The sequence below is a fragment of the Bos indicus genome, chromosome 9 (genome assembly GCF_029378745.1).
Source record: "Bos indicus isolate NIAB-ARS_2022 breed Sahiwal x Tharparkar chromosome 9, NIAB-ARS_B.indTharparkar_mat_pri_1.0, whole genome shotgun sequence".
Taxonomy (NCBI): domain Eukaryota; kingdom Metazoa; phylum Chordata; class Mammalia; order Artiodactyla; family Bovidae; genus Bos; species Bos indicus.
In genome coordinates, this window is record NC_091768.1 from 25,589,332 (window position 1) to 25,877,689 (window position 288,358).

The 288,358-nt window shown below is 40.7% G+C and overlaps 4 protein-coding genes, 2 long non-coding RNA genes and 1 other non-coding gene across 24 annotated transcripts in view; 3 read left to right on the forward strand and 4 right to left on the reverse strand.

The window, feature by feature from the left end:
• Positions 1-21,040, reverse strand: part of TRMT11 (tRNA methyltransferase 11 homolog) — a 63,493-nt gene extending 42,453 nt beyond the window's left edge. For 4 of the 13 annotated variants that reach the window (XR_002181388.2, XR_011568399.1, XR_011568397.1 and 1 more), the window contains exons 1-7: positions 20,894-21,040; positions 12,463-12,528; positions 10,590-10,663; positions 5,745-5,826; positions 5,549-5,641; positions 5,122-5,256; positions 4,229-4,385 (exon numbers count right to left, since the gene is read on the reverse strand). Coding sequence is in view for 8 of the 13 variants with exons in the window: in XM_019967111.2 (XP_019822670.1) it covers positions 4,229-4,385; positions 5,122-5,256; positions 5,549-5,641; positions 5,745-5,826; positions 10,590-10,663; positions 12,463-12,528; positions 20,894-20,965 (679 nt within the window). In the remaining 5 variants the exon portion in view is untranslated. Of the gene's footprint in view, positions 1-4,228; positions 4,386-5,121; positions 5,257-5,548; positions 5,642-5,744; positions 5,827-10,589; positions 10,664-12,462; positions 12,529-20,217; positions 20,601-20,627; positions 20,865-20,893 lie in introns of those variants that run through there. The other 9 variants (XR_011568396.1, XM_019967111.2, XM_070795825.1 and 6 more) reach the window with 6 other exon arrangements.
• LOC139184887 (uncharacterized) lies at positions 21,040-25,468 on the forward strand. The gene is made up of 4 exons (XR_011568400.1): positions 21,040-22,019; positions 23,153-23,282; positions 23,579-23,669; positions 24,569-25,468. It is a non-coding gene; the product is annotated as an uncharacterized lncRNA (long non-coding RNA).
• A 4,130-nt stretch (positions 25,469-29,598) lies between these two features.
• Positions 29,599-45,106, reverse strand: HINT3 (histidine triad nucleotide binding protein 3). Its single transcript, XM_019967112.2, has 5 exons — positions 44,624-45,106; positions 39,551-39,668; positions 36,079-36,148; positions 34,935-35,061; positions 29,599-30,717 (listed from the first exon to the last, which is right to left on the reverse strand). The coding sequence occupies exons 1-5, from the start codon at positions 44,822-44,824 to the stop codon at positions 30,685-30,687; spliced, it is 549 nt and encodes a 182-aa protein (XP_019822671.2). The 5' UTR covers positions 44,825-45,106; the 3' UTR covers positions 29,599-30,684.
• An 18,374-nt stretch (positions 45,107-63,480) lies between these two features.
• NCOA7 (nuclear receptor coactivator 7) lies at positions 63,481-225,095 on the reverse strand. Of its 6 annotated transcripts, none has more exons than XM_019967114.2 (16): positions 224,938-225,095; positions 198,331-198,441; positions 147,018-147,238; positions 122,705-122,784; positions 117,711-117,818; positions 113,303-113,416; positions 112,634-112,759; positions 110,419-110,603; positions 105,363-106,396; positions 103,893-104,061; positions 81,156-81,303; positions 73,606-73,731; positions 71,950-72,102; positions 66,467-66,562; positions 65,974-66,047; positions 63,481-65,621 (listed from the first exon to the last, which is right to left on the reverse strand). In XM_019967114.2, exons 2-16 carry the CDS (start codon positions 198,378-198,380, stop codon positions 65,486-65,488), a joined length of 2,820 nt encoding a protein of 939 aa, XP_019822673.2. In that variant the 5' UTR covers positions 198,381-198,441; positions 224,938-225,095; the 3' UTR covers positions 63,481-65,485. The 6 variants fall into 6 exon arrangements, with proteins under 6 accessions (XP_019822673.2, XP_019822672.2, XP_070651933.1 ...); XM_019967113.2 differs by lacking the exon at positions 224,938-225,095 and adding an exon at positions 224,220-224,794; XM_070795832.1 differs by lacking the exons at positions 198,331-198,441; positions 224,938-225,095 and adding an exon at positions 224,220-224,794.
• LOC139184888 (uncharacterized) lies at positions 75,456-101,109 on the forward strand. Its single transcript, XR_011568401.1, has 2 exons — positions 75,456-75,630; positions 100,611-101,109. It is a non-coding gene; the product is annotated as an uncharacterized lncRNA (long non-coding RNA).
• A 10,034-nt stretch (positions 225,096-235,129) lies between the features above and the next one.
• TRNAE-CUC (transfer RNA glutamic acid (anticodon CUC)) lies at positions 235,130-235,201 on the forward strand. Its single transcript has one exon. It is a non-coding gene; the product is annotated as a tRNA-Glu (tRNA).
• Positions 235,202-255,121: 19,920 nt separating this feature from the next.
• Positions 255,122-266,343, reverse strand: HEY2 (hes related family bHLH transcription factor with YRPW motif 2). The gene is made up of 5 exons (XM_019967118.2): positions 266,093-266,343; positions 264,077-264,155; positions 263,859-263,942; positions 261,245-261,326; positions 255,122-257,236 (listed from the first exon to the last, which is right to left on the reverse strand). The coding sequence occupies exons 1-5, from the start codon at positions 266,173-266,175 to the stop codon at positions 256,551-256,553; spliced, it is 1,014 nt and encodes a 337-aa protein (XP_019822677.2). The 5' UTR covers positions 266,176-266,343; the 3' UTR covers positions 255,122-256,550.
• Positions 266,344-288,358: the final 22,015 nt, after the last annotated feature.

The window sequence follows — 288,358 nt, forward strand, 5'->3', positions numbered from 1 at the left end:
ACTTCTTGTCTTGAAGTTTTATTGGTCTCCCGCGTAAACCAAGCTACTCAGCCTCTTTTCTCCACTGAATTTTCCTACTGAGCTATCCTCATTCTATTACTCTTTATATCCTTAATTAACATTTAATTAAGCAATTGTTTCCTGATCTTCGCCTACGCCGTCTCTCCTTCGAATACCCTGGATCAGCCGGGGCAGGACCCCAGCAATAGAGGGTTAGCATTTGGAAAAAGACAAATTAGATTTATTCCTCACAGCACACAAAAAATAAACTCCAAATGCATCAGAGATCTAAAAGGAAAAAATCAAAACTACTGAAGAAACCATAGCTGAATTCCTCTATAACTTGGACGTAGGGAAAGCTATTGCCTGGTTAAAAAAAAAAAAAAAAAGTTACACACAAAATCAAAAGAAAAATGGCAAACTGAGAGAAAATATTTTATATATTTATATACATTAAAACAGGAAAAAAAGAGGGGGACTAAAATACAAAGTATTTTTAAAAATAAGGGGGGAAACCAAAATATCTACAGAAAAATAGGGAAATGACTTTAAGAAAATTCCAAAAAAGTTACACTGCTAGGCCTTAAAATAGAAAGTTATTAGACTTCACTCATAAGAAAAATACAAATTAAGATTACACTGAGATAACATTTTCACCCAATGGACTGGCAAATTTCAACAGCCTGATAATACACTCTGCTGGTGAGGCTGTGGGGGAACAGGGACTCCTATATATTGCTGGCAAGAAAGCAAAATGGCATAATGGAGAGTAACTTCGCCACATTTAACAAAATTACGTAAACTCTTCAACCTAATTTCCTAATTCTAGGAATTTACCCTAGAGCTGTGTTTCCAACACTATAAAAGTATATATATAAAGATTATTCATTGCAAGCACTATTTATAACTGTGAATATGGGAAACTACCTATACCCAAGCTTAGGAGACTATCTGAATACATTACAGTACATAAGAATCTGCTTGCAATGCAGGAGACTGGGTTTGACCCCTAGGTTGGGAAGATCCCCTGGAGAAGGGAACGGCTACCCAGTATTCTGGCCTGGAGAATTCTATGGACTATATAGTCCATGGGGTCACAAAGAGTCAGGTACAACTGACTCTTTCATTTCATTTCAAACCCATGGAGTATGCTGTAAAATAGATGAAAACAATCTCTATGAACTAAAGAAAGTGATTTCTAGGAAATATTGTTAAGTGAAAAAAGGTTAGAGTGGAATCTGTAGTATATGTGAGAACTCACAAGTTCTAAACTATGCATATACGTTTAGTTATGTGTACATACAGTACATATGCATGAATATGTATATTTGCATATACATTTATATACAGATTATATATACATACACACACACACACACACACACACACATGCATTTCCAAGTTGTCTGCTGAAAGGGTGTAGAAGCAAAAATACCTAGCACCTAGATCTTGGTTTCTAATATTAATACCATTCCCCACTAAAAGAAATAAGAATTTCTAAGAGACATGACTGATTCCAGGGTCTGAATGAGCCAGAAAGAAGAGGGAGGTGTTAAAAAAAAAAAAGACTACAGGAACATATCACAAGACAGATCCAGTATGAAAGGGCCTGCACAAGACAAATCTGGGACAATTTGAGCAATAAAATAATTAAGAAAAAAATGAATTAAGACCACTTGGGGAAAGGAGGGGAAATCCACTAATTCTTATAAACAATAGATAAATGAATACAAAGGAAAAGAAACAGCTTTTGCTTATAATAAGAAAGGTGTCCACTGGAGGGAGTGCTGAAGACAGAAAATCATCCCTTTGTAGCCAAAGTCAAGACAGGTGTAGGCAAGAACCGACAATCAGTGCTAAACCTGACAACCACAGGGTGGGGGTGATTCAGATGTAGGATCTTGGTGTGTCACCATACACACTGCCTATTAAATGCATGGAAAAAAAATAGTAATCACACAGTGGGGGGAAAAAAAAATCAAACACCATCTTAATCAGTTGATCAAAATTAACATTACCAATGGGGAGAGATGGGTACTATGTGGATGCCCTAAGAAGGACACAAAATCATTGATGCAGTGGTCCAGCCAGGAAAGTAAGACCCCTTAATCTAACCATAAGGAAACATCAAATTAGCCAAAATAAGGAATATTCTGGATAAAAAATAAAGAGAGGAGGGATAATATTCCAAGTTTCCTAAAAGAAAAAGACAGACTTTGGATATATTCCATATCAAGGGATCAAAGAAATGCTGACAACAAAATACAACACCTGATGCTAGAATGAAAAAGAAAAAAGATGGTATAAAAAACATTCGTGAGTCAACCAACAACAATGGAATACCAACTCTAAAGTACTATCTGAATAGTATGTTTACTAACAGTGAAAACTATACTGTGGTGATGTAAGAGAATATACTTATCATCAAGAAATACATATTAAAGTGTTTGAGAGGTAAAGGGATATAATGGATGCAACTTACTTTCAAATGGTACAGAAAGAAAAATACTGTGTATATAAAACATAATGAGAAAGTGATAAAGCAAATAATGCCAAATTTTAACAACAGTCCACTCTGGGTCAGGGATATGTAGGATTTCTTTCTCTTATTTTTATAATTGTAACATTTCCATAAGTTTTATTTCCTGTCAAGTTCAAAAAGTTGGGGAGGCACTTAGGATGATTAGGATAGGAAAAAAAGGAATGGGTAATATGTCAGGGGTAGGATATACAGAGACAATGGAGGAATGGAGCAGAGAGACGCACCAAGATTGATTTAACAACTCAGGAAATTATTCCACCATTTAGAAATCTCTTGACCTTGATTCTATTTGCTCCTAATGTGCTGTATTCCTCACGTTAGTTTATGGTACAGTAGCTGGCTGTGGCACCCTACTCCAGCACTCTTGCCTGGAAAATCCCATGGATGGAGGAGCCTGGTGGGCTGCAGTCCATGGGGTCTCTAAGAGTCGGACACGACTGAGCGACTTCCCTTTCACTTTTCACTCTCATGCATTGGAGAAGGAAATGGCAGCCCACTCCAGTGTTCTTGCCTGGAGAATCCCAGGGACGGGGGAGCCTGGTGGGCTGCCGTCTATGGGATCCCACAGAGTTGGACACGACTGAAGCGACTTAGCAACAGCAGCTGGCTGGCAAATCCTAATGCTGAGAGAGGCAGTGCTATGACAGTAACAGGCACTGAGCCCTGGAGTTAGTCTGCTTGAGTGTGAAACCCATGAGACGTCTACCATGCATAAGTTTGCGCAAGTCCCTTAATCTCTGTGCCATAATCTCAGGAAGATTTTGTAAAGTATCTCAGTCTCAGTAGCTGTAGAGAGTTAAATCAGACAGTAACCTTGGAATGCACAGCTAGTACGTGACATGTTTTCTATTCAACAAATGGGAGCTCCTGCATCATCACTGCTTACGGAGTTTCAGAGGAGTTTCTGACAGGGAAAGACCACTACAGTGAGAAATTCCAACTGCACATAATTTATTCTTACAGTCTGAACATAGTGAATTTAGGCGAACCTAATTGTGAATACTCCATATGCATAGGCAAGATGGAAGAAAAATGGTTGAAGGAAAATGTCTTCACTCAGGTGAAATAACCTTGGGCTTTCACACAAAGTTAACTACGAGGACATCCAATCAAGGGCGTACAAAACCCAGGTAACGGCCTCAGCAGTCATGCTCTAGGCCACTGATCCTTAGTCACTTTTCTTATTTTCAAACTTCACACATGAACCTCCACAACCCAAAGATAAGGCACATTAATCATTTTTTATGTAAGTATGTAACTGCCAATTTTAAAAGATGAATACTTTTAAAATTGTGTCACTCAAGTCTTTCTTCCTCAAGTGTTTTCCCGTTTTTTTAATTCAAGTACAGTAAGAAATTTCCTATATAAAGAAACTGTAAAGCTTTACAACATTTCTATAATGAATGGTATGATCCCCTGAGTCATTACTTATGGGGAAAAAACCCACAAAATTCTTAAAAACATAATAAAAATAAAAACAGAGCCCACAAAATTTCTTTCAGCGTTATCTCTGGAAGTAGCAAAAATGTCAAATACTAACTATTATACAAATATGTGGTTGTCTCTTATTTAGTGATAAATAAAAAATTATTCTACTTAATCTTTTAGCAAAAATAATACTATGACCTTGATTAATATAAACAAGTAACATTTCTACATTAGTTTAAAACAATTAAATAAAAATACCTGTTCCAACAAATGGATCAAATACAATATCATTTTTTTTCACTTTTCCATGGTTGGCCATGATGAATGATAAACCAGCATCCATGCTTGTATTTCCAATAAAGTGTCTCTTTTTGACACTGTATGACTCAATAAGCTCTCTCTGCCCATCTGCAATCTAGATCAGAGATATTTTTCAATAAGTATAAATCTACAAAACGGATTTAAAATAATTATTCACATTAAATCCACAGTATCTTGATGACAATAACTTCTTTCCACTTAATCACTGCTTCATATAAAAATGTGACTGAGGCAGTTACCGACATACACTTGTTATTTCTTAGTGTGTTCCCATTTACTTCTGCTTTTCAAAGCACATATGAATTGAATTTGAATGCAACTATTCCAGGAGCTGGTAGGGAGCTCTAACCACCTCTTTTATTCTCCTAAATAGCAATATCTTGTAGCATAAGCCACAGATTCCACTTGCCCTCTCAGTGCCTCAGGGAAGTGGGCAGAACTGCTTTGCAGTAATTTCCTTTAAGAATGGAAACCTCAATCACAGAGCTTCACAAATGAGGTTCCTGCTGTCACAGCACTCTGCCTTTTCTCTACTTTTATTTAAAAAGCAGTTCACGCTTTCCAGCAAGTTTTGGGTTAAGGTTTCCAGGTAGGCAACCTCCTACCTAGGCCCCACACCTTATAACACCTTATAATAATCCTCTTGCATTTCATCAGAATCTCGGGGGGGGAAAAAAAAACACACAACCACATATTTTCCACTGATTTTACTTCACACAGTAGTTCTGACTCTTCGGCTCCTTTCAAGTTTTACATATAGAGTCCAATTCAAAGGACTAACATTTAGGTTTTAAAGAAAACTAAAATAGGTAAAAAGAACACTTGCTTACCCATCTACCAAAATAAATATTATGTGGATTTTCAGGGATGTGGTTTGGGTCCAAACCATAATCCTCCAAAATAGAGAATACATGTTGTGGCTTCTTTAAATTTACTTTCCCTTCAAATGGCAGAAATTCAAGTGCCTAAAAAATAAAAGTAACTCTCAATAATATAAATATCTAAAAGGAAAAATAGTGCTTATATAATAATTCCTATATTGTAAGTCTGGTTATCAGCTATTAAATAAGACAAAACATGAAAAGTGCTTAGCAATGTGGTACAAAAGCACTCAGTAGACACTGGGGATTCTTATCCATCAACGGTGGCTATTTTACGTTAATCTCATAGGTCCTTTTAGCTTTGCTTTTGCCTGCATGCTCAGTTGTGTCCAACTCTTTGCGACCATAGGTTTTGGTTTTTGCTAAATTCACTTACATCTATCCGTTTGACTTTTTCTTCTTGTGTCAGTGTTTTATTAAATGTGTGAATCTTTATTTTATATGTAGAATCTGAATGCAGAAATGGAACCTAAAATAAGAGCAGATAAATCCTTTAAGTTTTGTACATAGTACACATGTAGATAGTACAGTATCTACAGATCTACTTATATAAAGCCACATTTGCTACGTACCATCTTCTCTACAGGGTAGTTTTTAAGAGAACTGTACAGCTCCTCTGGACACTTCCCATGACCCCACAGTTCAAATATAGACCTAGGAAATAAATGATTGGCACTAACCTCAGTAAAAAAAGTTAGTTCATACAGTAATATGTAACAGTTATTTCATTGGTTCTTTATGCTCGCTCCACCAAAACAATTACTGCCTATGTTTCTAAGCTATTAAATGAGAAATACGTATCCTGAAAACAAATATAGCTTAAGTCTAAATTACAAACACAAGTTGAACTTTACACAGAAGAAGAATTTGTAAGTCAAGATCTTTTTCGAAGTCTTCACCATTATCATTTCATTTTTTTTTAAAACTAGAACACAAATGATGCCATAAAAATCACTTCTTTTAATGAAACAGTTATAAAGTGCAGAAAATTCAATCTTTCCCAATGTCTTCTACATAAAAGGAAAAATGGATAAAAATGTTACCATTAATATCTAGCCATATTTGATAACACTTAGTAATTGTTACTTTTAAATAAAAAATTCTTATTATGAAAAAAATCTCAAGTTTATATCTATTTTAGGGAATAAAAAAAATTAAGCAAAATTTTATTGCAATCAACAAAACCACTTTTAGAATCAGTTGTAATGAAACTTGATCTATATATTACAGTTTTGTGCATCTAAAATCAACTACTTTATGATTAGAAAAGATGCTGCTCTCAGGACTGCAAATATTATCCTTTGAAAATGAATTCCTCCTTTCCCTTGTACTGAATTTATAGAAACAGGGCCTCTACAATTATACTACTCTTACTCAGCTAAGTAAGAGCTAACACTTAATATAACGCAAAGTACCAGGGACTGTTTTAAGGCCATTTAATATTAATTCAGGTATTCCTAATAGGAATCCTGAGGTAGCTATCAGTATCATCATCCATTTAACCAGTGAGGAAACTGAGGTACAAAAAGATTAAATGACTCTCTCAATTCATATAGCAATTTGTAAGGTAGGATTCAAACCCCAATCCATCTGACTCCAGAATCCATACATCACTTCTCTATGCAAAAAGACAAGAACTCCAGGCCATTCAGGAAAGGCACAGACAATGCCACAATTCATAATTATCCCTAATGAACTATTATACAGTAATAATAAAGGAACTAATGCTTGGAGTGACAACCCAGATTCAGTAAAAATAATACTCCATATCCTCTTTCAGAAAGAATTTATATAACATATAATTTATATACATATAATAAATTTATATGTAAATAGAAAAATAAAAATATTCCATATATAACATCATAAGCTTCCATTATAACTGGCACACTGGAGTAACACCTTTTATGATTTAGATTTTCATAGTAAACTGTTTCCATATATATGACTGCACTATTATGATTCCTATTTTAGACATTAGAAAACTTAAATGGATTGCTACATTTCCCATGGCTGCTATATAAATAAGCATGGCGTCAACTTATTAATATTCGTATGATCAAAAATATTTCACTGATTATAGCAATAATAATGAAACCTTTCTCACAAATAATGCTTTAAGAAACTATCCTTTGAAGGAAGGAGGGTTAGAACTGGGAAGTGTACAGAGGGAGCACCAATCATTTCTGTAATGGTTTATTTTTTTAAAAAATTGTGGCAAATTACCCCAAAATGTTGAGATTTAACAAGATAGGTACCTAGGCATTTGTTATATTTTTCACTCTGTAATATGCTAAAAAAAAAAAAAAACAGTGCATGTTAAAAATAAGTCAAATAAAATCAACTTTCAATCCCTATTCTACCACAAAAAAATCTGAATCTAAGTGAGTTTTGAATACACACTTCTAATGTCTGTTATTCAAGAATAATTAATGCTACAATTAGGATTGTCAATTTTATCCTCTGAAAATGACTTCCCCTTTACCTATTAATTATAGGGAGAAGGCCTCCACAGTGATACTACTTTTACTTAGTTATCACTTAAGGTATAACCTCAACCATGAAAAATATACAAAGACTAAAAAGGGAAGTCAAGTGGGCCTTACGAAGTATCACTATGATGAACAAAGCTAGTGGGGATGATAGAATTCCAGCTGAGCTATTTCAAATCCTAAAAGATGATGCTGTGAAAGTGCTGCACTCAATATGCCAGCAAATTTGGAAAACTCAACACTGACCAAAGGACTGAAAAAGGTCAGTTTTCATTCTAATCCCAAAGAAAGGCAATGCCAAAGAATGTTCAAAGTACTGCACAATTGCACTCATCTCACACGCTAGCAAAGTAATGCTCAAAATTCTCCAAGCTAGGCTTCAACACTATGTGAACTGAGAACTTCCAGATGTTTAAGCTGGATTTAGAAAAGTCAGAGGAACCAAAGATCAAACTGTCAACATCTGTTGGAGCAACAAAAAAGCAAGAGAATACCAGAAAAACATCTACTTCTGCTTCACTGACTATGCTAAAGCCTTTGACCGTGTGGATAACAACTGTGGAAAATTCTTCAAGAGACAGGAATACGGGACCACCTTACCTGCCTCCTGAGAAATCTGTTTGCAGGTGAAGAAGGAACAGTTAGAACCAGACATGCAACAATACTGGTTCAAAATTGGGAAAGGAGTATGTCAAGGCTGTATACTGTCACCCTGCTTATTTAACTTATATGCAGAGTACATCATGAGAAATGCCAGGTTGGATGAAGCTGAAGCTGGAATCAAGATTGCTGGGAGAAATATCAATAACCTCAGATATGCTGATGATACCACCCTTATGGCAGAAAAGTGAAGAGGAACTAAAAAGCCTCTTAATGAAGTGAAAGAGGAAAGTGAAAAAGCTGGCTTAAAACTCAAAAAACTAAGATCATGGTATCCAGTCCCATCACTTCATGGCAAATAGATGGTGGAACAATGGAAACAGTGAGAGACTTTCTTTTCTTGGGCTTCATTATCACTGTAGATGGTGACTGCAGCCATGAAATTAAACAACGCTTACTCCATGGAAGAAAAGCTATGACCAGCCTAGACAGCATACTGAAAAGCAAAGACATTACTTTGCCAACAAAGGTCCATATAGTTAAAGCTATGGTTTTTCCAGTAATCAAGTATGGATGTGAGAGTTGGACCATAAAGAAAGCTAAGCACCAAAGAACTGATGCTTTTGAACTGTGGTGGAGAAGACTTGAGAGTCCCTTGGACTGCAAGGAAATTCAACCAGTCCATCCTATATCAGTCCTGAATATTTATTGGAAGGACTGATGCTGAAGCTGAAGCTCCGATATTTCGGCCACCTGATGCGAAGAACCGACTCTCTAAAAAAGACCCTGATGCTGGGAAAGACTGAAGGCAGGAGGAGAAGGAGATGACAGAGGATGAGATGGTTGGACGGCATCACTGACTCAATGCACATGAGTCTGAGCAACCTCCGAGAGTTGGTGATGGACAGGGAAGCCCAGCGTGCTATAGTCCATGGGGTCACAGTCAGACACGACTGAGCAACTGAACTGAACTGAAAAAGCGGCCAGGGATATTATTTCATAAAGTTACACAAGTATTACACAACTATTTACTGTACCATTACTCAAATGCATTCATCAAAGATATGAGCTATGAAGGAAGCATATAAATCTGGTTCTCAGTAAGCTATTTTAAGCCTATAAGATTTATCTTTGGAATTCAAACATCTCTCAGAGCCATAAATTTTAATATGCTAACATACAGTGATAATTACTCAAATGACATGTTTTTTAGTTCTGTTTCCATTTTCTGGTCATTTTTATTGACTAAGTAAAACTCATTAACAAGCTTCAATTTATGAGATTAGACTGAGCAATGCAGCTAGTTTTCAATTGTTGTTAAGTCACCAAGTCATGTCCTACTCTTTGGGACCCCATGGACTGCAGCATGCCAGGCTTTCCTGTCCATCTCCTGGAGTTTGCTCAAACTCGTGTCCATTGACTTGGTGATGCCATCCAACCACCTCATCCTCTGTTGCCCCCTTCTCCTCCTGCCCTCAATTATATGGGGGTTGTAATCTACTCAATAATAAAGCATTGCTAACCATATTAACAAAACTAGATATATGTAAATTCTTATTTGCACTGCATTATTAAGTATAATTTCCAAGCAAAAAGAAGGAATTTCTCATAAATCTGTCAAAATCTTCAGGGAGTTGAAGAGGAGTGTTAAAAAAAAAAAAGCAAGGATAGCATAAGTTTTTCAATTTTAAAATGCTAATTGAAAATGCAGTTTAATTTCCAAACCCAAAGACAGATTTTTCCAACAACGAAACAAGAAGGAAGGAAGAATAGATACTAATGATGAAAGCCAGAAAACACTCAGGCAGGATAAACAAGAATGACATCATTATATTAATTCACATCAAGATATTATAATCAGAACTACACTAACAAATAAAACAGTAAAACATATTTTATGGTAGGCTTCATTTTTTGTCATCTTACACTTCACCGATCTGTTCATCTAATTAAAAACCATATATAAGAAAAAGATTTTTAGGCTTTCAATACTTTGGTTATAATTAAATGTGGCATTTTTCCTATGTAATAACATAGCATTTACATCTTAAACCATATGCTTGCTTAATATAGAAGTTTAAAAAAATTATTCTAAAGCACGTGTTTCTGCATTTCATCATCTGAGATTCTCTCATCCACGGTTTCAGTAGGTAACTCTCCTCTGTTCTCTTACCACCATCCAGTGGCAAATACACATAACTACAAGCTAAACTGGGCTCACAACAATCAACCCCTTCTACTTTCTGCCAATATAGCGAAAGAACAGAGTAGTTACGAGAAGTCCAGCTTACACTCATGCAGGAGAACATAATAAGTTTTTCTTACTTGGCACACACTGTCCGTTTCATTAAGTTTCTGGCAATATCCTCAGAGGGAATGCTAAGAATCCAAAAAGGAGACTGAAAGAAATAATAATATACAACTTACTTCTAAGTGGTTTTATGACCTTATTTAAGAAGTCAGTAAGAAGAAATTCCTATTTGCTACTTTTATGTGACAATATCTAATCTGACACTAACCAAAATAAAAACTGCTCCAATAGTGGAAAAAAAATTAATTAATAGGTAACCTGTTAGGATAATACAGTACAAAATCAGAATTCTTTTTAAAATGATCATATAAATGAAAACATTTTTTACCGGAAATTTAAGGTTATTTAAACTTAAGGTTAATTTCATGTTTGCTCATATGTATTATGACCAAGAATTAATGCACATTTTACCCTTAAGTATAATCTCAGAATATTTTTTATTGTTGCTAAAATTTTCTTATAATACAGCTATTTTGTTTTGAATTACTAAGTAATATATGTCTGAATCATCTTTTTTTTTTTTCTAGCTAGCTTTGGCCACCTAAGAGGGTGGGGTCTCTGCAATAACTATGATGAAAAATTATATAGAGTATATTATTCAATTATCATTTATTATTTTATCCAAGGAAAAAAGTTCCAAGTGCATCAGGGGGTTTTAATACCCAAGATTATAGGCATCTTTGTGCTCCCCCCAGATAACCACTTGCCAGAATGCAGCAATATGTAGCAGGACCCCAACCTCAGTTCATCCCCCTCACCCAATTATATCCACACGCTCTCTCCTTTCCTCCTCCATCAATAATTGAAGTTCACTTCCCTGGTGGCTCGGACGGTAAAGCGTCTGCCTACAATGCAGGAGACCCGGGTTCGATCCCTGGGTGGGGAAGATCCTCTGGAGAAGGAAATGGCAACCCACTCCAGTACTCTTGCCTGGAAAATCCCATGGGACGACCCTGGTAGGCTACAGTCCATGGGGTCGCAAAGAGTCGGACACGACTGAGCGACTTCACTTCACTTCAGGTGTAAAAGTCCAATACCAGAGAACTTTCAATTTAAGTTCTCTCACTTTTTATGAGAAGACCTCCCTGCCAGACCCAGTCTTGATTCCAATTTTTATACTATCCTACAAAAAAATTCAAAATAACCCAAACAGGGAAAAGACAGTAACCTTAGTATTATTTTTATTAGGAAAAATTTTAAAGCAAGCTGAATTAAGTGAAATCATTAGATAAATTATGGTTGACTTAACTGATGGAAAAATACACAGTCCTGTTAGTAATCAATGCTAAGCAGAGTGACTATATTATATGTGACTATATTATATATGTGATTATATTATATGTGACTATATTAATGCTATCAAATGAAAAAGAGATCCAGAAGTTCATTGCTAGTATTACAACGAAGGGGGAAAACATATATCAAAAGACTAGAAGGCAGTCTCACCAAATTATAAGTCACGTCAAAGAAGAACTGTAAATGATTTTTTTTGTTTTTTAAACTTCCCCATTACACTGATAAACTGTCAAACCCAAATATATGGCTCATAAACTCACAATTTCACATATGCATAATTAATTTAAAATTATAAAATGAGTACCAAAAATAAGTCTGAAAGCAGCTAAATTCTAATTATACCTCATCAACAGAGGACAGACCTCTTTTCAATAAAGGGACAGATAAAAATTATGGTAGACTACCAAAGTAAAATTTAAAAACTAATAAAGTGAAAATTGGAGATAAATCTAACTTTCCAAAACAAAAATTTCCCCAAAATATCCTTTTTATTCAACTGCCCTTAAAAACAGACACAAGTAACTATATAAATTTAAGATTTCTAAGGATACTATATATATAGGTCTAATAAAAAATGTAAATTCAACTTACCTTTCCATAAGTTTCCTGACTACTGATGAATTGACCTCCAAAAAGTGAAAGCAAAGACTTTATCTCCTATATTGAAAATATTAGAGAATACATTTGAACACATGGAACTTAGAAGTATAATAAAACACATTTATTAACACAATTAAAAAAAAGAGAGAGGGGTTGATTATCTACCTAAAGAGCTAAAATGTCAATACCAGACAAATTATAACTCTGGGTTCTGAAAATATTTTACAGTCACAACCATGGGAAGCAATTTCTGAGAAATTTCAGGAAAAAAAAAAAAGTTGTCAAAAGATTCTGAGAAAATGCCCTGATTTCTGAAAAGGAAAAAGCAGATTGCAAAAAATGGTATCTGACAATGGATCAATAAAAATAAAACCATTAGATGATTTGAGGATGTTCAGAAAGGAAATAACATGTTTGTAATGAGGGTTAGGACTCTTCTTCCCTTTAAATATTAATTTCATAAACATTTTTCTCCTTGGCATTAGGATTACAAGTTTTTCAGTAGGAAACAATATACTATATGTTGAACACTTAGGTGTTTTCTAAATTTTATCAGTTTAAAAGGCTAAATACTCATTTTCATAAATATCTGGCTTTTTCCAAATTTTAGATTGTTTCTTTAAGATAGAGATGCAATAAACAACGATATTATACCCAGAGATGTGGAAAGTTGTATGGCTTCTTAAAGTACATATGGTCATAATACTTTCTTAAAGAATTGTTCTAAGTTATAAGGTGAGAGTATCAATTTGCCTTCACTACTGTTCAACTGGATGCTGTACTGCTTTTAATTCATTAAATATATGAAAAATAGCACTTTTGTTAAAGTTTTAATTTTTTGACTACTTGGATAGAAAATTATTTTTAATGTATGTTTACAAGCTGTATTTGGAACTATTCTTTCTCTAGAAAATAAAATCATTAGTTATGTATTAATTTATGATTAATGAAGACCAATAATAGAATTTTACCAAATGTCAGAAGAGAATACTTTACAGACTAAGTTCACTGTCTTGTCCAGTTAATTAGATGAATAAATATATGTTGAATTAAAAAAAAAAGAAAAGTGATTATTAGGGAGCATAACTATAGATTAATTGAATAAGTACAAGTTATGGTACTTTTTATCCTTTCTGGATAAAATTACAGAACTAGAAAGAGAATACAACAGGTACTTTAAAAACATCAAGTATGCAAAGTTGAAATCTGTTCAGATAGTTCATATGGCCTATGAAGCAAATACTTTGTACTGGTAAACACAAGATGAGAATACAAACTTTCTAATTCGTGCTGCTAACAAATTTTACCTTCCTCAAATAACATAAAGCAGGCAGACTCCCACTCTGCTGGGGAGGTCTTACACAGGATGAAACCCAATGAGAGGGTGCCTACAATCCCCTTTCCTCTCAGGCACGGGAAGGAAGAATTAACACTGAGTCCACGAGCCCTGGTCACCCTGGGAGAAAGTACACCCAGACTGTGAAAGCCCTCCACCTCCAGACCAAGAAGAATGGGAGGTTTGCACAGCTAGCGCCTTATCTGTTTTTCCTTTTGTCTGTGCAACGAATCTTTTTTTTTAATCCCAGGTACTAGAAGGTGCTGCATTCACCGGAATCATATGGACAGACCAAGAACTAGCACAGACTATCAGGAAATCACTCAAGGTAGTCCAACAGTTATTTTGCAACATAGGTGACACAAATTTAAACAGGAGGCATCATTCGACCTTGGAGGCAGGCCACAATTTGGTTTCCAGTTCTTCCAAATGGCAGCTATGTGATTTTATACAAGAATCTTAACTCCCTCAACTCCCAGTTCCCTCATCAATGAAACAGGAATCAGCTACCTCAAAAGGTTAAGGAGATCTGTAATGAAAAGAGCAAAGAACCTAGGCTATAACTGAATGAATCAAGATAGTGATCACCACAACACTGTCCTTGAAGTTCAGTGGGTCAAGAAAGCAAGCAAGACTGACAATTATACTACTTAAAAGAAAAATGAAGTTATAGACTGTTTCTTGGCAAGAATGATAATTGTTCACTCCTTATTGAAGCATATTATGAATATGAATTCACACATTCATAACATACTTTCAAAACATGAAAGTTTGCTGCTCTTGGAATACAGTTAGAAATGAACAACAGGTTAAAGCACAAAGGTTCTAAGCATAAAAAAAAAGTGAGGATCATTCAAAATTTTACGGCATAGGATTAGCACCATTACCCAAAATCTAAGAAATGATTTAAAAGTCAGAGTAAACGTGATAATCCATGTTTCGAACTGAAAAGCAAAACACGTATTAAAACTACCACATCAATCTACTTGGAAAAAGCAAAACAAAATTTTTATTCATCACATGGCAAATTTACTTTTCAGTTAATCTTTTTACATCAGGAACAAAGAATTTAGACACTGGATACAAAAATATGGCATGATCTGGGGCATACCTGATGCATTAATTCACACGAGCTTTGCAGTTCTTTTAGCCACTCACTTTTTCATCCATTTAGTTTGCTTCAGAACCAGCAGTAAAATCCAGGTGCCTAAACTTTACTTTTAGTACAATAAGGCAGCTGCCAACTAAAACTAGCCCTGATTAACTGCACAGAGGTAAAACCAGAACCATATTTGCACTCTTAATCTTTCACTTTAAATCACATAGGCTGCTACTCATTACAGCTTTCCTGTCTAGCAGTTCTAATAATGTGTGTGTGTGCACGCACGCATGCACACTCAGTCAAACCCAACTCTTTGCCACCCCATGGACTGTAGCCCGCCAGGCTCCTCTGTCCATAGAATTCTTCAGACAAGAATACTTGAGTGGGTAGCCACTGCCTTCTCCAGGGGATCTTTGCCATCCAGGGATCAAACTCACATCTCTTGTGCCTCCTGCATTGGCGGGCAGGTTCTTTACCACGATGCCATCTGGGAAGCCCTCTAACATAGGAGATGGGTCCAAAAGCGTGCTTGATTGCCTTCCCCAAAGAGATCCTATTTCACTCAATTCAATATTTATTAAATGACTAATATATGCAAGGCGTTGAGCTGTGTAAAGATTCACTGAGCTGTGTAAAGACCCTGAGGGAGCTAGGGTCTAGTAGAACTAACATTTAATAGTAACTGAAATGTGAGGTGTACAACAGTAAATGCCCTTAAAGAAGCAAAAAAAAAAAAAGACAAAACACAATAATAATATACTAGAGTACAAAGGAAGAAAAGATTGCTTCAGTTTTAGAAGAAAACTTTCAATGGAAACTCACTTTAAGCCCTGAAACACAGGGAGAATCTATACAGAAAGAGAACTTTGAGTGATGGCAATTCAATTCAAATCTAATTCAGGTAACTCAGATTAAGCCTCCCGTTGAGAAGAATTAAAAAAAAAAAAAATGACCTCTACTTGAAGGCATGAGAGATTACAAGAATTACCAAATCAAGATCCAGGACAGGACAGATATCTCAAGGTATAGTCACTCTTTCCCTGGGAAATAAATCAAATCCAAGAGTAGCGGTGAAGGTGGACAGCTTAATGGAGCCAGAAGAACAAAAAAGAGCACAGGGCCAACAATGGGAAGGAAAGAAAGTTTGATAAAACCACTCAGTTCAGACTGGAATCCCCCAAACCTATGCATATTATCAAGTGCGTGCAAATCAGAGCAGAGACAGAACTCGAGGCCTGAAGCGATCCTGGAGTGTTAATGGAGTTTTAATGCTCCTATCTTCAAAAGCATTTGCATCATCCCAGTATTCATTTCTTTTTTTACATAAATTTTCAAATATATCTGGCATGTATTTTAAAAACACCCAGCACACATATGAAAAAGCAGCAAGAGAAACAATACATGAAGAAACTGACCCACAGGACCCCTTTTATCAATTACATATTTTAACACAGCAGTGCTTTCTATATTGAAGAAGATAAAAGACAAAATTAAGAATTTGGGCAGAGGATTAAAAAAAAAGAAACTGCATATCTGAAAAAGAATCAAGTAAAAAAAAAATCATGAAATCTAAAATAAACAAGTATGTGGGCAAATCTAAATGAACACTGACTATATAAAATCAATAGACTGAAGAGTGGTACAGGAAAGACCCAAACAAGATGGTGGGAATGACAGGGAAGGGTATCTGGCTGCGCTGTTTGTGGCCGAGGTCGTGGGAGGACGCAGAGAAGAAAATCATGCAATGGCAGGCTTTAAACACCAGACTAGAGTTTCAGCCTTAGGACAATGGAGACAGAAAAAAGATTGAGTTCTGGGGAGATGGAACTGGCACAAAGGAAAGATACTAAGAAGAACTTAAGAAAGAAGAAACAGGTAAACAATCAGCAACTACTAGGGATGCTGTTTTTAAGACTGCAGCCTAACCACGCCATTCTCCCTGCATTACCTGACTACAGGCACTCACCTCCTTGGCTGCTCTCTAGTTTCCACCCTGGTGGATTAGAATCCTAGAGGATTCTAAGTGGTATCCCTTCTCTGGGACTCCAGAGTTACTTTTTAAAACACAAATGACTGCTAGTCACTTCATGATTTAAAAAGGAAAAAAGTTTGTTACTTCTTGGCTTAAAAAGGAAATTAAAAAAAAAAAGCCAGTGGTTCTCCATGATCTAAAATAAAATCCAAATTACTTCCAACAGTTTCAAAACACTTCAGAATCTGGATCCTTGCCACCTCTCTAGCCTCACTGTCCATTACTTCATCCTCCTTCCCCATACAACCCACACCCAAACCACCATAAACAACCACCCCTCCAGGCCTCTACACTTGCTTTCTTTTCTCAGTGAAGTGGGCTCTTGAGTCCTCTTCATCCCCAGAGTATCTTCCTCATCAATTAAGATCTAACTAAAATATTACTTCCTCCATGAGACTCTATGCCCTTGCACCTCATCTCGCCGGTGCACCTGCTCAGCCACACATTAGTCCTGAATGAATGCAGCAGTCTTCCTTGGAAACTCGTAAGGCCAGTGGACTGAACACAACTGAAGAGAATCACAGAATCCTGGCACAATTACAAGTATGTGCTCTTCACCCCAGCTGAGTTTTCCACATCACTCTAACACGCGAGTCCCTCTCTACCTAATAGTTTAGCTCATCAGTTCCCTCTTTGCTCTCAAGATTGTTTCAAAGTTTTCTCAATTTCTCCATTCAACTGCTTGGTCCTCTATCTTTCAAGAAAGTACCTTGACTCATTCATTACCTAGAAAATAGCCCTTCAGGCAACTACCCTCACCTGCTCTAAGTCTCCTCTGCCCAAGCTCCCTCCTGTGGAAAGGCCAACACCTCCAGCTGTGTCCTTATACCCACTTTCCCCTTCCCTCCAGCCGTCAAACAGCAATTTCTCCAACAGGGAAAGGGATTCTCCCTCAACTCTAGGTCTCCCTCAAACTGTTAACCAATCTCTTACTTTCCATTCTTGTGTTAAGAGCAGTCTATCTCTGCTTTCTCATTTTCTAGTGATCACTAAACCAAGTAATCTATTTCTTCCTAAAACTATACAACCACTCTAGAAAAACCCTAAAGCTTTATCCTCTTGATTTCTTTGGTCTCACATTAAAAAACAGAGACATCAATTCGCCGACAAATGTCCATACAGTCAAAGCTATGGTTTTTCCAGTAGTCATTTATGGATGTAAGAGTTGGACCACAAAGGCTAAGTGCTGAAGAATTGATGCTTTTGAACTTTGGTGCTGGAGAAGACTCTTGAGAGTGCCCTGGACTGCAAGAAGAGCAATCCAGTCAATCCTAAAGGAAATCAACCCTAAATATTCACTAGAAGGACTGATGCTGAAGCTCCAATGCTTTGGCCACCTGATATGAAGAGTCGACTCACTGGAAAAGACCCTGATACTGCAAAAGTTGAAGGCAAGAAGAGGAGGAGGTGACAGAGGATGAGATGGTTGGAGGGCATCACTGGCTTAATGGATATGAGTCTGAGCAAATTCCAGGAAAGAGTGAAGGACAGAGAAGCCTAGCGTGCTGCAGTTAATGGGGTCGCAAAGAGTCGGACACAACTTGGAGACTGAACAACAACAAGAACAACTCTCTTCCTATTCTGATGCTTGCCTATTTTCCTCATGACCTTCTTTTCCCACTTCCCCTTAACATCAATGCTTCCAATGCTGTATTTGGCCTACTGCTTTTTTTGATGCTATGCTTTCTCTGAATAATTTCGTTCTCTCTCCTAGAGTTCATATGCAAAAGACTTCTAAATGTTAGTTACCAGCCCATGCAGCTATATTAAGATCCATGCATACTCATATTCACTGCCTCGTCATGTCTGTTTGGTGTTACACAAGCATATCAAATTCAGCATAACCAAAATTGAAATCTTACTTCTGCCCGTGCTATTTTAAACAGAAACACCTTGATATCCATCCCAGGACTCATCCTTGATTGATCCCTCTTCCCCCCACCTTCAACCAATCATCTAACCGTCAACCCTCATCATCAAACCCTGATGATTTTATCACCTAAATGTTGTCCCAATGTATACAGTCATCTTATTCCTTGCCCTAATTAAGGCTTTCTTAATTTATTAACAAGACTATTCCAACAGACTCAACTCCTAGCTCCTGATTACCCTCAAATCCATCCTCCGTACTGCTTCCAAAGTGATTTTTTAAAAATCTGATTTTGTCACTTCCTTACTTAAAATTCTTCAATAAAATCTCCAAGTTCCAGAGTATTTAAGGCTTTGCATTTTATGAACCCTACCCTTCTCTCCAATATATTGGCCACCTGATGTGAAGAACTGACTCATTGGAAAAGACCCTGATGCTGGTAAAGACTGAAGGCAGGAGAAGGGGATGACAGAGGATGAGATGGTTGGATGGCATCACTGATGCGATGGATGTGAGTTTGAGCAAGCTCCAGGAGTTTGTGATGGAGAGGGAAGCCTGGTATGCTGAAATCCATGGGATCGCAAAGAGTTGGGACACTACTGAGGGAACTGAACTGACCCTTCTCTCCCAGGCAGAGGTAAAGAATTCGCCTGCCAATGCAGGAGACATGGGTTCAACCCCTGGGTTGGGAAGATCCCATGGAGAAGGAAATGGCTACGCACTCCAGTATTCTAGCCTGGGAAATCCCAGGACAGAGGAGCCTGGTGGGCTAGAGTCCATGGGGTCGCTAAAGACTTGGACACAACTTAAGACACTACAACAACAATCCTTCTCTCCCACTCTCTTGTCATTCTTTGCTACATATTTGGTAATTCAGTAATAATGAATAGCTTGTAATTCTAATTTACTTGTGTCTCTCCCTGGCCTGGCTAACTTCTACTCATCTTTTAAGTTACAGCTCAAGTGTTATACCCTCCTGAAAGCCATCTCAATGGCCAACATCCCCCACCCCTCAGATTTCCCTTCCATATGCTGGTATTTCACTGCGTGTCTATCACTGCACTTACCAAAGTTATTTCATAATGCTCTGTTTACGCATCTGGTCACCCTTTATCCTAAACGGTAAACTCCGTGAAGACAGAAACTCTTGTCGTCATTATATCCCCAGCGTCCAGCACATTCTATTACATGTATTCTGAAAATCTTTCTTGAATGAATAAAAAATTTCCCCAACTTTTCATCATTCAACCCTAGCACCCAAATTCACCACCACTACTCCAACCCCCATGAAATTTGAGCCGCATATTCGATACTTAGAATACTACCCTAAGCATTTCTGTCCGCTGTCTCTATTTTCCCATAGACGAAAAGCTCCAGCAGGAAGAGGACCGGTCGTATTCACCTACCTGCTGCTGCTGCTGCTGCTAAGTCGCTTCAGTCGTGTCCGACTCTGTGCGACCCCTTGGACGGCAGCCCACCAGGCTCCCCCGTCCCTGGGATTCTCCAGGCAAAAACACTGGAGTGGGTTGCCATTTCCTTCTCCAATGCATGAAAGTGAAAAGTCAAAGTGAAGTCACTCAGTCGTATCCGACTCTTCGCGACCTCATGGACTGCAGCCTACCAGGTTCCTCCGTCCATGGGATTTTCCAGGCAAGAGTACTGGAGTGGGGTGCCATTTCCTTCTCCAATGCATGCATACATGCTAAGTCGCTTCAGTCGTGTCCGACTCTGTGCGACCCTATGGACAGCAGCCCACCAGGCTCCTCTGTCCACGGGATTCTCTAGGCAAGAATACTGGGGTACGTTGCCATTTCACCTAACTCCGGTTAACTGGCACAAGGACAGAAGAATGAATATGCTTAGCGAGGATGTGAAGCTGTTTCGGACTTCTCTCTCACATCCTCCGCGGAGCTCAGACCTGTCCCAGGGGCCGAAGGATTGGAGGGGACGAGTCATCTCCCCGACAAGCACAGACCCCCAATCCCCGCGGGCTCAGACTGCGCGGGTCGCCTCCACCCGCACATCAATCCCCACCGCGCCGTCGTCTCCAGCCAGAAGCAGTGGACGGCACTGCGGGCTCACCGGAAGGCGGAACTCCAGGTGCTCCTGTGCCATAAGCAGAAGATACCTGTTCAAGATACCCGGCGGCGCCATCGCAGCAACCCACAACACGCCTGCGCGGTCCAGAGTGTCTCATCGCTTTCTTCCCCCACACACCACTTCCGCTGGGGGCGGAGTCTGAGCCGGAAGCGGGAGTAAGGCGAGCGGGGCACTGTCCCGTGTTTCCCAGCTGTTGGAATTTGAACCCTGCGGCTCCAGGGGAGGCTTCCTCTGGTACTAGATGCGCGCTGGTTGAGGCCACCTTGTACTAGGAGCTTGTGTGGGATGCTGCGTTGTGTTCCAGAGCAGGTTGCGATGAGACAGTGTAGTTCCCAGTGATCCTCCACCTGAAATGTACTTTTAACTTTCCCTGCTGCTACTGCTAAGTCACTTCAGTCGTGTCCGACTCTGTGTGACCCCATAGACGGCAGCCCACCAGGCTCCCCCGTCCCTGGGATTCTCCAGGCAAGAACACTGGAGTGTGTTGCCATTTCCTTCTCCAATGCATGAAAGTAAAAAGTGAAAGTGAAGTCGCTCAGTCGTGTCCGACTCTGTGCGACCCCATAGACTGCAGCCTACCAGGCTTCTCCGTCCATGGGATTCTCCAGGCAAGAACACTGGAGTGGGTTTTCATTTCCTTCTCCAGTGCATGAAAGTGGAAAGTGAAAGTGAAGTCGCTCAGTCATGTCCGACTCTTAGCGACCCCATGGACTGCAGCCCACTCAGGCTCCTCCATCCACGGGATTTTCTAGGCAAAAGTACTGGAGTGGAGTGCCATTGCCTTCTCCTACAACTCTTCAAATCCGAGTTCTAACTGAACTGAAATTTCACTTACTTCAGTGCAGACTTCTCCAACCACTTTAGGCTCGGGGACTGACTTAGCTGGCCCACTCAAGATTTAGTATGCTTTTTATATTTTTGGTAACTTTCAAAGATACTTGCCTTGTAAGCCAATTAGAGTCAGCTCTTGAGGACGGAGGTCATCTCAACAATCCATTCTGTACCTCACAGAAAACAAAGTGAAAGTGAAGTAGCTCACTCCTGTCTGAGTCTTTGGGACCCCATGGACTGTAGCCTACCAGGCTTCTTCGTCCATGGGATTTTCCAGGTAAGAATACTGGAGTAGGTTACCATTTCCTTCTCCAGGAGATCTTCCCGACCCAGGGATTAGAACCTGGGTCTCTCGCATTGTAGGCAGACGCTTTACTGTCTGAGCCACCAGGAAAGCCCTCCTCAAAGTAAGTACGGCTGATCCTTGAACAAGATGGATTTGTACTGCTTGGGGTCCAGTTATATGTGGTGGTGGTTGTTTTTCCACTGAGTACTAAAGTACTACAAGATTAGAGGTTGAAGGGCCAACTATAAATTTTTACACAGATTTTCAATTTTGCAGGGGCTGAATACCCCTAATCCTTCCCCAAGACCCCACCCACACGGTTTTGTTCAAGGATCAACTGTACCTGAGTTGTGGTGTTAGGCTCACGTGACAAGTCCACAGCCAACTGTATATTAAAACAATGATGTAAGTTGCTTCTAACTATTCACACTGGCACAGATTTGATAGCACATAGTTCATAAGTTCTAATAATTTACATATTCTATGTATATGTTGTTGCTTTTGAGGGTACTGAGTCTTTTGTGCATTTGAGACCTGTTTTACATTGTACATAATATTGTGCAAAGTACAGAAGGGTTGGTATTCTGCATATCCCCACCATCAAGTGCCAAGATCATAGCTGATGCTTAGTGGAATTGATTAAGAGCATAGGCTGTTGTCAGTCTTAGGTTCAAACTTCAGTTCCACTGTTTACCATCTATATGCTCTTAAGCAAATTTCTTTGCCTCTTTTACGCTGTTTTATCAGAAATGGAATAATACTGCCTCGCTTAAGGGATTGTTCTGATTGAGATAATTTACATAAAGAGTTTAATAAATTGTATGGGGTAAAGGGGCTTCCCAGGTGGTGCTAGTGGTAAAGAACCCACCTGCCAATACAGGAGACATAAGAGAAGTGGGTTGGGGAAGTTGGGGAAAGGGCATAGCAACCCACTCCAGTATTCTTGCCTGAAGAATCCCACGGACAGAGAAGCCTGACGGGCTACTGTCCATAGGGTTGCAAAGAGTTGGACATGACTGAAGCAACTTAGTACGTGTAGGGCAAAAATAAAAAAGGATATTTTTCTTCTCATTAAAAAAACTGTATGAGAATTCCTCTTAACAAGCCATCTACTTTTTTTTTAGGTAAAATGTCTTGATAAGCCCACTTGAAGTAAGTGAGCTTCTGAACGTCTCTTGGCCAAGGCTTCAGAGAGGAATAAAACTACTAGAGGTGAAAAGGGAGATGTTGACTCCTTTAAGAAAAGAGGCCAAGGTAGGCACAGACCCGATGAAATGTTAGGGCAAGGATGTGCAGTGCTTGATAAACCCCTATCCCCCGAGTTTCTCAGAATGATTAAATACTATACATGAGATTTTGATGGAACAGCTTTTTAAGTTTTAAAGAAATGCTGATTTTCATGACTGGGTTGATTTGGTGCTGTGATGAAATACCAAGTGAGAATACTGGCCCTAGGAGAACCCAGATGAATTCAAGTTTCACAGATTTTTCACGTTGAGATCCTTTAAGCTAAGGTTCATAACTAAATCACCACTAATTCTTCACTCCAGAAATGAGCAGGAGAGCATCTGCATCATGAATCTCGAAGCGTTGGCTACATGGTCCGGGGAGATAGAAATTAACCCTGCATAGGCCATTAAGGTTAGTGTGAAACTACTCTGAGATCAATTAAACTGCCTTTGGAGGAATCACAGCTAGAACTGTTCAACATTTTGGGGCTTTCTAGAGTAGTTAAGGAGCAGCAGGAAGGTATGGATTTGGGAATTTGGTGTTCAAACTAGCATCTAGAGACTTACAATTTAAAAAAAAAATCATTTTGTTGAAGTATAGTTCATTTACAGTATTGTGTTAGTTTCTTGTGTACAGCAAAGTGATTCAGTTATACATATATAATTCTTTTTCATATCCTTTTCCATGGTTTATTATCAGATATTGAATGTAGTTCCCTGTGTTATTCAGTAGGACCTTGCTGTTTATTCATTCTATATATCATAGTTTGCATCTCCAACTAAAAAAAAAAAAGTACTGGAAGGAGTTAAGAGGTTCAAATTCTGTCTTCTGGGAGCTGATCCAAAGCTCCATTTTTGTTTCATCTATCCAGACAGATCTCTTAGAGACCCGGCTCCTCTTGTGAGATTGGAGCTTCTGGGATAGGCTGCTCATATTAAAAACCCAGAGGTATTCCCGGGAAGTCAGGAGAGGAGAATTTTGAGTTCAGGTTATAATAGGTCACTACAGTGTTGAGACTAGTAGGACATAGTGAAGCTAGGAAAGGAGAGTTAACAGGCCCAGCAGCAGAAGTGGGACCATACATCTAACTGAACATCTAACACTTGAAAAGTGTTTAGGTGTCACAAAGAACCACAGGGATTGTGAATCAATTAGAGGGAGAAAAGTATGTATTAAGGCTAGATTTTTGCAACAAATTAAAAGCAAGGGGATTCTGAGCAGTTCAAAAAGTACGTATTTGTTGTAACAAGTCATATAAGAAGTGAAAACTTCACTATATGAAGCATTCCTGAGGGAGTTCTGTTTCACAGGATTTCAAAAGGATACTCGGCATTGTCAGTCTAAATGAAGATAATTCAGGAAGAAAAGAGAAAAAAAAAACTGGCTGCTTTCAGGAAACAAAATGGAACAAAGTGGGACTCTGAGTTCAAACTCAGCTCCTGGAGGCTAAATTTCCAACAAGCAAGATCTCGAGATGAGGATAAAAGTAGATTCCATCTTCTGGTCGAAAGACTCCCCAGAACAAACCTGAAGTCCCAGTTGCAAACTAGACCAACTAATTTGCTTCCTGTGAAGCACAATCTGTGCATAGAAAAAAGTGTGAAGGGAAACAGGCTGGAGATTCAGCCTTCTCTCTTGGTCGTCCTGCCACTTTCAAATAATCAAGGGCCATATACTTCCAGGCAGATGTGATTGAGTTAGGCTGGAAGCCAACTCTCCCCAACTGAGCAACTGCATGAAATCAAAACAATTTTTCCAAAAGGAGCCTGACCTAGGGGCTGCTGCCAAAATTAGGGATGCCTTTCGTCTTAGGGCCTGTCCTTAATTTCTTTTGTTTGCAATGAGATCAATTGCAAGATATGAAAAAATGGTTTCAGTCTTTTACTCCACTTCAAATACAAGGCCATGCAAGACCTGGGTATCATCTGCACTGCTCCAGGCTTCAGCTTTGTAGCTCAGGTGGCTCTGCACATCTTTGTACATTTATGTACATTTATTATGCCATTTATTGCCATATAATGCCATTTATTACTTCTCTTGGGCAGAACTTGTGTACTAGGCGTAAGTTCACAGTGCATGTGCTTTATCTGAGCCAGATCTTTCGCCTTTCTTTTTTTTCCTCCTCGTTTTCCTTCTCTTGCTTCCTTCTTTCCTTCCTAAAATATAAGAAGCAAAATATGATATCTAAATAAAGGCTTTTGACAAGTGTACATGCTGAATTGCTTCAGTTGTGTCTGACCCTTTGCAACCCTGTGGACTGTAGCCCACCAGGCTCCTTTGTCCGTGGGATTCTCCAGGCAAGAATACTGGAGTGGGTTGCCATGCCCTGCTCCAGAGGATCTTCCCAACTCAGGGATCAAACTCTTGTCTCTTATATCTCCTGCAGTAGAAGGCAGGTTCTTTACCACTAGGGCCACCATTTGTTTGCAGATATTAAGTAGGTGTGCAGCTTTCCTAGGGAAAAAAACACACACACAGATTCTTATTTAGGTACAATTCCCAATAATCACCATCTCTTGATCCTAGCTGCTTCCCACGAGTAGGAAAATAATCATATATAGTTAGCTTCAGGTCCCAGAGAAAGATTTTCTTGAACATCTACTGTAATAGGGCCCAGAGAAGTTTATTCAATCCCATAGGACACAGGTTCTCCAGTTTAACTGCACACTGGAATTACCTGAAGACTTTTTAAAACTACAAAGCCTGGAATCTATCTCCAGAGACTCTATAATTTGCCTGGTATGTGGCCTGAACACAGTTATTTTTTAAAAACTCCTCAGTTTTTATTTACTGTGCAGCCACCAGCATATCACCTGGGAACCACTCAGAAATGCAAAATCCTGTCCCACCCTACATCAGACACTCCAGTGTAGGGCCCAGTAGTCTGTTTTCAGTGAGCCCACGAGGTGATTTGAATGCACAATGAGGTTTGAGAATCACTGCCGAGGAGACAGGGGCATGGATGATGGATGGGCTTTGAGTCCCAGGTACCAGAGATAATAGCATGTTTTGCCTTCTTCGCACCCACCTTTGGGAGGAGAATTTATGTGATAAATTTGCAAAACACTGCAAATATTTTCTCAGAAAATATAACAAGAAAATATTCCTCTCTTACTAGCCAGAATGAGAATCAAAGATAAATCTCCTTAGCTGAGAAAATACCTAATATAGCCTCCTGTGCTAGGTCACTTCAGTTGTGTCCAGCTCTTTGTGACCCTACAGACTGTAGCCCGCCAGGCTCCCCCGTCCATGGTGATTTTCCAGTATAACCTCCTAAGGTAGGTGAGTTCTTGTGGCCCAGGCATGGTGATTAGAACTGAGGCTTCAGAGCAAGTTTTTAAATTCCAGAGTGAAAGTGAGATAAATGTGTCCCCAAGGCAAGGAGAGAAGAAGTAGAGGAAAAGTGAGTCAACAAGATGGCAGGAGCTAGATAACCCTTTCCTCTTGCCCTGCAAAGGTACGGTTGTTAGCTGCAGGAAATGCTTCATGTGGGTGGATTCTTTGGAATCTCTGAGGTTTCAAACCTGAGTTATTTTGGTCACAGACACTGCTGTAATGCCAGGAAGGTCCTAACATCTAGGTTGTACTCTTGATTTTTGGATTGAAAGCTGCCTGAAATCGTTAAATCATGGTGCTTGACCAGATTTTGGTTTGTTATGGTAATGTTTTAAGAGACGCAGAAATTAAAATACAATATTTCCTGAGTGGTATTATGCATCAGTCACCGGGTTAAGGCAGTGGGAATACAAGGATAAAAAAATCATCCAACTAAGAGTTTTAAATCCAATGGCAAGAAATACACCATATTTCCTGGCTAGACTGTGTAAGGTCTATGCTAGGAAAATAAAATGTCATGGACCACAGCTGATGGTACATTTAATAATGCTGTGGTTGGGGATGGGAAGTATCAGACATGACTTCCCTAAGGAGGCAACGTTTTAACCTGGCCTTTAAAAGTCAACAGATTTTCAGAGGTGTGCTCAGTTTAGTTGAAATAGTAAAAAACATCTGGCATGTGGACTATGAGAACAGGAGATAAAGCTGAAAAGGTTGCTGAATAATCTTGATGGTAAATGGACGTTTTCATAAGAAAGAAAATTGCATAATTGGGTCAGTAATTTAGAATGGACTCTGATGGAGGCTGTGTTAGAACGGAACCAATAATGGAAGCAGAAAGCCCAGTCGACAGATTCTAGTAACATTCAAGGCAGGAGAGGATGAGTGTCTGGAAAGGCAGGGACTTTGGGCACTTACAGGAATGAACTGATTTTTGTTTTAGCTTCCTTCAATACGCAGTCTTATGATACCATAATGATACAGGTCATTAGGGAGCATCCGCGTGTGCTCGGTCGTGTCAGTTGTGTCTGACTCTGCAACCCTAATGGACTGTAGCCCACCAGACTCTTCTGTCCATGAGATTCTCCAGGCGAGAATACTGGTCTGGGTCGCTGTGCCGTCCAGGGGATCTTCCTGACCCAGGGATTAAACGGATCTCTTGTATTGCAGGTGGATTCTTTACCCGCTGGGCACCTGGGAAACCCCTACATGTCATTCATTATCTATTTGTCCAAACCCACAGAATGTACCACACCAAGGGTAAACTTGAAGATAAACTATCAACTCTGGGGTGATTTTGATGTGTCAATGTAAGTTAATCAGTTGTATTAATAACAAATGCACCACTCTGGTGGGGAACCTTGATAATGGGAGAGGCCTTGCATGTGTAGGGACAGGAAGTTTAAGAAATCTACGTACCTTTCTCCTAATTCCGCCATGAAGCTAAAACTACTCTAAAAAAGCACAATCTTTTAAAAACAAAAAATTTTTTAAAGTCCAGAGAGACAAAATTTCACACAATATTTTTCCATATTTATTTAGCAGAAATTTAGCTAAGTAAACAATTTGAAACAGTTCATTATTAATAATTTTAAAATTCTGCAGTTACCAAAAATAGTATCACAACATGCATTAATAACGCTCTTGATACTACTTTAAACATTTTTAAGACAGGTTATGAATTAGCATTTTTACTGAGCTAATGTTATAACTGTAGCAGCTAGCGTTACCAGATATTAATAATTAAATAAACTAATAATTAAACTGTATACTTAAATAAACCTAATAATTAAATTACTGCAAAAGCTGAGTGAATTTCAGTTGTCATAATTCGATTATTAACCTTGACAGGAGAAGTGCCACTAAAAATTTAAGGCTCCAAGGGTTTTCCAGCAAAGGAAAAAAGCTTACTATGAGAGGGTATAACCCCATACAGATTAAATCAAATAGCTAATCAACATTTTTTGTGAAGCCCATAGGGCATCTGAGAATTCTGAGAATTCCTTAAAAAGCTTACATGTTACTATTATATACTGTCCATTATGTCACCACAAGGTCACAAAGCACGACACGTTGCACATGTTGAAAACTCCTTTCCTGAAGAAGCTGGTCACGGCTGAACTGATTTATAGGAATGTGTGACTGCGAATCTGTGTAGGTGCTCAGCAAGCTACTTAATACAGTAGTGCTGACAAACTTGTAAATATGATTTTGAGAGCCCATAACCCCTCTCTCCGGAGAAGGCAATGGCACCCCACTCCAGTACTCTTGCCTGGAAAATCCCATGGATGGAGGAGCCTGGTAGGCTGCAGTCCATGGGGTCGCTAAGAGTCGGACACGACTGAGCGACTTCACTTTTACTTTTCACGTTCATGCATTGGAGAAGGAAATGAAAACCCACTCCAGTGTTCTTGCCTGGAGAATCCCAGGTACGGGGGAGCCTGGTGGGCTGCCGTCTATGGGGTCGCACAGAGTCAGACACGACCGAAGCGACTTAGCAGTAGCAGTAGCAACCCCTCTCTCCACCTCCAGTGAATACAATGGAATCCGGATATTCAACTGTAAAGTAAATAATAATGGAGGCAAAACCCAAGGAAAGTGCACGTTCGTCTCTCGGCCTTAACGTCCACGATCCACCTGCCTAACACTGAGTCATGAGCACTTAGTTCTGCCACCTGTCTCCAGTGTTTCCCTCTCTATAGACACGGCTATGGACACTTTGATACTTAACACACCAACTTGTACTCACTGGTTTTGTCTGATCATTGTATTGGCAATTAAAGGCAGATGGTCCTTTCTCACTTCTATATTTCCTGATCCTGGCAGTGCCTGGTACAACTTAAATGCTCAGCAAATGTTTGTTGAGTGAATAAATGAACTAGACAATATTGACTCTAGAGGTTGTAACTAAACATTGTAATTGTAATAAGTATTTCATTACTTAAAACTATGTTTAATATAATGCCCCCCAAAAAGGAAGAAAAAAAAAACTAGTCTTCTCAGATTATTTCCACGATCAATACTTTAATCCTTATGTTCATTTATATTCATGTGCATGGTACAATTATACACTGGCACAACGTAAGATCAGCTTTCAGTGCTTATTTTTCATTCACATTCGCTACTATTAGTGTAGATTAGCACCAAATTCCTAAACAAATATGTCTCATGAAATGATTTATCAATAATATTAATGTATTATTAAAGTACATTTTCTCATCCACGCCTATCCATCTCTACTTTCAAGTCAGAGCTTGTTCATGATAAAACACAGGTCTAATCACTTTTTAATTCTAATTTTCATTTGGTATAGTAAACAAATTATCAAGCAGCAGCTTCCTCCAGTTTTTAATATATTAATAAAACCACTTCATGTGTCTTCCCCATTTATATTCTTACAGGTAAAATTCCATTACAATGAATTCTCTTGGATAACCAAATTGATTTGTTGTAGCAAATTCACTGTTAGAGAAAAGTTAATTTTATATACATACTATATAGCTTTCAGTATCAATTTATTACAAAGATGCTAGGTTTCAGGAAGTGAAAACCAGCATCTGAAGTCTGAGTAAAAAGTGACACATATACAATTCTTTCCATCAAGATCAGAGATCACTGTGTAGTATGGTACTCTTTATTTTGAAATTTTACGTGTAAAATTACAGAACAATCAATAAGTAATTTCTTTCTCTCCTTCCTATAGCAAACGTTCCAACAAAGTACTTTTATACCAGTTTATTCTTCATAAATAAATCACTATTATAACTGACTACTTACAGAGAAATAAAAATATTTTAATTTCTTAAAAAAATACAGAGCCCTTCTTGATTAACAGAATTTGTTTTAATGGGATTTTATCTAGAGTATCTTATACCTTAGACAGGAGCCATTAAAACAAAGTCAATGACAAAGAATTTATATGATTATATCACACATTTCAGGAAACAAACATGAAGAAACAATTTAAGGCTACCCAGTAATAGCTTCTCATAAAACCCAGTGAACCTTACAATTGTAATTAGACTTCAAAGAGATGAAAATATTAGTCTATGTTGAGCCAAGATTAGGAAATCTTCCACTGTTGACATTTTCATGTTCTTAGTTTTTCAATCAAATAATCAGCCTGTAATTAAAAAAATAACATATCTTTATTCTAATTACTATAGCCTATACGAAATAATTTTACTGGCACTCCTATTATAATAAGCCACAACAGAAGAGCTGGATACTACATATTCTTTTCCTAAAAATCTTACGAAAAACTCTCAATTGTTTTTAAACTATACTCATCTCACACGCTAGAAAAGTAATGCTCAAAATTCTCCAAGCCAGGCTTCAGCAATACGTGAACTGTGAACTTCCAGATGTTCAAGCTGGTTTTAGGAAAGGCAGAGGAACCAGAGATCAAATTGCCAACATCCGCTGCATCATGGAAAAAGCAAGAGAGTTCCAGAAAAACATCTATTTCTGCTTTATTGACTATGCCAAAGCCTTTGACTGTGTGGATCACAATAAACTGTGGAAAATTCTGAAAGAGATGGGAATACCAGACCACCTGATCTGCCTCTTGAGAAATTTGTCTGCAGGTCAGGAAGCAACAGTTAGAACTGGACATGGAACAACAGACTGGTTCCAGATAGGAAAAGGAGTACGTCAAGGCTGTATATTGTCACCCTGCTTATTTAACTTCTATGCAGAGTACATCATGAGAAACTCTGGGCTGGAAGAAGCACAAGCTGGAATCAAGACTGCCGGGAGAAATATCAATAACCTCAGATATGCAGATGACACCACCCTTATGGCAGAAAGTGAAGAGGAACTAAAAAGCCTCTTGATGAAAGTGAAAGAGGAGAGCGAAAAAGTTGGCTTAAAGTTCAACATTCAGAAAACTAAGATCATGGCATCTGGTCCCATCACTTCATGGGAAATAGATGGGGAAACAGTGGAAACAGTGTCAGACTTTATTTTTTGAGGGTCTAAAATCACTACAGATGGTGACTGCAGCCATGAAATTAAAAGATGCTTACTCCTTGGAAGGAAAGTTATGACCAACCTAGATAGCATATTCAAAAGCAGAGACATTACTTTGCCAACAAAGGTCCGTCTAGTCAAGGGTATGGTTTTTCCAGTGGTCATGTATGGATGTGAGAGTTGGACTGTGAAGAAAGCTGAGTGCAGAAGAATTGATGTTTTTGAACTGTGGTGTTGGAGAAGACTCTTGAGAGTCCCTTGGACTGCAAGGAGATCCAACCAGTCCATTCTAAAGGTGATCAGTCCTGGGTATTCTCTGGAAGGAATGATGCTGAAGCTGAGACTCCAGTACTTTGTCCACCTCATGTGAAGAGTTGACTCATTGGAAAAGATTCTGATGCTGGGAGGGATTGGGGGCAGGAGGAGAAGGGGATGACAGAGGATGAGATGGCTGGATGGCATCACCGACTTGATGGACGTGAGTTTGAGTGAACTCCAGGAGTTGGTGATGGACAGGGAGGCCTGGAGTGCTGCAATTCACGGGGTTGCAAAGAGTCGGACATGACCGAGGAACTGAACTGAACTGAACTGAACTGAAAGGTGTTTATTTAATATTTTGTATATAAATAGGCAGATTTTTATCCACATTGCCTATTTGTCAGAAAGTTTCAAAAAGAAAAAGAAATATATAACACTAAAGTTTTATAAAGTAAACTAGGGGGGCTTCCCTAGTGGCTCAGCAGTAAAAGAACCCGCCTGCACATGCAGGAGACAAGGGTTCAATCCCTGGCCAGGGAGGATCCCACAGGCTGTGGGGCAACTGAGCCTGTGTACCACAACCACTGAGCCTGCTCTCCAGAACCCAGGAGCTGCAATTCCCGGGCCCATGTGCTGCAACTGCTGAAGCCCGTGCACCCTAGAGGCTGTGCTCCACAAAGAGAGGCCACCACAATGAGCAGAGAGTGGCTCCCACTCGCCACAACTGGAGAAAAGCCCATGCAGCAACCAAGACCCAGCACAGCCAAAGCTCAGTAAGAATTATTTTTTAAAAATCAAGAAGTAAACTATATATGGAGGAACTTGAAATGCATTTTACCAAGTGAAAGAAGTGAAAAGGCTACATACAATATGATTCTAACTATATGATGTTCTGGAAAAGGCAAAACTGGAGACTTGGGGGAAAAAAAAAAAATCAGTGGTTACCAGAGGTTAAGAGGCAGGGAGAAACGAATATCAGAGCACAGAGGATTTTTAGGGCACTTTTAACTACTCTGCATGGTACTACAGTGTTGGATATATGTCATGATACATTTGTCCAAAGCCACAGTATATATACTACACAAAGAATGAACCCTAATAAAAACTATGGACTTTGAGTGATAAGGATATATCAATGTAGTTTCACGGATTATAACAAACGTATCACTGTGGTGTAGGATGTTGATAGTGGGAGGGATTGTGAGTACGTGGGGACACAGGATATATGGGAACTCTCTGAACTTTCCATTCAATTTTGCTGTGAACCTAAAATTCTTTAAAAAAAAAAAATCTATTTAAAAAAGAATAAAAACTAAGGTCTTCTAGTTGTATTATTTCAGATACTTTACTCAATCATCTTATATATCTGGAATACTATATAAGATTTCAGAATAAATGTTAATATCTTTATTTTGATTTTTTCAAAGTCTCATAATACATACTTAATATCTATATTTAAGAAGAGTTCAGATTCCCAGGATGAACCATTAACAGATATCATAACTTTGTTCATTCATTTTTTTCCCAACTAAAAAATCTTTTAAGGAATACAGTTTAGAAGTTATAAAAATGTATTTAAATTATTTTTTATTATAAAACATAGTATAGAAAATGAGAAATACAGATAAAAAAAATACCTCTTTTTCATCATACCAATCTTTTAAAGAGACCACACCAGCTTCCTACAAAATGTCCCATTTTTTAATGTGAAGTACACATACATCTTGGCTTCCCAGGTGGCACTAGTGGTAAGGAATTCATCTGCCAATGCAGGAATGTAACAGACAGGGGTTCGTTCCTAGGTTAGGAAGATCCACTGGAGAAGGGCATGGCTATCCACTCCAGTATTCCTGCCTGGAAAATTCCATGGACAGAGGAGCCTGGCAGGTTACAGTCCATGGGGTCACACAGAGTCATACATGACTGAAGCAACTTAGCATGCACACACGTACATCTTAAATATATTTTTAATTAAATAAAATAATCTGGACAAGTTGAAGAAAGAGATAATAAGTCTGAAATATGAAGTTTCTAAAAATGAAATGTTTTTTCATTTCTTCTGTAATATGACTATAATAACAATAAATATTAACTAATGGTAATTACTTAATTTATAATTTGATGGTTTTTCAGATATAGCTGCTACAGGTCACCTTATCATCACGGACATATAAGAAACTGGTAAATTACTAGTCAAGTGGCCCTGGAAAGACAGAGTCATTTAATAACTTGACTAAATTTAAACTGAATAAATTTAATAATTTAAAAGCTTGACTGTCAGGTTACAAGCTTATAATCAGTAGAATTCTATTCTACTGTTGCTCTAGCAAAGCAGAATTCTTCAATTTTTTAGACTCACAGCTTCAACTTCAGGTTTAGTGGCTGATGCTACTTGCCTCTCTGTTTTTACGAAGAGGCTAATGATGATACAGGCTGCATTTACTGAGCCCTTACTATCTGCAAGGTACAGTTTTAAGCACTTTGTACACATGTGTGTGTTTGTGTGTGTCTGTGCTTAGTCGCTCAGTTGTGTCCAACTCTTTGCAACCCCATGGACTATAGCCCACCTAGCTCCTCTTTCAACTGAATTTTCCAGGCAAGAATACTGGAGCGGGTTGCCACTTCCTTCTCCATGGGATCTTCCTGACCCAGGGATCGAACCTTCGGCTCCTGCACCTCCTGCATTGGCAGGCAGACTCCTTACCACTGCACCATGTTAATTAAATCATCAATCCTCTTCTGAACCCTAGAGGCAGGCACTATTACCCATAAGTCAGTAGTAGACAAAAAACTTGGGCCTTAAAAAGTTTAAGTAACTTGCACATGGTCACTTGAATAACTAATGGAGCCAGAATTCAGAACTATTAATGCCACGAACTTCTATATCATATCCTCTGCTTACAATTCAGAGACTTCACCACGGTGTCTCTTCCTACAGATCTGATGACCTGGAAAGTCCCCCAAATTACAAAGATTATTTTGGATATGTGCAAATAGTATGTTAAAACAGATGACCAAATCTAGTAAGTATCTACTGTTGCCAAGAAAAGAAAAACTACAACCAAAAGGGCAAATATTTATGTATGCTGCTAGTGTAACAATAATACTCACTGTGATAAACCAATAGGAATTCACTCTATAAACCAATCTTGACATGAAGCTCAGCTGATCAGCTGGTGCCAGAACATGAAGGTGCAAGTGGGCAATGGAACAGAATGGTGACACATGGAAACCCATTCTGAAACAGAAAAGTACGAGATAACTGACAGATTAGTTCTACAATAGTTTACAACTATATTTTCAGGTTAAAACACATAAATATTAAAGATACCCAAAACAGGTTACCTAAGGTAGACAGATTACCACTCAAACAACTCTTCCACTGTTTTTCTACATGAACTTCAGAGTATTCACACCGTTCTTTCTCATGTTGAAGTTCACAGTAAGATAAAGTCTTCATCAAGAAAAGCTTTCACAGAATATTATGGCACTGTATAACTCTTACTAATTCTGAGCTGGCATTATGTCTTACTTCAGTTCTTATCCCTGGTGGCTCAGACGGTAAAGCGTTTGTCTACAATGTGGGAGACCCTGGTTCAATCCCTGGGTTGGGAAGATCCCCTGGAGAAGGAAATGGCAATCGACTCCAGGACTATTGCCTGGAAAATTCCACGGACAGAGGAGCCTGGTAGGCTATAGTCCGTGGGGTCGCAAACAGTCGGACACGACTGAGCAACTTCACTTTCACTTTCAGTTCTTATCATATTATCTTTAATTTTCCTAAAAAATGCTGAGTCACTGGACAGGGAGTAGAAGTAGGGAGTCCTTACTTCTAAGACATGACCAGTAGATGGCATGCTTTCTCCTAAATAAAGTGGTCATTTCCTTACCATCACTAAAAAAACTGTCATCACTTTAAGTTTCTTGAATACTAAAAGTTAGATTTTTTTCCCTAAAGAAATTCAGTTTATACACAATTTTATAGGAATGCACATACTGAACAAAGAAGACTAAGTAACTAGTTTTACCTGCCCACTGCTTGTATATTCCTTTCTGTCTAAACTCTAAGTGGTGCTTATTAGAAGACGTTGAGATGTGAAAAGTTTTATTAAATTTACTAATGAACAATATATTCACTTTCAGGAAAACTGCATTTAAACCATGAACTCTGCATCTCTACTTTCATTTTCCCGAGGAAATAACATTTGAGAAAAACCAACTGTATGTATTGGTTTCTATCTGGAAGTAGACATACCTTGTATTTTCAAAGTCAGTGAAATTATTCCTTTCTAGAATGGCTTTTCCAACAGTTACCATGTTCTCAACTGTAAAACAGGAAAGAAACTACATTATGCTCTAGGAGACATTAAGTTCATTACCAAGTTATTAACCCAAACTTTTAGATCCTAGTAAAAAGTCATATCAAATAGATACACATTTAAAGACTTCTTCAACAGCTCTAAGTTACTGAGACGTTTGCTGATCAACACCTGAAACGAAGGTTCAACCTATCACAAACTATCACACGTGAGCTGACTCTAAACAGCTCTTGAGGGATATTATCAAGTGATACTAGTTAGGACATCTGATCCTGCTGTGGTCTAATTCTAATCATAAGGAAACCAAGTATCTACACAAAACTTGTCTCAGTTAAGAAGACAAGAAAACTTTGAACTTGCCTTTGAACTTAAATTAGGAATATGACACCCCCTGTACACTAGCCTTGCTGTGACTAAATGTTTGTTTTGGCTTCCAAACTCTCATCTGCCTTAGCATCTTAGTCTCAGTGTTTCACGGTCTTCAGATGGGATATGCTTCCCCATTAAAACATTTTTGGCAACCTGGTATCTTCAAGCACAGTGCCAAACTTCAGATCCCTTCTGTTTCTGAATGGTGTAATCAAGCATTAAAAAGAGAAGAAGTGAGAGAATCTGCAGAGGATAGTTTTATAAGAGGTTTAAAATCATTGCCATCAGTTTGCTTCTCTTAAGTCAGGCTTGAGTGGGAAGGCTTCCATGACAAGGTCAGTACCACTCAGTCAAAAAAAAAAAAAAGCTCAAGCCAGACTATATCTTGCTTTCTTTCAAAAGTCTCCCAAGATTCGAGGGGGTGGGGTAAGGTGAAATTAGGAGGCTGGGATTATCATACATACACCGCTATATGTAAAACAGATAACCAACAGGTACCTACTGTATACCACAGGGAACTATACTCAGTATTTTGTTATAACCTGTAAGGAAAAAGAATTTGAAAAAGAATATATATACATACATGTATAACTGAATCACTATGCTGTATACCTGAAACTAACAGGATATTGAAAATCAACTATACTTCAATGAAAAAATTTTAAACTAAGAGAGAGATGGTAGAAGCATGCTACTGTCCATGTAACAAGATGGAGAAGGACTTTCAGCCATAAATCTAGTCCAGAGATCTTAACTGGATGACAAATTAAACTGAAAATATTCAGATGAATGTTGCCTGGTTTCTGGTTCAATATGGAGACCTGTGTGATTATTCAACTTGCTTTTGCTTTCAACATAAAACCATTCTCGAAAGTATAAAATGAGAAAAAAAAATACCCCCAAGATGCCAAACATTTGAATAAATAAAAAAGACTGTTTTTTCTTTTAATTTCTTTAAAGGACATATGACTATTTAATCATTTTAACAGTAACATGGCATTATAAAGTATATAGATGAAATATAAATGACAACAATAACAAAGTGTTGCAAAGTTTCTCATATTTTGAATTGATACAATGCTAATTCTAAGTAGGCTGTTATAATTGTAGGATGTGTATTTTAATTTTGCTATAGCAACTAGTTTAAAAAAATACAAAGAAAATTGGCTAAAATGACAGGAGATAAATTAAAGTGGAATATTAAAAGTATGTTTGAAAAAAAAAAAGTATGTTTGATCAACCACAGAAAGGCAGGAAAGAAGAAACAGGACAACAAAAAGCAAGTGGGACAAATAGAAAACAAATGGCAAGACGGCCGACCTAAACCCAACTATGTCAATAGTTATACTAAATGTTTCTGAACTACATGCTCAGGTTAAAAGACGGAGATTTCCACATTATATTGTTTTTTTAAAATGCCAGATGCAATTACATTGCTATCTTCACGTCTTTAAATATACATATTCAATTTATTATAAGTAAAGGATAGAAGGGGCTTCCCTGGCAGCTCAGTGGTAAAGAATCTGCCTGCCAATGCAGGGGACACAGCTTCCATCCCTGGGTCGGAAAGCTCCCGTGGAAAAGAAAATGGCAACCCACTCCAGTATTCTTGCCTAGGAAATCCCACGGACAGAGAAGCCTGACAAGCTACAGTCCACGGGGTCTCAAAAGAGTTGGATACAACTTAATGACGACAACAACAACACAAGGATAGAAAAAGATACCCAAGGCAAACAGCAAGTAATAAGAAAGTTGGGGTATCTAAATTAATATCATACAAAATAGACACAAGAAGTATTTCCAGAGATTAAGGAACGTTTTATAATGATAAAAATAGATCATTGCGAAGACATGACAATTATGTTATGCATTCACTTAAAATCAACTCCAAACTACATTAAGCAAAACCAATTGTCTCATTCCTATTTCATTGATTGGTATCTACTCTATTATTTCCTTCTTTATTCTTATTTTTATCTGATTTTGCTTGCCTCTTTCTAGTGTCCTAAACTGAAAACAGATCATTGGTTTTATACCTCCCTGTCTAACATAAGCACTTAAAGCTATAAATTTTACTCTATATACTTTAGCTACATTCTGTAATCCTTTGATATATATTTTTATTACCAATCAATTCAAAATATTGTCTTTTTTGAACTATTTAGAAGTTACTTAAAAGTGGGTTAATTTAAAAATATTCAGTACTATTCTAGATTTTATTATTTCTTCAATGTAATTCCATTGTCATCAGACAACATATAAGATTTTGATCATTTGAAAATGTACTGAGACTTACTTTATTGTCCAGAGTATATCTTGGTGAACATGTGCTCATAACAAAATATGTATTCTATAGTTAGGTGAAGTTCTATTAATGTTAATTATAGTCACAGGGCTTGACACTGTTACTAAGCTCTTCTATATGGTTATTATTTTCCTAACTTTAAAGACTATAAAAAAATTAATTGCATTGACTTTTAAAGGTTTATTATGAAGATATTCAAATATACATAAAATCAGTAAAAACAGTATTATATAATGAAATCCAAAACATCTACTATGCTGCTTCAAAATTAGTAACATTTGATTTGCAACAGTTATAAAAGCTTTCATGAAGAAATATTAGAAAAAGAAAAGCAAGCATAAACACATTTCTTCCTCTTAAAAAAAAAAAAAGTAAATACTTAAAGGGCTTCCCTGATGGCTCAGTGGTAGAGTGTCTGCCTGCCAGTGCAGGAGAAATAAGTTCGATCCATAATCTAGGAAGATCCCACGTGCCACAAAGGAGCTAGGCCTGTGTGCCACAAGTATAGAGCCTGGCCACGAGTTAATAAATGTTGAGGTTTGATGATAAGGACATAAAGGTTATACTAAATATTTTCTTTACTTTTGTATATATTGGAAATTTTTCATAGTGACAGTTTAAAAAGCCACATGCTCCTTTATCACAATACCTGTCTCAACTATTTCAATTGTCACTGCCATCACTGATGCCAGTTCAAGATGATATGACCGTGAAGAATACCACCATCCACTTACTGAGTTCTATTTGATCTTTCTTTAGATATTTGCAGTTTTCAAAATGCTTCTTTGGTACCACAAGATAATGATGAGGTGCTGCTGGCTTGATATCTTTGAAGCAAACTAGGTCTTCATTCTAAAGGAAAAAAAAAATGTGTCATTTGTTACTAAATTTTTAAAAAGAATTTCCTAATGCGGTTGAGGCATGTGTCAGACATCATAAATCTCAGTCTGATACGGAAATGGTACTTACGTTACAACTAATCTCCATTGGGCAATTTTGTGATTATGCATTATGTCCATAAACACAAGCTTTAGCTTCCTTCATGAGACACTCATTTATCCCAGAGAAGAAAAAGACTTTTTTAAAGTCAATTTCAAGGAAAAAATTATGAATGAAGCTATTAAATTCATTACTATAATCCCAAATTTTTAAAAATTTTCATTATATATTTCTCCATCTCTACCCTAAGGTTTTTCTCCTCCTAATATGTACTTTTCGGAGAAGGCAATGGCACCCCACTCCAGTACTCTTGCCTGGAAAATCCCATGGAGGGGGGAGCCTACTTTTAAAGGTGTGACAACAGAATCATAGCAAGTTTGATAATTCTTTTTTAAATTTAGTTTTTTTCCAAAGTCACATTTTCTTCAATTATAGCATCATCTAGCATCTACATGGGATTACATTTTAAAACTTTTTCCAAAAATTTTTTTTATTTGCCACTTTACAGCATTAAAAAAGACTCAAAATATTGAAAACAAACTCCAGTATATTGTGCTAAGATATGTATGGCATCAGTTTTCTGTTTTATAAACTCTACACAGTAATGTAAGGAAAAAACAAAAGGAAACAAAACAGTGAATCTTTCAATCTATTAACATTTGAGTTTCAAGCTTTTCCAAGAGAAAAATCTATATTCCCTAAATAAGCTTATTCAATTTCTCCTACTTAAAAATTAAGTAAAAACTAAAATCAGTATCAATAAGCATGCTGCTGCTGCTGTTAAGTCACTTCAGTCGTGTCCGACTCTGTGCGACCCCATAGACGGCAGCCCACCAGGCTCCCCGGTCCCTGGGATTCTCCAGGCAAGAACACTGGAGTGGGTTGCCATTTCCTTCTCCAACGCATGAAAGTGAAAAGTGAAAGGGAAGTCCCTGAGTTGTGTCCGACTCTTAGCGCCCCATGGCCTGAGCTCACCAGGCTCCTCCGTCCATGGGATTTTCCAGGCAAGAGTACTGGAGTGGGGTGCCATTGCCTTAAGCATAGTTTCCCTCAAAAACACTGACAGAATGCACTGTTGCTCATTAGTTCTCCATTCCAAGAACTAAAATTCAACTGGGACAAGGACCTCATATGCATACCAATAATCTTGATTTCAACAAGAATAATGACGAAAGGCAATTGTACATGTATCATGAACTTCCTTATCAGTATCCATCAGTTCAGTTCAGTTGCTCAGTCGTGTCAGACTCTTTGCGACCCCATGGACTGCAGCACACCAGGCCTCCCTGTCCATTACCAACTCCTGAAGTTTACACAAACTCATGTCCATTGAGTCGGTGATGCCATCCAACCATCTCATCCTCTGTAGTCCCCTTCTCCTCCCGCCTTCAATCTTTTCCAGCATCAGGGTCTTTTCAAATGAGTCAGTTCCTCACATCAGGTGGCCAAAGTACTGGAGTTTCAGCTTCAGCCTCAGACCTTCCAATGAATATTCAGGACTGATCTCCTTTAGGATGGACTGGTTGGATCTCCTTGCAGTCCAAGGGACTCTCAAGAGTTTTCTCCAATACCACCGTTTAAAAGCATAAATTCTTTGGTGCTCAGCTTTCTACACAAACTCTCACATCCATACATGACTACTGGAAAACCATAGCCTTGACTAGACGGACCTTTGTTGGCAAAGTAATGTCTCTGCTTTTTAATATGCTATCTAGGTTGGTCATAGCTTTTCTTCCAAGGAGCAATCATCTTTTAATTTCATGGCTGCAATCACCATCTGCAGTGATTATGGAGCCCAAAAAATAAAGTCTGACACTGTTGCCACTGTTTCCCCATCTATTTGCCATGAAATGATCAGTATCCATACTGCTCATCTAAACTTTAGGTGACTGACAAGCTGATCTCCAATGACACCACATGATACTTTAATATCACAAATACACTGTATATCTGTCATATTCTATATGACATAGCTGTACTTTATAAATGATATACTTTGCTCCTTCTCCTTCTTCAGAGCTTTATTCAAATGCCACCTTCTTTTCTTAATTTTTTAAAATTTATTTGGCTACATCAGATCTTAGCTGTAGCACACAGGATCTCTGTTGTGTTATACAGACTCTTTCGTTGAGGCGTGCAGGCATGGGCTCCAGCTCAGTAGTTGTGGTGCACGGGCCCAGTTGTTCCAGGGCACATGAGATCTTAGTTCCCTGACCAGGGATCAAACCCGTGTCCCCTGTATTAGCAGGCGGATTCTTAACCACTGGACTACCAGGGAAGTCCTCAAATGCCCTCACCTTCTTAGTGAAGCATTTCCTTATTAAAATTTTAAAACTGCATCCCTTTTCTCTTTTGTTGTTCCCCATCTAAGAAACTATGCATTTTATTTATTATGTTGCTTATTGTCTATTTCCTGTGAGTAGAATGTAAGCACCACGAGGATGGGGATTTTTGCTCATTTTATTTGTTGCTGTATCCCAATGCCTCCAGCAGTGTCTGGCACACAGAAGGCACTCATGTAAATACTGAATAATGGACGGGTGACTGAATTTCCTCTTTCCCAGGGATAAAGCTCTGCCTCTTGGGGCCAGTTTAAACCTTTCTCCATTGGCACCTGCCCATCGGGATTTAAGCACACCAAAGACTTCCCTGTTTTATAAAACTTTCTCTTAACTCCACCTCCTCCTGTAGTTACCACTATCTCTCCCTACTCCCCAAGACTGCCAAACTTCCTTCAGAAGTTGTCTGTCTTTGCTGTCTTCAATGTTTTAGGTTGAATCTTGAGGTTTTCATCAGCGATCTGCCCTCTGCCCCATCACTGCACTGCAGTTGTTCTCCTGAAGGTCAGCGGTCATCACCCTGGGGACAAAACCAGTTCTAATCTAAGTTGGCCTCTCTGCATGCATACTGGAGAGTCATCCAACCCAGATATGAGGATGAGGGAAGGTAGATACTGCTGCCAATTCCTATCTCCTCAACATATTCCTTTCTCTTCGCTTTCCTAGTTTTCCCTTTGTTTCTCTGTCCCCTTTACAGGTCTTCATCCTCTACCTGTCTCTTACGATGTTAAGGTTCTTCAGAGTTCTGTGCAGGGATCCCTTCACTACCCTACAAATATGTCCTGCTGCTGCTGCTGCTGCTGCTAAGTCGCTTCAGTCGTGTCCGACTCTGTGCGACCCCATAGACGGCAGCCCACCAGGCTCCCCAGTCCCTGGGATTCTCCAGGCAAGAACACTGGAGTGGGCTGCCATTTCCCCCTCCAATGCATTAAAGTGAAAAGTGAAAGTGAAGTTGCTCAGTCCTGTCGGACTCCCAGGGACCCCATGGACTGCAGCCTACCAGGCTCCTCCGTCCGTGGGGTGATAATTTCCCTCTTTTCAATTTCCACCTGTAAGCTGGCAGTTCCTATCATCTGGGCTAGAAATGCAGACCTCTGCATTGTCAGACCCCTAATTATTCCTAAATTGATCTGCTTTTCTTCATCCCCATTATTACATTTTATATTAGGCTGGATTACCTCAACAGCTTCATAACCAATCTCTATGCCTCCAGCCTGGTCCTCTCCCAAACATTCTCCCCCAGGGTACCAGATGATCTTTCAAAGATCAAACGTTTTCATGGACCTCAACCATTTTCTTCCAACCCAGCATCAACAGTAGCAATAAACTGTGGAGCTTCCTTCCTTTCACTCTTTAAATAAAGCCCAAACTGCTTAATATGAAGTACAACAGCCTTAATAACTTGGCCCTCGCCTACCTCTCCACCCTCATCTTTTACCACTCACCCCTTCAAACTCTATCTGTGCTCCAGTTAGATTGAATTTCTATTCGCCTGTGGCAGAGATCAAACCGCGGAAGGTTCTCTTTACCGAAGACATTCTTCTCTCCTCCTCCTCACCTGACCATACTTATTTTTTCATGTCTCACTTCCTCTGGAAGCTCTTCCCTAACCCTTCAAGTCTGGTCAGGTGCCCCTCCCACGGGCCTTGCAAAATACTGCAGGTAGTAAAACCGTCTCACCGTAGCACGGAGCACTATCAGCTGCCTCTTCTGTCGGTACTGACTCCACCCTTTAGATTATAAAATGTAGACAGGGACTACTAGCCTTTATTTACCTTGCTCACCACTGAATCTCCAACAGTGCTTAGAAGGAATTCAATTTACTTTTAACCAATGAATGATTACTACAAAACAAAACAAAGCCCAGAATCTTTGGAGCTGATTCTTTCAAAAGACTGTTTCTTTAAAGGCCAGTCAAGCTGGTAGACGAAAGTGCCTACCCGATATCTGTTTTAAAATATCTGAGCAAAGTCTAAATGCTCTGAAAATTTCCACATATCCTAACTGATAATAACACTTCTAAGGAACTGGACTCTTTAGTGGAAATCAGAATGCATTAACTAATTGTGTGACCACGGACCACTTCTGCCAGCCTATTTTCAGTCAATCTAACAAATCGGCTTTTCAGTCACCATTATCTATTTTCTACTAGTTTGTTTTCAGTATCAGTATTTGCAGAACGTAAAGGCAGTGTCTAGAAAAGTAGGGGGAGGTGGGGTAGAAGGAGGTTCCTTTAATAAAATCAGAGGTCACTATTGTCCACCGACCACCTCGGCAGCTGCGGAGAGAGGTTTTATATCTACATTGTCTCCCATTAGAACAGTAAACGAGGCTGGCGACACTCCCGGCGCCTAGAGAAACAAGCCTGTCTGTATCACTAGGACACCCAGCCTCCCCCAGTTCCATTTACCCAGGACCGTCCCCACCCGATCCACGCCGGCGAGGCCCCCCTGAGCTGAGGCGCCCTAAGCGGAGCTCCCCAAGGGCGTTCCGGATCCCACCCGCGCCGGGTCGCGCGTCGCAGCCCACCTCACAGTGCAGGAGTTCGGTGCCGGGATCCTGGTGCGCCGCGATCCGGCAGAACACGCACTTGCTACTGTAGTTCGCGAGCTCCGGGGACTCTGCGGCGACCGCGGGGGTCTCCCCTGGGGACCCCGCGGGTTGGGCAGCCGCCACTGGCTCAGAGCGGGCACACGACTTCTCTAAACCGCATTCCTCCTCCTCCATCATCGCACCCGCTCTTCTGCGCCGCTGAGAGACCTCTCCGGGACAACAGGGCCTCTTGCAGTTAGCCTCCTGCACCTCCTAGATTTTACCTCGAGGCGTCGCCCCTCGTCTGGCGCTGGGCCGGGCCGGGAGCTGGGCACAGCGCGGATCCAGGGCGACCGGAGCCGCAAGGTGACTCGCCGCGGAGCCGCAAAATCCAGAGGCTGGCCTTCACGCTGACTGCCACGCGGGGGCGCGCAAGGACGCTACACGGAAGAGCCGCCGCCATCGGCGGCAGTCGCCCATCCCCGTGCGTCTCGGTGGTAACGACTCAGGACTTCCGCCACAACGCCGGCTCGCGCCCCACGCCGCGATGACATCACGTTCGCGCTCTACCCGGGAGCCGAATGGCACTTATTGACCGTTCTTAACGTCATCTCCCGGAAGCCAGCAACATAAAGTGCCTCGAGTGTATAATGATGTCTTAAAAAAAAAAAAGTTTTAAAAAATTCGTAGGTTTTACGAGAATGAACATTTCTAGAGCTTTGATGCTTTGGATATCCATTTTCTACAATGATAATCTTAGGTGATAAGGCTCAAAATATCAAACAGAACTTCACACCTGTTTTTACCTTTTGTTGTTATTATTGACAGCACCAGCTAGATCAAAATAGTGGGCTTTATCTCATTCTTTATACACAGATAAATGCGGAATCCTGTAGTTTATAGTCTGACATATTCCAGAACTTCATAGAAATTGACGAGGAATTGACCTAGAAACTTTAAGAAATTGACAAGAAATTCAGGCTTTCTTGGGAGTTGTGCTTCGGGAAAGAGCGAAAAATGAGTAACACATTCCCTTGCTGGTTCCCTGGGTTGGGAGGGGCGCATGAGTTGGTCCCTTAAATGGGATGAGGGCGGGGGCAGATCTGGTGGTCTTTTGGCGGGGGTGGCTTAGGAGGTCTGCCCACCCACCCCCCACCCCCTTGGTGCTGTGTGCAGGGATCATGAGTAATGCCCTCTTTCTGCTCAGGACATCACAGAAGTAGCAGTTGGGTTTTTGGTCTTTTTGTACCTTGTTTATAATTTGTTCAGGCTTTACTTCAGTTCAATTCAGTCCCTCAGTCCTGTCCAACTCTTTGTGACCCCATGGACTGCAGCATGCCAGGCTTCCCGGTCCATCACCAACTCCCTGGAGCTTGCTCAAAACTTGCACGCAGTTATTTTTAGTCCTTTAGTTTCTTTATATTCTGTTGCTCAAGGAGACGTTTGTCCACATGCAAACACTGTAGCAAAGGGTCCCAAGTCCTCAGTCTCTCTCATTCCCGCCCTGTGAGCTTTCACACCCCTTGTTTTTAAGGGTTAAGGGGCTGAAGTTTTCCTCTTCTGAAGCATCTTCCTGCTGGACAGGGGTCTCAGACCCTAGCTTACACTGCTGCTGCTGCTAAGTCGCTTCAGTAGTGTCTGACTCTGTGCGACCCCATAGACGGCAGCCCACCAGGCTTCCCGTCCCTGGGATTCTCCAGGCAAGACCACTGGAGTGGGTTGCCATTTCCTTCTCCAATGCATGAAAGTGAAAAGTGAAAGTGAAGTCGCTCAGTCGTGTCCGACTCTAGCCACCCCATGGACTGCAGCCTACCAGGCTCCTCCATCCATGGGATTTTCTAAGCAAAAGTACTGGAGTGGGGTGCCATTGTGTAGAAGTCCCTTGCTGACTGTTTCAAGGACATGTAGGGACCTGGGCCACCCTCTGCTGGAATGGATTGAAACCCTTGAGCCATAATGAGCCTTACTTGAAACTGCTGGAGCCTAGAAGATACAAAGTTAACCAAAAGATTAACCAGACAAGGGCCAAAAAGAGCAATAATGGCCACTAAGGAGCCTAGAAATGGAAGGAACCAAGTTAACTTTGGGAGTAGGGCTCCTGTAACTGTTGACCAGACAGTGAGATTGTGTTGCTCTTGCCAAAATTGTGAAGCCTTTCTGCATGGGTGAGTATTTCTTTAATATTAACATCCACCTGTCCTGTTGCATTGATCTGGGCACAGCAGGAAGTATTAGTTACCAAACACACTCTGCCTTGTTCTGCCAGAAAGTAACAAAGAGCCAGGCAATTATGAAGAACTATATTAGCCAAAGAGACAAGAAAGGTCTTAGGTCCCATTAAGGCTTGTTCTTTCAGTTCCATCACATAACCACAGTCGGGTGAAATTTCTCAGTGTTACTTCATGAGAAGTTAAACCTCCATGTAGAGCTGCCTGTCCTATGGCTAGCCCTGCCCTGTGCTAAGATCATTCCTTTTGCTCTCCAGATTCGGGAGTGAGCCAGCCTGGTCCTATTATAGATAATATCCCTCTTATCCCTATAGACCATACAGGACACTCTCACACAAAGTGGACATCATCAGTGCATTTACAGGCCATAGTATGAAGGCCTTGGAAAAAGGGCATGGCCTGGCATAACTCCATAACATGATGTTTTGGGTGTCTTCAGAGGAAAACAAGCGGAGAAGGCAATGGCACCCCACTCCAGTACTCCTGCCTGGAAAATCCCATGGATGGAGGAGCCTGGTAGGCTGCAATCCATTGGGTCGCTGAGGGTCAGACACGACTGAGCGACTTCACTTTCACTTTTCACTTTCATGCATTGGAGGGGGAAATGGCAACCCACTCCAGTATTCTTGCCTGGATAATACCAGGGACGGGGGAGCCTGGTGGGCTGCCGTCTATGGGGTCACACAGAGTCAGACACGACTGAAGTGACTTAGCAGTAGCAGAGGAAAACAAACCCTTAAAGGGGGCAGACCTGAATGTCTTACGGTTGTTCAGAGCTGATAGTCCTTAAGGACATAGCTGTCACTAGTACCTATGCAACTAGGAGACCACAAATCTTTATGTTGGTAATTTAGATTATATCATGTTATAAAGGTCTTCATGAAATGCTTGAGTGTGATCTGGTTGGTTTCGTCAGAGTTAACAACTGTAGTCCAGCTCATTATTTGCTCAGTGTCCCACAGGTGGGTTGAATTGGATTGACGAGGTGGATGAGATGTTTCTTTCAACCATTCACACTCCCCTTCCATGTTGTTTAGGAAGACGGAACCATAGTTTGAAACAGGACACAGGTGGGGGAGGTTGTAAGTACAGTTTCTCCCTACATAAGAGGCAGAATATCTGCTGTAATTCTGTCTCCGATTGCGGGGGTGGGGCGGGGGTAGGGACAGGCATACAAAACAAGTACCATTTGTGCAGTTTAACAGAGCGTGCCCCATGCCTTGGGTAGTTGTATAGGGAATTCAGGTTAAGGCATTGTAATAGCCCCCTGGAAAGTGCAAGCGTGACTAGCAGAGAGGGAAGGGGTGGCAATTGTCCCCAATTTAGTTGGTTAATCAATATTGGAACCGGAAGGATCAGGGGAAATGCAAGAGGAGGGCCAGTATCCAGCTGGGCTGGTGAGTGTTGATGGTATATCCCGCATTATTTTAAATGTTCTCTTTTGGGCATGATTTTGAAAATGTTGATAAGTGAGTGTTCTCACTATTTTTCCCTGGTTACAAGGACTAGTAGGGCACACAGAGTCAATAACAGAGCATTTTTGGGGTGGAGAATTTTCCCTTAAACCAGCATGGACAAGGGAGTTAATTCTCTGGCGAGGGTGGCCGAGCAAACCAGTAGGATGCAAGCAACAGCACAATAGCAAATAGGAGTCCAACTCACACACCGTTTTACTTACCTGCGGATCATGCCTGTGCTCGCAATAGGCTTCTCAGGGTTTCCACTGGCTCACAGATGTGTTGCTCTTCTCTAAGGACTTGTGGGGTTTTTGGAGGTAATAGCTTTAGTCTAGACAAATGTACCCAAATAGATATCCCTTGCAGTTTGACAGCAGTCAGGATGGCTAAAATTACTTCACAATAGCCTTTCCATTTTGGTAAATAGTTGGTCTTCGGGGGAACCGCTCTTTCCAGGTTTTAAGAAGAGCCTGGTTCCCAGGGTTTATTTGTGAAGGAACTGCCCCTTGCAGTGTGTTTTTAGTCGGGGCTGGCAGTGCCTTGTGGGCATAGTCATAGATTGCCTTATGAACTTGTCCTAGATTAGTAATATACCACAGTGTCCAGCTCACTTCCACATCTAGTACAATGTCAATAGTAAGGAAAGGCCTCCCACTGGTCATTTCTGAGCTAAGCCTCAGACCACTCCTGGGGGCTACATGGACCCTGAGGACTGCAAGAGGAAGCAAGTGTCATGAGTCTCTTGGCAGAGCTTTGCTAAGGTTTTCTTTAAAGTATGGTTCATTTTCTCCATCTTCCCTGAAGACTGGAGGTCTTCAAGTATGGAGGCCAAGAAGTATGTAGCTTGTAATCAATCCCTAGGGCCCTTGTGAGCCCCTGTGTGATTTTGGCTATAAAAGGGGGCCTGCTATTGCCCTGGAGGGGAAGTTCAAACCAAGGAATTATTTCTTTTATAAAGGACTTAGATTTCAGTAGCCTTTTCAGGTAGAGTGGGGAAGGCTTCAACCCATCCTGTGAAAATATCAACAAATACACAAGAAGATACAGCCTCACCACGGGGGCATTTGGGTAAAATCTAACTGCCAGCCAGTCTTCCCTATGTGTGTCCCTTGAGGTTGAACTGGCCTGAGTAGCAAAGGGTGGATTGGATGGGTTTGTGGGTTATTACAGGCACACAAATCGTAGGCAAGGGTTACTTGTCTTACTGTTCTTTGGAGCCCCTTTCCTGGGAGAGCCTTTTGCATGAAGCCCCATAGTGCATCCCTGCCCCAGTGGCTGGCATCAGGCAAGCTCTTAGCGAGTTTCCGTTGTTGAACCTTAGGGATTAGAGCCTTGCGAGCCTTCAGGCCAGCCTGTGCTTCCTTTCTTATAGCCCTATTTCTCAGCATTTCCTTCTTCCTATGGGGAATACTGGAAAATCTAGGAAGTTCAGGAGGGCCAATCACTAGGGCCATAACTTGATCAGGTTCTTGTGGTCAAGCTGCCTGTTTTGCAGTTTGATCAGCTTTGCTGTTCCTGTGGCTCACAAAAGATCCATCCTTCAGTGGATTACTGCTACCTGGCTTGGGAACTGCACTGTTGCTAGAAAGCCAGAATTAAATCTTTATGATTTTAAAGAGAATTTCTAGCAGTTAACATTCCTCTTTGCTAAGTATTGGGGCAACCATACAGTTAACAGAATAAGTCTCAATTTTTTAATAGAGCCTGGTCACAGGTCATGGAGCATTTGATCTTTATTTAAGCATAGATTACAGCAATAAGCTTCAGGAAAAAAAAAAAACTTAGAATGTCTTTTTAATAACTCAAACTACAGGAAGGGGCTATCTGGGAGGTGAGTTTTAGGCAGTAAATAGAGATTACTTACGTAAGTATAATTGATCATATAGGTTCTTTTAAATTGGCTATGCTGGACTTTTCATAAGGAGGTCTCAGACTAAACTTTTAAAAGACCTCCCAGGACCCAGGAAAGCCGTGCCAAGGGTTTATCACAGATTTTGCCTAGCAGATTTGAAGAAATTTCTCCCTTTCTGTGGCTTTTCCCCCAAATGACCTTGAAATTATTGCATTTGTTTGGAGGTGGGCTTCCTTATTTACTGGATAAAGTTCCTGGGAAACTCTGAGTTTCCAGTTTCTGGAGGAATCAGGTAGAGAGAAAATATAAATGCTTCAATTCCACTTAGCATTGTAATTTACCAAACTGCTGTAAATCATAATTAGCTTTAAGGGAAGGGTTTTCTTATATATGGTGAACATATATAAGAACATATAATATCTCAGACAGAACAAAAGAATTATAACCATACCCATCAGTTTACTCGGTCCTATGTAATTAACAGTTTTCTAGAGCTATCAAGTTTACCTAGTTCAGTAGAATGATATGAAAGTTATCAGAAACCTGTATTTGTCAGAAAATCCTTTCTATGAATCTTCCTGAAATGAAACATTTTTTTTATATTTACATTATTGAAGTACAGTTGGTTTACAATGTGTTAATTTCTGTTGTACTGCACAGTGATTCAGTTACATATGTATATATACACACACATATATACACACATACACACATTCTTTTTCATATTCTTTCCCATTATACTTTTTCACAGAATATTGTATATAGTTTCCTGCCCTCTACAGTAGGGCCTTGTTTATCCATTCAATATGTAATTGTTTGCATCTGCTAATCCTGAACTCCCAATCCTGAATGCCCTGGCTTGGCAACCACAGGTGTGTTCTCTGTATCTGTAAGTCTGTTTCTGTTTTGTGATATATGGTATTTGTCTTTCTCTCTCTGAACTACTTCACTTAGTGTGATGATCTCTAGTTGTATCCACATTGCTGCAAATGGCATTATTTCATTCTTTTCACGGCTGAGTAGTATTCCACTGTCTATATGTACCATGTCTTCTTTATTCATTCATTTATAGATGAACGTTTAGGTTATTTCCATGCCTTGGCTGTTGTGAACAGTGCTGGTGTGAACATAGGTGGAGTGGCAGCTGTCCTGATTATATCCCTAGTGATACCTACAATTGCTTCGCTCACTTACCTGATATTTTCAAAAAGTTGCTTTCCGTTTCCAAACCCTGGACTTGATATAGTTCCCTGCCATAGAAGTGGGAGGAGCAGAACAAAGTATTTGAAAATTTTCTAGCGTATGTGTCCTGGTGTGGGAGCAGGCAAAAATACAGGCACTGTGTGTGCACAGGCAGAGCTGATACCAGCTGGTATTCTGGATAGCTGCCCTGGAAACAGCTATTTGAGTTGTGTGACAGTAAACGAACTTTAAATTTTTTTGCAAAACGGAGTGCTCTTTTCTAAGTTCGAAAGGGCACCATATGGGGCAATAGCAGCCCTGCTTCAGAGCAGGCTCTGGAATTAGACAGCTGTGCAACTTGCCATCTGTGAAGACATGGGCTGAGTTTTTCTCTCTCTCTCTGAGATATATATATCTGAAATACTTTGCTGTATATCTGGAACTAATACATTGTAAAATTAACTAGAATTTAATAAAAAAATAACTGATATAAAAATAATATACAATATGGAGTTAGTCACATTACTGTTGTCAGTAGCAAACATTTATTAAAAGCCAACTTTGAACATCACTGGAGAAGGAAATGGCAACCCACTCCAGTAGTCTTGCCTGGAAAATCCCTTGGACGGAGGAATGTGGTAGACTACAGTCCGTGGGGCCGCAAAGAATCCGACACGACTGAGCGACTTCACTTTCACTTTGAACATCATATCACAAGAAAACAAGCCTTTATTTGTCCATGTTTCCCCATCACTTACTGATCCCTTTCTCTGCTCTCCTTTGCAACCAAACTCCCCCTCAAGAGTTGACCATGCTCCTCCCAATCCCTCCGCGCCCCTCCTCTCACACTGCCTCCCATCAGGCTTTCACGGCCATCATTCCATCCAAACTATTCTGCCAAGAGGACCAATGACCTCCATGTCACCAAATCTAATGGTTCAGTGGTCATCTTTTCAGCAAAAGTTGATTATTATCTTCCTCTTAATGAACTTCTTCTCTTGTTTCCAGGACACGGCACTCTCTCAGCTTTTCTCCTGGGTTGGTTGTTTCTTCTCAAGTCTCCTTGGCTGCTTCCTCTTCTTCCAGACCTCTCTCACCACTAATGGGCTTTGGTCCTAGGCTTTTTTCTCTCTCTACCTCCCTCCTTCTCTCTCATTCCCTCCCTCTCACACATAAAAAGCTGTACATATTTAACATGTAAGTCTTCCCTTAACTGTACTCACTCCCTTGGTGATCTCCTGCAGCCTAATGTCATCACATTAGTCAGTGACAGAGCTGAGACCCAAGTCCAAGCAGTCTAATGGGAACATGTGCTCTTAAACCATAGTCCTTTGACACAGACATGTGTTCAGTAGGTTACAAGATGATTCACCTAGTATGAGTCCATGTTTATCAAATATACTTATGAATTTATAAGAAAGCTGCCTGAAAGAATATATACCAAATATATTTGCACTGTGACCTCTGGATGGATAAATTATGACTTGATGGTTTAGCTATATATTTTATATCTTCGACAATGAAAATATAGTATTTTTGTCATAGGGAAAACATTCTGACAGACTTAAAATTCAGGATTCCAGATAAACTTCATTTCATCATTCTCTGTTTCATAAATAATCTCATTCCATACACTTTTTAAGTTGTTCAACCATGATATCAAAAATCGCAAGGCACTTTAAGGGCAGTTTTTTTGGTGTTTCCGGCAGAGACAGACAATGGAGCAACTATAGCCATATGTCTGATACAATGCAGTGCTGAGTCCATTTTACAGTGAGGATACAGAAAGTGTGTTGGTGAGTTTGTCTTAATCTCATAAAATATCATCTCAACAGTAGACACCCCTTTTCCACATCCTAAATAGAAATTTCCTGAATATTAATACAAACACCTTCTATGGCTTATATTGAGTAAATAGGAATAACTTTTTACTGCTTCACCAGTCTCAAGAATTTTAGATTATTCTGGAGATAAAATATAAGCATGGGTATATTTCCCTCTCCCTAAGAAAACCAGTGTAAAAGTAAGTGTATGTGTCGGTGCAAAGTCATGTCCGACTCTGCGACCCCATGGACTGTAGCCTGTCCGGCTCCTCTGTCCATGGGATTTTGTAGGCAAGAATACTGGAGTGAGTTGCCATTTCCTTCTCCATGGGATCTTCCTGACCCAGGGATTGAACCTGTATCTCCTGCATTGGCAGGCAGATTCTTTACCACTGAGCTGCCTGGTATGCCCATAAAAGGAAATACTTAAGGCTAAAGTGGCCACTGCTTGGTGCTAAGTACTGCATGATGCTGGCCTCCAACTGTTGGAGTGCATGAAATGTCTAACAGGCAAAAAAGGGGAGGAAGAAGTGCTTGTGTGTGGGAAAGGAGAGAACTTTCCAGTTTCTGATTATTAAACTGCCTTATTTAGAGCTCTCTTTGAGCAAACACTGGCACATGGCCCAGGATCCTAACTTGTGACTGTTTGAGCTCTGCTGAAGGACTTTAAGGGAAGTCCTGACCTGCTGTTCTGAAGTGGAAACTTGGTAAATTGTTTATAATGGATAGGATAACAAAAGAAAAAAAAATCCCATCTCCTTATAGCAACTTTCCCATTCCTTCTATTTCCCTGATATTTTGTTTACTTGTCTACAGAATATAACACAGACACTTCTGCTTTTTGCCATAATCCTTTCCTGAAAGCCATGTCTTCAAAGCACTGAAAGTAACTTCTACTTTTATCAGAAACCACATTACAGTTAGACTTTGCATTTCTAATAGAGAATGCAGAATAAGCAAAGTTTGATGTGACTAACACCATAATAGTACTCCCTTACCTTTGTCTGGCACTTTGCAGCTTTCTAAGACACTTTCACACCTGCAACACAGGAGACTTGGGTTCAATCCCTGGGTTGGGAAGATCCCCTGGAGAAGGGAATGGCTACCCACTTCAGTATTCTTGCCTGGAGAATTCCATGGACAGAGGAGCGTGGTGGTCTACAGTCCACTGGGGTCTCAAAGAGTTGGACGCTGCTGAGCAACTAACACTTCCACTTTTTCACTTGTTTCACATATGTAAATTAATTTGATTCTCTTGACAAATCAGAGAAGATGATATTATTACTTCTATTGTGCAAATGGAGAAAATGGGACAGAGGAAGATGAATCAGCCTACTCAGGATCACTTAGGTGGTAGATAATAGAGGGGCCCATCTTGCAGACCTTTTAGTAGAACCAGAACCAGAGGTACTTCGTTTCTTCCTCAAATCAACAGAAAACAGCTACCACGTAAATCAGCACACTCCCATCATCTTGAAGTTAACGTCAATGTTCTTGTCAAATCACACCTGCATTTTTTCATAATCTCAAGGCCAATTAATCTCATCTTTGCCATTCATTCTTTTGCTCATTAAATTTTTTTTTGTCTTTACTCATACCCAAACTGTCTTATGCTTCCTTTCCCGCTTTTTTCCACCTCTGGCCTCTTTGAATCTTTTTCCACTCTAAAAGCCACAGTTTCTTTGTAAGCACCCTAATCTATATCCACAACTTCCTCACAGAACCATACCTTCACCTTCTTGCCTTGACTGAAACCTGCCATTCCCCTAAGGACATCACTCCCCTTGAGCTCTGACAAACAAAAACGCCCTGCTTTTTCTGCCCCACTTCCAGCATGCTGAAGCAATCTGGAAGCAATGTTGGCATTCTCCAGCTTCTAAATGCCAGTCCAGGTGATCCCATGCCTACCTGTATGCACCTCCCCACCCTCTGCGCCCTTTTGGGTATCATGTTGTAGCACGAAGCACAACCACATCACACACCAGCTTCTCGGTCACTCCCTCAGATAAACAGAGAGCTTCAGCACCTGGCTCACAAATGCTGCCAAACTCCCCTGTTATCTCAGACAACCCCAGCACCCATGATTCATAGCTTCTCAGTCACATAAAGGGACTGCGTTTGCTTCCATTCCTCTTTAACACAACTCATTCCTGTGGCAAAAGCCCAACCTGACATCTTCCAGATGCTCTGAAAAACCTAAACGTTAGTGACTCTTCACAACTCTGAAAGCACCCGTCCTAGCAACTTTCACTCTCTCCTGACTTCTTAGTGACTTCTGTTCTTGATCTTTCTTCAGTGCTTTCTGTTGGATTCCCACCTTCACTTCTCTCCCTTCCCAGCATAAACTCCCAAAGCCCATCATTTCCCAGAATTGCTTCTGGGCACCCACCATGCCCTCCCTCTATTTTTGCTGTACTGCCAACTAACTTGCTATTGCCTGTGGTTATCTCAGTGGTTAAAGGCAAGAGCTGGGGAGTCAGACTTCCTCAATTTCTACCATTTAGTAGTGATTCCATCTTAGATGAATCATTAATTTTTCAGGGCTTTCAGTTTCTCAGTTGGGAAATATAATAGAGTACTTAGGACCATCACAAGTTATTATGAAGATTAATTGAGATAATGTACGTGAAGTGCTTAGAACAGTATTATGCCTCACACATAAGTGCTCAAAAATCTTTACTGTTATTACAAATAAACTGCTTGATGCTGCTTCTTAAAAGAATCACATAATCAAATTAATAAGTGCCAATATATGCCCAAATCTGCAAAGCAAAACACAAATCAACAAACATCCCCCTTTTTCACCCCTCTCCCTAGATACTGCCCACTGAAAGGAGATACTTGAGAAAATACCCTTGTAGGGCCTGAGAACCTCTGAGATATGTGTTTGTGCTCAGTCGCTCAGTCATGTCTGACTCTTTGCGTCCCCATGAATTGTAGCTCACCAGGCTCCTCTGTTCATAGGATTTCGCAGGCAAGAATATTGGAATGGGTTGCCATTTCCTCCTCCAGGGCATATTCCTGACCCAGGGATCAAACCACCTCTCCTTCCCTGACAGGCGGATCCTTTACCACCTGGGAAGCCCAAGGACCTCTGATATCATCATGTTAACTATTTGTCCTCCTCATCTAAGGTAGATGGGATTAACAGACTGGCTAATTTCTTTTATTCTTAGGGCAATAACAGCAAGGATTTCAGGTGACTACTTCCCAGAAGACAGACTAGAAGAAACAGGCATTGACATGAATAGACATCTCACAAAGGAGAAAACATAAATGGCTAAGGAATATGTTAAAAGATGCATATCTTCATTAATAGTCAGGAAAATGCAAGTTGGAACTACAATGAAATAACATTGCACATTCCTGAAACTGGAAAACTAAGAAATTTAACAATGTCAGGTGTTGGACAGAATATGCTAATAGGCATATAAATGGTACAGTCACTTTGTGAAACATTAAGAGATTACCTTGTAAAGCCAAATACTTACTCCATAGACTAGCCATTCCACCCCCATGAACCTCTTTCTTGTGGGCCTCAGGACAATTTTCAGAACCAGACAAAACTGCCAGCAACTCTAACCACTGATAGAATGGATTAAGTAGTGATACAGTGGTACATTCACACCAAAGAATATTAAACACACACAGAAATGAAATATAAAAGCAATAACAACATGGCGGGATCTTAGAAACAATGATGAAAGGAAAAGAAAAAACCACATCTCTAACAAGTAAATAGTATAATGACATTTTACATTTATCAATCCACTTAATTCTTCCAACATTGCTGTCATTTGACAAGTGAGGAACTGAAGGCACAGAGAGTTTAAAAAACTTGCTGACAAGGGGAAGGTTCCAGGATCCAGCTAACATTTACTTCATGCTTACCATACCATGTACTTTCCTGCTGCTGCTGCTGCTAAGTCACTTCAGTCGTGTCCAACTCTGTGCAACCCCATAGACGGCAGCCCACCAGGCTCCTCTGTCCCTGGGATTCTCCAGGCAAGAACACTGGAGTGGGTTGCCATTTCCTTCTCCAATGCATGAAAGTGAAAAGTGAAAGTGAAGTCGCTCAGTCATGTCCGACTTTCCTAGGTTATTATTTTATGAGAAATGCTCCACATAAAATGTTCTTGATTTTTTTTTTTTTTTTTTCCTGACTAATCTTTCTTCCAAAATCAACACCTTGAGTCAGGAGTGAAGGACCCAGTTTATCATATGCCTTTGCGCCCTTCCCCTAACCCTATCACCAAAGTGCAAACTCACTGGATAGTTGGATCTTTACTTAAATGGTCTTCTGAACTATTTTCTAGATTTCTCACTTGGAAGCAGACTGTGACTCACTGTCAACACCCTAAAGCCCTGAAGCCTTGAACTTCCCTTTAGTCTACACTTTTCAGAATGCCAGTAACTAAGAGGTCTGAAAATGGAGGAATTTTATTCCCAGAAAGCATTCACACACCACCCTGCCCTCCACCCCAGACTTTACGTGACACTCCTAAGATCCAAAGGACAGAACTTGAGCAGCTAGAGGAAGGTCATTTCTTCTTGCATCACAATCTTAAGAATGATGCTTGTAAACCTGTGACTAAGCACTATATAGCAGGAAGGGGAGGAGAGCCAGGAATCCAAAACCTGTATTTTAATCTCAAGTTCTATTACTTAGCTGTACAACATTGGGCAAATTCAAATTCTCTGGTGTTCATTTACTTTAGTTACACACTTTGTTCAGTCAACCTTGACAGGCATTTATCGAATGCTTCCTAGGTGCCATGCACCCTGCCAAGCATGGTACCCGGAGAAGCACTGGGACTATAGGGATGCATAAGACCTTGTTAGCTACGGACAACCTCCCAGCCACTAAGGATCTGTCTTTCCAGAGTGAAAAACTGTGTTATCTTGGTGCCTGAGATAGTTAAGCAGAGTGTGGGTAACCTTGTGGTGGAGATGTAGAGACTGGACGAAATGTCAGCATACTCTTGTGGTTAAGAGCTTAGCTCTGGGGTCAGTTATAACTAAATGTATCCTGGCTTTAACTCTGATGAACTCTGTGATTTCTGGCAAGTTATGTAACCTCCTGAAGAATCAGTTTACTCATCTCTGAAACAGATAATACTATATATACTATAGAGCGCCGAAGAATTGATGCTTTTGAACTGTGGTGTTGGAGAAGACTCTTGAGAGTCCCTTGGACTGCAAGGAGATCCAACCAGTCCATCCTGAAGGAGATAAGCCCTGGGATTTCTTTGGAAGGAATGATGCTAAAGTTGAAACTCCAGTACTTTGGCCACCTCATGCAAAGAGTTGACTCATTGGAAAAGACTCTGATGCTGGGAGGGATTGGGGGCAGGAGGAGAGGGGGATGACAGAGGATGAGATGGCTGGATGGCATCACTGACTCAATGGACGTGAGTCTGAGTGAAGTCCGGGAGTTGGTGATGGACAGGGAGGCCTGGCGTGCTGCGATTCATGGGGTCGCAAAGAGTCGGACACGACTGAGCGACTGATCTGATCTGATACTATATTTATATATACTATGTTATATATATATATACTATGATTATACTATATTCAATTTGAGAATCAAATATGATAAATGCATATAAAAGGAGGTTGAGATTCATGATAAATAAATGTTACCTGTCCTCTTCATTCTCCTCTTCATATTATTACTGTTAATACATCATTTGTTTCTCCATAAGGCACTGTGACAGAGTTTGGAGATTTAGACAGAAGTTGTCCATCGTCTTGCTTGGCTCTAGCTGGAGGATGGTACTTTAGATGGATATTCAGATCTTGTACCCCAAGACGGTTCCTGAAAATGTTGACATGTTTTAACAGGATGATTACAGGCCAGCACAAAGTGAAATTGATCTTGGAGGAGGTTATTTATAAATATTCTGAAATATGGAAGGAGGTATAATTAATCATAGAATAAGCAAGAGGATGCATTTTAAACTAAGGATGGGTCAGTACATTCTTTGGGGAGATGTTTAAATGAGTGAAAATCATGCTAAATAAATTTGACTTAATCTAAAAAACTGTGGTCCAGAATTATATCAGAAATGAATGATGAATATGATTATAAAGAAATTGTAATTAACTTCTTATGTATTAAAAATGCATGCATTTCAAAAGTATAAACTGAGCAAAAATATTTGCTATGTTTTGTCATTTATGTATATGACAAAGGGCTAGTGTTGTGAATATACTAAAGAAATCTTACAAATACATAAGATGGTGAATAACTCAGTAGAAAAATGGATAAAAGACTTAGCTTATTTAGGAAAAAAGACACAAATCTGGGCAATATGTGTGACCCCATGGACTGTAGCCCACCAGGTGCCTCTGTCCATGGGGTTTTCCAGGCAAGAATACTGCAGTGGGTTGCCATTTTCTTCTCCAGGGGATCTTCCAGACTCAGGGATTGAAACCATGTCTCCTGCATTGGCAGGTGAATCCTTTACCACTGACGCACCTGAGAAGCAAAAATGATCTTACAGATACACAAATTCATATCGCACAAAGTTCTATATGTATGGATGTTCACTAAGAATTATTTGTAAGAGCCAAAAAAAAGTTCATTAGTGAATAGCTGTTTAAACAATGACAGACCCATGCAATGAATAATGAGGTAAGTCTACATATATTGATTAAAAAATGCTGTTCACAGTATATTGTTAAATTAAAAAGACAAAGAACAGTGTGCATAGTATGGTTCTGTTTAAAAAAAAGAAGATGCAAAAAAAGATATATGCATAGACATGCTCCAGAAGGAAACACAAGGCATTTCTGTGGTGGTTACTTCTGGGGATATAGGAAGGAAATGTTTGCTTTTCACTGAATTCTCTCTATACTGTTTGAAAACTTTACCAAGAATATGTTTTACTTTTATAATTAAAGAAAGAAACAAAACCTCAGCTTAAAAATTCTAAATAGCAAACGGGAACCATTGCAATGTCTGAAAGTAGTTTTCATCACTAAATATGTTGTTGCCTTAGAATGAACTTTCCTGTGCAACTCTCATGCCATTAGCTGATTCCTCCATTCGAGGGAAGCATTTCTTCATTTACTTATCTAACCCTTAGCTGTGCTTGCTTTATGCCAGACCCTATTTTAAGTGCTCTCATCATGATACAATCATGAGGGGGTTGTTATTATCCCCATAGTGGGGATCAGGAAGATGAGGCACACAGAGGTTAAATTACTTAACCAGGGTCACGGTGCTAGTAAGCTCTAGAACTAAGATTCAAACCCAGACTGTCTGGCTCTAGAGAAGCCATGCCTTAATCCATGCTTTTGTTGCCTTTGGAAGTCTTTAGAAGCTTTGAGTTCTTGCCAGGTAATCTGGTCGTATGATCTGCTGAAAGGAACTTATGCCATGCATAGCCCCCAGCTCTCCTTGGGACACCCCAGGTGCAACCTACCCACATTTCTGACCCTTTGTAGGATCTAAGAGGGAAACAAACACTGTAAACAAGACTAAGCCCTGCTGGGCATGGAGTAATAACAGGACCTTTTAGCAGCTCTCAAGGTCAACACAATACCTCAACACAGCGTATCTTTGTAGAAATATTCTTACTGTTAATTGGCATCTTCAAAGATGAAAGGGTTGATCTCAGTCAGCTGTTAGGTAAAATGTGGCTGATCCATAGCCGGTAGAGACTGCTGAACCAAGAAGGACTGCTGTGGAGATTAAAGGCTGAATTGATTGGCTGAATTCCAATGTTTTCAATATATGTCAAGGTAAAGAGGATTTTTTTAGCTGGAGAGACATGAAAAGGCCTGCCTTATCATCCAAGTTTGTTGAATGTGAATGTTGCTTGTAGGTGTTTCTTGTTTATCATTTTCTTCCGTATAATCTCAGAGTTGTATTAAGCTCTATCAAGGCTACTTTTTGTAACCCTAAAAGTGGATTGGTTGATGAAATGATGGGTTCTTGTTGATGGGTAAATAGTACACTAAGATGATCTAGTCATCCCTTTTCTTATGCTTTTTGATTGTCCTTCATTCTAACAGGTTGATTTTGAAAGCTTTCTCCACAGGCAGCAGGTTCTCTGGGTGTGCGTGCAGCCATTGGGCATCCCAGTCGGCCAGTTCAATAAGGAAGATCAGTCATTGAGCAGAACTGTTTGAGGCATTTTGGGTGATTCATTGTTCCTTGAGGATTCTGAAGCTGGATGCACAACTTTGTGTAAGAAATAAATGTTTTTCCCTTCCTGTGGTTCATTGTGCATTGTGGATGGGTGCCTGGTGAGGGATATGTCATCCTATGGGACTGCCATGGGCACAAGAATATCCAGGATAGGAGCAAAACACATACAGATGGCCAAGGAGGAAATTTATTTAAGACAAGGTCTGGGCACTGGGAGAGGTTTTTTAAAATTATTTTTTCCTCAAAGATGAGCATCATTTATCCTATAGAGATCTAGGTTTTCAGTGTGAAAAGACTCTCAGGTAAGTGAACCTTCTGATTATTTTATTAGCAGACCACCTAAACAATGAAACACACTATTCCTTTAGGTGGTACCTAGTTTTGTGAAGGCAATGGCACCCCACTCCAGGACTCTTGCCTGGAAAATCCCATGGATGGAGGAGCCTGGTAGGCTGCAGTCCATGGGGTCGTGAAGAGTCGGACACGACTGAGCGACTTCACTTTCACTTTTCACTTTCATGCATTGGAGAAGGAAATGGCAACCCACTCCAGTGTTCTTGCCTGGAGAATCCCAGGGACGGGGGAACTTGGTGGGCTGCTGTCTATGGGGTCGCACAGAGTCGGACACGACTGAAGCGACTTAGCAGCAGCAGCAGCAGTTTTGTGAAGATCCATAATGGCCGGGACAGATCAAAGTACTTAGAACTAAAGGTTCCCTTCTGGTGATGGAGTAACAGGTTGAGTTCATTGCTGATAACATATGATCTGGTTTTGCCAAATCTTGATCCCGAGCTGTGCTGTTCAACATGGCAGCCACTAACCATATGTGGCTAGATTTAAATATTTTAAGATTAATTAAATGAAATTAATAAAAAATTTAAAAAATTCAGCTCCTCAGTCATCCAAGTCACATTTCAAGTGTTTAACAGTAGTGTGGTAGCTAGTGGCTACCATAAAGGACAATGGAAATTCAGGGAACAGTTCGATTGGAGTAGAATGTTCTGTTGAACAGCACTGATCTAGAAAATAAATAGGTCTCAAAAAATAGTCTATCAAAAAACATCATTTGGATGCTTGATTGGCCACACCAGGGAGATTCTATCTAGTTTTTATTCTGAACCACTAGATATCTGAAGGATTGATAGAAGGGTGGAGGCAGTATGATTTTAGATTTGGGTGTGAACTGTAAAGCCCAATTTTTTTCAGTAAAGATAACGTTCTGTTGACAGATCACTGTGGACACGGGTCATAGGCAAGTAGGTAGGAGGATGTTAAAAGGTTAGGGCTTACCCTGAATGAGGAGTGTGTGACCGGACTGGGCAGGAGGCAGTGCACAAAGGTACTTTTGATACTTGCACAAAGGCCGAGTATGGCTATTTAGTTTCTGGAACTTCCTTTGGTTTCTGACCGCCTTACCTTTCTTCATCTGATTATAATGCTAAAAATAGGTTAGGCATCTTAAGAAGGTGAACCTCAGCTTTCTTTTCTGGTTTAAGAGATTCTTAATGCCTTCCTCAAAAGGAAAGTATTTCTTTTATTAGTCCTGTTTCATATGCCTCTCAAACTTTAAAAGGATTTAAGGAAAGGGAAATCAAATGAAGGCTGATAATACCTCTCACAAGAGTTCAGGATTTCCCTGGTGGTTTGTCACATGAGGGTGTATCTAAGTCACTTTCAACAGTGGTGAGACATTTGGCTGCCCTCTCCCATCTACGTCTTTTGATGTAGCCTCATGAACTGAGGAACTGGGAAGGAAAGAACACTGTCTGAAGTCTTCATCTTCAGGGGCTAGGAGACAGGATGTTAAAGAAAATTGATCAGAGGGTCAGGTGTCTCTCATGGAAGTTAGGAAGTAGGTCAAGAGAGAGATATTAAAAAGAAAGTCACTATTCAAAGAACAACTAGTATTAAGAACAGAGAAACTAGCAACAGAGCCAGGAGTTGTCTCTAGTAAGTGTAACAGGAGCAGCTTTCATGAACTGAATAGGAGTGTAGGTACGGGGAACAAAGAGGGAATTTCCAAGGTAGCAATAAAAACATGAGCACTCAACCTTACTTATTTAGTCTTGGTTATTTCACCATCCTCTCACGCAAGTGAGCGCTTTAGCATGCAATAAATACTTGCTGAATGAATCCTCAGGAAAGAAAATCACATTGAATGCATGAATTCCTTTATTGAAAATATTGGGCTAGCACTGCATTACATACACTCAGTATCCATAAATGAAGGGCCACGCATGTCTGATTGGACAATACTGTTTTAAATAGAGAACACAGCATCTGAATATGCTCTCACAAGTATAATATCATGGACTAAACTAGGTAAGAGTGAACTATATGCAAAATGACCATTTTGTTAATAGCATATGGTTGCAAATGGCATAAATGGTAAACGTGATCATACTGAGACATTCCTGGAATCTCACACAGGCACATTATATAACAAGCAGATTAATAAGGTTCAACTGCTGATAAGTTGTTAATGACGAGTTTGCAATAGAACTTGGGTGAAAGTACACCCAGGCTACAGATTTAAGATTTTATAGCATTCAAAGAAACTTGTATGGGATGTGAGTGGAGTAAAATAATTGTTGATCTGACAGGAGGCCACATAGCAATTTGTTTGTTCTCTTTTATAAATAGTCTAAAGTAAGAGAATAAGCTAGAGGAAGTATTCCGCCAGCTTAAAGCCAACATTCTAAGCACTGTTTACATGTTTAAAATGCAGGTCTATCAACTACTACTTTCTATTAATTTTTCCTTTCAAAGATCACTGGAAATGTAATTGATGACAGACAACTTTCTCAGCTTTGGCTATTACTTGACATTTTTTTCCATTAGCAGTCTTTGGCTTTTGTAAAAGTTTGACAATCAATAATATTTGTTAAAATTTTAACAAGGTTTTATTATTAACTTTCATAAAAGAGTGTTTAATGATATGAAAGTGAGTTGATATTTAAAAACTGCTTTTTACTTTTTATTCCAATTGTGGTATAAATGCATTTCTTTGCATTTAATTTTTTTCAAATAAAAGAGTGTAGAAACCAAGACAATTGGGATAATGGACACTTTTCATTTGATATAAAATATACAGAAATTAAAACATTCAGTCTCATTTAAAACAGAGGCCTGTTAATGTAAAAACTTGGGGAAAATTATGCAAAAAATCCAATAAAAATACAATTTCTGTTACTAACACAAGAGATTTTATAAGAAGCAAAACATTTCTTTTCAACAGCAGGGTTCTAAATCCAGGATCATAAAAGTATACATTACTGTAAATATCAATTTATGACTGTGAGAAATGGCTTATTCTTCTTTACACAATTATGTTCAGGGTAAATAACTAAAAATGTACCTTTTCAATGACAAAATGGAAAGATGGCCTACAACAGTCAAATCAATAAACATTGATTATGAGTTTTTAAAAATTCAGAATTGTGTTTGTGTATATATATATGTGTGTGTATATATATGGACATTAAGCAGCACATACATATACAGATCACCCTAAACAATCAGGGCAAAAAAAATTTAATATAAAACTATATAAATCAAATGGATTTGTTGCCAAAACAGCACAAAATGTATGCATTTCTTTACTTCAAGATTTGACACATTAAAAGAAAAAAATTGCCAACACATTTCAAATAATATACTAGAAATAATAAATAAAACAGTTTTTAAAAATCATATATTCCCTTTAAGTGCTGTGCACTTTCAATTTTTCTAAATGAGACTAAACTTTTCAATGGCAAACAATAGTATGCTGTACATTTTGGTAATGAAAATTATGTTGATAAATATACAAGGAATGTATATACTTCTACAGTATTTTCTTTTTCACAGTTACCAAAAATAAAAATTGCATTCAACTCACATCTATAAATATTCTGACTCCTCACTCTATGGGTTTGAAGAAAGTGAGAGTATAAAGTCTTTCAACGATCCGAACTTCAAATTCTTTCTTCATCGTCTGCCTTCCACATGTACCTTTCAGAATCTCTCTGCAATGTAATTGCGCTCTGAGATGATGGCAGAAAGAAAGCACTATGATGGGATGAGGCAGTCTGAGCTGGGGCTTCGTCTTCCAGCTAGCTTTAGCAGGGCTGACCGAACCCAGTCTTTTTAAATGTTCTATTTTAAGGCAGTCTAAATTTCACTCGAATGTCCATACCTCGAGGTCTTGAACTATGAAGTCTTCCTTTTTGGAAAGAATATCATTATTAAAAGTGCTGCAGGAGTTGCTTCGTCCATGGTATAAGTCGGCATCTAACCATAAGCCAAATCGTCCCCTAAAAAGGTTAAAAAAGCAAAATGGTGAAAACATCTCAATTTTATGTAGACGCTTTCCATCCTCCCTTGTCCCAACTTCTTTCTTTTATGCTATAGTCAAAACCCTAAACTGCTTATAAAACATTTCCTGTATTTCATTTATATGACCTGTCTTTCAGGTGGTCCCTCATTTGGACACATAAATAAGTCATTTTATCTTCGATTCTTAGTGTCATGTGTTAGACCACACTGTCCTAAATAATCGACTAACTACACATGGACTAACTACAATCAGCTGACACCAAAGTTTCAGTTACCTGGATTAAAACAGACCCACTCTGGTTAAATAGTAAATAACAACAAAAACCTTACCCTCCACCACCAAGTTCCAAAGAACTTATGTCTCCATTGATAAAGTATGAGTTTTCTCCACTCCACTTAAAGACCTTAGGTAGAAACACAAGACAAAGAGAGATCAGACATTTCAATCTGGAGAATTAGCAAAGAGGGAGGGGACCACCCACAGGCTGAGGAAGCTCCTGACTTCTAGCTAGACCTTTCCCACACCAGGATGAGCTCTCCGAAGGGGTTACAAGGCAGGAAAGATCTCTCGCACACATGTTGGTTCTGACCTGCAATTCCACCCTGGATCTCAGAAGTTCATGCAAAAGTTCCCAAGGCCCAGGAAGGGAACCAAGCGGGTTTCTGTGCTGTGGTCATGAAGTGCTGAGCAGGCTAGAGTGAGGCCAAGTGAGGTTATGGGATGGGACCATCTACCGCTCCAACCACAGCCCCCGACATCTAGCCCCAGCCACCCCCCTGACACCACGACACTAGGCCGTCAGTATTCCTTCCATCTAGGTACCTTGAAATGGGGGCTAAATGTGTAGAGAAAAGTTTCGCCTGTGCCATAATAGTGATCACTGAACTTGAAAGGATGAGTCGCATATGCTCCAAAGATCTGTCAAAAGAAAACAGAAATGTTAGCAGCTTTTGAACACAAACCTCTCAAAGAAAGCCCTTCTGAAATATTTTAGCATAATCCTATTCTGAGGTCTCATTATATCTCTTTCAGCAAGATTATTATGAAGAGCATTACTAAGTCAGAGTTTCTAAGTAAAAAAGACCACCAATCAACAAATAAAATGTCCCTGGTTCTTATTAGTACCCAAGGGGCTCAGAGAACTTATCGGTCAAAGGTCAGCAATTGCTTCAATTTAAAAAGACTTCCAAAGTCCACTGTAGAGAAAAAAGTCTTCTAGTGAATACAGGTCACAGACTGGAACATTAAACAACTACAACATACATCTTGCTCACAGAAATGAGTGGTTGAGAGAGTGAGAGCCTGTCTCTGACGTGTTTTATAAGTAGAATCATGGTCAGATATTTCCCCAGAGAAAATAAATTTTCCTCTCCCTTAATTCATAAAAATGAGTTTTCAATATGCTTAACAGAACTGCATCCTTGACGTGACTGATCCAATACTCAGTTCAAAATGATTTTAAAGAAAAAAGTAACAATTCCATAATACTATGGGCTTTCAAGGTGGTTTAGATGTATCCGAATCAATGATTTTGTCTATTTTTTCTTGTTGGGGTTGGAAGGAGCAGTGTTTTCAGAATGACCATCCCACTGCTTCAGCCTCTTATCCTCCTCAGGTCCCAACCAGTACTTGGAGGGGTGAAGACTGGTAAAAACGAGCATACATATTCTGGAACAGTCCCTAGGTGATTCTGATATATCTTCTCCAAATTCCACTTGAGAAACAAAGCTTCAAATGGAGTCTATCTGGAAAATGTCTTATAATTTTTCAAAATAATTTAAATCTGATTATTATCATCATGGAATCTCTGCTTCAGTTCCTAGCTCCTTGAAATACTAAAAATTAGGCAGAGTAGAAGTCTCAAAACTTTCTAACCCCTGTTCCTCATACCAAAATCTCTCCATAGAGCTGCTAAGAACAAAGAAAAATCAGTAACAAATTTTCTTAGCAATCATAGAAATTTGTTTAAGCACTGGAGATAGGATGATACTAAGAAATGACTGTTAATTTTTTGGATATACAGCATTATGGTTATGTAAGAAAACATTCATTTTATTTTTTATATTAGTTTATTTAGAAATAAGTTATATAATATGTACATAATTGTATTGTTGGGTCTACAGCATCTAAAAATTTAATATATTTGATAATAATAGAACAAAGGAATCCAGGGAGGGGGAGGAAGATAGCCAGAAGTGGTAAAAGGAAGGTTAATATGACAAAACCTATAAACGCATAATTGCTCTCCTTCTCTCAGCTTTCTTAGTAGATAAAAATTACACAACTATATAAATAACACTTTATTGTTGACTTTGTAATATATATATCAATGTTATACCCAAAATTACTATAGAAAGTGGAAAGATGTAATAGAACAATATAGGAGTAACATTTCTATACCTCACTGGAATAAGTTAGTATAAATCAGACTCTGTTACCTGATGATTGCTCTATTATTTTCCACAGTGCCTTGTGGTATAAATTACTCCATGGTAATTCTCACTCAATTATATTTAGGCCCCTTTGCCACAGTAGTTTCCTTGGCCAGTCTATGTAATTTATCCTGACTCCAGGAAGGCTCTCCTCAGCTGTCTCTCGCCCTGGTTCTCTCTAGAAGGTCTATAGCTTAGTCTGCTTCCTTCATGGAGCTGCTGCTGCTGCTGCTAAGTCACTTCAGTCGTGTCTGACTCTGAGCGACCCCATAGATGGCAGCCCACCAGGCTCCCCCATCCCCGGGATTCTCCAGGCAAGAATACTGGAGTTGGCTGCCATTTCCTTCTCGAATGCATGAAAGTGAAAAGTCAAAGTGAAGTTGCTCAGTCATGTCCGACTCTGCACGACCTCACAGACTGCAGCCTACCAGGCTCCTCTGTCCGTGGGATTTTCCAGGCAAGAGCACTGGAGTGGGGTGCCATTGCCTTCTCCTAGCCTCCTCTTAATTGTTTACCACCAAATTTTTATTGTTTTCTAGACTTCCCTTTAGCTTAAACTCCCCCCACGTTTTTCTAAATAGTCAGGTCTTTTGGGGAAAGCTTCTGAACTGTATGTTTTGTTTTTTTTCTTTTTCAACTCTACAATATTGTATTGGTTTTGCCATATATCAACATGAATCCACCACAGGTATACTTGTGTTCCCCATCCTGAACTCTCCTCTCTCCTCCCTCCCCGTACCATCCCTCTGGGTCGTCCCAGTGCGTCAGCCCCAAGCATCCAGTATCCTGCATCGAACCTGGACTGGCCACTCGTTTCATATATGATATTATACATGTTTCAATGCCATTCTCCCAAATCATCCCACCCTCTCCCTCTCCCACAGAGTCCAAAAGACTGTTCTATACATCAGTGTCTCTTTTGCTGTCTCGTATACAGGGTTATATGAACTGTATGTTTTATGGTCTGCCCATTCACCTGGAGCTGGGAGCTAGGGACTCGGCTTTGGAGCTGGGAGGTGGATAGTGGTTCGCTTTTCTTAAAGGCACAATCCTGTTTTATGAGCAGAGTGCTGGGCAGGGGCAGTAGTGACTGGTCTTGGCTCCCTTCTCTTACGTGTAACTTCTGCTCTGTGCTGAAGAAAGGGCAGTAGAGATCCCTGTATTCTCAGCCTGCGGCGCTGAAGGTAGACCAACCGTCCTCCGAGAAGGGGCCGGTAAGGGGAAGAGCGCCCCCTACCTCCAGGCCGCCCTTGCCTGCAATTCAGCCTCTGAAGCTGAATGGTGGGTTCAGTTCAGTTCAGTTGCTCAGTCGTGTCCAACTCTTTGCGACCCCATGAATCGCAGCACGCCAGGCCTCCCTGTCCATCACCAACTCCCGGACTTCACTCAGACTCACGTCCATCGAGTCAGTGATGCCATCCAGCCATCTCATCCTCTGTCGTCCCCTTCTCCTCCTGCCCCCAATCCCTCCCAGCATCAGAGTCTTTTCCAATGAGTCAACTCTTCGCATGAGGTGGCCAAAGTACTGGAGTTTCAGCTTTAGCATCATTCCTTCCAAAGAAATCCCAGGGCTGATCTCCTTCAGAACGGACTAGTTGGATCTCCTTGCAGTCCAAGGGACTCTCAAGAGTCTTCTCCAACACCACAGTTCAAAAGCATCAATGCTTCGGCGCTCAGCCTTCTTCACAGTCCAACTCTCACATCCATACATGACCAGAGGAAAAAGCATAGCCTTGACTAGACGAACCTTCGTTGGCAAAGTAATGTCTCTGCTTTTGAATATGCTATCTAGGTTGGTCATAACTTTCCTTCCAAGGAGTAAGCATCTTTTAATTTCATGGCTGGTGGGTAGGGGATAAGAAATTCTGAGGACCTGCCTGGGAGCTTGGGTTGATGGATCCTCATCTTCTTGTCCAAGCGTGCCCAGAACGAAGCCTGTGTCTGAACAGTGACTGGGGTCGGGGGGAAGGGGGGTCGGCAACAAGTGCCACAGAATCTCACTGTTATTGCCGAGATTTACCAGATACTCTTTAACTGAATTTTCACTTGCCGTATGCCCTTAGGACAATATCCAGAGACTAAGTGATTATTGTTTTTATAATTCCCATCAGTAATGGCTGTTTCACTGGGGATTGGTTCTGTAGAATTCCTCATGCCTGCCAGTCTGCATATATAATGCTTTTATATTAGAATTGTATATGGTTCATTTCCAGATAAATGTACAGATGTTGTGCTATCATGTTCCCAAACACAGTGGAGCTGCACCCTTGCCTTGGGGGTAGATGGAATGGGGAAAGCAGAGTTAGTGTCCAGCTGCCTTCAAATAACACAAATGCCTTCAGTAAGATAACACCTCAGAGACAAATAGTGTAATCTTCAGGAATAGGCAGGCCTCCTTTACATACCTTCTGATAGGAAGCTGAGTAAAACCATGCATCACCAAAACCTGCTCTGTGAGGCCAACAGATTTCCTAACAAGTTTGCTATCTATTAGTAACTTAACAGGAGAACTAATCTATACGTACAGTGCAGGTTTGTGTATGGTCTAACACTATCTAGCCCCATCTCATCTAAAACATAGCACCTAACTTTGAAAACATTTCACTAAATCTCCAAGTAAATTCCATTTTAAATCTTTGTTGTTGTTATTTAAATTTTTTTTACCTTGCCTCTCTCTACTATTCAGCTTGGACTATGATTAAATAAAGTGTTCTCAATCTGTAAATAACAGTAGTAACAGTGATAATAGCTAAACCATTCCCCACAACTCTTAATCTATAATTATACTGTAACCCACTCACAGGAAAGATCACAGTCAAGACAGACAGTGCCTTTAGCACCACCATCACTCATTTTTCCCAAGACAGATTATGGCAGCAAAAATCTATTTCCCCTAAACTGATCCTAATTATATGGCTTCTCAGCAAGCTCCTTAATGTTTAATAGTGCCCCACACCTAACAGACACTCATGCATTTTCTGAACGGATGCATAAATAAATGGTTGTCAAGTAAACTCAGCTTCCAAATGCCAGAAATAGAGAATAATGATATCTACATCTTAAAAGAGCAAAGAAATTTCTTCTTGCTATAATACAGACCAAATTGAAATGGTCTTGAAAGATGAAAAAGCAGACTTGAAAGATTTCTTCCTTTCGTAATGCAGAAGTCGGCCTAGATGGTATAGAAAAGAAACCTGGACAGATTCCACCCAAACTCCCAGCTGACTGAGCCAAGAATTATTAGTGTAGGGTAGATGGGAGTAATATCTATTAACAGATTTCATCAGGGCCTCCAAGACCAAGAGGGATGAAACAGAGATGAAAGTGAGAGAGATGAAAGTGTAATAAGCAATGGCCCAGGGCATTTTCTCCTGTTTCGTAACAACTGGGCCCGTAAGGCACAACACATCATGTGCCTAAGCGGCTCTCCATCTCAGGAGCTACGCATACAAGGTTGGTGGGCACGGCCTCAGCCACCTGAAAAGAGTTCTGGGATGGCACTGAAACTTCTTTCCACAGCTATCTCCAAATCTGGACTTGAATTCTTCCACCGTCTCCAGTTTTAGCTTGCAGGATATCCCTGTAGCTTCCTACTCTATGATGAGAACAGGGAAAAATGATGTGACTGTACTTGGAGACATGCTCCATTTTCTTTTTTAGAGATGCACTCTGAAGTAAGTAGGGGTAAAACAACATAATAATTGGGGATTTACTTCAATTCTTCAGGAAAGAAAAGAACCAAGTGTCTGTGGCAAAATCCTGCTAACTGCGCGGTCTGGCTGATCGAGTTCATTGTATCCGTCTCTCTCCTGTCGCATAGGTTTGAGAAACTTCATTGAAAAAATGTTTCTCTATAAGAGGAACAAGCCTCACCTGATTATCCATATCTTTGATGACCAATAGTACAGGACTGTCTAGTGCTGCTGACTTCCGGTAGAGAGTTTTCAAGCTGGTCCCATGCTCTAGCGTGCTGTACGCGAGTCTCCATGGATAGCCCTGCACCCTTGCTGGAAGGCGTCGGGCCAGCTGTGAATCCAAGGATGGAGATGTAAATATTACAGGCTGCCTGAAAATCATCACGCATGAACTTGTAGCACCAAACAGATGCCTGTGGCTCAAACTCAAAAATCACATGACTTTCCACATTGTTCCCATTTACTCGAGCAAATATTGCCACTATAAACTGAGAAGGCAAAACCATCATTGCCTGACACTGTTTACCTTGGCAGGGATGCTCCCCAGAGCATGTATTCCCTCTCAGGGATGATACTGAAGGGTTACTGTGCCACTGTACATTTGAAGATAGAGCACCAAGCTTGATTAAGAGGTATGAATTAGACTCGTGCTGTCTTCTGTACACTTCAACCTTTCTTTCACTGAGTACTTTACCAGCTGATCTTTCTAAACTTGCCAAGGCTCAGAGCTGTTACTGACAACTGAAGAGTCTCACCAAACTGAGCACAAGAAAGCATGGGTATTTTATGCCAGTAATCAGACAGTTTGTCCTCCTTGCACTTGTATTTTTCACTAACTTTAATATTTACCTTGATTTTGGCTGTCATGGGGCTTCCCAAGCGGTGCTAGTGGTAAAGAACACACTTGGCAATGCAGAAGACATAAGAGATGCAGGTTTGATCCCTGGGTTGGGAAGATCCCCTAGAGGAGGGCATGGCAACCCACTCCAGTATTCTCGCCTAGAGAATACCATGAACAGAGAAGCCTGGAGGGTCACAGTCCATAGGGTTGCACACGACTGAAGTGACTTAGCACAGTAGCTGTCATAAATATCAATAATGCATATCTTTTAAAAAATACAAACAATGGAGGCTATGTAAATTGTTGAAGTCCTCAGAATGCTTGGCATAGTTCTAGAATCAGCATGAACTCTGTCTCTGTAACTGCTTGGTCAAGTCACTCAGCTTTACGGGCCATCACAGACGCTTTTATAAATTGAGGGACTTGAACTTGGTGATTCTTTAAGGTCTCTGAATTTCAGTTTCTAAGAAGATTGATGGGGGAAGTACAAGAGGTCCCTTCCTAAAGTTCAACCTCAAACATATAGAATTTCATGAAAATGGAATTAAGAGATGCTCAGGAAATAGAAACTAAACCAAACAAACAAAACTAAGAGAAAGGGAAGTTTTTCCTAGTAGTAATAGATGGTTTTCATAAAGCAAGTTGTCTACTTGCTATGTGACGTTTACTGAGCCTGATCAATTAAAACCATTGGAACTCTGAGATAAATGATCCTTTTAAAATATGTTAGGACTATAATAGGACACTTTAAACATTATTCTGAAGACAAGAAATGGTTTTTTGCTCAGGTCTCGGGAAATGGATGTAAGGTGTCTGGCCAAGTCCTCCTTCTCCCAAGAGGGTGGCAGGGACACTGTCTTTCTGAAACAGGGGGCCTTGGTCAGGCTGCTGGGGTTTTCCTTTAAAACTGTACTCACTCTCCACCCCAAGTGAGAAGAGCAAATGGTTTCAAGGTCTGGAAGGCCCCTACCATCATCCCCAGGGAGAACCCACCTGCTCGATGTGCATGTTCTCCAGAAGTGCGCTGTGGGGCTGCAGGGTCGGCAGGGCGGCCTCGTCCTCATCTTCGTAGTAGCTGCACGTGCTCTTCCTGCGTTTTGCCTCCTCGACCGTGATGATCTGAAACAGAGAAGCCAGGTAAACCAAGAAAAATGATATTCTGGCTTTTCCTTCACCTGCTATTAACAAAAAGGACCTCAGGTACACGATTGCCTGTAACCGGTAGGTTTAGCAGCAGGACATACATTGAGCCAAGACTCCTGGGGGGAACGGCTAATTATAATCTTGATTTCAGAGAAAATGCAGAATTTAACGCAGTGTGGCTGCAACACTTAATATGAACAAATTAAGTCACAAGTTTTCCAGTTTCGTTACTCTCGGCCATCAGGTAAGAATTATGTATACTTTCACAAGTGATTCATACCCTTGAAATGCCCTGAATGATTCTCCAGTAGCCTGCATCTAAATTTGAATTATTAAGGGGGTAATTAGAGATCATACTACGAGTAAGTCTTCTATAAATAGGGAAATTGGGAAGATTAAGGATAGCTTTTTAATCAAGACTCCTAACATTTCCTCTCAAGGCCAGGCACATAGCAACCAACAAGCAATCATAGCAACAGTGAATGATAAACATCTATGGAAAATAACAAAACAAAGAGGCATCAAGCTTTAGTCTAGATTATGTTACAATTCTTTATGGACAGTTCAGAAGCCATCAAAGCAGTATTTCCTTCAAAGCTGAGAACAGAAGCACGATGTTGGCACACACCGTTTATTTCATCGTAAATACACTTGTTAAGTACCAGGTTCGAATCTTTTTGCTTCTCTGAAAATCTGGATAAGTCACCAAATTATTTTGAAATTGAAGGGTATAGAGAGAAGGTAACTAATATACTAAAATACCTGAGTACAATGGAATGATTTTTGCATTATAGAGAAAAAGCACTTACGTTACCTTAGTGAAAAGTTGCCAGATAGTGACTACTCAGTTTCCAGAATGCTGTCACCTGAGCCTGATTTATTGGCCCTTAAATTTTTATCATTTTCTAAGGGGCATTTACTTAAAGAACACACTGTCAAAGAATCACAAATTCAGCATTTTAAATGTGTAGGTAAAGTTTAAAAATAAAATTTAAAAATAAATAAATAAATAAATGTGTTAGGTAAAGCACATGTTTGGGGGGACCTCTGCATTTAGCACAAGTACAAAATGGGGCTGCAGAATGAAAAAATAAAGTGTGGAATTTTGACTCCAAAGGGAAAGGGCAAACCACACTGGTGTCTCTCTCCAAAGTGAATAAAAGATCTGCTCTGGCTGAGAGAGCAGCCTGATCCTTTCTAATTAGAAAGCGTTTCAAAACATATGAGTGGCAGAGCGCAGAGGGTCCTCGGCCACCTGATAAGCTATCAGGACGCCAACATACCTTCACAAAAGGCTCTTGGTCCGGTCTGGCACAATAGAAAATCTGAATGTCTGGAGGCAGTCTTCGGACTCGCATCGTGAAGGGGTGGGAACCGCCTGTTTGCTCTCTGAGGAGGAACAGGTTTTTTGCCTGTCTGCCTCCACAGCACTGTTACAGCCACGGGGAGCTACGACTCCTTATGCAGTATCTAGTTTCCTGCATGACTGAGTTTCTGTTTCCCTTAGCAGAGCGTTCAATATTTCTACAGGAACACACCCAAATTAGGATTTCGAGCAAACACACACTTCCTGTTAGGCATAGCTGTGAGGCTGTAAAATGACACTTTCACCTTTGAAACGGTGGTGGTTTCCTAAGAGCACAACAAAACCTCATTGTTGTGCGTTTTTTTTTCCCCCCTTCTTCATCTTGTACTTTTCTTCCCAACTGTCCTCTGGCTGCCTGAGCTAGCTTTTTCTAGCCCTGCCTTCTCAGTTTTTTTTTTTTTTTTTTCCTGCACCTCTCTGAAGGGAAATCTCCATTTTAAAACTTTGAGTGCGCTCGCTGACATCAGTTTGAATCTCAAAGGAAAGATGAAAAGGAGGCTTTACTGGAGGTAGGTTCATTACACTGAGAACAATGGCGTTTCACTTCAAGACCCTGTCATGTTTGTTGGGTATGAGAGACGTCAAAAAAGGAAGAACATCTGATTTATATGAAGCTGAGAAAAATGTTACTTTAGATTCAGTTTTTCAAAAGAGTTGGCAAAGTAATATTTACCTTTTAACCTTTCAAAATATTAATCTTAATGACAAATAAGCATGATGAGTCTTCCTCTACTGCCCAGATGAGATTTCTAGGGCTTGGAGAGAAATGCAGATCACTATTGGATCAATTTTCAAGGATCTTTCTGTGAGTTTTCCAGGTCAAAAATGGCTTTTTGGTACCCCTGGGGGATTGAGTGCCACTGCACAGATCATCCCAGGGGGCATGAGGCTGTGGAGGATATTTGGTGACCAGTCTCAGGCTGGCCAGAACGTATTCTCAGTGCAAGAGTCTGGACATAATCTAGGGCAGAAGCACTTGGACTCTGCGCCAGTGAGCTGTCATGCCCTTCAGTGCCTGGTGCTTCGTGACAGCTAACATTTGCTGAGTGCTTTCTATATGACCCCAAGTGCCAGCTGCTTTGCAAGGCGTGACACAAGCAATTACAATATATCATTTGTCCGCTTTTCAAATTAGCAGAAGTTTTGAGAAAGGAATAACAGTTAATAAGGCTTTCTGTTAGCAGAAGCACAGTGAGAAGGGTATTCCTCACATGTCTGGCAAACTGTCATTGTATACAAAATTAGGAGACTTAAAAAAGTAATGCCCTTATGCTAAGTAATTTCACTTTCAGGAAATTAGGAAAAGAGTCAGAGTTACACATCATCTCATCCTTGTGAAAAACTTGAATGAACACGATTTCTACAAGTGGTGGAATTGTGAAATTTTGATTGAGGTTTAAAATATGTAACCATTAAAACGAGGCTTCAAAATCCTTAAATATGATACAATTCTCACAAGATGTCAGGTAAGAAAAGCCAGATACCAAACTATACATAAAAATGATCTCATTTTGCAAAAATAAAAAGACTCACTCTCCCTACCCTTAACCCCTAGAAAACACTCTATGATAGAAAGAGTTTAAAAAATGTACAAAAGTGTTGTGTGGTTAGATATTATTTTAAATATGTTCTGCATTGTACTTTTTTATAGCTTTCAAATTTAATATAATAAGCAGGTATTTTATAAAATTAGGAAATAATGCTTATTTAAAGAGCTTGTTATGGAGGGTGGACTAGTGGTTGGGGTGGCTGGAGGTGCCCTTGAAAGGGTGCAGGCAGCTGACTAGGGCGGTGGGCCCCACCCCCCATAAGATCAGAATCAACAAATTCTAACTAGAGATGACTGAGGATGAAAGAGAAGAATCTGGGATGATAATTAGGTTTCTGACTTGGGGCACCACTAATTAAGATGGGAAGGCATGAGGACAAGCACATTTGGGGGAAGATGACGGGACTTTATGGACATGCTGAGGATCAGACACCTGTTAGGGGAGTGAAGGTTCCTCTTCCCCACCCACAGAGGAGAAACAATGGGATGCCAGGGGCCCGGCTTTAAGGTAATGCTAGTAAGCCAAGTCTGCTCCTGCACGGGAAGGAGCCTAGACAGCATTCTTCTCCTCATCTTAGTTTTGGGCTTTCTTGTCCACGTGGCAAGAAACCGGGATAACAGTCCAGTCACCTCTGTCTCCAGGTATCTCTTCTTTCCATGTGCCCCAAGTGTTAACAAGAGCACTAGGGTCTTGGAAGAGCCCACCCCGTTTCTTCCTCCTCCTCCGTCCCTTCTTCTTTTCTTCCTTTTCCACCACAGGTCTAGAGGCACACCTTCTAGAGGGATGTGCTCTCTCTTTTATCCTGCTCAGTGGCTCAGTCTGAGAGGCTCACTCAAGCCCACTCGACTCTAACCCGGGAAGCAGACTTTTCTCTCTCCACATGCCTCCTTAGTGCCTTTTCCTCTGTGTGCTGGTGGGCATGGCCACTTCTCCCACTGGAGTTGTCAGGAGCTGAGATTCAAGGTTGGGATTAGTGGAAAGAGAATAGGCCTAAACGAGGGCTGCTTCAGTTCAAGCTATCCAGACCTAGTCAGGAAAGGATTGAATTCCCAAAGCAATTGAAACCCTCTCTCTAGGCCTCCACACTGGGGCAAGAGACCATAGCCTCTACAAGAAAATACACCTTTCCTAGCTCTGCTTCCTCTGTGCACATATCTCATGGGGGCCTCTTGGGCACAGATGGTTAGGTGAGGAGGACAGGAATTGATATTCCCTGATACATTAGCCAGAATGCCAGTGTCACACCATCTCTGCCTCATGGAGACCCAGGGGTGCCTGTGGGGCATCTATGTGCTTAAGAGCGGCAGCTTGCAAAGAAGGAAGCACGTGAAGCAGACATGTGGGAATCCGCAGCATAAATCTCAAAAGCTGATGAGCTAATCCAAGGAAGATGTAATAGATGAGAAGAAAAAAGAGTCAGAGATAAACCTTTGGGGAACACCATGAGAAAAGGAACAAGCAAAGTATATTTGGGGGACTTCCCTGGTGGCCTAGTGGTTAAGAATCTGCCTTCCAATGCAGGAGACATGGGTTTGATCCCTGGTTGGAGAGCTAGGATCCCACTTACCCCAGGGCAACTAAGCCCATGAGCCACAACTACTGAGCTCTAAACTACTGAGCTCGTGTGCCACAGCTAAGACCTGATGCAGCTAAATATAAATAAATATTTTTTAAAAAGTGTACTCAGAAAGACTGGCAAGAGAGAAATAAAACAGAAATGATAAGAAAAGCCAAGGAAAGGAGAGTCTAATAGGCTTGTGCTGTGCTGTGCTAAAGTTGCTTCAGTCGTGTCTGACTCTTTGTGACCACATGAATTGTAGCCTGCCAGGCTCTATCCCTGGGATTCTCCAGGCAAGAATACTGGGGTGGGTTGCCATGCCCTCCTCCAGGGCATCTTCCCCACCAAGGAATCGAACTTGAGTCTCTTACATCTCCTGCACTGGCAGGCGGGTTCTTTACCACTAGGTGCCACCTGGGAAGCCCTATTTTTAATCAATGGTTGCAAACAAGAATGAACAATGTGAAGGCAAACATGCACACAAGCCAAGTGTGGGGCCACAGACCACAGAGCTAGGAACAGTGGGCTGAGGGAGCACAGGAGGAGCAGTCGACTGAAAGCCTCACAGCACTGACAGATGAGCTGGGCCTTTGAAGGAAGACAGGAGCCTGCCGCAGCAAGCTGTGTGTGTGTGCACGTGGGGGCTGGGAGTGAGTAAATGAGAAAGGGCCGAGTGAGCCACACACATGGAAGGACCAGGCACGTCAGAGGAGTTAGACCCAAGGGGCCGGCCTGGTCACCCTTCATCATCCCCGTCTCACAGAGCTCCAGTCTTGGAAGATCTGACAGCTGCTTGATGAGAGTGTTGCTGGAGAAACCTCACCGCCCGCCACCCACCACCGCAGCCTGATGCCAGACCCCACCGGGGCCTTCAGTAGCAGGCAACCATCCTCCTGCAGCTCGTCAGCTGGCATTATTCCTAGTTTCTATAGCTCCTACTCAGACCTTCTCCGTATTCCTCCAAGTCCTCCCTTCTTCACTTCTAGGAGATGCCCCCTTCTGCAGTTACTAAGAAATCATCAAATGAGCAATACCACAACTTATATAATACCTCCACTGAATCTGCATTCTATTCACACACATCCTATTCTTTTCTGCTGCCTGAACACCTAAGGCCAATCCTACCCCCACCCCTACATTCCCTGCCAGTTCTCAGGGATCTAGTCCCTGGCTTATGCCCTCTCTTATTTTATCTCCTGAACCCTCTACTCCACTGTTCCTGCTGACCTCTTCCGAAAGGTTAAAGTCTCTCTCACGAGAAGGAAAACCTCCCACCCTCACATTCTCTCCGAGCTTGCCATCTCATTTTTATTCTCCAAAACCAAATTTGAGCCCACATCCACTAGCTCCATTCACTCACCCCGGATACATTCACTGAATGTTAGAAGCTACATTTTGAAGCTGCCACTTTAATGAATCTGCTTTTTTGCTGAAGTCACCGACTACCTCCTTGGTTTTAGATCCAAAACACAAACCTTAGTTCTTTCCTGTTGACTGATCCCTGGGATCAGAACACAGAGCATTTTTTACTAAACTTAATCTTCTTGCTATGCTCCTTATCACAATGAAGGGCTGATACCTCGATCCTTCCAGTTTCCATTCTAAAAACTTAAAAATCTAAAGAGATCAATCTCGACATCTTTCTTACTTTCCACATGTAATTAATTGCTCACAAAATCCTCTTTCTCCTCCTATCTTTCAAAAGCACTCAGTTTCCTCTGTCGTCACTGTCATTCTTTCAGCAACTGCTCGCTCTCAACAGTGACTACTGCAAGAGCTTCCAAGCGTGTCTTCAAGTGTTGTCCAATTCCAATCAACTGAACATCTGCCGGCAAGAGCAGGCTCTCCAAAATGCGTGTCTGTATTTACTTCTCCAGGCTCAAAACAGCTCAGTGCCTTTCTACTGCCCTTAGGAAAATAACCAAACTCTTAACAAGCAGTTCATAGGTCCTCTGTGATCTGCCATTTCATTATCTCCAGCTTCATTTCTTGCCACTTCCTCAGCTTTGCACTCTGTGAACGAGCCACACTGAACTCTCTATTAGTTCATCAAAAGCCCCACACTCTCTATTTCTCCCCTGGGTCATTCCTCTGCACAGCAGACTTTTCTCTCTGGCCAGAACATGTTCTGTGTCCCACTTCCACCCCAACTGCCTGTCCCCCCACTTCTGATCTCAGCTCAGATTACTTCTCCTGGGTCGCTTCCTTTGATCCCCTAGCTCCATTCAGGTGCCTGGGTACATGCTTCCATAGCCTGTGGCACCTCGCCTATAATGGCAATTACCTCACTATATTGTAATGATTTTTTACCAACTGAGCTATCAGGGCTTCCCTCATAGCTCAGTTGGTAAAGAATCCGCCTGCAATGCAGGAGACCCTGGTTTGATTCCTGGGTCGAGAAGATCCGCTGGAGGAGGGATAGGCTACCCACTTCAGTATTCTGGCCCAGAGAATTCCATGGACTATACAGTCCACGGGGTTGCAAAGAGTCGGACACGACTAAGCAACTTTCACTTCACTTCACTATTGTAATGATTATCCATACTCCTTGATGGTAAATTCTACTTAGCCCATCCATTGTGCTCCTAACATGAGAAGGGCTTGCTAAGTGCTCAAAAAATAAATTATGAATGGTTTTTCAGGCCAAATTAAGAAGATTGACTTTCATCATGTACGTAATGGGGACCCTGCATCAGTTTCAAAAAAAGGAAGTGAAATGACTGGCTGGTAGGGGTGGTGATAGTGTCTTTCTGATACACAAAACTAGTTTCAAACAGAGGAAGAAGGTTTTTCCTCATAGGATTTCAAAGGTGCGCAGGAAATCTTAACTTCTTGCCAGCCAAAAAGTGCTTGGATTTTGGACACAAGAACATTTTGTTCGTGCCTTGTACTTTAAGGACGACAGTCTAACCCTCTTGAGTCTCACCTCCCAGCTCTTGGTGGTTGGCTCACTGAAGAAGTTGTCAATCATATTCAGTTCTTCTTTCTCCACCACCACAAAGCCTTGCTCTTTGGCATCTTTCCCATAGACGTCAGGAGACCATTGGACAAAGAACGTATACAAGTGATCCACCCTGAAAAACACGTTTGCCATAGGGGTTAACACCAAATCTACTTTCCTGGCAGGCACTAGTAGGAACTTGGGCACGTACAACTATCTTTTTCCTGCTTAGCAAGTCCGTGTTGCTACTTGGGAAATCTCCCATGTTGAAGACAATCTCTACTTGTGCATTCCAAATTTGGAAAATAAGTCAATAAATGCAAGCAAAAGTCCACAGACATTGAGAAAAATGTCTTTCAATCTGAGGAAAAGATCAAGAAATGACACTTAAAGGTACAAAACACAATGAAATATTTACACCAAAATTTTGTTTTCTTCATTGGATCCTCATTTATTGGATTTCTCTGTTCACAGGGGAAAAATTGACCTGAAACTTTAGATGGGACCAAGCAATATTCCAATGGCTCTTTATGTAGACTGAAACATTATTATATCATAATTTTAATAAAATATCTTTGATAACTAGAAAATATCAGGGATAATACTAGCTATCATTTTAACATTAGAAACAGATTTAAATTAACCAATACTAGGACTGCAGTCTTGCCTTCAATATCTCTGTTCTCTTATACATATTTAACATCTGAATCATCTCTCCAGACTTAATCAGCAGACAGGTGGCTAGTTCCCAAGAAAAGACCGGGAGCTCTCAGTCTTAGCACCTAAAATATCCCCCACCCCTCACCCATGTGAAAGAGTCAAAAGCTCTCTGACCTGCAACCATCACAGTGGAGGTGTAAAAAATAGATAGGATCAAATGATTCTTAAAGTCTTTAATAATTACAAAATGATAATTTCAATTTGAGTCTCCTGTTTGGCACAGTGCTAACTCATTGCTAAGTTTAGAAAAGTTCTAACTGTAAAAATATTGTAACACTCTTGCTGTAGACTGAATATTTGTGTTCCCCTAAAATTCATATGTTGATATCTAATCCCCAAAGTGATGGTATTTGGATGTAGGACCTTTCAGAGGTGCTTAGGTTATGAGGCAGAGAAGGCAATGGCAACCCACTCCAGTACTCTTGCCTGGAAAATCCCATGGATGGAGGAGCCTGGTAGGCTGCAGTCCATGGGGTCGCTAACAGTCAGACAGGACTGAGCGACTTCACTTTCACTTTTCACATTCATGCATTGGAGAAGGAAATGGCAACCCACTCCAGTGTTCTTGCCTGGAGAATCCCAGGGACAGGGGAGCCTGGTGGGCTGCCGTCTATGGGGTTTCACAGAGTCGGACACGACTGAAGTGACTTAGCAGCAGCAGCAGCAGTAGGTTATGAGGCAGAGCCCTCATGACTGGGATTAAAAGACCCCACAGTGCTGGCCAGCCCCCTGTGCCATGTGAGAACGCAGTGCAAAGACAGCCATCTATGGAACCAGAGCAAGCCCTCACCAGACACTGAATCTGCCAGCACTTTGATCGTGGACTTCCGAGACTCTGGAACTGCCACAAATAGACCTCTTCTTTAAAAGCCACCCAGTCTATCATATTCTGTTATAGCAACACACTGAAGGGTTCTCCGATGGCTCAGTGGTAAGAATGCCCCGGCCACTGCAAGAGACCCAGGTTTGATCCCTGGGTCAGGAAGATCCCCTAGAGAAGAAAATTGCAACTGGCTCCAATATTCTTGCCTGGAGAATCTCATGGATAGAGGAGCTTAGTGAGCTACAGTCACACACAAAAGAGTCAGACACAACTGAGCAACTCAACAACAACAACTGAGAAATATTAATAGGATTAAAACACACAACAAAAATGTCACCATAATTCTAACATTCCCGTGGATCCAACTGCCTTTAGGTTTCTATAGTCCTAACCTGTTCTTGATCATTTGTACAAGGTTTTCTTTCCATTGTTATCAGGGCTAAGACATAATTGTTATATGTAACATTAAATAGTGCATATTTGCCATTGCTGCTAATCTTTGTACTGACTTGTAATGGCTGCATTTCTCAGAAGTAATAAACCATAATTACCCAAATCCTTATGTCCTTGGGATGTTTAGCTTGTTTCCAATTCTTTTTCCTGGATTGTACAAATAACACTGCAACGAATATCCTCATGATCCATGCCTTTTGTCATCTTTTGAATTATCTCCTCAAGATTAGTTCCCAGAAGAGGGATTATTAGGCCAAAGGGCATGGTTTTATAGCTTGTGATCCATCTTAACAAACTGCTCTTGAAAGCCTGACTACTCTGACAGGAGCATTGCAGTTTGCATCTAAGGTAACAATCTTGCTTATCCTTTTTTTTCTAAATGTATTTAATATATATTTTAAGTTTTACCCCACTGATTCTGTATTTCTTTGAGTGGTAGTGGGTTGAACATTTTTCAAATGTTTGCTTCCTGGCTGCCTTCTATGAATTGGCTCTGTGATTGTGGAGTCATTGTTTTTCTTTTCAATATATGGGAGCCTTTATATAATGTAAACATTAACCACTACCAAATGTTTTTCTAAGCTGTTTTTTCCCTTTTATAATAATTATGTCTTTTCTTTCATAATATAAAATTCTAATTTTCATATATTTTAAAGGTATAGTTCCTTTGAGAATTCTACTCCTTCAAAACAAGGGAATTTGGCACCCAAGACAAGGTGTATATCAGTGTGCTACAATATGCTAACCATTTCTATTTTTTTCTAAAAAAAAAAAAAAGAAAGAAATATAGATATATGTTATAACTGTACATGGCTGTCATAGTTAATTTTATATGTCAACTTGGCTAGGCCATGGCCAGTCTTTGGTCAAACACGAGTCTAGATGTTGCTGTGAAGATATTTCTTTTTAAAAATGTGATTAACAAGTAAGCAGCCTTTCAATAAAGCAGATTAATTTCCATAATGTAGGTAGGCCTCATCCAATCAGTCAAAGGCCTTAAGAGAAAAAGACTAAAGTCCCCAGAGAGAGAAGGAATTGTCTCTAGATGCCCTTCAGGTTTGTGACTACAATATCAACCCCTCCCTGTTCCTCTAGCCTGCCAGCCTACCTTGCACATTTTGAACTTGGCAGCCCCCATAGCCATGTAAGCCAATTCTTTAAAGGAAATCTTTCTCTGTATATGTGTGTATTCGACATTTATATACATAAAATATACATTTATATACATAAATATACAGACATTTATATACACCTACACACACGCACACATCCTCTCAGTTCTGTTTCTCTTGAGATCCTTGACTAAGACAGTGGACAACTCTGAAAAGCCATGTAAGAAACTGAGGTTAATGGTTATCTCTGGGGAATGGAATGAGGTAGAAGAAAGATACATTATATATATCTTTCCTTAACTTTTTGGACTTGATAGTACATTTTTATAATTTTAAAATTAAAATTACATTTTAAAAAAAGCAAATAACGAGAGCTTTCCATCTTACTCATATCCCTGTCCATCACCTTCTGGGTCCACCTTTCCCTGCTTTAGGTGACCACTTTATTATCTCCTTGTGTGTTGCTGTGGTGGTGTTTGTATGTTGTTCATCGTTGTTCAGTCGCTAAGTCGTGTCTGATTCTTTGCGACCCCATGGACTGCAGCACACCAGACCTTCCTGACCTTCACTATCTCCTAGAATTTGCTCAAATTCATGTCCATCGAGCTGGTGATGCCATCTAACCATCTTATCCTCTGTCACCCTCTTCTTTTTCTGCCTTCAATCTTTCCCAGCATCAGGATCTTTTCCAGTGAGTCAGTTCTTCACATCAGGTGGCCACAGAATTGGAGCTTCAGCATCAATCCTTCCAACGACTATTCAGGGTTAATTTCCTTTAGGACTGACTGGTTTGATATTTATAACTATTTTTATACCTAGAAATAAACATGAATATAAATTCTTTTCCTCTTTTGTTTCTATGAAAAACAGTACTATTCTCTAGCTTTTTTTTGCTTAACAGTAGAGCCTGGATATCCTTGCACAGCAGTAGAGAGATGGCTTCCTCATTCTTCCCTTTATAATTACACAGTACTTGACTGTGTGGATTTACCCTAGTTTATGTAACCATCCTCTCTAACCTGGTCACCTGGCTTGTTTTCAAGACAGTGCTGTCATAAACTATGCTATGAGTAACTTGGAACGTCATTTTTGCATGTGTTACAGATAGAGCCATAGGATGTATTCTCAGAAGTGAGACTGTGTTATCGAAGGAACAATTCACTTATGGCATCGTTTTTTGCCCTCCCACCAACAATATGTTTGCTCTTTTGAATCTCCAAACTATTTTTATCACATAATATGACACTTCCTATTAAAAGTTAACTTAGAAACAGTACAATAAATCATGACCCTGGAAAGGTTGATAAGTATACAATTCTAACTCTTCCTGAGTTTTCTAACACTTAAAATTTAGTCCATCTTAAGTGTACTTTAGAAAAAAAGTTGAGAAGCAAATGTGTTTCACTCTAACTTTTGTAAAAGGACACATTTATTACATGCTTACCCACCTCAGATAAAATGGCTTCCTAAATAAACGTGGGTTAGCTTATTTGTGAGAAAGAAGAAAGCAGTTCCTGATACATGGGAGCTGGTCTGCTCCTATCCGCCAGGTCCCAGTGGTAGAGGAGCTGGCCTAGCACTCCCAGCTCGGCTTTGGTAATCTCCCGTTGAACATAAACAATTCCACAGGACATTAACATCAGGCAAAGACACTCTATGACCACGATGAATCATGACAGAGATGCGACTGCTGAGGTCTTATATCTGAACACAAACAGTGTCCAACCACAAAAATGACCAAACATCCCTCTAATCTGGCTAATATAAATGATTGTGCTACTTCACCAATTATGGCATTAGCCTCTCTAGCTTTCCCTCCCTCAATATGGAATTTCCGCTTCGAATCCAGTGTAACGTCCGACTTAAAGTTCTCCTTCGAATCACCTAACATACATCCTGTGACCCCTTTCTAGCACCATTTAACTAGAAAGGGCCCTCAAATGGCCCTAAGTCCCATGCATTCTACTTCAATACAGTAAGTCAAGCCAGCTCATTCAACTTCAGGGGTGTTCCTGGTGGTCCCTGGCTGCAGGGCATGGCTTCCTTAAACAATACTCCCTGTGCACCCACTATGCGCCAGTGACCCAGCCCTGGAGGAGCTATCTTCTGGAATATTAGGGTTGGAGATATAAGGTATCATTTAATCCAGCTGAATGGATTAAATGGAATGGGAATGAGGGCATTGAAGTCTACTATCAGCATCACAGCCAGGACCAGATCTCCTGAGGTGACAATCAGGGTTCTTTGAATCACATTGTAAAGTTTTCCCCATATGTACCCTACATTGATCTCTGCATTGGTTCCCAGTTAACGTCCTGGTTATGACACAAGACACATTTTCTTCATCACTTTTTGAACTAACTATCCATGAAGGACTGCTCATTTATTTATCCTCTAACAGGTTACTCTCAAAGGAGAAGGCATTGTACAAGTATAAACACTGAAGAAGCCTCCTAAGAAATGCTAGAGGCTCATGCTGGCATATGTCCCTGTGTAAGACTGCAAGGGAATGAGGGATGAGGCAGAGATTCGAACTGAAGATTTTATTTTTATTATAAGAAAATGTAATATAATTTTATTTATCTTACAAGAAAATATAAATTGTGACAACTGCAGGTCAGTGAAGATTTTAAGGTGAGTTCCTATCTCAGCAATTGCCAGTCACTTCCCTTTTTGGTGACCAAGACAATAAATTGCTTGGGAAACCATTTGAGCAATTTTTTTTATTATACAGATTCAAGGTGAGTAGGACATATTATTTTAGAGGAGGGTAGAGTTGAACAGTCCCTGTTTGATGACCACAGCTTATTCCTATAACCCACTGGGCAGGTGGGTGGGACGGAAGATCCATATGAGGGCCAAATGATTTCCTAAGAAGGAGGAATCTCATGCCTAATACCTTCTTTTTCAAAGTTCAACATTATCAGAGCATCTCTGTCGAATTAAGCTGGTCCTAATAGAGGTAAGCTCTCAGAAAAGGATAATATCCCCTCTCCTACCCCTTCCTGCTGGAAGAGAAACTCTTCAAGGGGGTGGGGGGAACAGTCTGATCTAGACTGATGACCTGGGATCCATATGCACGCCATGGTTATTTCAGGAGCAGATTAATTTGGGCATGTTGTGTTGCTTATGGAAAAACTTAGGTCAACCCACTTGCCACAGTGGGCATACGATGGAAAGAAATGGTTACACATGTCATACCATATATGTGTGTGTGAGTTCTGTTTGTTGTTGTTCACTCAGTCACCACTGAGTGAAACCCCATGAACTGCAGCACACCAGGCTTACCTCTCCTTTACTATAAGATCTCTAGGAGCTATAACAAGTGAAGGCTGGGGAGGGAAAGGTGAGTTCTGGCACAAAGTATTCTTGCCACCATGCACTTTTCTCTTTAGAAGAACTATGTCAACCTGGGGCAAGAATCTGCGGTGACCAAGGAAGAGAGGTTTATTCCATTCTCTTCTCTAGGGATGGCTGGATTTCCTGAGAAGTGCATCAAGCCTCTGGGATCGTTGGTTGACAGAGTGGCCTATTTTGTAGCCAAGTCAAGAGCAGCCAGGGCCATCCCTTTAAACTGGACAACCCCTGGGCTTGCTGAACTTACCACAAAAGGAAGTATCTAGAACAGAGAGGACAGGCTTTCTCAAAATACCACAGAAAAGAAGGTCAGTGTCAGAAAAATTTTACTGTTAAACACAGAAGCGACCTTATGTTTTAAGCAATGCTGATGAAATGTATCAGCTACCTAAAAGGAAAAGATTGGATTCCCCGCCTTGAGGACCTCACATTACACAACAGCTCTGAGTCAAGTGTTATTAGGCCCAGTTTAAAGATAAGAAAACTGAGGCTCCGAAGACTGAATGATGTGCCTGAATACCCCATCACTGGAAATGTTCCAGCCAGTCTAAGCTGACTGCCTTCTCTTTCATGAATGCTGAGCCCCAAGGGGGATGGTGCACTTTTGCAACTGTCCAGTCAAGGGTCTCATAGAATGGGTCGGTACTTCCTTGGTTTGGGGTTTTATGAAGGAAGCTTAAGTAGGTGTGAGATGCCCTGAGTGGCCCTTAGGTCACATGGGGGCATACCCCCCATACCTCCTCCTCCACACTTCCACGCACTGCACACAGCACTCAGCTTCAGGCCTGGGGAACATCAGGGCAGCCTACTCTGCTCAGCCACACCGCTGGGAATGGCTGCGACGGGTGTGCAACAGCCCTGGACAGCCTCTCGCCTCTCTCAGGTGGCAGGCTCTCTGCCTGCAGCCAAGAGTCTCCCCAGCCTCGAGAAGCCTCAGGGGATACAGGAAACCTCCAAAGTAGGTTGTGCAACAGGCAACCTGCTGGGAAGTGCTGGAGTCTCTTCTCTCAGATGCCCAGGACCCTAGCATACCCCAGCGTCCCTCAACCATAGCCTTCCACACGTAAAACCTCCTCATTGTCTCATGAGGAGAGTTTTTCACACTATGCCTCTGAGGGGAAAGCAGGGGTGAACAGTTAAAAAGGCCCATTCTACAAGAGAAAATTAAATCGCATTTGGAGCCAGTTTGATTGCTTCATTCTTTGCTCCTTGGAGGCCAAAGAGAAGAGGATGTGACTTCATCTTTTTTTCTCCTTCTAGATTAGAGTGGCCCTGAGTTTATTTAAGTTTCTATAACCTAATTCCTGGAACAGTTCTTTTTGGCCAGCTTAACTGGATTTTCTTGGTGGTTAGTTCCCAGAACCGAATCCTGCCCTCTGGAAACAGGCCTGAAGTTCTGAAACCCCCCTCCTTGTCCCTCTGCCCTCCCCTCGCCCACGTGTTCCTCACGACCACGACCCCGTCAGTTCTGCTCTCACCTTGACCCTCACCCCTCACCTTTCCCCAGCATCAGCCCCTCAGGAATTCACACACTTCCAGGCCAGTCTTTGCACCTCACCCCCACCAGGGCCTCCTAAGGGCACACAGCTTTCATCCTCCTGTTACGCCTACCCTTCCAAACGCCTATTCACAGAAACAATCATCTTACTAACTTCTCTAGTGAGATGATGGATGTTGCTGAATTTGCTTATTGGAGCTTAATGGGTCCACTACAAGTCAAGAGCACCCAACATGTGCCAGAGGAAACCCGCCCTTGGGGGGCTCTCTACTCCCCTCCAGCGCCCCTCCGCTGTGGCTCCTCCATTCAGCAGCTATTCCAGATTCAGCCCTCAGTCCAGATTCAGTCTCTCTTCTACCCACCCTGCCTCTCAGAACAGAGGACTCTCTGTTGTACCATTCTAATAACGTGCTCCCCTCTGGCCCCTCTTAGTAAGCTTTCTCTTCAGAAGAAGTAACTGCTCTCCCATTTTAACCCTCCTCTCAGAAATTCAGACAGTCCCACCGCTGAGCGGTCTCCCTCCATTATTCCCATCTCACTTCTCCACTGTTTTATCTCCTTCATCTTAATCCACAAATTTACTTGCACTTGCCCATTCTTAAAAATACATATATAAGCCTCTGGGACCTCCCTGGTGGTCCAGTGGTTAAGGCTCCGAGCTCCCAATGCAAAGGGTATGAGTTCGATCCCTAGTCAGGGAACTCAGATCCCACATGCATTGCTTTGTGGTCAAAAAACCCCAAACAAACAAACAAACAAAAAAATAAGCCTCAAGATTTTGTTTCTCTCTAAGGCTTCCTTCCCATACTTCATCTTCCCTTCAGGTTATATTGTTAACATTTGGGTTAAACATTTTCTTCGAAACTCCTTTTTATTTCTGATTCTATTAACCTTCTAGTATGTGCCCTTTGTCCCAGGTGGCGCTAGTGGTAAAGAACCTGCCTGCCAATGAAGGAGACATAAGAGACAAGGGTTCGATTCCTGGGTCAGAAAGATCCCCTGGAGGGGGGCATGGCAACCCACTCCAGTATTCTTGCCTGGAGAATCCCATGGACAGAGGAGCCTGGTGGGCTACAGTCCATAGGGTGGCAAGGAGTCAGATACGACTAAAACGACTTAGCACAGCGCAGAAGAAACCTGCCTCAGAAACGGTGTGGATGGAGGCAGGGTTTTTACATCCTGTTCCCTCCCTCACTACTTTAGTGAAGCTGACTTCCTCAAACTTGACCTACTGTGAAGAAACTCAACAGTATCTCATGCATCATTTGTCTTGACCACTGACAGCCCGCTGATGGCTTTTATTTTATTTCTGAAGCGCAGTGACTCACCCTGTGGTCTCAGTGAGTCACCAAGCTTCAGCCTCAGTTACCTCAGAACACTATCTACGGCCTCTGGCCAAGCCAACACAATTCCTGCATTACCAGTAATTACCGCCCTGCTGGCTACCATGCGGTCATGAAGCAATAAGGGTGGTAACACCTGTGAGCAGGGAACTCACAGGACAGGTACTGGGTCCTGGAAAAACCTGGTATGTAAGGAAGAAGCAGTAAGAGAAGTCCTGGAACGAAGCCAGGAGGAAGAGGCAGAGAAGTAGAAGCGAGGTGATAAAATACAAATCTGAGCACTTGACCCAGCTGTGCACAATCCTTCCGCTCTCTCCCTGGAGGTTTTAGGATAATTTCAAATTCCTTAGGGCTGCCAGAGAGCTTTGTTTTATGTCAGTCTCCCTAATGGGCTCTTTGCTGCAGCCACATGCTCTTGTATCTCTCTGCTCCAACATCCCACTCTGGCCTCCACGCTCAATCTGTTGAGCCTCTTTCTTTTTTGTTATTATTATTTTAAGAAGAGTGACCACAAAGGTAAGCCTGGTGGAGAATCGTTTCACACTGGGGTCAGGGAAGGCCTCCGAGGGGTCCAGGTCCAGCTGAGTTTTGAAGGACCAGTCAGTTACAGGAGGAAGGGAAGAAGTATTCCACTGGAAGGGACGTGCGCAAAAAGACCTGGCATTGTAAGGGCAGGGTGATGCTGGAAGGAGGTCACACTGGACATGGCAGAGGGAAGGAGAGACAATGCAATCACGTCCCTGTGGCTTCTTGACGCAGATTCTGTAATCGGGACAGGCTACTGAGACACAGTGCCTGCCCAGGGTGATTCAGCCCCTGCCCTCGAGCAATCAGGTTGAGAAAAGCCAACAAAAAAGCCTAACACAGTTCCAACAATACAATGGCAGAAGCCAGTGGGCATCAGGGCTGGGATGTCCACGTAGGATAAAAACTCATCAGGGAGGGGAAGAATTCCTGACAGGTGGGAAAAAAGATAGAGTTTTATCCTTTGTTAATGGACTGACAGGAGAGGGGAGGAGAAAAAGGCAGAGGAGCTGGGTCACCGGGTCACAGCAAATCCTGGGCACAAGATAATATGCTCTGACCTTATTCCGGGGCTACCATTCTCCACAGTGTATCAGGGGCAGCTCCAGTGACTTCAGAGGATGCCCAGAGGAACCTATTTCCATAGTTATGTATTTATTTCAAGTGTATTGGGAGTCAACACAATTAGCATATTATTAGCTCCTAAATTTCACAGATATTACTGCTCAGGAAAAGCCTAAGTTTAAAAAAAAAAAAAAAAAAAAGAGTTGATCTAAATCCTTTGAAGACAACTCTTAAGGAAATAGTAGTACAGATGGTTTGCAGATATGGGGGTATTTGGAAAGGAAGTGAATGACCGAAGTTTGAGAAGCATCACTAGGCAATACTCAGGGCTCCAGCAGGGAAGTGGCCCAGCCAGATCTGCAGTTTAGACAGAGTGCTGTGGAGCCAAGGAGGGAAGGTCAGGAAGAGATACGACTGACTAGAAACAAAGACTTTGTGGAGAAGGCGGCAATAGCAATCCAACCAAGAGGCGATCAAAGCCAGAGTCCAGGCGAAGTGGTGGATGTAGTGGGAAGCTTGCCATTTACACTCCTCCAGGCACAAGAATAGTTCCCACCCATCCAGCCACTGGTGATACCAAAACCCGGCACTTGAGATGTGTTCAGGTTTCCTGTCTAACTCCAAATTTGGGCTTAATCATATTTCGTCATCTGCAGTGATTTTGGGTGCAGATGGTGACTGAAGCCATGAAATGAAAAGACGCTTACTCCTTGGGAGAAAAGTTATGACCAACCTAGACAGCATATTAAAAAACAGAGACATTACTTTGCCATCAAAGGTCCATCTAGTCGAGGCTATGGTTTTTCCAGTAGTCATGTATGGATGTGAGCATTGGACTCTAAAGAAAGCTGAGTGCCACAGAATTGATGCTTTTGAACTGTGGTGCTGGAGAAGACTCTAGAGTCCATTGGACAGCTAGGAAATCCAGTCAGTCCATCCTAAAGGAAATCAGTCCTGAATATTCATTGGAAGGACTGATGCTGAGGCTGAAACTCTAATACTTTAGCCACCTGATGTGAAGAAGACCCTGATGCTGGCAAGGATTGAAGGCAGGAGAAGGGGACGACAGAGGATGAGATGGTTGAATGGCATCACCAACTCAATGTACATGAGTTTGAGTAAACTTCGGGAGTTGGTAATGGACAGGGAGGCCTGGCGTGCTGTGGTCCATGGGGTCACAAAGAGTTGGACATGACTGAGCGACTCAGCTGAACTGAGATTTCGTCATAAGCTTCAAGGCTCCTTTAGAGATTCACCCCAAAGATAACACCATATTCAAGTTACAAATCTGCATTTAGCAGATAGAGTTGTCATCTCTGACAAAGAAATTCAAAGAAGGGGAATGATAAAGGTTCTTAGAAGGCAGCAGGCTTACCTTAGAGGCAACAAAGTACAGCCAACTATAGGAAAGGAAGTCGCAGAGCAGCAACAACTGACTTTCATTTAGAGGACAGACAAGCGCAGTTATTTCTCACGATAACTTCAGTGGGTAGCCACTGTAATTAGCGCTCCTCATTAGTGCTGGAAGAAACAGATGCTTACACAGGTTAACTAACTTGCGCACAGCAGTATGTTAGGGGCGGACCTGGCATTAACCTCAGGTCAGTTCATGGTCTCAACCCACATGTTGCACTGTTTCCTTTATGTCCGTCTTGCTGTTCTGGTTTTGCTATTTCATAAAAGCCCACCACTGACCAAGCTGTAGGGTTGAGGGATACAAAACGTGAGGACAAATCAGAGATGATGCTTGGAGCAAAACATTATTCCAACTATTCATAGTTTAGGTGTAAAGGTTTTAGGTATGATTATCATTTATGCCATCAAACAAGACTACTAGTTATGGTGGGATTTTATTTACTGTTGCTTTTTTTTTTTTTTTAACATAATTGTGAGGTAAAGGACAAAAGCACCATTTCTAAGTTAAAGACCTGACCTCCCAAGTTAGTTCTACTTGTTATCAGCTGGAGGCTTTGGGAAAGTTCCTTAATCTCTCTGTACTTTCATTTTATTATTATTAATCTATTTATTTATTTGGCTGCACTGGGTCTTAGTGGCAGCACACAGGATCTAGTTCCATGAGTAGGGATCGAACCTGGGCCCCCTGCATTGGGAGTGAGGAGTTTTAGCCACTGGACCACCAGGGAAATCCCTCTCTGAGCTCTTAAAATGAAGGTAAGGAAACCTAGCTCCTCATTCCGGTGTATGGAGTGTTAAATGCATAGGTTCATTCTACTCTTAAACAGATCTTTTAGAAAGTCCCCTATACGTGATTCTCTAAAATCGTGCTACCACATAGACCAACAAACCTGACCAAAATGACCCAGTAGCAGTTAGGCACTCTCATCTTATCAAAGGTCACTTGACTGGTACGAAAAGAAACTGGGGCAACACACAGCAAGATAAACCCGCAAACCACGCACTTAATTTAAAAACTAAGCTGCTGCTGCTGCTGCTGCTAAGTCGCTTCAGTCGTGTCCGACTCTGTGCGACCCCATAGACAGCAGCCCACCAGGCTCCCCCGTCCCTGGGATTCTCCAGGCAAGAACACTGGAGTGGGTTGCCATTTCCTTCTCCAATGCATGAAAGTGAAAAGTGAAAGGGAAGTCGCTCAGTCGTGTTTAACTCTTCTCGACCCCATGGACTGCAGCCTACCACGCTCCTCTGTCCATGGGATTTTCCAGGCAAGAGTACTGGAGTGGGGTGCCATTGCCTTCTCCAAAAACTAAGCAGGAATCATTAAACAATTTAATGGTTATTACATTAAAGATATACTTTAGAGTACATTAGGGTGCAGAGAATAGGAAATAATACTACAAGAAAGGGAAGAAGGAAGAATGTTACTCAGAGAGTATGGAGTACATAGGTAGTCCCACTGTTCACCTGTATTAATGGTAAATTAAAGGTAGTCTATACACTTCAGCCTAAAACCTTCCCAGACTTTTCCACTCTGAATATAGCCACAGAAACCCAATAAGGCAAAGCACTCTTCCTGTTTGTTTTTAATATCTTGCTCTCTTCTTACACAAGCATTTTATTTAAATCATTAAAGAAATGTTTAACTTTTCCTGATTTAAATACAATCACAATTTTTTTTTTTTTTGCTATTTATTAATAGAATAGCTGTGTGAGCTCTACAGTAGACTGGTCATTAAAAAATAGAATGCTTTCATTTGTTTTTAAGGCAAAGCACTCTTTTTTTTTTTTTTTTTTTTTGCTGATTAACAAATATTTATTAAACCAGTTGCTAAGGCAAAGCACTCTTGACCACAGAAGTTATTACTAGAAAACTATCACTTAATTTTAAAACTCATCCTCAATGGCCTGACCTAAGGTCCTGATAGCTTAGAGTGAACAGTGTCAGATTCTTGATCTCCAAAGAAGATTTCGCTTCGGGACCAGGAACCAGGCTTGATCACTCAAGAGCTTTTGTGTAGCAGTTTAATAAAAGTATGAAAAAGACAGAGAAAGCTTCTGACATAGACATCAGAAGGGGGACGGAGAGTGCCCCTCTGCTAGTCTTTAGCCAGATGTTTTATGTCTGTTAGAAAGCTATTAATCAGATAAGAGAGACACCTCAAGGCTGAGGAGTTTCACTAGGCCCCTCTCCCATAATATGCATTTTTGAGATCTGATGGCATGAAGTGTGTCATCCCCCAGTCATAAAACAATTGATATGAATACTGATCTGCTGAGCTATTATCAGCCCAAAATTCGAGAAAAGGAAAAAAAGTTAGTCTTAGGTGGAACCATTTTGAAGAAAGGCAAATTCCAAAGCAAATATATAGTTTCATTAACATAGCTTAAGAAAAACATTTCCATAAGAAAAACGCATTGGTTAGCTCAAAGTTTGAGAAAAGTTAAGTTCAGGGGAACCAGGTGTTGTCATGGCAACACAGAATTTTAAGAGACACTTGCAGCTATTTCCTCCATTTGGAGACCCCTGGCCTTTCTGCCTGTTACACTCTCAGCCCTTATATGAAAGTGGTCATTTTACTTGCTGGTAAGGTCCCTTCTGGATTCAACATTCTATAACTTCAAATGAAATCAATGGTTAGTAATGCCCTGATGTAATGTCCATTCTTAAAGGGTCTTTGTGTATCTACAGAAGAAAACTTTATTTACAAAGCACCAACTAAACAAGCTTCTTTGTTCTAGTTCACCAAAAATAATAGGAATGTCCTTTTGAGACTCATTCATCAAAACAAAATAGTTACAATACAGATCACTCACAAACAAGTAAAAACTGAAGGTTTATATTAATATCAATGCTGGAGGCCTTTAGTCGGCAGCCTGTCACTTGGACTCAGCAGTAGGGAAGTGCTTTTTGCACTGCTCACTACTTTATACGGCTAATGCTGCAAAATTGGGGGGATTTGCCACATATCATCCATAATTCAATTTCTTCTGAAAGAGATGAGAAAATTTAGCAACACCAGGCTCACATTCCCACATAGCAGCATTGGGTTGGAGGGACCAAGTCACTCAGCAGCTGATTCACAGAGCAGATAATTAACATGGGCCCCTGAGCGTCCCTCCCGCATCCCTCCATCTGGCCCCTGCAAATATGTAGGTGCAGTAATTACTGTTTCTGCATACTTACTCCCAAACACTACGTGCGGCACCCACTGGCCGGGACTAATTATCCTGCAGTGGAAACAGGCAACAAACTACTCTCCAAAGTGCTGGCTCTCACTCTTCCACCAGAAAACACAGCCACCGGAGTAGAGCACTCACTTTAAAAGGGGCGTTCTTTCTCTACATGCTTAGGCTCGACTGTAGAGTCACTGATTAACTTAAGGCACATGCCAAAGCTGGTTAGTGAAGTTCCTGAAGGATGGTTGCCTACCAAGGTGCTTCTGGAAAATGATGATGAATTGCTAGAACTTTAAGTGGGTGAAACAAAAAGTAAAATGACCAGGAACAGAATGAGAGGAAGCAAGACCACTTCAAAACATTTGGAAGTATTAAAAAAATAAAGTGAGAATATTTACATAAGCAACCTAATTATCATATAGCTTACTTTTTTTCAGTAGGTTCCCCAAAGTTAGAACTTGTGTTAATACAAAGAGAGAAAGATAATTCCTTCAGGAATTATTTTGGAGCTCTTTTTGAATTTTTTATTAGTGATATGCTTATCTTAAAACATTATTATAAGACTACAATATGATATAAAAATCACCAGGTTTGTATTCTGAAATATACCTGGTTTGGCTAAGTAGAGCCTAGATTGTTCTAAAAAGTATAGTAAAGACTATTGAGAACTATGGTCTTTTGGGCACTGACCATTATTAAAGATTTCAGTTTAGCTCTGATACCCTTAAAAGCAAGCAAAAGATGACTTTTGATCAGAAAATGTAGCATTAACTATGGTTCAAGATTTCAAGGTGTAAAACTAGGTCAGTCTGTGATTCCTTTAATTCACTCTGTTTTCTCCAAGGAAAATGTTAAGAGCATTTTTATTAGTCTTCATGAGGGTCCTTAGGACTTGGATTATCTTCCCACTGTAAAGTGAGTTTAATAGAAGAATCAATTTTTAAAATTTTATCTCTCATTAACAAAAGTAATGCATGCTTACTAAATGCAGATAGGATATTTAATGGCAGAGAAGGAAAAGCAGTTTACAAAATAGTGTGTATATATATATTGTGTATTTGTGTACATATAGACTTACTACATTAATGCACGCGTAGAAAAAAGGTTGAAAGGCTACAAAAAGTAAGATAAACTGTAGTTAGCTTTGTGTAACAAAATTATGAGCTTTTTTTTTCCTTTTGCTTTTTTATATTCTTCTAAATACTATATAAAGTATGCACATGTGCTTGGTCGCTTCAGTCATGTCCAACTCTGTGATCCCATGAACCATAGCCCACTAGGCTCCTCTGTCCACAGAATTTTCTCAGCAATAATACTGGAGTGGGCTGTCATGCCCTCCTTCAGGCAATCTTCCCGACTCAGGGATCGAACATGAGTCTCCTGCGTCTCCTGTCATGGAGGCAGGGAAAACAAAGAAGGTTGCACTTAATTGTACACAGTGTTAGTGTAGATAAAATAAGTATAGTGGACTGATGCTGAAACTCCAATACCTTGGCCACCTGATGTGAAGAACTGACTCATCTGAAAAGTCTCTGATGCTGGGAAAGATTGAAGGCAGGAGGAGAAGGGGATGACAGAGGATGAGATGGTTGAATGGCATCACTGACTCAATGGACATGAGTTTGAGTGAGCTCTGGGAGTTGGTGATGGACAGGGAAGCCTGGCGTGCTGCGGTCCACACGGTCACAAAGAGTCGGACATGACTGAGTGACTGAACTGACTGAAAAATACCCATGGGCTCTCCCTTTCTCCCTTTCCCTCTCTTATTAGCCTACTTATTACACAAATCACAATTACCAGTTACTTCATCCTGGATTAATGAATTAAACATTTATACACGATTTGGCCAATTCTACATAATTCCTGCTGTTTCCATCTTACTGATTTTAAAAGCTAAATAATATGAAATCAATTATTATGAAATATTTCAGAGGTTGCTGCTGCTGCTAAGTCACTTCAGTCGTGTCCGACTCTGTGTGACCCCAGAGACAGCAGCCCACTAGGCTCCCCCGTCCCTGGGATTCTCCAGGCAAGAACACTGGAGTGGGTTGCCATTTCCTTCTCCAATGCATGAAAGTGAAAAGTGAAAGCGAAGTTGCTCAGTCGTGTCCGACTCTGTGTGACCCCATAGACTGCAGCCTACCAGGCTCCTCCGTCCATGGGATTTTCCAGGCAAGAATAATTGAAAAAAAGATAACATTTTTAACTTGAATAGGAATTATTGGTTCTTTCTAAGAAAGGAAATAATCTCAGTAGAGGAAAAAAGACAAATGTATTTTTTATATAGAAAGGTATCCAAATGTTTGGAATACAATCTATATTAAGCCTCTAGATAGTCATTAAGTTTCAACACATTCTAAAAGATTTGCATCTTTACCACCACCTCCCTGGCATTTTGTGTTTTGATGTCATATTTTACATCTTTACATCTTCTCTTGTTTTTCCCTTAACTGTTAGCTATAGTTACAGTTAAGATTTTTCAATTTTTTTTCTCTTTTAATCTTCATACTGGCTTATGTAAGTGGTTGATCCACAGCCTTTACTATATACTTGCCTTTTCTAGTGGGCTTTTTCCTTTCCTATAAATTCTTTTTTTTTTTTTTTAATTCTAGTAACTTTTTTTTTTAATTTAATTTTATTTTTTAACTTTACAATATTTTATTGGTTTTGCCATATATTGAAATGAATCCGCCACAGGTATACATGTGTTCTTGGAGTTTGGAGCCTACTCTTTTCCACTTAGAGAAGACCCTTTTTCATTGCTTTTAAAGAGTTGGTATAGTGTTTATGAACTCTTTTAGTTTTTGCTTCTCTGAGAAGTTCTTTATCTCTCCTATTCTGAATGACAGTCTTGTTAGGTAGAACACTCTTGGTTGCATAGGTTTTTTTCTTCTAGCACTTCAAATTTAACTGTCACTCTCTTCTGGCTTGCAAAGTTTCTGCAGAGAATTCATTTGATAGCCTTATGGGGATTCCCTCGTACATGACTTTTCCTCTTGTTGCCTTTAGAATTCTCTAAGTTTTGCCATTTTAATTATGGTGTGTTGGGGTGGATCTCCTTGGGTTTATTTGAGACTCCTTTGAGACTCTTCTGCTTCCTGTACCTGGATATATGTTTCTCTCCTTCGGGTCTGGAAAGTTTTCAGTCATAATTTTATCAAATACATTTTTAACCCTTTCCTCTGGCTTCTCCTTCTGGGACCCATATAAAGAGGATGTTAGTATGCCTGATGTTGTCCCAAAGGTCCCTTAAATTGTTCATTTTTTTTCTTTTTGCTGTTCTGATTGGGTGATTTTCATTATTCTAATCTTCCAGATTGCTCATGTGTTCTGTATCACCGTATGTGCCGTTCATTCCTTCTAGAGTGTTTTCTATTTCAGTTACTGTCTTCAGTTCTGACTGGCTTTTGTTTTCAAGTTCCTTATTAAAATTCTCATTCTGTTCATCTATTCTCTTCCCTAGTTCAGTTAGCATTCTTATTATTAATGTTTTGAACTCTTTATCTGGTAAATTATTTATCTTTGTTTCATTAAGTTGTTTTTTCAGGAAGTTTTCTTGTTCTTTTGTTTGAAACAATTGTCTCTGAGCTTCCCTGGCGGCTCAGACGGTAAAGCGTCTGCCTACAATGTGGGAGACCTGCGTTCAATCCCTGGGTCAGGAAGATCTCCTGGAGAAGGCAATGGCAACTAACTCCAGTACTCTTGCCTGGAAAATCCCACGGACGAGAAAACCTGGTAGGCTACGGTCCATGGGGTCACAAAGAGTCGGACACGACTGAGCGACTTCACTTTCACTTTCTATGAAATTAGGGTTAAACGGTTACCTATCCAGGTCTTGAAGGGCTACCCTTGTGTAGGAGCGTTCTGATACAGTCTGCCTGTGGCTCTGGTGGGAGAGCAGGATATGAAGTTAGCACAGGTCATGTTTTTCCCCAGGTGTCCAGGCAGCTCTCACTTTGGTGGGAGGTGGAGCTGGTGATGGAGGAGACACAGCCAGAACCAGGTGTGAGCTGGGGTTTCCCCGGTGCCTAGTGGCTGAAGCTGTCTCGTTGGGTGCAGTGTCAGGCCACAAGGTGCTGGAGCAGGTATGAGCTGGCTCAGTTCCTCTAAGGGTATGCTCTCCCTATTTCCAGCACTGGCACCTTTGCCCCAGATGAGAGCAGCCCTGGAATGGGCTGGGCAGTCCTAGTATGCCAGTCAGTGCTCCAGACTACTTTCCATCTGCTGGATCCATGAGAATCAGGAATGGCTACTCTCTCCCCACTCAGGAAACAGTGACAGACTTTATTTTCTTGGGTTCCAAAATCACTATGGATGGTGACTACAGCCATGAAATTAAAAGACGCTTGCTCTTTGGAAGAAAAGCTAGGACAAATCTAGACAGTGTATTAAAAAGCAGAGACATTACCTTGCCGACATAAGTCTGTCTAATCAAAACTATGGTTTTTCCAGTAGTCATGTATGGATGTAAGATCTGTACCATAAAGAAGGCTGAGCACTAAAGAATTGATGCTTCTGAACTGTGGTGTTGAAGAAGACTCTTGAGAGTCCCTTGGACTGCAAGGAGATCTAACCAGTCCATCCTATAGGAAATCAACCCTAAATATTCATTGGAAGGACTGATGCTGAAGCTGAAGCTCCAATGCTTTGGCCATCTGATGTGAAGAGCCTACTCATGGGAAAAGACCTTGATGCTGGGAAAGACAGAAGGCAGGAAGAGCAGGTGACGACAGAGGATGAGATGGTTGGATGGCATTACCAACTCAATGGACATGAGTTTGAGCAAGTTCTGGGAGCTGGTGATGGCCAGGGAAGCCTGGTGTGCTGCAGTCCATGAGGTCGCAAAGAGTTGGACATGACTGAGCAACTGAACAGCAACACAACAACATGGGGGTGCGTCTTTCTTTTTGACTTTTGTTTTCTTCAAATAAATACCCAGAGGTGAAATTGCTAGACTGTGTGGTAGTTCCTTTTTAAATGTTTTGCAGAACCTCCACACTGTTTACCACAGTGGTTGTACCAATTTGCACTCCCACCAATAGTGCATGAGGTTTCCCTTTTTCTACATCCTCGCCAACTCTTGTTGTCTTTTTGAGGACAACCATTCTGACAGGTGTGAGGTACGAAGATTTTGATTTGCATTTCCCTGATGATTAGTGATTTGAGCATCTTTTCACATGCCTGTTGGCCACCTGTATGTCTTTGGAAAGATGTCTACTCAGATCCTCCACCTGCTTTTTAATTGAATTTTTTTGATACTAAGTTGTATGAGTTCTTTACATATTTGAGTTCTTTACGTATTTTGGACATTAACTCCTTCTCAGGCATATAATCTGCAAATATCTTCTCCCTTTCAGTAGGCTGCTGTTTCATTTTTCTATGGCTTCCTTCACTGTGTGAACACCTTTTAAGCTTGATGCAGTCCTCTTTGTTTATTTTTGCTCCTGTTGCTCTCACCTAAGAAGACGTATCCAAAAAAATATTGCTGAGCCTGATGTCAAAGAGCATACTGCCTATGTTTTCTTGAAGGAGTTTCAAGTCTTGCATTTACACCTTTAACCTATTTTACTTTTCTATGTGGTGTAAGAAAGTGATTCAGTTTTCCCATCACCATTTACTGAAGAGACCGTCTTTGCCCTATATTCTTGCCTGCTTTGTTGTAGATTAACTGACCATAAAAGTGTGGGTTTATTTTGGGGCTCTCCATTCTATTCCATTTCCCAATCTTAAACTAAAATGTGGCTTCCCTTAGGGTAGGTAGAGACGGAAATACGTAAAGAACTGAAAAAAAATTCCCAACATCTACACAAAAAACATCATTAACATAGTGAGATATAATATTTCCCAGAAAAATATTTGGTCAATTAATGATTAGTTAAAGAAAGACAAGTATGTCAGGTTATTTGCTAGCCAAAGACAACAACAAAAAAAATACAGACACACTAAAAAATACAATGTAATGGAATTCAACAAGTGACCCACTTTAAAAAAGCTCACAATAACTACTTGTGTGCGAAGTCAAAGAGAAGTGCTGTTTCAGCATTACAGACTTATTCTGGCTTAAAGAATGACAGTAAAATAACTAGATGTGTGAGACTGCAAATAAATCACTCTGTAAGATTCGTTGGTACACATACATCTCAAAGATAATAAAACTGAAAAAACCTAAATTCATTATATTATAAACAATACATTTTTCCAGAGAGAAAATGATATAGGTAGGTTTCCCAATAGACCATGAATCCACATAACTTAAATATAGCTGAAAGAGTCAGTACTTTGTTATCTCCACCAATAAAATCAGGAATTGGCCTAAACCTCTAAGATATTATATATCTATGACATATGATTCTAGAACTCCGATTTTCACAGGGCTTCAGAAATTATTTGCAAATATTTCAAGAAGAAGAAATGTAAAAGACACATATTTTCTTTGTATCCCTCAGTATCTGTAAACTTTGAAGGAGTCAGTGTTGGGGTTGTAAGCACAGGGAGAGGAGTGAGTACACCTTGTAAACATAAAACAAATTATGTTTAACATCTATGTTAACATGAGTTTGTATTCCAAACAGAAAAAATATTAGCAAATTCCTTGATTAAAATTCTCCTAATTAGCTTCACATTAAACTATGATTTATTAAGATCAGGCAACTCTTCAGGAGAATTACCACTCTGGGCACTAATCAGCCAGAAGTTGTACTTATGTTTGGATTTTAATTTTGCTTTATTAAGAAATCATGCTTGGGAATTCCCTGGAGGTCCAGTGGTTAAGACTTGGCTCCTTCACAGCCGTGGACTGGGTTCAATCCCTGGTTGGGAACTAAGTTTCCACAAGCTGAGTGGCATGGCCAAAAAAATAAAGTAAAATGAAATTACTTCTTCAATATTGAGACATCTGGGAACAAGTTCATTTAAATAAATAAACATTCATGCTTAAGGAAGCTCACTGAGTATTTATTCTTGGCAGGTATGTTAACCAAAAAGCATGCCTTGATAACTAGTTAGGAAAAGGAAAAACGTGTGTGTTTAACAATTTTGAAGACTAGTTTCAAGGCCTCTGAGAAGAAATTTTTATTCTATCACATACAAAATAAATTTTCTTTTCTAAAAACTAACATTTCCTAAATATTTCTATTATAAAGATGTATTGCTCAGTGACGCACTGCTGAAGAATGCCATGCCACTGTCCCTGCTGTCCTAGACTGTCACATCACCAATAAAACTTCTTTGGCAATTAAAAAATACAAATATCTTCAGAGGTCTATGTAGCCCCCCAAGCGCACCCAGATGATTTCAGTCACATTTCATAAGGGGAAAGCAATCTTTAATCCCCCCCCCAAGAATAACAGACACTTTAAAATTAAAATCATGCCTTTGGGTAGCACTTGGGGTTTAGCTCTGCTCCATCAGATTCCTTTATTCCCAACAGAATAGCACTTCCACTTACTGGCACCTGAAAATACCTCAATCTTCCTTCATTTAAAATTCAGCTGGGTAGAAAGTTTTGAAAGTGGTTCTGCACATAGGACCGAAGATGACTTCAAATTTGCTATATTGAAAGCACCCTTTAGCTGAAAGCTACTGAAATAACATCCTTTTAGAAATTCTAAGATGTACCATGAAGAGAAATCTCTTATTCAAGAATAAAATCAAGAATTTCAAGACTAAATTAAAAATTGAGATGCAATTAGAGTCTACCTGACCAACAGATTTCCTGTTCTAGCCCACACGCACCTCTCCCGAGGAACCGCAAACCAGTACTCCGGTTGCTTTCTTCGTTTGCCATACTGCTGAACCATGGCTGTTGTGTGAGTGGCAAAGGATTTCCTCATCGGTTTTCCCACTTTAATGCATAGAAACATGGGTGGAGTTTTGCTTTTCTCTTCTTTTGAAGGAAGTATATCTGAATCACACATGAAAAAAAAAACTCCATTATTAATAATATTGGTGATACTGAAATATTTCAACTTACAAAGAATTTCCAGTCCCCTCTTAGTGGTGGAAAGTCAAAACATATGGCATAAATATCATATAACATGATCATGTTAGGTTAGGACTAACTAAATCTTTCAGACCTTCTTAAGCACAAAAGGTGAAAGTTCCGGATGTTTCATGTTGGTCTACATCACATGAGATGCTACAAACTAGGAATAAGGATAAAAACCAACACCACAGCAAAGAGTAGAGATTTGTGACAACCCGAAAGAATACATATCAATGAATGGTACTGAGGACCACATCATACCACAATGCCATTCAGTTTAAAACTGAAATACCTTCAAAAACCAAAGTGAAAATGGAAAAGTCCCTTGAAAGATTAAAAAAAAAAAAAAAGCACACTACTTTCATTATAGAATTCTGTGTCATAGTTCAATGTTCAAAATAGATACCATATATTGCTGATTCTTCCCAATTACTATTGACCCTTGAATAACACAGGGTTTAGAGATGCTGACACTTTTGCAGTTAAAAACACACGTATAACTTTAGAGCTGTCTCTCCATATCCCTCCTCCATAGATTCAACCAACTATTGATGGTGCAATATTGTATTTCAAATTTATTGGGAAAAAAATCTGTACACAAGTGGACCTGTGCAGTTCAAACCCTTCTGTGTACCAATAAAGATATGCTCCATTGAGGAAACATTGTTCTCAAATAACTGTACTACTTTTGCTATTGCGTGTGCAAATTTTAGAAAGGCAACTATACAGGCATACCTTGGAGACATCGTGGGTTTGGTCCCAGACTATCAAGATAAAGCAAATATCACAATCAAGTGAGTAACACAATTTTTTTTTGGTTTCCCAGTGCCTATAAAAGTTGTTTATATTATATTGTAGTCTATTAAGTGTGCAATAGCATTATATCTAAAAAAAAGAGTACAATGTAATTAGAGAATCCTTTATTGCTAAAAAAACTGTTAACCACCATCTGAACCTTCAGGGGTAATATCTAAGATCACTGATCACAGATCACCACAAATATAATAATGAAAAAGTCTGAAATATTGCAAGAATGACCAAAATGTGAAACAGAGACATAAAGTAGACAAATACTGTTGGAAACAGGGCGCCAATGGTCTTGTTTGATGCGGGGTTGCCACAGGTCTTCAATTTGTAAAAAAAAAATGCAGTTTCTGTGAGGCACAATAAAACAAGATATGCCTATAGAACAGAATAGAAAGAAATTAAAAATGGCTTACCTTCAATGGGTACCTGAATTTTCTTTAATAGCCATAACTGAATTTCAGATTTATTATCCATTTGTGCACCTTGGCAGCTGTTGTCCAGAGTAGATTCCAAAGAGGAGTGTGGATACTCTTTATTCATACTTTCTTCTGTAGAGGAGCTCAGTTGCAACGGAAGGGGTGCTCTCGCTTTCACCCAGGTTTTATCTGGCTCTTCCTTGCCCTCAGTCGGGGGATCACCTGTCTGGGGAAGAGAACTACTAAGGGTAATGTCTATGCCCACTGGCTCAGTACTTTTGCCATCGCTTAGCTCTGCCTTCTGCACGTTATCAGGTAACTGTGACCCTTCTTTGTTCTTATTAAGGTAATATTCAATGAGTTTGACTTTATCTAGATCTTCATGTATGTTCAGCGTGTTTTCCACCTGGCTTTCTGGGGACCCAGACTGCTTGTCCACCTCTGGCATTATATCTTGTTTCTCACAGGTTTTTAAGTCTAGGGCTCCCTTCAGTTCAGCATCACACTCTGTTCCCGAAAAGTTCAGGGCTGACTGAATTTCCGTAGTAGAACTGCTTACTCGTGATTTAGTCTTCCTTAGTTCCTCTGGGTCAAGAGAAAGGCACTCCTTTGAGGTGTCTCTTTTGTCCATTCCACCTTTAGTTTGAGAAGAAAGCTCTTCCAAGTCAACGAAGTCATCATCTTCCCCTAAAAGAGAATTTTCTTTGGCTATAGATTCAAACGCAGTGTCAGAAGGCTCCTTGCTGACGTTAGCTACTGGGGTAGATTGCTGGGTTGCCTCTGCAGAGGATTCCAGTTTCTTTACCCTGTCGGACACAGAGCTGTCTGAGGGCTTTGTTTCTATGTATTCCGTCGACTTCTCTGAAGGTCCTGTCGATGTGGAATCCGAAGTGATGGTTCTCTCTCCGATCTGCTGCCGTTTTTCTTTGTTGAGAGATTTGAACTTACTGAATGGGTTGATATCCTTTTCTGAAGCCAGGTCTTCCCATTCTCCAGGCCTGTACAGAGGACAAAGATCCTGAGGTAGGTCACTGCAGGGGGAAAAATGGTGGGTGCACATGGAATGTTAAAAACAAAACCCAAAGCAAAAGGATGAAAGGCAAAAAAAAAACTAAAACAAAATCCAACCAAAAAACCAAAACATAAATATACCACAACTTAAATTTATGTTTAAAGGACTTTAAAGCAAGGAAATAAAATCAAGAGATTGACTTCAAAATGAAAAATAAAATCAACCATAAAAAGTGGCAAAATAAAGAACCATGAGAGTTGCTTGCATATCCTATTAGAAGCAAATGAATGGTATTTGAGGTCATTTATGAACATGGAGATGTCACCCACCAGATTTTTAATGATGAAATCAAGTTTCTGATTTTCATGAAAGACAAAGGAGAGTGAATGTTTTAGTACTATGTCTAAAATTCCTTAGACATTCAAGGCTTTTCCTTTTTTCATAAAATAGTACATAAACCAACTACATTACTTCTGAATGGCTCATTGACCAAGTGGCTACTCATTTAACTGCTTCATAAAGTAACTGACATGGAACCATAATTTTGGTTTCCTGGTTTAAGATCCAACACTTTCAAAAAGAGACATCCTTCTACTCCTAAAGGAGATACAAGAGGATTATTTCCCCTATTACTGCAGGTATATAGCACCAGCTCCATTTTACAGTTTAAAATTTTATGAAAATAAGTCAAATGAGCTCTTACAACAATTGGTTTACATTTCTTATCTCTTTCATTTTATTACACTATCATTTTACTTTATGGCAATAAGCAGCTGTTTTATCAGCTGAAACATAGTTTCCTGGGACAGGGTCAAGTATTTTTCCTTAGTGACAGATGCTTTATTACCCAGATTTAGATTATACAAAAAATATTGATTAAACATGTTCTCCAAAGTTCTCCATAGTTTACTTACCTTACTGTTGATATGGATTAGAGCACAAATATAAAACCCTTTTAAAAAATAACATGTTTGGATTTCAGAAATAAATTTTCTAAAAAGGCTAGATCATATTCAGGTAATACTTTATTATCCTGGCTTTGAAATAATTATGACAATACTCAGTAAAGTCCTAGGAAGTTCAAGTTACAAGCCTGTCTCCCCAAAGTTACTGAATAAATCACTTGCATGGAGCATCCAGGTTTTTTTCCAATATAAAATAAAAGCCTATGTAACTGTTAGGCTCTGACAAATGCTTTAAGAGGCCTCTAATTCATAATTCATTTCAATTCAATAATCATTTTCTGAGCCCCTACACACCATATATGCTAAAAGACAATTGTGACAGTATCTCTGTTTGGAAGAAGCCTGCAGACACAAAAACGTTCTGCTCACCATGAGCATCTCAAGAGATGTTACAGATGCTTCAATCCTAGACTCAAGTATAATGTAGCATAATTTCCATTTTCAGACCCCAAATATAATTTGGCATATTAAAGACCAAAGTCAGTTCTGTAACAAAGAAGCCCAGCTTTTCACATACTTAATAAGCAAATTGATAAGCAAAATCATCTTCCAATGAACACTTAAGTCTCTTCCTCATCTCTTACTTCCCTGGCTAGCTTGACCTCCACAAAGAAAGCATACAACTGCACTCTAATCAGCCTTCTCTATTACCTTCTCATCTACCCCTCCCTTCTTGTTCTACCTAATCCAAGCCAGGATTAATTTAGCCATCTGTTTTGTTTGTTTTGCCTTTTTTTTTTTTTTTTTTTTTGTATTGCAGCTGCCAAGCTCTTCTGAGGCAACGTAAACAGTGATGTCAACTGGCTCTGCTGTTGATTAATGTTTTCTAGACTCAACCAGGGGCCTAATGATGACCAATAATCCCTTCAGTTGTTCCCTTCCTAGTCTCCATGGCAGCTGGAGCTACAAAATGTCTTGCACAAAGTATATAAGGCCTGAAGGTGAAGATCGAGAGGTTTTAAACACACACACTTTTATTATCTTCCAATAAAAAAATTTTGTAATAATAAAAATAAATAATAACTATTTTCACGTGGCAACCAGATAATCTGCACTTCTTGTTTTAACATACAACTTTAAATAATGAAATTTAAACTTTTCAACAGTTGATGGAATTCTGAGGTCAGTACCAAATTCATTTGGCACTGATTCTACTACCTCATTCTATTTTGCTCATTGATGCACATATTCTTCATTAGACTAAAAACGTCTTTAGATCCCTGCATCCACAGGAACAATCACTATACAACTCCAAAATAATTTCAGCACACTAGGAGCCAATTCTCAACTCCTCCCTCTCTCCCCAGCTTCAGCATTAGCCTTGGACCATGAAACACAATCTCACATTGAGAGAAATCTTTCTGTAAGGGTATATCTTCCCTATTACTAAAGGAACACTTAACATCCTTCCCTGAAGATGTGCAATAGAATTGCTCCATTAGAAGCCATCCCTGGGCAGGAAATGCCCCTAACTGCCTGGCCATCCACTTCCAAACTTAACTGTTTCTTTACCTGTGTTTGTCTTCTTTCCTCTCATCACCATGTTCATTCTTTCTTTTCAAAACTAACTCTTTCACTCCCTTTCCTCTTCCTCATTGAAAGATTCCAAGATGGCTGGACACTCCCTCACACGGTTCTCATGGAATGCTGTGTTCACGTCTATGTCTACAGTGCTGCTCAGGTACCACTCTTGTCTGCCTGTTGTACCCAGCAGATGGCGAGACAGTGGCTGTGACCCACTCGTCAACATATCCCAGCCACACAAGAGGCATACACTAAGATGTATTAGAACCCTCAATCTGCACGAATAGAAGATTCCCACAGAATAATGAAGAGTTTCAGACATGCACGGAAGGTTCAAATAAACAACCTATACATAGGCACCAGGCTGTTTTCTAAGAGTTTTGGTATATCAACCCTTTTAGTTCTTGTAACAGCTCTGCAGGCTAAAAAATACTATTAATTCCATTTTACAGATGAGAAAACTGAGGCTCAAGATTGAGTTACTCAGGAAGGTCGTGGAGCCACAGAGTGGCAGAAAACCCAGGCACTGTCATGCACAACTGCCTGGCCTGCTGTACTGCCTCCTAAAACCTCCCACTTAGACACTTCTGCCAGGACTCAGAGAGACCCCAGTGGCCATGCTTCCATGGTTCCTTCAGTGACTAGGCCACTGCAGGGTCTGGCAAATCAGATGCTAAGGACTGCAGAAGCCCAGGGGAGCCTGCTGGCATAGACCCCTAGAGACTCTGTTTCTGGGTTAGTTCCCTAGTTTCCTTTCATTCTTTTTATGAGTCCAAGGGGCTGGTTTCCCTTTCCACTGTTGAACCCACTGCTCTGTCTCTTGCTTCCTATCACTGAGACCTTCTAAAGATGTTTATACTGCTAACACATACACAGTATACAGAATTAGGCACACTGACAAAATGATAAGGAATCAGATTAGCTCTACAAGTGAATAAATTCTGAGTTTTCTTAAGCTGTTTCTTCATGGGGAGCTTCTTTTTTTTCAATCAAAAAACTCAGTTTTAGAAGACAAAAGTAATCAGAACTAAAGCAATATCCACCTACACTTCAGAGACAAAATAAACTACTATTATTCTCTTTCACAACACTTACGGCAGTCTGCCTACAGGGCACTGCCTCTCCACCGTCCACTCAAATCTCTCTCCACAAAGGATTAAGGAAAGACACAAGCAGAAGAAGAATATAACTCTGCTTACCAATTAAACCAAATAGAAAATCCTGATTAACTCTTGATAGACAAATTCTTTCAGAGAAACTTCACCTATTCTTCCATAAATTAAGAACATGCATTCAGGAAAATAAGCCAAAGAAACAGCATTCTTACATGCTGGTTTTTTAAATTTTCTCATTTGTGAATGTTCTACTCTTCCTTATTATTGACTTTATCATTTCCATTTTCTCTTTTTTCTATTTTTTAAAAATTTAATACACAAATATTCTACCTTCAAACTCACCTCTACACAGTCTCTCCCACCAATGCCCTCACTTTTTAACTGCATTTAATTCTCCCAATACTCCTTTGGCTGGTAAACAAAGAAAGGTGTCTTACGATGGCAAGGCATCTTTGATCTTCATGTGGGAGATATCATTGTAGAGGGCGATGGAAACAACCTCTTCCATGGGGCAGATGAGGCCGTATTCCTCACACCCATTTTCAATGACCAGGGGATCGGACTTGTGAGGGTCGAACATGATGTTGTTAGGAGTGACAATCATGACGCCTCCGACCACACCCTGAGGAAAAAGACAGAACAGAGTCGCTACGGGCGAGATGCAATCAGCATAGCAGCTTTAGTGAACTCATGTTGCCATCCCATTGACTTCGTGAACCCCGGTATCTTACAGGACAATTGCAACCTTTCTACTGGAAAAACAGGCTGAAGAAATTGCATTGTTGGGTACGGAGTGCTGAGTCAGAGAAACAGACACACCTCGCTGTGGCCATCAGCTGAGGCTGGTTCGAGCATGGCTGCTCAATAGTACGGGGATCTTGGGTTTCACATGTATGTCTCAGATGCCCCAGTTCCCTGTTGGTAAAATGAGAAGGGCTGTCCCAGGTGGTTTCCTGATTGAGAACTGTGGACTTTACAATTCACTCAGCATGTATTCACGTCTGCAGCAAGTGCATGGTACTGTTCTCTGGGGGTAGCTATCTCAGTCTCAGTGTCAAAGAACACCCCTAACATTTTGATCTAAGATGCTCAGAAAGCCCACATTCAGCAAATAGGAATATGAAATTTTTATAAACAGAAGTGAATATATTCAAACTATGGAAACTGAAAGCAAAGAACAGTTGGGAATTCCCTGGCGTTCCAGTGGTTAGGACCTAGTACTTTAGCTGCTGAGGGCCTGGGTTCAATTCGTGCTTGGGGAACTAAGATCCCACAAGCCATGTGGTGTGGCCTAAAAGAAAAAAAAAGAAAGCAAAAAAACAGTAGCATGGTGGGAACTTGTCTGAAACTTTGTCGGTTTACATGGTAGACCATGTTGACCATGGGGATATTGTCTACCAGGCACAATAGGATACAAACGACTCCCTTTAGGTAAATTATTTATTTTGATACTCTTAATGAGTTTAGTGATCACCACAGCAAAAAGTTTTGCCTTTCAGACATTACTTATTCTTGGTTGCAAAAGTTTTTTCTACCACTGGAACCTAGCATTCCTATGAGCAAGGAATTCGCTTTATATCAACATTACCCCTTCTTCAGAGGCTCACTAAAAGTAGGTTTGTTTTTTATACAAAACACCAACAAGCAAAAAACTAAAAAAATTATATAACAGACATTTTCATACTAGCATCTCTAGTGGCAAACAAGTTGATAACTTAGCATTTTCCAAGTCAAGTGCTAAGCTCCTTAAATGAATCATCTTTTTTTGTTTTAAATTATTTTTTAAAATGTTTTATTTTGCACTGGGGTATAACCAATCAACAAACAATGTTGTGAGAGTTTCAGGTGAAGAGCAAAGGGACTCAGCCACACACATGCATGTATTCATTCTCCCCCAAACCTCCCATCCAGGCTGCCACATAACACTGAGCTCTAGAGTTTCATGTGCTACACGGTACGTCCCTGTTGGTTATCATGGATTATCTTTTAGTTGGAGAAGGCAATGGCACCCTACTCCAGTACTCTTGCCTGGAAAATCCCATGGACGGAGGAGCCTGGTGGGCTGCAGTCCTTGGGGTGGCTAAGAGTCGGACACAACTGAGTGACTTCACTTTCACTTTTCACTTTCATGCATTGGAGAAGGAAATGGCAACCCACTCCAGTGCTCTTGCCTGGAGAATCCCAGGGACGGGGGAGCCTGGTGGGCTGCCGTCTATGGGGTCGCACAGAGTCAGACACGACTTTATTCTTACTTCATACGAGGAAAATGGAAACTTAGGAAGTGTAAGTATTTTGCCCATGGTCTCAGAGCTAGTGGCAAAGAGCTGTAATTTAAGTTCAGCGACTCTGACTCTAGCATTTGCTGTTAAAACACATTCTATACTGTCTCCCTAAAACTTTACGGGCTAAGAACTAAATATAAGTGATAAACCCAAGATTGCAAAGAATCACACGTCCACTCAATGGTTACTATTCCCTTAATAAGTAAAATGCCAGGCATCCAAGTGGAAAAAACAAATACACAGTTGTGAAATCTTGCAGCTGAAACTTCAGGTAAGATATTTTTAAGTAGTCTACCTTTGGTAATTTGGAACTGGTTTAGTTTTCCACAGATTCTAAGGGGAAAAAAAACCAAACTGCATAACCATATACCTTTCCATCAGTGAAGTACCGGCAATTCATTTTCAAAAATTTTACCACTCCTGGCTCATCCTCTTCCGAAGTGGATGATAAGACTCTCTCGATGGGTTTTAAGGCCTTTCTTGCTAAGTCAGCATCCTTTAGAAAGCAAAAATTTCCACAAATAGAAACACTTAAAAAATATTATTTATTTATATGAATTCAGTTATTTAAGTTTCCTATAAGCAACCTGTTTTTATTAAACTTGAGTATTTATAAAAGGTAAATGTCTTCCATCCTTCAAAAATAATCACCCAAGTCAAACTAAGATTTTTAAAGCATATATATATGAACCTATAAAAATGCCCCATCACGTCTTTAGAAAATATCTTAAATGAAAGAATTCATATTGAACTCATTCAAATTCTGTAGAAAAAGGAGTAAAAGTGATACAAATAAACTACCGGCCTCACTGAGAGTTTAACTTCTACATAAACAAGACATGCATTTCTGCCTTTGAGACCTTAAATGTGAACTGGTTTCTTTTCTCAACTAATGACAAATTATTTTAACCCCACCTCTTCAGTGAGGGAGGGGAGTTTCAGATGAACTCCTGAGAAAAATAACGTGAGTTATTTTCTATAATTATTCAAAAACCGGTGCTGATAAATATGCACTTCAGTGCAAGAGTGAAATACATACAGGCAGTTTATCATATTCTGCATCTGATGATGAAGGAGAGACAGTAGCACCAGGGCTGGATGATGATAACCTTAAGGTACTCGAGGGAAAGTTGGCATCTGGCACAAAGAGAACCTGAGAATGGGAAAGAAAGGCTAGGTGAGTCCCAAGAACCAGGGCAGCGCTCAGAGCAGTTTCTCTCCACACAGTATCACGCTGGGTGTGGGACGAAGACCTCATTGGCTTGCACTGAACTTCTGACTTACTCGGGGTCTCCCAGACTAATCTATGCAATAATATTCAGAGAGAGGAAAGTGTGCAGTGCAAAAGGTGTTGAACATACTGCAGGCGCTCACAGAAGAGAGAAAGGTGGGGGAATATTCTGCATAGGCTACGTGAAGCAGGCGGGTCCAAGTGAAGCCGTGGACCGGGGGATTTGGACAGGGAGGGAAGAGCCTTCCAGGGCAGGGTACGATAGTACAAGGGAATAGAGGCGAGAGTAGCATGGCATACTTCTAAATGTAGCACCCGTGTCAGGAAGAAACCGGACATATCCAGGCTTCCTAACTCCAAGCAGGCCCTGAGTACGAATGCATTAAGTCCTTATATGAAAAACCTATACACAGCAGCATCAATAATCTCAGTACCTTCTCTTCCATCACTGTTTGGGATATCTAAAAATCCCCTAACTTGGTGCTGCTGGTGGTAAAGAATCCACCTGCCAATGCAGGAGACACAAAAGATGCAGGTTCGATCCTTGAGTCAGGAAGATCCCCTGGAAGAGGAAATGGCATCCCACTCCAGTATTCTTGCCTGGAGAATTCCATGGACAGAGGAGCCTGGCGGGCCACAGTCGATGGAGCCACAAAGAATCAGACACAACTGAGCCACTGAGCCCATACTGCACTAAACTGCTTTCTTCTGCAAGATATTCTGGTCCCCGAAATGCTATTATGATTCTGTTATTCAACACTCTTTTAACAACACATGCTACATTCTTGCATTATATCAAATACTATTTTAAAATGACCTCTAATGCTACAAAACCTGTGAAAGTGAAAGTGTTAGTCATTCAGTCATGTCCAACTCTTTTCGACCCCATGGTGTGTCCATGGGATTCTCCAAGTGAGAATACTAGAGTGGGTTGCCATTCCCTTCTCCAGGGGATCTTCCTAACCCAGGGACGGAACCAGGGTCTCCTGCATTGCAGGCAGATTCTTTACCATCTGAGCTACCATAATTCACAGCTAATCATGTAACAACTGTTCAATATTGTTACTGAACACTCTGCCCCATATTCTAGTCATATCTCTATTTTATTTACTTATTTATTTCTGAGAGTTATGTTTTATTCAGTGGGAATTTTTAGGACTTAAGCCCAGGAGACAGCATCTCAAGTAACCCTGAGAGAACTGCTCTGAGGAAGCAAGGGGAGGAGCCAGGTTATACAGGAGTTTTACAAAAAAGGGCAGGTAGTTTGAACATCAATAGATTACTGCTAAAGAAAACCAGATATCCCAAGTTAAGGAATTTAGCACTTTTCTTGTATGGGAAGATGCAAGAGTCTGGGCTCACTCAAATCATTCTTTTGCATATCTCTATTTTAACATTGTTGTTCAGTAGCCCAGTCATGTCCAACTCTTTGCAACCCCGTGGACTGCAGCATGCCAGAACTCCCTGTGCTTCACCATGTCCTGAAGCTTGCCCAAGTTCATGTCCACTGCATCAGTGATGCCATCCAGCCATCTCACCTCTGACGCCCTCTTCTCCTTCTGCCCTCAATCTTTTCCAGCATCAGGGACTTTTCCAATGAGTTGGCTGTTCACATCAGACTGGAGCTTCAGCATCAGTCCTTCCAACAAGTATTCAGGGTTGATTTCCCTTAAGGTTGACTGGTTTGATCTCTTTGTGGCCCAAGGGACTCTCAGGAGTCTTCAACAGCACCACAATTTCAAGGCATCAATTTGGCTTCTGCCTTCTTTATGGTCCAGCTCTCGCAATCATATGTGACCACAGGGAAGACCATAGCTTTGACTATATGAATCTTTGTCGGCAGAGTAATATCTCTGCTTTCCAGCACACTGTCTAGGTTTGTCATAGACAAATTTTAACTTTAGTTATTTTAAATCTCTCTTCAGTCCAGAAAAAAAGTGAGCCAAGAACAAAACACACCTTAAGATAAGGTGGAAAAAACATCGTCAAAGAGAAATAAGATGAGGACTGATAATACTGAAAATATGAGCTCCGAAATTACCGTTCATTAAGAAGTGGGCCATTAGATTTGGTATAAGTTTCCAAATAACCAATGGAAAGATATAGACATCATGAATCAACAGAATTCACTGTCCATAAAATAAAAACAAACCAGTTTCTTACTAGTACAAGTAGTCTCCCATGAACCCTCATTAAAAAAAAAAAAAAAAAAAAAGTGTCTCACAGTGAACTCTTTGTCCTAATGACACATTGACAGTAAATGCAATAACCAGTTTTGAAGGACTGTTCTTTGTAACAATGTCAAAATGGGTCGGTGGCAAATGTCAAAAGGTTAGAGTTTTGTGAAAGTAATTTACAGAAGGCTAAGATTACATGGTCTTAGTATACAGCTCTTATTTATTGTATGTTTCTGGGCTAGGACAGAAACAGATTTCTTCCAAACAGATGTCAATTCTCCATTAATATTTTCTTTTTGCACCTGAGCTCTTGACAAGTGTTAGGCAACATAGGTTGAGATTCTATTGCCTGACATTCTAAATGTCAAATCAAAGAGATCATTCCTATGCTTAAATAGCCCATTGTACTGTAGATAGAAGTGACAGCGTCAACTTGGACAAGCCCAGTCACTATACGTCCTCCTTCAACGTGGAAGTGAGTCTGGATCATTCTTCTTAATTCCTCATCTTTGCCAGAAAAATCATGGCACAGCCAGATCTTGGGACAACCAACAGCACATAAATGTTTAGCTATATGAGGGCTACACAGCATAGTAAAGGCAAGAAGGACCATCTGAGTAAATGTAGCCCTACCCCTCATTTCAGAGATGAAATCAAAGTCAAAAAGGAAGTGACTTGCCCAAGTTTAATAGCTATTAAAGGGTCAAAGGAAATGAACCTTTGGGGCACCTATTTTTGTATTATTATCCTTAAGGAGGCATATTAAAATGGTTAGATGAGATGATTAGATAGCATCACCAACTCAATGGACATGAATTTGAGCAAACTCCAGGAGATAGCAGAGGACAGAGGAGCCTGGCGTGCTACAGTCCATGGGGTCACAGAGTTGGACATGATTGAGCAACTGAATGACAACAACAGGGCATATTAAGACAGTTCCTATATCTCCTATTAGTAGTGGACCTTAATCCAGTACCAATAAACTATTTTGTTCATGGACTTAGTAAAAGAATAAAGAATCACCCTAAATTATCTTAGTAAGTTCCAGTGGCTACAGCTTGAATTAGTAAAGATATGCGTAGGTTCTCTGCTACGGGTCAGTTAACAGATTATTCAGCAATATCCCAGACTATAAGAAACCCAATAAAAATGACTAAAATCTATTAATTTTGCAGAGATAAAAATGTATTAATTTTTGAAAAATTTTAATTCATATTTGCCCTCAATTACCTGGTACTGGCAGTATACTAATTTCTCTCATTTATGACAGGGACATAAATACAAAAAGCATGATAGTACAAACTGGCCAATTTATAGCCTGGTGACTTCGTTTGCTGCCCTTGAAATAAATGCAAAGAATACTACCATTGCCTGAGTGAAGTTATTCTTAGACGTAGCAGCATCCACCGTGAAATAACTCAATGCCACTAAAATTTATTTATTTGTAAATTTTTTGATGGCTACCATTCTGACCAGTGTGAAGTAATACATCATTGTAGTTTTATTTGCATTTCTTTAACAATTAGGAATGATGAGAGTCTTTTCATGTGTCTGTGGCCTTTTCTTAATCCTGCTGAATGTCTCCACCTTTGGCCAGATTGATTACTTTTGTCATGGTATCACATGAAGGACAAAATGACAAAAATTTTGCCTAATTTAAAATAAAACGATGGCTATTATATACCCCATGAGTGGACTAAACTGACACTTGCAATTCTAAATTAAACATTTGAAGAATATCTGTATAAAATTCTACAGGGAAAAAAGTTACATTAATTTAACTTTTCTTGATGGAAACATCTATTAACACAAAGGACAGTTAAATCAACTGTGTTAATCATTTGCAAAGCATTTATCTCTGAACAGTTCATAAGCATCAGGATGCTTTCAGAAGTCTCGGATCTAAGAGACTGAACCAAGACACAATAACAATGATGACAGTCCTGAGACACTAAGAGCAAGTCATTAAAAATGGCGGCAAAAATAAATTTCTAAAAGTAAAACGTTTCTAAAGGAAAATTCAATAAGAAAATCATTACCTGGCCTGGAACAATAGTATGCGTGAAAAGCTTATTCAGTTCCACTAATTTATTGGGAGTGATGTTAAATTTCAGTGCTATGGAGTTTAGGGTGTCCTGGCTTCCAGCCTAGAATAATCAAACAAACAAGATTCAATACACAAAGCAAAAGACAGACAAAACCTTTCTCTTGATAGTCACATTAATCTATTTTTGATATGAGTCCATAAAAAAGTAACACATACATCCAAATATATTATGAAAAAAGCAAATACATTCTCAACTCTTAACAAAAAAGTCTAAGTATTATTCATTTCTGGGTTCCCTTATTTGCAAATTTCACTGTCCACTAATAGATTTCTAAACTTACTCTGGCACAACTTAGGTGTGTGGAGTAGAGGGTCTATGAAGTATAATATAAAGCTAAGAAGAAAAGAAATATTACACATACTACTACTCATAGGGGAAATGGAGCCAGTTTCTCTCTTTGCATTTTTCTGTCGATTTGCCTGTCTCTTTACTGTACTTTAGGCTCCTGGATTGTGGCCTGTTAAAATACCATTTTCCCCACAGTGCCTGACACTTAGAAGGCATTTAAATATTTGATGAGTGAATACAGTGAAAGGCATGGAAATCTAAAAGGACTCAGATCAGCTACCAAAAATTGTTCACTGACATTAACATGACAATTTCCCACAGTCAGCCAAATTAGTGCTATTCTTTAAATCTATAAAATTTGGGATATGTCTCAGCTGTTCATATCTCTGTCCTTCTCTAATAGAGGGGGAATAGGAATAAAAAGGGCTGTAAGCAGATGTGAAACTGGACTTCCCTGGTGGCTCTACGGTAAAGAACCCACCTGCCAATGGAGGAGACACAGGTTTGATCCCTGATCTGGGAAGACCCCACATTCTGTGGAGCAACTAAGCCCTCGTGCCACAATGGAGCCTATGACCTAGAGTCTGGGAGTCGCAACTACGGAACCCATGCCCTGCAATTACTGAAAGCCAGACGCCCCCGAGCCTGTGTTCCACAAGAGAAGCCACTGCGGTGAGAAGCCACTGCGGTGAGAAGCCCCGACACCGCCATCTAGAGAGTAGCCCTCCGCCTGCCGCAACTAGAGAAGGCCCCAGTGTCAACGAAGACCCAGCACAGCTATAAATAAATAAAATTATTTAAAAAGAAAAGGTGTGAAAGCTCAGCGGAAAAGCTCCACCCAAAAAGAAGTCTGCCGCCTCTGGTCAGGTCGGTATCCGAGGACAGCCTCCTTGTCCAGGGTCACCGGATGGAACTTGTTAGCAGGACGTCCCTCTGGCAACTGTCACTGAGATGCTCCCAACTACAGCCCTGGTCAACACTGGGGGCTACCTCTGTTAGCACAACGGGCTCCGCCAGGTGGGCCTTGAATGACAGGCGGAGATTTGAGGTGGCTGAAGGAGTTTGTAAGCAAGTGAAATGAGACAGATGTAGAGTTCCACTTACCACTCACTGCCCTCCTATCAAAAGCCCACCGACTAGATGCACTTGTCCCAGTTCTATAACTGTCCCAGAACTATAACCAAGTTCATAGTTACAGATTACACTAAAACTACCTCAAACATTTCTAGAACAAGATAGAAATACATAATTTTTTTTAACTTTACATAATTGTATTAGTTTTGCCAAATATCAAAATGAATCCACCACAGGTATACATGTGTTCCCCATCCTGAACCCTCCTCCCTCCTCCCTCCCCATACCATCCCTCTGGGTCATCCCAGTGCACTAGCCCCAAGCATCCAGTATCATGTATCAAACCTGGACTGGCATCTCGTTTCATACATGATATCATACATAATTTTTTTAAAGTTACTGAAAACTTAACAGATGCTCCTACCTTACCCTGAGCAAAATCATCAGTACTAAAGGTTAACAAAAAAGTTTTAAAATATTTTTTCAAGTAGTACATATTTACATAATATATTCAAATCCCTGGTTTTTCAAGGTTTAGAGTCAGTAGAAGACACAGATTGATAATATAGACGGACTGAGTCAAACTGTTGGACCTGAATTCCAAATCTGCCACTTGCCAGCTGTGTGACCTTGAGTCACTTGCTTAACTTCTCTGTTCCTCGGTTTCTTCATTCAAATGGAGATACATATGACAAGTGATCAATAAACTGGCTTCACATTTTTACACAAAAACTTGAGGATACTATGCATAGGGGCTTCCAGGAAGGAGGAAAATTTTAGCAATCTGCAGGTATTGCACAAGGATAAAACATATATACAGAGCCAACTAACAGAACCTGGGAGGGATACTTATATCATTAAATGTTTGAAACTAAACAGAACACTTGACATCCACAGCACTGGAACAATGCAAGCAATTGTGTAAGTGGCTCTGGTCATGGTTCTCTAAACACAAAGTTTTTAATAATGAGACGTATACAAAATAACTGGCCAACTAATCTCCATAACATAAATCAATCAGGTGGACAGATCTGCATTACTAATTCGATTGCCTGTTTATATGGCAATTAATTTGGGGTTGATATTTTATGCTCACTGCATCATTCAGTACACCCTGTGTGAAGCACCTCCTAGCAAAGGCTACTCCTCATCTCCTTGGAGGTGCTTGTGAGTCACACTGTAGGATACACACAAGGCTTTAGAATTAATGATGTTATTAGTGATAAACAATCCAACACTTTCCCAAGATCTTGCAGGAGGTAAAGGCATGGTGCTAGGTGTTATGGGGATCAACAACATATTGTAGCCAGTGGTAATGGGACATATATAGTCACCCCCAAATCCTTCCTGGAAAGGCCCAGGCCTATAAACCATAGAAAGATGCCTAGAAAGCTGTTCACAGAGCACTGAGCATGAAATGCCAGTGCCAGGGCCTTCAGTGTGAGAGGGTAACAGGCAGGAAGGCTAGGGGTCTCCAGATGGAGGAAATAGGCTGCAAGTGTCAGACATTTTTTCTCTCTCTCTTAAGCAGCAGGAGGAAACAAACTAGTGATATATATTTTTTTCCCTTCTCTATACAAATTTAAAAAGCGGTTACTCTTAAAATACTGTGTTGCCATAATGACACCTGGTTCCACCTGAACTTAACTTTTCTCAAACCTTGAGTTAACCAATGCATTTTCCTAATGGAAATGTTTGTCTTAAGCTCTGTTAATGTACTATGTATTTACCCCAGACTGTCTTCAAGTCAGTTCGCCTAAAGGCTCAGAACTGACTTGACAAACCAGTATGTTATACTCATACATTGTTCTCTTAATCTATGTTATTGGAATTCTGTATTTGTATGGGACTCTGCCTCTCTTCAAGATTCATGTCAATCACTTTATGGCCCGGGATGACTCACCTGGTGCCAAGATTATCTCAAAATGCATCTTGTGGGTGAGGGGCCTGGTGCCACTCTCTGAGTTTTGAGACATTTCCTTCCTTCAATTAGCAGACTGCTAGTAGCTATGGGCTGCCGTCTATGGGGTCGCACAGAGTCAGACACGACTGAAGTGACTTAGCAGCAGCAACAGCAGCAGTAGCTATATAACATCCAGCTAAAGACTAGCAGGGGGGTATTCTTTCTGCCTCCTTCTGATCTCTATGTCAGAAGCTTTCTCTATCTCCTTTATACTTTAGTAAAACTTAAAGTTTTATTAAACCTTGTCTCTGGCCCCGGATTGAATTCTTCTTCTCCGGAGGCCAAGAATCCCGGCATCTTTCCATGGTTCAGCAACAACCTGTCAAATGTGATGCTACAGAAGCTTGGAGAAGATTCATCATTCTAGAAGAAATGCCAGGGAGGGACAGGCCTTGCTCCTTGCCTTATATAGAGAGCCAGGCATTGCACACAAATAATGAGTAGAAAATAAATACACACGAGGAAAACACAGGGGCAGGGGCAACAGCGGTTAATTTCTTTCTAGAAATCAGAGATCACTCCTCAGCAATGCCAGTTCAAAGTAATAAAAACAGATCTATAACAGTGCCCACTTCGTGCCAGGCCTGGGATAAGCATGCACAGCTGCTGGCCTCCAGAAACTCATGGTGTGATGGGAGAGATGAGTACATAATGGGGAGGTGCAGTCATGGACACATGCACTGTGTCATTCGTCTGCTGATTCAACCATATGGAGGTCTAATACCCTGCAAGAATTAGAATGGCAACCAAAATGGAATCTGGTCTGTCTCCATGGGTATATGAATTAAGGCACAAGACAGACATTGAAACATAACAATTACACTAGTGGATCAACACTGTTAAACTGATAAAGATTATGCAAAAGAACACAATCCTATGAGACGGTCAAATGAAGGGATCTGCCCTCGAGTTGCAGGATGGTCACAGAAAGGAAGAATGAATATGGAGAGTGATAGGAAGATGATGTTCAGGCTGAGGTTCTGGTTTGTAGAAATGTATGGATGATGGAGTCACTGCTTCTTGAAAACAGGCCAAGCCTGAAGGTCTAAGTGACTCTGTTGAGTAGACAACTGAACGTATGGTTTGGGAAGTCAGAAAGCATGTCTAAGAAGGAGACCTAAAATTACTCATCATTGGTCTATCAAAGGAGAAGGCAATGGCACCCCACTCCAGTACTCTTGCCTGGAAAATCCCAGGAGCCTGGAAGGCTGCAGACCATGCTAAGGGTCGGACACGACTGAGCGACTTCACTTTCACTTTTCACTTTCATGCATTGGAGCAGGAAATGGCAACCCACTCCAGTGTTCTTGCCTGGAGAATCCCAGGGAAGGGGGAGCCTGGTGAGTTGCTGTCTATGGGGTTGCACAGAGTCCGACACGACTGAAGTGACTTAGCAGCAGCAGAAGGCATATCAAAGGTAATTCAAGTAATAGGTTTATTCAGGGAAAAATTACACAAAGGAGAAATGACTGAGGTCTTAAGAAGCTTTGCTATTTAATGGCTACAGAAGAGGAAGGCAGCTAAGGGGCGGGATGTGTCAGGGAGAAACATTATGTAAATCTAGCGGTATTAACAAACGGTACTACCTGTTTATACTTACAGTGTATTCCATAGTACCATGGGGCTTCTGAACCACCATCTTCTTCTCTTTTTTATCATGTGTTTTGTTTGGATTGTCATCTGAGGAATAAAATGATATAAGTGAATGATTTGATTTTCAGGAATTGAGGATAGGGTTATTTACAGTATATTAAAACCCATTCTCAAAATGACTTTGAAAAAATAAAAAGACACTAAAAGAAAAATGGGCTGAAGGCACAAATAGACCAAACTCATAAAAACAGATTGGTCATCAATGTATACTTGAATAAATGATTAATGCTAACTGCAGTTAAATAGTACAAACAACAATGAGGTTGCGCCTTACAGTTAACCAAGTATTTGTTTACGCAACACTGTATAATGAGGACGTTAACTAGTATGGTGATACAAGTGGTATACAACGTAAATCAGCACAGCCCTTTTAGAAAGTGATTTGTCAATATGTAACAACAGCCATAAAAATGTCCACAACTCAGTAATTTTTCCCTTACTTATCCTAAGGAAAAATTCAAAACAAGGAAAATGCTAGGCACAGCATATGGTTACTGCAGTATCATTTATCATAGTGAAAACTTGGAAAGACCTCTGTGTTCAACAACACATTAATCTGGACCACAGATCAAGCTGCTTTTAGAGGCCAAAACCAGTCAACCTAGTAGTTTGGCAGCTACAAATGATTCAACCTAGTTGCTATGACAAAATATCTCTTAATATAAACAATCTGGACACTGAAAACCAGAGAGACATATATCAGTGGATATACATTTAAGTGACAAAAAGCACAAGATTGAACTATGAAAAGATGTTCTAACTTGTATGAGATCAGAAAAATGCAAATTAAGATGAGCTATCATTTAAAGCTATTAGCATGGCAAAAATCAGAAAGCTGGATAATTCTAGGGTTGGGAAAGATGCAAGCTGCTACAAGGAATGTAAACTGGTACAGCCATTCCAGCAAATTATATACAGCCTGCTGCTGTTGTTTAGTCATTAAGTCGTGTCTGACTCTTTGTTACCCCACAGACTGGAGCCCGCCGGGTTCCTCTGTCCATGGGATTTTCCAAGCGAGAATACTGGAGTGGGTTGCCATTTCCTTCTCCAGGGGATCTTCCTGACCCAGGGATCAAACCCACATCTCCTGCATTGGCAGGTGGATTCATTACCACTGAGCCACCAGTACGACTCAGCAAACTGACCCACAGATACATATCTTCTCCCAGGAGATATCAGAAAGTGAGTGACCTGCTGGAGGGTGCATAGAACAGAGTTATCTGTGGCAGTGGGGAGCAGGAGGGTAAGCAAAACATATCTAAGTACTGCCTAGTATCCCAGGGCATAACACACCAGAAGCATACACCAAAACATGTTTAGAGAGAAACAGAATGGTATGTACAGAGTGGTACCATTATGTATACTAAAAACAGCTGCACACAAAACTGTACACATTTTTTAAAAATATACTTTTATTTATTTGTGTGGCTGTACCTGGTCTTAGTTGTGACACGTGGGATCTAGTTCCCTGACCTGGGTCCCCAGCATTGGGAGCGTGGAGTCTTAGCCACTGGACCACCAGGGAAGTCCCTGCGGTTGAACAGTTTTATCAACCTGTTCCTTGCCTATAGAATTTGGGGAGTTGATCAGTCTTATTTCATCTTCTTTCAGTTCTCTGTTTATAGAATTTGAGGAGTCGATCAGTCTTATTTCATTTTATCTTCTTTCCGTTCCCCTTAGTCCAAGGTGGCAATGTTCCTGCTGGTATAACATTCAAGAACTTGGAGGGTCTCCTGTCTATTAGACAAAAGGCTCATTTACAGATCTTTCCAAGAAATTCCATCTCTATTTCTGACTTCTTCTGGGATGGCTGAGGGAATCCATGAATTACAGTTCTGATCTTCAAAGAGCCTTCTGACAGCTAGCCACATTTTTTAAGGCTGCTGCTGCTGCTAAGTTGCTTCAGTCGTGTCCGACTCTGTGCAACCCCATGGACTGCAGCCTACCAGGCTTCTCCATCCATGGGATTCTCCAGGCAAGAACACTGGAGTGGGCTGCCATTTCCTTCTCCAATGCATGAAAGTGAAGTCGATCAGTCGTGTCCGTCTCTTAGCGACCCCACGGACTGCAGCCCACCAGGCTCCTCCATCCATGGGATTTTCCAGGCAAGAGTACTGGAGTGGGGTGCCATTGCCTTCTCCCTTTTTAAGGCTACCCCCAAACAAAAGCCCACACAGATTGAACACAGTAGAATGAAGTGGAGGGGGAGAGAAACAGGAGGGGGAGATGAGGACCTCTCCATCTGAAAACCTACAGCCCCCCATACCCACGTGCAGACCACCAGTATCATTTCAACTACCTAACAAACACGGATAAGCTGGATGAGGATGGAAGGGAACACAGGAATGTGAAATAGTCAATGTACATGGGATTTCTCTGCCTTTTAAGAAATTCCTTTATATTATTTAAAACTAAAAACCAAGAGAAAAAAAATAGATTGCTATTAGAGTCCTTTTCTAGTCCTTTGTAGAACCAGAGACACTCTGAAAATCTATTATAAGCTTATTCACTCAGTTGTGTCTGACTCTTTGTGACCCCATGGACTGTAGCCTGCTAGGCTCCTCTGTCCATGGAATTCTCCAGGCAAGAATATGGCAGTGGCTTGCCATGCCCTCCTCCAGGGGATCTTCCCAACCCAGGGATCAAACGCAGGTCTCCCGCACTACAGGCATATTCTTTACTGTCTGAGCCACCAGGGAAGCCCCAAAATCTTCTAGATTATAAAAAAAAAAAAAAAAAAAGGTTTCTCTTCCTTTAGGTGATCAATCGCATCTAAATTATTTCAGTAAGATGAGACTCCACTGGCTTCAGATCTCCAGATTCTGTAGGAGGAGAATCTGGAGGTTCCATACAGTCTAGTAAAAAATTAAGGAGAGTATTTTAAAACTCTCATCATCTGCATGGTGTCCATTCCTTTTAATATCTTAGTTCCACTCTCTGCCCCACATTCCTGCCCTTTTCTTTGCCACCATAAACAGCTGTCCCTTTAGGTCCTCCTGCTTTCGCACAGTCTCTTCATATCCTTCTGTAGGTGCTTCCTATTTCTAGAGCCTAATCTGCTGCTTCTTTCCATCTGTGGCAGCTTCAGCTCATGCCCTTCCACAGGCTGTACACAGTCATCTCTGGTCCCAGTGCGGGTCCTGTTGTATGCCAGCAAATCATGAGTTTTCATATTATTCAGCTGCCAAAGAAAACCAGGTGCTGGCTGAACTTTTCAAGATAAACTTGACTATGTACAACCGATTTAGTACAAAAATTACTTTTCTTCCACACAGGTGGATAGGCCAGAAAAACAGCAAACATGGTAATAATATACTTAGAAGGAAAAAAAAAAAATAACAACATTTCCTCCAGAGTCTAAGATTTTGAAATATTTGAGGTGTGTGCCTTAGTGTGATACCCATTACACATGGGTATTTACCAATTTACCAATACAAATCAATGGGCCTGATGAGTTTGAATATGGGCAATGTTTTCACTGATAGAACATCACACCAGGAACATCATCGGAACCAAAGCCACAAACCAAACATTAGGTTTTACAGTTGACTGAATACAGAAAGCTGAGAAGTAATTGACACGTTCTAAGGACCCAATCTGTCTTCATATGATTATAGCCCAAGGTAAGGATTCATCAGTTCAGTTCAGTCCCTCATTAGTGTCCAATTCTTTGCAATCTCAGGGACTGCAGTACCCCAGGCCTCCCTGTCCATCACCAACCCCAGGAGTTTACTCAAACTCGTGTCCGTTGAGTCGGTGATGCCATCCAACCATCTCATCCTCTGTCGTCCTTTTCTCCCACCTTCAATCTTTCCCAGCATGAGAGTCTTTTCAAATGAGTCAGTTCTTCGCATCAGGTGGCCAAAGTATTGGAGTTTCAGCTTCAGCATCAGTCCTTCCAATGAATATTCAGGACTGATTTCCTTTAGGATGGACTGGTTGTATCTCTTTGCAGTTCAAGGGACTCTCAAGAGTCTTCTCCAGAACCACAGTACAAAAGCACTAATTCTTGGGCGCTCAGCTTTCTTTATAGTCCAACTCTCACATCCATACATGACCACTGGAAAAACCATAGTCTTGACTACACGGACCTTTGTTGGCAAAATAATGGCTCTGCTTTTTAATATGCTATCTAGGTTGGTCACAACTTTTCTTCTAAGGAGCAAACTTCTTTTAATTTCATGGCTGCAGTCACCATCTGCAGTGATTTTGGAACTAAAAAAAAAATAAAGTCAGCCACTGTTTCCACTGTTTCCCTATTTGCCATGAAGTGATGGGACCAGATGCCAAGATCTTAGTTTTCTGAATGTTGAGCTTTAAGCCAACTTTTTCACTCTCCTCTTTCACTTTCATCAAGAGGCTCTTCAGTTCTTCTTCGCTTTCTTCCATAAGCATGGTGCCATCTGCATATCTGAGGTTACTGATATTTCTCCCAGCAATCTTGATTCCAGCTTGTGCTTCCTCCAGCCCAGCGTTTCTCATGATGTACTCTGCGTATAAGTTAAATAAGCAGGGTGACGATATACAGCCATGATGTACTCCTTTCCCAATTTGGAACCAGTGTGTTGTTCCATGTCCAATCCTAACTTTTGCTTCCTGACCTCCATACAGATTTCTCAAGAGGCAGGTCAGGTGGTCTGATACTCCCATCTCTTTAAGAATTTCCCACAGTTTGTTGTGATCCACACAGTCACACTGCTTCTTAAACATTTTTTTGCAGTAAGTTTTCAAGATGGCTAGCTGTTCCTCTCAGTAAGTGAAGTCTTGGATACATTACCTCCACAGGTTCTGCAGCACATGGTCCACGAAGCACTGGGGAGAATGGGGCAGAGCCCTGGACTGCCTGCGCAGAGAACTTCTCTGCCGGGTTTCAGGAGGGGCTCTGCTGCTAGCATTTCAGATGAGGACTCAGGGCCATCCGCAAGGATGCAGTTATTTCCCAATGATACCTGACATCTCTGTTTCGAGCTTCAGGCCTCCTTAGACCTTTCTGTTGTTCAGTCGCTAACTCATGTCTGACTTTTAGCAACCCCGTGGCCTGCAGCACGCCAGGCTACCCTATCCTTCACCCTCTCCCAGAGGTTGCTCAGATCCATGTCCATTGAGTCGGTGATGCCATCCAAGCATCACATCCTCTGCCGCTCCCTTCTCCTTCTGCCTCAGATCTGTTACACCTGCCCAAATTCAAATCCTCCCCCTGCTTACAAAAGCAAATCATTTAGAAGTATCTACTGCCAGAGGAGAACATTGGCCAAGTGGTCCTCAGAAGCCATTCAGAGGAAAGCAACTGTATTTCCTGTTTGCCCCACCTCTGAAAAGTTTCCAGAGACAGTTTTTCCCAGTCCAATAAGTGTACTGAACAAAACCCTGGAAGAATGAAATACAGGTCCTTTTGCCTAAACTGTCTTGTTTCCTCATAAGTCCTAGAAGGGTTGAAATGGGCAATGGAGGAATCAGCGTTGACCTGATGCCCTGGCCACAGGTCCTGCCTCCTCATCCCTTCTCTGCCCACAGGAAGGCCAGGGGTGTCTGGAACACATGGCTACTGGCTCCGGCATCTGAGGACATCCTAGATAATGTTTGTTGAAAGACTCCTTTCTCTCTCCGTGCTTTGGGGCTAACAGAAGTTGATGTTCAGGAGAAAGTCCAGAGCCTGGAAAGGCAGGAAGGCTGGATGTAAAGGAAACTTATCATGGCCAAGGGGATACATTTTAAGAGAATATCTGAGGCTTGAGAACAGAACCTACAGAAGCCTGAGATTTGGTGGGGGTTGGGGGCGGGGGAGGTAAAAAGAAATGTGGCTGATGGAGGGGGTGGGAAAGGTTGAGAAGAAAGGAAAATGAGTGTTATGTCACAAAAGCACAGAAACCAAGTTAAAGGAGGTTTGTACCGACACTGCCAAATGTTACCCTGAGAATCGAGATGGAAACCTGGAAACGAGTAACTGGGAGGTCACAGAGGTCCTGCGGTGAATAGGGAAGGGATCTCAGGACAGATGTGCTGACCCTTTCAGTAAAGTAGGGAAAAGGTCAGCTGCTGAAAGTTTGAAGACAGGACTGGGGCGTAAGGGGCTGTGAAATTTGGAAGAGTTATTGAGGCAAAGATGAGGTTTCAAAGATATAAATACTGAAAGAAGCAACAGGAAGAAGCAGTAAGGGTTTCCCTGAGGGCTGGGTCTCAACACCAAGGTGACAGACTATGGAAGGAATAAACAAACCCCCTCCGTCATGGCCACCCGTGTTAGGAGAATGACACGATGTATTTGCCACTACTGTAAGACATTACCACAAATCAAGTGGGTCCGAATTTTAAACAGACACCAACTTACAATCTTATAGCTCTATACATTTCAAGTCTGACATGGGGTCTCGCTGGGCAAAATTCAGGGTGTCGGCGGGCAGCTCTTTTCTAGAGGCTTAAGGGGAAGACTGGCTTCCTTGCTTGTTCATCTCGGAACAAGCCTGCCTTCCTGGCTTCAAGGTCCCTCCCTCAGTCGGCAGAGCCAGCAACATCAAGCCGAGTGCTCTCACACTGCCATTTCTCCAGTTTCTCCTGCCAGCCTCCTCTCACTCTTCAGCACTCTGGTGTCCACACTGGGCACACCTAGATAACCCAGGATGCTCTCCTCCTTCAGGTCAGCTGATTAGCAACCTGAATTCCATCCACAACTTGAATTCACCTCTGTGTGTAACCTAACAGGTTTCAGGAATTAAGACACGGACACCTTCTGTGAAGGGGTAAGGGACATTATTCTGCCTACCAGAGATGGAGAACAGACTTACGGGAAAAGACAAAAGAAGTTCAAATCCCAAAAGGGAATTTTTGGTGATTCAAGTAGTAACCCAGGTACGTGAGTGTGCTGGGGTTGGGGGAGGGAGAAAGGGTAGAGGGACTTAAGGAATGCAGCTCTGGTTATGTGTTTTGGTTTTGAAAAAAATCCAGCAAAAATGAGATACTATCCATGACCTTGAAACATGGGCATGTGGTTCCAGGCACAGACCACTGGAGACTAAGTGAAGTCAGGACAGTGAACATTATCCATTACTGTCCTTGAAAACCGAAACAAGAGACACTGGTGAATTCCCTGGCTCTTGGTTCCATAAGCTCTACATAGATAGATGAAGGACAGAAAAGACAGTATGTAGCTTTGTTTTTCCTCTTATTAACTATCTGCTTCTGCTGCTGCTAAGTCGCTTCAATTGTGTCTGAACAAGCACAAATAGAATGTTGAAAATTACCAGGTTTTCAAATTTTATCAGGATCAAATTTGCTCTGGCCTTCCATTTACTGTGTGTCCCTTCTTCCCGTACTCCTCTTGATCAGTTCTCTTCCTTCCTTGCATCCTTATCACAAGACCATCTGAATGGGGGACGTGAGGCTGATGGCACAGGAATCACACACACTTGTCCAAAGAGGAAGGATGGTTTCCATGACATCCAAAAGAGGGGGATCAGTGCGGCAGTAATTGTCGATGCCTGTCTCATGGTAGTTTAGCTGCTCAGTTGTGTCTGACTCTTGCAAACCCATGGACTGAAGCCTGCCAGGCTCCTCTGTCCATGAGATTCTCCAGGCCAACAATACTGGAGTGGGTTGCCATTTCCTTCTCCAGTGTCTCTCTAGAGCTTTCTAAGAAAAGGGCATCCTGATACGTAAACAGGAAAAGCTGTTTCCAATGACAGACACAGCCCCAGACTAGAAAGAGATGGCACACTTTGATACTAATCAGTCAGGTCATGTACCATTTCCCTTATGTTCAGTTCAGTCGCTCAGTCGTGTCCGACTCTTTGTGACCCCATGAATTGCAGCACATTTTTTCTGATTGCAATTTGGTTTTGGAGTCAAAACGAGCTGGCTTCACCAATCAACCCTCATAGCTGTGCAGTGTTGAACAAGTCACTTAAAATCTTTGTACCTCCATTTCCTTATCTGTAAAATGGACGTCTCACAATGTTGCTCAAAAGATTAAATGAGATAATGGGCACAGTTTATCTCAGAGCCTGGCATAGTGTTTAACAAATGCTACCTTGGACAGCAAGGAGACTAAACCAGTCAATCTTAAAGGAAATCAACCCTGAATACTCACTGGAAGAACTGACACTGAAGCTGAAGCTCCCATACTTTGGCCACCTGATGCAAAGAGCTGACTCATTGGAAAAGACCCTGATGCTGGGAAAAACTGAAGACAGAAGGAGAAGAGGGCAACAGAGGATGAGATGGTTGGATAGCATCACTGACTCAATGGGCATGAACTTAGGCAAACTCTGGCAGATAGTGCAGGACAGGGAAGCCTGGTGTGCTGCAGTCCATGGGGTCTTGAAGAGTCAGACACGACTTGGTGACTGAACAACAACAGTAACATTAATAATGTTAAAGTTTGAATACAGAAATATGAGAATGATATAGCATTAATGCGATAGATGATTATAAATTGTTTAAAGGAGAAAAGCCTTATCTGATCACTTCGGTACATGACCAAAAAAACCATCTGATGAAATTAAATAGCCATTATTATATTTTTTAAAAAATATAACATTTTAAAAAATCCAACTGTTAGAAAATTAAGAATAGGAGCAAACTCCCTTAACATGATGAAGAATGTTTATTCTGTGACATTCATTAGAAATAGGCTTCTGAAAAAGCAATGAAACCCTAAAGGTTATACACACCAAAAGCAATTTCCCCATAAGAATGAAAAGGGAATGACTTCATGACATCATTCAGGACTGCAGTGGCTTGTTAATTACCTAAATGCAGCCTAAACTAACACACGGGTGAGGCCCCCACCCCAGCCTTACAGAGGACTCCAGGGCCTGTAGTGGGAGAGACACCCACTGGCACTGTACAAACTCCATCCACTCTTCTTTTTCCTGTTGTTCTGTGAAGATAAGTGCCTGAGAGCACTTCCAGCATAGCTTTTATGCTTCTGGGCAGAGTATCTTCCAGCCCACTAAATTACAACAAAGAGGCTAACATAATGTGATGCAAGGCTAAACCACAAGCATCGACGGGCATAGAATAAACTTTGTAGTGGAGATGAAAACAGAAACACTTCAAATATAAGAAGACAGCCTGGAAATCCGAGAAGAGGGAATCCCTGCCCTTTACTGGAGGTCCCCTTTCAGAACATTGAAAGGTAACACCTGTGCAGAATGAACACCAGGCACCCGCTGGTTTCCCAATGGTCTCTAGAAATTAAGCACCAGAAGCCCTATTCTAAACCCTCCTGAGTCATACCTGAGTAAACTGAGAAGCATTCTTGTAGCAGAAATCGAAAGCAAATATAAAAAGTTAAACACTAACCAAAATACATACAGGAACTCCTACTATCGGTTTATACTCAAATTTTTTTTTCCTGGAATCCCCATTCAAAGCAACACATAAAAAAGTTTTAAACACTGAAAAGAAAGAAGTGAAAATTTGATTATTAGCAGATAAGTTATCTACCTATAGAGCCAACATCATAAAAACATCCACTGGTGGCTCAGTGGTAAAGAATCCACCTGCCAATGCAGAGGACATGGGCCTGATTCCTGATTCAGGAAGATCCCACATGCTGCAGAGCAACTAGGCCCGTGCGCCACAACTACTGCGCTCTAGAGCCTGGGAACCGCAACCACTGCTCTCTGCTGCTGCTGCTCAGTCCCTTCAGTCGTGTCCGACTCTGTGTGACCCCATAGACGGCAGCCCACCAGGCTCCCCTGTCCCTGGGATTCTCCAGGCAAGAACACTGGAGTGGGGTGCCATTGCCTTCTCCAATGCATGAAAGTGAAAAGTGAGAGTGAAGTCGCTCAGTCGTGTCCAACTCCTAGCGACCCCATGGACTGCAGCCCACCAGGCTCCTCCATCCATGGGATTTTCCAGGCAAGAGTACTGGAGTGGGGTGCCATTGCCTTCTCCTAGAGCCTGGGAACCACAATCACTGTGCTCTAGAGTCTGGGAACCACAACTACTGAGCCCTCGCTCTGCAATGAGAAGTTACTGCAATGAGAAGCCCACTCACCGCAACTGAGAGTGGCTCCCACTCACTGTAACTAGAGAAAAGCCCACATGCAACTAAGACCTGGCACGGCCTAAATAAATTTTTAAAAATTCAGAAATTGTAAAATTGTTCAGTAAGGTGACCAGATGTAACAGTCTTTTACACTTGTAATAGAAACTATTTGGAAAAGTCCCAGATATACTGGTATCAAACTAGAAAATATCTAGGAATAAATATAGCCAGACAATGACAAGAGACATAGAAAGAAAGTTTTAAAGGTTCTCTGAAGTATATACACAGAAGCTTGAATAAAGGGCAGTACATATAATGTTCCTAATAGAAAATATCATTCTTATAAATATCTTTCTCTTCAAATTAACTTTTAAATTATATGCAATTTAGGTAAAAATTTAAAACAAAATTTCTTAGAAGGGAAATATTGACAACTAGGCATAAATATATAAGACTAGAAGCATAATACAGAAGATTATCCAAAATTATTTTTGAAAGAGAAATGAGGGTAGGGACATGGAACAACAGACTGGTTCCAAATAGGAAAAGGAGTACGTCAAGGCTGTATATTGTCACCCTATTTATTTACTTTATATGCAGAGTACATCATGAGAAATGCTGGACTGGAAGAAACACAAGCTGGAATCAAGACTGCCAGGAGAAATATCAATAACCTCAGATATGCAGATGACACCACCCTTATGGCAGAAAGTGAAGAGGAACTGAAAAGCCTCTTGACGAGAGTGAAAGAGGAGAGTGAAAAAGTTGGCTTAAAGCTCAACATTCAGAAAACAAAGATCATGGCATCCAGTCCCATTACTTCATGGGAAATAGATGGGGAAACAGTGGAAACAGTGTCAGACTTTATTTTTCTGGGCTCCAAAATCACTGCAGATGGTGACTGCAGCCATGAAATTAAAATACGCTTACTCCTCGGAAGGAAAATTATGACCAACCTAGATAGCATATTCAAAAGCAGAGACATTACTTTGCCAACAAAGGTTCGTCTAGTCAAGGCTATGGTTTTTCCTGTGGTCATGTATGGATGTGAGAGTTGGACTGTGAAGAAGGCTGAGCGCCGAAGAATTGATGCTTTTGAACTGTGGTGTTGGAGAAGACTCTTGAGACTCCCTTGGACTGCAAGGAGATCCAACCAGTCCATTCTGAAGGAGATCAGCCCTGGGATTTCTTTGGAAGGAATGATGCTAAAGCTGAAACTCCAGTACTTTGGCCACCTCATGAGAAGAGTTGACTCATTGGAAAAGACTCTGATGCTGGGAGGGATTGGGGGCAGGAGGAGAAGGGGACGACAGAGGATGAGATGGCTGGATGGCATCACCGACTCGATGGACGTGAGTCTGAGTGAACTCCGGGAGTTGGTGATGGACAGGGAGGCCTGGTGTGCTGTGATTCATGGGGTTGCAAAGAGTCAGACACAACTGAGCGACTGATCTGATCTGATCTGATACTATATCATCCTAAAGGAAATCAGCCCTGAATATTCATTGGAAAGACTGATGCTGAAGCTGAAGCTCCAATACTTTGGCCACCTGATGAGAAGACCTGACTCACTTGAAAAGACCCTGATGCTAGGAATTGAAGGCAGGAGGAGAAGGGAGGAACAGAGGATGAGATGGTTGGATGGCTTCATCGACTCAGTGGACATGAGTTTGAGGAAACTCCAGGAGATAGTGAAGGACAGGAAAGCCTGGTGTGCTGCAGTACATGGGGTCAAGAAGAGTCTGCCACAACTGAGAGACTAAACAAGAACAATACTGTATCATGTTAAAACACATGATTATAAAGCCACAGCAATTAAAACATTGTAGTGAAACAACCAAATGTCAGAGCTGTATTGAAAGTGTGTATGTTAAGTCACTTAGTTGTGTCCAACTCTTTGAGATCCCATGGACCTCAGCTTGCCAGGCTCCTCGGTCCATGGGATTTCCCAGGCAAGAATACTGGAATGGGGTGCCATTTCCTTCTCCATAGGATCTTCCCAACCCATGGATTGAACCTGGGTCTCCTTCACTGCAGGCACATTCTTTACCATCTGAGCTACCAGGGAAGCCTGGTATTGAAAGAATTTCATGTAAAATAAAGGTACCTTTTGTTAGGCAGGTAGAATAAGGAAAAGGAGTCCAAAATGGCGATGGCTAAAAGACAAGGAAGGTCCGAGGACCAGAGTGAAGACTTCAGGCAGAACAAACAGAACAAACAGCACTCCTGGCTAAGCCCAATTTGCATAGGGCAGGCCCAGGTGGAGGAAAAAAACATATAAAAGGAGGAGCCAAAGCGCTTTCTCACGGACTCTCTCTTCCGCATGCATGTGCTCTCTCTCTCTCTCACTCTCTCTCTCCCTCCCTCCCCACGCACTCCTCCACTCTCTTCTCTTCAAGTCTTGGCTTCTCCTGCTATTTTCTAAATAAAATAGAGCTGTAACACTGATTTGCCTAAGAGCTGTAGCACAATTTGTCCAAGACCCGAGAGCTGTGACGCGCCGAGGGCTTTAATGTCCGTTGCTCCAAATCTTTGTTGTGACAAGACAAAGAACCGAGGAACATACACTTGCGTGACACTTTAAAACCAGTAAGAAAAGGCTTCGTTTTCACATAAATGTCTACCTTCGTGTTATAGTGGAAGCTCTGGCATCAGGCACACAGAATGAATCCTTGTCTGTCCCTGACTCACTGCGTGACCTTGGACAAGTGACTTACGGCGGTTTCTCAGGGTGTAAAATGGGAATGCCAAATGGACTCTCCCAGAGAGTTACTGTAAGGATTAGATAAGGCAATTCAATCCAGTAAAGCACTCCACAAAGTGCAAAGAAAGGACTCAGGAAACCTTACGGACTATTATCAAATGATAATGGTGAGCACTAGCTAACGTTTGGAGATAAAACCATATCGCTCTGAGGTCAAAGCAGATGATGGATCAAAGATTTAACAGTAAAATGTCAAGTCATAAATATTCTTGAAGAAAACATAGGACTTGTCTTTGCTTAAAGATATCATATTTTCTCTATTGATGATACACACTTTCCATATCACTAGCCTGCCTCAGTCAAGAGTGCAATTAAAACATTCAGTATTGTTGTTTAGCATTCTAAGGGTAATTTCTGGAATAACTGATCATAAACCATTAATAAAGTTTTAGATAGCCATGCCATAAAGAGCCTGGAGAGTCTGGGAACTTGAGGAGGAACTCTGTACTCAGTATGAACACCATGTTTCATCCTCTGTTGACACAAAGGGAAATGTCTTCAGTAGGTGTTATTTACCTTCCTTCAAGCACATCACAAGCACTACAGTCCTCGATTAAAATGAGTCACGCTGAAGTAAAACCTAGGCTGGAAGAAGGGCAGAGGAGGAGCTGTCTCTCACAGAACCCTCTACTTCAGAGCCCAGTACCACCCTCCGCTCTGATCACGCCCTCACCCGTATGCAGAATGAATGAAGATTCACCACTACACCACCGACACGATGCTGTGGAATAAGCGAACTAGTCTCACTCTGACTCCGAGGAACCAGTTATTTCTCTCCGCATTTGATTTAGTTGTAAAGTCACTGAGTGTTCTGAATGTAACTACATATGTGACTGGGTCAGGTAATTAAGTGAGAACTTTCAACCTTATCATCACATTCATTACAGCTCAAGGAGAAAGGAAATTCCATGCATAGTCACCTTTTTATTCCTCACTAAGATAGAACAATGTTCTTAGGGCAGGGGAGAAGACATGAAAATGTTATTTAACTCTTGCCTTATTTTTCTCTCACAGTAGATTGGGGGGAAAGCAAGAAAGATGAGGGAGGCTTCATTGGGGCTTCAGTATCACAGAGCTGGGCTTGAACCCGGCTTCACGCAGAGCTGCAGTGGGACCTTCTGAAAGTTTTTCAGCTTCTAGATTTCCTCATTTACAATACAGGCTACTACTGCCTGCAGTAGATCATGATGATTAGAAAATTAAATAATGAAATTAAAGCATCTAGCCCACAGGAGACACTCACCCAAAACATTCTTTCTACTCTCCCTCATGTCTGATGCTGCTTCTCCTCACCTTCCCACCCTCTGAAAAAAAATTTTCTCAAAATGTCTTTTTCCCTTTTGTATAAATAGATCAAGGCCTTAACTGAGTACATTTCAGCCTTAGGAGAAATTTTAGGAAATGTGAAAAACAATTCTATATAAATCAAAACTATCTGTGGTCATTTGAAAATACAGTGGAACAAAAGAACCCATTTTACCCTGGTTCAGAGAGAAACATCTGATTTATGGTAAATGTACTTTCTTTCAGCAGCTCTCCTTCTTTTAAACAAAAATGGAATCATAGTCTATACCCTATTGCCAACCTCCCTTTCCACTGTAACAGTATTCTGTGAAAATTTCCCACATCATCAACCGGTTTTCATCATTAAAAAATGACACATAGTATTCCATGTTAAGTTATTAATGTTATCTTAATTTTCCCACTATTTTAAACAATGCAGTGATAGTCTCTATGGTCAAATCTATCGACATGCACAATCATTTCCTTAGGGTAAGCTTCTGCAAAAAGAATTGTCGGGTCAAAGAGTGTGCCAAAGTAAAACTCCTGATAAAAGTGACCAGACTGCCTTCCAAAAAAGACCCAATCACATTCCTCCTGTCAGTATTTTTCCTTTGCAAACTCCCCAGGTCAGTTCTAATTTGGTTTTTCAAAACCACTCCAACTGAAAAATCACTAACCCTGTTGAGTCTGAACTGCTGTCCTTCTCTCAGCCCAAACCACATTTGAGTGTTCCACCGACAGTGAGATTTCTCGTAACACAAAGCGGGTATCACACAATTGACTGAGCAGGAAACAAGATTTGCATGATGCAGAGCACCATGATCATAAAAGGACTAGACTCTCAACTTGAACTCAGAGTACAGCAGGTTCTGTCAGACACAGCTGCTCTGCTCAGTGACCAGAACGGGTTACAATACACTGTGTTAGTGGGAGGGCTGGAGTTGTGAGAGGAAAAGGAAGGAGTTTCCCTTGAGCAAAACTCAGCCAGATTAGCAGGAACTGGTAGGGCGGGGGAAAACAAGGAGACGCTGATCAGGGTACAAACTTCCAGGGATATGATAAGACAAATAGGTTCTGAGGATCTAGTGAACAGCGTGGTGATCACAGTTAATAATACTGTACCTTATACTTAAAAGTTTCTAAGAGAGTGGATCTTAGATGTTCCCACCACACAAAACAGATGGTAATTATGTGACCAAATGAAGGCATTAGCTAATTCCAGGGTGGTAATCATTTTGCAATATATCCATATATCAACATACTGTATACATTAACCTACACAATTTTATGTCAATGATATCTCAATAAAGCTAGAAAAAAGAAGGGTGATGCTTTTTTATAGTCATATTTAAAGCCACATTTACAATGATTATTATGTATTTTTAAATTTTATGTTTAATTAGTTACAATACTGGCCACCAACAATTCTTTTATACAATGACTTTTTCATTCTTGAGGACTACATTTCGACATGTGTCTCAGAAAAGAACATCACTCCCGCTCAGTAACTTTATTTTAAGAAAGGAATGACACAAAAGGTCTGTTTCCTGAGACCTTAGTATGTCTGAGGATGTTAACAACATCTTTGAATCTGGAAAACAACTTTCACTTCACAATTCTGAAGAAGTTTAATTCCTCTGCTGTTCGCTGCTGTGGAGAAGTCTGTGCCTCTCCTCTTTGCTCCTTTGAAGGGAACATTTTGTTAAGGTTTTTATTTTTTCACCTATTTATTTATACCATTAATCCATAACCTGCAAACATTGGCAACAGTTTAAGTTCAGTTTTCCCAGTATTTCTGCTTAAATATAACGAGCTCTTCTGCAAAGAAATAGAGGAAAACAATAGAATAGGAAACACTAGAGATCTCTTCAAGAAAATTAGAGATACCAAGGGAACATTTCATGCAAAGACGGGCACAATAAAGGACAGAAATGGTATGGACCTAACAGAAGCAGAAGATATTTTGAAGAGGTGGCAAGAATACACAGAAGAACTATACAAAAAAATCTTCACGACCCAGATAATCACGATCGTGTGATCACTCACCTAGAGCCAGACATCTTGGAATGTGAAGTCAAGTGGGCCTTAGAAAGCATCACTACAAACAAAGCTAGCGGAGGTGATGGAATTCCAGTTGAGCTCTTTCAAATCCTAAAAGAGGATGCTGTGAAAGTGCTGCACTCAATATGTCAACATATTTGGAAAACTCAGCAGTGGCCACAGGACTGGAAAAGGTATTTTTATTCCAATCCCAAAGAAAGGCAATGCCAAAGAATGCTCAAACTACCTCACAATTGCACTCAACTCACACGCTAGTACAGTAATGCTCAAAACTCTCCAAGCCAGGCTTCAGCAATACGTGAACCTTGAACTTCCAGATGTTCAAGCTGATTTTAGAAACGGCAGAGGAACCAGAGATCAAATTGCCAACATCCACTGGATCATGGAAAAATCAAGAGAGTTCCAGAAAAACATCTACTTTTGCTTTATTGAGTATGCCAAAGCCTTTGACTGTGTGGATCACAATAAACTGTGGAAAATTCTGAAAGAGATGGGAATACCAGCCCACCTGAGCTGCCTCTTGAGAAATCTGTATGCAGGTCAGGAAACAACAGTTAGAACTAGACATGGAACAACAGACTGGTTCCAAATAGGAAAAGGAGTACGTCAAGGCTGTATATTGTCACCCTGCTTATTTAACTTCTATGCAGAGTACATCATGAGGAACGCTGGGCTGGGAGAAGCACAAGCTGGAATTAAGACTGCCGGGAGAAATATCAATAACCTCAGATATGCAGGTCACTTTGACCCTTATGGCAGAAAGTGAAGAATTAAAGAGCCTCTTGATGAAAGTGAAAGAGGAGAGTGAAACAGTTGGCTTAAAGCTCAACATTCAGAAAACGAAGATCATGGCATCTGGTCCCATCATTTCACAGCAAATAGATGGGGAAACAGTGGCTGACTTTATTTTTGGGGGCTCTAAAATCACTGCAGATGGTGACTGCAGCCATGAAATTAAAAGATGCTTACTCCTTGGAAGGAAAGTTATGACCAACCTAGATAGCACATTAAAAAGCAGAGACATTACTTTGCTAACAAAGGTCCGTTTAGTCGAGGCTATGGTTTTTCCAGTGGTCACGTATGGATGTGAGAGTTGGATTGTGAAAGTTGGACTGTGAAGAAAGCTGAGCGCTGAAGAATTGATGCTTTTGAATTGTGGTGTTGAAGAAGACTCTTGACTCAAGAGTCCCTTGGACTGCAAGGAGATCCAACTAGTCAATCCTAAAGGAGATCAGTCCTGAGTGTTCATTGGAAGGACTGATGTTGAAGCTGAAACTCCAATACTTTGGCCACCTGATGCAAAGAGCTGACTCATTAGAAAAGACCCTGATGTTGGGAAAGATTGAGGGCAGGAGGAGAAGGGGATGACAGAGGATGAGATGGCTGGATGGCATCACTGACTCGATAGACATGAGTTTGGGTAAACTCCGGGAGTTGGTGATGGACAGGGAGGCCTGGCGTGCTTTGGTTCATGGGGTCACAAAGAGTTGGACATGACTGAGCGACTGAACTGAACTAAACTGTAAGTTTCGCTCATGAAAGCACTTTTCCGGGGCACTCATCAGATTGGACCTATTCACCACCTAGGCTTTCATGAGAAGACTTCACTTTAAACATTAGTTCGATTTCCTTAATGGCCCCAAGAAGCACAGGCCCAATTATTTCCACCTTAATCATTTCAATTTATGTTATACCCTAGTCCCTCGAGTATCCTGCTTGATTTTTAAAAATTATGAATTAGGGTCTTGATATCTTCCTTTCACATCAAAGTCCATTTTAACCCTTTAATTTGAACTCTGAAGTACTAGAATGAACATTATTTTTGAACAGAAGAATAATGCTATTGTAGGTCTGTGGTTTGACCTAATTTTATGTGTAGGAATTAACTTATCAAAATAGCACAGCTTTGGCTTTCTGAACTTGCAAAGTGAAACAATAATGACAGATGGGAAATCTTCACATGTGTGGTTAAAAAATACCCCAAGGCAAAATAATCTGTATGAGGAAAAGTCTTAGGGTTGCCATCGTGAGAAATAATTCAGTAGTTGGTTACTTGTATTGCGTGGCAAACCCCAAAAATGTTTAACAAAGGAAAAGTGGAGAAGTTCATTTCTTTCACTCTTGTTAAGTTTCTTTTGAACTCAGGAAGGAAAGTTACAATTTGAAATGCTTTAGACTTTACAGATTTATTGTTGAAAAGCTAAATTCATTCTTTATACTGCAGAGGTTTTCTCTAAATAAATCTTTATTGCTATAACCACAAAACTAACCATACTCATACCTAAGTGTTTTCTGTTTGTCAAAATCACCTCCTAATTCTCTTAAAATATCTACTTTACCATTCAGGATTCTTACTAATCTTTTACATAAACATACTACAAAAACACAGTGATTTATTTTATTCCAATTTAGTCTTGCCTCCCATATTTATAAAACTTTTCTCTTTTAGGTCTTACATCTCTATATCTATGTTTCCGTTTGAAGAACTTCCCACTGAGACAGTATCCACATTTATAAAATTCCCATTCCTATCTTCACTTCCATAGAAGCAAAGATGTATACTCTTCTAATGTAAAGGAATAATGTATTCCTTTAATATAAGAGAATTTTGAGATATATTTAATTCATGCCACTCAATATATTTTGATACTGTGATATGGACCAAACATCTTTTGAAACATATGTAAACATTACTACTACTTGTGTCAAATTTAACTATAAGAGCAAATTTTGAAAAATATATTAACATATTATTAAAATATAAAACTGTAAAAAATATACTGTGATCAAACAATTCCTTAAGGGTTTATATAAGTACACAGAATAACTGAGTAAGGAGCTCTATCAGCAAATACCGGGGCAGGCACAGAAGAACTGAGCTCACTTATGTCAGAAGCTTTTGTTGGGATGCTTCCCATGTGCCCGGTGCTACAGCAGGTGCTAGATCTCCATTTATCTGATGCCATCTCTGCCTCAAGGAAATTACTCCCATTTCCCCTCCTCAAAAACAAAGCATTTTTGGAGGTGGTTATCATTTTGTTACAGGCAATTCTCGTGATTCAGTCTTTCCATAACATCTTCTATCAGCATCTTAGCTCTTGTGTTCTTCTAAGTGGTAGGAGTGAGGAATTGCTATCCAAGGCTTACATGAGGCACAGATAAATCTAAAGAGCTAAAAATATTATTTTGTCAAAATATGCTTCCTTAAATCAAGTAGGTAATATTATAGATGTGGAAACAGATGCCAACAGGAAGTAATTATTTTATATTGATAATAGAACTTTACATTTGTCTAATCTTTTTCTAAAGCCCTTGGGTTTGCTCTGTTACATTATTCAGTTCGCTATAATTTTCTGATTGGTATTAAAAATAACTTTAAACTGTGTGATGCAGAAAAAAATGAAGAAAACAAAACTCTTTTGTAATTTCTGTACCCAGAGAAAACAAAAATCAGCCTACCGTTACAGATCCTCCTAGTCTGTTTTTCTATAAACTCATTATCATTTGTCATCCATTAACTTTTTGTTTCGACTTTCTGTTTTCCCTGGATTGTGTCTTTTATATGTGCGGGGAGCTGCCCATGAGAATGGGGTCCTTTGTCCGAAGGACACAAGCTCTGGGAGCTGCCTCAGTCCTTGAGGGTTTGCTTGCAAACATAGCTCTCTGTCCCGCCACCCCAGAGATTAGGCACTTATTTACTGCAGACACCTGGAGTTCTGGACAAACTTCTCACACACAGGGAAATGTTATCTGGTGTAAGAAATAATAACAGGGTGCCATTCCCATGCTCTCAAGATTTCTTGTGACTGTTTGTAAGATGTATAGGTCAACCAAGAAAAAATGTCAATTGTCTTGTCTTTCTCACACTTTTCTGTATAAATATAAGATGCTGAATAAAGTTGGTGTCAGACCGCTTCCCTTTGTGGAGACGTGTCTGAACCTCTCGACCCCATCTTTGTTGTAGAATTCTTTTGCCGTAGTTTCCTTTCTCAGCCCCACCATGCACGTTCTTGGGACCTGATCAACTTTGCCGGCTGGCACCGGCATATATGTATTCACCTTACACCTTGAAGTAGCAATTTCCAGGCCTTTCACCTGAAATTCAGACCCCTCTAAACAAATCTACTTGGTACCTCTAAAATAGCTCCAAACACATATTCACTATTTTCCTTCTTGAGTTTTCAAGTTTGCCAATTCTTGACTCTGTCCCTTTTCTCCTTCACACACTGTACCAAATAATGCTGTTTCTAGGAGCAAATTCTCTCCCTAGGGTTCTGTTTCTCCTCTGCCCCGGTCTCCAACCTGCCTTCAGGCTCACTTCCACCCACTGTCCTTAGATTTATCCTCTTAGAACAGAGAGTTACAGAGTTCCCTCAACGGCTTCCACAGATACAGGATAAAATCCAAATCCTTAATGTGGCTAGGGCTTTCGTGGTGGTTCAGAAGTAAAGAATCTGCCTGCCACTGCAGGAGATGCAGATTCGATCTCCGGGTTGGGAAGATCCCCTGGAGAAGGAAATGGCAACCCCCTCCAGTATTCTTTACCTGGGAAATCTCATGGACAGAGGAGGTTGGCGGGTCACAGTCCGTGGGGTCGCAAAGAGGTGGACACAACTTAGCGCCTAAACAACAACAACAACAAATCTGGCTTACAAGATCCTCCCATTTTAGCATCGCTCCTCCCCAGACTGGTGCCATCAAAAGAACTTAAACCGGAATTACTTTTGACTTGAGTCTAAGCTCCACCTAGTGGTACAAGACAACTTTTCTGGGTGGAAATACAGGGAATATGCCAAGTCCACCCCGTGAGATCAAGCAAACCTGCCAACACAGGCAGAGTAAGATGTGGAAAAGACAACGAACCCTGGGACTCAATGGCCGACCTAGTGGTGTTCTGTAAGCACTGGGTTCTCCTAAGGAAATGCCTGAAACCTCCAAACCAGTTATTAGTGCCATTCTCGAAAGAAGATGAAAAGTTATAATGGCATCTCTTTAGTTATTGTCACCAAATAAAATCACAGGATAATTCTGAGTAAACTATTTTTTTGTTGCCTATATCCTTCCAGAATTTTCATGAAAGTCCAAACAATCACAGTATTCATTCATATGTGTATAATTCATCCACTCAATGCACATTTAAAGAGCACTTGGGAAGCAGATACTAACAAAGCTAATACAGGGTCTAATCCACACCAATCTACAAACAGGAAAGAAGGTAAGTAAACCCATGATGATAATACAGAAGGGAAATTTAACCTGTCCAGGGAAAGAGTGGGGTTCCTGGAAGAAATGATGGCTGTGGCGGCTGGTGAAGTCTAATAAGAATTAAGTATGCAGACCTATAGCTGATTCATGTTTATGTTTGACAGAAAACAACAAAATTCTGTAAAGTAATTATCCTTCAATTAAAATATAAATAAATTTTTTTTAAATTAAGTAAAGAATAGAGCGAATAGTACTAAAGAGTCTCCTAATGAAGGTCAAAGTGAAAAAGTTGGCCTAAAACTCAACATTCAAAAAACTAAGATCATGGCATCTGGTCCCATCACTTCATGGCAAATAAATAAGGAAACAGTGACAGACTTTATTTTCTTGGGCTCCAAAATCACTGCAGACAGTGACTGCAGCCCCAAAATTTAAAGATGCTTGCTTCTTGGAAGAAAAGCTATGACAAATCTAGACAGTATTAAAAAGCAGAGACATCACTTTGCTGACAAAGGTCTATCTAGTCAAAGCTATGGTTTTTCAAGTGGTCGTGTATGGATGTGAGAGTGGGACTTATATAAAAACGGCTGAGTACCAAAGAATTGATGCTTTCGATCTGTGGTGTTGGAGAAGACTCTTGAGAGGCCCTTTGACTGCAAGGAGATCAAACCAGTCAATCCCAAAGGAAATCAACCCTGAATATTCAATAGAAGGACTGATGCTGAAGCTGAAGCTGCAATACTTTGGCCACCTGATGCGAAGAGCCAACTCACTTGAAAAGACCCTGAAGCTGGGAAAGATTGAGAGCAGGAGGAGAAGGGGGCAACAGAGGATGCGATGGTTGGATGGCATCACTGACTCAATGGACATGAGTTTGAGTAAACTCCATGAGTTGGTGATGGACAGGGAAGCCTGGTATGCTGCAGTTAATGGGGTAACAAAGAGTTGGACACAACAACTGAACAACAACAGAGTGAACGGTATTGTTTCAAAGTGCTACACACACCACAGAGTGCAGCACGTTAAAAAGCTGGCCTAATGCATCAGCTGAAGTTAGTAGAGCATCATGAAAAGAGAAATCTCAATGGAAAGGACTCTGTCAGCTTCCTTCAGGGAAACTCTACAGAGCAAAATGTCTCAATTTTAAAATACTTTGTAAGCACCAGCATTTAACGTAGGATGAGAAGAGAGTGTTTTAAACTGTGTGACTGTAAAAACCACACATTTTCAAATGTCCAATGTGTGCACTGTAAAAGATGTGAGCAGCCATTTTGCTTACCCCTGTTTCTCTTTTTGAGATAATACTCAACACTGAAAATTTTAAGAGGGAGCTTATTAATCACACAGAAGTCTTTTTCAAAGCGTTTACAGTTACAGCTTTTTATAAAATACTGGATGGCTTCAGGTTAAAAGCAGGCAGGTATCTGTAGCAGGAAGCCTGTGCCTTTGTAGGAGCAATGTCAGCAAAACCTCACTTATAACCATCCCAATGGCAGCCCACCTGTATCTTTGATGAGAACTAGTAGAACGTTATATAAAACCCACAGACCAGATCTGTCCCCCGGTAACTGGCATTAACTGGGACCAAGTCTGGGGCCCTGTGGACCAAGTGCCTGCTACCAGCCCAGGTTTCATATACTGAACTGCAGTTCATTCTTAGAGACTTCCTTAGTGTTCTGAGCCCTGCAATCTTCAGTACACCGTAATCTGTGTCACATCAAGTTTCATTTCCTGGTTCCCTTTCTTTAGGGGGTTTCCCTGATGGCTTAGATGGCAAAGAATCTGCCTGCAATGCAAGAGACCTCTGAACATACTTCAGATCCTGCCTGTGACAGGATCAGGAGGCATGAGAAGGGTGGTAAAGTGAAACAGGAGTATGACCTCCATCACGCTAGACAAGTCACTGGTGCTAACACGAATGCAGATGCAACGATCATCTTCAGATGCTGTATGACACTGGATTCATCTTAAGAGGCCTCTTAACTACATCTTCCAAGTCATCATCGTCGTGGTCTTTTGTTTTTTTTAATCTAAGGATGCCAGGCCATGTCTCCTCCATTTCCTACTGCCTAGCTGATACCAAACTGTGCAGGCATTTCTACCAAGACTTCTATGGATATGTCTATAAACACTAAGAAAAATACTTCTCATACAGGGTACGTGACCATTATTTAATAAATAGTTATGAGCAGACACTATGTGCTAGGCACTGTGTTAGATGCTGGAAGATAAGATTAAATAAGACACATCAATCTTATTTAACTGTACTTCTCTTTATATAAGATTTTATCAATAAAACAAGGCCTGGCAGCACATAGAAGCTGCTCAATAAACTGTTACTATTGTATTGGGCTTCCCACCTGGCTCAATGCAGGAGCCTCAGAAGATGTAGGTGAGATCCCTGAGTCGGGAAGATCCCTTAGTGAAGGAAATGGCAATTCACACCAGTATATTTGCCTGGGAAATCCCATGGACAGAGGAGCTTGGTGGGCTGCAGTCCATGGGTTACAAAGAGTCAGACATGACTGAGCGCGCATGTGCAAGAGTAACAAATATTAAAGTCCTCAAGTTCCACCTCTCGCTCTCATTATTATTATATAGCATATTATAATATTATATGGGCTTCCCTGGTAGCTCAGATGGCAAAGAACCTGCCTGCAATGCAGGAGACCCAGGTTTGATCCCTGGGTTGGGAAGATACCCTGGGGAAGGGAACAGCAACCCACTCCAGTATTCTTGTCTGGAGAATGCCATGGACAGAGGAGCCTGGCGGGCTACAATCCATGGGGTCGCAAAGAGTTAGACACGACTGAACAACTAACACTACACTGTTATATATAATCGAGTATATCATACTATCATATGATATACTATAACCAGTAACAAATTATCATCTCTTAAAAAATTACTATAGTTTTAAAATGAAAATACTGCAGAGTTGCCACCAATACTCACCAATACTATAATATCTCTTTAGTTCTGTACGCCTGATCTCCTTTAACTGATTACTTTTTCTCTTCTTTTTCTCATCAGTAATGTACTCCTCTTCCACAGCAATGTTGCACTTGTCTTGCTCTAAAATGACTTTACTGGCATCTTCTTTTCCAGAATGAGTCCTTGCAGCCATAGCTGAGGCTGTCTCTGCATTTTGTTTGGCTTGCTTTTTCTTTTTCAATCTAAGGGTGAGAAGGAAAAAATAGGAAAAACATTAGAAAAATAATTTGCTAAGAGAAATTATATTAATTTCATGCTATTGGGCTTTGAGAAACTAATTAACTGATACTGAAAACACTTTATATTATTGGGTTTTTTCCATTTTTGTTTATTTTCATATATTATTGTTAATTATACTTTCCTGTTATTTTTTCTTTTTTAATCACTTCAAAACTCTTTTATGGAGATCTGTGGCCTTTCCTCTGTTTTACGTCCTCAATATTTATATCTCAAAAACATCACTTGGAAATGCTTTAGACCTGAGGAAATACAAGATTCTTCTACAGGCTATAAGACATTGGGTATGTTTTTTATCAAAATGTACAGCTACTTTACTATCATGCCATTTTTGTGTGTTGCTTTTTTAACTGTTTCTGGTCTCAAGGGTACCTTTAGCCTGATGAGCAAGCATATTTATAAAAAACAAATCCTTTATAATTGATTCACACACTGAATATAAAGGTTTGTCAAGGTGAGCTGGTTCAGATTTGAGTAATTCTTTTCCTTTATACCTAGTATAGTAGTAAGATAGTAGTAAGAAAGAGCTGAACTTCTTGGGATAGACAATGCCATAATGACAATATCAATTTAGTATAATTAAAAGCTGACTGATAACATTAACTTATTTGACATTTTCAACTTTTCACTCCTCAAAGACGTGTAAAAGGTTTACCATAATTCACTGAAATCCAGTAACTCAAAATATTTTCCAGTTGACCTATCATTCTGATTTACTAACATGTCATTCTGTACTCACTGCTGCTGCTGCTGCTAAGTCACTTTAGTCGTGTCTGACTCTGTGCGACCCCAGAGACGGCAGCCCACCAGGCTCCCCTGTCCCTGGGACTCTCCAGGCAAGAACACTGGAGTGGGTTGCCATTTCCTCCTCCATGCATGAGAGTGAAAAGTGAAAGTGAAGTCGCTCAGTCAGGTCCGACTCTTCGAGACCCCATGGACTGCAGCCCACCAGGCTTCTCCGTCCATGGGATTTTCCAGGCAAGAGTACTGGAATGGGGTCACTAGTCCTTCTTAAGAGTGTTTTTACCTCCCAGAATGTAAAGAGTAAGGGCCTTGGCTTCTGCTGTGTGAGACAGGCTGGTCATATATAAACATTTTAAAAATTAGGACCCTTTTCCCCTCTTCTGTCGAGGCGCAGTCAGCTTTTTCACACACGTCTACTTCCTTTACTCCCTTGAGCATCTACACAAGCTGATGCTGGTCAATGGATGAGGAAATGTTTTGGGAAGAAAAGGCAATAACTAGGATCAGAAAGGGACAAAGTTTGATTTTATGCTGCTTTGCTCTGTAATGTTGGCCAAATCAATTTAACAGTTAAAGTCACTGAGGCTTGGCTATCTAATGCAATATTTTATCAGGATCAGTTGAAATAATATGTGTCAACAACAGAACACACACAAACAGTAGAATATACCCAAACACAATCATATGATGACATGAGAACTAAGTATGGCATGGTATACAACACACTTAGCTTTTGAGATAACAGTCTCATGTTCTAACAAATATTTCAACTAGGCTGTCATTCACTGAACACTGAGCAGGCAAGTTCTTAGATTTTCACTGGCTAATAAATAAGTATATGGCATAAGAGAAAGCACAGCTATAAAAAAAAAAATCATAGATGGATATACTCCCCATCTCTGAGTTTAGCTATCTCTTTAGGTTTACTTGTTAAAAAACAAACAAAACAAGAATACAATCTAAACAAAATTGGAAACTCATAAAAAAGGAATTATACCCAATAAACATATTTTTATTTTGTACCCTCACATCTTAAACTGCTTTTTTTTCAGGTAAAACAGTATGTAGCTCTTTGCAAAGGTAAGTCAGATAATACTCCTAATAAAACAATTTCTTGATCAAGATTTCTGTATGAGGTTGAAATTAATACGCAGTGGTGGCTTCCCTGATGGGTCAGTGGTAACAGAATCCACCTGCCAATGCAGGAGATGAAGGTTCCGTCCCTGGGTGGGGAAGATCCCCTGGAGAAGGAAAGGGCAATTCACTCCAGTATTCTTGCCTGGAGACTCCCATGGACAGAGGAGCCTGGTGGGTTACAGTTCAAAGGGGTCACAAAGAGCTGGACATGACTGAGCACGCATGCACAACCTAGGTATCACACAGAGATCGGTTCTTTACTTAGGGAGGTCTATGCAGGCAGCTGATCTCTGTATCCAGAAGGACATGCTAATCTTCTTCTGATATATTGGTTTAACAAAAACATGCCTGAGATGAATGTTACTGCCCAATTCCTAAAATGATTCCTTCCGGGGACGAGAGAAAAGAGATTTCCAAAATTAGTTCTTTGCAGCCTGAGATAGTTGCTGCTGCTTAATCTTCTGAATTTTGCCACTGTAAGTTGATCTAAATGTCCTCATTTCACTGTTCCCATTATAATTAAACTCACTCAGATCTAGGGCACATGTTTTGATGAACAGCAGCACTGTTTGGGGACATCTCATTAGAGACTGTTTTTCACAGGTGGAAATAACAAAATGGGATACATTGTTTCATTCACTTTCCCCCTTTTCCACACAGACCTTTACTGTCAAGCCATAGAGACAAACATATTGATAGTTCAAAAAAAAAAAAAGCTACATAATAGCAATACCAAACTTGCATAACAGAAGACAGAGTACAATTTAACACTTTGGTGATTTTACAATCAGTTACATCTTTTGTTCTGACTAGAGAACTAGGCGAACTTGTTTATCTGGAGGTTATAAATACGACTGGAGCATTCTGACCTTGTAACTGGAAATCATACTATGAGTTCTGGAAGCCCACTGTAAAATCCTTCTTCAAAGCATGGAAATACATTTTTAACATTTACCTAAGGGGGAATAAAAAGAAAGGCAAAATCGTTGTCTGAGAAGGCCTTACAAATAGCTATGACAAGAAGAGAAGCAAAAGGCAAAGGAGAAAAGGAAAGATATTCCCATTTGAATGCAGAATTCCAAAGAGCAGCAAGGAGAGATAAGAAAGCCTTCCTCAGCGATCAGTGAAAAGAAATAGAGGAAAACAACAGAATGGGAAAGACTAGAGAGATCTCTTCAAGAAAATTAGAGATACCAAGGGAACATTTCACGCAAAGATGGGCACAATAAAGGACAGAAATGGTATGGACCTAACAGAAGCAGAAGATATTAAGAAAAATAAACAAGAATGGTGGCAAGAATAAACAGAAGAACTATACAAAAAAGATCTTCACAATCCAGATAATCACGATGGTGTGATCACTCATCTAGAGCCAGACATCCCGGAATGTGAAGTCAAGTGGGCCTTAGAAAGCATCACTACAAACAAAGCTAGTGGAGGTGATGGAATTCCAGTTGAGCTCTTTCAAATCCTAAAAGATGATGCTGTGAAAGTGCTGCACTCAATATGCCAGCAAATTTGGAAAACTCAGCAGTGGCCACAGGACTGGAAACAGTCAGTTTTCACTCCAGTCCCAAAGAAAGGCAATGCCAAAGAATGCTCACAATTGCACTCATCTCACACGCTAGTAAAGCAGTGCTCAAAATTCTCAAAGCCAGGCTTCAACAATATGTGAACTGTGAACTTCCAGATGTTCAAGCTGGTTTTAGAAAAGGAAGAGGAACCAGAGATCAAATTGCTCACATTCTCTGGATCATCGAAAAAGCAATAGTGTTCCAGAAAAACATCTACTTCTGCTTTATTGACTATGCCAAAGCCTTTGACTGTGTGGATCATCACAAACTGTGGAAAATTCTTCAAGAGACAGGAATACCAGACCACCTGACCTGCCTCTTGAGAAATCTGTATGCAGGTGAGGAAGCAACAGTTAGAACTGGACATGGAACAGACTGGTTCCAAATCAGGAAAGGAGTACATCAAGGCTGTATATAGTTACCCTGCTTATTTAACTTATACGCAGAGTACATCATGAGAAATGCCTGGGCTGGACGAAGCACAAGCTGGAATCAAGATTGCTGGGAGAAATATCAATAACCTCAGATATGCAGATGACACCACACTTATGGCAGAAAGCGAAAAAGAACTAAAGAGCTTCTTGATGAAAGTGAAAGAGAAGAGTGAAAAAGTTGGCTTAACACTCAACGTTCAGAAAACTAAGATCATGGCATCTGGTCCCATCACTTCATGGCAAATACATGGGGAAACAGTGGAAACAGTGTCAGACTTTATTTTGGGGGGCTCCAAAATCACTGCAGATGGTGACTGCAGCCATGAAATTAAAAGACGCTTACTCCTTGGAAGGAAAGTTATGACCAACCTAGACAGCATATTAAAAAGCAGAGACATTACTTTGTCAACAAAGGTCCGTCTAGTCAAGGCTATGTTTTTTCCAGTAGTCATGTATGGATGTGAGAGTTGGACTATAAAGAAAGCTGAGCACTGAAGAATTGAAGCTTTTGAACTGTGGTGTTGGAGAAGACTCTTGAGAGTCCCTTGGACTGCAAGGAGATCCAACCAATCCATTCTGAAGGAGATCAGCCCTCGGTGTTCATTGGAAGGACTGATGTTGAAGCTGAAACTCCAATACTTTGGCCACCTAATGCAAAGAACTGACTCATTGGAAAGGACCCTGATGCTTGGAAAGACTGAAGGCTGGAGAAGGGGACGACAGAGGATGAGATGGTTGGATGGCATCACCGACTCAACGGACATGAGTTTGTGACATGGAGGGTTTGTGACTCTCCTCCGGGAGTTGGCGACAGACAGGGAGGCCTGGTGAGCTGCAGTCTATGGGGTCACAAAGAGTCAGACACTACTGAGGCACTGAACTGAACTGAACTGAAGGGGGAATAATTGCCAATCTGATAAATGTGGTATAGTTAATGCTCTTCAAACATTTCTTTTCATGACTTTTTATCTTTGAGGCCTTTCCTTTTGTTCTTCAAATCAACATCACTGCAAGACATTCCCACAGAAGGGTTCTGTTCTCACTAAATTAAGGTAAACTGGAAACAAAAAGTTCTACAAGAAAATAAACTCCCTTTATTTCACCAAGGCTTTTTCAATGACCCTAAATGTAAACATTTACATGGTGGACTAAAAAAATTATCTGGCAAATTATCTTAAACAGATAGCTGATTGAAAATAATGAAACATGGTTAACATCTAATGGCTGTGAATGTGGGGGAAAAAAACCCTAAAAACCAAAAAACCTCTTGTAATGCTCTATTTGTCTTAAAATAAATAAATAAATAAATAGATAAGTAAATAAATAAAAGGCCACAATGACATAAAATGAGTGTTTATTCCTACATCTCCTGTCACTGCTGCAACCCAGCCCGGTCAATTCTGTTTCCTGAATCTCTCCTTCTCCAGTTCACCTCCTCCTCTTGGTCTCAGCTCCCACAGAATGATTTTAGGCTTGTATTATCTCTCTGACTGTTTTTTTACAATATAATTTATTCTCTGTTTTACTATGAACATAATGCATTTCATACTAGTAAATTTTTAAAATGCAGCAAAGTAAAAACAAAGAACTCTAAGATGAAATGCTAACACTGAGAAGCAATCATTGCTTGGGGGAGAAAAGGAAACTAGGGGCAATTACACTAAGTCAGACTTTCCCCAAGGGCAGAGGAGTGAGGCACTGTGGCTTACCGTCAGGGTTCTGAGCTTCTTATAGGTACCTTCCTATAAAGGAGTATTAAAGGACTGTATAGAAAATAGATAAACAAGGGCCTACTGTATAGCACAGGGAAGTATATTCAATATCTTATAATAATCTAAAGTGGAAAAGAATCTGAAAAATTATTTATTTGTATATATAACTAAATCCATTCCCTTCTCATTAGAAGGAAATGGCAAACCGCTTCAGTATTCTTACCTTGAGAACCCCAAGAACAGTATGAAAAGGCAAAATGAAAGGATACTGAAAGAGGAACTCCCCAGGTTGGTAGGGGCCCAATATGCTACTGGAGATCAGTGGAGAAATAACTCCAGAAAGAATAAAGGGAAGGAGCCAAAGCAAAAACAATACGCAGTTGTGGAGGTGACTGGTGATAGAAGCAAGGTCCGATGCTGTAAAGAGCAATAGTGCATAGGAACCTGGAATGTTAGGTCCATGAATCAAGGCAAATTGGAAGTGGTCAAACAGGAGATGGCAAGAGTGAACGTCGACATTCTAGGAATCAGTGAACTACAATGGACTGGAATGGTGAATTTAACTCAGATGACCATTATATCTACTACTGTGGGCAGGAATCCCTTAGAAGAAATGGAGTAGCCATCATGGTCAACAAAAGAGTCCAAAATGCAGTACTTGCATGCAATCTCAAAAATGACAGAATGATCTCTGTTTGTTTCCAAAGCAAACCATTCAATATCACGGTAATTCAAGTCTATGCCCCAACCAGTAAGGCTGAAGAAGCTGAAGCTGAACGGTTCTATGAAGACCTACAAGACCTTTTAGAACTAACACCCAAAAAAGATGTCCTTTTCATTATAGGGGACTGGAATGCAAAAGTAGGAAGTCAAGAAACACCTGGAGTAACAGGCAAATTTGGCTTTGTAGTATGGAGTGAAGCAGGGCAAAGGCTAATAGAGTTTTGCCAAGAGAACACACTGGTCATAGCAAACACCCTCTTCCAACAACACAAGAGAAGACTCTACACATGGACATCACCAGATTGTCAACACCGAAATCAGACTGATTATATTCTTTGCAGCCAAAGATGGAGAAGCTCTATACAGTCAACAAAAACAAGACCAGGAGCTGACTGTGGCTCAGATCATGAACGCCTTATTGCCAAATTCAGACTGAAATTGAAGAAAATAGGGAAAACCACTAGACCATTCAGGTATGACCTAAATCAAATCCCTTATGATTATACAGTGGAAGTGAGAAATAGATTTAAGGGACTAGATCTGATAGATAGAGTGCCTGAAAACTATGGACAGAGGTTTGTGACACTGTACAGGAGACAGGGATCAAGACCATCCCCAAGAAATGCAAAAAAGCAAAATGGCTCTCTGAGGAGGCCTTACAAATAGCTGTGAAAAGAAGAGAAACAAAAAGCAAAGGAGAAAAGGAAAGATATTCCCATTTGAATGCAGAATTCCAAACAATAGCAAGGAGAGATAAGAAAGCCTTCCTCACAGATCAATGCAAAGAAATAGAGGGAAACAACAGAATGGGAAAGACTAGAGATCTCTTCAAGAAAATTAGAGATACCAAGGGAACATTTCACGCAAAGATGGGCTCAATAAAGGACAGAAATGGTATGGACATAACAGAAGCGGAAGATATTAAGAAGAGGTGGCAAGAATACACAGAAGAACTGTACAAAAAAGATCTTCACAGTCCAGATAATCACGATGGTGTGATCACTCATCTAGAGTCAGACATTCTGGAATGTGAAGTCAAGTGGGCCTTAGAAAGCATGACTATGAACAAAGCTAGTGGAGGTGATGGAATTCCAGTTGAGCTCTTTCAAATCTTAAAAGATGATGCTGTGAAAGTGCTGCACTCAATATGCCAGCAAATTTGGAAAACTCAGCAGTGGCCACAGGACTGGAAATGGTCAGTTTTCACTCCAATCCCAAAGAAAGGCAATGCCAAAGAATGCTCAAACTACCCCACAATTGCACTCATCTCACACGCTAGTAAAGTAGTGCTCAAAACTCTCCAAGCCAGGCTTCAGCAATACGTGAACCAGGAACTTCCAGATGTTCAAGCTGGGTTTAGAAAAGGCAGAGGAACCAGAGATCAAATTGCCAACATCCACTGGATCATTGAAAAAGCAAGAGAATTCCAAAAAAACATCTACTTCTGCTTTCTTGACTATGCCAAAGCCTTTGACTGTGTGGATCACAGTAAACTGTGGAAAATTCTGAAAGAGATGGGAATACCAGACCACCTGACCTGCCTCTTGAGAAATCTGTATGCAGGTGAGGAAGCAACAGTTAGAACTGGACATGGAACAACAGACTGGTTCCAAATAGGAAAAGGAGTACGTCAAGGCTGTATATTGTCACCCTGCTTATTTAACTTCTATGCAGAGTACATCATGAGAAACGCTGGGCTGGACGAAGCACAAGCTGGAATCAAGATTGTTGGGAGAAATATCAATAACCTCAGATATGCAGATGACACCACCCTTATAGCAGAAAGTGAAGAGGAACTAAAAAGCCTCTTGATGAAAGTGAAAGAGGAGAGTGAAAAAGTTGGCTTAACACTCAACATTCAGAAAACGAAGATCATGGCATCTGGTCCCATCACTTCATGGCAAATAGATGGGGAAACAGTGGAAACAGTGTCAGACTTTATTTGGGGGGGCTCCAAAATCACTGCAGATGGTGACTGCAGCCATGAGATTAAAAGACGCTTACTTCTTGGAAGGAAAGTTATGACCCACCTAGACAGCATATTAAAAAGCAGAGACATTACTTTGCCAACAAAGGTCCGTCTAGTCAAGGCTATGGCTTTTCCGGTGGTCATGTATGGATGTGAGAGTTGGACTGTGAAGAAAGCTGAGCGCAGAAGAATTGATGCCTTTGAACTGTGGTGTTGGAGAAGACTCCTGCAAGTCCCTTGGACTGCAAGGAGATCCAACCAGTCCATCCTAAAGGAGATCAGCCCTCGGTGTTCATTGGAAGGACTGATGCTAAGGCTGAAACTCCAATACTTTGGCCACCTCACGTAAAGAGTTGACTCATTGGAAAAGACCTTGATGCTGGGAGGGATTGAGGGCAGGAGGAGAAGGGGACAGCAGAGGATGAGATGGCTGGATGGCATCACTGACTCGATGGACGTGAGTTTGAGAGAACTCCAGGTGTTGGTGATGGACAGGGAGGCCTGGCGTGCTGAGATTCATGGGGTCTCAAAGAGTCAGACACGACTGAGACTGAACTAACTACTATAACTGAATCACTTTGTTGTACACATGAAACTAATACAACATTGTAAATTAACTACAATCTTTTTGAAAAAGGAATATTGAAGGGCTTTTTTGGAGTCTTTTGGCTCTTTTTACATTAAAATTGTGTGCATTTGTAAGACATATGCACACCTCATTTTTTCCCTGCTCATATCCTAACCCAGAGCTAAAGAAATAAAGTGATACTGTGAAAGAAAGCATTTTTAGTAGCTCAGTAAAAACCGTTCCCTCCGACATTTTTTCCTTTACTAAAGGAAATACGTTCAGAGCACTGGCAGCCATCAACGTCAAGGACCTAGAGCAAGTTCCTTTCTTTGTCTCTGCAAGAGGTCTCCTGTGTTGTTTGCTGACTTCCAGGGGAATGCAACAAAAATGCTCCCTTTGGAGAGGAGCACCAAATGGAGAGAGGAGGCTTTCATTTGCAATAGAGTGAAAGCTTCATGAGGGCAGGGGTTTGTCCAGGTTTTATTAAATGCCATATTCCAAGGGTCTATGCATTAAACATTAGCTCGTCAATAAATACCTCTTGAATCAATAAGTGGATAAATGAGGTCATGTTTTGATTTGTCTGAGAGTTGCTCTCCTACAAATATGCCATTTCACAGCTTTGATTAGCAATGTGTTCTCAAAAATAAACTCTCATGTCTTGATCTATTGGTAAATTACTAACTTGCTCAATTCTTCAGTTTCTTCCTCTGTAATACAGCCCAACTTAGAGGAATATGAGAAATAAATGTGAAAAATCATCAAAGAGCCTTTTATCACCAAATTACTATTTCCAAAAGTTGAGGGCTATTGTACATACAGCATTGATATTTAAACTCTTTTTTATTAAATCTAATACAAAAATGTTTATTTGATATTATGTTATCCTAAGTTGCTTCAATCATGTCCAATTGTTTGTGACCCCGTGGACTGTAGCCCACTAGGCTCCTCTGTCCATGGAATTCTCCAGGCAAGAATACTGGAATTGGTTGCCACTCCCTTCTACAGGGGATAGTATCAACCCAGGAATCGAACCCAAATTGCCTGCATTGCAAGCAGATTCTTTACTGTGAGCTACCAGGAAAGCCCCCTCTCTTTATCTAGATACTGAAAAAGAAAATATATTAGCCATATATAATTTAAAATATATTAAATAGACTTCTTTCATTAATTTTAAATTAGTGGTTCTCTATGACTCTTACTTAATTCCACAATTTGAGGTCCATGTGTTTCTATAAAAAGCGTCATAGACAAAATATAGTAAAAATTTAAATAAAAAAATTTAAATTCAGTTCTTGAGTTATAAGAGCCATATTTTAAAACCTGAACATGGGAATTCCCTGGCGATCCAGTGGTTAGGACTCTGCCCTTTCACTGAAGGTTTAATCCCTGGTCAAGGAACTAAGATCATGCAAGCCATAGGTACGGAAAAAAAAAAAAAAAAAACCCTATTCGCAAGAGACAAAGAGTGAAGATAGAAATGTTTTCATATTTAAAGCTTATTGAGTACATGCATACAATACAAGATCTACAGTTCAGTTCAGTTCCTCAGTCGTGTCCAACTCTGTGACCCAATGGACTGCAGCACGCCAGGCCTCCCTGTCCATCACCAACTCCCAGAGTCCACCCAAACCCATGTCCATTGAGTTGGTGAGGCCATCCAACCATCTCATCCTCTGTCGTCTAAGGGTACAACAAAAAAATTGGTGACTTTCTAGCAAAAGAAAGGTAAAAGTTGTGGGGAAAGAAAGTAAAAAAAAAAAATAAACTTCTCTTTTTTATATTTTACGTACAATAGCTAATCAATAAAATTTTTAATATTTAGTCTTTGAAGTCTCCTTCCTACAATAATTTAACTCATATATATTATAAGATTTTAAAACCTGAATTTACTTTTTAAAAAAGATTATCATGAAAAGTTTGAAAGAACTTTTTTCCTAACAGCAAGCACTACTGAGGTGACTAATGAATCAGGCACTGTGCTACAAACTTTCCAAATATCACCCTATCCTCATAAAAATATCATAAATCCTCATAAATATCCTCATAAATATCATCCTATCCTCCAGCGAGGAAGGCAGTCTTAGCTCCATGTTACAGATAAGAAAAGGACAGCTGAGAAAAATTAGGGCCACTTTGCAAGGTCACAAGGCTTCGTTAAGTTGTGGAACAGGAATTCACAAGGCCATAGAGCCTCCAAGATCTCTCCTGAGAGTATTCTATGGCAAATGTATATATACTGCGACTTTCAAATCCACTGGACTTTGGAAATTCTTGGAACTACTTGGGGAAGAATGGTCTGGCAATCTAGTAGGCTACAATGGAGAAACGTGCTCATGGGAAGGAAAGAGTTAGGTTCTGGGCTTGGCTATCTCATAATCAGTCATGACCCTCTTTGGAAATAAGATAAACGCTCTAGGACTTCTAAGGTAAACAAAAGCAAGAGGTTGACAAGATTTTCAAGGTCTGTCTGGCTCTAACAGTTGGCTGAGATTTAGGAAATGTGCTAACACTATTTTTGAGGTTAAAAAAAAAATCTTCTCTTAAATCCAAACTAAACCTTCCTAAGAGTCTGCACTTCCTTGTGCTCCCTCATATCCGATGACATCTTCCTTCCACAACAGCGCCTTCAGCCCTGGAAAAATCCAGAGGTCAAGAAAGAACACCTTTTGTATACAAAGGATGTTTAAAAACAATAACAAAAATAAAACTAAAAAATTTTTAAAGGCAAAGAGGCTCTGTTCTACAGTTTGGAGCTAATAGCTCCATGAAGAAAAGTAGAAAATGAGAAAATTGACCAGCCACAGAAGCAGTATAATTTTTTTCTTTTACTTTTTTTACTTTTTTACTTTTTCTTTCATTTTTTAACTTTTCTTAAGTAAACCCTTTGGTGTCTCATTTCATCTAGTTACAGGTGAAGAGGGGATAAGATTTGGTCTGTGGAACTCCAGAGAACATATTAATGAGCTATAGGAAGTCACAGAGAAATAAACATTCGGTCAGGGTAAAGGTCTAACAGAGCAATCTAATAATGGAACCGGCTGCGTCACAAAGAAGGGAACTCCCTGCCACTGGAAGTATTCAAGCAGGACAGGTCCCAGGTGTGACCTCCCAAACCACAAGGAATAACCCTGTGTATTTTTTTAATTGGGATATAATTGACATATAAGTTTCAGGTGTACAACATAATGACTCAGTAGATATATATATATAGTGAAATGACAACTATAATGTCTAGTTAACATCTATCAGCATGCATAGCTACAAATTTTTTAGTGTGATAACAACTTTTAAGATCTACTCTCTTAGTAACTTGCAGATATACAATAGAGTACTATTAACTATAGTTACCAGGCTATACATTATATCCACAGAACTCACTTTATAACTGGAAGTGTGTACCTTTTTGACAACCTTCACCCATTTCGCCCATCCTGCAATACAGCCTTCTTTAATACAAGTATTTCTCCTCAAAATTCCTTCCACAGGGAAGTAAGAGTATTAACATAAAAGATATAGATGTGTTATTATTGCCTTTAAAAAGTCATAGAACAGTATGATCAGTTCAGTTCAGTCACAGTCATGTCTAACTCTACGTACACCAGGCCTCCCTGTCCATCATGAACTCCCAGAGTTTACACAGACTCATGTCCATTGAGTTGGTGATGCCATCCAACCATCTCATCCTCTGTGGTCCCCTTCTCCTACCACCTTCAATCTTTCCCAGCAACAGGGTCTTTTCCACTGAGTCAGTTCTTAGCGTCAGGTGGCCAAAGTATTGGAGTTTCAGCTTCAACATCAGTCCTTCCAGTGAACACCCAGGACTGATCTCCTTTAGGATGGACTGGTTGGATCTCCTTGCAGTCCAAGGGACTCTCAAGAGTCTTCTCCAACACCACAGTTCAAAAGCATCAATTCGTCGGCGCTCAGCTTTCTTCACAGTCCAACTCTCACATCCATACATGACCACTGGAAAAACCATAGCCTTGACTAGATGGACCTTTGTTGGCAAAGTGATAGTATGACCTTATTTTTGTGAAATAAAACAAAAAAAATAGAAGAAAACCCTCCAAGACCAACAACTATTCCATTTAGTTATATATATATATATATGAGATTTAGATATATAGATATGGGAAAATGGTGGGTCAACGAGGAAGGAAAAAGAGGGACAGCTCTGACTCTTGTTGTTCAGTCACTCAGTTGTGTCCGACTCTTTGCGACCTCATGGACGGCAGCACGCCAGGCTTCCCTGTCCTTCACTACCTCCCTGAGTCTGCTCAAATTCATGTCCCTTCACACTTACATAATTTGGTGCTGATTTTTTTTTTTTATATACAGGAAGGATATATTACTTTGTAATTATGAGCCAACTTTTTAATTTAAAAAAATGAAACATCTGCAACTAGGACAAAATTTCACTACATCTTATTCAGAGGTTCATTCCTTCTGAGTCCAGCTATCACAGTGAATTACTGCACTGCAGCCCCAATCCCCTTCTTTATCAAGGCAGAGCTGCTCTGTGGCCCTCAGGGAACCTTCTCTTAGATCTTGTTCTTGGCTGTTCCACTGAACCTTTGTTCTTGTACTGTTCTGACCCTCAGAGTCTTGGCTGTTTTTTCCCTGGCTGCCTAAACGTGACTCTTGCCATCTCCAGACTCAAGGAATGGGCTGTTGCCATGGAATAAGCTCTGTCTGTGGGCTAGAAACATGTGTTTGAATACTCATTATCCTTTATTAGGTATGCATCCTCAGTTGTTATTGCTGTTTAGTCCCTCAGTCGTGTCCAACTCTTTGCAACCCTGTGAACTGCAGTCTGCCAGGCTCCTCTAAATCTCAACTTCAGGTTCCTTGTCCATGCAAGGGAAATAATGGCCTCAGATAGGGTTTTTTTTTTTTTGATGGTTAAACTAAGTAGTTCAAGGAAAGCTTACTTGTATTATTAAACACAACCTGTGTCTGGTTCCCAGTAAGAGCTCAATGACCAGATGTTACTATTCGGTTGGCCAAAAAGTTCATCTGGGTTTTTCCCAGATGTAAAACCCAAATTGACCAAATTTGGAAAAACCCAAATGAACTTTTTGGCCAACCCAGTACTTGGTTATGCCACTGCTGTTGTCTCTACTTGAGGATTTCTAAGAGTCAAAGAAAATGAGGTAACATATAAAGTAATATAATACAACCAAGAAGGTACCTAGGTCTAGACATTATTCTTCTCACTATACATAAATATTAATTTTAGTTAATACTGTGCTATGAATTTAGACAACAGCACAAAGCTAGAAAGCTATTTATTATTTCTAGGAGAACATCATTTCTGGTATTCCATTTCACTTTGTGATTTCACAAATGGAAGGTCAGCTTCCTGTTTACACTGCAAATTGCCAACTGGGATAAATGCCAAATAAAATCAAACTTAAAGTGTGTGTGTGGGGGGCGGGGTGGTGAGAATCATTGAAAAACAAAACAAACACCAATGAAAAATCCTGTCTTGGAATTATGATCAAATAAAACCAAAAAGTTCCAGTAATCCCTGGGGGGGCGGGGGGGGGGGGAGGAAATCTATGGGCACCTGATTGAAGTGCCACCTTTGAAATGTGCATTCATTTATTCATTTAGTTTAATTTTGATCTTGAAATATCCCTCTCCCCCAAGAGAATTCATCAAGCTCAAATGGAAATACTCTAGCTCCAAAGAACCTACAGTTAGAAAAAGAAATCCTTTGGCTTTGGGTTTAATAACCAGCAATATGCCCACACAGATGAATACCACAACAGAATTTCCCTTGGCCTCAAGAAACAAGTGCATCCAATAAAGACTGCTAAACACATCACAAAATTCTCCCTTTTGTAGGATTTCTTTGTTCTATAACAGTGTGGAATCAGCAGATCTGAGGGGACTCTGGTAATCAAAGTGCAGGTGCCAGGAGTGGATGTAAAAAACTGTCACACTTTCAGAGAAGCCTTGGGGTGGGTTCCTAATGGATGTTTCAGAGAACCTTCCATGCTTCCTCCCAGTACCAGGATGATAATGGTACTGCCACAAAATGGATGCCTAGTGTGTAGAATGTGTGCCTTGTATTTATAAAACAAGACAGGCTTTTGTTGCATCTATAGATTGCCCGTGTGGGAGTCTGGTTCCCTTTTCGAAAAATCAGGATGCTGAGTCACAGCCTGAAAAAGTTCCAGGGGAATCAATAGCACCGACAATAGTAATATACACCTCAGCTGTAAACTGAAGAAAGGGAAGCAGAAACAGGAACTTGCTCTGGGAGATAAGTGAACTGCATTCTGCTAAGAGTAATCAGCCAAGTCCTATAAATATAACATTTAAGTGTTAGGAATTTTTACTGCTTGTCAATTAAGAATAAGCTGATAAATATAGCAATGCAGAAGTTAACCAAAATCTGCAAATACAAATGCTAAGAAATGACTAATTACTTAGTAGCTTGTAAACTCCCTTTTGGTTTACAGTGGTATTATGTATGTATTGATAGTTTATTTAACTTAATACCGTCAACTAATTAGCTGTATTAGCTTCCTATGGCTGCTGTCACAAATGACTACAAACTTGGTAGCTTAAAACAACACAAACACATTCTCTTACAGTTCCGGAGGTCAGAAGTCCAAAATCAGTCACACACGCCCTGCAGACTCTCTTCCCTTGCCTTTTCCAGCAGCAAGAGCTGCTTTCTTCCATCTTCAAAGCCAACAGTGCGGTATATGGTTTCACTGTCACACCACATTCTTCTCTGCAGTCAAATCTCCCTCTGTAGTCAACTCTCCTCCTCCTTACGGGAACACTGAGACTGCATTCAGAAGCCCACCCAGATAATCCAGGATCATCTTCCCATCTCCAGAGTCTTAATCTTATCTTCGAGGTCTTTAAGCCTGAGAAGGTTAACATTCCCAGGTCCAGGGATTAGAACCTAGGTATCTCTGAACAGGCTTTCCCAATGGCTCAGTGGGTAAAGAATCTGCCTGCAGTGCAGGAAACACAGGAGACATGGGTTTGATCCCTGAGTTGGGAAGATCCCCTGGAGAAGGAAACCCACTCTGGTATTATGGCCTGGAAAATCCTATGGACAGAGGAGGCTGAAAGGCTACAGCCCTTGGAATTGCAAAGAACTGGACATGACTGAGCAGCTAACACACATCTTTGAACAACAAGAAGATCAAACCAGCCTGAGCACCAGGGAAGCCCCAAAGGAAATCAACCCTGAATATTAATTGGAAGGACTGATGCTGAAGCACCAATACTTTGGCCACCTGATGCAAAGAGCCAACTCATTGGAAAATACCCTGATGCTGGGAAAGATTGAAGGCAGGAGGAGAAGAGGGCAACAGATGAAGCAACGGTAGGATGGCATCACCGGCTTGATGGATATGACTCTGAGCAAACTCCAGGAGACAGTGAAGGACATGGAGGCCTGGTGTGCTGCAGTCCATGGGGTTGCAAAGAGTTGGACATGACTCAGCAACTGAACAACAACAGTCTTTGGGGGGGGAGGGGTCATTATTTAGTCTACCACACTGGATAAATTAGCTTTTGTGTCATAAATAATTGTAAAACGAGCAGCATATCACTGCAGCGTCTTAGTTTCCCGTATCTAAATCGTTGCTGCGTCCACACACTGTATTGTCTATGTTAAAGTTCACTCCTGGCGCTGACTGACAGCATGTATTTCTCAAGAAAACACCTCAAAATTTTACTCAGAACTATCCTGAAATTTAAAGGAGCAATGAAAATACTACAGACATAAGCTCTCATTTTATGTTCAGTGACTCCAAAATAGCTTCTTGGAAGTGTAGGTATCGTAAGGAAAAATTTTAACAGGAGGGATTTCTAAAGAGTTCATCTCACTTTAATATCTGATTTCTTTAACTGTCACTGAAATCAGTCACTGTTTATGACCAAAGCCACAAAATCCTCCAAATATTTTTTTCTTTTACGAGAGCCCTGTAGCATACTCAGAAATCTTTTTTAAGTCAGTTAAATATTTTTTTTAAATATCTTTTACTCAAAATGAATCATATGCTCAGATTTTCCAGAGACATTTGCAAAAAAAAAGCACTGGGATATATATTTCAATGATGTATATATTTCCGCATAACAACAAAATATTTCAGAGATACAGTTCTTCTAAAGAAATAGAAAATTTTGATTTATTAAAGCCATTTAAGCAAAACAAGCAACTAAAGCATAGCTACTTTGAAAATTTTCAAGCAGAAATATAAAGATGCCAGGGATCTTATTCTCAGATCTAAGTCTCTAGAGAAAAATGGGGGAAAAATAAGGCTGAAAAAAATACAATCCTGAAAAAAATCAAGTTCAGTACATACAGTAATGTTCTCCTAAAGGCCTAGTGAGTGAAACACAACATTTATGATCAGCAGAAATGGTCCGCTGACAGAAAACAATTATGAGTGGCATGAAATTATAATATGCTCTAACTCAACTTCTCTCTTCCTTCCAACTTTTAAAATATATTCTAATAACCTTTAACTGCTTTTAAGCAACTTTAGACACACACATATCCTGTTCTGATAATGTTACTTCAATGTCATAAATTAGACATGGCATCACAACTCCTCCTACCATTATGGAATTGGATTCTTTCAGAAAGAATAACCTTATATCAGGCATACGTTTTAAAAAATTAGTTTCACAGATACCCACAATTTAGTTGTTTTACCATCCAGTATGTAGATGTATTTTTTCCAATGAATATATACAGTCTGTGTCCTTGGGAAGTGACATTGCTCAAAATTAGGATTTCGGGAGTGGGAGACTAGTAATATCTACTTTGAAATATTTCCCTTCTAAAATTAGTGTAGAACTCTGGGGTAATTCATTTGTGTGTCAGTGTGAACCAAACACAGATTTTTCAAGAAAAATCCTGGCCTTGCTTTTATTTATCTGAGGGCCCATCTCTACGGTGATGATCTTCCAACCATATGGCAGTCTCCATCTGGGTATTCAAAAAAAAAAAAAAAGAAAGAAAAACCTCACCGGTGGTCATCTCTCGAGTATAATAAGTCCCCTACACATGAATGAGTTATGTTCCGAGAGTGCACTCGTCAGTCCAACGATGTTAGTTAGCCGAGGTACTGAACCAACACAATCAGCTATATAGTACTATACTATAATAGGCTTATAATACTTTTCACACAAATAACACCAAAAAACAAACACAGAAAGCTAAGAAAACTTTTTTAATCTTACAGTACAGTACCTTGAAAAGTACAGTAGCATAATACAACAGCTGGCATACAGGGGCTGGCACCCAGTGAACAGGAGAGAAGAGTTACTGACGGGAGGAGCGAGAGGCAGTGGGAGATGGCAGAGCTGAAGGATCATCAACAGTAAGACATGGAGGGCAAGCTGCAATTTCACTTATGCTTGACTTGATTCACATCTTTGAGAGTTTGCAACTTGAAGGTTCACGTGCAGGGGTCTTACTGTATACTAGTCTGCTCTTAACCAACCAAAAAGAACACCTGTGGTTTAATAAAAACATAATATTTGATCTTTTTCCTATCTGGCTCAGAATTCCCAGAACATTTAGCAGTCTCCTGAGTGATGCGAGTACCTCTGTATGCTAATGAGGTGGCTCCTGGTGTGTGTGGAGCAGGCCAGATACCTTCAAGATAGGGTCTGGTCACCAGAAACACCACAACGTGACTACAAGCTTGGAACTTTCAGCCCCACCCCCAGACCTTGAGAAAAGACAGAAAGAGGAGAGGGGCAGGAGATGAAAGTTCAATGAGGGGCAGGAGATGAAAGTTCAATCACCAATGGCCAATAATTCAATTAATCATGCCTGTGTGTGTATGTTCGTCCCTCAGTCGTGTTTGACTCTTTGTGACCCCGTGGACCGTAGCCCATCAGGCTCCTCTGTCTGTGGATTTCTCCAAGCAAGAATACACGAGTGAGTTGCCATTTCCTTCTCCTGGGGATCTCCCCAACTCAGGGATTGAACCCGGTCTGCCACATTGCAGGCAGATTTTTACCATCTCAGCCACCAGGGCAGCCTACCCAGTGAAATCTCCATAAAAAGCCCTTAGATGAGGGAGTTCAGAGAGCTTCTGGGTTGGTGAACACATCAATGTTCTGGGAGAGAACAGAACCCAGAGAGCACATAGATGCTCTATTTACCCCCACCTGTGTACTCTGCCTGACACTTCTCTTCCATTGGGCTGTTTCTAAGTTGCATCCTTTATAATAAACTGGCAAATATAAGTAAAGTATTCCCCTGAGTCCTGTGAGTCATCCTGGTGAATTCAGACCTGAGCAGAGGATCATGGGAACCAAACGCATAGCCAAGTTGGTTTTATATATGGGTTGACTAGGGATGTGGAACTTAACAAGTAGCATCTGGAGTGAGGGCAGTCATGAGAAACTGAGCCCTTAAACTTGTGGAGTCTGACACTGACTCAGAGAGGTGTTAGGACCAGAACTGAACTGAATGGCTGGACACCCAGCTGGTATTGGAGAATCTGAGAATATCAGATTCTAGACTTTGCCAGAGAACCAACTTTGAGCACAGCAGAGACGATGGTGCTGAGACTGATAAAGATCTGCATGAAAAACAGGAAGGCTACACTTTCCTATGATGAGAGTTGGATGACTGAAGGCATGCTGGCAAGTTCTGCTTAGCCCAGGTGGTGGTTTACTTGTTAAGTCATGTCTGCCTCTGAGACTCCATGGATTGTAGTTCTTCAGGCTCCTCTGTACATGGAATTTTCCAGGCAAGAATCCTGGAGTGGATTGCCATTTCCTTCTCTGTAGGATCTTCCCCACTCAGGGATCAAACCTGGGTCTCCTGCATTGTAGGCAGATTCTTTACCAACTGAGCCACCAGGAAAGCCCAAATGACTTAATGACTGAGCATTTAAAATGGGGATATTTCACATTAAAATCCAGAATTCAGGGGACTTCCCTGGCAGTCCGGCAGTTAACACTCTGTGCCTCCAATGCAGAAGAGGTGGGTTCGATTTCTGGTTGGGGAACTAAGATCCCAGAAGCTGAGGTCAAAAAGTAAACTGGGTTTCAGGCTCACCTTGACGCATTAGATGACACAGTGGCACTGGACCAGAGCCCCAAATGACAAAACAGGATGGCATAGGGAATGAGCAGCTATCCTCCGTGAGAGCGGCCGTGCTGTGTGGTCACCAGTCCCGTCCATCTGTACAGTGACCCCAGGCCCAAGGCTGGCAGCTACCACTTGGCACCCACTCATTTATACCACCACTTTGGTCCCTAAAGTCACTGTTTGCATGTTTTGCTACAGAGAGCATAAGGTTTTATTCTTAGGTCAATTCAGATCATCAGGAAGCTGCAGTCTCAGACTACATTGTGTTGGCCTACTACAGAGTCTTTGAGTCATGTTTTGGCATCAAATCCTCCATTTTCACTCATAGTCACTGGAATAAACTGCTATTATGGACGTTAAAGGCACTACCCCTACTTTTTTTTTTTAGTGTTCCTTTTATCTAGGTTGTAAATTGTATATAATTTTAGAACTAAGGGCTTTGTCATCTGGGGAACTGGTATGTGCTCCACTGATGATTAGGGAGAACTATGGAAGGGAGGATGAGATGGTTGGATGGCCTCACAGAGTCAATGGACATGAACTTGGCAAACTCTGGGAGATAGTGAGGGACAAGGAGGCCAGGCATGCTACAGTCCATGAGGTCACAGAGTCAGACACGACTTAGTGATTGAACAACAACATGGAAAGGAGTCCCTTTATATCACCAACTATCAAGTACTCCTCCATCAGAATCCTTGGGGGAGTGGTTTAGGATCTGCAGCCAGATACCAAAATTCATGGATGTGCAAATCCTACATTTGGCCCTCCATATTGTCTAGTTCTGCATCCGTGGATTCAACCAACCTGGGATCCTGTATTAACTTTTAGATCCACAATTGAGTGAATCCAGGGGTGCAGAATCTGCAGATTCAGAGAGCTGATGGTACATTTAGTTTTTAAAAATCTGCATATAAGGGGACAGAGCAATTAAAATGGATGTTTGCTCAAAGGTCAACTGTAGTTCCCAGTCAACTACACAACTAATATCGTGCTGCTTAGTATTCTATTTTTCTTCTCAACTTATATGTTCCCTGCCCTGGACTTTTAGTTTTTAATTAGTATTTTGCAATTTTTTTTATAAGGGTGACAAAGAGAAAATATACTAATATGTGGATAACTGCAACCTCACTCCTGTGGTACCTCCTAAAGGGAACTCTGGGTTTGAGTCTCAGTTCCCCCCGCCCCCTTTCTTTGGTTCTGGGTTTATTGACACAAATGTGAGAAATAAATTAGAGGAAGGAGAGATGGAGATGAACATACAGCTCATCTGTACAGACGAGCATACAGAGAGAAGAAACAGAAGAAAAGACACCTAAGAAACAAGGGGAATGATAGGACTGCCTGGATTTGCAGAGGCCCGTGGTGACTGCAGCCATGAATTCAGAAGACGATTGTTTCTTGGCAGGAAAGCTACGACAAACCTAGACAGTGTCTTCAAAAGCAGAGACATCACTCTGCCAACTAAGGTTCATACAGTCAAGGCTATGGTCTTCCCACTGATCACATATAGTTTTGAGAGTTGGATTGTGAAGAAGGCTGAGCGTCAAAGAATTGATGCCTTTGAATTGTGGTGCTGGAAAAGACTCCTGAGAGTCCCTTGGGCAGCAAGGAGATCAAACCAGTCCATCTTAAAGGAAATCAACCCTGAATACTCTTTGGAAGGACTGATGCTGAAGCTGAAGCTCCAATCCTTTGGCCACCTGATGCAAAGAACTGACTCATTGGAAAAGGCCCTGATGCCAGCAAAGATTGAGGGCAGAAGGAGAAGAGGGTATCAGAGGATGAGATGGCTGGAGGGCATCATTGATGCAATGGACATGAACTTGGGCAAACTCTGGGAGACAGTGAGAGACAAGGAGGCCTGGCATGCTGCAGTCTGTGGGGTGGCAAAGAGTCGGGCATCCCTGGATGACTAACCATTGTGTTTCAAGAAGTCAGAGAAACTTTGGGAGGATAACTGACAGCTATGTGCAGAGAGATGGGAAAGAGGATTTTTTAAAAGTTCTATTCTATATAATGCATTTACTTCCCTCTTGGATGTTTTCCGAGAGGTGAAGTAAATACTTTAATTATTTTTAATTATTTTCACTGTCATACTTATTTCTTTGAATGTGACTTAATGCTGGGACTGGACCAAAACAAGTCTGCCCATATAGATGGGGTTCATAAATGTAGTTTTTATAAGGTATCTGAAATTTTTGTGGAACAAGGTGGGGTGTGAATGAATGAATGAATAGATAAGAATTAAGGGCTGCAATAATAAAGCAGGTTGATTATAAGTTACCTACGTCAAATCCCACAAATTGTTAAAATCCTTGAGTCCCATCATGTCACGTACACTAGAAGGGACTAATACCACAAGTGAAGTTGCTTGATATTCATACGACAGAAATTAAACTCCGCTCAACATCAAGGTACTAATTTAAAAGACTGTAAGGTGCTCAGTTGGGGACAGCGACACTGAGACCTAACAACTCCCTCATCACCTGAACAGTTTGCCCATTCCCCCAGAGAAAGACAAGTGGACTTTATCAACATTGACTCTGCTTCATACCTAATACGTCACTTGGTACAGGGAGGAGAAACAAAATTCATTATATGCCATTAACTGAGTAATCAAACCATCCTCTCTCCAAGGGCAGTCTTTACCAAGAAACTTTCACTTTGATTTTATTACATTTTCTTTTTGATTTTTTAATAGTAGTTGATAAAAGGCAAGTAATTTCACATATATATTTGCCTTTGTTTATATAGTTTGAAATATTCTGATCTGAGAAATTCTAAATTTTCATACATATTATAGAACTCTTTTACATGTTTATAACATTGGAATAATAATCAATCAAATTTCCTGTGGATTTGTATGTTCCTGTGTAAAGCCATAGGAAAACTCAACTGGACTTTATTTTGGCTGAGATTGAAAGAAGGCTTCTGAACAAAATCAAAATATCATGATAACAATATTTCATAAGATGATGGAAGATAAATATGTTTTTTAACTCTCACTGAGACTCTCAGCAGGGGGTATACTAGCTACAGTTCAAATGAAAGTCAAAGTTTCACTGCTATTTACATGGATTAGAGCAAAGACGCCCCAACCAGCAAAAAGCAAGGCCCAATATTTAACCCATGTACTACAGATTACAATTTTACAAGAACATGGGCAAAAACTTTCAGTATTTATCAATTATTATATCCTTGGTAAAACTATTATACACATAAAAAATAAGGTGTTTTCATCAATATATATTATTCTTCTATATTCAGATATTGTTTTAGGGGACTTGTGATACTAAAGAAAACACTAAACTGAGTTTCAGAATTCTACAGAAAGCTGTCACAATATTAAAAATTCTAAAATAGTAAAAGAGTAATAATTTAAAATGATAAAATAACTATCTAAGCCAATAAAAAAATTATCTTTTCTATTTTGTTTTCCAAGAAGCACAAATCATAATACTTCAGGTAGGAAAGCTCATTGAATTATCCAATGATGGGATTAATTATTATATTTACAGACTCCTTCAATACACTCAAATGCCTAGAAATTCACCAAGATTCAACATGTATTATTCTTCGTTTTAAAACTTCAACTCCAGCACCTAGTTCAGTATCTGACACACTATAGATAATTATAGTAGACTTTTGTTGACCTCCCCTATAATCTTTTCCTCCTTGTTTTGCCATCAAGGACCAATTTTCAATAAACATACCCTCCCCCTACTTTTAATACTATATCTGGGGAAGGTTCCACCCCAGCTCCAAGGACAAAAAATACGGTTCAATACAATTGAACAATTTAAATTTGGACTCTACCAGTCAACTTACATGGAGGTTTCTTCAACAGATAGTACTATGTCCTACATGATGCGAGAGGGGGTGAATCCATGGATGCAGAACCATGAATACAGAGGAAATGCAAATGTAGAGAGCCAACTCTAAGTTATATAGAGTTTTTGACTACACGGAAGGTTGGCGCCCATAACTCCTATGTTGGTAAAAGGTCAACTGAATCCCACCCAGGCCAATCAGACTACTGAGACGCCATCTACACAGCAGCCAAGAAAGAGCACATGACCTAAGCTGCTCCAATCAGAGTGAATCCCAGGACTCACTGGTAACACACTCACCCTGCCTACTGTTACACAGAGGAGATCCTGTACTCTCAGGGTTTATCAAGTAAAACCTGGGAAGGAAGTCAAAAGAATGGAAGAGCTTATCTACACAGAAACTGAGTCAGGATAACATTATTTGGGTCTCAAATCAAGGTATTCTTTAAGTCAAATCTAAAATGTATCCCAGGACTTTTTAACTTATAAAAATGAAAGTGGATGTGTTAGTTGCTCAGTCGTGTCCGATTCTTTGAGAACCCATGGGCTATAGCCCACAAGTCTCCTCTGTCCATGGGATTCTCCAGGCAAGAGTAATGGAGTGAGTTGCCATTCCCTTCTCCAGGGGATCTTCCAGACCCAGGGATTGAACCTGGGTCTCCTGCATTGCAGGCAGATTCTTTATCATCTGAGCCACCAAGGAAGCCTTACTTTTTTTCCCCTAAGCTGGTTGTATGTTTATTTGACATCACCACCCCCAAAAGAGAGTTCAGACTATTATGTGAATACACATGAATGACCCCAAAATGTGGACTGGCTGAGTTGATGTTGGACAGCCCCTGGGAAGTTGGCCATCTGTGTCATGTGACAATAAAACGGATGCCTGCAATATCCTAAAACTAGATCATGTGTCTATAAGGACTGCATTAGGAAGGGACTTGAGAGAATTTTCAGGATTCTGGTCTAAACTGTCCACTTATTTAGCCTTACAAAAAGAAACAAGTTTAGGTTGTAACTGATCTGCTAAAATTAGAGCTAGATAAAAATACAGTTCCATTAAGAGAAAATCTTTGTTTGTGATTTCAGTCACTTAGAGTATATGTGTGCTAAGTCACTTCAGTCGTGTCTGACTCTTTGCGACCCTATGGACCATAGCCTGTCAGGGTTCTCTGTCCATGGGATTCTCCAGGCAAGAATACTGGAGTGGGTGGTCACGCCCTTCTCCAAGGGATCTTTCTACTCAGGGATCGAACTCGTGTGTCTTAGTCTCCTGCACTGGCAGGCGGCTTCTTTACCACTAGTGCCACCTGGAAAGCCACTAAGAGTAGGGTGACCTGGACTCTTGCAAAGGTGGGAAAGCCAAGTATCTGCCCCAATCTAAAGCTGCTACAAGGAAAGCAGGGGACTCGGCTGTTCCCAGATGAGTATTTGTGAGAAGTCCTTCCCAAATACCTCCAACTTATTCCCTCTGCTAGACACACATGATGATGGCCCCATTGTACAGATGCTGCAGAAATACAGTCCAGGGCTCCTAAGAAGGAAATCAACAGTGCCTCTCCAACTCAGGTCACTGATTTTCACTGCCCTGAAGTGGAGACTCAGTTGTTGCTCTTGTTGTTCAGTCGCTCAGTCGTGTCCGACTCTTTGTGACCCCGTGGACTGCAACACATCAGGCCTCCTTGTCCTCCACTATCTCCTGGAGTTAGCTCAGATTCATGTCCATTGAGTCAGCAATGCCATCTAACCTCTGCCGTCCTCAAGGGTAAGGAAATGGGCTGAGGACCAGCTCACAGCTGTGAAGTGAAAGTCATTCAGTCATGTCCAAATCTTTGTGACCCCATGGACTATACGGTCCATGGAATTCTCCAGGCCAGAATACTGGATTGGGTAGCCTTTCCCTTTTCCAGGGCATCTTCCCAACCCAGGGATCGAACCCAGGTCTCCCACACTGCAGGCGGATTCTTTACCAGCTGAGCCACAAGGGATGCTCCTGAGAAACCCAAAATTCCCAAGCCAAATTCTATCTTCATCCAAAGACCATGGCTCCACCAAGTCTATGGTTCTGGTTTTCAGTCTTGGTACTTGGCCAATGAAAACATAATGAAAGCCTGCTAAATGTTTTAATGGAATTGTATTGCCAGGAAAAAAAGAAAAAATCTTTGATTTGTCAAACAAAATGGACTTGTAATTGCTCAACTCCCAAAGGAAGTGCTTGGTCCCCGAATCTCTGCCATCAGAAGACAGCTGCTAGAGAAATCCGATTCCCAGAAGACTCTTCCCCCTCCGCCCGTTGGACAAGTGGCTCTGGACAGAACTGGGGCTGCCCTCAGGCTGTGCAGGGAACTGACCCGCTCCCAGAGCAGCAGAACCTGCTCTTCCTGTCCAGCAAGACGGGCCAAGGAGAGCAGACCACTGGCTACCATATGCTCCTTCCCAGCCGCCTTTCCCAAACTCGAGTTGTTTGGTTTTTATCTGATTTTTTTCCAGAAGGGAGTTTTCACTGCAGTCCAGTCAGGGCAACTCTTGAGTTGAACCACTAGATGAGCTCTTTCCCACCCAGGAGGACGTGAGGCTGGAGCTGAGGCAGTCTGCTCATCACCACATAATGAGGGTCTACAGCCGCCCCGGCAGCTCCCTGTGGGGTCTGAGAGTGAAGAGGAAACTGTTGAGAGAGGTGGCAGCTGAATCCAGAAGTCCTCCATTCTTTGTGTCCTGTTTACTCTTGGAGATTTTTTTTCCCACTTGCATGAAAAAGAACACTAACTGAACAAGAAGGTCTTGCAAGTAAATCAAAGGCATTTACAAAGTTCTTCATGAGACTGAGCATCAGAACCTGCCTCTGAAGTTCCCCTGCCTTGGTTTGACTTCTTTTTGTACCACAGAGAACTCAGATTCCCGATCCTTGTGGCAGGCCTTTCAAAATATGAGACAGAGAAGACACCCAGTCTCACACCAAGTTTTTTTTTCTTCTTCCAGCTAAATACCTCCAGTCCCTTCCATTTCTCTTCACACAAGATATTCATGGGTTTCTATTATGCTCATTGCTCTCAAACAAACACAGCTGAGTACCTGCAGAATCTCCTCTGGGGCCTAGGCAGGCAGGCATGGAATCTGTTTTCATCTCCTCGAGGAGACGCTAGGCCATTTAGGGCTGTCACAGCACACTGTCCGCTGTGGAAGAGCCTCTTAGCACATACTGATGACTGGATGGATGGAAAAGGAGGCAGGGGAAAAAGAAAGGAAGGAGAGAAAGAAAAAAAGACGGGAAGGAAGAGGGAGAAACGTAACAGACCAAGACATTTCCAAGTAACCACTTTTAAAAAGCATGCGTTTCATAGAAGAATGGTAATATCCTATGAAAAATACTGCTTATGGGAGTGCAAACTCAGACAAACTTTCTGGAGGGCAATTTGGAGTCATTATCAAAATTTTAACTGTATATAGGCTTTGATCACTGCTAGGAGTTGCTTCTACAGAAATAGTTGCACAAAAACACAGAGATATGTATACAATGCAATTCCATGCAACATTGTAATAGCCAAGAAAAAAGGAGGCATCATAGAAAGATGTCTATACATAGAATTAATTTTAAAAAAGTATTAAGTACAAAAAAATGGAGGCATCATGGAAAGATGTCTATACATAGTATTAAGAGAAAACATGATTATATATGCATGGATATTCCTGAAAAGATAGGTATAATTCTGTTCTCCAAGTTACCTTTGGGGAATAAATTGCAGAGGAGAAGGAGAAAAAAGAAGGTCAGAGGAATTCAAAAATCATGTGTGCTACACTCTTTTATCCTATTTGAATTTCTTATTGGTATCACTGTTGTTTTGAATCATGAAAAAAGGGTGAGCCTCTGCAATTGGTAAAAACAGAGGTCTTTCTTACTTACTCCTTTGTTCCACCAAGAATAATGCTTCAGTGTTCAGTGACCTTGACCAGTTAGGACACCAAGTTTCTTAGTGGCACGGGATTACACACTCCTCCGAGGGACAGTGCAGTCACAGAGCAGCTGGCTTCAGGAAATGCTCCGCACAGGGCCCAGCACTGATGATGCAACCAGCAGGGGCCAAGGTTTGTGAGGCCTCAGTAGGCAATTTCTAATTCTGGTCTCGTTTGACCCTTCAGCTGTAACCAACACTACTAACCAGATGTTTTCCAGCCTTCTTGACACCTCCCCTCCTGGTCTGGAGGGGCCTCTTCATCTCTATCCCCCTGTGTGTGTATTCAGGAAGAAGGTCGCAGGCAACAGAGAGCAGGTGCCCAGATGAACACTGATAAATGAGATCAGAGAGGTCAGAGGCTGAGACATGCAGGCTTGGTACCAGAGTAAGGAGTTTAGAGTTTTAGTTTATGTCAAGGGCTATGAAAAGCCACCAGAAGATTTAACACAGAGAATGAGATGACCTGATGTGTGTTTTAAAAGGGTTTTTCTGGCTCCTATGTAAAGAATGGGTTGTCCAGGGCAAGAGTGGAAGTTAGGAGGCTAGTCAAAGGCTACAGCAGCAATCCAGAAGACAGGTAGTGGGAATTAGGAGATGAAGTGGACAGATTCAGATCATGTTCTAGAGGTGAAGTCCACCAGTTTTGCTGAAAGACAGTGAAAGTGTTGGTTGATCAGTCATGTCTGACTCTTTGTGACCCCATGGACTGTAGCCCACCAGGCTCCTCTGTCTATGGGGATTCTTCAGGCAAGAACACTAGAGTGGGTAGCCATTCCCTTCTCCAGGGGATCTTCCCGACCCAGGGATAGAACCCAGGCCTCCTGCATTGCAGACAGATTCTTTACCATCTGAGCACAGAAAGAAGGTTAAAATGGACTCCCAGATTTTTGGCTTAAACTAATGGGTGGTCTTGCTTAGTCTGTGATGGAGAAGATCAAGAAGAGATCAGCTTAGGGACTTGCCTCCTCACACTCTTCTCAGAAGATCCACTGCCCATGGCTTCCATTTTTATCCCCCAAATGCTAACTCTCAGCTTTAAACCTCCAGCTCAGAATTCTGCTCCGAGCTTCTTCTCTGTGGATCCTATCACCTACTCCATAACTCTATGCACTCTTCTCATAGTATAGCAAACTCAAGACGAGCAAAACTGAACCTGACAGCTTGTCTCCCCAGATCCTGGTTTCCTGGAGGTGTTTCCTATCTTACTGGAGGTACCACTATTCACTAAGTTGTTGACATGGAAAACTGGATACCCTGGATCCTGCTCCATTTCAATCTCCACATTCCACTATTGCTTTTTCCTACTCATTGTACCTTCCGTCTTTATACAAGCTCTCCCTCCATCAAGAATGAATCCCATCACTCTTTCGCTACCCCATCTCTATCATCCCTCAAGAGACCAAACGTCACTTCCTCAAGAAAGCCTTCCCTAATGCTCAGATTTGGTTAGGTCTCCCTACCACAGACTCCATGTTGCCATCTACTTTTACTTTGCAGAACTTAGCAATAGTGTAACTCAGTAATGATTACTGCAATTAGTTTTTAATAGCTGACTCCTCCAAAAGATTGTGAGATGTGTGCTTTCTTTGCACAGTATCCAGGATACACAACAGAATCAAAACATACATTTGTGGAATGAATGAATGGAAATTCCCTAACTAGTCACTAACTGACTCTGGTTAAATAACAACCTCTCAAGACTCAGGAGCTCATCTCTACCAAGAAATTAGCTTAAGTAGTTTCTGAGGTGTTTTTTGGCCCTAACTGCCTATAAAAAATACAAAAGCAAGGTAAATAGCAAATTTAAATCATATTGAGGGCCTTCCCTGGTGGTCCAGTGGTTAAGAATCTACCTGCCAATGCAGGGGACATGGGTTCGATTCCTGGTCCAAAAAGATTTCACATGTTGCAAAGCAACTAAGCCCGTGTGCCACACTACTGAAGCCCGCGTGCCTACAGCCCGTGCTCCACAACAAGAGAAGCCACCTCAACGAGAAGCCTGCAAACCACAAGTAGCCCCTGCTCACCGCAACAAGAGCAAAGCCCACGCACAGCAATGAAGACCTGCTGCTGCCAAGTCGCTTAAGTCCTGTCCGACTCTGTGCGACCCCATGGACGGCAGCCCACCAGGCTCCCCCGTCCCTGGGATTCTCCAGGCAAGAACAGTGGAGTGGGTTGCCACTTCCTTCTCCAATGCATGAAAGTGAAAAGTGAAGGTGAAGTCACTTAGTCGTGTCCGACTCTTTTCGACCCCACGGACTGCAGCCTACCAGGCTCCTCTGTCCATGGGATTTTCCAGGCAAGAGTACTGGAGTGGGGTGCCATTACCTTCTCCATGAATACCTAGTACAGCCTAAATAAATAAATGAATAAAAATTTTTAAAAATCACATGGAGATTGATTACTCAGAAAACCAAAAAATCTTCATTGTATATTTTTTGAAATTTCTTAGAATTTTCTTACAGCTGCAGAGGACTGTCCTATGTTCACACATATTTCATAAGTATTATTTGTATTTTTAAGTCAGTTTAGTTGCATCTAGTGGTTTCAGACACGGAGCTATGTGTTTTCTGAGTGCTTGCTTTCCACAGTTAAAGCCAAATAGTTTTTGCTTATTAAAAACCAAAAATAAACCACCCACGTTCCTTTTATACTCTCTTGCTGCTACTGCTAAGTCACTTCAGTCGTGTCCGACTCTGTGCGACCCCATAGACGGCAGCCCACCAGGCTGCCCTGTCCTGGGATTCTCCAGGCAAGAACACTGGAGTGGGTTGCCATTTCCTTCTCCAATGCATGAAAGTGAAAAGTGAAAGTGAAGTAGCTGAGTCTATTCTTATTTTCAAAGATTCTCTATGGTTTCTCGATAATCTGCTTACCAAATATATTTGTATGCATTATGATTTTTAAAAAACAATGAAAACGTCACAGCTTAACTTGCCAGTTTTTTTTTAAAGGGCCATTTTTATTTCTCAGAGGAAGCAACTTTGTGGAATCACCAAAAAGGAAGGAAGAAAGAGAGGGAAAGAGGCCTTACTGAAGCTAGCAATAACTTTATAATTTCTCTACAAGAAGGACTGAGGAGCAGAATTCAATTTTGGAGGAGTTAAGGAAGACTTGGGGAGTTGTCTTGGGCTTCTCTGATGGCTCAGATGGTAAAGAATCTGCCTGCAATGCAGGAGACCCAGTTTTAATCCCTCGGTCAGGAAGATACTCTGGAGAAGGGAATGGCAACCCACTCCAGTATTCTTACTTGGAGAACCTCATGGACAGAGGAGCCTGGCAGGCTACAGCCCATGGGGTCGGAAAGAGTCGGACACAACAAAGCGACTAACACTTACACTTTTCACTTTGGTGAAAAGTTGCACAAAAGTGGAGCTACCTTAAAGTTGCACCTGCTAAGCAGGCAGACTCCTTCTATCAGGACTGCAGGTTTATTCGGGTGGCACGGGGGCGTGGTGATGGCAGCGGCATGGGGGAGGGTACTGAAGCCCCCCGAGCAGCTCCTGCCTCCATCCTCACACAAAAGACCTGCCCCCCTTATTCCTTTCAAAAGTTTTAGCTGTCTGCCTACACAACAAAATTTTTTATGTGTCTGCGTGTGATCACACTTGTCTTTCCTGGTTTCTGCATTTTGCTTAATTTAGCACTTTCTCCACAATGAGGTCAAACTATGAGACTCACTTAAATTTACGACCTCACATTATTAACAAGTCAATGAATTTCTAGGACCAACCAATTCACTCTATAGTAACAAAGATGGGAGCAAAATTTTATCTTGAAAAAATTAATTTGCTTCATTAATTTCTAGAAGTTGGAAAATCATTTATATGAGATGTGAGAAAGAAAGTTATCAGTGGCTCCAGACAGAAGCAAAACTAGTAAGAGAATTTTGGTGGGCAGAACATGCAGCGGGGCGGGGAGTTGGGGAGCAGGCTCAGAGACTGTGCCACGTGGGAGACACAGGGTGATGACATCAGGCTGGTGCGTGAGCCGGACCAGCCTGACTATGGGAAAACAAGAGAAGCTGCTGAGATCCTAGCTGTCCTTCGGGAGTCCTGCCAAAGAACTTCCCACTCGTAGCAGCACTTTCCCAGCAGATAAACTTAGTGCATTGTTTCACTATAACTGGTTGTGAATTTTGAGCAGTCCATCGGCCACAGCTGGTTTTAAAAACTCAACTTCTAATCAGAAAGAGAGTAACAAACGCCATACGATAGTACCACTTACGTGTGGAATCTAAAATACGACACAAATGAACCCATCTAAGAAACAGAAACAGATTCACAGACACAGAGAGCAGGCTTGTGGTTGCCCAGAGGGTACGTGGTAGGAGGAAGTACTGGGAGTCTGGAATCAGCAGATGCAAACCAGTATACACAGAAGGGATAAGCAACAAGGTCCTACTGTATAGCCCAGGGAGCTATATTCAATATCGTGTAATAAACCATAATGGGAAAAAACTTATGAAAAAGAATATATACATGTATAGCTGAGTCACTTGGCTGTACAGCAGAAACTAGCACCACACTGTAAACCAACTACGTGCCAATAAAATTTTAAATATTACAAAAATTAAAAACTCAACTTGTGAGCAGCTTTGGCACACTAGACCCTCATGGACCATAAATGAAGCCTCTTAACTGACCAATGACAAAGGGGACTTGTTAAAACCAATGGCTTGTGGGCTTATTCTTCTTCAGAAGGCAAACTTCAATCCTTCATTAGCATTACCAATGTATTAGTGAATGATTTCTTATCTAGCAAGTAATAAATTAATTCAGTGCTTGCTTTACTGATTGCTATAATAGTTAAAAAACAAAGAGTAAAGCACTTGGAAGCAACCAAAAATTGACCAGGCTGGGTTAGTTAGGACAAAGTGGCAGAGATCCTGCTAAAACTTATTAAAACCATCAGTCAGGAGGAACTTGCCCAGACACACGGTCAAGGGACTCATCTACAATGGGAAAAATCCTGAAACAATTTTCGAGTGACTTGGAAGTTCTGGGGAGGAATCTTGTGAATTTGGATCTTCAGCAATGTTTTCTCCTTTCCTTTTAGCTGAAGATTGTGACTGTAACTCAAAAGGAAGATATTGAAGTATACAGTTAGATACTGACGCAACTCATCTAAGGAAATCTCTCCCAGTGTTCCAGGCACATGCAATCCCAGGCACAGTCACGTGACCATGCATCCGCACAGGGTTTCCACCTTCACTCTCTCCTTCTGGTATCGGAGGACAGCCCCACGTCACCTCTCTGATGATGATACCCTGGCTCTTTTGAGCAGTCACTTCTTCTGCCTCACGCTCAGAGCACTTGACAGGCACATTGCTTCCAGTATTATTCCATTGTTACTACTTTACAAGTATCCTGTTATTACACTAGATTGTGCATTCCTACAAATGTCTGCTGAGGGAAAGGACAGATGAGTGTGACTTCAAGGCCAGAGTCTAAAAGGGAAATGGCTCAAGAGGCATATGCTCTTTCAAAACAAATTCTGCCAACTCTACCACGGATGAGCCTGTTGAAGAAGCAAAGCAAAAAGCATCTCCAGAAACAAATGCTTCCTGATGAACCCATGTTTTCAATGGACATAAATAAAGGATGCAGAAAGGCACATAATGACACTCAAACAAAAGCCAAAAGCAAATGACAGAAACCCGTAAGGACAACGATGGACAGCCGAAGATCAGAGTTAACAGAAGTTTGTAAACAATGCAAAGGAAAAAGTAACAGGAAAATTTCAGGGATGTTGAGAGAATGAAGAGACAAGAAGTAATAAGCCCACTGCCTATGGCACCCTGAATGAAGTTGTAAGAGAGAGAAAGTAGATCTAGTTCAATCCTAAAGTGCAGCTCTATCAGACAAAGTATAAAACTAAAAAGCATAGCGCACCCATGGCTAAGGAAAAAACAAAACCCAGGACGAAGTCTCTAGCCCTATAAGCAGTAACTCCTTGAGTGGTACAACTATTACTAGTAATCACGGAAGAATCATGGAGAAAGATTAGAAGGAAAAAAAAAAAGATCCTGGTTTAAAAAAAGGAACAAAACAGATTCTAGAAATGACACACTAAAAGCAGCTTGATACCAACTCCCAGAAAAATAAACTGACAGATATTAGACAAATCATTTGGGATTACTTAAAGATGAATTATTGGCTACTGGGAGACACCATGGGTATGCTAAAATGAATGAATATGAACTAAAATAATTCTCTCTTTAACAGGCTGCTGGATTTGGCATATTGATGCTTGTGTCACAGGAGGCAGTATAACAAGTTTTCACTTAGGCTCTTGAAAATGTCTGTGGCTAGCTTCTTATTAATGAAAGTAGGATGGAAAGAGCTGAGCTAGAGATTTTGGTTAAGTGAACTGAGAGAAAATTGAGTCACAGCAAGTTGAAAGACTTAAAGATAATTATTTAACCACAAATAGCACAAACATGCCATAATGCATACAGCTCTCCAATTCAGCACTTTTATCAACTATGTGGATAAGGACATAGCAAGCCTGGTGTTCAGCCTGTATAATTTGGCCCAAGCTAGAATGGACAGCAAATGTGTTTGATGTTAAAAATCAGGCTTCAAACTTTCTGTAAAATTGGAATAATGGATGGAAAACAAGATACAATTAAAATTCTAATTCACAAGCAAAACACTCTTTTCCCTTCGTGTGAATGACTGTCAATAAACTAATGAAGTATACCACTGTATTAACAGAAGTATAACAAGTAATGTTTCTCCAAATACATTAATCAAAACCACACCAAGATAGTGAAGAATCTGAAAACTATTTTAAGTGAGGATATTTAGAAACTTGGGATAGTCAGCCTGAAAAAGAGAGGGTTCAGAGAGAATACAACATTATCTTCAAATACATACAATGATAATATATGAAAGAGGGATTTGATTTATTTTGTGTGGATCCTAAGTAACTGGCAAAGAGTAAAAGAAGTTAAAGTTAGCAGGAGGAAATAAATTATAAAAATCAGAGCAGAAATAAATGAAAAAGAACTGAAGGAGACAACAGCAAAGGTCAATAAAATAAAAGCTGGTTCTTTGAGAAAATAAACGAAATTGACAAGCCCTTAGCCATACTCATCAAAAAAAAAAAAGAGAAGGAGGCCTCAAATCAATAAAATGAGAAATGAAAAAGAAGTTACAACAGACAATGCAGAAATACAAAGGATCATAAGAAACTACTATGAGCAACTATATGCCGTAAAATGGACAACCTCGAAGAAATGGACAAATTCTTAGAAAACTATATCCTTCCAAAATAGAACCAGGAAAAGATAGAAGATATGAACAGACTAATCACAGGCACATAAACTGAAGCTGTGATAAAAAAAAATTTTTTTTCAACAAACAAAACCCAGGGCTAGATGACCTCACAGGTGAATTCTACCAAAAGTTCAGAGAAGAGGTACCACCTATCCTGCTCAAACTCTTCCAGAAAATTGCAGACAAAAGAAAACCCTTGAACTCATTCTATGAGGCCACCATCACCCTGACATCAAAACCAGACAAAGATGCCACCAAAAAAAGAAAATTACAGGCCAATGTCACTGATGAACATAGATGCAAAAATCCTCAACAAAATTCTAGCAAACAGAACCCAACAACACATTAAAAGGATCATACACCATGATCAAGTGGGCTTTATCCCAGGGAAGCAAGGATTCTTCAATATATGCAAATCAATAAATGTGATATACCATATTAACAAACTGAAAGATAAAAACCATATGATCACCTTAACAGATGCAGAGGAAGATTTCAACAAAATTCAATACCCATTTGTGATAAAAAGTCTCCAGAAAGTAGGCAGAGAAGGAACCTACCTCAACATAATAAAGGCCATATATGACAACCCAGGTCAGGAAGACCCCCTGCAGAAGGAAATGGTAACTCCCTCCAGTAATCTTGCCTGGGAAATCCCATGAACGGAGGAGCCTGGCGGACTACAGTCCATGGGGCCACAAAGAGTCGGACACGACTGAGCAACTGAGTGAGCACTCAGTCTTACCTGGCCTTCCCAGGTGGCTCAGTGGTAGAATCCACCTACCAGTGCTGGAGACATGGATTTGATCCCAGGGTCGGAAAGATGCCCTGGAAGAGGAAAATGGCAAGCCACTCCAGCATTCTTGCCTAGGAAATTCCCGCGGGCTACTGTCCGTGGGGTCGCGAAGAGTCAGACGCAACTGAGCACACGCACACACATGACAAACCCACAGCAAATATTCATCTCAGTGGTGAAAAACTGAAAGCGTTTCCTCTACCATCTGAAAGGAAATACATTTTAACTAAAAACTTAAAAGCAACTGTCAACTAACAAGAGCTTTTTAAGCAAGAAACATCCTTAGGAGTCCCTGGAACATGCCTGTGACTGGGAAAGCTCAAATCCAGGCTGGAAAAGGCCAATTTGTTGGGTGGAGTGGAGTTTCCAGCCATGGTGTGGTAGCCCAGATGACCTCTGTATTTCAACTAAAAGATTTTATGTTTCTGAAGTTAGTTATGGTGCCTGTGTCAAGAGGAGGAATGGAGGAAGAAAATGAGATATCAAGATAACTCTCAATCACTTCTTTCAAGTCTCCAGAACATTACCAAGTTACTATATAACCTGGTGCTTCTACATCTCAAACCTATTCAGTTGTTATGAAATTGTGCACTAAAAGAAAGTCATGGAGGGGCTTCCCTGGTGGTTCAGTGGTAAAGAATCTGCCTGGCGATGCAGGAGACATGGGTTCTATTCCTGGTCCAGCAGGATCCCACATGCTTGGAGGAATTAAGCCTCTGGGCCAAAAGTGTTGAGCCTGTGCTCTAGGCCCCGGGAGCCACAGCTACTGAGTCCACCATACCCCAACTATTGAAGTTGCTTGCCTAGAGCCCCAGGCTCCAACAGCAGGAGAAGCCACTGCAATTAAAAGCCTGTGCATGGAAACTAGAGAAAAGCTGTGTACCGAGAAAGAATGAAACTAACTAAATAAGTGAATAAAATTATTTTTTAAAAAAAGAAAGCCATGGAGACACTCATTAGATTTCTGAATGCAGGAAAAATAAATTTACCAGCTATTATCCAAGTTGTGCCCATCTTTGCAGGCGATGTTCTCTTGGTATCTCTAATTTTCTTAAAGAGACCTCTAGTCTTTCTCACTCTGTTGTTTTCCTCTATTTCTTTGCATTGTTCATGTAAGAAGGCTTTCTTATCTCTCCTTCCTATTCTCTGGAACTCTGCATTCAGTTGGGTATATCTTTTCCTTTCTCTTTTGCCTTTTGCTTCTCTTCTTTTTTCACCTATTTGTAAGTCCACCTCAGACAACCACTTTGCCTTCTTGCATTTCTTTTTCTAGGGGATAATTTTGGTCTCCACCTTGTGTACAATGTTATGAACTTCCATCCACAGTTCTTCAGGTACTTGTCTACCAGAACTAATGCCCTGAATCTGACAGAAGCAGAAGAGATTAAGAAGCAGTGGCGAGAATACACATTTCTAACAACAAAGCCAGTGGACATGATGGAAATCCAGCTGACCTATTTCAAATCCTAAAAGATGATGCTGTGAAAGTGCTGCACTCAATATGCCAGCACATTTGGAAAACTCAGCAGTGGCCACAGGATTGGAAAAGGTCAGTTTTCATTCCAATCTCAAAGAAAGGCAATGCCAAAGAATGTTCAAACTACTGTTCGAACTCACTGCACTCATTTCACATGTTAGCAAGATTATGTTCAAAATCCTTCAAGCTAGGCCTCAGCAGTACGTGAACCAAGAACTTCCAGATGTGCAAGCTGGGTTTAGAAAAGGCAGAGGATTCAGAGATTAAATTGCCAACATCTGAGGGATTACATAAAAAGCAAGGGAATTCCAGAAACAATCTGCTCCTGCTTCGTGGACTATGCTAAAGCCTTCGACTGTGTGGATCATAACAAACAATGGAAAATTCTTAAAGAGATGAGAATATCAGACCACCTTACCTGCTTCCTAAGAAGCCTATACGCAGGATAAGAAGCAACAGTTAGAACTGGACATGGAACAACAACTTGGTTCAAAATTGGGAAAGGAGTATGTCAAGGCTGTATACTATCACCCTGATTATCTAATTTATATGCAGAGCACATCATGAGAAATGCCAGGCTGGATGAAGCACAAGCTGGAGTTCAGACTGCGAGGAGAAATATCAATAAACTCAGATACGCAGATGACACCACCCTTATGGCAGAAGGTGAAGAGGAACTAAAAAGCCTCTTGATGAGGGTGAAAGAGGAGAGTGAAAAACCTGGCTTAAAACTTAACATTCAAAAAACTAAGATCATGGCATCGGTTCCCATCACTTTATGACAAACAGATGGGGAAAAAGGAAACAGTGACAAATTTTATTTTCTTGAACTCCAAAATCTCTGTGGATGGCCACAAATTTAAAAGACATTTGCTCCTTGGAAGAAAAACTATGACAAATCTAGATTGTATATTAAAAATCAGAGACATTACGTTGCCAACAAAGATCCGTTTAGTCAAAGCTATGGTTTTTCCAGTAGTCATGTATGAATGTTAACAGTTGGATTGTAAGGAAGGCTGAGCACCAAGAAATTGATGCTTTTGAACTGTGGTGCTGGAGAAGACTCTTGAGAATCCCCTGGACAGCAAGGAGATCAAACCAGTCAATCCTACACAAAATCAACCCTGAATATTCATTGGAAGGACTCATGCTAAAGCTGAAGCTCCAATACTTTGGCCACCTGATGCAAAGAGCTGACTCACTGGAAAAGACCCTGATGCTGGGAAAGATTGAGGGCAGGAAGAAATGGGAGCAACAGAGGAGGAGATGGTTGGATGGCATCACTGACTCAATGGACATGAGTTTGAGCAAACTCCGGGAGATAGTGAAGGACAGAAAAGCCTGGCGTGCTGCAGTCCATGGGGTTGCAAAGAGTTGAACACGACTGAGCGACAGAACAACAGCAACAACAAATAAAGTCTACTTTTGATTAGGTGAAAGAACTACTCAGATAATATGGAAACCAAATTCAAAGTAGACAAAGATTTTCCTATGTGTTAAAAATAAACAGGAAGAAGATTACATAGATTAGGTTTATAACTCAACCAGCTTTATAATTTTAAGTTTTCAATGACCTGTTAAGACAGTGCAAATTGCACTTAAAGGTAAATATGTATGTTTATAACTAATTCTTTTATTTTAAAAATCCAGAAAAATTATGTTTTCATATACCTAATGTGTACATATTGCACACTTTTCCATTTAAAACACATCTACTCTTATAAAAGAAAAATATCTTGAAATCCTGATTATAGAAGCTCAGATTTATGGTTAAAAGAAATTAAATTTCTCTCATTATCTAGTGAAAGCAGTTGATTTAGCAAAGTAAAACGAAATACCTCCCACTTAAAAAAAATGATGGAGCCATTGAAATGGAGATGGCTCATTCCCCAATGACCTCACCAGCATCTGCTTCAATTACCTTCTGAAAATGAAATAACCAAATTACTGTTCAGCTTTCTGCTGTGCTAACAAAATTAACCTGAAATATCAAAATTCACCTGCTTTAAATTATACATTACACAACTTCTAAACCAAAACCTCTTCAAATGGTGAAGAACACGCACCAAGGTTGTCATAATCAACAGTAACATTCTCACATGCACAGGAAAAATTAATGGAAAGATTAACAACTTAAAGCATCCATGACAGAAATTGGATTCAAATCATGCCACCTATTCAAAAGCAGGATCAATCCATTTTGAAACTAGTCCTCTTTATACAACAGATGTGCTCTTGGACATGTGTGTATAAACTGTATTTAAATGCCGTAGAGTGATTTAGAAATAGAATTAGGGTTCATGGTTGTTTTTCTAAGTATAGCAAAGAATATTTTAAGCATGAATAACTGGCCTCTAATTAACTGTTTCCTACGTTCCCAGGTTCATATTTTGGCTATCTAGTTTGTCAAGTATTCCATAAGTACATTGATAAATACTACTTTTAAATTTTGATGCAATCCATAGCCTTGTTTTCTGGTTCCTCTATATGCACATCACACTCTCAGTTCATACCTAAAGAAACCCTGTCTCAAAACTAGAAAGCTACATTTCTCATTTTAGTACATGATATACCCACCTCAAAGTCACCTTTACACGGTTCAAGTGAAATCAACTGCACGGTTCTAGTAACAGAACCATTAAGAAAAGCCCTCCTTCATGCTTGCCACCACCTTCTGCCTCAGCAAGTGCTAGACCAGGTCTTGCTTTGGGAAGAGATCCAGGAGGTTCCCCAACTCAACTAGCATCTTCCTTTCTCATCCCTGGGACACTCTGATTCAGGCTCCATGGTGCTGACTCATCTGTCTGCTTTACTTGGTGCCGAGTCACATTTGCAAACCATAGGCCACCTTATGTCTTGCTCAGTCTCTTTAAATCTGGCCCATTATCCTTTTCAATACTGTTTTCATTTACATGTGAGAAGCAAAAAGCTAAAACAAGTAGGCAGGCCCAGCTCATGTTCGCTGGTATAACACAAAAATGGGTACAGAAAAAAAAATGGGACATTAACCATTTTGCTTATGCAAACTTTATTTAAAATGGTACATGAAGGGAGAGGGAAGTAAAAATGCATGAACAGGGGCATTCCTGCTGGCTCAGTGGCAAAGAATCTGCCTGCTAATGCAGGAGACAAGGGTTGATGATCCCTGGTCCGGGAAGATCCCACCTGCTGCAAAGCAACTAAGCCCATGAGCCACAACTTCTGAGCCTGTGCTCTGGAGCCCAGGAGCCCCAGCTGTTAAGCTCATGTGCCCTAGAGCCCAAGGTCTGCAATGAGGGAAGCCACTGCAACTGGAGAGAAGCCTCTGCTCACTACAACTAGAGAAAGCCCACCCAGCAACGGAGACCCAGCACAGCCAAAAGAGAAATAAAGTAATTAATTTTAAAAGTTTTTGAAAAAAATGTATGAACACGTACATGTCCTGTGGCACAAGCACCAGGTCACTGCCTCTACAACAAAAGTAACCAAGCTGGGAGACTTTCACCTGTGAGGGCTGCCAACTCTCAATCAAGAGAAATCATAGGGGAATCCTTGCTATACGCCCCAAATATAGAGGAAGTTCAGGAGATTGCTGACTTTTTCATTGGTATGTAGGGACTTGCAAAGTTTCCTTGAAAGCACAGAGATTTCCTAGCTCGTTCCAAAGTTCCTAGTAATTCCTTTACAGTGGAAAGCAGAAAACATCAGTTTTAATTAATTACTGTATCATTTAGATCAGTGAGTCCTACTTATCTTTATATGGGTAACTGATAAGGTTCTATAAAACTCAATTCAACGTATTTTAATGAAGAATGCAATGTAATAATTAAGAACATAGTCTGTGAGGTCAGGCATACCTGGGCTGTGTCCCAGATCTGCTATCTCATCATTAGGTGACCCTGGGTCAATTACATAACATCTGTGATACAGTTCAGCATCTTTGACTGTAATTACGATACTAACAGAGCAATTATGAGACTAGATGAGTACACAAATCAGTCTCTGTTCTGTAGTACATGTTGGTCATCATTCACAGTGAATGACTGTTAGGAGTAGGACATGAACCTACACCTTGTGAGGAATACAAAAATGAAAAAGAACTGACAATAAATAACACAAGCAAATAGGGCAGAGAAGATGAGAGTGCTACTGGGTGTATCCAAAGACGAATGGTGTTCAGGGCCCCAAGAGAAGGGATTAAGAAGCCTAGCAATGCCTTGGGTCAAGGAGCAAGGGAGGGCACATCTAGTTATGTGTGTGGGTGGTGGTGAAGGATTAGATGAAACAGGAAAGGCCTCAAGGAGATAATTAAAGATGGGGTTGCCAGAGTGATGGGTTTGACGTCACTGTAAATAAAAAGTGGATCATAAAGAGCAGTTCTTTGCACAATGAAAGCAGAGGCCTGAGGAGGCAAAGAGTAAGAAATGTACAGAAAATCAAAATAAGAGATTCAGACAGAAAGATAGGAATGAGCCATTTTGTTCAGAACCTCAAATTCAAGAGAAGACTGGGGATTGGGAAGTGACATATCTGAAGTGGGCCTCAGAGAGACTAACCTGGGAGGGTGTGTGGGAGGGTATGCAATCAGCATCTGACTTATGAGTTAGAGGGGGTGAAGACTGTAGAAATTTGCAGACAGGAATTTGAGGGGGGAAAGAAAGGAAAACTTCTACCAAAATCAATGACAGCTGGATTACAAGCAAAAGTGGTGAACTTCCTGAGCTGCGAGCACAAAGCATTTTCTAGTTCAGAACTCAATGTTCTCTTGTGGAAGAGTTGTCATACCAACAACAACTTGTTGTTGTTCAGTCACTCAGTCATGTCCGACTCTTTGCGACCCCATGGACTGCAGCACACCAGGCTTCCCTGTCCTGCACCAATTCCCAGACCAACAGCAAGGAAAGGTTTCAAATGCATGTGACAAAAGTCTCTGGAGCCAGTAGTGACAAGTTTAAGTCCAAACCCAGGAGTCAGTTCAGCTGAAGTCTTTCTTGACTGTCAGCACCAACAGGCAAGAAGGGGGGCAGCTTAAATCATTTACTTTTCACGTGCTTTGGTCTTTCTGTATCTTGGAGTCCTGTCTTGGGTCTTTCACTGAGACCCATGACTAGAGCCTGGACAAGTTTCAAGGGATAGATAAACTCCCTGAAATGTACACAAAATTCATGCCTATATATTATATTTATTCTTTCTCTTTCTCAATCTTTCATTTATTCATGTATTCCTTACTTAGGCAGTATAGATTTATATTAAAATTCATTTGTGCTTATTTTTCAATAGAGCTTATTCCAAAGACTTCATGTATTTTAATTCAGTCAATCCTCTCAACAATCTTAAAAAATAGGTAACTACTATTATTACTCTCATTTAAGAGAAAAGAAAACTATACAACCCCACAGCTAGTAGTCTTACAGAGAGGAAATAACCCACAGGAGGCCCCAGAGCAGAAGCTGCATAAGCTTAGTTTCATCAGGTAGTTTTGCTGAATTTCAGTTTCCTTGGGTCTCACTCCAGCATCTGGGACAATCCCTGGGACAGCAAGGGAATTTCAGGTTAAACAGGGACAAGCTTGTCACTTATCCTTAAAATTGGTTAGACCCATTACACTGCACTGCGGGAAAGCACATTTATATCATCACAAGCATTTTATGTACAGCTCTCTTTGAAAGTGACAGTGAAAGGGAAAGTCGCTCAGTCGTGTCCGACTCTTTGCGACCTCATGGAATAGTCTATGGAGTTCTCCAGGCCAGTATACTGGAGTGGGTAGCCGTTCCCTTCTCCAGGAGATCCTCCCAACCCAAGGATAGAACCCAGGTCTCCCGCATTGCAGGCAGATTCTTTACCAGCTGAGCCACCAGGGAAGCCCAAATTGGTTAGAACCATTACACTGCAGTGGGAAAGCACATTTATATCATCACAAGCATTTTATGTACAGCTGTCTTTGAACAATCGCTTAATGTGTGTTAGATCAAAGAAATTTGTTTTTCGGGGAGGAAAAATAACTTCACTGCCAGTATACCAACCACTGAAGAATTTTCTAAATCAATGAGTCATTGTTCAATATGGTACACAATAAAAAAAAATATTTATATTGAGATTCAATATAAACATCCTTATAAATATTTAAAACAAGATTTTCATGAAATAATATTTATTATAACTACATACAACACACACTGATTATTTTCTATTCAGTCTAGCTCAGTCCTAACTGATCTTTTCTATTCCATTCCATTAAAACAATGCTGGTTCCTGTCTACTAAACTGATTTCATGATGCCCAACAGGTTGGTAACCTACAGCTTGAAAAGCAGTATTCTTCAATTAAATCAAGTCATTCTGCCTGTTCTTTAAAAATGAAGCAAAAGCTCGAGTCTGCTACTAGCTAAATGTTTATATGCCTTTTTTTAATCTTTGAAAAAAAAAGTTAATGATTTCCTGAAAGCATTAGCAGATCAAACTCAACCATGGCTGTTTTTCCCAGTAATGAATGACAAGCAATATGTAAATATTCCCTTAAGAGCCACTTGCTCTGAATTCAAATCAAGAAAGTAGGAAACATGAGCCTTAAACAACACTACAGCTCACACAAGAATTTAACTGGTAATTAGGAATATTTTCAAATAAGGCAGATGCAGCTTTTTCACAGGAAATGATTTGGAAGGATTCTTAATTTTTTAAGGTTAGTAAAATTCTGAATACTGAAAAATGTAAGGTGATAAAAAATTAAGACACACAAACCATTTGTATCCTACATTAAAGAAGCTGTTTTAAATGAATATTCTCAGTCTGTTGATGGGTCAAAAAATACTTAACATGTCACTGACTCAATGGACATGAGTTTGAGCAAGCTCGGGGAGATGGCAAAGGACAGGGACACCTGGAGTGTTGCAGTCCATGGGGTTGCAGAGTTGGACACAACTGAGCAACTGAACAACATATGTCAACCAATATTTAAGAAGGCATAAGGAAGGAAGAAGGAACTACTGCTGAGTCCCTTCCCTCCAGATGGTCCATCTAGGGGGAGAAAGACTGTAAACACATAAACACAAATAGGAGCTAAGAACATCACACACGGGAGTGTTCTTGCGGAGGGCTATGGATCACTACAGCATGTGTCCCCAGCAGCCCTCTAGGATGGTTCTTAGAAGCTGAAATCAGATACAGTTTCCAGTGAAGTCAAAGAGGATATCCTACTTTCAAATCTATATACAACTTTTCCTACTTATCACAGTATGTTCTAATATGTTCTAATCCCCTCTCAGACAATGTAAAAATGAACACTTAATGCAATTTAAACTGAAACAACACAGAATGAAGAAAAACAATCAGAGATACAGATGAAGCAGACTGGGATACAGGGTCCAGACCATCCATTTAAAGGCTCAGTGATTGGAGGCAAGTTATTTAACCTTCAAATGATTGCTTCATCATCTGCATTTCTATCTACTCATACAATCATGGTAAGAGTGAAGTGAGGAACGCACCTGAAAGCACTTTATAAAGCACCACAATGCTATTAGTATTAACTTCTATTAGAATCAGTAGGCATAGTAAAACTGAAAAGATAGTAACCAAATATTCAGAAGGTTTAGAGTTAACACATACCAAGCACTCAAAATGGATCTGTTCGCTTTTCATACCCTAGCTCAAGTAAGGCCTGCAATATGATAATATCTGAATCCAACACCTGGTAATAATAAGGTTGTCCCTCAAATCTGGGACATACTAAGGTTCTTCTCTAATGGCCAGCAGGAAAAAACAACCTAGAGACTGTTAATTAAAGGAAGGGCAAGAGTTCGCGTCACCCCACCCCACCCATGTGGTATATGCATTCTTAGTCCGGCTGTACCACAGAGAGACGGCTCTTTCCTAAGGTTCAGAGTGCTTCTGTGGGAGCAGGGAGCACTCCCTGGGTCGTCAGCAGTGCTGCAGGTCAACCAGCCAGACCCACCCAGGTGATGCCTTCCACTGAATCTTAGACTCTGAACTTGACCAGGAAGGCAAGCTGAGATCGTCTGTCCAAATGTAGCTCTGCATTCTTTCCTATTATGCGCAACTACTTTTTTTAGACACGGTGCAATTCTAGGGTATAAACGGGATCACTGTAATGCACACACCTGGCTTTCACAGGTTGGGTATACAGACTGTATGTTCCATATTGCCTTGGTTGGTTAATACTCTGACATTAACTGTATTATACAGATGGATAAAGTAGATCCCAGGTGGTGCTGGATCCCACCTGACAATGCAGGAGACACAAGAGACACAGGTTCAATCCCTGGGTTTGGAAGATCCCCTAGAGGAGGGCATGGCAACCCACTCCAGTATTCTTCCCTGGATTAATCCCATGGACAGAGGAGCCTGGTGGGCTACAGTTCATGGGGTCGCCAGAGTTGGACTTGACTGAGTGACTGAGCACACAGCAGAAAATAAATAAGATATGGATTATGGGATGTCTTCAAGTTATAAACAAGTTGTTTTTCAAAAAGTTCACTTATAATGCAGATTTTTAGAATCCATGATGTATTTCTGCATATTAATTTACAGTGGCATAAATTAATGTTAAGCTGCCAGGACTGCCCACAGAAATCTACTCAGCCCATAATGTAAGTGGCAGCAGGTCAGGTACCTGTGTTCTGTGGGTGCCATTCTGCCACCAAGGTGCCACACAGCCCTGGGCAGCCCTGTTAAGGACAAAATCAGGCTCAAATGCTGCCTCACCCGCCTGCCATGTAATCTCACTGAAGCTATTCAAACCCTTTGAGTCTAAATTTCCACAGCAGTCAAATCATATCTGGGGATGAACCACATACACAAAGAGCACAAAAGGAGCCTACACAAAAGTCACTGAAAGGACACTAAATTCTGCAAGGGCCAAATAATGTCAAAATGAGTGTGAAAGAAGGGAGCCCTGTGGCATGATTGGGAAAAAAAAAATACAAAATACCTGCCTTCTAACCATGAGAGGAAGAAAGAGGGAGCAGAGTCCATAAGGAATAATGATCACCCTGGAGATAGTACAGAAAGTATAATTTCCTTTAATAATGCAGTTTTTCGTTTGATTTCAAGACTTATCGAGCATCACAGAATACTCACATATATAATATATGACTTGTGTATATACAAATTATTTGGAAAAGTGTGGGAAAATGTCTCATGAATCATGTGATCATGAATAAAAAATTAGAACAAAATACTGAAGAGGCTGAGAAACCAAGTGCACCAGAGCCGGGAGATTCTGAAAGCTCCTTGGGGCTCATCCAGAACACATTTATCGAGTAGTGATGCTGATTCATGCTTCCATTTAGAGCTGCTGCTGCTGCTAAGTCGCTTCAGTCGAGTCCGACTCTGTGCGACCTCATAGACGGCAGCCCACCAGGCTCCTCTGTCACTGGGATTCTCCAGGCAAGAATACTGGAGTGGGTTGCCATTTCCTTCTCCAATGCATGAAAGTGAAAAGTGAAAGTGAAGTCGTTCAGTCGTGTCCGACTCTTAGCGACCCCATGGACTGCAGCCTACCAGGCTCCTCCATCCATGGGAATTTCCAGGCAAGAGTACTGGAGTGGGTTGCCATTGCTTTCTCCTCCATTTAGAGCTATGCAGCATATTTCAAGATAAAGAAAAGGAAGGATTGGGTGATCCTCAAGTAACTAGTTTCAACCTTAAACTATTAAAATGGGGTCTTTTAAATTTAACTTTGCTTTGATGTTAATTTCAGAAAGAAAGAGAACCATAAACAAAGGGGGTGGGTAAAGGATTACTGACTAAATACAATCAAACAATGTTTATGAAATCACAAGGTAAAATAGTGTACCAAAAAACAGAGACTATTTAACTACTCAGAAGGGTAAAGGGATGGAGATGAGAGTTTAAAAGCAAGTTTTAGGATTTCTGATACATATTGTGGTAGCAGGCAGAAATCAGGGCAGATCTTGCTTTTGCTCTCCTCTGCACACTAGCAGTGGAGAAGGCACTCCAGGCAACCCACTCCAGTACTCTTTGCCTGGAAAACCCCAAGGGTGGAGGAACCTGGTAGGCTACAGCCCATGAGGTTGCAAAGAGTCGGACATGACTGAGCGACTTCACTTTCACTAGTAGATGTTTGTGTAAGGTGGTGTGGCCACATCACTGCGGCTGTACCCTTGGCCTGACTTTCTGATCGTCCCTAGAGATCTTGCTTGGAGCACCTGTAAATACATACGCTGGAGCAAACTGCCTTAGGTGGTCAGAAACTTGCTTTCAAGCAGATCCTGTTGGTAATTTCACTTTGCAGAATTCTACGGTTTGTCAGAGGCAGTTGAAAAGATTTCTGATTCTGGCTGCCTCTTTCCTGATAATAAAGTTTTCAGGTTTCTGCTTGTTTATTTGCTGTTTGCTTTTAAAGCTTGGCCATTTAGGGCTACAACAGCATCATAATAGCTAAAATGCAGGTTGAAACAGTTTAAACTGTTCCCTCTTTCATTTCCTAATAACTCATCACAGTGATTTACTATTTAATAGTACCACTGACTGTTGGCCTTGTTCTGTTATTTCTATGCCTCTAGGATCACACCCCATTTTTGAATGTTTTTCTTTTCCACTGTTAGAATACTCTGCACAAGAGGTCAAGATAAGCGTGACAATTAACTTTTGCATTTCTGAGTTGAAAAATACTAGGCTGTTATTCCAGAAATTCTCAGTTTAAGGGGCTCCCCTCCCCCTGCATCTTAGGAACAACACACTGTTGACCCTGAGCAGGTTGTTCATGAACCACAGCCACCTTTACTGTTGATATCAGTTTGCATGCAGCCTGAGCAGGTGCTACAGCTTGTGGAATCACTTTTTACAGCATCCCTAGGCAAAAAGAAAAAAAGAATCTTGACCTAAAGTAACATCTTACATAAAAATTAACTCAAGATGGATAGCCAACTTAAGTATGAAACATAATACTATAAAATGTTTGGGAAAAAAATGAAAGAAAATCTTCAGGACCCAGGACTGAGCAAAGAGTTGTTAGACTTAATGCCAAAAGCACAATCCATAAAAGGAAAATCTAGTAAATTGAATCATTAAAGTTAAAATTGACAACTTTTGCTTTGTGAAAGGCTCTGTTAAGAAGCTGAAAGGAAAAGCCACACACTGAAAGAAAATACTGGCAAACTATTTATCAAAGGACTAGTATCTAGAAAGTATAAAGAACTCGCAGCACTAAACAATAAGAAAACAATCCAGTTAGAATATAGACAAAAGAGAGGAAAAGACATTGTGCTGAAGAAGATGGACAGACGGCTAAAAAACACATGAAAAGACATTGTATCTCATTAGTCATTAAAGAAACACAAATTAAAATCACAATGAGCTATCAATACATACCTCTCAGAATGGTTCAAATAAAAAAAGAGTGAGAATACCAAATGCTGATGAGGATGCCAAGAAACTGGATCATTTATACACTGCAGATAGGAAGGAATGGAAAATGGTATAGCCACTCTGAAAAAGGAGTATGATAATTTCTTATAAAATTAAATGTACTTATAATTTGACTCAGCCACTCCACTGAGCATTCATTTCAAATACATTAAAACTGATACTCACAAAAAGAATTTTTTTTGCACAAATGATCCTAGCTTTATTTGTAATAGTTCCAAACTAGAAACAACCCCAATACTACTCAGCAATAAAAAGGAAAAATTATTACATAATTTTTACATAATACAATTATTACATAATACAAGCAACATCTTGGGCAGATCTCAAGTGCTATGATCTGAATGTTTGTGTATCCCCAAAATTCACATGTTGAAACCTAATGCCCAATGTGATGGTATTTATTAGGGGATAAAGGCCTTCTGGATGTGACCAGGTCATGACGGCAGAACTCTCATGAACTGGTGTCCTTATACAAGAAGCCTGAGAAAGCTCCTTGCCTCTTACCACATGGAAATCACAGTGAGAAGACAGACATGATGGCTCCCTGATCTTGGACTTCCAGCCTCCCGAACTGTGAGAAACAATTTTTGCTGTTTATAAGCCATTCAGTCTGTGGTATTTTGTTACAGCAGTACAAATAGACTAAGATATCAAGGGGATTGAACTGCGTGAAAAGAAAACAATCTCAGAAGGTTAGCTACTGTATGAGTCCATTCATATAATATTTTTGAAATGACAAATTATAGAGATGGAGAACAGCAGTGGTTGTCAGGAGTGATGGGCAGAAGGAAGAAGGTGAATATGGCTTCCAAAGGGTAGCACACGAAATCTTCTTGACGGAACTGTTCTGTATCTTGATTGTGATGGTGGCCGCACAAATCTACATGTAATAAAACCGAACAGGACTAAAACATGCACACACACCCATACACAAATGAATGCTTGTAAACCTTTGTGAAATCTGAATAAGGTTAGAAGATTGTATCAATGTCAATTTCCTAGTTGTGACATTTATCATACAATAGTCTTGTAAGGCGGGAAACTGAATGAAGGGTATAAGATATCATTCTATTATTTTTTAGAGCTACATGTGAATCTAAAATTATCTCAAACATTTAAAAAAATCACTATATTGTTGTGTTTATTCTAAGTGTCCTATCTTTCTATGGTTCTTTCTTCCCTAAATAACCCTGATACTCTCCGGGGTCCTAACAGTGGAAAACAATTCACTAAAATTGGTAGGTTAATTCTTGCTTTCCGAAAATTCTTATTCATGGTTTAGTATTACTAACTGAAATATGTCCCTTGAATATAAACCTATATTTGAATACTGACTCTAACACTACATGAAATGGACAAAATACTTATTTTCTGAGTTACCTCATTAATAAATGGGGGTAAAACCTATTTCATACTTCTATTGTGAAGCTACATAAAACAGTAAGTAAAGTACTTGGCACAGAGTAGTTCCGTAAATGCTCATTCCCTTCATTTTCCCATTAACAATCTATCCAGACATAAAAATATCAACAAAAAGTTTGGCTTTCAGTTTCCAAGACATTTGTTTGGAAAACAGGAAATGCATCTTCAACAAGCACGCTGGAGTTGGGGATGTGATGAAGCTGAATTGGTTAAGAAATATTTCAGTTTAGGAGATTATAATCATCATTTTAAAGCCATGTTCTCACTCTGAGCTTGAAAACAGTCCAACCATCAGAATGGTTTATGAACGTTCTAGTGTACCCTTCATGTTATTATGAACAGTGACTGGCTGCCATACAGATGTCTCAATCTATCAATAGTGACCAATCATACAGCAGATTGTTTCCATTCAGATACCAACATATGTGTATACGCTGGATGAGTTCAAGCTTTAAAAATGACAGGGACTACAATGATATAATTTCATCCATTCCATTTACCTACAAACATACTTTTTAGTAATAAACACCCCACAAGGTAATAAACTTTAAATATGACATAGGTTTTTAGTTATAGCTCAACCAATGAAGCTAAAGAGCAATAGGAACTAAGTACTTAGGATTTAAAATTCAATGCAGCTTGCTAAACACAGGATTCTGAGCAGTCTGCAACGCGATGCATACAGACGGCTAGACTCTCTGAGCAGCACTGGCCTGAGAGAATTGTCAAAGATAGAAAGAGAAGAACCATATGTTATTTCTCTAGTAAAAATAATAAAAAGATGAAACAAAGTCCATCTAATTGTTCCTGGTTACGTGCTCTCTTTAGAAACAGTCATTAAAAAAAAAAAAGCCAAATGTCCTTAATACTTAAGGACAAAGTCCCCTCAAACATTTTTCAATACTGGTATAAATTTGCCAAACAAATGCTTACCGAGCAAAATAACTTTGTTTCCGTTCCTTCTTCTCTTCCTTGGTATCCATAATATGCGATCAAAAGTGCAAAGTATTTGCAAAATTCCTTTTTAATCAATGAGTCATAACCCTGGTTAAAAAAAAAAACAAACAAAACAGAGTGACTGTAAATTAAGAAGTTCATTAATGGCCAATATGAAGAAAGAAGCAAAATAGAGCTACATGGCCCCAACAAATGGAAGCTAAACTTTAACCAGTGAGTACAGTCACATGAGTCATATATGAAATACAAGTGCCCCTGCAGGAAGTGGGGGGCAGGACACTATAATTAGAATGGAGGTGTTAAAACAAAATGAAAAGTAGCTGAAAAAATAAATTGAAGTATTTTTCTCATAATTAACAACTATTTCAAAGTGTGCTAAAGCAAAAATTGCTGACTTTGGAAGATTTTAGGCTGGCTATGCAGAAGCTAATTTTTTAAAAAAATCTTTGAATTCATAATCACTATTTTCAAGCCATTAATGATGAATATGTCTCATCCACAATGATGAAAAAAAAAACGATCACTTGGGTGTTTTACAAGAATGTTCTTCCTTTAAAAGTAAAAATAACATCAGTGTTCTATTTTGGAAACATGCCAGCAAGTATCAATACATCTCACTCGAGTGAATGTGGAAATGAAAGCACAAAGCCTGGGGAAGCTATCCCTCAGAAAGGTTTTATATGGTTGCCTCTACCTCACTGTCTCACCCATGCAACTCTCACCTCTGCTTCGCAGGAGTAACCTGGTTAAAACCTATAATAAGAGGTTGCCTCCAGATCAGTCTTCCTTAAATACCACTCTCATTATGCCATCCCCCTGCTGAAAAATTCCTAAAGTCTACTTACTGCCTGGTACACTAATCTAAATTTTCTGCATAGCATTCGCCTTTCCTAAAATCTTGCCTTTTCACCCCGAATGAGTCTCAAAGTAAAAAAAAAAATTTCATCAATCAAAATTATTTACTAATTTATATCAACTCCATAAATAATTTATTTCACAATCCCTATTACAGGGAAGGTACTGTGATAAATGAGTCAAATGAATGAGTGAAACTCACTCAGTTGTGTCCAATTCTTTGCGACCCCATGGACTGTAGCCCACCAGGTTCCTCCATCCATGGGATTCTTCAGACAAGAATACTGGAGTGGTTTGCCATTTCCTTCTCCAGGGGAGTCTTCTTGACCCAGGAATCGAACCCAGGTCTCCTGCACTGCAGGCAGATTCTTTACCGTCTGAGCCACCAGGGAAGTCGCATAAGACATGAGCCTTGCCCTAATGGTGTTCACTGTCTTGCAAGGGAGACACTTAGGATTTCAGCTCTGTGGGATACACACAGCTGTGGAGAAAGCACAGAGCCTAGAGGAAGAACACTGAGCCTTCCACCCTACAGCAGGCCCCACACACACCAAGATCTGAAAGATGAGCATGGGTTCCTAGTTAAAGGACACGGCAAGCAGGTCTGGCTGAACAAAAGGGACATGGAGACACAGTCTCTCTCTGCTGCTCCAGGATCAAATGTGAAGCAGGAGAGTGGTGGGAGCTGAGGATGAAGACATGGACAGGATTAGGGTTGTGAAGACCTTTCATGTCATGCGAAGAGCTGGAACTTTATCCTCGCTGCCCACCCTGTGCTGCCTCCCCTTCCCGGCACCTCTGCCAGCACCATGTCACCAAGGGCTCAGGCTGACCCCACAGCCGCCCTCCTGACAGACATCGCCGCAGGGAGGGAGGGCGTGTAATACTCACAGGTTACAGAGGATGGACTTCAGAGGGCTGACAAGAGGGTGAACAGACTCTGCTCGAAGATATCACAGTGGACTTCCCTAGCAGTCCAGTGGTTAAGAATCTGCCTGCCAAGGCAGGGGACACAGGATTGATCCCTGGTCTGGGAAGATTCCACTTGCTATAGGGCAACTAAGCCCGTGCGTCACGACTGTTGAAGCCTGAGCACCCTAGAACCTATGCTTTGCAACAAGAGTAGCCACCTCAGTAAGAAGCCCGCACGCAGCCATGAAGAGTAGCCCCTGCTTGCTTCAACTAGAGAAAGCCCACACACAGCAATGAAGACCCAGCACAGCCATAAATAAATTCTAAAGATGATAATAATACATGATTTTTTTAAAGAAGATATCACAGTCTAACTAGTTGAGAGAGGGCCCACACTTAGGCCAACAGTACTTACACAGAAAGAGGAGGCATGAGTTCAAGACATATTAAGGAGGCAAATGAGTCCAAATTTGGTGACGCACTCCATGAAGACAACATGGGACAGGAAGGAATGATGAACGCCTTCCAAGTTTCTGCCTCAGGGGCTGGATAGACTGTGATACCACAGATAAGATACGATCTACAGGAAAAGGGCAGGCACTTGGCGGGGCGCAGAAGCAGAAACAGATGAAAGATCAGTTTCGGGCACACTGCCTTTGAGTACCCACGGGACTGTTAGCTGGAGACATTCACCAGATGTTAGATTTCATAAAGCACAGGAGTGCAGAGAGGGCTAGAGGAAAAAGATTGAGAAATTAACAGCATATGGTTGCACTTGAGGAAAAGAAAAAACAACATGATGATAACACCCTGCACATACGACAACTATGCACAAGGCCCCGTATGGCAACAGTGAAGGACACGGGCTCCACTCTGACTACCTTATCTCTGAATCCCTGACGCAGGGCTGCCCTCAAGGGATTTGCCAACCAGTAAGAAATAAATGTGTGCCCATGACTAAAATGGACAGTTAGTAACTTAGAACTGTCCAAAAGAACACCAAGAATCCAGAAGACACAAAGTTCAACTCTGAGGTAACAAAGTACCCCTTTCAGGAGGCAGAGGATTTCAACAGGTAAAAAGGGAAAAGATAAAGGATTTCAGAACGAGAGAGCGGTGGAGCATGAAGTCTGGACATGAAAGGGCAGAGTGGCCAGGGCAGGGAAAGAAAACCATGTTTCCTTTCCATAAGTCACCACTTCAACCTTTTCCACATGTTCTCTCTTTTCATCCCTACACCACATTATGAGTTAGGCATCCTTATTTCCATTAAACTGAGGCTGAGAGATGCTAATTTCCCTAGTTCAACCCTCCCAGCCTTGGTGGAACAGAGATTTAGATCCAGTTTGGTGTACCTTCCATGCCTTTTGATAACCTGTGAGGCCAGAAAGCTTTGGACATGAGTTAGGAAAAGTGGTCTGGAATCAGCAGCATCTAATGCCTTGGCATACGCTCCTTCAGGTTAAGACCAACGTACCTGACACAGCGGAGGGGCAGCAGGTCAGTGAGACCCCCAACAGGACGGCCTCAATGGAAAAGACCCTGATGCTGGGAGAGATTGATGACAGGAGGAAGACGGCGACAGAGAATGAGATGGTTGGATGGCATCACCAACTCGATGGACCTGAGTTTGAGCAAACTCCAGGAGATGGTGATGGACAGGGAAGCCTGGCACACTGCAGTCCATGGGGTCACAGAGTCAGACACGACTGAAGAGACTGAGCAACAACAAAGTGGAGTGGTGGGGGTGGAAGCCATGCCTTCACGAACTAGGACAGTACTCATTAGAAAATTTGAGGAGGAAAACAAAGAGGAAAAAGACAGTAGCCAAGTGACCAACTCTCATCACCTCCATTTCACAAGTGGCCTGAGCCCGCGGGGCTCCTTACCAGCTCTGTACCTTCATCCTTACTGTTCTCCAGCCTTGAGGTAGTCTTGCTACACTTCGTCTTCCTCTGACCGGATCCAACACGAGATTCAGCCGTGCTTCCCCGACCACTTGTGTGCCCTTCTCTCTCTGCCTTATAAGTGTACTTCACGTGTCACTTATCACTTACTTCGAGGCACTTCATTCTACACCACGTGACAATGCCACTTCACTTAGCCTCCTCAGCCCCAAACAACCTAGGTTCCCTTTAGTCGAAAACCATCATGTTTCATACTCTGCTTGCTGCTGCTGCTGCTGCTAAGTCACTTCAGTCGTGTCCGACTCTGTGCGACCCCATAGACGGCAGCCCACCAGGCTCCCCTGTCCCTGGGATTCTCCAGGCAAGAACACTGGAGTGGGTTGATACTCTGCTTACACTTCCCTAAATACTGAACACAGAACTAGGCAGAAAAACCACATAAAAGCTAAGCAAGGAATTAATCCAGTCCTGGGGATAAGATTAATGACATGGTAGACAGATATCAATCCAAGGATTCCTCCCAAAGTAACAGTTATTTGGGGACTTCCCTGGCGGTCCAGTGGTTAAGATTCTGTGCCTCCACTGCAGGGAGCATGGGTTCAATCCCTGCTTGGTTTGGCATATATATATATATATATATACATATATATATATATATATATATGTAATTATTATTTGGAAATGGGGATACTCCAGAAAGAATTAGAACCCTGGCTCTCTGCCCTGCCCTGGGTCAGGTGGTTTATTTTAAAGTTTCGCTTCTGCATGCCATCATATGTGATGATCTCTATTTATTAGATTTCCCCTCATGAATAAAGATGAAGTCATAACCACCTAATTGGAAAATTTTTATATTGCAAGCTGAGCCAGAAACTAATATTTGGTTCTAGTGGAAAAATATTGACAAAAATAAACACAAGGGAAAAAAAAAAAGATTAAATGATCCAAGAACTGACATCTGGTGCTGCTGTGTCTGTTTAGAACTAGTGGAGTTCTTTTTCCATTTTCTATTCAACAGATAAAAAAAAAAATCCAAATCTTTGGTTTCTTTTAAATTTCTGGGAACTGATATATTTCTTAAACCAGATGGATGCAGCCCTTTCAGGTCTGGACACACCAACAGATTAACCAGGAAGAGATCAGCAAAGGATGCTATAAAAATGATTTGCACAGAGCACCACCCGGCAGCCTTCATGCTTCACTGAAGAACCAGAGCTCCTTAAATCAATCTTTAATGGGAACTACATTCTCCATTATAAGTGGCTATAATGGGCTTCTTAAAAGCCCCTCTTCCATTTAATGTTGACTTTCTCCTCACATCAATAAACCCTAGACTCATCTAAACACTGAATTACAAGAGTCTCCTGCATTCAGGGTGCATTACAGACCAAGAAGAATGCTATGAGGGAGTACAAGATGTATCTTCCACCTAAATATTTCTTTTTGTGATCTTAAATCAGTATAGTCAATTTAAATTTAGTTCATTATTTTTTTAAAATGGCATATACAAAACCCTTACCCCGTAAGAGCTGTGTTAAAGACAAAGTATTTTCTGTATCACCAACAAATGTTTGATGCTCCCCTCTAATGTGACGCCACTTAGAAGGAACTTAAGGACAGAGCTATCAGACTCCCTAACTCCATCGAACCAGTGTGGACCCACACAGCCCAGCGTGGCTTTCTGGCTTCCCATCGAACACACTGCAGCTCCTTGCTCATTCAGGTATGACCAGTGGAGACTAGGAAAACACCAGAGCACACATAATGTCCATCAGCTGTTTTCCCAACAACATGTTTCCTATTATACAAATGAAATAATGACAACACCACCCTGTAAGCCTTGGCCACATAAGGAACAGGCCAAAATGTACCTTTCTACAAACATTTCCTCCTAGAAAATACTTATACTTATGCTGAAATATGACAGGAATTCAATCTTTCTCAAAGCTCTACTGTCATCTAAACACAGAAAGGGTATTCAGAAATATAGGTGTTAAACAAAGGTCAGAAACTTGAATACTCTAAAAAGAAATCTGGGAAGAAATACATAGAAATAGAACAAAAGCATGCTGCAAACATGGGAGGGAAACATCTAGGGGATGATGTTCCCAGATAAACAAATGTGTATCATAGAAATAAAACAGAACTTAATAGCAACAAAGAACTACAGAGTTATACTTGAATCAAGGTGATGATCAAGGACAGGCTAGAGGTCTGCCACTTGAATGGGACAAAGCCAATGGATGGCAAAATGGAGACCTCATCAACTCCTATTCCATTGTTTTTTGTCAAGGGAACTGAAATTAGACGTGAAAAGAATTAAACAAGTGTGGTTATCAGTGCTCTCTTACCCAAAATAAGTACAGAGATTTCATCAAATCTCCTTGATACTCTAAAGAAAGATCCACCTCTGGGCTTGACAGTCACTTTTTAAGTTCCCTCTAGGAGGAGAATGTGCAAATAAGATTTCTAAAGCATCACTAGCAGGGTCAGGAATTGCTAAATATGTGGAAAAGGCCAAAAGCTTAACAAGATGCAAATAGATTTTAATTTTCAACAAAAGTTATCAAAAAAGTATTCAACAAAACATCATTCGAATCCCCAGCAAAACTTTAGACGTGATAATTAAAGGCAGCTTGGGAAGGACTTACAAGAGGAGGCAGTGAACCCTGAGATCCACGATGTTCACAGAAAATCAACCGTTCAGCAGAACAACAACAACAAGCAAGCAGATCCCTTTCTGAAGCATCTCCCAGGGAGACACAAAGAGGACAGCATTCACAGGCAGCCAGCTCAGGTGAAACAGGCAACTGACATCCATCAGGTGGTAAGGCAAACGGCAAGCAGTCTGATATTGGTGGTACAAGGAACCACGCAGCACAGAGGGGAAGCAACTACTCTGCCAGGGAGGGAAGGGGAGTCTGGGAAATGCCATAGATGATGCCAGAGCCAGACTGTGAGGGAGGAACAGAGAGTTTGATGATGAATGCAAAAGCGGTTGGTCTCATTAGGCCGAATGAGGATGTACAAGCCATTGGCAGGGAATGCGTGGTGCTCAAGGAGGCCTGGTGGTCTGGTATGGTGGGCATGTAGGGCTGGTAGAGAGAAGGAAGTTCAAGAACGGGGCATAGCCAAACTGTACCGACCTAAGTTCCCTCTTGTACACAGTTACTACTCTAGTGCAACAAGGAAATGAGGCAAACATAGTGTAACTGTACTTGTAAGGCACTTGGTAAGTTTCTCTTGATCTGCTTATGAATAAGATGGATGATGTGGCCTAGACGTGAATGAATGCCCCCAGGATTGGACTGATTACAGAAAGCACTGAGTCACTATACCAAGCGGTATGTGCTCACCACCCGACTGGCCTCTATCTGGAGCTGGGAGCAGACTTCCAACTTCAACCTAAAGGGAGAATGTTAACAGCTTAATGCAGTGTTCTTTCTTAAGCCTTGTCCTCATTAATACATTTACCAATGATGTGAATGAAAATATGTGCTTAATAGACTTTTGAAGAGATAAATAACATCTTGGATAACAGCATTTCAATTCAGACAGATGTCAGCTGTCTGTAGATCAACTCAGGGTTCTACATCTGGGAGAGGTAGAACCTAGCGTTAGCACAAATGAATAGGACAGGCATATATCATGTTTGGGGTGACAGTAAGATTCACATACCCAGTGGTGTGGTTCCAGTGCTTCACAACACCTCCCCCCACCCACCTAGGCCAAAAAATAGAAATAAAAAACCAATGCAGTCAACCCAGAATGAAAAAGACTATGATGGTCTGTCCTACCCTTTTTGAGGGTTATAATATATCATGACTATTGCATTTAGCTCTGGATCTCCTCATACAGGAGAAATAGAAGGAAACTGGAACAAATAGAATGATTAAATAACCTAAAACTAAACTTTAAGCTGTGCTGTGGGCTTACTTGCTCAGTTATGTCCGACTCTTTGTGACCCCATGGACTGTAGCCCACCAGGCTCCTCTGTCCATGGGGATTCTCTAGGCAAGAATACTGGAGTGGGTTGCCATGCCCTTCTCCAGGGGATTTTCCCAACCCAGGGATAGAACCCAGGTCTCCCTCATTGCAGGCAGATTCTTGACCATCTGAGCCACCAAATTTTAAGAATATTAGTCAAAGGAGCTGGTCGGGTTTAGCATGGAAAGAGTTGAGAGGAAACGATATGAAAGAGAAGTTGTCAGGAAAGGAATTTTCCAGGCAAGAATATTGGAGCAGGTTGCCATTTCCTCTTCAGGGGATCTTCCTGACCCAGAGATTGAACCAGAATCTCCTGCATCTCCTGCATTGGCAGGTGGGTTCTTTACCACTGAGCCACCTGGGAAGCCCTAGAGGAAAGGACAGTTACTTTCAAATATCTCAAGGATCTTATCTAGTAGAGGATTTAGGCTTGTACCAACAGACCCTCAAGGGTCTACCTAGAAACAGGCACTGGGTATTGAGAGAGAGATGTCTTGGCTCAACATAAGGGCTTGATGCAAAGAGCTGCCTCCAGAGAGAGCAGCTTCCTAATCTCCAGAGATGACAGCACAAGCTGGACCACTTTAGGGGGTGGCTGTGGACTGGTACATTTCAATTCTACCAAACTTCAACACCCCTCACCTAATAAATACAGCTGACCTTTGAACAACAGGGGTTTGAACTTCGTGAGTCCACCTACATTCAGATTTTTTCAGTAAATATACTATAGTATCACATGATCTGAAAATACGAAAGAATGGCATGTACAAAGGGCCCACTGAAAGTTACACACATTTTTTTTAAACTACCTGGAGGGTCACCACCCCTACTCTCACAGTTTCCAATGGTCAATTGTATATAAGTATTTTATAACATGCCCTTTGTATAATGCTGAGATGAAGTTGATAAACAATATAACCCATTTAACACAATTTTATGAAGGTGATGTAATGCCTTAAAGGAAAGCAACTGATCACAGGTAGTTCAGTATCTATATTCCCAGGTTTCAAAAATCAATATAATGCCAAAAGACAAGTACCTTATAACAGGTAAGTCATAAGTGAATAATTTATAATCATAAAGTAAATTCTCAAGCAGAAGTTCATTAGAAGACACAACAAATGCTCAGATGCTTATACCACCACAAGTTTAGCTATAGGTGAAATGAGATCAGAAATAATTTCATAGAGGGAGGGGGCATATGTATGTCTATGGCTGATTCATGCTGATGTATGGCAGAAGCCAACACATGGATAGACTAATATTTTTAATTACGTTTTTATCAAAAATTTTTCATGTCAAAAATTCCTTCAAAGCTGAGATTTTACAAACTTCACACACCTGAGTAGTTCTGTCTTCAAGGTTCTCTGTGCTTTACCTGACTAAGCCCTCTGACTCATGTTAAGGCAGCACAGCACCTTTAAAGGGGCTTCCCAGGTGGCACGAGTGGTCGAGAACCCTCTGTTGATGCAGGAGACCTACGTGATGCAGGTTGGATCTCTAGGTCAGGAAGATCCCCTGCAGGAGGGCATGGCAACCCACTCTAGCATTCTTGCTTAGAAAATCTCATGAAAGAGGAGTGTGACAGGTTACTGACCATAAGGTCAGCGAAGAGTCAGACACGACTAAAGCGACTTAGCAGGCAGGCACCTTTGAAGCTGGACAGACCCCATTGGGATCCAGACTCCAGCATTTCCAAGCTATAGGGCCTTGAGCAAGTTACTCGATTTCTCTAGCTTCCAGTTTCCTTATCTGTGAAAGGGTTGGTCTAGAGATGAAACATGTCCAAGAGGTGTTTATCGAGTCTAGCATCCCATGGAACAGAAAACTCCCTCCAACTGAGATTTCAACAAGCCCAAATGTTCCTGTGTTCATGAAAATTACACCTATCTTCATCAGCGCCTGCAGAGTTAGATTCAAATTTGCCCCTAAACAAACATGTTAGATCATGAATTAACTCAAGCCAGGCAGCCTAGGAGAATGTAGAGATGAGAGCAGGCAGCAACAGTCAAAACATTTACCAAACATTAACCATATGCACCAGATTTTTTTGTTCAATGCTATCATACACACAGTTTAATCTTTATGACTCTACGAGAGTTCATTTTCTCAGTCCTTTTTAGATAAAGAATCTGAAGTTCAGAAAGGTTAAAATGTTTATTCCAGGTCAAACAGCCATAAGAGTTGGAGCCAGAATGATCAGCTTTGTCTGACACTAAACTCAGAACCATTCATAATGGATCTCTAACTCGAGGCTGTAACACTACACAGAATTTTCACATCAGTTGCCTGGTTCTTCCTGGCAGTTGGTTCTACCCACCATTAAAAAGAAGAAGAGGGTGAACACCAGCGTTCTTGTCCTTCGTCCTTTAGGACATTGATTCTGAACCACGTTCAAGTTAGGCATTGCTATTCATTAATAAAGCACTGCACTAAACACGTTCACCCACTTAATAAACATTTACTGCTTTTAAAAAGCTAACTGGAATGCACATTCCCTTACTTCATTAAATTAAGTGAAACACCTCTTAAATATTAAGGACTGAAGTAATGATATAACTCACTACGCCGGAAATATATCCCTTAGCCGTTGGCATAGTCTTTGTTTCTGTTGTTATGAAAAGTAATTGTCTGCCAATCCAATTATTTCTCCACTGAAATTAGTGAACACACAGCATCAGGATTTAAAAATGGAATTTTGATCTTTTAAAAAAATTTCCTTATGGATTTTAAGTTACAAAATTCCCTTTTTTCTTCCCCTAGGGACTAAGACTGATGATTCTTTTTAGAACTAAAAGTTATGATTTTATAAAACTTCTACCAGAGGTCTTTAATATATTGCATTCATTTTCTCATTAATACTTAAAAAGATATAACTATTTAGTCTTAAACAGTTTTCTATCTGTACACAAACACAAATTAAATGGGCAAAATATATAGAAAGTCATGTAAAAAGTTATTGGAGACAATGAAAACAGAACAGAGTCTGCTCTGCTGGTTTCATGTCTCAACCAGAAAACTTCCTCTTTCTCACCATCAGTCACTATTTATTGGGTGTCTGCTCCAGGCATATGAGTGTCCAAAACCCACAAAAGTTGAAAAAAAAAATCTGATGCCTGCAATGTCACGAGGTGATTTCCAGGGACACCCCCTTTTATTGCTCCAGCACTGGAAGATCACTTCAGATCATCTCTAAGGTGAGTCCCAAGGTGGCAGGCTCCAAACGGCAGCAACAAACACATAGGTGAGGGACTTCCCTGGTGGTCAAGAACCTGCCTTGCGACGCAGAGGATGTGGGTTCCACCCCTGGTCAGAGAAGTGGGATCCCACACGCTGCAGAGCAACTCAGCCTGCGTGCCCCAACTAGAGAGTCAACTCAGCCTGGGTGCCACGATTAGAGAGTCCATGCTCTGCAACAAAGGATTCTGTATGTCCAACTAAGGCCCGACACAGCCAAATAAATACATAAATATTATTTTTTAAAAAATGACACAGGAAGAAAAATTTGTCTTCAATTACTTCTGGCATTCATTTTAATATTAGACAGACCCACTACTAAAATCCTAGGATCTCTGGCCTATTTGCTTTTTTTTTTTTTTTTGTAGTTATCTTTCTAGCCCTGGCCCAAAAGGAATTTTTAAAAAAGAAAAGAAAAAAAAAAATTCCAGAGTCTTCTGGAGTCTCTATCTACTAGTATAAAATTCAAGCCTACTCCCCAAAGAGTAGGCCTGCCTATTCCCCAAAGAGTAAGCACCAATATCATTCACTGCATCACTACGTTTGCTCACAGCAAATGCCATCACTACTGCAAGGGTCCTGGTCTTGCATCATGCCCCAACTCCTTGAATTTTAGGACAGGAATAAGCATGGGCAGTGGTTACTACTTCTATTTCTTCTTCTTCTTATTATTATTATTAATATTATCAGGTGGGAGCTATCTGTTAGATGAATCTGAATCAGGATTAACTGATGCAAACAAAACCAATAAAATTTGACAGATGGAAGATGTAATAAATGGAATGCCTTTACAAAGAACATATAGGCTGTAAGCACTAGTTTTCAAGAATTAAATCTGAGTGTCTTTTGAGACAATCAAGAGACATAATGCTCACTTTACCAGGTTAATTGCCATTCCACTAAGGAAAGCCACATGCCTCTTTGTTTTCATGTGGACGGTATTGGCAATAGAATACCATCTTCAAAATACACTGGCATGCACTCATACATGTGAAAATGCCAAATAAAAAATAATTGATTTATCACTTTTTAATATGCTTTCAGTATATTTACATACAAGTAAGCAAAGACTCTGACTCTGGGAGGGATTGGGGGCAGGAGGAGAAGGGGACGACAGAGGATGAGATGGCTGGATGACATCACTGACTCGATGGACCTGAGTCTGAGTGAACTCTGGGAGTTGGTGATGGACAGGGAGGCCTGGCGTGCTGTGATTCATGGGGTCACAAAGAGTTGGACATGACTGAGCGACGGAACCGAACTGAAACATACAACATAAATGTACAAGTCGCAATAAACAATTTACACTTACTCCAAAATTGTACCTTGTCACATACTGACAAGCCATCTCTTCAATGAGTAAGCATTTATAAAGAACCTGTTTTATGCCTACCACTGGACTATATATCTGAAACCTATGCATATAAAGAGGACTCAATACACTAAGAAAACTTTAACATTTTTAACAAGGAAATAAAACTGACATAAATAAAACAATCAGAAAAAAAGGGGTATGATTAAAAAGCCGTGCCAAATAAAATTTGTTTCACACAGAGAAGTAGCAACCAAAAGAAAAGGGCCAGGTCACAGGGGCCAGTGTTCCCAGGGAGGTGTGTAAAGTGAGACATGACCAAAATAACATTCATGGGGGTAGTTCAACAGTGCTACACAATGGACAGTCATGTGTGTAATCCAGAAAGAGCTGCATCCTTAATGAAAAAGTGCTCTCTCAGAGCATGCTCAAGAAGACCGAAATTCCACCTTCCTCTCAGATACATGGGACAAAGATGGAGAGAAGCCTGTACTGCTTTGGTTAGCATAGTACAAAATGTGGTAAAAACACAAACGTCCCTTCAGGAAGAAGGCAGGATGAAAAGTGTCTTCAGGGCAGGAAATCTGCCCAACCCAAAGTCAGACCACCATTGGGAGGTACTGTGACCTCTTCTTCAAGAAAAGATTTATGCATATAATGAAGTGAAGCCGATCAGTCGTGTCCAACTCTTTGTGACCCCATGGACTGTAGCCTACCAGGCTCCTCCATCCATGGGATTCTCCAGGCAAGAATACTGGAGTGGGTTGCCCTTTCCTTCTCCAGGGTATCTTCCCGACCCGGGGATTGAACCCAGGCCTCCCACAGTGCAGGCAGACCCTTTAACCTCTGAGCCACCAGGGAATATAGTAGTCAATACTAATTTACCAAGAGATCTGGTTAAGAAACCAAGTCTATAGTTTAAGTATGCTTTCCTTTAAAGGTTTATTCCGTTGTTTGATATAAAAATTCTTGAAGAATTCCAAAGAAAAAGGGCTCTTCGGCCATTTGGCCAGACTGGATTGTTGTCCTCGAGTATGTATTCCTTCCTTGTAACAGAATTACAGACGCACACCCTCCACGATGCCACTGAGTGGTGCTCTGCACTAGCATACAGAGCATGCTGCTCTAAGCCAGTTGGCCATGTGGCTTGGCTTAATCAACAGACTGAGGACAAACAGTGTACCCATTTCAACATAAGGCTCTAAGAGGCCTGCAAGTTTCTGCTCTCTATCAGAAAAGTACGTCCCGGGTAGTGGCTTTTCCTTCTTCCACACGGGTCCCAGGATGAAGACCTATGGAACAGACCTGAATTCCTGCCTCAGCTTTGGAGCCCAGCCCAGCCCTTCTGGACCCAGTCAACAGTTGCCAACCTGTGGACTCACGAATGTGAAATAAACATTTGTGGTTCTAAGACACTAAGCTTTGGATGGTGTTGCTGCTGCTAAGTCACTTCAGTCATGTCCAACTCTGTGCGACCCCATAGACTGCAGCTCACCAGGCTTCCCCGTCCCTGGGACTCTCCAGGGAGGAACACTGGAGTGGGTTGCCATTTCCTTCTCCAATGCATGAAAGTGAAAAGTGAAAGTGAAGTCGCTGAGTCGTGTCCGATCCTTAGCGACCCCATGGACTGCAGCCTACCAGGCTCCTCTGTCCATGGGATTTTCCAGGCAAGAGTACTGGAGTGGGGTGCCATTGCCTTCTCCGTTGGATGGTGTTAGGTAGTAGTTATCCGGCTTCCTTGGTGGCTCAGGTGGTAAACAATCTGCGTGCAATGCAGGAGACCTGGGTTCAGTCCCTGGGTCAAGAGGATCCCCTGGAGAAGGGAATGGCTACCCACTCCAGTATTCTTGCCTGGAGAATCCCACGGACAGAGGAGCCTAATGGGCTACAGTCCGTGGGGTCACAAAGAGTAGGACACAACTGAGTGACTAACACTTTCACATGCAGTATAGTATCACAACAAAAACAAAATCAACACACCTTTAGAAGTATCCTGATCCACAAATTACTTTGTGGATTTTTACCAAGAAGATCAAAGCCACATAGTATGTATTACTATCCATATGCATAATTCTACCAAGGTCAGGAATACCAAAGCCGAGACAAAAGCAGTCAATTAACAAAAACAGCCAAGAAAGCATCCCTTCCTTCCATTTCTCATTTATCCCATAACCCATGTGCATGGCTATGCAAGTTTAACTATAAGAAGACATCACTTAACACCAAGCGAGACTTATGTACATCTTGGTACATCCATCTATCTGTGTGTGTTAGTCGCTCAGTCACGTCCAACTCTTTGCAACCCCATGGACTGTAGCCCCCCAGGCTCCTCTGTCCATGGGATTCTCCAGGCAAGAACACTGGAGTGGGTAGCCATTTTCTTCTCCAGGGGATCTTCCCAACTCAGGGATCGAACCAGGGTCTCCCACACTACAGGCAGATTCTTTACCACCTGAGCTACCAGGGAAGTCCAAAAGTGAGTGTATCATGTCTGACTCTTTGTGACCCCAGGGACTACAGCCTTCCCCCCGCCTCAGGCTCCTCTGTCCATGGAATTTGATATTATTTATCATTAGGGGTTGAACTGCATCACTGCACACCCCACAATCCCCCCAAATACAGTGAAGTTGTATCCACTGTATTCCAGGATATGACCTTATTTGGAAAGAGGTCATTGCAGATACTTTCAGTTGAGATGAGATCTTATCGGAGTACTCCGGGCCTCTAATGACTGGCATCTGTATAAGAAGATAGCCATATGAAGATCAAGACACACAAGGAGACCACCACATGAAAACAGAGCAGAGGTTAGAGTTAGGCAGTGATAAGCCAAGGAATGCTAAAGGCAGCCAGCGAATCACCAGAAGCCAGAAGCAGCAAGAAAGGATCCCTTTACAGGTTTCAGAGAGATCACAGCCCTGACAACACCCTGATTTTAGAGTTCTACCTTCCAGAATTGTGAAACAATGAATTCCTGTTGTTTTAGGCTACCCAGTTTTTGGTACTTGTTAGAGCAGCCCTGGAGAAGGTAATGGCAACCCACTCCAGTACTCTTGCCTGGAAAATCCCATGGACGGAGGAGCCTGGTAGGCTGTAGTCCATGGGTCACTAAGAGTCGGACACAACTGAGCAACTTCACTTTCACTTTTCACTTTCAGGCATTGGAGAAGGAAACGGCGACCCACTCCAGTGTTCTTGCCTGGAGAATCCCAGGGACGGGGGAGCCTGGTGGGCTGCCATCTATGGGGTCGAGCAGAGTCGGACATGACTGAAGTGACTTAGCAGCAGCAGCAGCAGAGCAGCCCTAGGAAACCAATTCACTTGTCTTAAATCTTACATACTATAACTATTCCAAAAGGATACTGCATCAAAAATATGACTTCCCCATCATGTCTATTCTGCTACTTTCTCTTATACTTTAAAGGAAATCTGCACATGCAGTTGAGAGCATTGGTAAATATTATTTTGAATATTAGAGGAGAAAGCTCACACAGTTAACATTTGTACCCAGGAGGTAATTCAAGTACACTTTATTGAGTAGTGGACTAAGAACTCACCTAATTATCAAGGAAAATCCTTAACAAAAAAGGAGCTTTGAAATCTTTGGAGAATGTAGCATCACCATGTATTATGGCGCTCTTACCGTACTTCAGCAATTTTAGTCTAACAAACTCATGCTGCTAGCTTTCTTACACACACTTATGCTATCCTGTACCATTTTCTAATGAATGGCACCTCTTGCCCACATTTTCAGTCAGACCGTAAGCTCTCAAAAGGTAGGGAGTGTGTGGTATTTTACACACATGAGCAAGAACTAGAAAGATGGGCAAAATGAAGATGGAACAGAAAACTCATTAAGTCATTGCCTAAGAATGTTATCAACACAACAAAAACCAGTCTTCTTGTGTTCCACCTGTGTGCATGTGGACAACATTTTGCTAGAAACCTGAAGGGCATGGAGTATTATAAAACACAACCCCTTATCAGCTTAGGGGTTTCCTTGTAGCCCTCAGGGCTTTCCTTGTGGTTCAGACAGTAAAGAATCTGAAAGTGTTAGTTGCTCAGTCGTGTTCAACTCTTTGTGATCCCATGGAAAGTAGCCCACCAAGTTCCTCTAGCACTTTCACTTTGCTTTATAGCTTAGTTCTACGGTAAGCTGATAAATGTGGAAGTATTAACCGCTCAGTCATGTCCGATTCTTTGCGACCCCATGGGCTGTAGCCTACCAGGCTCCTCTGTCCATGGAATTCTCCAGGCAAGAATACTGGCTGCTGCTGCTGCTAAGTCACTTCAGTCGTGTCCGACTCTGTGTGACCCCATAAACAGCAGCCCACCAGGCTCCCCCGTCCCTGGGATTCTCCAGGCAAGAACACTGGAGTGGGTTGCCATTTCCTTCTCCAATGCCTGAAAGTGAAAAGTGAAAGTGAAGTCGCTCAGTCATGCCCGACTTCTAGCGACCCCATGGACTGCAGCCTACCAGGCTCCTCCGTCCATGGGATTTTCCAGGCAAGAGTACTGGAGTGGGGTGCCATCGCCTTTTCCGAAGAATACTGGAGTGGGAAGCTATTCTCTTCTCCAGGGGATCTTCCAGAGCCAGGAATCAAACCTAGGTCTCCTGCATTGCAAGCAGGTTCTTTACTGCTAAGTCACTGGGGTGAGCTATAAGCTATAAAGCAAATCTGTATTTAATTTGTAGTACAAATCATTAAGCGCAGAAAGAAAATGAAATTAGGGGTAGAGTAGATGTCCTAGAAAGTGTTGATGGAATTAAGTATCAACCTGGTACAGAATACTGGCTTTCAAGAAAGAAATGTATGAGGAAATTCAGATACAGCTGGCAGTCAAAAGCCTGAAGGCAAGAATTACATGGTTGTCAGGGTTACTGAGAAGCCTTCTGATCCTACTAACTTGCTGAATGTATGCAAGTGGGGCTAGGGAGATAAGGCTGGGTGCCCAAAATGTGGAGATAATATAATGCCAGGATACAATGCCATCACTGCCTAAGCATTCTCTGGCTTAAGTTTCCATGAGAAAGCCACCACCATGAATATCTCATAAATCATTTCACTAGGTCTACTTATTCTTGAAGAACTAGCCTTGAGGCTGATCTATACATAAAACAAGCAAGCAAGCTAAATGCAAGAAAATATCAAGCAGATGGCATGTGGGTGAACATGTGGAGGAAGTGAAATATTAGCAGCTTTGAAAAGAGGAAGAGAAAGTAAAATATGTCAAAATGAATATGCATTTTATAAAGAAAACTCAAGAATATAAGTCCTATGATATATTAATTTCAATTATTTCTAGCAATATCATTATAATACTTATGATAAATAAATGTGAAATATTTCACAAATAAAATGTGTAAATGGAAATGCTATATACCATTACTGGGGACAAAAGTCTGAATGTTTTGTCACTTCCGTCTTTTCTGCTATGCAACTGCATTTATGAAGCAAATTAGGGTCTTTTTGTATATACAGTTTGGTATGCTATGCTAAGTCACTTCAGTCGTGTCCGACTCTGTGCGACCCCACAGACGGCAGCCCACCAGGCTCCCCCATCCCTGGGATTCTCCAGGCAAGAGTACTGGAATGGGGTGCCACTGCCTTCTCTGACAGTTTGGTATACTGTCTCTTAAAAAAACTCCAATTTTTACAATATCAACCTTGCTAATGAACTAATACTTATATAGTTGCTTATTCTGTGACAGAATTTCAAGTACTTTATATATATTAACTTATTAGCTAATTCTCAATACAATGTGAGAGGTGGATGCTATTATTATCTTCATTTCACAGATGAGAAAATCAAAGAGAAATTAACTTGCCTAAGTTCACCTACCTGATAAACGGTGAAAAAGAACTTTAAGCCAGGAAACTGGCTCCAGCATCCTCACTCTTAACCCATCTACCATACCACTTGCCTCCCAGAGACAATGTGCTTATCATTGAAACTAAGCTTCATCTCTGATTTTTTTAAGGATGTACTCAGAACAGAATCATGGCAATCCATTCCAGTATTCTTGCCTGGAAAATCCCATGAACAGAGGAGCCTGGTGGGCTAAGGTCCATAGGGTCGCAGAGTCGGACACGACTTAGCGAGTAACATCAACAGAACAGAATCACAGGGGCCAAGGGAGCCTATGAGCTGAACTGCTCTCCATCAAAGGCATAATACCCCCATCTAACCTCTTACCTGTGGAAAGGGAAATGACCCAACCTCATCATTGTTACGGACTTCTACAATCTAATTACAATCTGCATTTCTTTGATGCAATGAAGGTGAATATTTTTTCATGTTTTGGCCATTTGTAGTTCCTGTTTTGTGAGCTTTCTATTCCCACTATGTAGTTGGTTTATGTCCCCCATCCCCACCCCCAAATTCATACACTGAAAACCTAATGCTCTAGGTGATGGTATGAGGGAGGGCACTGAGGAGGTGACTAGGTCATGAGGGATCCCCTTCCACCATGTGAGGACACAAACAAGAAGGCCCTGAGTCTACAACTCCAAGAGGGCTCTCACTAGAACCTGATCATGTTGGCACTCTGATCTCCCAACTTCCAGCCTCCAGAACTGAGTAATAAATTTCTGCTGCTTATACGCCATCCAGTCTATGGAATTTTGTTATAGCAGCCCAAATGGACTCAAATGATTCCTTCCTAGAATGCTTAGTAAAGTGTGTTCAATTGAAACTATTTTAAAAGATACCAGAGGGTTGCTAACTAGCTGTTTCAGTGGGAGCCTATAGATAGACAAGTACCTCAGGGGAATCACCGGGACCCAGGGCTGAAGGCTCAGCTGTAAACACCTGGGGCCATAAGGACTGAGCAGGCTCTCCCAACACACTAACAGCCTAAAACTGTGCTTTATTCCACACAGCAGGGGCTGTACTTATCCGAAGGCTGGCACAGTCATTAATGGTACTCGAGACACTCAATTTCTCGTATCAACATATCTGGGAACACAACTCAGTAAACCTAATGTTTGCTTATAAGTGTGTGTAAGTTGCTCAGTCATGTCTGATTCTTTGCAACCCCATGGACTGTACCCGCCAGGCTTCTCTGTCTATGGAATTCTCCAGGCAAGAATACTGGAGTGGGATGCCATTCTCTTCTCCAGGGGATCATTCCTGACCTAGGGATCGAACTGGGGTCCCCTGCACTGCAGGCAGATTCTTTACCATCTGAGCCACCAGGGATGTTTGCTTAGTGAGGTCAGAATTACAGAAGGAAAATGAAAGCTCTACAGGGATCTCACACCTACAGAGCAGTCTCACAAATTTTTCCTATCTTCTACATGGCTAGCGTGGTTGGTGAACAGAATCATCCACTAGTCAGAGGATTCTACCGGAACAGTGGGGAACCAAAGCTATTAAATTCTTACCCACTAAACCCTCTGTTAATCAGTTAACAATTTACCTCATGCCAGGCACTCTGCAATAAAATTGAGCACCTAGGACACTCTCTGATTACCTGGCTTGGAAAGAAAAATACCACATTTGCATACTTAGGAGTCACTTCTTAGGATGAGCTACTGTCTCCAGATGGTTCATGTCATCTATCAGGACTGATGGTTAACACTTTCAATTTTTTAAGGGTAGCCCCATACATGGAGAGTTTCACTCCTTTATGTACCAGCTAGAGAGGCAGAGGCAATACACACACACACACACATGCACACACATACACATGCACACACACACATGCACACACACACATACACACACATACACGCACACACATGCACACACACACTCTCTCTCTCAGGGACATAATAAATATGGAGGTTTTTTTTTAAATGAGTGTTAACACAAAGTTTGAAAATTAGTAAAGTAAGGTAGGGATGCTCAAGAAAATAAATCATATGGACATGTATTTTACTGAGCGTTGGGCAATGAGTAGTAGAGGAGAGATGACTAGTTAAATAAAGCTTCAACCTTCAATTTTTTTTTTTTTTGGACCCATCAGAGCATGTTATCCAAAATCACAATTATTTTTCTACTAGCAAGGCAGTTGTGCTATTGATGAGAAATGCCTGTTCCCAGTATGGACACCTACTTGCTACACTACATATAGAAGGCTCCATGAGTTTCTGGAATCTCAACCAAGAATGGTCCGTACCAAGAATGGTCCGTAGAGATGACACCAGAACTGAGTGTGGCCTGCTAATGAAAATAGTAGGACAAGGGTTCCACGCAGAGGAAATGGCCTGGAGAAGAAAAATCATATGCAATGCATGCGCAGGAAGTGACAGACAGTTCTGTGTTACCAAAATAGAGATTCTGAACTCGGGGTCTGTAAACAAGGACACAGAGGCAAAGCAGTGTGTTCAGTGTCTGGTGAGACCACGAGCTTTCATCAGATATATTTTTTTAAGTATCCCTGATTGGGGATGGGGAGATAAGTTAAGAAAAACTGTGTGCCAAATGCGTGACAGGCGGGGCAGGGGACAAGAGATGAATTCCTCAGGGGCCACAAGACCAGGCTGAGTCATGCTGGACTCCTTTCTGTACAGACTGGGATCCTTTAGTAGAATGAAAAGCGATGTGTACAAGGCTGAAATGTAGGCGAAAGTGAAGTGCAGGCAACAGTCCAAAGCACCTCAGGAGCAAAACAAGAGCAGTGGGAATGGAGAGAAGGGAATCAGAGAAATGATTAGGAGACAAAACAAGCAGGCTGAATATTCACGTTCGCTTGTATCAATGTATGCACAGAGTGTCTCCGGGAGGATTCTCAATTAACTGATAACACTGGTTGCCAGTGGACAAGGGAGGCGGGTAACCAAGAAAGAGGATGAGAGGGCATCCTTCCCACTGTTTACCCATTTGTACCTTTTGAATCACACGAAGGTAATGCCTACTATAAAAATAAAACGTTTTTTAAAAAGACATGGAGCTTATCATAATGAGATGCCTCTATTTAAAAATTTGATTTTTTCTCTCCAAACCCCCTCTCAGTGTTTCAAGTTGCACTTCTGAACTCAGATTATTTTTACCTCAAAGGCTCCTGGACTGCACCCATGATTGTCCTTTGAGAAGGGCCAGTCTCTCTGTTGACGGCGGTGATAAATGTATGAAACTGAAGTGGACACCATACAGATGTAAATAAACAACTACTTCCCTGGTTACATTCAACCAACTTAACATGTAGTTGTCAAAATACTCGAATGAAGAAAGTCTGATCAATTAACTCAGGGACCTCAATCTTCTCAATTTTAAGATAAGAGCTCAAAGAATCTCTATGATTAGTAAATCATAGTTTACTAAATACAAAGTTTTTTACTAAATACAAACTAAATACAATAGTTTACTAAAAACAAAGATGAATCAAATAAATTACTGATGTGAAGGAGATCAGATGTGAGGTCCAGTGTGGTGAGTGTTAAGCTAATATAGGCTAACCCTTTAGCCTATATTAGCTTTTTTTTTTTTTAATTAAATAGGATGAATCTCCTATTCAGCCTGATAACAGCATATAAAGCAGGTACTCCAGAAATAACTGACTTAAAGTGAATGGTTTGACCAATTTTAAATTAGCCAATAGCAGACATAAATTTAATAGTTAAAAAATAAGTGGATCTTAGCTTTGCAAAACTAAATAAGTTTTTATTTCCCATTTGTTTCCCATTTGGCCATAAAGCTCAAATACACTAAACTTGGGATACTTGTTCAAAGCATAGTTAATGGTACCTATTAAACTTATTAATCAAAACATACTGTGTCCAAAGATCAATTCTGCAAATGTTTCCATTCATTGATTTTATGTTTTATATTTTGACTTGTTCTACAAAAGATGTTGTGAGTCAGCTTAAAATAATAAATTCAATAAAACGGGAAACTCTATTAGGTAAAAAAATCAGAATAAGAAAAAAAGGTAGAACAGAAACTCAAGACCAAAGGGAGAGTTAGATCATCAATATTAGCTCATAGGTTTTTACAGGGTTATTAAAATTAAGTTGCAAATTTGACTCTGCATTTCCTAGTTGCAAAGCAGAAAGGGAAACTTAATCGATTATCTAATTCTAGTTCTGCATGATGAAAAGAAAAAAGGACACTCAATAATTATTCATGGGAGATAAAGCTTTTCTTTGGCATTTAGAGTTGAATGGAATTTCTTGCATGAGCCTTCAAATAGGAGCTGTAAAATGAACTATGATCTTAATAACCCCATCTCTTAAGTAACTTAACAGTAGGTTTCTTGTGACTGTCTTTATTAATAGAGCGCTTCCTTGTGAGCACGATTTGGGGGGAGGGGTGCAAAGAATGCAAAACAAAGTCAACAAAGTACACAGTTTCTGAAGATCTGGCTACACACCTGGCCTAACACCTAGGACTGGAGGGGAATGGGTGGACATCACAGCCTTTGTTCAGCCAGCTCTCTATATACACATTTCTCTCATATAAGCTTCTGATCAAATTTATGAGCAGACAAGTCATAGTCCCCAGCACTCTATACCACCATTAAAGGGAGATTAGAATACAACAATTATTCTTCATCCACTAGTTCCCCACATTTGAAACTCAAGATTATATAAATTTTCTTTTCTCTGCTTTTTCTGCAACCATAACAATGCTCGTTCTAATATAGGTGAATTGAGTGGATGTTACCGGATGTAAACAATAACAAAATTATCCACTGGGATTTAAAAAAAAGGACAGTAAGGACATTTAGTGGGCTTCCCAGCAGTCGCTACTGGTAAAGAACCCATTTGCCAATGCAGGTGGCAAAGGAGATGTGGGTTCCATCTCTGGGTTGTGAAGATCTGAAGGAGGGCATAGCAACCCACTCCAGTATTCTTGCCTGGAGAATCCCATGGACAGAGGAGCCTGGACGGCTACAGTCCATGGGGTTGCAAAGAGGTGGACACAACTGAAGCTACTTAGGATGCACGCACACAAGCGACATTTAGCAAGGAAGGGACAGGGGTTTTGGTAATAAAACCTTAGGAAAGATATAGAAAAATAAGATAGAATAAATCCAGGTCTTAGGATTGAATTCCAGTGGTGCATGTGGAGGCAAGGAGCTAGGGGACTCAGTGGTCAAACCCAGGTAGTGAGTCATTCAGTTGCAGAGGCGCTGTGCACTGGGATGCAGGTCTCAGAGAGAAAAATGCCTCTTTCATTCTGACATTAGAAACTGATTCCAAGGCCAGGAGTGCCAGCACAATCAAGCTATCTGCAACAAAGAGAGTTTAATGTAACTGCAGGGGAGGGTTCTTTTAAGAAGTTTAGAATGAGCAAAGAAGAATGATATAAATTAACTGCTCAATATCCTTGACTACAAATTTAACATGCATAAAATGTAGCTATCTTTATGTCATGAGAGAATTTTTGCTCTGTTCAAATAAATCATAACGTATTTTTCATAAGCTCTCTCCTACTGTTGGTTCGCCCAGTCTCGCCACCTTTTACATAAAAGTGTTATTTCCTCACCATCTAACAAGAGCCCAAGTAGGCTGGAGGAGCAATAGTAATAACTTTTGTGGAAATAAGTTTTGGGGGTAATATGTAATAAGGATGGTGAAGAGTATTAAAATGATAAAAAAGGAAAGGAAGAAAAAGGAAAGATAATAAGTGACTGGATCATTCCCAGATAATTTTGTTAAACAAAGTGAAAAAAGGTTAATACTGACTCATAAAACTTACATAATGGAAAAACAAAAACAAAACTGGAAATACCATAGTGCAAAAATAAAGCAAATGAAATGTAATGCAGTTATCCTTGATGATTTCAAGACAACATAAAATTAAAAAGGAGAAAGGAAACAAACCTTCCAAACCCTCGATTTCACAACCACTTTGGTTCTCAAACTTGAAAACTGATATGTTTATATACTGAGGGAAACCCATACTGTTGAAAATGTGTATCTATATCATGTATTTTGAATCATTTAGGAATCACAGACTCTTCTAAATGTTTTATTTTCACCTTTACCTGTAATAAATACATTATAATTAGGTCAACCACAACAACTCAACCCTAAAATAAGTTAATATGTCACTTATTAACCAAATCACTGTTATTCCTGGAGTAACCTGAAATTTACTTTACACAAGTTGCACTTTTTAATTGTGTTTTAGAGTTTAATTAAAATAGGTCTGATTACCCATTAGAAAAAATGTGCAAGCTTAAAAATAAAATTAACTTATATTAGCATTTGGGGAGAATTACCTTATTTAACAACACATTAAAGAAGGAAAACATATGGTCCTAAAAATGTCAAAGTAAAAGTAAATGTTGCTCAGTCATGTCCGACTCTTTGCGACCCCATGGACCGTAGCCTACCAGGTTCCTCCATCCATGGGATTTTCCAGGCAAGAATACTGGAGTAGGTTGCCATTTCCTTCTCCAGGAGATCTTCCCAACCCAGGGATCGAACCCAGGTCTCCCACGTTGCAGGCAGACGCTTTACTATCTGAGCCACCGGGGAAGTCCCAGTGTCAAAATTCAACTTAAATGTTGAGATAACTGATTTTGACTATTTATGCAAAGAAGTAATTTTAAAAATACAGTTAAGCTTCAACCACCATAGGGTAAACAAATATGTTTTAAACCTAAACTGTCTTTAGATGAAGCCTGAAGCACAGCTCATTTCAACAAATAACCCATGAGCACCTATTATGCATCAGACCAGGGGATTAGGACACTGAACAAGAGGAAGTCTCTGTCCTCCTGGAGCTCTCAACCTTAATACGTTAATAAAATCGGAGCGTACAATGATCCACTTTCCCAGACTCTAAACTTTACTGCTTAATACGAAATTTAAAAATGATAGCCTGTTTAGAGATAATCTTGCCAAAAGGTTATCGTTCGTTCTGATGTACGAAATTTACACTTGGCAGAGAAGAAACAATTTATAGCCAGTTTCTCAAAAGTACAAACCTTATTAACATCTAGCTGGAAGCCAGGCTGCGCCCAAGGCTGCCTCTGCTGGCGGACTCCGAGCATCTTTCCAGCAGATTCTAAACTCCCTACACCTGTATCAAACTTGCCATGCTCCCGAACACATCTCTTCATGAAAGCTGAAGGCTCGCTCCCAGGTAGGCAGCACGAGAATTCCCCAGCCTCATCTAGCTCCTGAATATCCGATTTCTAAAGGGGCCTTCTCCAACTGGCCCTAAATGACTGACTAGAAGAATCTGAGACGTCAATTTCACGTATCAATCAGCTAGCTCCGAAATACATCAAAATCCTGAGTGACTTCTACCTGCCGCTAGAATAACTCTTTGCGTGGCTGCACACTGGGAGAAAACAGGAAGGCATCTGTTCATCAGGCCGAAAAAATACGGTGACATTTATCCACCTGAGTTGCTGAAAATTCGGCGGTGCTCCCTCTCTCCATCCCCCACTAACCCTCACACCAATCCATCCTCCCCACCCCTGCAAGCAGCGCGGGCCCCTCCGGGCCCAGGGGCTGGACGGGGAAGGGTCACGCTCTCCTTCGCCACCGCTCGGCCTCCCGAGCTCAAGAGGAGGCTGTCAGGTTAACGGGGGGGTGCTGCGCCCAGCGCCATTAGAACACCTCCGAGCGCCGCACCGAGCTCCGGCGGGAGGCAAGTTTCGCGGGTCCCGGCCCCGGCCCCCGGCCCCTCCGCAGCGGCAGCATCAGCCGCGGGTGGCGGCCAGGGCTGGTCCCCGCCTCGCCACCTACCTACTACAGGGCGGGGGCGCCGGCTCCTCGGGTCCCGGAGAAGGGCGTCGGGAGCTCGCATTTCTGGGAGCGGTGGCCTCTGCCGCTGGGCGCGGGGGAGCGCATCCTCCGGGGTGGGTGGGAGGAGGGGTCGGGGGAGGACCGCGCGGTGACGCGGAGCTGGGGCAGGAGGGAGGAGCGCCCAGGCGCGCGCCCCGCGGGACCAGCGTCCCGTGCTAGTGGACGCGGTGGCCAGTGCCACCGGGACTCCTCAGGCCTCTCCCCTTCGCGCGGCGCCTAGCCAACCCTGCGGGTACGCCCGCGAGTCAGGACATCGGCCGCGACAGGCTGCCGGGCCCGGCTGGAGGCGGGGAGCTGCGGGTGGAACGACGCGGTGCAGACGCCCGCCTCTAGCTCCGCCCGGTCCGCGCCACGCTCGGCGCCCCTCCGCCGCGGCGGGGGCCGGGGAGCTCGGCGGTTTGGCTCGGTCGCTTGGGCTGCAGCTGCTGCATCCTCCCCGCCCCGGCGATCTCCGGGCTGGGAGGCTGGGGGCACCCGCGACTGCTGGCAGCCTCGGCGGCCCGGGCGCAGCCCCTGCCCCGGCCCGGCGGCTCCGCCCCGGAGAGCTGCGCGCGCGGCCTCTGCAGGCCGCGGCCCTTTGTGACGCCTCCCGGGAGCGAGCTCGTGGCGCTTCCCGCGGCTGGCCGGCCGGCGGCGGAACCTAAGAAGGTCTTCTTACCTCACCCCGGGCGGGTAATCCCCTACTGCTGGCCACTACACTCAGTGTGAATACGGCTTTGAGAGCAGAGCTCGAGTTCGTGTCTCTCGAGCATAAAAACCTTGAGGTTCCTTGTAGCTCGGGGACCGCTGGTCACAGTAAATTCATCCTTCTGTCCTTTCCGGCGTTGTGTTTCGCAGTGGGGCCCCCATGTCCTCCCCCCTCCCGCTCCCATCCTCCGCACAGCATCCGGGGTGCTGCCAAATTGCTGTCACTGCAGCAGTGGGGACCGAGCAATTGAGCCCTCCAGGCTGACTCTTGGCAAAGACCCGAGGGAGCCTGGGTTGGGAAGCTTGGCATCAGCTGCGGGCCAGTGCCTGTGAGCTTCCCATCCCCATTGGGGAGCTGTTCCTTCTAAGGTCCCATGACCAGCACTGCAAGATGACTAGGAGGATTTGGCCGTGAAATTGACCCTTACGTAAGGAAAAGACTTAATGGTGGAGCCTGCAGCTGGTGCGATAACACTGGTGTGTCAGAGGCCAAACACACAGGCCCAAGAGATAGCAGCCTCCGCTGGCTTGTTGCTGCTGCTTATGCTGTAACAGCCTCTCATGAAAGACAAGCGAAGCATTTCACAGAGATGGCTTTGGAATTTCAGTTGCAACTGGTCACGTTATACTGTCTTGCAAAATATGGAATAATTACCCAATTCTGCACTGAGCATGTATAAAACTGGACCTCGGGTTTACATCTTTTTGCTTTGAATGTGAGGAATTGGAAATTTTCCTCTTTTTTTTTTTTCTTTAGGCATTATGTTATTTGTAAATGACTTCCAAGGGAAAATAAGGCTCCTGCAATTTAAAGAGCTGATTTCATTGAATCAGAAGAGGTTTGGGACCTCCAGAGAAACTGAGAGGCTCTCACACTTCTTTGATGTTTTTGAAATCTAAGATTAATGTAAAAACTGGCAAAGACACGTTCCATAGCAGTACAAGCTGTGGTAAAATCGTGATAAAACTTTTAAGATGAATTCTTCTAAGTACGTAGACATCCAGTGGGGTAGGACCTGTGTTGTGTATGGGTCAGGAAACACAGGCCACAAGCCTCGGTTACATCCAGAGACTGATTTGATCGAGAGCCCCATTTTATTTTCAAAAGTACCTATTATTATTCATGATATTTTGCCCCATATTCAGAACAACTTGACTAACATATGTATATATGTGATGAATAAGTGAAAGAATGAAGTCACCCAGTGAGGTTTGGCAGTTGCTTACTCTTAACAACATTTGTTAAGAGGTCTGCTTTAGATTGTAGTTTGTGCAGGAAATGTCCCTTGAGTTGCAATTCTGGACTGTTTCCAACCTTCCACCAAGAGTCCCCTTTTGTTTTTCTCTCTATGGACCCCAGATTTTGTCAAGAAAAAAACAGCGATCTTTTTTTATTAGACAAACATATTTTAAAAGTACTAACCATCAATTATAAAATGTTTCTCTGCCTCTCAAAAACATTGCTTCTAATTTAAGGATCCTCTTTACTATCTTCATGAACTGCTCTAGAACTACAGGCTACCTCACATGCTTATTATAACATTTTATTACAGTGAAAGTTTCGGTAGAATAAAGACTTCTGCCCTTCAGTTTAAAGAGGGAGAAAATTCCCCCTTAACTATTGTTTTTTCATTTACTCGACGTTTACTGATTTGCCTAAGCCTTGTCTTTACAGAGAAATCCAAAGAAATAAACCATTTCCTTATGCTCTAGATCTGTGCTGTCTCATACAGTTCCCACTAGCCACATGTGCCTATTTAAATTTAAACTAAATTTAAAATGTAGTTTTTCATTCCACTAGCCACATTTCAAGTGCTAAAGAGCTACGCAGGGCTAGAGACGACTCATTGGACAGCAGAGAATAGAAATTTCCGTTATTTCAAGAAATCCTTTTGGACAGCACTGCTCTAAATAGAAAGTGAAATTTTAATTGAAATAAAAGATATAGTATATAAACTTATTTGGGAAATCTTAGTACAGTACAAATCAAACCTCAGTAGAATGTGTACTTCTTAACAGGGTAATTTCTAAGATTTCAGGCTCTGACTTCAGACTTCAGCTCCATCACATGCTTACCTTGGGTAAATAATTTAACTTCTGTTGCTGTTATCTGTAAAAGGCAGATGATAACAGTAACAAATATCAGGATTGATATAGGGCTTCCCTGGTGGCTCAGATGGTAAAGAATCCACCTGCAATGTGGGAGACTTGGGTTTGATCTCTGGGTTGGGAAGATCTGCTGGAAGAGGGCGTGGCAACCCACTCCAGTGTTCTTGCCTGGAGAATCCCTCTGGGCAGATGAGCCTGGCGGGCTACAGTCCTTGGAGTCACAAAGAGTTGGAAACGACTGAGCTTCTAAGCACAGCACAACACACACAGGGATTAAGGGCTTCCCAGGTGGCTCAGGGGTAAAGAATCCACCTGTCAATGCAGGAGAAGCAGGTTCAGTCCCTGGGTCAGAAAAACACCCTGAAGAAGGAAACGGCAACCCACTCCAGTATTCTTGCCTGGCAAATCCCATGGACAAAAGAACCTGACAGGCTACAGTCCACTGAGTCACAAGTTTAGTTCAGTCACTCAGTCTTGTCTGACTCTTTGCGACCCCGTGGATGGCAGCACGCCAGGCGTCCCTGTCCATCTCTCCGAACCTACTCAAACTCATGTCCATTGTGTCAGTGATACCATCCAACCATCCTCTGTCACCCCTTCTCCTCCCGCCTTCAATCCTTCCCAGCATCAGGGTCTTTCCCAATGAGTCAGTTCTTCGAATCAGGTGGCCAAAGTATTGGAGTTTCAGCTTCAGCATCAATCCTTCCAATGAATATTCAGGACTGATTTCCTTTAAGATTGACTGGTTGGATCTCCTTGCAATCCAGGGTCAGACACAAATTAGCAACTAAACAACAGCAAAAACAATAGGAATTACATGAGATAATTCATGAATGATGTTTAGACTAAATTCTGGAACATGACTTCCAAGAAAGGTACTTTTACAGCAATATACGTTATTATAAGAGTTTTTTTTTTTTTTTTTTAATTATACCCTTAGCACTCCTCACTGTACTTGGGTAATAGAAAGTGCTTGGTAGACACTGAGTTGATGAGAAATTATAAGGCAACACTGATTTTATGTCTTTGAGGGCCTCGATTAAATATGAAAACAGACTTTTCCATCTCTATTGCAGGTTAGAGGCCATTCTAGAACAATTTAGGTAGAACTGTCATGTCGCTTTTCCTGGGGTAAAGAACCCTGTATGATGAGACTTTGGAGCAAATAGAAGCAGAGATTTTTTTTCAGCCCTTAAAGGAAGAAAAGAGAGTCTCTTGCCCACCTCTTTTTTGCCCCTCAGGGTAGGAATGGGATAATGGGACCCCTATCCCGGAGTTCAGGCATCAGGTGTTCTCCCAAGGGACTTTCCAGAGGAGTGAGTAGGAATTCCACAGCTAAGGGAACATCACCAAATAATAGCAACCATTACTGCAAATGTGTTCTGTATTTTTCTTACATAGCTATCCAAGAATAGTTTTGTAATGAAGTATGACCAGTGCGCCTGCTTCTAACCACAATACTAGTAACCTCTCATGAAACGGGAATTCCAGAAACAGAGGCAAATACTGCTGCAGCACTTTGTCAAAATGAAAACCCCCCTGGTAAGGAATGAGCTCACAACCACAGAAAGACCTGAAACTTCTATGGGAGTATTCTCTGGAAAAGAATTGAAGAGATTTTTTTACTGGGTAGTAAATTTAATCTACCAGCACTAAGACAGTTCATTCTCTAGTGGTTAAACCAATCCTGCTTTTTCTAGCACAAAGAGAAAAACATATCTGCTTTCACACATCTGCCTTAGGCTGGTTGAGACACAGGAGTTCCGTAGGAGGGAAATACTACCTCTGGGAGGTCTGTTGGAAAGTTAACTTGCACCTAAAGATGCAGATTAGAGTTCACTGTTTAACAGTGTTGAAGGCAGTGGCTCTTTTTCACAACTGGGGTCATTGGTCCAGAATATTATAGATAACTATCTTGAGTTTTGAGGAGAATGCAAACAGCTTCTTTTGTGGGTCCACCTAGGTTCAGGGCTTTTCTCAGCCTGTTATAAAGAGGAGGTAGAAATCGTGTCTAAAGAGGAGGGGGAAATTTTCTTGTCATTTTAAAAGAGGAAGAGCCTGCCAGAGCACACTGAGAAAGAAATACTGACATATATAGCAATGAATTGCTGTCTGGGTGCCTGTTAGCGAGCAGAACTTATGGCTGATTATTTAGAATAAGCCCAAATATAAGAATTCATTATATTTTTCAGTTTAATTTCTGAAAAACTAGTTTAAATAACATACTGCTAAGATAATTATTTAAGATATAATTTAAAATTCTGAAATGAAGCCCTAAATTCAAAGTGATGTTAAGTGGTGACTGTTGTTTGGACTTATTTGAGTCAAATTTACAGTGCGGTAAGCTAAAAAGGGGACTTCCCCGGTGGCTCAGATGCTAAAGAATCTTCCTGCAATGCAGGAGACCCGGGTTCCATCCCTGCGTTGGGAAGATACCCTGGAGAATGGAATGGCCACCCACCCCAGTATTCTTGCCTGGAGAATTCCATGGACAGAGAGGAGCCTGGCAGGCTATAGTCCATGGGGTCATAAAGAGTCAGCCACGACTAAGCAACTAACACTTTCACTTTTTTCAAGCTGAAAAGGGAGTTTTTCAAAGGAAATAATTAGAGATTCATAAAAAGTTGCAAAAAATGTACAGGGAAGGCCCGGGTTTTCCCCTATTTATCCCCCAAAGATAACATCTTGTGTAACTACAGTACTCTATGAAAACCAGAAAATGGCGCTGATTTAATCTTTAGAGCTCATTGCCTCTGTGTGTTTATGTATGTGTGTGTGATTTCTATACATTTTATCATCAGTACAGATCCTTCTACACACAATAAGATATAGGACCAGTCTATCATTCCCACAAAGGTGCCACACCTGCCCTTTACCATCACCTCCATCTTCCTCCCCACCGCATCTAATTCCTGTAAATCACTAATCTGTTCCCATCTATATACTTTCAAAAAAAATTCTATATAAATGGAATCTATAGTATATAACCTTTTGTATTGTCTTTTTTTTCCCCATTCAGCATAATTCCCTTGAGATTTATCCAAGTTGATATAGGTATCAATAGTTTTTTTTAAATAAATATTTCACTGTGTGGGTGTACCACAGTTTAACCATTCATCCACTGAAGGATGTTTCAGTTGCTTCCAGTTTTAGGTTATTATGAATAAAGCTGCTATAAACACTTGTGTGCAGATTTTATGTGAACATAAGGTTTCACTTTTCTGGTATAAGTGCCTAAGGGTACAACTGACTGGGTCATTATATTATGTGCATACTTAGTTTTATAAGAAACTGCCAAGATATTTTCCAAAGTGGTTGTACCATTTTACATTCCTATCAGCAAAATATGTGTGATAAATGGTACATTGATGATCTATTAAATGAACTTATTAAATTGAAGTACAGTCAAATGCTTCTTTTATCAATATTACCCACTACTCTACTAACTGTAATTGCTTGTTTACTTGAACCCTGACAGACTAAACTTCAAGATCAGGCATCCTGTACCTAACATAGTGACTAACATATATTAGACCGTCAGTAAATATTTGTTCAGCAAATCAACAAATTAATGAACAGAAAAAGAATAGCTGAATCAGTTTGAAATCAAAGTGAAAAACTGAGTTATCCATAAATTATAACTAGAACTGAATTTGAGCTGGATACCATGATTTTTTTTCCAATATATAACATTTTCCAGCTAGAAATTGGCACTCTATAAGGTAAGTCATTTGTAGGTCAATTAATCAATAAAAAATATGTCAGGCCAAGGTTATTTGCTGTAGTACTTTAACAGCAATAAATTGAAAATAAATGGCCAATGATATAAAACTGCTTTGATAAAATATCTATACAATGGAATACAATTCAGTTAATTAATCAAAAAACTATGTAAAGAATGGACACCTTTCAAAAGAAATTAATAAAAAGGTTACAGAAAAGTATGTGGAGGATGCCCATTCTTATGTAACAATTTAAACAAGGAAATTTAAAAAGATATAAGCATTAAAGATGTTAATATTCCAAATCATTTACAAAGTATTGGGTGTGCCTGGACTACCTTATGTCAGAAAGCAAATAAATGCTAAGAAATTTACAGGAACATGTTGAAAGAATAGAGGAGAAAGCTTAAAGGGACTCACTGTGGCCATATTTAGGACAATTTAACTATTAAGTGAATAACGACAGCAGTAGATTATAACACATTGACTAAAAACACAAAAATAAAAAAAGAATGTGAGTCCAAACTGTTATTTTATAAATAACGGAGGAGAGAAAGCGAAGTTCTTTCCATGAGAATGATAAAATAACATCGTTTTGCAGTTACCACGGTAGTAACTGATTCATGCAAGGATCATCAGTGGATGCTAAAGCCAATGGGTGAGATTTTGCAGGGGAAGAGAAAATCCAAACATTTTCAAAGTATTACTCCCATGGGTGATGTTTGCTTTTTTTTTTTTTTTTTTAATACTTGTTCATTACAAGTGTAAAGGGTAACTTTACAATGGAGAAATATAGCACATACCTTCACCAAATGATCCAGCTTACTGTGTTTGTTTCCTACTGGTGCTGTGAAAAAAATCACCACAAACTTCCTGGCTTACAACACCACAAATTTATTATCTTACGGTTCTGGAGTCCGGAATTCTGACATGGGTCTCACTAGGCTAAAATCCAGGTGTTTGTTGGCAAAGCTGTTTTCTTTCTGGAAGCTCTGGGGGAGAACCTTTCCCTTGCCTTCTTCAGCTTCTAGAGGCCCCTTGCATTCCTTAGCTCATGGGCCTCTTCCTCCACTTTCAAAGCCAGAAAAGGCTGGTTGAGTCTTCTTGGGATCACATCCCTGGATGTCCTTCTGGATTTAAAAGGACCCCTGTCATGATTCTGGGCCCATCCAGGTAAAATCCAGGATAATCTCCTCTCTCCCTCTCTCTCAAATTCCTTAAGTTAATCACACCTGCAAAATTCCTACTGTTACATGAAGTAATATCCATGTGTTCTGGAGCTTAGGACAGGGACATCTCTGTGGGGTTCATTATCCTGCCTACCACAGTTACCATTAGAGATAACACATCAGCATTATTTGAATTATGATGTAACGTACTGAGAATAACACATCACTTAAGGTAGTTGTCTGACAAAAGAAATACTTGTCTAAACTGAAGGACTTTCTGAAGCAATTGTCCTCCACTATTCAGTGCTGTCGATGGCACCCCACTCCAGTACTCTTGCCTGGCAAATCCCATGGACGGAGGAGCCTGGTAGGCTGCAGTCCATAGGGTCGTTAAGAGTCAAACATGACTGAGTGACTTCACTTTCACTTTTCACTTTCATGCATTGGAGAAGGAAATGGCAACCCACTCCAGTGTTCTTGCCTGGAGAATCCCAGGGACGGGGGACCCTGGTGGGCTGCTGTCTATGGGGTCGCACAGAGTCGGACACGACTGAAGTGACTTAGCAGCAGCATTCAGTGCTGTAAAAAAAAAAAAAAAAATTGGAAAATTGTTTCAGATTAAAGGAAGAAGACTACAGAAACAAGACAAATACAATGCATAATCCTTGAGTGGACCCTGGATAAAAACAAAAAAATATAAAAGGTGTCAGACAATTGGAAAATTTCACTATGAACTGTATAATAAATAATATTGTATAAAATTCAAATTCCCCAAGTGTGATAAGTGTACTGCTTGTTCTTAGGTGTAGTATTTCAAAGTTAAGTATCATGGTGTCTGCAACTACCCTCAAATGGTTCAGAAAAAAGATCAACAGAAAGTAAACATGGCAAAATATTGCTGCTGCTGCTGCTGCTGCTGCTGCTGCTGCTAAGTTGCTTCAGTCTGTCCGACTCTGTGCGACCCCATAGACAGCAGCCCACCAGGCTCCCCTGTCCCTGGGATTCTCCAGGCAAGAACACTGGAGTGGGTTGCCATTTCCTTCTCCAAAGCATGAAAGGGAAGGGGAAAGTGAAGTCACTCAGTCATGTCCGACTCTTAGCAACGCCATGGACTGCAGCCTACCAGGCTCCTCTGTCCATGGGATTTTCCAGGCAAGAGTACTGGAATGGGGTGCCATTGCTTTCTTGGGCAAAATATTGACAACTGTTGAATCTAGATTAGTACTATAAATTAGAATATAATGCAAGCTATAAATATAATTTTAAATATTTCATCAGCTACATTAAAAACAAAAAATAAAGATAATATTAATAATTTAAGTTTTAATAATATTTTAATTCATATATTCAATTAGCATTTAAAATGTACTCAACTATTAATGAGTGTTTACATTTTTTTCCATACAAAGGCTTAAAAATCCAGTATTCATTCAACAACTATAGAACACCTCAACTCTTACTAGTCACATTTCAGTGCACAAGTCACACAGTGGATGCGCGTACCACTAAATTAGCACAAGATGGATGAAGGGGTATATGTGTGTTTATTGTTGTATACTTGCAGTTTTCTGTAGGTTTGGATGTTTCAAGATAAAAAGTTTGAGGAGAAAGAAATAGATATTTCTAGGAAATAGAAAATAAAAACAATTTAAAATAGCACAGACAATTTCCAGGAGGATACAGAAGAAACTGTTAACAATGGTCAGCTCTGGACAGAAAACGTGGAGTGATTACAAGATGAAAGAGGGATGATGTTTCTTGTACTCTTTCTACCGCTTTGTACAAGATTGTCACCAAACCTATTACAACTTAAAATTATTCTAAAAGTACTATCTGCTTTATCTTTTTATCCAAAACCAGATACTTAACATTGTAAGCTCTGAAAATCCCCAATTAAGACTAAGGGCTCCACCTAGAGCGCCCGATTTCCGAAAAATTCCTTGATACAGGAAAGGAGTGTGGGTCCCATCTAAAATATAGTCATTACGTTTCGAAATTTCTTCTGGTGATGCTTCCATCTTTATTTATTAAGTCATTTTAATCTTCCTGTTTGCGTATTATTAAATAATTTTTGACAAATTTTATCAAGAATGTAAACCCCATTTCTGAATTGCTGAAAACAAGAACAAATTCTGAAGTCTACGGTGATGGGCGAAGGCTGTAATTCACAGCGGCGCCGGATGTTGCGAGCAAGTTCATTACAAATTTATATCTGTTTTACTTAAGCCTCCTTCCATCTTGCAGCGGAGCGGGGTCTCTTGGGTTACATCAGTCCAACTGAACGGTTGGCACTTTCAAAGCTGAGTTACATGCGATTGCCTTCTGCTCCTATTTCATGAGGGATTCTGAACTGAGGCTGCGCTGGAAGGTTTCTTGATTCCTTTGGTAATTGCATCATTCCCTGGCCTTTTCTCGACATAACAAGAAGTGAAGTAACTGCCCAGATAATAACAGTTTGAAAAATAGGAGGCAATGGAAGCACAGTGCAAAACGGTTTACTTGGACCCGAGTGTACAGGCCCGGGTTCTTCACTAAGCAAGACATCCGCAGCCGTCCTAGCTTCGTTAATCTGACTCCCCAATAAATAAAACAGTCGCGTCCTAAAAGGCCACGAAGCCCTTCATCGTCCACGTTTACCCCGCATGTGCTCTGTGCCAAGGTCGTGTGCAGGGTCGCACCGAGCTCTATACCGGGAAACGCTCTCCGCCCGCGGCAATCAAACGTTCCATTTCGTAAAAAATGTAGTGGGATTTTAACAACTGCGTGAGAAGGAAAGACAGAAAGACATATACCTAAAGAGATTAGATTTAGAAGGAGGAGCTAAATGACTTCGAAAATAATAAAGCAAATACAAGGTTCTGGACAGTTCTTTTAACATTGTCCAGGTATAGATATTTACACGTCATGTAATTGGAATACAATCCCAGGACGTCTTTTGCAGCGTGGCAGTCCGAAGAGGATTCGATTTGGAGTCTCCAGCCTTGGGAGCCGTCGCGGAGCTAGCCTAAGAGCGCTGAGAGTTTGCTGTAGTTTCAGAATCTGAAATCCGAAACAAGAAAGAAGTAGGCAGGGTTTAAAGTCAACAATCTTTCCCGCCATTGGTCCGGTTTACGTAGAGACTTTTAAAGAACCAAATACGCCAGGAGTGAAAACCAACTCAAGTTCCCTGGTGGTCTAGTGGTTAGGATTCGGCGCTCTCACCGCCGCGGCCCGGGTTCGATTCCCGGTCAGGGAAATATGTGTTTTCTTACTTGCAGTCGAGTTACTGAATTTTTTTTTTTCTCCCCGTTATTGCTGTTTCGAGTTACTGATTTCTCTCCCACTATAGTTGTTACCGACTTTTTTTCCACTATAAAAATTCAATCCGTTTCTTTTTTAATATTACTAAACCTAAGACTTAAAATACACCATACCTTTTAACAGATAATTGCAATCAAACAACAAAGTGATCTCTGATTCTAAAATACTCTAAAGACAACTTAAGCCACTTATAAAATTGCATTTTCCAGCTTTGGAAGATAATTTGGATGTGTATACAAACATTAATTTATTGAGCCTTGTTCATTTGGAGTTTCCTTTGACTAAGAAGAGGAGGAAAATAATTTTAGGAGGGATTCTCTCTATTATACATCATACTAAGAGTCACGTTTCATATATTTGGATTATGTGTTTTGTAGATTGCATATAGTTGAACTGTTCTTATCCTGTTCTCCTTTAAGATCTTTTTTTGAGGGATGTTGTTGGTTAATTACCAAGTAATTGTTTTATATTTCCTCTTATCACTCTTCTACCTAACCATTATGGTTAATTATTTTACCTGTTTTATTTTAACTTTTCTCAAAGACATTCACACAAATATGACAAATTTCTTGCCTCCAGTGTGTCAGTTCCCTATAGATTTATCATATAGACAAAGAAAGACTCTTGGGGTTCCACAAAAGAAAATATGGAAACGCTGGCATCAAAAAGAAGATAAAATGGTGCTATTAATATATAGACATTACATTTTTTTAATCTAGAAGTTTCAAAATCATTCTAACCTTTGCTATTTTTTAAGCTACTGTTTTTTTTTTTTTTTTTTAACCATTTCATGTTAAGCCTGAAATTTCACAGTAGCATAGAAATAAACTAAGAGCTTGATTACAGCTCCTATGGCTTTGTCTTCAGTCCAGTTCAGTTCAGTCGCTCAGTCATGTCTGACTCTTTGCTACCCCATGAATCGCAGCACGCCAGGCCTCCCTGTCCATCACCAACTCCAGGAGGTTACCCAAACTCGCGTCCATCGAGTCAGGGATGCCATCCAGCCATCTCAGCCTCTGTCGTCCCCTTCTCCTCCTGCCCCCAATGCCTCCCAGCATCAGAGTCTTTTCCAATGAGTCAACTCTTCGCATGAGGTGGCCAAAGTACTGGAGTTTCATAGCTTTGTCTTACTTACCTTTAATCTGTGCTGAGACTGGTTTGGAAGATGAAAATGTTTGGCCCAGGGGTTGGAAAAAGCAGAAGGGTTTAAGGAGTGTTTCATGAAGGATTTAAGACACAAATATATTTGTTATTATTGTTGACATTAACAACAACAACAACAAAGGCACCGTTTCTCAACAGTTTGCTGTGAGGTGTGGCTCAGTGGTAAAGAATCCAGCTTCCAATGCAGAAGACACAGGTTCCACCCCTGGGCAGGGAAGATCGCCTGGACAAGGAAATGGCAACCCACTCCAGTATTCTTGCCTGGGAAATCTCATGGATAGAGGAGCCTGGCGGCCTACAGTCCATGGGGTCACAAAAGAGTGGGACAGGACTTAGTGACTAAACGACAACAAAGGTACTTCAAATAATTGAAGTACGTGGTGAGGAAAGGGAGAAGGAAGTGGATACAAGAATGAAAATAGAACTGAACACTGGTTAACCAAATAACCTAGAGGATCTGGAAAGCCTGAGAAAGGGAGCGTTTAACCTTAGGAGCTCCAAAGCCTGGCATCTACACCAAGGGTGGCTGCACCAGGCTGGCCATAGAAGGGCACCTGTGCCAGGGAACAGTGCAGGTCCAGGTCAGGCAGGTTAGTGTAACCACATTATGGAGGACCTGAAGACAAGCTGCTGCTGCTGCTATGTCGCTTCAGTCGTGTCTGACTCTGTGCGACCCCATAGACGGCAGCCCACCAGGTTCCCTGATCCCAGGGATTCTCCAGGCAAGAACACTGGAGTGGGTTGCCATTTCCTTCTCCAATGCATGAAAGGGAAAAGTGAAAGTGAAGTCGCTCAGTCGTGCCCGACTCTTAGCGACCCCATGGACTGCAGCCTACCAGGCTCCTCCGCCCATGGGAGTTTCCAGGCAAGAGTACTGGAGTGGGTTGAAGACAAGCTACAGAGTCACAAAGGGAATGCAACAAGCCTAGGTATTCGACAGGACAGAAAAGCTTAAGAATAATAGGGAGGAAGCAGTAATGGCTCTGGAAGTTGTGTTCTGTGTGGTTAGTAAAGTTGGAGTGGCCTGAAATGTGATTAGGAGGTTGAGGTGGGGAAACAGACTCAGAAGAGAAGTAAGTCCACTTTGATCCCAATAGAGGCAGCACAGCTAAATGGTGGTTGGAAAAACAGGAAGGCACTTAGGAAGGTAAGGGATTTTGGAGCTATTAGCTTAGAAGTTTGACAAGATGTGGGCTCTCTTTCAAAAAGAGAATCTATAAAAAGGACAGAAAACCAAGGAATGAACCAAGTGAAAATATATTATAGGAGAATGGGAAGAAGTAGAATACTATGAAGGAAACACCAAAGGGGCAGTAAGAGAGTTTATAAGCAGATCAAAGAAATTTAAGAAGGAAGTAGCAATGAAGAGAATAGGATATTGCAGAAAGGTTGGAAATGTCAAGGAGAATTATCAAGGAAATTAAGCAAAGACCCGTGGTAAGACATGGCTTTTGGGTGCTGCATAGATCAATGGAAGCCAGACCACAGGAAGTAAGTCTATTTAGGAGGCCATAGCTTTAAATGGGGCTTTCCAGGTGACACAAGTCGTAAAGAACCTGCCTGGCAATGTGGAAACTAAGAGACACAAGTGCGATCCCTGGGTTGGGAAGATCCTTTGGAGAAGGGCAGGGCAATCCACTCCATTATTCTTGCCTGGAGAATCCCAAGGACAGAGGAACCTGGTGGGCTACAGTCCATAGGGTCGCAAAAAGTCGGACACGACTGAAGCCACTAGCACACACATGCAATACATGCTGAAGGTCTGAACTAGTGTTAGAAAGAGACAGCAAACCTATCAACAACTAGATGTCACAGAAGAGCAAATACCAAGAAGACAGAGAGGTCTTAGGAAAGCACAGAAAGCACTCCTGTTCAGGAGCCAGAGACTGAATTAATCTTGTCTGTCAATAGCAGCTGAGTTATCTTGATTATTCCCTGGTGGCTCAGATGGTAAAGCATCTGCCTCCAATGAAGGATCCCCAGGTTCGATCCCTGGGTTGGGAAGATCCCCTGGAAAAGGAAATGGCAACCCACTCAAGTATTCTTGTCTGGAAAATTCCATGGACGGAGGAACCTGGTGGGCTACAGCCCATGGGGTTGCAAAGAGTTGGACACGACTGAGCGACTTCACTCACTCACTCACTCTACCTTGGGAGAGTGACTCAGCTTCTCTGAGCCTCTGGATCTTTACCTGCACAATGGAGTTGCTACTAGCTCCCATGCACGCTTCACAGAGTTGTTGTCATCCATTCATTCATTGGTTTAGCAAGCACTTACGAAATTTTCACTCCCTGTCAGTCACTGATCTAGGCATAGATAAGAAAGGGCAGTAACTGTGTCTAACACAGTTGAGTAGGAATCAAAGGAGAAAGTGACTAAGGTTTTGATATGGCCTATGAAAGGGTGCTGCTTCGGATCGAGGCACAGCAGGAAGTCAAGTTGCCTTTGGGTTTGGACTAAAGAGAAGTCTTCAAGTGAAGCTGTCCTGAACGTAGGTTGACATTTTTTTGACTAATGATAGATTCAGAGGAGACTCAGCTTTGAAGTGAGAATGGAATACTCAAGAATGGAGATGCACACCAAGAGACTGAAAGCAGCAAAAAAGAAGAGCTGAGGTTTGCAGGACTAACTTGGGGAGAATAAAGAGGAAACTCTGAAGGAGCAGAGTCAGGATAAGTTAGGATCAAGGAAGTCAAAGAAGAAAGACCCTGGAGATTGTAGGGTAGTCACTGATAGCAACAGCACATTTCTCTTGCTTGGTTTATTTTTTAATGGAATTTTATTTTCTTTGATTATGGTTAGAATCATTTTAATTGCATTTTATCTATTTTATTGCTATTTTTGTCAGTTTTTATACATGATATTGTGATTTAGACACAAAAATATCACATATTTACAATAGCCAGGATACGGAAGCAGCCTAGATGTTCAGTGACAGATGAATGGATAAAGAAGATGCAGTACTTATATACAATGGGATATTACTCAGCCATAAAAAGGAAAAAATGTCAGTCAGTTGTAGTGAGGTGGATGAACCTGAAGCCTCGTATACAGAGTGAAGTAAGTCAGAAAGAGTAAAAGAAGTATCGGATATTAACACATATATATGGATCTGGAAAAATGATACTGATGAACCTAGTAGAGAAAAGACTTGTGGACACAGCAGGGGAAAGTGAGGGTGGCGAGAACTGAGAAAGTAGCATCGACATTTATATACTGCCAGGTGTAAAATAGTGGAAAGTTGCCGTATTAATACAAGGAGCATGCTTGGTGCTCTGTGATGAACTTGAGGGATGGGATGTAGGGAGGGAAGGGAGGCTCAGGAGGAAGGGGATACATATATAATTATGACTGATTCACACTGTCATATGCCAGAAATCAACACAACATTGTAAAGCAATTTTCCACCAATTAAAAAATAAAAAACACACAACCTACACAGAGCACAATGTTGCTGCTTTGCAGAGATGGTTTACTCCATTTCTTGCTTTTTGAAGAGTGGGGAAAAGCTGAAGGACTGTCTGCAGAAATACTCCACATATGAAGAGGTTTCTTAAGGGTAAAGGAATAGAAATTAGTTAATGTGCACAAAACATAGCAAGGGTTATTTGCTGTATACCAAAAGATGTATTTCTGTCAAATTGCTTTCTTTAAATAATCATCATTCACCCAAAGATGGACCTTGGCTCAGGCTGACAAATTCTAAAATTATAAGGATGTCTGAAAGTAACCAAGGGTGTGGGGGCAGGGCTGGGGGACTTCCAACAGCATCTAGTACAGTGCCTGACATATGGTTGGTGGTAAATGAATGAATTAACTGATCAGTTGAGCCAAGTAGGTTGCAGGATCTTCACTTAAAACCTAACCCCTTATAATACGTTTTTTTATGAATCACACCTTTATATTTTCACTGAGAGCAGAAAGTAGAAAAAGAATTCAACTGCATCATCCTGAATAATGGCTATCGCTACTAGGTTCTTTCAGATGATTTCTAAATTATTTCTATGAATTTCTATGACATATTTAACACAATAGTGTGTCTAATAATTTGCTATTAAGTTATGTGTAAGTTATGGTTTTGAATGCTGAACTAAGCACTTTATCCACAATATTAGAATCAATTCTCATAATAATCCTTGGTTTGTAGTTTAGGAAATTTAGAAAGTTTGTAACTTAAAGTCCACAATTATGTCAGGCAACCAGGATTCCAACCTGGACTTGCCCAGCCTAAGTTGTGTATTCTTTAAGATTCTCTAGTGACAACCAATTTTCTGGTCATACTATGGAGTGTTCTTTGGAGCAGTCTTTACAAATAGGGTGGTTCATGGGGGTGTTCCATAGAAAGAAAAAGAAAGTATTTAAGGTTCTCTTTCAAATGTACAATTGAACTCTACATATTACAACTTTAGTTAGAGTCAACTCTAGCAGCTGCTTACTGGAAGCTACCAAATTCCCTAAAAACTTGGGGAAATCTTATCAAGAAATAAGTTTAATAGAAAACACAGCATACTTGCAATTTTTGAATAAACATGTTGATTTGTGAAAGTGCTTTTTTCTTCAGTTTAATTTTTATTTAATTAAAACTAATCTTTGCCACATCTCCATGTAGATCACTATTATTGACTTAAATAAAAATGGTTCTTTTTTTTTTTTCATTTTCCTCCTTTAATGAGTAGGCTATATAAAAAAATGTTTTTACATTAGTTACATAAAACAAAAACAATTTGTTTCAACTATGGACACACTTGATCAATTATTTTTTCTGCTTATTACATTCTCTCAATTTTTATAATATATAACAATAATATATAGTACTTCCAATAATTTTCTATTGTTCTGTGTAAGTTATGACTTTGTAAATTCCTTGAAGTCAGAGTTCATAAAACATACTTGTCTTCTAAAATGATAATCACAGAATTGTGCTTCAAATTATTGTTGTTTTCTTGGTCTTGATAATTAGTTAGATCCCTGAAGGCAATGAAGTGATAGAAAGTCAGGCGCTTCATGAGGACAGGCTCTATGTCATCAGTTCAGTTCAGTTGCTCAGTCGTGTCCGACTCTTTGCGACCCCATGAACTGCAGGACGCATGGCTTCCCTGTCCATCAACAACTCCCAGAGCCTACTCAAACTCACGTCCATTGAGTAGGTAATGCCATCCAACCATCTCATCCTCTGTCATCCACTTTTCCTCCCGCCTTCCACCTTAAGCAGCATCAGGGTCTTTTCCAATGAATCGCTTCTTCGCATCAGGTGGCCGAAGTACTGGAGTTTCAGCTTCAGCATCAGTCCTTCCAATGTATATTCAGGACTGATTTCCTTTAAAACTGACTGATTGGATCTCCTTGCTGTCCAAGGGACTCTCAAGAGTCTTCTCCAACACCACAGTTCAAAAGCATCAGCTTTTTGAACTTCTTGAACTTCGGCACTCAGCTTTCTTTATAGTCCAACTCTCACATCCATACATGACTACTGGAAAAACCATAGCTTTGACTAGATGGACCTTTGTTGACAAAGTAATGTCTCTGCTTCGTAATATGCTCTCTAGGTTGGTCATAGATTTTCTTCCAAGGAGCAAGTGTCTTTTAATTTCATGGCTGCAGTCACCATCTGCAGTGATTTTGGAGCCCCCCAAAATAAAGTCTGTCACTGTTTCCATTGTTTCCCCATGTATTTGCCATGAAGTGATGGGACCAGATGCCATGATCTTAGTTTTCTGAATTTTGAGTTTAAAGCCAATTTTTTCACTCTCCTCTTTCACTTTCATCAAGAGGCTCTTCAGTTCTTCTTCGCCTTCTGCCATAAGGGTGGTGTCATCTGCATCTCTGAGGTTACTATTTCTCCAAGCAATCTTGATTCCAGCTTGTGCTTCTTCCAGCCCAGCATTTCTCATGATGTACTCTGCATAGAAGTTAAATAAGCAGGGTGACAATATACAGCCTTGACGTGCTCCTTTTCCTATTTGGAACCAGTCTGTTGTTCCATGACCAGTTCTAACTGTTGCTTCCTGACCTGTATACAAATTTCTTAAGAGGCAGGTCAGGTGGTCTGGTATTCCCATCTCTTTCAGAGATTTGTGATCCACACAGTCAAAGGCTTTGGCATAGTCAATAAAGCAAAAATAGACGCTTTTCTGGAACTCTCTTGCTTTTTCCATGATCCAGCAAATGTTGGCAATTTGATCTCTGGCTCCTCTGCCTTTTCTAAATCCAGCTTGAATATCTGGAAGTTCATGGTTCACATACTGATGAAGCCTGGCTTGGAGAATTTTGAGCACTACTTTGCTAGCATGTGAGATGAGTGCAATTGTGCAGTGGTTTGAACATTCTTTGGCATTGCCTTTTTTTGGGATCGGAATGAAAACTGATCTTTTCCAGTCCTGTGGCCACTGCTGAGTTTTCCAAATTTGCTGGCATATTGAATGAAACACTTTCACAGCATCATCTTTTAGGATTTGAAAGAGCTCAACTGGAATTCCATCACCTCCACTAGCTTTGTTCATAGTGATGCTTCCTAAGGCCCACTTGACTTTGCATTCAAGGATGTCTGGCTCTAGGCGAGTGATCACACCATCATGGTTATCTGGGTTGTGAAGATCTTTTTTATATAGTTCTTCTGTGTATTCTTGCCACCTCTTCTTAGTATCTTCTGCTTCTGTTAGGTCCATACAATTTCTGTCCTTTACCTAGCCCATCTTTGCATGAAATGTTACCTTGGTATCTCTAATTTTCTTGAAGAGATCTCTAGTCTTTTCCATAGTGTTGTTTTCCTCTATTTTTTTGCACTGATCACTGAGGAAGGCTTTCTTATCTCTCCTTGCTATTCTTTGGAACTCTGCATTCAGATGCTTATATTTTTCCTTTTCTCCTTTGCCTTTAGCTTCTCTTCTTTTCTCAAGTATTTGTAAGGCCTCCTCAGACAGCCATTTTGCCTTTTTGCATTTCTTTTTCTTGGGGATGGTCTTGATCACTGCCTCTTGTACAATGTCACAAACCTTCATCCATAGTTCTTCAGGCACTCTATCAGATCTAATGGCTTGAATCTATTTGTCATTTCCACTGTATAATTGTTAAGGGATTTGATTTAGGTCATATCTGAATGGTCTAGTGGTTTTCCGTGCTTTATTCAACTTAAGTCTGAATTTGGCAATAAGGATTTCATGATCTGAGCCACAGTCAGCTTCTGGTATTGTTTTTGCTGACTGTATTGAGCTTCTCCATCTTTGGTTGCAAAGAATATAATCAATCTGATTTCGGTATTGACCATCTGGTATGTGTGTAGAGTCCATGTGTAGTCTTCTCCTCTGTTGTTGGAAGAGGGTGTTTGCTATGACCAGTGCATTCTCTTAGCAAAACTCTATTAGCCTTTGCCCTGCTTCGTTTTGTACTATGAGGCCAAATTTGCCTGTTATTCAAGGTATCTCTTGACTTCCTACTTTCGCATTCCAGTTCCCTACAACGAAGAGGACGTCTTTTTTGGGTATTAGTTCTAGAAGGTTTTGTAGGTCTTCACAGAACTGTTCAACTTCAGCTTCTTCAGCATTACTGGTTGGGGCATAGACTTGGATTATCATAGTCATCTTTGTATCCTCTAAACAGTGACAGTACTTGGCACATAGCAGCAATTAAAATGATTCTTGAGTGGATAAATTAAAGAATGAGGCAAAAAATCAGAACTGGCACTTTTCAGAAGAAACATGGGTCATCAATAAACATTTGAAAAGAGGATGGACTTCTTGTGTCATCAAGAAATGCAAATTAAAACAAAAGAGATTCAGTTTATACCCATAAAGTATAAAAACTGGAGGAAAACCTAACAATATTAAGCGCTTTTAAAGACGCTGAACTGAAATGTGTATACACTAGTGGTAGGAATATAAATTGGTGCAATAAAATAGGTGAAAAATAATTTATTATCTAGTAAATTTGGAGGTTCTCATACCTAGCAATTCAAACTCCTGGGAGAAATCTTCATGTGAGCACCAGAGGATACATACTAGAATGTTCACAGTAGCACCATCATAATAGACCCAAACTGGAAGCAAGTTAAATATCCATCAAGAGTAGAAGAACTAGTTATGCAGCAGCATGGATGAGAGGGGAATTTGGGGGAGAATGGATACATGTATATGATGGCTGAATTCCTTTGGCATAAATACCTGAAACTATCACAACATTGTTAATCGGCTATGCTCCAACAGAAACTGTATTTTATTGTTTATTTTATTAATTGTGTTAATTTTGTTAATTGTTTATTAACAATTGTTAATTGTTAATTTTGTTAATTAATAATTTGTTTTATTAATTGTTGTTAATTTTATTGTATTAACAACATTGTTAATCGCTATACTCCAGTAGAAAATAAAAAGGTAAAAAAAAAGAGTACAACCTCTAGATATATTGTGGTATAGTCATTCAGTGAAATACTACAGAGTAGTGAAAACAAATGAGTCACAGCCTTTCTTATCAACATGATGAATTGCAGAAAAATACTGTATAATTCCAAACCCAAATCCAATACAGAATGATATCATTTCATATGATGTTTTAAATGCTAAATGCAAACTATTGCTTAATGATATGTATATACATGCGTGCTTAGTCATCCAGTTGAGTCCGACTCTTCCTGACCCCATGGCCTGTAGCCCAGCAGGCTCCTCTGTCCATGGGATTTCCCAGGCAGAAATACTAGAGGGGGTGCCATTTCCTTTTCCTGGAGATCTTCCCCACCCAGGGTTCGAACCCAGGTCTCCTGCTTTGCAGCAGACTCTTTACCATCTGGGCCATCAGGGAAGCCACACTGATAGGTACATGGACGGTAAACTATACATAAAAACAAGGTAGTGGGTATGCCTGGTTAATGGATAAAACAGAGAAAGGATAAAGTGAGAGGTGCACAGGCACACAGGAGTCTTTCTAAGCACTGGCAGTGCTGATCTGGGTGGTGAGTACACAAGTATTAGTTTTTATTTGGTTATTTATAACATACATATGTTACACTTTTTTTCTATCAGTTCAATATCTAATTAAAATAAAAAGGAATGGATGATAATATTAGAATAAAGTCTTTGGGATAATGATATGAAAGCAATTATTTATTTGACCAAAAATTCCACTCCTCTCTGCTGCTATAGTTTTAATGGGTTTTTTTGGTCAAGTATTAACAGAAAGTTCTGGGAAGATTGAAAATTATAAATGTGAAAATAAACCACAAGGTGGCGCCCTAGACTCATGTGTTTCATTCAGACACATTTAATCCAAGTAACTGTCTAGTCAAGGCTATGGTTTTTCCTGTGGTCATGTATGGATGTGAGAGTTGGACTGCGAAGAAAGCTGAGCGCCGAAGAATTGATACTTTTGAACTGTGGTGTTGGAGAAGACTCTTGAGAGTCCCTTGGACTGCAAGGAGATCCAACCAGTCCATTCTGAAGGAGATCAGCCCTGGGATTTCTTTGGAAGGAATGATGCTCAAGCTGAAACTCCAGTACTTTGGCCACCTCATGCGAAGAGTTGACTCATTTGAAAAGACTCTGATGCTGGGAGGCATTGGGGGCAGGAGGAGAAGGGGATGACAGAGGATGAGATGGCTGGATGGCATCACCGAGCTGATGGACATGAGTTTGAGTGAACTCCAGGGTGGTGGACAGGGAGGCCTGGTGTGCTACGGTTCATGGGGTCGCAAAGAGTCGGATACAACTGAGCAACTGAACTGAACTGAACCCATACTTGGCTCAGGTGGTAAAGAATCTGCCTGCATTGTGGGAGGAGCCTGGTAGCTATAGTCCATGAGGTCGCAAAAGAGTCGGACACAAAAGTTGGACATGACTGAGCAGCTAGCGCACACACACACACACACCCCATAGTTACTTTGAGAATGTTCAGTTCAACTGCTTAGTCGTGTCCGACTCTTTGCGACCCTGTGGACTGCAGCATGCCAGGCATCCCTGTCCATCACCAACTCCCAGAGTTTAGTCAAACTCATGTCCATTGAGTCAGTGATGCCATCCAACCATCTCATCCTCTGTCATCCCCTTCTTCTTCCACCTTCAATCTTTCCCAGCATCAGGGTCTTTTCAAATGAGTCAGCTCTTCACATCAGCTGACCAAAGTATTGGAGTTTCAGCTTCAACATCAGTCCTTCCAATGAACACCCAGGACTGATTTCCTTTAGGATGGACTGGTTTGATCTCCTTGCAGTCCGAGGGACTCTCAAGAGTCTTCTTCAACACCACAGTTCAAAAGCATCAATTCTTCGGTGCTCAGCTTTCTTTATAGTCCAACTCTCACATCCATACATGACCACAGGAAAAACCATAGCCTTGACTAGATGGACCTTTGTTGGCAAAGTAATGTCTCTGTTTTTTAATATGCTGTCTAGGTTCATCATAACTTTCCTTCCAAGCAGTAAGTGTCTTTTAATTTCATGGCTGCAGTCACCATCTGGAGTGATTTTGGAGCCCAAGAAGATAAAGTCTGTTTCCACTGTTTCCCCATGTATTTGCCACGAAGTGATGGGACCAGATGCCATGATCTTTGTTTTCTGAATGTTGAGCTTTAAAGCCAACTTTTTCACTCTCCTCTTTCATTTTCATCAAGAGGCTCTTTAGTTCCTCTTCACTTTCTGCCTTAAGGGTGGTGTTATCTGCATATCTGAGGTTATTGATATTTCTCCCGGCAATCTTGATTCCAGCTTGTGCTTCTTCCAGTCCAGCATTTCTCATGATGTACTCTGCATATAAGTTAAATAAGCACGGTGACAATATACAGCCTTGACATACTCCTTTTCTTATTTGGAACCAGTTGAGAATGTTGGACCTGGTCAAAATCTAGAGTTTATTGTATTCATAAGGAGCAATATAAAGTTCTTTTTCTTTTAGCGTCTTTCATCTCGTTTCATCAAGTATGCGTGATTTTACCTGCATATATATTGCACTATCAGATTAAAGTTTGGGGAAAACAATTCAGATAAACTCAGTGCAACAAGAATGCAGGTCTAGCATATGACATTTATTCCCTTGTTCTTCATTCCATCAGTCACGCATTTATGTATTCAGTCATTCATCCACTGTTACACGTATTTTTTGAGCTTCTCTTCTGCACCAGACACAGGGCAAAGAGGCCCTGGAAACTTAATGGTGAACAAAACATATTTGTGCTCAGCTGTTTAGTTGTGTCCGACTCTTTTCGACTCCATGTATGTAGCCCACCAGGCTCCTCTCTCCATGGGATTTTCCAGGCAAGAATAGTGGAGTGGATTACCATTCCCTTCTCCAGGAGATCTTCCTGATCCAGGGTTCGAACCAGCATCTCTTGTATCTCCTGCATTTCTTTACCACTGTGCTACCTGGGAACATAGTCACTACTGTTTGCTTTCAGTGTAGTGGTGGAGTAATCATACAGTAACGAATTTAAATCGCAACTCATACATTCAGTCAAGGAAAAGTATGTGGTTCAAGCCATTCCACAATATGGTTTTGAACCAACTGGAGATGTTAGAGGAGTGATCCATCTCTCAAGGTTTAAAAAGTAAGATAATTTACCTAGGTAAGAAGGAGAGAAAAGAACATTCAGAGCAGAAGGAATATGTACAAGACCTTGTAGCAGGGGAGAGCAATGAGAAAAGGGCTGGAAAAAAGGCAGATGGCTGGGTGGTGAGTTAGAAGTAGCAGAGATCAGGGGGCGTGTGTTTGCTAAGTCGCGCCAGTCACGTCTGACTCTTTTCAACTCTATGGACCGTAATTCACCAGGCTCCTCTGTCCATGGGATTCTCCAGGCAAGAATACTGGAGTGGGTTGCCATGCCCTGCTCCAGAGAGAGGTAAGGAGAGGTTTAAAAAGTGGGCGGGGGTCGGATCTTACATGGTCTCCTGGCCTGAGCTTAAGGATTTTGTCTTCATTCTAAGAGCAACAGGGAGGCACAGAAAAGAGGGTGCGAGCAGCTCAAAACCCCTGCCCAGTTGCTAGTGAGACAGCTTCATCAGTGTGTATGACAGATTCTGCCTTAAGTGCTAGATGGCGGCACGACTCTGCTCACCTATGCATGATTAGTTTTTCTATAGTGAAGGATGTTATTTATTTATTTACTTTTAGGCCATGCAGCATGGGAGATCTCAGTTACCCAACCAGGGATCGAACCTGTGCTCCCCGCATTGGGAGCATGGAGTCTTAACCACTGAACTGCCAGGGAAGTTCCCTCATTAAAAAACAGTAATATGATTTCAATCTCAGCTATGTTAGATTTCAGATTTTTCTTTTAAAGAAACATGACTCCATCATATTTGTTTTGAATCAAACTAGAAACCATTGCTTTTGAAGACAGGAAATGTAAGGTGTACTTCTTAACAAATAAATAGGCCGATTTTGCACATCCACAACAGAATAAAAACCTTTGGCACCTAAAATATAAAAGGTATGAAAGAAAAGGTTTAGTTTATGATCATGTGTTAGAAATCAGGAGACCTGGGTTACGTGACTGTGGGAAAAATTCTCTAACTTGGCTGAGTCTCTGTATTTTTCACCTAGTAAATGAAGCACTGGTCTAAATTATGTTCTTCTAAGTCTGAAATTCTATCCACCTTAAATACATTCAAAAAGAAATATGTACACGCCACTAATTTAATGTAAAGAGAATAGGTCTTGCTGGCCTACCTGGGCACATATTTGAATAAAGTTGTGTGAATGGGACCAACTGAGACTTAATCTGGATCTTAAGACACTTTCAACAAACTAAATTTGAACGAGCAACACTACTGTTTATTGATTAGCATACCATGTGCCAGGTCTTTTGAACATTATCTCATTTAATCCTCAGAAAATCCTTGTGAGATAGGTGTTTCTTTCTTGGTCAGGGGGCTTTGCACACAGCATACAGGATCTTAGCTTCCCCACCAGGGACTGAAGCCACTCCCTGGAGTGGAATTACCGAGTTTTAACCACTGGACTGCCAGGGAAGCCCCAGATGCTGCTTTTTAAATCTTATTTTACTGATGAGAAAAAGCTGACACAGATACGCTCATTTGTCCAAAGTCATACCGTCAATACATCTCAAGATCTGACCTCAGAACTTGTCCTTTTAGTCATTATACGATGTATTCTATTCATTGAAGAGGTGAGATTTTATCAATGACTTACCAACGTTGAGTAGAATAGAGAGAAACTGACTAGACTTATAAATATGGATTTCAAGTTATGTATAAGTGATCTGAGTTAAGTACCGACATTTTTAATAAGCTACCACATCTTAAAACTGCTTACCTGACTTGATTTAACTAGTTAAACATATGGTAAACTGGACAGTGTTGTGGAGTGGCACTGTCATGTAGCATGTATGTTAATATGTCTTTCCTGTATCAATAGGGGATATGCCTACAGAATTAAACCCCTATGCTATACATTTAAACTTCCCAGGTGGCCCTATGGTAAAGAAGCCACCTGCCAATGCAGGTAGATGTAAGAGACCCAGGTTCAATCCCTGGGTCAGGAAGATCTCCTGGAGGAGGGCATGGCAACCCACTCCAGTATTCTTGCCTGGAGAATCCCAGGGACAGAGGAGCCTGGCGGGCTGCGGTCTGTAGGATCACAGAGAGTTGGGCACAACTGAAGCAACATAGCAGGCAGCACGCATACATTTAAAGGGGACATTAAATGAGCAACTTTTATACTTCTCTGGCTTGTCATATCTTGAAAATAAACAGTACTGAATTTTGTTTATTCTCCTGTTTTAAGCTCCTGATACCCAAAGCAAGAAAGCTGGCTGCCAGACGTCAGTGTCTTGGGAACTGACTAAAGGCACTTAAACACTGAGTTATTGCTCCTGTGTTGTTCTGTCTGCGGCTCCCGCTGCTGGGCACACTTGGGGTTTGATGGTCACATCAAAGTCGGTAGACTGTGTTGTGAGACCTGGTCAGCATGAGCCAGATTATTCATGGGTTTATTGCTGAGACCTGTTCTCCTATAGTCACGGTCAGGTAGTACTTGGTGTTTAGGTATGCTCTCTTGGTGTAACACATATGCCTTAAGCCTGCTTAATGCCTCAGCAATTGTGGACTCATGGACATCTTTTGGGGGGTTTTCTGTACCTTGAAAGGGAACGCAGTGTCCCATCAAGCCTCTTTATTGTAGCGATAAAGGATGTTGTCACCAGAGACAACGCTTGCCCGATGAGCTTGATAGTATCCTCATGAGATGACAGTACCCTTATCCGAGGTCACCAGGCTGTATGTGGGTTTTGACGTTACCACACTCCACCATTTGCACTATGCTATGCTTATCTTTCGGCTGTCAGAAATATGTCAAAATAACAAAATAAATTTGACAGTGGCTGCCTGTGAGACAAAAAAGCGACTGGCTTAGTTCCTGTTTGGAAGGTGGCTGGTGACTGCGACTGAGAAATGTGTTATGACGATGGTGACATATGGTCTCTGTACCTCTGTGTTTTACCCTCCTGACTGTGGCCACGTCTCATGGGAAGCCTATTTAAAGCAGCTGTGCTGGGACAGACTGGCTAGGATATGGGAAGATGACAGACTTTGCTGGCCCAGGAGAAAGTCTACACGAGCAGCTACATGAAGCTCTGTTCATGTTGTTTTGCTGGGGAAAAAAAAAGTCTTTGGTTCTCTGCACTTAAGGAAAAAGGCTAAAAAAAAAAAAAGCAATGACAGACATAGAAAGCAGGCAGAGTTTTAGTTTTATAATGTGGTAAATAATATTCAGCTCAACAACTTATAATCAGAACAGGCGGGATTAACTCAAAATACTCAGTTGTTTTAGGAATTTGTGAGAAATATAAAATTTATCATCCCACTTACACAAGTAAAACATTATGAATAATAGCCATTCTTCTTTGCAAAATAGCTTTTCTTCCGCATGAGAAAATTTGACTTTGTTTTCACTGCAATGAAAACACAAAATGACTGCAATGCAAGCTTAAGGCAAGAAACTTTAGAGTTAACTTGCCTCTTTCAGTCCCTTAAAAAAAAAAAAAAGCTTATGAGGCATTCTGTTACATGCATATTTCATTTCATATGCATAAATCTCTTCATTCCCACAGACTAATAAAATGACAACAGAGGTCAAGGATACAGAATATTCAGTTCTCAGAAGACTGAGAATTTAGAGGCATATAAAAATGTCTCTGGATATAAGATTTTTGAAAAATTATACACATATAAACTGTTAACAGTTATAGAAAGCATGCTTAACAGCAGGTGGAAAATTTTAGGTTAGTTAAAGAGCCCTTCCTGATAACAAGACTTTTTAGAGTGAGTGGATTACTGAGCAGGTCTTCATAGGCCAAACGAAGAGTGTTGTTTTATGACATGATGGACCTGGAATGCATAAACATTCAGAATAATCCATCATTTTCCCCTCAAAAAAAATCCCTTAACTTTTATATCTAATGGAAGACAGGAATTTTTTTTCAAATTCAATTCTCTCAGCTATCTAGCCACTATTTTGCCTCACTTTTGTCAGCCACCTTGACTGAGATGATAGAATATTTTTTGATAGCTTTTACAGAGGGTAACTTCACTGATTAAGATAAGCAGTTCAATACTTTAACTCTCAACTGCTTGACAGTTTAAAGTTAAAACCAGGGAACTGCCAAAATAATTTCCTTTTATGTTGCATTATTATAAAGTGCAGTTATTATTTTTTATCCTTTCATATACTAAATGGGAGAGATGATAGTGATTTTTATGCTAATTTACTCTTGTCTTTAGCTCAAAGTGATCTCAGGCAGGTTGAAACTTTTGGTTAGTCTGAATAAGTGAGTCCAAAAGTTCTGCCAGAAGCTACTGCCTAGAGGTCAAAGGTATGGGCTTAAGAATCAGAGAGGCCTGGGCTGACTCACAGCTCAAACTGCTAGGTTTGACCTTGGAAATCAACCTCTTCTCCATTCCTAACATGTAACGATAATAAAACTATCTCCTCTATAGGACACTTAACCAGGCTTCAATGAGGTAACAGATGTCAAGCACTCGACATGGAGCTTAGCACAGAAAATGGAACAGTATTAATAGTATTACGACATATTTGTTTCTAGACTAGTGATTTACAGCGAGTTGTTGATTCTGTCAGTCTTAAAAGAGGACCAGACTCCCTGACCAACCAACCCCATTCCAGTCTGTTCTTCTAAAGTTAGAAGAGGGGGAGAAAGTGCCACCTGGTACCTGAAAAGCCATTTCCTATCTGCCTCTGGCCTCTTGTACAAGACTGTCTATGGAAGCTAAGGGACTTTTCTTCTTTTAAAGATATCTCATTCAAGTTCAAAGACTTATCCTTCACTCCAAAGAACACAAGCTATAGTCACCGTTTATGATGTCCTATGTGCTGTAATGCTTTGTTGTAGTTGCTAAAATATTCACAACCTCGGTTATTGCTTAGATCTTAAAAGAATTACAAGGGGAAGTCAAACTCCTTTCTTCAGTAAAATGCAGAACTAGGAATAGTCCCATTGGGCAATAAAAACATGAAAAGCTTAAAAAAATACATCTATCTTTAGATCATTAAACCATTACAAGGTCAATCCAGATTCTTTGATTTGACTAAGACTCTTGCTGATATTTTTAAAGAAAGCTAAATCCCCCATGTTTTAATCTATGTACATTTCTAGCCATGGACTTTTAAAATCACATCTGAATATATTATTATTGTATCACCTCAAATGCAAGATGCAATTTTTTTAAAAGTTTCACACTTTGGAAATTGGGATATGTAAAATTATGTTGTGGTGGTATTTTTCCTTAAAATCTTAAATAGTGTACTTTGTAATTAATGGAGTCTTAGACTTACAGAGATATGAAATTCTAAAATCATCTTGCTTTGTGATTACTCTTACCTTGCATTAATTATTGGTAAAAGGGACAAGTTAAATAAATAAGAAAGATAATTTAAAAGGCATCTTTAAGACTGAGGATACATTTGTACATGTGGATTATAAGCCAACAATCTGGTTAATATTTGGACTCTATGTTTAACCATTACTTTAAAAGTCCCTTAGATTTTTCCAAATATGATAGGAAATGTCGTATTTGTAATTGCAAAAGATCCCAAGGAGAGAAAGAGCCTCCCCAGCTAGTTTCTAGAAACCCCTTTCCTCATTTTCAGGGCACCTGTTTCTTTTGAGGGTCCCTGTGAATAGCTAGGGTGGCAGTCGTACCCAACACTGTCAGGCTGCAAGATCACACAGCATTGGAAAGTGAGTGTACACAGCACAACGCTGGGCACACAGGAGCTATTCAATAAACACTTTCTGGTTCACTGATGTGAAATACAAAACTGGGTTCTAATTAGCCACATAGAGCTTTCATCATCTGGGGAGAACTAAATTTCTAAAATTGTTCTTTTTTTTTTTTTCTTTTTTTTCCCCCCATTAAAAATCCTTTAACTTTGGGACCAACTTTTACCCAACTAAAAGCCACCAATAAATCAAACCCTAAAAGTTCTTTTTCCCTTGAACTATAATTTTTTTTTAACTATTTTGGTAGTGAATGCTGAAAATTCCCACCCTTAAATGCAGAACACTGCTTTCACAGAACACTGAATCAGAGAGGGAAAACTCAATGATAAAGTTAATAGAATGAAATACGATGTTAAAAATTGAAGATGTAAAACATTGATCAAGAACCAATGAAATTTAAACGATTGAAATTACTGATGATTATCTTTGGGAATACTGACAACCTTAGCAATTATGTAACATGCTGGCTGGCAAATATTTTAATCAACTAAATTGAAAAATAATAACCAATATCTAACTGAAACAGGAAGAGAAAAAGATGAAAGAAAGAAGGAAGAGGGGATTTACTTTCAATATTTAATTCAAATTAAAAAAAATCCTGATCACTAAAAGTTTACAATCTACAAAAAGTTATTTGAATGCTGTCATTGCAACAGGCACAGAATCAACTATTAGATCCTAAATCAAAATTATTTCTATGCCTGTTATCCACAAATCATGACTAAGAAACAAACTCCAAATACCACTAAACCCATTTTGTTATTTGTTACCTAATCCCATCAGAGCTAACTGACATAAAATAACCACAGAGCTTACAGACAAGGAACAAAGATGATCTGTTTTGGCTCATTTTTTTTCACCCACTTACAGAAAGAAAAAATAAACTATATGCTTGATTTTTCAAAATTAAAATTATTTAAGAGGTCTCCCACTTTTTCCTTTAACTCTAAGCATAATTGATAAGCATAATAAGAACATTAAAAAAATCTTCTTCTATGTTTGGCCCAATAGTTTCAGAAACTCTGAGAGAATCTATTTTAGGCTTCACTGAAGAAGGGATCCCTGCATAGTTTCTACAGCATCAAAAGAATCTTGAGGTAGGTACAGAGCATGTGATATTTTAAAAACACTCTATAAATATTTGAGTTACAAAACGTATGACACAAACGCATTACCCTACGTTCAGTATACTATTATTTGACGTTCTGCTATTTGCTCTTTTCCAAGAACTATGCTAAAAATAAAAGGCAGAGGAAACCAATCACTTCTTGCCTCCAAATGGTGTCATACTCACCTATACTTAATTGATTTACAAACTCAAATACCTGTTATTTTCAAGGCTGTGAATTATACCAAATGACTTAGAAAAAGAAAAGCCAAGGCTTAATTTGTTAGTGAAACAAGGCCTTTCTTGAAATTCCTGTAAACTTTCATTCTGCAAAGCAACTCATCCACATTAAAATGGTCAAAAAGGACTTCATTTAATTAGTGATATGTAGACTTTTGCATAGAAAAAGGTTACAAAGTAATGCATAGAAGACTAGGTACAGTAATTTTTAAAACAAATATTTAAAAGTATAATTTTGCATAATGTTTAACATTCTCATAATGTTTATTGCTTTCTCCACACAGCAGAGAAATGAAGTGCATAATAGTACATGCTGTGTCTTTGTCTTTCAAACATAAAATCTCATGTGCTCAATTTCAAAGTATTAAGAGATTATTTTGTCGTTAAAACAAAAACAAAACCAAAACACATTATGTAGCACTAGTCTAGGCATGGACAAAAATAATTTATGTACATCCCATTGAATACATTCATCTTGATTTGGGATCAAATGCAATCACAGGCTTGACAAAGGACATTTAAAAATCGTGGCTTTTCTCTTACCATTGTTCTCTCCCTGCCTCATCACTTCCAGAAATGCAACTTCTCTCCAAAAGGTGACAATAGATTTTACATGTTATTGGGATGAAATCAAGAAGATAAATATGTAAAAATTGTCCAAATGATACAGAATAAATTAAACTTTTACAACCAGAGAGTTTTCAAGTTGGCATGAATCAGATAGCCTCTGGTGGGCACATAGTAAGTAACTGCCTCTAGGTGCACTCTATAAATGCATGGTTTATAAAAAGAAGCAGCACGTTTTGAGCCATGAAAGAAAATGCCTGGGGGTTTGCAGGCAGGGCAGAAATGCTTGTTAATCTGAGCACTGATGTAATAATTGCTTACACTAATGCATTGCTAAATGTCACCACTTGGCAAGTCTGTACAAAGAAAGCAAACTAAGATAAAACTAGGACTTTCAACTTGAAAATTATTTTCAGCAATCCTTTTGGCCAATAAAAACCTGCTGGTTTCAACCGAGTGCTCTTCTCTTGTATTGTACTAAAGTATCTGCAGCCTAATGCAGGACTTCTGTCCCTTATCCTTTCTTAACCCAACCTCTACACTCTTCTTTATTTGTGCAATGTTGTATGTTCAAAAGAAAACTTTACTAGCTCAGGCACTTATGAAACACAAATATTTTTTCCCATCTAGTTTCAAGAGAATTGAGTCAGGTCATTTTTCTTCCCCAATTCAGACATCCTGATGCACTGCTGGATGGTATGGTCCATATATTTTCCAGGAAACTTCTAAATGGAAACAAGTGTGAAGTTTTCAAAAGTTGCTGATGTCAAGTTACAAATAGCCTTAAACCAAAACAGAGGGAAAAAAAAGATACCACATTTCCACTTGTGAGATTTGTGTCTCAAACAACTTTTCTGTTCCTTTGTGGGTCTGCAGACATCTCTATGGCTACTTCCAGGGTTGCAGAGGTTTTAAGCTGACTCGGAAATGAAGGACATTCAGTTGCTACTGCGAGGAATTCCGTGAAAACTTAAAAAGCTCCTACTTCTGTGCCCCAGGGTCGATAAGGTTTACTGTTTGTTCCACTGCCTGTCTGCTGAGGGCTGGATGTGGCTGATACCGACAAGGGCGGGCTGATGGCTGTTGCAGCTGCCACGGCGGCAGCTGCGTTTGGGGGGAGCATGGGGAATGCCCCAGCAAAGGACAGAGGGAAGCTGTGCGCAGCTGCGGTGGCCGCTGCCGCGGCCGCGTGGACAGTGGCGGAGAGGGACAGCAGAGAGGTGGAGAGAGGCGGCACACAGGGGGCGACGCTGCCCGTCGAGGGCATCCGCAGGGCGGAATCCGCGTGGGCAAACGTGGCGGTGAGGAGGGCGGAGCCATGGGCAGGAGGCACTTCCGAAGTGGTGGAAAGGCGACAGGGCGTGGACTCCGAGGCGTGGAGTCCGTTGGGTTGGAGCAGGGCTGCAGGGAGGTGGTGGAAGGCCGCCGCCCAGTGGTGAGGATGCAGGGGGTGATGGTGGTGGGCCAGGGAGGAGGTCATGGCCGCCGCCTCCCGCTGCGAGGCGCACGAGCTGAGATGCGAGACCAGGCGCACGCGCAGCGGGTCGGAGGAGTCCAGGCCTTCCACGGAGCTCAGGTACCTCGCCACTTCTGTTAAGCACTCCCGGAATCCAATGCTCATGAAGTCCATGGCAAGGGCGTGTGCATCAAAGTAGCCTAAAAAGGGGTTCGAGCACAGTGCGGGCCAGAAGACACAGCGAGGGAGAGAGAATGATAACCATTATGAAAAGTAACCACCGACTACGTTCCACCCTCTCCTTCAGAGATTTAAGTACAACTAGCGGTCCTTTCTGAAGATGCTGCCAGCTATTTATGGCCGTAATTTTTGCAGACATTAAGAAAGTATACTTTGCAATTCACATGTGTGACAATTCTGGTAGTGCTATACACTACAGCTGTTCTTGCAACCAAATATTACAGTGGGGGGAAAAAATTAAGAACATCTGTGTTTCAAACACTTCCAGAAAAAAAAAAAAAATGGTGTCTCTTTTGTATGGTGGGACAGTGAAATTCTCTAGTAAACTTTTGCACGGGTATTACAGAGGACCAGTCTCTCTGTCTCTGTCACATGAGTTAGAGATTAAAGGGTTTATCGGAAACATCCTCACTCCCTTGGCATTTGTAGCTGAGATGTGAAAAGCATACAACCAGATTGAGGACTTCGTTAGAAATGTGCTAGAACTGCTTAATAAAGTCATACATGCTTCGTGACTCATGGTGGTTTTTTTTTTAATCGACAAAATGAAAACACCATTCTTTGTATGAAAAAAATTTAAAGAAAGAAAAATGATTTTTAAAAATGTGGTTACTAATTTGAAGATCGGATTTTTCTATCAGGTAATATGAGGCTCTTTGGCTGCCATGAGGTTACTATAACTCTTAGCTTTCCTGAAGTTCAAATATAAATTTATTTCATTGGTTGTCTTAGTTTAAGTTTTTTCTGGCATTTATTCAAGAAAATAAATGTATGTTAATTATGTCCTTGTGTATGCATGTACTCCTACACATAAGGTTATTATCATAAAAATGGCTAAAGTCCATCACATTTATGAGAATCTCTTTTTATCCAAAGATAATACATTAGAATAGAAAATAATAATATCTGACTAGTATCAGTGCCAATTTAGGGTACTGATAATAATCAGAGATTTGGGGAAATGTCACCACTTGGAATTAGTGACCTATAGTACAAACACATCCTTCTCAGATTTTTTTTCTCATTTGCAAGTTTTTTTAAAAACAATTTTCAAATTAAAATTTAGTCTACTCACTTTGGGGATGTGTGTATATATAAATGACAAATATCACATTCAAACAAGGTTATTTTCATCTAAGGCATTTACTGTATTATCTTTTTTGTTTTTGTAGATCAAAGTATTACCTGTTTCATTTATCATCTATTAACATTTAAACTTATTCTATAGTTTGACTCTGGAAAAATAGTTGTCACAGTAGTCAAAGTTCAAGAGCTAGAATTCCAAGAGAAACTTGGACGTCCCAAAAAAGAAATTTGGGGAAAAATATATACATTAAGATAGTAACAGCACAAAGCTGACATAAGAGAATATCATGAAATGTGGAAGATAAGCAACAAAAATCGTTATCATCCCAGGCCTTCAGCACAGTTAGTAATAAAGCCCCTGACATTTAGGAGGTAAAGTTTTTCCTGAAGAAGATGCCTCCAAAGAAAGATTTCACATTAAGTGTCCTTAGGGTCCTCTGTAAGGCTTTGCAGACTTCTGACTTCCATGAGAGAACGGAGGTTATCATCAGAGTAGACAGAGTCCAGAAACCCAGAGGGATCCAGAAATTTAGGTTACTCTAAATCTTCTCTAGAAATTACTGCCTTAGCAAAACAGACTAAAGAATAGATCAAAAGAATTGAACCCCAAGAGCTTCCAAGAATTTTCATGACTAGGCACAAAGTAATTGAAATTTGGTGATTTGCTGGCTATATATTGTTCAACATGGCTGAGTTCTCTGTTGTATCTTAAGGCATATAAATTATATAATTCCTATTCTACCGCTGAATGCAGAGGGAAACCACGATGAGCAGCTGTTTCCTGTGACTGGATCTTGGGCCAATAACAATAGCAGAGGGGTTCACGCTGCTTTCCATCACTGCACTATGGGCTTTAAGTGACTAAACTCACAACAACATTGTGAAGCAAACACTCTCACTGTCCTCATTTTATAGATGAAGAAACTGGGCTTCAGAGAAGGTTAGTAACTTATCCAGGGTCACAGAGCTTAAAAAAAAAGAAAAAAAAAAAAAATAGCAGAGCCAGGATTTGAAACCAGGCAACCTAACCGCAGAGTCTCTGCCCTTCGCCAGTACATTCTGAGGCCCCATAGTTGCTGTGAGTCTAACAACTTGCGCCCACACCGCCAGCCCCTCCTCCCCCCAAGGCCCACACATTCTCTGGTGAGGTGACCTCTCTAATGACCGGGCAGTCAGGCGACTTGTGTGGAACTTGCTCGCAAATGTCTGTTCACAGACTATTTTGGGACGGATTTTAGGACTGTTCAGGTAGCCGAGAATAGCAACCAAGATGGAACTTCGTTTTTATACTAAGGCATAAGAACAATATTACTCTTTAGAAGTATAGCTCATGCCAACTATTTGAAACACTGATCAAAATCCTTAGCTTTACAGCTAACAGTGCCAAGAGAGGTAAAGCAATCAAACAGCTTTCCCCTGCAGCATCTCTAACTCAGTCAGTCTCCTAGTATCTTGAGGGAGCTCGTGTAGAGACAGAATCATGGGGCTGCGGGGACTCTTGAGAATTCAGTGCTGCTGGTACAGGCCTCCCCATGTAGCTTAGCACCTCTGTCTCGGTTTAAAGGTAGGGGCAGTGGCTAAGCTGGGCTGGATCACTGGCATCTACAATTTCATCCAGTTCTCTATTATGTAAGAATATTTGCATGCTTTGCAGAGGGTTACATTTTAATGAGAAGAAATCACAATTCCATACCCATTCAGTATGTTTATTCATGCAGGACAGTTCCTTGACCAAGGACAACAGAGGGTAAGTCACACTGGGCTGAGGGCATCCCTTTACCATGATCACCCTCCACCTGACACAGGTAGAAAGATGGTGATGCTCAGAGCTGATGTTCTACAGGTCCTCAGCTGGAGTTAAATACTGAAATACTTGGGCACCAATTGGTAAACAGCTATTTCTCTCCAGTGCCCTGCTTCTGCCCTGATCTAGGGAAAACTCTGGTGCTCTGCACTAAAAGTCTAATGCTGAACAGAGAGAAGCCTCTAGGGTGTGGCTGCAGGGCTTCGTCTTTATGGTACCCTCTCCTCAGCCAGTTATCAAATATATGGACTAGCACCCTTGGGTAAGACGAATACGGAAGGCCTTCTTGAAGGGGAAGAAGATACAATGGGCAAAATCAAGTCTGAGGATACGTGAGAAGTACGATAATGAAATCTGAACAAATCAGCGTCCAGGATCTCAAGTTCATTTATACCATGAAGTGAGGGTCCGTCCCCGAGACCCCTGGACTATTCCTCCCTAAGTCACTATCTGGTACAGAATACATCTCTCCATGGCACTGGGCCAGGGCACCTGCTCCTGTTTGCATGACTGTTGCATCAGTGGTTTCCAGGACAGAGATTCACTACCTGCACTTCAAATGCTCTATGTGGTCTAAATCCAAGACCAATCAGACTCTGAAAACAACAATGAAAATTCACTTCTTTTGGAATAGCTGCATGATACTGAGTCCTAGCCTTGATTTAATGGGTGGAGGGGAGGGCGGTGGGGGAGGGAAAGAAGAAGATAAAAAAGATTGCCTCTAACCTCCTGTTTATGTTTGGATGTTTGTGTGTTTGTTTTGTCTTTGGTACAAATTCCAGCATGCACTTCTGAAAGTCCCAAACAAATCTCTGACCAGGCTGCTGTGAATGAAGCCTTACTCCCACAGTACTATGAAAGCAAACACAAGCCCAGGGTCAAGTGCTGCTTTTGTTCCAGAAGTTCTTTCCCACGAGTTCAATCCTGCCATTAGCATTGATTTCCACGGCTTTAATCTGGGACCTCCTATCTCAGCTTGTTAAAGAGCTATTCAACTATGACTTCCTTACAATCTTAAGGAGAAAAAAATGAAAAGAGAAAGGCAGAAAGGAGGGGAGGAATGAAGTCACCGACTTACCTTTACCCCCAGTTGCCTGCAGCATCTTTAAGTGATCTACTGTCATTTGAAGTATTTCAGCTTTTTCTAACTTTGCAGATCCCTGAATAAACAAATAATGAAGTCTCATAAATCCTATGGAAACAAATTTGGAACAATTTATCCTGAATGTTCATTTTCCCTCCCACTAAGAAATTCTCAGTTTAATTTTTTCATAGAAAAAAAAATCTGAACTCCTTCCAAATTTCACATGAAGACACTAATTATGTCACACCTAGTGACAGACATTTGCCATTTTAACTCTTAAAGAATAAAAGGCATGATAAGTAATTTTTAATCACAAAAACAATTACACTAAGATCACTCCACCCAAACTATTACAACTGCAAAATTCTCAAACTTTGCATCAATCTCTGCCCTGGTTAATAATATACTTTATTAGGCGATATATAATAGTCTTCCCTGGTGGCTCAGACAGTAAAGAATCCACCTGCAATGTGGGAGACCCGGGTTCGATTCCTGGGTGGGGAAGATCTCCTGGAGGAGGGCATGGGACCCACTCCAGTATTTTTCCCTGGAGAATTCCATGGACAGAGGAGCCTGGCGAGCTACAGTTGTTGGGGTCACAGAGTTGGACACGACTGAGCAACTAACACTATAGGGCAACTGACACTTAAAAGTCTGGATCAGTTGAATCCAACCCTGGAGGAAAAGGAGATAGGATCTCAGAAAATTATTGTCAAAAGCATATTTTTCAAAAATAGAATTCTAAGATGCCTTTAAGGTAATTCATACTACACTACTGCTGTAAGAAGTACCAAAAGTGCAAAAAGGGAGACTTTCAAAGCTTTTTCCCCCAATAACTACCAGCAGGTGTCACTGTAAATTCCAAGATCATAAACAAGAAAGCATATCTACCTCTTTATCTAGTAAGCATCAAAAATGCTTAAGGATATCTGAACGCTTTAAAACGGCTCTTAATAAAACTGTCTTGGAAATATATTTTATGCCCATTCCCCCATTTTAAGGCACCTCTGGAAACCAACTGGAATATGCCACTTCAAGCTGTCTCAGAGGGCTGTGGGTGGCTTCTAATTTCTTGGAAGAGCGAAATAATTAAATCAGTATGTTTTCTTGAAAAGGAAACTGAAGTTTATTTCAGGTTCCTATGCTTTACTTGTTTTGTGAAAATTGTCAGCACCCAGTACACGGTGAGAGTGCCAGAGTTATTTAAACTGCTCAAAAGAACACTCTTCTAATCATATTGTGACACAGCCAGCTCACCAGGGTTGGTCGCCAAGCTCAGCAAATGGGAAAGCCTGTGTTTATGGTAACTAACTGCCAAACTACTGAGGTCTGCTTTTAAGGTTTGTTTTAAGTCGACAGTTAAGGGGGAAAAAAAAAAAAAATCTAACAACCCTCCCTCTTCCCGCAAAAATCACCGAACTGTACCTCATAACTGTAGACATTTCAGTACTGAAAGTAAAAAATGTCATTGATTACTGATATTTCAGCGTGTTGTGGGAAATGCTACTAATCAAAACTACAACTTGCCCATTATATTTAGCTTATCAGTTTTAGCATACAGAGTGGGTGTCTTTTTTCTTTTAAAAATGTGTAATCAATAACACATGACACCTTGTACTTCTGTTCATGTTCAATTTTTCCATGAAGATGAACAGGAGTTTCAGTGAAAGTGACTAATAACAAAACTGCAGTTTCTGGATAATTTCCAAGGACTTTGTGGGGCTTGCTTTATAATGTTTGTGGTTCATGAAACAACAAAGTGGAATAAACAAACAATGGATGTCTTATATCCTATTTGAAGTTAATTGAAAGTATAACATCTTCAACAAGCGTATGATGCCATGATGTTTGAAAGATGCTGTTAGAACTCTGACCGTCAACCATGGAGGCCGAGGGAAAACCACAACTTTTCCAAAATGACAGAGGAAGATTTAAACATTTGGCTTCCTACTTTATCAAGTGTGCAAAATATTTTTTCCTTTTTCTTTTTTTTTTTGTAAACAAACACTTGAATTCTGAAAAGGGGAATTTATGGCTAGTTTGATTTTTACCAAACTTTCACAAATATGCCTCAAAATAAACATGATTCTATTAACCCAGGGATTAAAAATGAAACCAAGTGGTTTGGTAAATAAATTTTGTTAGTACTATTATTTAGGAAATAGAATGAGAGATGTTACTTCCTTGGCTTTGGCTGTTTTTTTTTTTTTTTTTAAATAAAAAAGCTTACTTAAAAGAATAGTTAAAAATAGTTTGAGACAAAAAATGAAATTTCACATAGATATCTTTTTTTTTTTAAGAAGACTACTACATACAGCTCGGTTTTAAACCACTACTGGTATTCATAGAAAGAACAGAGAAAGCATGAACATGTTACCCTGAAGGGGAAAATAAGCTAGAGAATGGAAATGTTTTTCAACTTCATGATGGATTATGTTTTTAATAGTTTTGCCACAACAAAGCATTTTATTGAAATAGCTGCTGTGTGCCAGATCAGGGCACATACACCATTATTTTCATGAGCTTTAACAAGAACCCACATTCCCAGATGAGAGAATTAGATTTTTTGAGCTCTTTGGTGGGATGGTCAGGGGTGGGGGCAGCTTACTTGTTTTTCAAAAGCGGTTGGCACCAGTCGTCTCAACTCAGATAAACTGTTATTTATCCGATCTCGACGCCTTTTCTCTATTATCTATCCCCAAAAAAGCAAAAGAACAACAAAAATGTATGAATACACAGATGATAAAATGATTCATAATGGAAAAATACAACCGCTACACGTTAGGCAGGATTACAGGAAACAAAAAGAAAAAAAGAATCACATACCCCTCTCCTTTTTTTTCTTGCCATAATCTGAGATGTTGTTGTTGGCGAATTCGACCTAATCACAGAGCTAGTACTTTGCCTACGAGATAAGAAGAGTTTGTCAGGTGCTGTATGAACATAACAGTTGTTTCTTCTGGGTGCTTGAAGGCACCCATGAAATAATTCAGAGAGAGAGCATAGTTTAGATCAGTGTTATTTTATTAATTCTTATTCTTAACAAACTTTGCTTTCAGCCCTTTCATATCTTTTCAGGAAAAGAATCATGCCATTTTTTTCTTTTAATGAGTAATCCAGATGCCAAATCTACTGGCAGAAAACATCTCTAAACTTTTATTGGTCTCCCCATGAAATACTTATGGGCAGTCAGGGTGAGAAGTTAGATATTAGTACTTCCTAGTTCCACTCATAAATGTTTCTTAAAAGTCAGCTAATCTCTAATAGCATCCCTCCTTCTCCCTGAGGACAGACCCACTAAACAAAGCAATGCTATTGTAAAATAAAGGCCATGTTTAGCAGTATTATCAAACAGATATACAGTCACCGTATGTCAAACTGCTGTCCCTAGATGCAGTCTTTAAGATAAACAGAAGTTATCTATTTCAAAACTCCAATTAGTCATACAGAAAGAAAAAAAAGACAAATTCAATGTTTTCTGTGTCAATTTTCCAAAAGAATGACCCCAAATTAAACATTCCACTAACAGAAAAATTAAAATTAGATCAACTATTAGGTAAATATTTTACTTTGAAAATAAAACTCTAGGTGACTATCTCTCAGCCTTCAATCTAAGCTTAAAACTCTGAGTTGTAACCCATCTTGAGTTTGCTAATAAAAAAATATTTTGTATCAAAAGTTCAATCAAATCACCGCACTGTCACATAATTTTTTATGATACATTCTAGTTGGTATCTGTTTCTCTTCATAATTCATGGATACTCTGCTTTTTCATGTTCTCAAATTCTCCAGGTTCCTGTTATTTGTTCTTTCATTTTAGAAATGTTGTGCACACCAGGTTCTTATTACCTCACCTTCTCACTTCTGGATCTTATTTCTGAATTAACTGTTCCCCTCATTTCCACCCCTTCTCAACTGGTTTCACCTTTCACACATCTTTTGTTTTTCAGATCTCATTTTTTTAAAGATGACACAACACTTTAATAATTATGATACTTTGGAAACAATATTTCAAGTAAATATCTTTGCTTCTGCTGATTCCAGGCTAGCTAAGGTCTGTACATATTAGACTAATATTGAAAGAAAACCAGTTTTCTAAAGGTAGAAAGAATTTTACTCTTGAGTGACAGCTGCAGATAAATAATTAAGGTGCTTCTGGGGATGCCAATTAGAAGCAATTATCATTTGACCCGCCTTGGCACTAAAACGCCTCCATAACCTCCCTCTGTCACTGCAGAGTGGAGGGCTGGCTTCTGTGATCACGACCCCGATCTTTTCCAGACTTAGGAACAAACAGTAAGAGTGAGGACGTCCGAAAGACTTGTCACTCACACCTCCGTCAACCAAATTACACTCGACCAACCTGGAAATCTCAAACTATTTAGCCTTGCCATCGCAAACTGCTTTAATTTCTCCAAAAAGCAAGTCATCTTTTAGCATCTTTAAAAATTAAAACAATCTCCCCGCCCCCCTTCGCCTGGCCCATTTTGAAAGTGCTCCCCAATACAATTTCGGTGGCGGGTGCGTCGCGGGGTCGCCCGGACATGCCAGTCCGCGTGTCCAACGCTGACAGCCAGGGGACCCTCCTTCGCCAGCCCCTGCACACTTCCAGCCGCGTCCCCCGTCTTCTCGCCCCACCCCTCGAGTGCAAACCCACATGCCTCGCCCCACCCCAACACGCGCTCCGCGAGCGCCCACCACTCAAAAGTATTCCAGGCAAAACTTTCCCCTGCTAGGTTAGAAGGCGGCGGCGAAAAACCTCGGGATTTCCAACGAGCCGTTGGTACACAAAGCTCCCCGATGCCTCGGGCTCCGGACAGCTCCCGCCGAGCCCGCGCTCACCCCGAGTAATTGTTCTCGCTCCCCACGTCGATGGTCTCGTCCATGTCGCTCTCAGAGGTCGTCTCCTCGCAAGGGCGCTTCATCGCGGAGAAGACCGCGCGGGCGCAGCCGGGCCGGAGCCACGGACGCCGAGCGGGACGCAGCGCCCTCCCTGCCTTCCTCCTCCCGCCTGCCCTCCCTGGGCCCCGGCAGGCGCGGCTCCGGCGGCGGCGCGGTCAGCTCCTCGCGGCTCTTTCCCACGCCGCAGCCCAGCTCGGCCGCAAGAGCCGGCGCCGGCCACGCCTCCCTTCCCGCGCGGGCGGGGCCCCCTCGCCCGCCACCCGCGCGCAGGCCCCCGCCCGCTCCGCCGGGCACCGCCTCCCCGAGGGCTAGCGTGGTCTGGGATTGGCTGAGGCGGAGGGGCGGGGCCGCGCTGGCCAATGCGGGCCGCGGAGCTCGGGCTTGAGGCGTGGGAACGCGGCCGCGCCTCGGCGGCCCTGGAGCTGAGCGCGGGTGGGGAGGCGCCGCGGTGAGCGGGAGCGCGAAGTTGCTAACCCTAGATAGGGAGGCGCGCGGACGTGGGCACGGGCGCCGGCGCGGGCGCGGCGGGGGCGGGCCGGAGAGGGGCGGGCTCTGGACCTCGGGTTTTGGCGCTCCTCCGCACCCCGCCGTCTGCCCGTGAAGTTTCAGCCCTGTGTTTAAAGAATAACCCCAAGCGCGTGGCTGAGTGTGAGCGAACGTGTGTGACGTCGGGAGGCGCCGTGGCTTAACCGAACCGCCCCACTCGACTGTCCCTTGTCTGGACCAAAACTGCTGACTGATTGACCCTGGCGGTCACATTTGCCCTCTGGGGTTTTTGGAAACCCTAAATCAAAGTTGCTTTTCTCCCTGGCAACTCGCACGGCTGCTTCCGCGGCCTCTGGGCCGAGAACAGATAAGGACGCGAGTTTCCCCGACCAGGTACTTAAAACCGCTGGCGGTCGGAGGGTCTGAGAGACAGGCCACCAAACGATTTTCGATTTGCTCTGAATCAGTTCTTTCCATTTGGCCACCCGGGCTGTAGGCTGTAGATAATAGATCCCGCTGAGTAGACCTTGGGTCGGAGTTGTGTCTACTCTAGTGACAGGAAGGACAAATCAATGGTGCGGGTATTTTAGGATACAGGTTTAGTAGTTTTTCAAGTTCGAGTTTTTCGGGCTTGGATGATCCAGATAATTGCAATTCTCCACAGTCTCTGGTTTGGGTAGTCACAGCGGTAGAGCTAATTAGAATCCCTACGTGAAAGAAAAGAACAAAAATCGGGCTTGGAAACTTGTTTTCTAAAAGACGAAATTCGTGTCCAGTTTTTTGTGCATTGGACAGCGTGGGTGTATACCATTTAAAATGTGCCCTCAAAACACGTTTTCAAGCTGCTCTTTCTCTCCATGATCTGAAGTAGTATCTTTGGAACCGGCGGCTACGCGGATGTATCTGCGAGGGCAGCTGGAGTCGGTTTGCCCGCCCGGGGGCCGCGGTACCGGGAGGCGGGCGCCGGGTCGGTCCGGGTCAAGCCGAGACTGCAGTCATCGCGTCCCGGCAGCTCTGTGCTAAGTGCGGAAAAGCCCCTGAGAAAGAGGCGTCAATCAATCGCCAGAAGCCTGCGCCACGGACGGATTCTTATTTTTCTGGGGATCTGCTTAGGGTGTCCCTCTCACACTGCATTCTTTTCACACAAGACCGGCCCGGGGCGGGGAGGAGAAAAGGAAGGGACGCGACTTGAGAAGGCCGAGCCCTGGCGGGAGCTGGGCAAGCGGGGAGCGAGAAGGACCTGCAGTCCGCAGGTTAAGCCCGCGTTAAACCACAAAACCCCTTCCCCACAAGCCCTCGTCTCTTTTGTGCGGTCTCCAGCGCGGCGCCTGCAATAACCGTGTGAATAGAAACCCGAAACGTTCCATCCTGACTTCTGAAACTTAACACCCGGCAAAGCACAGAGTCTCCGGGCGGTTGCGCGGGGGGAGCAGGCCGGGCGGGGCCTGATGGGGCTGGACCGGGTCAGCTCGGGGCCGCGGAGGACGGTGACCCCCCAGCTCGGCTATAGGCTTCTGTTCTGTGCGGGTCTCTCGGCCTTTGCTTCGCTGCCGCTCGGCTGCCCGAGCCCGCTGCAGGGAGCCGAGCGGACTCGCGTACCTGCGGCTCCGACCTCCCCCGACGCCACTCGGCTCCCGGTCCTCTAAGCCCCTCTAGGATGAGCGGGTGTGCGCGGGTGGCCACTCGCTCCTCCCCGGCGGGTGTGCTCAAGTCCAGTCTGTACAGGCCACTGGGAGACACATCGCCTCTGACCTGCGATCTCAGCCTTCACAACCTTCAGCGAAGGCGGCGCATTTTTCTGAAAGTGAATGCCTACAGGTGCCATTAACCTTGGCCACGCGATCAAATTAGCGGGCGCTTCCAAACGCCCGGGGTGCAAAATCGTCATTGAAAAAAAAAAAGTTCTTTCTCACTATACGGCTGCATTTAATTATAATAATTGCGAAAAGTTGCAAAGAGGGAAATGACTGGCTTGCAATAAAGTTGCAACTGGTTAAAGTTTTTCCGTATTTGTCTTTGAAGACTTAACCACTGTACCCATGTTATAAAGAAAACTATGGCAAGGACGTTCGAAATGCACACGCGGATTTAATGTCACTTAGAAATACTTTTAAAACCAAAGAGGGTCGTGTTTTAAAAGCATTTGGAATAGTGTCTGGTATATGGTACGCGCTGTATACGTCTGTTAAATAAACATGAATACTTAAGGCAAAAGACCTCGGCGTTTTGCACATGATCAAATTAATAATATGCTCACTTATCTGCAACATACTTAATCGTAATTAGGCAGCACGAGATTTTTCAATTAGGTCTTTTATTCCCCTTAAGTATCGTATTTGCCTATCCCCTGGTTAGGCGCCCTAACACTGAAAGAGCTTCTCGGGTCAGAGGAAGAGACAGAGGAGATGCCTTAAAACACACTTAAAAACAGTGGTGAATTGTTGCGAGTCGGGAGGTGGTGGGGAGACGGCCGAGGTGTAGGGGTGGCGTCTTCCAAGAGAAAGAAAAAAGAATGAGAAAACCGCGGGATTTCAAGCCTCATCGCTCCTCAGCGACATCCTTTTCAGTGAAAGTTGGTTGAAGGCTTAGTTAAGAACCCCGGCAGAAAAAAAGATGTCCGCGCGCAGAGCAAACCGCAGTTCGTTCCCTTTCAAAGATTTGTACAATGAGATAATTAGACCGAAAGATGTGAGGAACTTCCCTACAAAAGAAATGCCATTAGGAAAGAAAGGCCAGAAAGACAAATCTGAACGAAACGGAGGAGGGGAGACAGCTGCCTTCTCGAAATTGGTCCTCTCGCCTCTTTTTGTCTTTCTGTGATTTTAGCTCACTTAATGACATGAGTGAGATGTCCAATGCCGACATCTGGAAACATCAGACTCAGTGGTACCCATCCTCCCCAAGTCTTCCCTCAACTATTTAATATAAAGTTGCAGTTTTTGCACCTATATACGCCTGGCCACCTTGACCCTGTTATTTCTTGTCCCACAAAATTTGAGTCGTTGCATAAATTAATGAAGTGATTACTTTGCAGCATTCTAAATTCTTCTGCAGCATTTTTTGGAAGAGATCTGGGATCTTTTTTTATTCTTGGTCTGCTTTTTTCCTCTTTAGAGCCCTCAGATTTTTCAAGATCAGTGATCGTACTTCCTTATTTGTTGCTTCTCTGAATCCTTTGAGATGCTGCTTACAGTTACTTAAAAAGTGTCAGCCACTCCAGTGTTTGGGTTCACTAGAAAGTCACTAAGGCATGACACACTTTAAAATATGTTTTAGTTTAACTTCTTAGTGAAATACAAGCAACTCTGTCATTTAAAGACCCTTGTGTTAGTCTGAGAAGGCTAAGTGTACATAGTTCAAATTGAGAAATCTAATATTTTGCCTTTTTGGAAATATAGTTATTTACACAGCTTTCTCTTGCAAATGGAAGACAAGCAGGTCGTCTAGATGTGCCTGCTAGTGTATTTGCAATTGTTGGGGCAGGTGACCCACATCTCCAGGCAGCCTTGCTGGGCTGGCTTCTCTGACTACAAGGTTATTGTGAGCTGGCAACACTTTATAGTGTGTGAGAATGCTGCACCCTGAGAGTGAAGGCCAAGGGCAAGATCCTTGTAAATTTCAATAGCTTTTCCAACAGCAGGCCAGCAGCAGGCAGGCCACCCTAGGGTCAGTGTGCGACTGGTATGTATTTGCAAGCCGGTAGAGCAAAACAAAGCTGAAAGCAAAGGCAAATTTAGGCCCACCAACCTTGAAGTCATCTCTGAAAGGGAACTGCTTTACCAGTTAACAATGGTACTTGCCTGGTTAGCCACACAAAGTGCATTGTATTCCTTGGTTTGACCCAGTAGGTACTGCTTATTTGTTACATCAGAAGCTTTAAGGTAGGGAGTCTTAAGACCCAAAACCCCCTTTCTTGGGAGTTAGAATGTTTAAGTTGATCTCTTATTAAGGGGCAATTTATTTAAAAACTTTTATTTCATGAGTAATATTATTAGTACTTAGCACATGTCTAAGTATAAAGGCTGGTTTTATTCTAGGACCCTTGAAAAGAGGGTTGTATAATTAAGTAATCAGTTTTCCATATCCCTGAAAGCAACAATCAAAAGATAACGATACTGACTATATTAACTTCCTCTTTGTGAGGGTTAACTTGAGGTTGGCAGGCTTTTCTTGTAAGAAAATTCTTTTAAATTTTCATTTAATTGAAGTTGATTTGACTGATAAATTTTTCCTCTCTCTTATGAATACAGTACAAATATTCACTCCTCTCATGGACATCATTTTTTAACTAACTGCATCTCCATCCTCTAGACTAGAACAGTGTCTGACACCTAATGGACACACAATAAATGGTTTGGAATTAATTTCTAATTGAAATGAATGAATTCTTTGCTTCTTTCCATATATATATATATATATATATATATATATATAGTCTATTAGATACATCAGAATAATAAAATGGAAATAAACAATTGTGAAGTGAAAAATCATGAAAAAAATGATGAGAATATATCTAAATATGAGCAGGAAAGCATTTATTATAATGGGCCATTAGTTCACCCCTGAGCTTCCTGGCAGCCAAGTCAGAAAGGGAAACATAGTGAGTTTTCTAATTCTTATAATCAGAAAAGAGAAAGCATATTATGTGTCAAAGAAAACTATATCCAACTGCTAAATTCTAAAACAACTACATGATTGCCTTGTTCTCAGGTTTTAAGATTTAATTTTGTTGAGAACAATTAGTTTCTTTATCTAAAATTCTTCCCCAAGTATCTACATTAATTATTACATGAACATTCATATGATGTATAAATGAAGATAATAATTTATCTCCTACTAGCTGAATAAGTCATTATCTATGCTCTCAAGTTTAATAAAGTGACATTAATAGGACCAGTGCCTCACAAAGTTACGAAAATGTGGATTCTCCATAGGAAAATTTCTTTCAGTTTTAGAAAAATTTATATCAAAGATTCCTGGATCTGGTTGGTTGGCATTACTTGATAAAAGTGAAAGAAAATTTTACTTTTTTTAATCAAGAAAAAATTTTACTTAATAAAATTCTACAGATTTCTGAAATAGCAAGTCCTATGGAAAATTATTTCCCACTAGAATGCAGACCACGTATATTTTTCTTCACGCTTTTATTAGAATACTTTAATTAGATGTGCGCACATTTAGGCCCTTATCTGTTTATTTTTAAATTGATAGAGAATTTATGGGGGAAAACCCTCATAGATTGAAATAAGAAGTTGCTAATTTTAGATTTATTATGGAAAAATACAGGCTATTTTTGGACCTTCATGCTTTGTAAGCCTATTGACGTAGTACTTTACAAGAAACATAGAAAATAGCAAGTTTTGGCATCTATTGGTTGAGGGGACAGCACCAAAGTTTTTTCTTCTTTTTCTGACTTTGCTAAGTCACGTCAGTCGTGTCCGACTCTGTGCGACCCCATAGACGGCAGCCCACCAGGCTCCCCATCCCTGGGATCCTCCAGGCAAGAACAGTGGAGTGGGTTGCCATTTCCTTCTCCAGTGCATGAAAGTGAAAAGTGAAAGTGAAGTCGCTCAGTTGTGTCCGATTCTTAGTGACCCCATGGACTGCAGCCTACCAGCCTCCTCCATCCATGGGATTTTCCAGGCAAGAGTACTGGAGAGAGGTGCCATTGCCTTCTCCGTTTCTGACTTTAGCCTTTAAAATAATTTAATAATGCTATAATGTATTGGTAACATATGACTAAAATTTTTTAGAGGTAGATTTTGGTTTTAAGTAATAGCTCATTCTATTCCCAGGAAATGAATAAAGAAAATAACAGTTCTGTGAGCAACTGCAGTATTCATCAGGACAATGCAATCTGTATGAAAGCAAAGGCCATGGTGCTTAGTAGAGAGCAAACTTGCTCAACTGCAGTGTAAAGAAGGGCTGTGTACTCTTCCTTGAATATGTAAGAAAAGTGCACGGAATGTACATTTCCATAGCACTTTTAATCTGAGAATCCTAGGGCTTTATTGAATCACAGCACTGCAATACTTGTCAAGGCCAGCTATCAGGACTTCACTAGAATAACAGTCTTGATAGGAACATAAATAGAGTCTGAAAGTAGTAGACCAAGTTATGGATAGAAAACAGAAAACCAACACAAAGGATGTATTGGGAGTGTATCTATCTATCTATCTACATACAAATGGATAGATAGAAGTATCTCTATGTTACACAGAGATTCTTCTAAGTATCTCTATATTACACATTCTTCTAAGTATCTCTATATTATACAGAGATTCTTCTATCTACCCATTTGTATATAAATAGACAGATACATATACTCCTACATACTTAGTTTATATTGATTTTCTGTTTTCTATCCATAAGTTGGTCTTCTATTTGTAAAAATAGATAGCTGGTGAGACTGTGGTATAAACCAGGGAGCTCAGCTTGGTGCTTTGCAGTGATCTAGAGGGGCGGGATGAGGGGTAGGGTAGGAGGGAGTTTCAAGAGGGAGGGGATATGTGTATACTTATAACTGATTCATTTCATTGTACAGCAGGAATGAACACAACATTGTAGACCAATTATACTCCAGTAAATATTATCTCTCTATATATATAGATATAAAAGGCACAAAATAAACTTTTTTTTAATTGACATGATTTCATTGTTAATGTATAAATGTCTACGGTAATAATCTGGCAATGACCAGTAGCTCACATCACAGGAAAATGTTGCATGTTGTAATTAAACCACTGTTTGTAACATGAAATTTACAAACTATGTATTTTTGTGTGTATTTTCTGCACTTTAAAAAATTACATTCTCTGTATTCCAGTTGATATTTTAGATATTAAATTTTTTTTATTGTCTACATTTCAAGTGTTTCCTTATGTAATTTATAATTTATTTACTTTTGGCTGGGGTGGATCGTCATCGCTGTACAGGCTTTTCTTAGGTTGTGAGCAGGAGTCGCTCTCCAGTTGCAGTGCGTGGGCTTCTCACGGCAGTGGCTTCTCTTGTTGCAGAGCAGAGGCTCCAGGATGAGAGGGCCTCAGCAGCTGTGGTTCCCAGGCTCTTGAGCAGTCTCAGTAGTTGTGGCACACACGTTTAGTTGCTCTGTGGCACGTGGGGTCTTCCTGGCATGTGTGCTTAGTCGCTTAGTTGTGTCCAACTCTTTGTGACCCCAGGGACTGCAGCCCACCAGGCTCCTCTGTCCATGGGGATTCTCCAGGCAAGAATACTGGAGTGGGTTGCCATGCCCTCTTTCAGGGGATCTCCCCAACCCAGGGATCGAACCCAGGTCTCCAACATTGCAGGTGGATTCTTTACCTTCTGAGCCACCAGGGAAGTCTGGGCCAAGGATCAAACTCGTGTTTCCTGCATTAGCAGGCAGATTCTTTACTACTGAGCCGCCAGTGAAGCCCTTCATTATGTAATTTAAAAAATGTAGATCCTTAGAAAAGTAGACTGGTAGTTGAGCCTCTTGGTGCAAGGTTATGTTAAAGGGTTTTGTTATGTTAAACGGTTGGGAGAGTGATTCTTTCTGGTGTTCAGATGAACAACTGAAGAACCATGTTCTCTTTACACGAACCCATGAAATATTGATAAATAACTATATTTGCATGCATAGCTTCTAGTTAAGAGAATAAAGATTTGAGCAAGATTTAAAATGGAAACATACTAACCATAAACTTATTTGTGTGTATCTATGTGAATTGAGAAAAGCTTATCCATACTTTAATTTTAACAAAGAAACTCTTTATTTTCATTCAAAACTGTAGTCTGAGAACTAGTACATTAGGAACATCACAGTGGGGACTAAATAAACAGAAGTGTGGGAGGAAATAATCTGAAAGTAAAGCCAAAGAGATTACAGACAGAGATCATTGACGGAACTATGAGTGTGTGTACTTGAAACTAATAAGGCTAACTCATTAATCATGGCCTGATTTTTCAGACTGTGCCTCTCAAAATTGGTCTCATAATTTGTTCTCATCTCCAGGCCACTAAATGTTGAACACCCACTTCGAGTGATGCTCTCTGTTAAGCAGTGGGGGTGATACCTGGTGAATAAGCCTCCAGTCCTGTTCTCAGGAAAGCGCAAGTGAAATAACACAGGCGTCTAAACACAAACAACTGTTACCAAGATGGGATGCAGTCAAGGCCAAAGTAAAAGGAAAACCAAATGCTATGGGCACAAAGTGAAAGAAGATTCATTTTTAAAGGGAGATCGAATCAGTGGCAGTGCCAGATTTTTTGTATAAGATTAAAGGCAGCAACCCCATTGGAAGGGTGGAAGTGGCCCAAGGACTTTGGTGTTCAATTTCCATTTATGTGACAATCACACTCTTCTTAGTTACATATTGTATTTATTGAGATGTCTTTGTATAGCTGTTAAACATTATGAGAAGCAGAGGTTTCTAAGCTCTCATCTATCCTTTGGTGCAATCATAAGATTAAGTGAGAAAATGAAAAGAGCCTTGAGGGGTGTGCAGAATAGCTACAGTCACAAATACAGTCTCATGGAGAGGGATCAGAATCGCCAAGACACCTGAAGAATGCAATCGATTAGATTCTTAGGGGAATATGGATGATTCTCTGCTGACTTGAGAAATAAGGAGGAAAGTGGGTGGAAGGGAAAGAGTTGTTTGGGGAAATGAATTAGGCTGTAGCCAAATCATGGTGGAGCTTGCATGCCAAATGGGTGTCCTGAAGTCATTTGAGAGGCACTGGAGGATTTTAAGAAAAGTGACATGTTTAGAGCTATAATTCATTAGATTGATCCAGTGAAGTCTGTTCCTTGGTTTAGTTGTCACTAATTTGAATTGAAAACATTATAATAGAAGAAAAACTCCAGGGGGGTTTGTCCTCATAAATGGAATTCTTCCTCTTTGTTTCTCAGTGCAAGTCATTTAGCCACCAAAGAGCAATGTCAGATAGGACTGTTAACTCAGTCCTTGGGAAACTCAGTGCTTTTAATTGGGTTCTTTGGGTTTATTTAATATGTCCTGATTTAGATGAAAGAACATGTTCACTACCTGTTTTGTGGAGTATTCACAGAATTATGCCAGGACTTGCACATCAATATTTATACATTTGTTTTACAGTCTGTCATGTCATAATTAAAATAGCACACTGTTATACTCTCAAGGATTAAGAGAACTTTCTAAAGTGAGGTTTCAGCTTCATTGACTTCAAAGCAACAGATCACATGAAATTTGCTAGCTATTTTAGATTTATACAGATTGAATACTTTCAGTGAAAGATTGAGCCAGATTCTTTCCTGCTACTTTCTTGCTGAAGGAGAGAAATCGATTGTAGTTACATTTCTAGAGGATGTCAGAAACAAATATTCAAGGATGTTACAACTTGAGTTTTGATTAACAATTTTTTAGACTAGTAAAATTCCATCCTTCCCTGAGAAGCCTTGTTGAAATGAAAGTAACTTGTATTTAAATATTGGATATGTTATCAGTAAACAGCAATAATGTTTGTTTAAGAAATGCAAGAGAGTCTTAACGTTGTGATTTTCTTTTAGTCACTGCATTACAGATGAGAATAAAACAAAGTTCCTATTAGTGGACAAAGGTTAGCAAGGTAGGATTCTCTTTGAAATTGAATCAGAGCAGAGAACTTGAAGTGCAGAGACTTCTCTTCAGATAATACTTCACATTCAGCTTCAGTCCACTGAACAAACATCTAGTGTACTCATTAGGAAATTCAAAAGCAATTTAACATGTGATTTTTTTTCCCTTGGAGAGTTTACTGGCTAGAGAATACATTAATGATGTGAATAACTGCCATTTATCAAATGCTTGCTTTATTTCAGATATTTAGCTATCAAAGTCCTATGTGGATTAGTTTATTTAATCCTCATCAAAACTCCTTGAGGTAAGACTATCATTTTATGTATGTATGTTTGCCTGCATGCTTGTGGGTTTAAATTTATCTATTTATATTTTTTCTTCCAGTTTTATTGAGATATAATTGACATAGAGCACTGTAAAAGTTTAAGGTACATAGCATAATGATTCAACTTACATATATTTTGGAATTATTGCCACAATAAGTGAATTTCTATTATCTCATATAGATACAAAATTAAAGAAATAGGAAAAGATCTGTTTCCTTGTGATGGAGATTGTTAGAAATTATTCTAACTTTCATGTATAATATACAGTAGTATTAGTTATATTTACCATGTCATATATCAATCACATCCCTAGTACTTATCCTGTAACTAGATGTTTCATTGTCTTTATCTTATTGGTGAGGAATCAGACCCAGTGATGTTAAATAACTGCCCAAGATTTTATGGATATTAAGGGACCGGTCAAGCCAGGTTTAACCCAGGAAAGCCTATTTTAGGCCAGTGTTCTTACCTGTTACTGGACATTACCTCTGAGAAGAATTTACATGACACAGACACAGATTGTGCAACTCAGTAGAAGTGATGCACACTTGAAGAAAAATTTGTTAACTGACACAATTTGTTAAGCAACTGTACTCCAATAAAATTTAAAAAATAAGATAAAACAAATTAAAAAAATTGTTTCCCAAAGGCAGTTTGTAAGTGTGTTGTTTAGAATGCCAAACTTTTTTTTTTTTTTTTCACAGAAACTATGATATCCGGTGGTTAGTTTTTTGAGTCTACTCTCAAAAAGCCTAACTACTTCCTAACAGACCCAGGAAAGTTTGTGGTTAAGAACATAAGCCTTTGCATCAGACAACAGGGGGGAATTCCAGCCTCTGCCACTGGTTGCATAGCCTTGAACACACTCCTTTTTCTAAACCCAGGACCTCATTCACGGGGTTAATGATACCTAATAAAAGAGTAGGATCAAATAAAATAAGAGTGCCAAGTGCTTAGTAATGTGCTTGACACAGAGAAAGAGACAGGTTTTAAAGCAGATTAGCATGGGTTCTGTGGAGAAGGAAATGGCAGCCCACTCCAGTATTCTTGCCTGGAAAATCCCATGGATCGCGGAGCCTGGTAGGCTACCGTCTATGGGGTCGCAAAGAGTCGGACACGACTGAGCAACTTCACTCACTCACTCAGCATGGGTTCTGAGAACAGGGGACCAACTTCGTTATTTTATTTCTTTATTAAAATTAAGGACATCTTTCATTGCTTTTATATTATAGTAGCAGTATATATTCATTGCAGAAAAATTAGTAGATTTTATTAGTAATAATTACATTTAAATTGCCATTTAAACTGACAGAGACAATCACCATTGATATTTAGATAATTATTCTTTCAGTTTTGGCATTTTTTCCTTTTCACAAAACATGGAATCATTTTGCCTCATAATATTTAATAATCTGCTTTTAAACTTAAAAATATAATGAGAATTTCCCTCATTCCATTAGTCTATAACATTTTTTTCCTGATAGTATAGAATTCTTTGTTATGGATGTAGCATAACTTCACTTAACCATTATCTCTGAACATTTAAATGTTTACAACCTTTTTTTCTATTATGAACAATCCTGAAATAAACAGCCTTGTAGGTAAAAAATGTGTATTTGTTTTAAATTATTTTTAGCTTTAATCATTAGAAATAGAATCAGGTCACCAAATGGTATTCACATTTTAAACACTTTTGGTATTTCCTGACAAATTACCTTACATAACTGTTGTATCAATTTATATCCTTTCCAGCAATGTGTGAGAATGTTCATTTCTTTGAATCACCAACACTAGAGAGTATGATAGTTGCCAACCTGATAGGTGAATAGTATCTATCATTTTAATTTTAGTTTCTTTGGTTATCAATGATGTAAGATTTTTTCATAGTCTTTTTGGCTACTAGTAGTTTTTATGACTTGATACACTTTCTTTTTCTCTTGAGATAGTTGTCCTTTCATTATTGAGTTAAAAGTGCTAATTATAAATCAAGGTACAATGTGTGTCTCATATATTACAAGTGTACATAAATAGTTATTTAAATTTCTCATTTTCTCTTCAATCTTATTTATGCACCTTTTGATATGTATGTGTAGAGGTTTTTACTTTTTCAAGTTTGTCACTATTTGATTTTTTTCCATGAAATTTGATGTCTTTAAAATGAAATTAAAATTTCATTTAAAATTTTCAGTTAAAATTGTATTCAATCGAGAATTTATTTTAGTATATTTTGTTATATAAAAATGATTTTAATTCATTCAACAAACATTAACTAATAATACATGCCTACAGTGTATACCAGGTATGATTTTGCTTGGGCAATAATTGGTGTACAAGGCAGGCAGAATTCCTGCCCACAGGAGGAGCTCCTCCTTCAAGTGGCTCATTAGTTATGTTTGTACATTACTTTCCTCTCACTGACTTAAATTCCTCCTTCATTACACACCAAATACATACGTATAGTCAGGTATGCTTATACACTCTCTATTTGATACTGTTTATTTGTTTCTGTGTTTCTGTGCCAGTATCTCACTGTTTTAATGATCATAATCTTAAAACAATGCATTTTAATAAATAGCAAGGCAAGAACTAATTTCATTCTTCTTGCTTTGTTCTTTAATTTTTTTCTTGATTTGTCTCTTCTATTTATTTTTTAAATTTTTTTCTTGTGTCACAACATATATAACATAAAATCTTCCATTTTAACAATTTTGAAGTGTATGATTCAGTGACATTAATTATATTCACTGTATTGTGATATCCCCACCATTATTTTTTTCTAAAACTTTTTATCACCTCAAACAGAAATTTTCTGTCCATTAAGCAATGATTTCCTATAATCCCCTTTCCCCAGACTCAGTTCAGTTCAGTTGCTTAGTTGTGTCTGACTCTTTGCGACCCCACAGACCACAGCACGCTAGGCCTCCCTGTCCGTCACCAGCTCCCGGAGTTTACCCAAACTCATGTCCATCAAGTTGGTGATGCCATCCAGCCATCTCATCCTCTGTTGTCCCCTTCTTCTCCTGACCTCAATCTTTCCCAGCATCAGGGTCTTTTCAAATGAGTCTGCTCTTCGTATCAGGTGGCCAAAGTATTGGAATTTCAGCTTCAACATCAGTCCCTCCAATGAACACCCAAGACTGATCTCCTTTAGGATGGACTGGTTGGGCCTTCTTGCAGTCCAAGGGACTCTCAAGAGTCTTCTCCAACACCACAGTTCAAAAGAATCAATTCTTCGGCGCTCAGCTTTCTTTATGGTCCAACTCTCACATCCATACATGACTACTGGAAAAACCGTAGCTTTGACTAGACGGACCTTTGTTGGCAAAGTGATGTCTCTGCTTTTTAATATGCTGTCTAGGTTCGTCATAACTTTCCTTCTAAGGAGTATGTGTCTTTTAATTTCATGGCTACAATGACCATCTGCAGTGATTTTGGAGCCCCCAAAATAAAGTTAGCCACTGTTTCCACTGTTTCCCCATGTATTTGCCAAGAAGTGATGGGACCAGATGCCATGATCTCAGTTTTCTGAATGTTGAGCTTTAAGCCAACTTTTTCCACTCTCCTCTTTCACTTCATCAAGAGGCTCTTTAGTTCTTCTTCATTTTCTGCCATAAGAGTGGTATCATCTGTTAATCTACTTTCTTTCTCAATAAATTTGCCATTCTAGATATTTTATATCAAAGTGAAGTGAAAGTGTTAGTTGCTCATTCGTGTTTAACTCTTTGCGATCCCATAACTGTAGCCCACCATGTTCCTCTATCCATGGAATTCTCCAGGCAAGAATACTGGAGTGGGTTACCATTCCCTTCTCTAGAGATTTTATGTAAGTGAAATACAAATATTTGTCCTCTTATGTCTGGCTTATTTCACTTAGCATGTTTTTAAGGTTCATCCGTGTTGTAGCACATATCAGAGCCTGATTTCTTTCTATAGCTAGATAATATTCCAGTGTAGGTAATATAACACTTTGCATATATCCATTCAGTGGTGGTGTCCCTTGTATTATGCTTCTGGAAGAACTTTGGAATCATTTTGTCAAACTCCTCTCCCAAACTCCTCTAGTGTCTTCTTAACATTCTTTAATGTCCCTTTCTATCTACCTTTTGTTCTATTAAGCCTGTCTTCCCACTTTACTGGTACAGAATGCCTTCATACTGGCCCAAGCCAGCACTCTACCTTGATCCTGGAAGTTCCCTCAAGCTGCCTCATGCTTCACAGTTAACTAGTTACATCTTCATTCTCCAATAAATATGGACAATTTCTTTTTTGCAATTAATCTCAGAGAGGTATTGGGAAAATTAGATGCCTCTTGGTGGAATGTGTATTTTAGGAAAAGGGTATTTGTGATTTTAAATGATTTGCTTTTTTAAAAAAAAATTCCAATAACATAGCAAAATATCTTTTAAAATTTTAGTCTACAGGAGGGTAGCTTATTTTTGAGTTGACAGCTCCTTAAGTCTGCCTGCCCATCCACAGTATGTTAAGGCATCCCTGTTTTGTCAGCTGATGTCTGTGTGAAATGTGAACTCAATTTTCTGTTGGCCTTCCTCCTATAGTAAGGACCATTATTGACTCCAGTGACAGTAGATGTGTTGGATGTAGTTTGTGTGTCTGGTTGGCAGTGAGTCGGTATAAATCAGGTACTATTTTAAAACAGAGATATCTTGTTAACAATCTAACACTAAACTGTGTATTCTGGTATGTAGTTCAGGGAAGCAAAAGAGAAATGAGAGCTGGCATGCTATGGGACAGCTTCATGGGTATTTCAAGAATAATTTATTTGAAAAAGATACGTTTCTTCTGGTCTTTGCAAAGGTAAGGACAAACTTCTAGAAGGAAGAAACTATTAGACTGATGATGTTTATTAGTCCACTGTTGCGTGTGTAGTAGAAAGGTCAGTGGCTTTGGAATTGTGTATAAATGGCTTAAGTTCTTGGTTCTGTCACTTGGTAGCCTATGTTATCTCAGTCAAATTAATGTTTCCTTTAAGCCTTAGTTTCCTCAACTATAAAATATACTTCACTCAGCTGTTTTAAAGCTCAAACAAGATAAATAGTGTGAGACCTCCTAGCAACATGTAGTCCATTGTAAACACTCAGTGAAGATCCATCTCCTTTCCCTTCCTTCCCTGTGATGATGTGCTCAGTCATGGCCGACTCTTTGCGACCGCATAGACTGTAGCCCACCAGGTTCCTCTGTCCATGGAATTTTCCAGGCAAGAATACTGGAGTGGGTTGCCATTTCCTTCTCCCTTCCTTTCCTCAGTCAGTTCAGTTCAGTCGCTCAGTTGTGTCCGACTCTTTGCGACCCCATGAATTGCAGCACGCCAGGCCTCCCTGTCCATCACCAACTCCTGGAGTTCACTCAAACTCACGTCTATCATGTCGGTGATGCCATCCAGCCATCTCATCCTCTGTCTTCCCCTTTTCCTCCTGCCCCCAATCCCTCCCAGCATCAGAGTCTTTTCCAATGAGTCAACTCTTCGCATGCAAAAATAGTCTGTATATGGGAACCATTTGTAGCACTGAAAATTCAACTCTTCTTGGTTAATGGCTGAATAAAGACAATGTCTTAATTTTTCAAAATGCCTCAACTTTCCTATGTGTAGCTTTCATTTTATGCTTCGCTAAATTATGGTGCTTGCAAAGCGCCTTGAGCTTTTCCAGTACAAAGAATACTGTAAGCAGGATGGAATTAACATTATCCCTAGTCTATAAAGTATCGGACCTGCGTTCTTAGTGATTGACAGGATACATGTTTATACAGTTGCTGTCGCCTAGGGACATCTTCTTGCCCGAGTCCTACAGTACTGTTTTGCCACCTGTAACTGTGCTAAATAAAAATGGTCCCATCTATCATTTCTGTAGCTTTTCCTCATAGAAGCAGTCTTGATAAAGATAAAAAACCCAGGACATCATAGCATCAACAATCTTTTCCTCTTCAAAGGCATCTTTCAGACCAGGCTCTAGCAGTCCCTTACAAACATTAATTATGTAAATCTTATACACTATTGCTTTGTGGGAGGTGAAGTGTTTAGTAAAAATGATCATCTGAACAGAGGTTGGCTGTGTGGGAGCGGAACAGAAATTTGGAAAGTGGGATGTGAGTGCTCAGAGAGCGTTCATTGCTAATACAAAGTCAGCTGCCTGCTAGGCTGGTGCTGTGAACACTTCTGCTAGGATTTTGAGTAATACATAAAATTCAGGCTATTCTTTGTGAGAGAGAAATTTGTGAGTGGTATGAGCTATTTAGGTCTTCCCTGGTAGCTCAGCTGGTAAAGAATCTGCCTGCCATGCAGGAGACCCCGGTTTGATTCCTGGGTTGGGAAGATCCCCTGGAGAAGGGATAGGCTACTCACTCCAGTATTCTTGCTTGGAGAATCCCCATGAACAGAGGAGCCTGGCAGGCAACAGTCCATGGGGTTGCAAAGAGTCGGACATGACTGAAGTGACTAAGCACAGCACACGAGCTACTTACATATTAAAGATATTAATTCTTAGGGTTAATTCTGCATACTGTGTACTCAATGGCACCCTGAGGTCTGGGGTTGAGTTGTCCCATGTCATAGCATGAAGAAACAACACCAGGTTGAACTCAGATTGAGTCCAGGTGGCTCATTCTGACTCCTGTAGGGAAGTAAATGGTAGATAAGAAATTTGGAAGCCCTTCGTCAGAGTATAACTTCCTGCTAGAGAATGATTTAGTGAAGGGTTGAACTTTAAAAGTTAATACCAAGAGTGTATAGGATTTATGGGCTTCCCTGGTGGCTCAATGGTAAAGAATCTGCTTGCAATGCAGGGGCTGTGAGTTCGAGATGCCGGTTTGATCCCTGGATCAGGAAGATCCTCTGGGGAAGAAAAGCAATCCACTCCAGTATTCTTGCCTGGGAAATCCCATGGACAGAGGAGCTGGTGGGCTACAGTCCATGGGGTCGCAAGAGTTAGACACAACTTAGCAACTAAACCATCGCAACTATAGGATATATATGGTTTATGCATATTTATTAGTATCTACCCTTTTTGCTTGTTTTATTTTGATTATTGCCCCTAATCATGAATATTTTGGGGGGAGGGGGAGAAACTATTTCTAAAAGCCTAAGAGAAATCCTATATGTTATTTATCTAAACTTTAATAATGCTTTTTAGGGTAACAGAAATTATATTATCCATTGTATCACAATGATACAGAATAGACTGATAAAAATATCAACTGTCTTCAGTGTTTCAGCACTGGTCATTGTTTACCATTTAGGACTTAAATTTTTTTTTACACTAGGTCCTTGTTGGTTACCTGTTTTAAATATAGCAGTTTGTATGTGCCAGTCATAAACTCCCAATCTATCCCTACTCCCCACCCTTCCCTGCTGGTAACCATAACTTCATTCTCTAAATCTAAAATTGTATCATTTTCATTTTTTTTTACCTTTTAGGATTTCTTATAACTGATGTGTCTGGTTAATCTTTGAAATGAGAAAGCAAGTTAATGCTTTTGTAGTTTATTTGATAGGTAATTTTTTTTGCAATGTGGAATTAGTGTAGAAAAATCATGAAGATATCCTTGGTGTCTAGAACCTAGCACAGTACCTGAATACTTAATATTTGCTAAATGAATCAGAGCTACTGACATAAATCATTTTCCATAGTTGAAATCTTTGCTAATTTGATTCTTTGATTTCTGATAAACCCACTGGTTCTGCATATTTAAAAAAACATAATTTAGAATAGAAGGATCATTTTTTTTTCTGGTGAAAATCTTATACTTTACCATAATTACATTTGCCCAGAAAATGTAAGAGCTGCTGTGACAGTTCGTACGAACTACCTGTGGTGAATGAACATCAATTATCCACCCCCTTTCTCTCCTTCCTTGCAGTACTCAGGTTTTCCTTGGAAGAGCCACCCCTCCTCACTGTGTAGTAGCCCTTAGTTGGATGGGATTGAATTGCCTGCAGTACAGGGGTTGGACCTGAATTGGTATAGACCAATCAGAATACCCCCTGACTTGCTTGCTGTAGGCTTATATATGCATGTGCAGCAGTCCCCAGGTCACTGTTATTGGTGCACCAGAAATTCAGTCTCAAGCTGACTGAGAGATGTGAGTGAGAGCATGTGAAACAACCTTTCTGGGAGACTTGTTTTGGAGTCATGGGGGAAGGCTGAACTTGACATTATGGAGAAGGGCAAAACCAAGAAAACTGTAGAAAAACAAGAATCATGTTCCTGACAGAGCTACACCTGAAGCCAGCCCTAACTCTGACCTTTACTGTTATGTGAGTCCCTTTTGGTTTTTAAACTAGTTTATTAGAGGTTTTCTGTTCTTTGTAAGGGAGAAAAACCACCTTAATTGATATATATAGCCTTATCTTAATTATATTATTTTACAGGGAAATGTTAAAAAATACTAGTTTCTCTGCAAAATAGTTTTAACTTTGTGCTTTTAGAGAGGCACAATAATTTTCCTCTGACTAGAAGACAAAGATACTTTTGTGTATTTTAGGTAACAAAACCGCTAGAAAAACAGGCTGAAGTTTATGAGAAACTCCTAAATGTCGTCCTTTTCCCCCAACAAGTACCCGAGATGTTATGGGATTTTCGCATGGCACAATTCATCTATCATTACACGCACCTGATATTTACACTGCACCTTTTAGGCATTGTCTGTTAGGGGTTAAAAACCCTATTATGAAGGAGGCTAGAAAAAGAAAAGGCATGTCAACAATAAGTCCATTTAGGTAACCTTTGCAGAGTTGGTGTTTTTTTCATGTCAACAAGTCTTTTGCTTTATTTTTTGCCTTGGTTTCCATCACTGTTCATTTCAAAACTTCCCCAAGCCAGACTTTTCATGAGGAATCATCCAAAACAGAATACATTTGGAATTCTGCTTCTTATGACCTAGTTGTATCACAAGAGGGATCAAAGAGGTTTTGTTCTGTTTCTATAATCAACTATTTCTTTGAGAGGGCAGATTCATAAGAGTCTGAATTATGCTGAGAAATGCATACAAGGCAAGCAGCTACATGGCATGTTAATTACCTCCCTCCACTCCAGTGGGGGGAAAAAATATCAGGCAGAAACAGATGTCTAAGGTTAAATTCAGTTTGATTCTCTTCACGTAGAAAATAATTGGACTGTTTCCTTTATTCCTAGGCTTTTTCTTTTCTTTTCTTTCGTGTCTTATCTTTAGTCTATTTTCTCTCCAGCTCTTCCCTTTCATTTCCTAAGCATTCGCCTTTTGCTCATGTTAAGATTTCTACTTGACAAATTCTTCTCCTTGATGGACTCTATAGGACATAATATTAATACAAAGGGAACAGATGGCTGCCTGTGGAACCCACCAATTATGGTAGTACCTTGCTTAATCTGAATTGACTAATTAAAATCCTCAATTAACTGGAATTGATAATTCAGTATACATGACCTCTGCAGTGACCTCAAGATATAGTGAACTTGCTAATGAGTATCTAGAATTATTTTCCTACCTTTTGTTGTGAGGACACGAAAACAAAAGGCAAGGAAATTAACTCATTTAAGGGATTTATTAAAAGTCTAAAAAAATCAAATCCTAGTGTCTTATATTTGCTATGAAATCAGAATACATATAACCTAAGTTCTATATTTTCAGCATATATATGTGTAATTTTGTCCTTATCAATCATTATTGACATTTGGATTAATCACTAGTACTTTGAGATATTCCATTTTTCCATGCAATTTGATGAACATTTATTAACTTTCCAAAATATTCAAACTACTATGCTGTCAAGGTGATTAAAAATAAAAGAGTTTTCCAGTCACCACTGTCATCTAATAAATCACTCCAAAACTTATGGCTTAAAATAACAGAAGTCATTTTTTTATGACCACAGGTTCTTTGGGCAGGAATTCAGGAAGGGGCTTAGATGGGTTGTTTCAGCACTGGGTGTCTCATATGGTTGCACTCAGATAGTGGTTGGAGTTGGAAGAGAAAGACAGCTAGAGGAGTTAAGGCCTCTGTTTTCCTTCAAAGGGCTTTAGGGCCTGTCAGTGTGGTCTCTTTGAGTGGGATAGGTTGGACTTCCTTACAGCATGGACGCATCAAGGCAGTTGGATTGCTTGCATGACAGCTCAGAGCAAGAGTTTAAAGTAACAAGGTAGACCCTGTATCACCTTTCATGATTAGCCTTAAAAGTCATGCGGTATCATTGCTGCTGCATTTCATTGATTGCAAGAGTGTCATCAGTCCCTTCAAATTCAAGGAGAAGGATATTAGACTTTGTATCTCACTGAGAGTGCTAAGTTTCTAAAAAGGTATGTGAACTGGATTGTGGTCATTCTTGGAAAATAAAATTTGCCATAATGAATGAAACACTATCTTTTCCAAAGAAGTCCCTACTCGAGTGAATAGAACCATTAGACGTTTCTTTTGTCCCAGTTATGCCATGAAAAAAATTATAAAGACACTAAAAGATTACAGAGGCAGAAAAGTCTAGGAACCTCCTGGATAAAAATAAGACATGGACATCCAACTGCAGTCTTAGCAGGCCCATAACTGACATTTGTAGGGTCTGAGGTTTGATAGAAATGAAGCTCTTAGCTTCTTCCTGTCTTTTCCCATTACAACAGAGGAGCTGTTGGGAGTGAGCATACCAAAGGCAGATCAACTCTTTGGAGGAAGAACCAGAGAATATGCTTTTGCATGAGTAAGAGGCCCATGCAAAAGCAGATTCAGTGTAGATTTAAGTGAAGAATTCTGGAGTCCAAAGTATGTGGTTTAAGAAAGTAAACTGGGGCTGTGGTGAACATGCCCAGCTGGGCCCACAGACTCCAGCCCATGTGGAGGGTTGTGGCTGGAGGGCCTTCTAAGATTCAGGGCCCTGGGCAAGACCTAGGCCAAGGGAGGTACTAAGCCCCAGCACAGAACTCAGTATACAATTGGTCCTCAATATATATGTGACATATAAAGTATTCTGGGGCAGATTCTGATAAGTATGATGGAAGAGGCAAGTATTGGCTGCTGTGAAAACTGCAGAAAAGAACCATTAATGTTGACTAGGTATCTAGGGAAGACTTCTGTGCCTGCTACCTTCAAGAATGAGGAATGAGGGATTGAAGAAGTAGGGGGAAGTGGGATGGGAAGTCAGGAAAAGGCAGGAATTAACAAATTCTAGAGGCAAGCATCAAAAGTAAATCTAAAATTGTGTTCCCTGTCAGGGTGAAGCTGGGTTTAATGGCTTTCCAAAGCATAAACAACCCAATATCTCTAAAAACACATGCAAATTCCAAACTTATTAAAGCCTCTGAAGCCACCAATACCAAAAAGGAAAGAAAAAAAAAATCTAGAAACAGCAAATTTGGGTTTTTTTGTAAGTAATAAGTGGATGTATGTAGAGAGAAACACACTCCACAGGCCATCTCAGAAGGCCTTGAAATGTGAAGTAATTTCCTAGGCTAATGAGTGGAAGGATTATTCCAACTATTCTGGGGAATGGGTGGAGAGTTCCAGCAGTTGGGTCACTGCCCCTTTTTCAGTCTTTGATGGTAGCCCCGGAACTGTCATGGTGCCTGTGGGTGTGCCAAGTAGCTCTCTGATGTGTTATACTGAGGTTCAAGGTCTAGTGGAAGTCAACTCCTCGCCATCTTAGACTTATTTGGTTCTAATGAGTTCATGTTGTGTCCTCAGTTTATCTCATTCTTTCAAAGGTTTTGCCCTGCCCCGTTCCCTCCTGTTTCATTCCCCCCTCAGCAGTTTTACTCCCATATTCTTATGGGAAGCGGAGGGGTGATGGTCCATCTTCTGTAATTGCTTCAAGGCCAAGTAGGGATGTTGACCCTGCC

What these genes read in the sequence shown, in the direction of transcription:
- HEY2 (XM_019967118.2), bottom strand. Translation starts at nt 266,175, where the DNA reads ATGAAGCGCCCTTGCGAGGAGACGACCTCTGAGAGCGACATGGACGAG. An exon ending in AGCGAGAACAATTACTCGGG is followed by an intron (nt 264,156 to 266,092) that starts GTGAGCGCGGGC and finishes CTTATCTCGTAG; the next exon opens with GCAAAGTACTAGCTCTGTGA. An exon ending in CAACCGCTTTTGAAAAACAA is followed by an intron (nt 261,327 to 263,858) that starts GTAAGCTGCCCC and finishes TTGTTTATTCAG; the next exon opens with GGATCTGCAAAGTTAGAAAA.
- HINT3 (XM_019967112.2), bottom strand. Translation starts at nt 44,824, where the DNA reads ATGATGGAGGAGGAGGAATGCGGTTTAGAGAAGTCGTGTGCCCGCTCT. An exon ending in CCGAACTCCTGCACTGTGAG is followed by an intron (nt 39,669 to 44,623) that starts GTGGGCTGCGAC and finishes TTTTTCCTTTAG; the next exon opens with AATGAAGACCTAGTTTGCTT. An exon ending in ACTGACTTTGAAAATACAAG is followed by an intron (nt 35,062 to 36,078) that starts GTATGTCTACTT and finishes TTTCTGTTTCAG; the next exon opens with AATGGGTTTCCATGTGTCAC.
- NCOA7 (XM_019967114.2), bottom strand. Translation starts at nt 198,380, where the DNA reads ATGGATACCAAGGAAGAGAAGAAGGAACGGAAACAAAGTTATTTTGCT. An exon ending in AAAGAGATATTATAGTATTG is followed by an intron (nt 122,785 to 147,017) that starts GTGAGTATTGGT and finishes TTTATTCCTCAG; the next exon opens with ATGACAATCCAAACAAAACA. An exon ending in AGAACATGCACATCGAGCAG is followed by an intron (nt 72,103 to 73,605) that starts GTGGGTTCTCCC and finishes TTGGATTCACAG; the next exon opens with CTGGCCCGACGCCTTCCAGC.